We start from the raw sequence: 288358 nt of genomic DNA on the forward strand, positions 1-288358 counted from the left end.
TCACACTCACTCCAGCCAAGGCCCTGAGACTCAAGGACGAAGCTCGCGGTCCCCCAGCAGGCCTGGACTCTGGGCCCCCACGCTGCCCAGGCGCCCTCGCCCTGCCCCTGCCCATGCAGGCCAGTCCTTCCTGCCGTCCACCAGCTGGGCAGCGGCCCCCTCCGGCTGTACACAAGCGTGGGCAGGTTCTGGGATGGGGATGCCCTCAGGCGGGCTGTCGGGCTTGGGGGCCCTCGGGGGAAGCCCAGAGCGGGGGCGGGTGGTGGTTTCCATGACTCCCTTTGGAGAGCTCAGGCCTGGACCCTCTGCCGTCCCCAGAGGCCCCGCCCCCGCCCGCCCCCATCCGCCCCCGCCCCCGCCCGCCCCCACCCCCGCCCCCGCCCCCCGCCCGCCCCCGCCCCCACCCCCACCCCCGCCCCCGCCCGCCCCTGCCCCCGCCCCCGCCCGCCAGTCTCAGCTCAGGCCCTGGAAAGAAGCAGAATTTCTAGTTCTTACCCAGCAAAAACCCGATCAATTACAGTCTCTTTTTGACGAAGGCATGTCTTATTGCTTTATTTACTTGATTTTTAGATTTTTATTTGCTTTTCTTTTCGGGGTTCATATAAGACCGTGCTCGGGGTTTGCTCCGATCTCTGCATCGGGGGTCCCTTCTGGCAAGCTCCAGGGACCTTCCGGGGTACGAGGAATCAAAGCCAGGTGAACCACGTGCAAGCCAAGCGCCTCACCTGCCGTATTATGACTCTGGCCCTGCTTCTTTGAAATTTTTCATTGAGGTGGTGATGGTTTACAAGAAAGTACTCGTGCTGAGGGTAAATTGTTATGCCTCTTCAACATGTATATTATTAACTAGTGCACATGGTCTCAAGTACCTGCTATCCACAATAACCCCTTTTGCCACCTTCCGCTGAACCCCCTGCGTTAGTCGCCTAAGTGCTGCTGCGAATCCAAGGGTTTGTTTTTCCTTGGCTTTAATTATTCCCGCCCTTTGCCACCCAAATATCCCTCATGTGAGTGAGATCATCTGGTATTTGTTTTTCTCCTCTGACTCCTTTTTTGCATAGACTCCATCCATGTTGTCACAAAAGGCAATTATTTTATCCGTTCTTAGAGTTTATCCCAGTGCATGTTTCTACCACCTCTTCTTTGACTACACTTCTCTCATTATTTCTGTATTTTCTCAAACATGTTTAAATAGTGTTACAAGAAACATAGTAAAGATCTTTTTTAATGAGTGATTTTTTAACATACCTCTTTTACATACCTAGAAATGAAATTGCTGGATCTGGATCACTTGGTAGATACGCTCTGAATATTTTGAGACATCATGCCACTGTTTTTCATGGAGTATGAACCAATTATACAGTGTACAAGAGTTCCTTGTTCAGGGAACAAGGAATTATTTCAGTTGTGCTTTGGGACAGGGCTTGGGGCTTGGGATGGAAACATCCCAAATATGGTGTTGGGAAGGTGTAATGGTAGTGGACTGGTGTTTGAATATTAAATGTAATCAAAAATTGTGAACTACCTTATAAAATTAAAATGTAAAAAGAAGAGTTCCGTGTTCTTTACATTCCCACCAGAACTTATTATTTATGGATTTGTTGATAAAGATAATTTTTATACATGTCAGGTGATATCTCATTGTCATTTTTGTATGCCCTGACAATAAATAAAAGATAATTTTTCCGTATACCTGTTTGTCAAATGTATCGCTACCTTGAAGTATTTAACTTTCAGTCTTTTGTGGCACTGCTTTCTTATTTTTGAATTTCATAAATTATGTATATGCTACTAAGAACTTGTCAGATAGAGAACAAAGATTTTCTCCCACTCAGTAGAATGTCTTTTCATTTTAATAGGGTTCTTTTTTCCCAGTGATTCTCAGGGCCATGCAGTACCAGGTATTGAATCTGAAATTTTAATCATAGTTTGTTTTATCTTGTTTTTTTCTGTATAGGATTTCAGTTTGATGTTATCCCATTTGTTGAATTTTCCTTTAGTTTAGTTTGATGTTTGAACTTAATCTCAAAAGTCATTGTTGAAATCAATATTTTGTTGAAATCTGTATTTTAATTTTTTAGATATTAGAATCAAAGATATTTGGTTCTAATATGCAAGTCTCTTTCTCTCTTTCTTTTCTTTTTTGTTTTGGGTCACACCCTGCTGTGTTCGGGACTTACTGCCGGCTCTATGCTGAAGGATCACTCCTGGTGGGGCTTGAGGACTACAGATTCCGTGATCCATTTCTGCCACCCTTCACTCTTTCTCTTCACTCAATTCCATAGTCTTTTTTGAGTCTGGGAATTTGTTTTCTTAATTTTTTCCAATTTATTAGCTTGATTACTTATAGTCCACATAAGAGTGAATCTATCCAATAATTGCCTCTCGCTTCCTTATTTCACGTAGCACAATCACCTCGGCTACCCTCATTTTGCCCCAAGTGACATGGTTTTATCTTTTTAGATGACATGGTGGGCTGGAGCAATAGCACAGCGGGTAGGGTGTTTGCCTTGCATGCAACCAACATGGCCGACCCAAGTTCGATTCCTCTGCCCCTCTTGGAGAGCCCGACAAGCTACTGAGAGACTCTCCCCTGCGGCAAAGCCTGGCAAGCTACCCATGAGGTATTCGATATGCCAAACACAGTAACAACAAAGTCTCACGATGGAGACATTACTGGGCCCGCTCGAGAAAATCGATGAACAACGGGAGAACAATGACAGTGACAGATGGCATGGTAGTATTTCATTGAATATATATACCATGGTTTCTTCTTTTCCTTTAGATTTTGGGGAGGGGATTGGGCGCGCCTGGCAATACTCAGGGTTTACTCCTGGCTCTGTTCTCAGCAATCACTCCTGGTGGGGTTTGGGGATAATATGGGGTGCTGGGGACTAAACCTGGGTCAGCCACATGCCAGGAAGTCGTCCTGCCTGCTGTACTGTGTTATTGTGGGCCCTACCATGATCTCTGTATCTTCTCATTGTTCAGTTAAATTTATTCCATGTTTAGGTTGTTATGAATATTGTTGCTATGAACATTGGGGTGCAAATATAACTTTGAATTAGTGTGTTTTTGTTCTTTGGATAAATGCCTGTAAGTGGTGCTGCTGAATTATACCGAAAGAGGAAGTCTAACTTCCCCTCACAGTTGCTGCAAACAGTTCCATTTTAGCTGTCCCCATTCTACATTTTAAACATTCCTGCACACTCTTTCTTTCCCCCCACTTTATTAAACACTGTGGTTTACAAAGTTCATGATGATTTGGTACAGGCAGGCCCTATTCCAACATCAATGCCACCACCACACCTTCCCTCCAGCATTGTCTCCATTTCCCAACCACCCCTCAAACCTGGCCCTGTAGCAGGCCCACAATAATTTATTTTATATTACTTGTTACCCCAAAGAGCTAACGGGATGACTGAAAAAATCTTTCCGTAGAAGAAAATTTGTGAAAACTGTTGCATTTCACCATGGGGACATTAACTCCTTGCCTGAGGGTTTACCGAGCTGTTATTGTAACTTAAGCCTTCTATGTTAAGGTTTTTGTTAGTGAAGACTGGTTGGCTTCTACATAGTATCCCATCCAATCTGATGTGCTGCCACTGGGGTATCAGTATTGCAGACTTTGGAAATGTCCAGAAAATCCAGAATATTTAACTGGGCAGTCTGGCTGGAAGCCTGGTTGCAGTCTGGGGTGTAGGGGCAACTGCCGAGGCTTTGTCAGGGCAAGAGCTGGCCCACCTCCCTCTGAGATCACCCTGGAGGGAACAGGTATCCGAGAGATGATTTGAGGCTAGTTGATCTCTTTTAAGTCTCTGGAACAAGGCCAGTAGATGAGCTTACAAGGCAGAGGGGTGGGACCTGGGCCGTTCCTGCAAATTCTTGGTCTCTCAAGGCAGACAGAGCATTTGCCTTGTGTGCTACTGACCCAGATGATCCCTGGCTTCCCATATGGTGGAATTCCCCCAGCCTACTGGAGTCGTCCCTCAGTGCAGAGCCAGGAGTCCCTGAGCATCACTGACTCAAAGCAAACAACAACAAAAATGATGGGACTTTTTCTGAGACTGAGAAAGCTTACCATTTTCTAAGACTGAAATCTGCCCCTGACCTTGAGCTCACAGGGTACTGATAAAGGGCAATATGCCTGGACAGATAGCAGGAATCCCTCCTGGCAAGCTTGGGTAATCATATGGGATGCTGGAGATGGAACCCAGGTTAGCCAAGCCCAAGGCAAGCAACCTACTGTACTACTGCTCCAGCCTTCAACCCATACATTCTGAAAAATGAATTTGCATGGCATCTCTATAGAACTGCACCAATTTACAATTGTTTCCTGAATTTCCTTTGTCTTCACATCCTTGCCAATACTTGACTTATGTCTCTTTGCTGCAGGTCATTCTTCCTGGTGAAGCGATAACTCATGTGGTTTTAATTTACAATTTTCTAATAAGTGTTACAGAGAGCATTTTTTAAAAAGTGCCTGTGATTCACCTGTATATTTTCTTTGGAATTTATAAAAACTTTATTGCAGTTTCATTTATTTATAATCCCCCCACCCCCCACTGACTAATGAAGTTGAAGCTCAAAAATTGCCTCTGGTGTCAAGAATCTGGAATATATCACTTATGGTTTCTGACATTACATTTTAGGATTTGGGGTCTAATATTTGGCTGTTAGGAGTCCCTATCATTTTCCGTACATAATTGTCTTAGAAAGCCTTTCTCGAATCTTTTACTCTGACCCTAGATCCCTATTTATTTGAACCGTTTTCCCTGACAATTCACTGATTTAAGTGTCCTTTCATCACATTTTGTTTGGGGGTTACTATAAGGGTGATATCAAACTTACTGTACTGAAAGTGTCATTCTTTATGACCAAATACAGATTTTGTGTTCTTTTATTATTTCTTTTTTTCTTTTTTTCAGTTGTGTTCTTGCTGGGGTTTGCACTCCTCTTGTGGTGCTTACCACACCTGGCTGTGGCCTAGCCAGAGGCGGCTTGCAGTGCTGGGGATCAGACATCAGAGCTGCAAGGACCACATTCAGCACATGTGGGATATTGAAGACTATAATTCATAACCATGTGGTTGCAAGGTAGAAATGTGAAGACACTCTGCTACTCCACCAGGCCCCTTTTATCCCTTTGGTTATTTCTTTCCATGTGGAAAACTGATTACTATTCCATCTGGTGCCGCCAAGCCTGCCAGGAGTGATCCCTGAGTGCAGAGTCAGAAGAAAGCCTTGAGCACTGCGAAACAAAAAAGAAAAACAATTCAAATACAAATAGAAGTAGAGCAGTATTAATTATTGATTTGTTTTATGTGCCTATCACTATTACCAGTAACCCTTTGGTAATGCTGCAGGGCCACCGCGGTCACCCACCGCACAGACCGGTGGCCGAGGCCCACGCTCCCCGCACACCCCCACCCTTGCACGGGGGGCCACGTCCCCAGCATTGTGCACTCTGTAATACCACCAGGAACGTTTCACAAAAAATTGAGAGACTTGTTGTTACTGTTTTTGGCATATCGAATACGTCACGGGTAGCTTGCCAGGCTTTGCCGTGAGTTGGAGATAGTCATGGTAGCTTGCCGGGCTCTCCCAGAGGGGTGGAGGAATCGAACCCGGGTTGTCTGCGTGCAAGGCAAACACCCTACCCGCTGTGGTATTGCTCCAGCCCAAAATGGATATAAGTATATTTATGTATTTTGGGGTTTGAGGTCACACCTGGCAATGCCCAGGCTTCATCCTGGCTCTGCACTCAAGAACCACTCCTGGTGGGTCTTAGGAGACCTTATGGGATGCCAGGGATCCAACCAGTGCTAGCAAGTGCAAGCCAAGAGCCTTCCCCCACTTTACTATCACTCTGGCCAAAAACATTTTCAATACCAGCTGTAATATGACCATGAGATGGCCAGAGTTTAGCTGCAGCTTACTGTCTGCAAAGCAAATAAGGTCCAAGAGACCTTGATCTCACTCCTAGGGTTTGGAGTAGGGGCGGAAGCAGGTGTTGGGTCTGCAGAGGAGCAGCAGGGTCTGTGGTCACACAGAAGGGTGTTCTCATGTCTGGTGAAGGCGCAGGCGAGGACAAAAGGACAGGGAGTGAGGAGCCAGCTCAGGGAGCCAATCAGAGAAGCCTTAGAATTATCATGTCAAAGGTTTGGAAAACATAATCCTCACTCATATATTCAGAGGCATGGGGAGGGATGGGGGTGTGCATGGGAAAACAGCGGAGCGGGAGACCCCTAGGTTCTACCCCCATCGCCTCCACACCCAATTCTGCTCCACCAAAACCGAACCACAGAAGAATGGAAATGGGCCAGACAAAAGAATGGGACTAAACTGAGGCCTAAGCGAGACAGAATTCAGGAGCTGGAGACCGTGGAGACCAAGGAGCAGCCAAAGGGAGGAAAGTTTTCAGTGGGAACTGGGAACGAGGGTGGGCATTGGGAACGGCTGGCAGAAGACAGAGCGATGACGCAGGCCGCGAGTCCCTCCAGCCAGCAGGACTGTCAAGTGCACATGTGAACCCCCTCAAAGCCCAGAAGAGGCTGGGAACTGGGCCCTGACCCTTCCAGCTAGTCTCGTTGCAACCAGCCTGGGCATTTCTATAGCAGACAGCCCTGGGGGAGAAGCTGCGTGCTGCCCGGATACTAGGGGACACTCTGCAAGGCAGGGGAAGCTGGTGGGTGGGGTGGGTAGCTGCCAGTGTAAGGTGACCCGGCTGAGCAATGCTTCCCACGGCCCCGACCCCCCGCCAAGTTCCGACCCGTCCTCAGCAGAGAGGACAGGAAGAGAGTCTGCAGGTCGCAGTCCGTCCGGTTGGGCTGCGTGGGGCGTGAGCTCCGAATAAAATGTGACCACGACTTCGAACCCCAACTGGGCAGTGCAGCCTTGGGGAAGACTCACACCGCAATCAGAAGGCAAAGCAGAAGGCTGAGGACAGAGAATGGTGCGGGGCACCACGGTCACCCACCGCACAGACCCGCGGCCAAGGCCCACGCTCCCCGCACACCCACACCCTCGGGTGGGGGCCACGTCCCCAGCGTTGTGCACTCTGCAAGCCGGGCTGCAGCAGCGTCGCAAGGGTCCCGGGGTCCAGCACGAGATACTGTCGCGGCTGCTGACAGCCACGGGGTCTTTGGCGCGGGCCCACAGCGGGAAGTCTGGGCTCGAGGGGCGCCTTTCCCGGAACACCCGCCCTGCCCTCCGGACCTGCTCACAGGCAACTCTGTGCAGCCGGGCGCGGGTCAGGGCTCAGCTCCCGCACCTGCAGGGTTTTGAAAGGTACCGCCCAGCCATCCTCGGCCTCACTGCGCCTGCGCACTCCAGGCTCCCGCAGCACTGCGCCTGTGCAGAACGCGCCCGGGCTTTTCCAAGGGGGCTCGCCCGAGGGGTGGGGCTGCTGGGCGCGGGGCTACTGTGTCCCGCCCATAGTGGATGAGGCTTGGTGCTAAGTCCCCACCTTAGACCCTGCTGGGTCCCAGCAGCACAAGTCTCTCTTGAAGAGTCCAGAGTGCTAGTTTTGTTTCTTTCTTTTTCTCAAAGAGTTTTTCACAGTATTTAATTACACTCAATATTTCAACACCAATTCCACCACCATGACCCCTTTCCACCACCTTTATTTTGAGTTTTCCCACCACTACCCGAAATTTCCCCAAAATATGCATTCATTTGGGGAACATAAAGTAACAAAATAGGAGACTAACACCCAAGAAGAGCCGAGATAAGTACCAGGAGGTTTACTCCATGGCTTGGAGGCCAGCTGCACATGCTAGGGGAAATGGCAGCTCAGATAGAGAAGGGAGCACCAAAGAAAGGGTGTTGAGAAGATCCTCCCAGGATGGGACATGCATGCTGAAAGTAGACTATAGACTGAACACGTTTGCCACTCAATGCCTCTTTTGCAAACCACAACACCCAAAAGGAGAGAGAGAACAAAAGGGAATGCCCTGCCACAGAGGCAGGGTGGGATGCGAGGAGATGGGGGGTGGGAGGTATAGTGGCATCAGTGGTGGTGGAAAATCGGCACGGGTGGAGGGATGGGTACTCGATCACTGTATAACTGAAACCCAAGCACAAATATTTCTAAGTCTACAACTATACCTCATGGTGTTTCACTAATAAAAATTTTTTAAAAAATGTATTTTGTATTGCTTGCTATAAATAACTAAGAATGATCCAAAAAGGTTTCCATAAAGGAAAGTGTATGAAAATTGTTGTATCTCATCTCGGAGCCATTGGTCGCCGGGATTAGATACAGAGAGCTAATTTAAGGACACTGGGCAAGGACCTGGAGAAAGCAGCGGGTTCTTGTTCATCAGGGAACTTTGGGTAGCAGACAGAGAGGACCACCTAGTGAAACTGGAAAATGAGGAGCGCTGACCTTGTGGAAGAGGCAGATCATAAAAATTTTTGTCAGTGCTAGGCCCGCCTGAACGGGTATTTGATCATTGTATAATTGAAACCCAAGCACAAAATTTGTAAGTCTACTTGGTGTCTCACTAATTAAAAAATTAAAAAAAAAACAATTTCCTTCCTCCCCACCGCAATCCCGACCCCACAGGATACTGGACTATTATGAAGGTGAGTTTGTGGGGCCAGGATGATGTCAGAGCTGAGATCAGGGCAGAAACTGGGGAATCGAGTTGATTCAAGTAGTGGCTCCAACATGGGAGCTCGTGGTGCCCGAGAGGCTGTTCTTAGCTTCCCTGTAGCTATTTGGTGGAGCAACGGCCTGGGAGGCAAGCAGGTCCTACCCATCTGTAATGTTAGTGTCAGGGGCTAGAGCAACAGTACAGTGGGCAGAGCGTTTGCCTTGTATGTGGCCGACCCGGGTTAGATTCCCAGCACCCCATAGGGTCCCCCAAGCACCATCAGGAGTAATTCCTGAGTGCAGAGCCAGGAATAACCCCTGTGACTCAAAAGGGGGAAAAAGTGTTAGTGTCAGATGGAATTGTGTTCTTTTGGGGCCACACCCGGTGATGCTCAAACTGACTCGTGGCTTTATGCTCAGGCATCACTGAACCCCTGGAAGGGGCTGGGGGACCATTTATGCATATGGGAATGGAACTCAGGTCAGCAGAGTCAGGACAGCACCAAATCACATCTGTGATATTTTGCCTGGTCCTTGAAAAAAGAATAATATATTCAGGGGTCAGAGTGATAGGACAACAGGTACAGTATTTGCTTTGCATGCAGATGACCAGGTTCAATCCCTAGCATCCCGTATGGTCCACTGAGGACCACCAGGAGTAATTCCTGAGTGCAGAGGTAGGAGAAACCCCTGGGCATTACCAGGTTCCCCCCCACACACAAACCCCCCAAAAAATAAAGGATAATATAACCAATGTTCTTCTTTTCTAAGAAAAAAATTGGTTCCATTAATCAAGTGTGACCTTTCTACAACGCTAATAATTTTTTTATGAAAAGGAAGATATTTTTATTTATCCCCTTCAGTCTTAAAATTGTTTTAAAAGTGGAAAATCTTTGATCATGGTCTTAATTGTATTGTTTTTTTTATCTGTTCTGGAAATCTACAAGTCTAGAAGCTACCACATCATCATTTCTCATTTTATGACTGTTGTAGTTAAAACTCGAAGTAGGAACATGATGGATTCAAGGCGCACCCCAGTTTTATCAGGACTGATGGGTGTTACGTGCAGGACATGCTTCCATCTGTCCCTTTTCTGAAAATTGCCCTGGATTGTCCTTAAACAGGTTTTATTCCATATCGGCATCCCAAAGACCTCTCCCTGAAACAAAAGACATAGATTCTATCCAGGACTTTTGAAAGATGATCTGAACTCTAGTCCATTCTTCCAAGCAGCCTGAAATCACTGGCATTCTGACACGCTTCCTCTGCCCACCCCTATTTTCTATGCCTCCGTACCAGATCATTAAGCTGCACCCGAGCTTTCTCTCTCCACAAAACACAACTGGCTGTGGATAAGTTACTGGAGGCTGATATTGTTTCAGGCCAATAATTACAGCGTCCATTGCCTCTCCTATTCCCTGTGAAACTGTTCGCACGGTTTCCACTTCACAATGAACATGTTGCGGACAACAGGTTTTATCTTCCTTCTAGTACCCTGAGTGCTCCGCTTGCAGTAGGCACTCAAATTCGATCAGGAAAATGTGATCACTTTCTTCGTACAAGGGCCACTTTAATAAGCCCCCAAATATAGAAACATCATCGGGGCCCCCTTGGTTTTACGAATGACAGTCAGGAGCTAGGGGCCTGGAATTGCATGGGAACGAGGAGGCAGCCCTTGGAAACCCTTTAGTCCTGAGGCTCTGGTTCCATTTGGTTTCTGAAGGGAAAGGGAAGAAAGTGACACAGAATGAAAGCAAAGGACAAAGTGGAGAATCCCCAAGTGAGGAGAGAGACAAGTTCTGGAAAACTCCACAGTAGGTCGGCTTCCCTCCCCCCGCCCCACCCCCGCCTCATTCCAGGTGACAGCCTGTGAAGCAGGGAAAGAGTGGTCGGCCCTCACAGTGCAGCTTCCACCTCACCCTGAGGAGACAAGACACTGGTTCTGGCTTCATCCACCCTGACCCAGTGCTCTCTGAGCCCCCGGGGCCACTCCCTGGGTCTCCTTTGTGGCTCTCTGCTCTGGCCTCCTGTGGCCCTTCCCATGCTCCCTTTCAACTGCCCTCATCTGTGGCCTTTGCTCTTGCCCCATTAGGCTGCTTCCACATTTGCAAACAGTTTTCTCCCATGACAGGAATGGGCCAAGAGTTATTCAATAAAAATGTTGCCCCCCCCCCCCTTGCCCTACAGACTCTAGGGTTTTTGGGTTCCATCTGGCTGGTTCTGCACTTAGGAATTACTCCTGCTGGGCTCAGGGGACCACAAAGGATGCCAGGAAGGGGGAGGGGCGGAAGAAGATCAAAACCCGAGTCAGCTGCATGCCAAGCAAGCTCCTGACCCACTGTGGCTCCTCCTCCTCCCGGCCTTCTGTATCTTTTTGAGGAACTCTGCACCCTTTCACATCCCCGGCAACTGTGCACAGGGGCCGTTTCTCCAGACCTGCTTGGACTCCTGTGGCTCCAGCTGACCCTCTGCCCCCAGGCCCACCACCGACCAGTGGGAAACACTACATCACTAGGCCACCGTGATGGTGATGGGTGCGTCTGTACTGAGCTTGTACAGAAATTTTCTTTTCTTCCCCTGCGACATCTGGATATGCTCAGAAGTTACTCAAAGATATGGGGTGCTGAGGATCAAACCTGGTTGGGTGCTGCAAGGCAACACCGACCCGCTATGCTACAGCTCTGGCCAAACTTTGTATGCCTTGGGCCGTGTTTTTACTTTCCTGATGGCACCGCAGGAACTGACAACGTTTTGAGGATGACCACCTGAACTAGCCTGGTTTTGGTCTCTATGCTACTGTCCTCAGCAACTGCGAAACTGACTCTGTTCTTTACGAACTTTCAAAGCTGAATTTATCGTGGATCTGGGCCAGTCAGTGGAGTTCAGGGCTTACTCCTGGCTCTGAGCTCAGGGATCACTCTTGGCAGGACGCGAGGCATCATATGTTGTGTTGGGGATTGAACCCGGGTCAGTTGGACACAAGGCAAGTGCAAGCGGCGTTACTACTCATTATACTATTGCTGCAGTCCTGTCACCTCAGTTTTTTCATGCCACTTCACACTCTGAGCTCACTCGTGCATGTGTCTTAAGGGGTCCAGCTCTGATCTTTGGCGTGGGGGCCTCTGGTGAGAACAGCATTGTTTGTTCAAGAGATACTGAGCATTTGGGCCCTACATGTACAATGTGAGCTGTGGATGGCCAGGCCCAGCCCCTTCCCTGCCATGACTGTCTCTCCTGTCACCAGTGACTCACTCGCTGGCTGGGTTTGATCCCCAGCACCACACAAATCCAGAGAGGGATGGGGCAGGTGCCTCAGTTGGCGAGAAAGGGAAGTGAAGACACACATCATCAGAGGAGCCTCCGGAGAGCTCCTCCCATTACACACAGCTGCAGAAGGAGAAAACCAGTCCTGGCACCTCAGGACTTCCTGGCATCTCTGAGGAGTCCAGTCTCAAGGAGGGGGATCCTGGAGGCACCTTAAGGAGGCTCAAAGGAATGAGACTCAAAGAAGCGGCACAGAGATGATGGGTTCTCCTTGGGGTCCGTATCCACAGCTGTGAAATAACCAAATCTCTGCTGTCCGGTCAAGAGAATGTGGAGGGAATGTGCACCTACCACGCATGGGACAAGTGTGTGTGCTGCTCTGATGTCACAGTTCCTTGGGTCCAGGAGTGTCTCAAATGTTCAAAATTCAGTGATCGGGCACCCGCAGAAAGAAGAAACAAATTCGATGGCTCCTGTGCCCACCCTGGCAGTAACCTCCCCAGGACCCACTTACCCACTCCCTTAACTACAAGACTCATCGCCAAGTGCTCCCGAGTGGATGGTTGTTGGGGCTGACCAGCAAACAGTCCTAGCGGGGGAGCACAGGGTGACAGGCCTTAACATGTGCCAGGACAACTCACACAGCGTTCTGCGACCACATGGTGGCACTCTCCACTTTCCCGGGCCAGCACCAGGAAGGAAGGCCTGGTTCCCGCCCCTGCAGTGGAGGGAGTGACTGAGGAACCAGCACTCACCTTCAGGGACTTGGCTGATGCCTACCAGGCAGGTGGCCAGCCCAGGGAATCCAACGCCAATGCCAGACACACAAACCCCAGCACTGCCCAGGGGAAGAGAAGGTGAGGAGAAACCCTGGCCACGCAGCAGGGGCGGCCCCTCATGCTAGCTCACCACTGAAGCCTCCCGGGGGGGGCAGTCCAGACACCCCCCTTAAGTGCCATGTCCCCCAAGCTACTGACCACCGAGCGCCCAAAGTGCCGGGCTACGCACCCGCGTCTACATTTGGCTGCTGGGGGTGGTGAGGGCGCTTGGCAGGGGACCACACGGGGAGCCTCCCATCCTCCCATCCCATCCATTCCTCGCGGACCTCATCCCCACCTCTGGGAGGGATTCTAGTCATGCATTTCCTGCCAACAGCCTTAATTGGTTACATGATCGATGAACTCTCGTGTTAATTTGAAAGCCCATCACTGCTCTTATGCATGTATGTATTTAACATACGAAAAAGAAGAATTTTACAGCAACTGCCAAGAGGCTCTTCAGACAATAAAATGTCCAGGTGGTATGAAGCAGGAGGTGTTCACTGTAGGGCCTCTAACACCACAGCTGCCTGTGAAGACTCCTTTTGTTACTCATCCGTTTGATCTGAAATCTCCGGGGATGACAGGATCTCCTGGGATCTGAAGATCTGCTGCACATGAGGGGTCTGCAGAGTCTTGACGGACTGTCGTGCTGCGACGGGCTGTGAAGACCCGATGGAGTGTGGTGACTCTGCGTTCTGTGGTTCTAGGGAGCCATGTGGAGGCTCGCTGGTCTGTCGTGCCAGGGGGACAATTGGTGGTGGGGAGCGCTGTGGTGCCTGTGTCCCCTGTGCTCCCTGGGTCTTGGGAGTCTTGGCTGTCTTGGTCTCCTTGGCTGCTTTCTCCTCCGGAGTCCGTGCTGCTGTCTTCAAGACTTTCCTGAGCTCCCTGGAACAAGAAGAATACAGTCAGCTCTTGAAAGGGACGTGCCCCGTCTGCATCACTTCCTGACTTCAGGAAGGTATTGGAGCTTTTCCCATGGTTTACCCTGCGTCTTTACTGAAAATCTCATCCTCATCAGAGGAATCCTTGTCATGGAGCTTTTGTGCCATGTTTTTCTTACGTGTGGCCTTGAGTGGCTGACACATGTCTCTCAGTCACTGGGGCCGTCTTCGCCAGAAAAAGCCCTTCTGGAAAAGGCAAGGGGAGCTCGTAAGCCTGCACCACGGCCCACTCTTGTCCTGCCTAAGTGCCGCCTCCCCCCAGTGGTTACCTGACTCTCATGTTCCACTGAACTTCTATGCAGCAATAATCCAAAGAAGGTCCTTGGAGGAAAACACGGACGCACATGATTCGTAACCCACCCCATTTCCCATCCTTCCTAGGATGGAGGTCTCTGGTCTTGTTTGGAAACTACCTTGGTGTGGAGCCATGACGAGTCAAACCACTAGGACCTGACCCCTTGACAAAGTTTCCATGCATGCCTGTGGCGATTTTTAGAAATTTGTCGGGTCCATTCAAAGGGACCCCGTAGACTCTTGAAAGACCTTTATAGGTAGCCTGGCTTGGAAAACAGGCAGGATATTTAGTTCTGGTTACCACCGTTGCCCCAGCAAATGCCCTATGCAATGAACAAACTACCCACCACACCAAAAGCATTAGAGTCTGTCCAGAAGCTTTTCCACTGGTCGCCTCTGGATTTAGTCCCTCAGGCACCCTTTACCGGAAGTTGGGGCTGGGGGAGATGATTCTATCGTCCTAGCTGCTTCATCCCAGATGCTGAACCAGAGTAAATGCCTGTGTGCAATTAGCCAAATCCTTTAGCCCACTAGTTTTCATGCTGCAGACAATCGCCCATGAGCAAAGAAGCCACAGGTATCAGCATCAAAGGCAGGAACCACACCGAGGCACGGAGATGAGTTTTGAGAGTGAAGAGAGGAGAGAGCAGTCTTGCACTTTACGGGCAGTGTTATTAAGTGTACAGAGCCCGTGGGTGCTGAGTGGAGGCAAGAAACGCAGCTCCCAATTCAACGGAGAGGTCCCAAGGGACAGGGACCATGCTCTTTCCCAATCACCAGCAGTGTGTTCCCAAGGGCAAGGTAGTTTCCATTTTCCCTCTATTCCTTTTAATAAGAGACCGAGATAGAGGTTGGGGGATGTGGCTCAGTGGTAAAGTATTTGGCTTGCATGTGTGAGGCCCTGGGTTCAATTCCTGCACCACACTGAGCACTGAGGCTGGAGTAGTCTCGAGCTAGTTAAAAGGGCCTTTTGGACATGAGGCTCCAACTTTGGCTTCTGGCTCCGCATGTCCTCCCTGAGCACAGGTGGGCTGGCATAGGTAACAGCCACCCCACAGGAGGGACTGAGCAGCCCGGCCTTGCAGAGCCCTAAGACACTAATACTGAACTCAGGAGGCCCAGGTCACGGGCCAAGAAGCACACAGAAGGGCTCCAGAGTCCCCAAGAACCAGGGTGAGGACACTCCAGTGCAAGTGAAAGATTGTCAGACTAATATTTACCTGGATCTTCCATCTTTACACTGTCTTGCTCTACAAGAATAAATCTGTTTGGAAAAAAAAATATGATCATGATTATCTCGGTGACTGATCTCTCTAAAACCTTATTAATTCCATTGACTTTGCTGTATCTACCCACTGATATCACTTTTTGAGAACAGGAATTCTCTCCTGTTTAATAGTCCCTGGACTCTCCTACAGCACATGACTGAAGGGGCACGTTAGGAATACAGCTTAGTGACTGTTTCAGAGAAATTCAGCACATTAATCCAAATAAAAAACTATGAGGTAGGTAATTAAAAGTATCTGCCAAAACCCAAACACAGAAACATCCTTTTTCACAACGTTTTCTAAACAATGTCAAGAACCAGTCTGATGCCTTTCCCATCACCACTCTGCATCCCCAGTGAGGAGACCTCATCAATGCAGCAAGCAGAGTCGAGTCTTACAGGAGACAAAACTTGGTTGCATTTGCAATGATTCTTCCCCAAATAAACCCAAAACAATAAAGGTCCTATGAGATATGTTATTCCTCGGGCTATAGATATCATACAGTGGGTGGGGCACTTGCATTGACCGTGGCTGACGCAGATTCGATCCCAGGACTCCAGATGGTTCCCTGAGCCCCACCTGGAGTGATGCCTGAGAGCAGAGCCAGGAATAAGCCCTGAGCACAGATGGCTGTTGCCCCAAATAAATAACTAAATCAATATGTCAACTCTTTGAGCGACTTAGACTGAAATTTCAATACCTGAAACATTTCTGTGCTTTTGTCCTTAAGGAGATAAAACAGAACAGTGCAATAAGGAGCACGGGCTGCTTTGCAGGTGACCCCCATGTTTGAAAGCGGGATGATAGGGCTGGGGAGGTAGCTCAGTGGGAGAACGCCTGCCTTGCATGCAGGAGACGTGGGGTCGGTACCCAGCACGACAAGAAGAGCAAAATTGGAGGGATCCTAATGCCGTCCTTAGAGGATTGCGAGGATTAAACCAGACAAAATATAGGAAACTCCTTGTACTGTGGTTGTCATAAATCAGAGCTGTGTTTGCTGATGACATCACAAAGGAGCGGCTTAAACATATCAAAGACTCAGAGAGCTCTTCCTCAGCACCATGGCTTCTAATTTATTCTAATTCTTTGTTGGTGGTTGTGGTGCTACCAGGGATTGAACCCAGGGCCTCACACCTGCAAGACAAGTGCAACACCACTAACCTATATCCCGAACCCCTTCCATCCCATGTTGCTGTTGTTCATTTTTTGAGGCTCTTCCTGCCAGCTGGTGCTTGCGGGGCCTACTTCTGGGGTGGTGCTCAGGGACCATGGAGCACTATGGCTAGAACCTGGGGTTCCCATGTGCAAAGTGAATTGAAGTTTGAGTCTTTGGACTTATCTCCCTGGCCCTTAAATCACTTTTTTTAATGTTCCTGCTGGGAAAAGTCAGTGGTGTGTCATTGAACAGAAGACAGATATAGGCAAGCTCCTGGAGTAACTACCGCACGCTGCCAGGCTTGAGAGTAGCCCAGCTCGGGCTCAGGCTGCAATGCGGGTGTGTTTGGTTTGGGAGCCACCCAGTAATAGGCAGGAACAACTTGATTTGCTGTTTAGGGGTAGCTCCTGGTGGCTCGGGGGGGGGGGGGGGACGGGGGAGGTCATGCATTGCCGAGGATGGAACCCAGGTCTCCCTCACGCAAAGCGTGAAAAGTAGCCCTCGGAGTTCTCTCCCCAGTCTTAGCTGCAGTGTTTTAACTTCATCCAGGGAGATGGTGCTTAAACCTAATGAGAGCTACTGCACTGGATCAGGTCCTAGGAGGGTGGAGATTCTACACTTTTGATCCTTCCAGTCAACAAGGAAAGTAATCAGTAGAAGAATGTCAGTGAGTGTTAAGTTAAACCACTGACATCCTTTTGATTTAAAAAGGGGGGGGGGGGGGGGGAAGTCGATATGGTGACCAGAAAGAGAGCTGAATGGTCAGAGTGCATGCTTTGCATGCAGAAGGGCCAGGCTGGATCCCTAGTTCTGCAAGGTCCCCTGAGCACCACCAGAAGTGACACCCTCTCTCCCCTCCACACTGAGCTGGGGGCAGGCCCTGAACATCCCAGGATGTAGTCCCCAAACAGCGCACAGGAAGACGACTTTTTGTTTCATCTCTAGCCTTCTTAACTTTTCAAAATTTTCGAAAAGCTTGTTATTTGGGTTCATTTCCACAGGGAACTCTTGGGAGTCAGTTCCCTTCAACAAACCCTGGGATTATCTTTGCAATATGAGAAGCAACCACACCTCATTACTCAAGACTGAAGAGGAAAATCAAGCATCAGTAGGAGGAAAAGGGGCTTTTATTTTCCATTTGTAGCCCCTGAATCTGTTATAAAGACAGATGAAATCCTGGAAGTCTGAATGAACTGTTCTTACCTCAATGAGACATAAAATTAAAACCAATAATATCACGACGACAGCCACATTTATTGCAACGACTGCTTTTTGATTGTGGTACACAACATATCCTGGAACTTTTATGAGCTGAAAAATAAAAATTATTTTCATGCATTACTTTTGTGGGGGCCACATTCAGTGATGATGAGGGGTTACTCTGGCTCTGCACTCGGAAATCACTCCTGGCGGACCAAAATGGACGCTGGGCATAGAATTCGGGTTGGTGGCATGCAAAGTAAGTGCTTTACCCACTGTACTATCGCTTCAATACCCAGGAACAATTAGACAGAAAGATGGGAAGGATTCTTAAGCCCGTTCTAAAGAATGGTTATCCTTCTACTAGTCTAAAACCCCATCCTCTGAAAGGAGTGGACTATAGGTTTTTATTTTGTATGTGGTTTTATTTTGGGGTGGTTTGTTTTTCAGCCCATATCCAGGGTCCTCAGAGCTACTTCTCGCTCAGTACTCATGGGGACTCTTTTTGAACTATCTCCTTGGCCCCAATATGTTCTTTTTTTCTTTTTTTTTCAAATGTAGGAGTACTGCTATTTATTCAGTCACTGATTAGCTGATTAAATTGGGCATGAACTAGGCCCCAATATGTTCTTAAAGAGCACACCAGATCTATTATGCCATCTTGTCTGTAGCCTTTCCTTCTACAATTTATTTATCTGGTGTGTTAGGTCCTCTTCTTACCTCTCCTAGGAACAGTGCTACCTTTCTACAAACGAGCACAGGGACAATCATTCTTGTAGTCAAAGTTGTGTGGCCACAAAAAAGAGAGCGAGCCAGCAGGAGAGGGAGAGTCAAGACACCCTGGTCTTCTTGCTTGTGTTCTTTCATGGCATGGCCTGAGAGCCCGGAAGCCCCTGAGCCTGGTCACTGTGAGATTCAGTTACAAAGCTTTCCTGATCGTGATCCAGGTTCAGTCAGACAATGCTCCAACACCCATCCCTCCACCAGTGTACATTACCCACCAACAAAATCCCCGCATTCCTCCTGCCACCTCCTCCCCGCCCCCAGCCTACCTCTGCCTTTATGGCAGGAACTTTTCTTCTCTCTCTCTCTCTCTCTCTCTCTCTTCCTCCCTTTCTCTTCCCACCCCCCCTCTTTCCCCCTTTCTTCCCTCCCCCCCCTCTCTTACTCTCTCCGCTCACTCCATGCCCCCCTTTTGGGCATTATGTTTTGCAGTGCAGATACTGAGGTCATCATGTTTGATCCTGTACCCACTTCAGCACACATCTCCCACCCAGAGCTATCCCTTCCAACTATCATTGTTACAGTGATCCCTTCTCTATCCCAGCTGCCTTCTCTGCCAGCCCTTGAGGCAGGCTTCCAACCGTGGACCATTCATCCTGGCCATTGTTTCTAACTGTCCTTGGGTGTTAATCTCATAGTAAGTTTTAATTATTTTTACGTCCCATAAATGAGTGCAATCATTCTATGTCTGTCCTTCTGACTTATTTCACTCTGCATGAGACTCCGTTAAAAAAACAAAAGTCTGTCCTCACCTCACTTGCCTCCGCCTGTTTCTGCTCACCCTGGCCTTCGGTATTCTCATTGATGTAGTTCTCAGCCTCCCACTGGTCCGTATCCCATTTTTCACTGGACACCTTTACGTCCTGCCGCTCACTAAGAAGCTTCATCAGGAGCCCGGTTTTGTGGACCACCTTGGCACACTCCAGTTGCACCCGGGGATCGGAGCAGTCCATTTTCAGAGTCCGAATTACTTGGGCAATGAACTTCCTCACATTACTGTTGGGAATAAGGGGCCGCAACTTCTGGATGAGCTGCATCTCAAGTTCGTCTCTGGGGTCGGGTTTCTGTGGGGGAGAGTCGATGTCGGTGGCCACCTTGTGATATTCCCACTGCATCTCGTTGGGCTGTCTGACAGCAGGCATGAGGCTGTCCTCCGTCCCCTCTTCCTCCTCAGGGGCAGTGCTTTGGATACCGGCAGTTTTCTCTGGCGGCACGATGCTTCTGGCATCCCCCCCGTTTGGAGCACGCGTGCTCTCCGCGGTCTTCTTTTCCCGGCTGGAGCGCAATGAAAGGAATGGCTCCGTGACAGGTTTGTCCTGGTGTCTCCAGGACAGAGACCCCCCCCTCGGCGGGGAGTTGACGAGGCTCTTCACTGCACCGAAAGGAGGCCTCCTGGCCAGCACCGGCCTCTGCGGTGCTGCTTCTTTTGTCGCTGTGTTCACTCTGGCCTGGGGTATTCTGCGGCCCAGCTGAGAGTAAAGTTTACGAAACAGGTAGTTCTTCCCGGTGAGTGGCCCGGGGCTAGGAACCTTCATGTTCCGAACTCGAGCGCCCGCATCCTCTAAGACGCGTAGAGTTCTTTTCAGGTCTTTGGATGGGATTTCGTCCTCCGGTGGCACTTGGAAAGCAGCGGCGGCAGACAGGCTGCCCATGGAGTGCTGTTCCAGGGGCACGGAGGCCGGCGCCCTGTGCTCCTGGATGAAGGATGACTCCTCGTTGAAGGAGCTTTCCACCAATTTCCTGGGCCTCCCTGCCAAGATAAAGTCTTTCGGTCTTTCCGGGGCCAGCTGCCCCTGCCGTCTTTCTTGGGCAATATTCCCCGCCGCGGACCAAGCCTTCCCTCGCCTCTGGCTGAGGGGAGTGCCCTCTTCTTTGAAGTGCCTCTTCTGCTGGCCCTGGGGATCCCTGAACATGCTGCTCCCTTGCAGTGGTTGCGTCTCCCACTCCTGAACATTTCCTAAGTGTTTTTTCTTTGGTGGCCCGACAGTTTCCAATATCTTCGGGAAAAGTTGGCGTTTAAATTTGGGCCCGAAAAGACTGGAACGGACCTGTGTGGCAATTTTCTCCTTCTTTCTAACTTTGTGGATTTTTTCTTGAATTTCTGTGTTGATCAGACTTTGGAGAACATGGATTTTTTTCACCTTATTGTAGATTTCACTGTTGGATTCGGGCTGTATAGAAATCCAAGCCGTGCTGGTTTTCGAAGGAGCCAGAGGATTTCCTCCATCTTGCACATCTTTAAAAAGAAACTTAATGAAGGATAACAATGTTGATTCTGCATCTATGTCCCCAACCTGTAACAAAGACATTATGGATTCTAGTCTAGTAAGCATATCACGCTGATGACTGTTGTCTAGGTGCTCGTGCTGGAAAAGGGACAGGCTGTTTCTCTCGGATGAGGCCTTCTCTGGTTCAATCGTCAGCTCGGTGCTGGTACTCTTCTTTCGGGCCAGTAAAGCCTTCATGAACTCCCCATCCATATTACTGATGTATTCTTCTTCATCTGCCAAAAAGGAAGAGCATGCTTTTGATCATGAAAGATAACTGGGGATAATTTTGGGAGCATCTACAGACATAAGTTCCAGCTAAGTAAACTAGTAATCAGTGAACAAGTGCCGTATGGTGTGTGTGTGTGGGGGGGGGGGCACAGGAAACCCTAAATTTACATCTGTGACTGGCAAAAACAGAAGGAGAAACAAAGTGATCATCGCTATTTATTCAGAATAAATAGGGCATGGAGTTCAGTACATGTATTTAGGATTATTCAACTGGGGGGCAGAGTGACAGTAGAGCAGATAAAGTCCTCGTCTTGTAGGCAGCCAACCTGGGTCTTATCCCCAGCACCCCATACGCTCCCTCAAGCCTTACCAGTTCTGACCCCAGAACACAAAGTTAGGAGTAAACTTTGAGCACTTCTGAGGATGCTGCCAAACAAGCAAACACACAAACGATAATCATACGATTATTCCACTGGTCCCCAAGGACCAAGTACCCAGTCTTCAGGACAAATATTTGCTGCTCAGTTAGATTCTTTACAGATCAACTATGATTTCTTTTCTTTTTTTTTAATTTTTATTAGTGAAACACCATGAGGTACCATTTTAGATTTACAAATTTTTGTGCTTGGGTTTCAGTTATACAATGATTGAGTACCCATCCCTCAACCAGTGCCCATTCTCCACCACCAATGATCCCAGTATACCTCCCAACTCCCCTCCCCTCCTCCCATCCCACCCGCCTCTGTGGCAGGGCATTCCCTTTGGTTCTCTCTCTCTCTTTTGGGGTGCTGTGGTTTGCAAAAGAGGAACTGAGTGGCAATCATGTTCGGTCTATAGTCCACTTTCAGCATGCATCTCCCATCCTGGGAGGATCCTCCCAACACTCTTGATTTGCTGCTCCCTTCTCTATCTGGGCTGCCTTTTCCCCTAGCATATGTGGCTGGCCTCCAAGCCATGGAGCAAACCTCCTGGTACTTATCTCAACTATTCTTGGGTGACGGTCTCCCATTTTGTTACTTTATATTTCACAGATGAATGCAATCTTTCTATGTCCCGCTCTTTCTGACTGATTTAACTTAGCATGATATTTTCGATGTAGTACCACTTATATGTAAATTTCATCACTTCATCTTTTCTAACAGCTGCATAGTACTCCATTGTGTAGATGTACCAAAGTTTCTTTAACCAGTCATCTGTTCTCGGGCACTCGGGTTTTTTCTAGATTTTGGCTACTGTGGGCTGGAGCAATAGCATAGTGGGTAGGGTGTTTGCCTTGCACGCGGCCCACCAGACTGACCTGGGTTCAATTCCTCTGACCCTCTTGGAGAGCCTGGCAAGCTACTGAGAATATCTCGGCTGCAGAGCAAAGCCTGGCAAGCTACCTGTGACGTATTCATATGCCAAACACAGTAACAACAAGTCTTACAACTGAGACGTTACTGGGCCTGCTCAAGCAAACTGATGAACAATGGGAGGACAGCGTTACAGTGCTACAGTGCTTGGCTACTGTGAACAGTGCAGCAATGAACATAGAAGTGCAGATGTCATTTGGACTGTAATTTTTTGCCTCTCCGGGATATATTCCCAGGAGTGGTATTCCTGGTGAAATATTGGTATGTTTCTATTGATATGATCATATGGTTTTTATCTTTACTTTTGTTGATATAATGGATTATGTTGATTGACGTCCAAATGCTAAACCATCCTTGCATCCCCGGGATGTATGCCACTTGGTCGTGGTGTATGATCTTTTTGATGAGTTGTTGGATTCTATTTGTGAATATTTTCTTGAGGATCTTCACATCCATGTTCATCAGAGATATTAGCCTGTAATTTTCTTTGTTAGTGGTGTCCTTGTTTGCTTTTGGTATTGGGGAGATAAGTGCCTCATAGAAGCTGTTTGTGAGAGTTCCTGTTTTTTTTTTCAATTTCATGGAAAAGCTTGCGGAGAACTGGCAAAAGGTCTTCTTTAAATATTGGGAAGAATTCGCTAGTGAATCCATCTGGGCCTGCGCTTTTGTTTTTGGGAAGACTTGATTTCGGTTTGATTTCCTTGATATGAATGGGTCTTTTCAGGCAATCCAAGTCTTCTTGGTTCAGTCTTGGCAGATTATAGGAATCCAGGAACATATCCATTTCTCTAGGTTATCTTGTTTCATGACATACAGACTCTCAAAGCAGCCTCTGACAATCTTTTGAATTACATTGGTTTCTGTTGCAATGTCCCCTTTTTCATTTCTGATTCGGTTTATTGGGGCTCTCTCTCTTTCATTGTGAGTCTTGCTAGTGGCTTATCAATCTTGTTTATTTTCTCAAAGAACCAGCTCTTGGTTTCACTAACCTTTTGGATTGTTTTTTGGGTTTCCATGTCTGATTTCTGCTCTAAGTTTTATTATTTCTTTCCTTCAGCGGGGCTTGAGTTCCTTTTTTTGGTTATTTTCTAAGATCGTGAGCTGTGAGGTCAGGTTATCTAAGAGGCCCTTTCTTCCTTCCTTAGGAATGCTTGCAAAGCTATACATTTTTCCTCTTAACACAGCTTTAGCTGCATTCCATAGGTTCTGATAGCTCGTGTCTTCATTCACATTTGTTTCCAGGTATCTTTTGATTTCGTCTTTGACTTCCTTCCTGACCCACTCGTTGTTCAACTTTGAGTTGTTTAATTTCCAGGTGTTTGATTTGTCTCTCCGTGTCTGCGTATGCTTCGTTCCTATCTTCAACACATCGTGGTCTGAAAAGATTGTTGATACTATTTCTATCTTGCGGATTCTATTGAGGTCGGTTTTGTGACCTTACATGTGGCCTTTCTATTTTGGACAATGTTATGTGTGCACTGGAAAAGAATGTGTATTCTTTCTTTTTGGGGTGTAAAGCCCTGTATAGGTCTATTAGCCCTCTCTCTACTATTTCTTCCTTCAAAGTCAATGTCTAGCATGCTGAGTTTTGTTCTTGTTGATCTATCCAGAGATGATAAGGCAATGTTGAAGTCTCTGACTACTATTGTGTTGCTAGCAATGTCCTCCTTGAAATCTGTTAGCAGTTGTTTTAAGCATTTAGCTGATCCCTCATTAGGTGTGTATGCATTTAAGAGTGTGATTTCTTCCTGTTACACATATCCCTTGATAAACAGAAAATGACCTTTGCTGTTCCTTCTAGTCTTTTTCAACCTGAAATTTATGTTGTCAGATATTAGTGTGGCTACCCCAGATTTTTTGAGGGAGGTGTTTGCTTGCAAGATTGTTTTCCATCCTTTAACTTTGAGTCTGTGTTTGCTCTGACCATTCAGATGACTTTCTTCTACGCAGCAGAATGTTGGGTTCAGTTTCCGCATTCAGTTTGCCACTGTGTCTCTTGATTGGTGCATTTAGACCATTGACATTGAGAGAGATTATTGTTAGAGGGTTTTGTGCCATCTTTCTGTAGGGACTTGTTGTGCTTGTAGGGTGTTTTCTTGTCTTATAGAAGCCCTCTTAGTGGTTCTTTCAAGTTTGGCTTTGTCTATGAAGTTCCTGAGCTGTTGTTTATCCATGAAATAGTGTATGATTCTTTCTGAGTTAGAATGAGAGTTTAGCTGAATAGAGTACTCTTGGTGAGGCGTTCATTTCATTGAGTTTTTTCACTATATCCCCCCATTGCCTTTGGGGTTGGAGGGTTTCCTCTGATAGGTCTGCTGTAAATGTACGGGGTGCTCCTTTGTATGTGACTTCCTTCTTCAGCCTTGCTGCTTGCAGGATCATGTCTCTATCCATATCATCCATCATTCTGACTCTGATGTGTCTTGGAGTCTTTTTATTAGGGTCTCTTTTACTTGGCACCCTTTGGGCTCCTTGGATCCGGATGCCTGCATTCTCCAGCTCTGGGAACTTTTCGGCAATGATATGTTTAACTGTGGCTTTTCCATTGGGGTTGCCTCCCTGTCCTTTTGGTACTCTGATGATTCTTACTTGCTCCTCTTGGATTCATCCCCTAGGACTCTGATTCACCCCAGGGCTATTTTGAGGTCTTTTCCCATGGTCTGTTGTTGTCTGTAAGCTTTCTGGTGCTCATCTTCAAGCTTACTGATTCTGTCCTCGGCTGTAGCCATTCTACTGGTGAGGGCACTCAATGAGTTTTTTATTTCATCTATCAAATCCTTTATTCATGACATTTGTTTGCAGCTTTTCTATTTCTGCTCTCATTTCTTCCGGTATTTTGTTGGCTGCCTGTTCCACTGTTTCATTCAAGTCCTCTTTTAATTTCCTGGATGTCTGTTCCACTGTTTCTTTGAGTTCATTGAACATCTTCAACATTTTGATTCTGAATTCCTTATTGGAGAGACTGTTTTTGTGAGTAGACCCTGTTGGGGGCCTCTGGACCTTTTTCTTCATCTTCCCCTCTTGGCGTGGTGGGGATCTGTGCTGTTTTTTCATGTTGTGGTGGTAGTATGAAGGTGGGAACCACAGTTCACTATGAGTTTTCCCTCTTGGTTAATTTGGGGATTCTGGGTGAGCTCGGTCTAGTGGTCGCCTTTTTCCCCTTCAGGAGTTGTGGCTTCCTCTCATGTTCTCCTCTGTGGCCTCTAGTGGAGCTTCGGGGGATGTAGTCCTCTACATTGGACTTGTATATGTCTATGGGTATTATGGTGCAACTGGGATGAGCTAGTGGATTATTGGCCTAATGTATTAGAGATGGCCGAGACATTCTCCCCCGAGTTACGTGATGGAGGTCAAGATATGAGTCCAAATTGCTAGGAAAGGGGAAAATAACTGCTGCCCTCAGAGTAGGCCATTCCCCCTATCCACGCCCCCTAGCTCAAAGGCCAGGCTCCCTGGCTCAGAGGCCACACCACCAGGACCAGGCTGCATGCTGGTTCCCTGGTTCGCTGGTTCAGCTGGGACCAGGGGAGCCAGAAACAGTAGCTGGGGGTTGGAAGGTGCTGTTTCTCTTTAACTCTTTGGTGTGCTAATCTTGTTACTGTCATAGGTTACTGTCACAGACAACGAAGAAATTCCTCCAGAAATCAGATCCTCTTCTGAATGCACCCATCCTCCACCTACCAACTAATCACGATCACGATCACGACCATCCTGTTGTTCATCGATTGCCTTGAGCAGGCTCCAGTAACGTCTCCTTCATCCTAGCCCTGAGATTTTTTAAAAGTGCCATATTAAAGGCTCTTTCAGGGTTAGGAGAATGAGCCCCATCATTGTTACTGGTATTGGGCATATTGGGTACACCACGGGGAGTTTGCCAGACTCTGCCCTGTGGGCAGGTTACATCTGGTAGCCTACCATTTTGTCCAAAGTTAGAATGAGATAATAAGGTGTTGTGCAGCCGCAAATGTGGCTGCGCACTTCTGGGATCTAGGTTTTATAGTCTCTGGGTCTTGGCTGCTGATGGGATTACATGGCGCCAGGGGGCCAGTTGGTGGGTGTGACCCCTGCCTACTGGAATATGGAGGATCTGGGTGGAGGATGCTCAGCCCCGATTGAGCAGGCTTGGAGATCTCAGCCCCGGGACCCGTATGCCTTTGTTCCTCTGCTGGTACCTTCATGCGTGCAGAGAGCGGTCTCAGCACGGTGGTGGCTGGTTCTGGAGGTCTTTGGCTGCCAGAGCCCTGGTCGGGACGGGGAGGGAAACTCAACCCACTCCCCTCTAGGGGCCCTGGCGAGGACAGCCAGGCGCGGGGGCAGGAGACTCTGCGCTGTTCTCTTCCGGGATCTGGGTTTTATAGTCTCTGGGTCTTGGCCGCTGATGGGATTACACGGCGCCAGGGGGCCAGTTGGTGGGTGTGACTTCTACCTACTGGAATATGGAGGATATGGGTGGAGGATGCTCAGCCCCTATCCGAGCAGACTTGGAGATCTCAGCCCCGGGACCCGCATGCCTTTGTTCCTCTGCCCGGTACCTTCATGCGTGCCAACTAATACTTTTACCAACTAATACTTTTGTTTATTAGCCCTCAGTTTCATATTGCTGAATCTGGACAGATGTCTAAGTATAGGTTAATGGATTTGCCAGAGTATATGTCAATGTGCAATGTTGAGAAAATCTATAAAATAATTTGTTTTGTTTTGTTTGGGGGCCACACTTGGTGATGCTCAGGGGTTACTCCTGGTTCACTGCTCAAAAAATCACTCCTGTTGGTGCTTGGGAAACTGTATAGTATGTCGGCAATGGAATTCAGGTCATTTGTGTGCAAGGCAAGTCCCCTACCCACTATACTATCTCCCTACCCGCTGTCCTATCTCTCTGGCCCCTGAAATAACATTGGAGATCCCAAAATTGGGGAAAACAACTCTTATTAGATGTGTATTTGCCTTCACTTACTTCCTAATACTTCCAGCTCTACCTAGGGAACCATACAAAGTTTCTGACTTCTTGAAGGTCAAGTGTAAAATTGTGCAGTTGGGTTTCTTTTGGTGTGGGGGGCGGTGGGGCCAAACCCAGCAATGCTCAGGGGTTACTCCGGTCTCTGTGCTCAGGGATCACTCCTGGTAGTAATTTGGGATCATCTGAGATGCTAGGGATCCAACCCACGTCTGCCATATGCAAGGCAAGTGCTAGACTATCTTTCCAACCAAACATTACTGAGAATTAAAAGTTCTTTTGGTGGTGGTGAAATTTAGAGGGGGAGTTAAGGGATGTGAGGAAGAAGCATGGACTTGCAGGGAGTCCCAGACTGGGAACACAAGATCTAGGCATTAGGCACATTTAACACTTTTTGTTTTTCTATTATTCACTTAAAAATGCTATTAGTATTTTTATTCTGAATTTAGATTATTTGGTTTAGTTATTCTTTGTGGCTGGAGCAATAGCACAGCGTGTAGGACGTTTGCCTTGCATGCAGCCAACATGGCCGACCTGAGTTGGATCCCTCCGCCTCTCTCGAAGAGCCCAGCAAGCTACCAAGAGTATTTCGCCCACACAGCAAAGCCTGGCAAGCTACCCATGACATATTCGATATGCCAAACACAGTAACAAGTTTCACAATGTTACTGGGCCCACTCGAGCAAATTGATGAACAGCGGCAGGACAGTGATCAGTGATCAGTTATTCTTTAAATAACATTATTAAAGTTGAAGTAACATGATTACAAAATATGAATGCTATTGGTTTCCATGTACAAAGTGAACTTTACCTGGACCACCGCCGAAGTGCTGAGACACCACAGTTCGTACATCCCCTCTAATCTGACTCTTTCCCCGCCCCTCCCCCAACAAATCCCCAGGTTTGATGTTCATGTTATGAAAGGTGATTCGTAAATCTTGTTATGCCCATCTCTGAGAAGAGAGTAATAGACATGTTAAAAGTTGATTTTAAAAATAACATCTTTGTGTAAGAAGCAATGTAATCTGATGTGCCGAACTGCTGATAGCGAAGCAGATTCATAATATCCCGGCATGAAAATACGTTTTATGGGTGGTGTATGTGTGTGTGTGTGTGTTGTGTGTGTGTGTGTTGTGTGTGCGCATGTGCTCATGCATTCGCCATACAGCAGTGCCCAAGGAATACTCCCAGCAGTTCTTCGAAAATTATTTTATGGGGGGATTGAACCCACACCTCCCACATGAAAAGCATGTGTTGCAACCTATTGATCTATTTTCCTGGGCCCCTAAAAGGACATTGCGGAAGTTATCAAGTAAACTTACTATGTGGAAATATATAAGGGCACCTGAGTGCTTTGTGGATTTGAAGGGTTAAAATTCAAAGTAGGTTTGGAGGTGGGGATGCTCTAAGAATCCATCGTTAGAAGGACTGAGTGGCAGCCTATGCTTAGAAAACCAGAATTTCTCAGGCTCTAAGCAAAACGTTCATAAGATAGTATGACTTGTACTTGCCTATAAAATTATAAAAACACATGCAATAAGGTAGCTACACCAGTCCTATAAAGAAAAGGGCAACTGATATTTCTTGTGTATAAAATCTGTTTGCAAACTGCATTGTGTGGCTGAGCTCTCATCTGGAGGACCAACACCTTGCCCAGAGTGTGGCACTCAGTTGTGACCATGAATGATAGCTCCCTTTCCCACTTCCATCCCTTTCTTCCATTCCTCTTAAACCTTCAGGTCATTCATATACTGCGAAGGTAATGATGTGGCTGAGATTCTGACTTTTGCCAAGGGAAATAGCTCATGGAAATATAGGGAGTTGAACTCTGAATAAAAATAATGCACTCCATAATCAGCTTCAAATGTACCATCAGTGATTAAAATAAAAATGAAACATAAATTAAAAACCTATCAGCAGGCAATCCAACTCACCACAGTGTGTGCTGATAAGACATTCACTGTCACAACGTAGTTTGACTGTCTTGTAGACAACGTCAATATTATTTTTAAATTGGCAGAGGCAGCAGGTTAGATGGTTAGGTAAGATCCTATGAATGGAAACACAGAGAATTAAGTGCAGAGTCAAGAGGTTACTTTAAATAGGTAGAAGAGGCAGTCAAGGCCACTGAGCAGCTATTGAAAAAGTTCCTGAGAAACATGGATGAGGTGTTGCTCAAACTCTGAGGTGGTGGGAACCCAACTGGGAGGTGATGCATGCAAAGCGTGTACTATTGCTCCAGCCCTCAGAAAACTGAGTTTTGTTTTTTGGTCATATCTGGTGGTGCTCAGGGGTTGCTCTGGGCTCTTGGCTCAGGGATCATTCCTAGCAGGCTCGGGAAACCATAGGCAGTGCGAGAGGCTGAATGTGGGTTAGCCACATGCAAATCAAATACCTAACTCACTATCCTATCTCTTCAGCTCCCAGATAACAATAAAAAAACATCAGTTACAACCTGGGGTGTTATTTCTCTATGGAGTGATCAGTCGGGGGCACAGAGATAAGCAACATTCATGGAATGAGGTAGCGTGGAGGGCCAAGAGTTCTCTCAGACAAATGGCATTAATCAAACCCAGCAACCTTCTTTTATTGTAATACAGTACACTAGGGGATGCATCACCAAATCCATGTGGACAAAAGGCTATTGATCTTGCTCTGTCGATGATTAACCTCCCATCCCCATATTTCAATCATCTACATTTCCGTCTAGACAGGATGTCCCCTCTAACTTTGCCTAAACAAAGCATAGCGTAATCAATCAGTGTCAAGGAGTAGCTGCATCATGACATGCTGACCCCTGCCCAGTTCAATCAGAGTTCCAAGCTGCTTCCAGCATGACACTGAAAGCAAGGCAGTGTCTGTAGGAACTTCCTCATGACTCTGGTCGGGCTCCAACGTCTCCCCCTTTTTGTTTTGCAGCCAGCTTAGCCTTCATGACGACATGTGCAGCGTGTTGTTATTGGGCTATTCTGTTTTGTTTTCTGAATTTTTGGCAGGCTATGTAAAAAAGAAACAACAGAACAATAAGTACAGACATACTAATAAAGCCCATCACAAGGACTAGAATATACTTCTTAGGATTTAGTTGAGTGATCCCATCCAACAATCCACCCCCAATGGTATCAGGTCCCCAGACTTGCAAGTGGGCCTGAAATACACAGTGAATGTTAGTTTGCAACTCTATAATTTTGTCGGTCATATTTTTGATGGTTTAACAAATACTTTTTAACCTTTTCCCATGGAGATTCAGACTCATAATAAGGTACAGGAGTTATACAAATGCAGAAGTATTCCAATCACATTTTAGAGTGTGTTGTCTTCTTAAACTCGGTAGCTGGTCACCGAGTAGGGTAACAGTTCGTGTAACATCGGACAATTCCTCTTGTAATCCTGCATCAACTTGTCACTGGGTTGTCCACAGTTTCTGAGAGTCCTGATGCCCTTTCTTTCTTTCTTTCTTTCTTTCTTTCTTTCTTTCTTTCTTTCTTTCTTCTTCTTTTTGCTTTTTGGGTCACACCTGGAGATGCACAGGGGTTACTCCTGGCTCTGCACTCAGAAATTACTCCTGGCAGTGCTCAGGGGAACATATGGGATGCTAGGAATCGAACCAGGGTCAGCCACATGCAAGGAAAATGCCCTACCTGCTGTGCTATCGCTCCAGCCCCCTCGTGCCATTTCTTAACAAACTCAGCAGTCTGAGATCCTTGCCTCAATGCAATATGAGCCGTTGCTGCTGTAGCAGTGATGGCAACGAGTCCCATGATAATGGCAATTACGAGTCCTACAAACCTCTTTGTGTGTGGCGCCAGGGGAGTGACCAGCCGGCGAAGAATGTTGGTAGCTGGACTGTCTTCCCACAAGCGGTTAAGCCACACAGGCATCTAGACCCCCATGGAAGCTCTAAGAAGATAGATGCTTTCTTCTGCTGTGAGACTCATAGTGTTATTAATACAAGTGAACATAGAGCAGTCACTGCAAGATATTACCTCTGCTACTTTATCCCAGCTAATTCTCCCTTTCAGCATGGCATATGGCAGTGGAACACAAGCCTGTATATAGCGGGTAAGATTTCTATCAAAATGTAAAGTACGTTTTGTTCCGACATTGTTATGTTGGATAAAACTGTCCGGGCTGTCATGTATCCAAAAGAATTCCCTATTTTCCATAGATGATTTTGTTTCTTATGCCCAGGAAGGAAGGGTGTAGGAGGCGGAAAGCTACCTCCGCACCCCATTATGCCAATATTCACTGTATCACTGTCATCCCCTTGTTCATCGGTTTAATCAAGTGGGCACCAGTAACATCTCCATTCGTCCCAGCCCTGAGATTTTAGCAGCCTCTCCTTACTCATCTTTCCCAACATATTGGAGGCTCTTTCTGGGTCAGGGGAATGAGACCCTTTATTGCTACACTTTTGGCATATCGAATATGTCATGGCTTGCTTGCCAGGCTCTGATGTACAGGTGGACTCTTGGTAGCTTGCTGTGCTCTCCAAGAGGTATCTATCTTATCTATCTATCTATCTATCTATCTAGATAGGTAAGTTGTTGCTTTCTGTCTGAACCCCATCAAATCTGGTGTGGCAATTATGGAGAATGGGTAGGAAGTGTCTTGTGATATGTCGCAGCCGTGTGGTCCAGGAATATGTTCACTCATGTGAGGCTCGGCCCAAGCAAGTAGGGAGCGGCCTGGAGCGTGGCTGCGGTTGGGTTGTGGAGGTCAGTTGCTGGGGCTGGGTCCCTTGGGGCGGGGAGGGCTCTCACTCGTCCCCCTCTGGGGCATCCTGCATGAAAAAAGCCTGGTGCAGAGTCTGGTTCATGGTTATGGGGTCCTCATTTTATGCTCCCTTCTGGAGGGTGGCCGATGAGAAGATTATCTGGCACAAGCAGGGTGTGGCTTATCGGTGTGACCCGTGGGTCACCGGAGACTGGAGGAAGCGGGCAGAGGATCTCTGCTCCTGGCTACCGTTTAAGCCCGGAGTCCAAGGTCATAAAGTTCTGCATTACCTGGGTTCCGTAGGACTTCACTCATCCGTGAGGCTCAGCCCGAGCATATGGAAAGTGGCCTGAGCATGGCAGCAGTTGGGTAGTGGAGGTCACTGCTGGGGCTGGGTCCGTTGGGGTGCCCCAAGTGAAAACAGCCTGGCACGGAGTCCAGTGGCATGGTTATGGGGGCCTCATTTTATGCTCCCTTCTGGAGGAACAGCTATGAGGTCTGGAGGGTAGCCTATGACGAGGTTATCTGGCGCTGGCAGGGTGTGGCTTATGGCTTATGCTAATATTAGAGTTAATTATAATTTGGGACACTTCGGAGCCTTGTATTGCTCCCCAATTCAGAATATTCTTTAGCTCCTTTTGCCCAGGCTGAGCCTACTGGACTCCAATCAATAGTTTTTCCATAAGAGGAATCAATCTAGATTCTAGCTTTTTCTCCTTTACATCGTTTCCAATATATCCAGTTTTCTAATTCAATAACTTTAGGGAGTTCACATAGGAGGCAGAGAGTTCACATAGGAGGCAGAGAGTTCACATAGGAGGTAGAGTATCATAACTTTCACTTCCAGTATCCAGAAATCCATTTGCTGCGAGCAATAACAATGGCTTTTTTTTTTAAGCAATGGCTTTTTATCAGATTCAGTAGAATTGTGATATTCAGCCATTCAGTACTGCGTGTGTGTTTTTAAGCAATGACTCCCGTTGCTAGTGCAGATAGGCATCCCTTCCACCCTGATAACATATTCAGGAAAATTTGTGCCTTCTTCTTTGGGTTTGATTAGGTCTCTACCATCAGCCTGGCACCAAGTCTGGTGGCACGGCTATGGGGTCCTCATGTTATGTTCCCTTCTGGGAGAAGTAGCCCTGTGATCTGGATGCTGGCTGATGACGAGATTATCTAGCGCTGGCAGGAGGTGGCTTCTGGGAGTGACCCCTGTGTCACTGAAGACTGGGGGAAACAGGCAGAGGATCTCTGCTCCTGGGTCCTGTTGAGCCCAGAATCCAAGTTCACAAAGTTCCACATTACCTGAGTTCCTTGGGACTTCACTCATGCGTGAGACTCAGCCCGAGTGAGAGGGGAGTGGCCAGAAGCATGGTGGTGGTTGGGTTGTGGAGGTCGACTGCCGGGCTGGGTCCCACAGGAGTAGGGGGCGGAATGAGAGAGACAGGCCCATCCCCTATCCCTGGAGGCCTGGAGTTTGCTGTCACTGAAACTGCATACCTGCACTTCTCATTGGGTTCTGGATGTTGGTGGCCCCTGGGATTTTTAGGGGGCAGGTGGGACTCTGGAGGTCATGCCCACAAACTGCCTCTGGCTGCTACTTAAGCTCCTTAATGGTCATGATCCAGAGATACACAAAAGAATTTCTGAACTGAGCAGCTCTCTGCCTTCTCCCCATCCTAATTATCTAAAACTTTAGAATTCCAGGAACACACAGCCACTTTTGTGGCCGAATGGCATTGTACTATTCATAACAAGCAATACAAAAGAGAGTATGAGGGAAATTGTCTGCCATAGAGGCAGGGGGAGGGGTGGGACGGGGGCGGGTATACTGGGGACATTGGTGGTGGAAGATGTGCACTGGTGGAGGGTTGGGTGTCCTATCATTGTATGACTGAAACTCAAACAGGGAAGCTTTGTAACTGTATCTCACGGATTCAATGATTTAAAAAAATAATAAATAAAATTACCATTCTGAAAATAAAGTAATGTGGAGTTCATGCCAAATTCAATTAGCTGAATCAATGGCTGAATAAATACCAGTACCCCTACAAAAAGAGGGAGAGAGAGAGACTGAGAGAGAGAAGAGAGAGAGAGAGAGAGAGAGAGAAAGAAATAAACAAGCCTTAAAAAAATTAAGTGAAATAAATGTCAGAAAATCAACTTACAGCTTTTCTAATTTAAGATTCATCATGAGGATGTTTTGAACTGCTGCAAGTGGCACTTGTGTTGCTCCCATGTCTCTGAGGGAGAAAGCACAAGCATGATGTGAATCCAAATACAGAAGCTCTAGAGTTAAATAGATGAGATAAATGAAGTGATAACTTTGATTCTGGCTTTGCTGTAAATCCAGGTCAACTGTTTGCTGTAGACTATAATTCCAGAGAGCTCTTGCTGATAAAAGCCTTTTCTATCATCAAATTAATGACACTTTGGAGAATAAAAAAATTTCCTTCCTTCCTTCCTTCCTCCCTCCCTCCTTCCTTCCTTCTCCCTCCCTCCCTCCCTCCTTCCTTTTTCCCTCCCTCTCTCCTCTCCTTCCCTCCCTCCTTCCCTCCCTCCTTCCTTCCTTCCTTCCTTCCTTCCTTCCTTCCTTCCTTCCTTCCTTCCTTCCTTCCTTCCTTCCTTGTCCGACTTCTAAATTGCATCTACTCCTTTCAATGATTCTTTTTCATGTGAGCTGCGGGTGGCCTTGGATTTTGGCCACATCTGATAGTACATGGGGGATATGTTGGGCACTGTACTTGTGGGTTACTCTGAGTAGAGTTCTGGGGAACACATAAGGGGTCAGAGGTTGAATCCAGGCCTCCAAGCAAGCAGTGCATGGGCTCCAACCACTCACCTATCTGGTCCTCTTTTCTTTACTTTCTTTTTTCAATAATGTGTCCATTATTACTTGTTACTTTCTGAATAAATAATACTTCTACACGCATCTGTATGTTTCTTATCTATATGTACTCAACATAGCTCTTTTCCTCTGTTGGCTGTTGCCCATGTCATTCTTTCTTAATCTTTTCCTTTGAGAATAACTGTCATTTCAATAATCCAGTGTTAAAATTAAAATTATAACTTTTAAATTCAATGCAAAACACTCTATCTTTGACAAAAGTGGAGAAAAATAAAGACAGCAAATCATAGCAGAAACCATATAAGCTACAAACTTATTACAATACTTACAGATATTTTAATGCTGGCAATTTAAAAAGATAAAAATCTTCAATAGTTGTTAGGGGATTATGGCTGAGAATTCTAAAAAAAGAATTAAAATTATATGCATAATCAGTATGTAGCATTAAAATTTATATTTAATTTATTGGCATGAAAAGGTAAAGGTAAAGGTAAAGGCCCTCCCGTTGATCGTCGATTTGCTCGAGCGGGCCCAGTAACGTCTCCATTGGAGACTTTGTTGTTACTGTGTCTGGCATATCGAATACTCTCGGTAGCTTGCCGGGCTCTCCGAGAGGGGCAGAGGAATCGAACTCGGGTCGGCCATGTTGGTCGCTTGTAAGGTGAACGCCCTACCCACTGTGCTATCGCTCCAGCCATTGGCATGAAATTTGAAGGTGAAAAAACATTATTTTCTGTGATTATTTATAATCACGCTTAGAATCCATAAAGCATTCTTTTTTTTTTCTTTTTGGGTCACACCTGGCGATGCACAGGGGTTACTCGTGGCTCATGCGCTTAGGAATTACCCCTGCTGGTGTTCGGGGGGAACATATGGAATGCTGGGAATTTAACCCGTGTCAGCCGCGTGCAAGGCAAACACCCTACCGGCTGTGGTATTGCTCCAGCCCCAAGCATTCTCCCTTTGAGAAACACCCAAGTCTCTAGATGACAAAGTGAAGGGGAACCGGGGGGGGGGGGGGGGAGAAAATAAATGTAGAGCAAAGAAAAAATATGCTGACAAATTTTTCCAAGTTGAAAACTCTAGGAATAGGGACCAAATAGAACAGCAAGTGGGGCACTTGCCTTGCATGCAGCCCACTTGTGTTTCATTCCTGGAACCTTACACAGGCCCTGGAACACACCAGGAGTGATCCCTGAACACAGCGTCAGGAGTAAGCGCTGGGCACCACTGGGCATGTCTCCCCATCAACCCCAAAGAAGAAATAAAAACCTAGGAGTGATGATGTCTGCAGAAGTCCTTGCTCTGCAGCAAATATTATTTCTAATGGATGCCTCTACAATTCAAAATGTTTCTTACACCCTGAGAAATTCAAACTACTTCATGACAACACACCCAGCTAAAGATTAAAATAGGGTCAATCCTTGGTTTTGGACAAAGAAGACATGGTCAATGGAAGAGGAGCTGTTAGAAGCTGTCTTCTTACCAGTCATTCCCACAGAGATCTTTGTGCCCAGACCTTTGTCACGCTGTATGTGATCACGGACTCACCTGTCAGTCTCCTGGACTTTCAGCTTCTTGAATGCCAGGGTCACCTGACTGTCACTGGTCTGACAATATCGGGTATTTACTAGATACTTCAGAAATAACATTATGGATATATTGGTCAAATGAACCAGTTCCTGCCCTCCCTCCCTCAGTTCCTCTCTCTTTTCTTTCTTTCTTTGGTTTGTGGGTCACACCCAGGAATGCTCAGGGATTACTCCTGGTGGTGCTTAGGGGACCATATGGAATGCCAGGCATCGAACCTTGGTCAGCCGCCTGCAAAGCACGCACCTTTCCTGCTATATTATCACTCCAGTACCAGAAGCAGTTCATTTTTGACAAAAGATTTTGTTCCAAGATGCTAGAATGAATTTTCTTCTTTTAAAAACATGCAAACTCTTTAAAACAAGCAAAGAAATACACAGGAGGGAAAAAAAAACGGAAAGAAATTTTCAGTAAACTCTATTCAAGAAACATTGGCATACCCTTGCAGGATAGATAGATAGATACATAGATAGATAGATATAGATACAGATATATATATATATATATATATATATATATATATATATATATATACGCCACGCTCCAGGCTGCTTTCCAGATGCTCAGGCCAAGCCTCACGCATGAGTGTAGCCCCACAGAACCAGGTGAGGTGGGACTTTGTGACCTTGGACTCCAGACTCAATGGGGCCCGGAAACAGAGATCCTCTGCCTGCTTCCCCCAATCTCTGGAGACCCAGGGATCATGCCCATAATACCCACCCTGCAGGTGCCAGATAAATACCTCATCTGCTGACCTCCACTACGCAGCTGCCCCCATGCTGCAGGCCGCTTTCTGGACAGTGTGGCCACAAAGCGGCATGCAACACAGCATAAGACACTTAATACCCATTTTCCAAAATTACTGCACCACATTTGATGGGGTTCAAATATGGTGTGAACTATGGGAATGCCTGTAACGGTGATTAGAGGCCTCCCTAAAAGCCTCCATCCCTCTCAGAGAGCCTGGCAAGCTACAGAGAGTATCCCGCCCACACGGCAGAGCCTGGCAAGCTCCTGCCGACCTCGCACGTGAGTGTAGCCTCACAGAAGCAGGTGAGGTGGGACTTTGTGACCTTGGACTCCAGGCACGTACCCGTGGCATATTTGATATGCCAAAAACAGTAAAAACAATGGGCCTCATTGCCCTGACCTGAAAGAGCCCCCAATACGGCAGTGTTAATAAGGATAAACAAAGAGAGGCTGATAAAATCTCAGGGCCGAACTAGGCTGCCAAAACGAAGGACTAAAATGACTTTACTTTCAACGAACGTACGCTAGCATCCGAAGCACCCATCAAGGACCTGATGGTGCAATCGCAGATTAAGTATGACATCATTGGTCTGACCGAGATGAGAAGGCATCGATCACATCATGCCATTTACAACACTGGAGAAGAACTGTTCCTCGGAACATGTGACAATAGAGGCATCGGTGGTGTTGGTGTCCTGGTCAACATGAACTTGGCCATGAGCATTGATTCATATGAATGCCTAACAACCCAAATCAGACGATTATGCTTGAATAGATGTGGCTCACTGCTGGCAGTTTCCATCTTCATCGTCTATGCACCAGCATCCAACTACGATGAAGAAGGTATTGAGAAGTTCTACATGGAGCTGGGGAAGTTCTATAAAGAAGACCACACCTCCTACAAGATCATTGTAGGTTATTTTAATGCCAAGATAGGACTGAGAAGGTTGCCCAAAGAACTCCACATCGGGACCAATGGCCTAGAATGGAACGAACAGGGTGAGAGACGGTCTGAGTTCATCATGTTGACCAAGACCATACATGGTAACTCACAGTTCCAGAAGGCCAAATTCTAAACATTGGACATGGGAGTCTCCTGGTGGACAGTTCCACAGTGAAATTGACTACATCATTTTCAATGGACTGTTTTGCCTGACTGATGATGCTGTTGTCCCAAAATTCCAAAACGGATCGGACAACCATCTCCTTCATGCAAAATTCTACTTTATGGAGCAAGGAGAAGGGACTGCAAAGTTTAAGAAGAGAACTTCCAGAATGACCACCAAACGGGAGCTCTTTGGCACTATTGAGGCAACGTAGGAAGATGCCGTCGCTGACATCAACGAGGAATCCAATTGACTGGTTCAGCACCTCCATGACTGCTCAAGGAATGCCAAGAGTGGGAAAGTCACAAACAGATGCCTGTCTTAGGAAACTCTTGAGCTCATTTGCCAACGTGGTTTGCAGCAAGCCTCTGGCAATCACAAGCTAATGTCCGAGCTCGCAAAGCTGTGCAGAAAAGCGATAAAGGAAGACCTCAAAGAGAGAAGAGCAATAGTGTTGTCTGATGCGGCAGAAGCTGGGAAAAATATTCGCAACACCTGCCTGTCCTTCGCCAACTATAAGTAAGACCAAGATGACTGCCCTCCGATGTCCTGATTGATCTATCACATCTTCCAGAAGGGAAATGGAGAAGATTGTTCACAACTTCTACTTGGATCACTTCAACAGCCATGTCCAAGTGCCCACATACCAAATTCCACAGGATGGATATGTCGTTCCCAACGTCCTCCTTTCCGAAATCCGACACACCATTTTGTTGGTAAAGAAGTGTACAGAACCTGGCCCAGACAAGGTCAGACCCAAACACCTGAAGAATCTGACACCAGTACTGGTCAATACACTGGCTTGGCTCTTCACACTCTACCTATCTGGATGCAAGGTTCCTTCCCAATGGAAAACCAGCAGGACCATTCCGTTGTACAAGAAGGGAGACATCCACGACATTGGCAACTATCGCCTGATCTGCCTATTGTCCGCCATCTACAAGCTGTCATCCTGAATAGGATTGGCAGAACACTAGATGGACAACCATGCGTGCAAGCCGAGTTCCGAAAGAGATTCAGCATGATCGACCATATCCACACTACGCTCACTGAGATTTTGCAAGAGTTTAAGATGCCAAAGATGCCACTCTGCCTAACGTTCATCGATTTAAAAAAGGCCTTTTATTCTGTTGAGACTGACGTGGTCATCGAAGCCCTAGCCCAACAGGGCAGTCAAACTCAGTACATCAGGATCCTCTGTGGCTGTATTACGGATTCACCACTAGGATCTCACCATTCTACAAGAAAGTGATCATCGATGTTAAGAGAGGGGTTTGGCAGAGCGATACCATTTCACTGACACTCTTCAGTGCCACCCTCAAGAACGTCATGTGATGACTGGAATGGGAAGGAATGGGAGTAAAGATATACAGTCAGCAACTGCACCACCTCTGCTTCGCTGATGACATCGTTCTAATAACAGCAAACATTAACCAAGCATCACAACTGCTGGACGACTTTGACCGTGAGCATGAAAAGGTCAGACTGCAGCTGAACCTCACAAAGACAATGTTCATGAAAAATGGACTAGTTCCTGGCAGTTATGTATACCTAGGTCGAGAACATAACAAGACGAACAACCTGGCACCTGAGCTGCACAGGAGGAATAGAGCGGTGTGGAACACCTTCAAGAACGTTGAAGAAATAGCTAAGAGGACTAAGAACATCTGGCTCCATGGACATTTCTTCGACTCCACCGTTCTTCCTACACTAACATACACCTCAGAGACCTGGGACCTACGAAAACAGGATGAGAACGCTATTTGGGTCTCCCAAAGAGGAATCAAAAGAGCTATGCTTGGAGTATCACGCTTCACTCAAGTGAGAGAAGGAATCTGGAGATCCGACTTCCGTCAATGATCGAGAATCAGGGACACTGTCTCATTTGCCAAGGCGTCAAAAATCAGATGGGCAGGACACATAATGCGATTTGAAGATGACTGCTGGACCAGAGCCGCTACCGACTGGATTCCACGGGATGTCACGAGAATGCCTGGGAGGCTGGAGAGATAGCACAGCGGGTTGGGCATTTGCCTTGCACGCGGCTGACCTGGGTTTGATTCCCAGCATCCCATATGGTCCCCTGAGCACTGCCAGGAGTAACTACTCCTGAGTGCAGAGCCAGGAGTAACCCCTGTGCATTGCCAGGTGTGACCCAAAAAGCAAAAAAAAAAAAAAAAAAACACAACGATTGGCCGCCCAATATGGGCATTCCTAAATAAACTAGAAATTGAGCTTCCATATGACCCCAAAATACCACTTCTGGAAATATATTCCAAGGGTACAATAAAGCACAGTAGAAATGACATCTGCACCTATATGTTCATTGCAGCATTGTTCACAATAGCCAGAATCTGGAAACAACCTATGTGCCCGAGAATAGATGACTGGTTAAAGAAACTTTGGTACACCTGCACAATGTAATACTATGCAGCTGTTAGGAAAGATGAAGTCATAAAATTTGCTTGTAAGTGGAAGGTCATGGAGAGTATCATGCTAAGTGAAATGAGTCAGAAAGAGAGGGACAGACATAGAATGGCTGCACTCATTTGTGGAATATAAAATGAGACTGACACCCAAGGGCAGTAGAGACAAGGGCCAGAAAGATTGCTTCATAGTTGGTAGCCTATGTCATGAGCTGGGGGAAAAGGCAGCTGGAATAGAGAAGGGATCACTAAGTCAATGATGGTTGGAGGAATCGTTCGTGATAGGAGATGTGTACTGAAAGTACACAAAAAATCAAATGTGATGGTCTCTCAGTATCTATATTGTAAATCATAATGCCCCAAAGTAGAGAAAGAGTATGGGGAAAATTGTCTGCTATAGAGGCAGGGGAAGGGTTGGGATTGTGGAAGGGGGAGATACTGGGGACATTGATGGTAGAAAGTGTGCACTGGTGGAGGGATGGGTGTTCGATCATTGTATGACTGAAACTCAAAGATGAAAGCTTTGTAACTGTAGATCACGGTGATTCAATTCAAAAAACAACTCTCAATAACTTTGTAAATTGTGGTTCTTTAAGTATTTTTTTAAAAAGAGATGTGCACACAGTGAACTTCATATTTGTCCCCCAACCACGCAGCTTACCTGAACAAATATGGATACTTAGTTTGGGATAGACCTCACTGTCCTCTTGCTAGGGACCACAGAATCTCTAGTGGCTTCCAGCCCAGGCCACTGTGGCTGAGCAGATGGCTCTCTGCATGTGCGCATGGGGTGGAGTTCAGTCTCAGGAAAAGCAAGACCCCAAAAGGCACATGAATCCACCTGAAATTCAGGCAACGAAGGTCTTTGCTGCTCTTTGATATAAAAGAGAAACGGTGCGCAAGAACCACGCTGAGAAGTGGCACCCCTGACAAGCACAGGTGTGAGCTCCGCTCCTAGGACGTTCTTACACAAAAGTAGAAGAGCGACCCCTGGTGGTCATGTGTGCGAGTCTCCTGCCCCCCAAAAGGACAGAGGCCTTCAGCAAAGCGCCTGGCCAGAGGCCAAGCGCCTGGCCCTGATGTGGGATTTGAATATGGGAGCATCACAGCCAGGGCTGTGTATGACCCTCAGACATTTTGCAACAATAAAGAGGAGGAAAGCTAAACATGTTGGCGGGGGTTGGGGGTTGTTGGGAGACTACAGGGTGTGGCTGGACCACATCTGGGTGGTCCTCGGGAATGGCCCCTGGCAGTGCTCTGGCAGCAGTACTAAGTTTAAACAGAAGATGTCTCCTTGCAAAGATGGGAGGAAAAGATGCACTTGGGAGACTAGAGTAGTTGCTGAATGTGATGAACTCCTCAACTTTCCCACCAGTCACCCCTAAACCATTCCAAGGTCCTGAGCGGCCTTCATCTTTAAGGTAGAAGCTTCTGAACTAGGAGAAGCTGCTGCCAGGAGTTCAGAACATAACCCCAAATGATAACAATGCCTTCGAGTAAGCTCTTGTGTGGACACTTTATCTAAAGACAGGTCATTACGCCTTGTGGCGGGGAGAGAGTGAGGGCTTCGCCCTGACCACAGCTCCGTCTGCCTTCACAGTGCAGCTCCCCACCTCACTGATCATCTCCACAGTGGGGTCACGTGGTCAGTGGGAACAAGTTTTGGGTTTCCTCTGTTCTATCTTAGTTCTTATGTCTTGGCAAAATACTGAAGTTCCACAAACAAGCCAGAGTGTCCACATGCTCTGTCTGAGTACGGCAGCGCCTTTGCACTTTGTCAAGTCTTCAGTTGCTACCATCATGGAACTTGTATCGTTCGAACCGACGAAATGACTAAAAGAATTGTTTAAACGAGCCAGCAGTCTAGACCTGTGTAGGTGAACGAAGAAACACTTGAAAGTCAGAAGGAGAAAAAAAAGTTACTTGGGACCAGAGCAATCGTACAGCAGGTAGGACGTTTGCCTTGCACACAGCTGACCTGGGTTTGATCCCTGGTATCCCATATGGTCCCCCAGGCACCACCAGGAGTAATCGCGGAGAGGAGAGCCAGGAACAACCTCTGAGCATGGTGGTGTGGCCCATAAACATAAGCAAAAGGAAAAAAAACAAAACTGAACATTTAGGATTAGCAAACACTGTTGGATTTCCATAACATACTTCATTCCTGATTTCATCTGTAAGAGATATGATTAGGACCCTTTCAAAAACAATGGTCAATTCTCAAAAATTTAGAAATTTAGCTCCCATTTGACCCAGCAATACCACTCTCAGGAATATATCCCAGAGAGGCAAACAAGCATAGCCGTAGTGACATCTGCACTTGTTTGTTTATTGCAGCACTCTTTACAATAGCCAGAATCTGGAAAAAACCTGAGTGCCCGAGAACAGATGACTGGTTAAAGAAACTTTGGTACATCTACACAATGGAGTACTATGCAGCTGTTAGAAAAGATGAAGTCATGAAATTTACATACAAGTGGTACTACATGGAAAGTATCATGCTAAGTGAAAGGAGTCAGAAAGAGAGGGACAGACATAGAAAGACTGCATTCATCGGGGGAACATAAAGTAACAAGCAAAATAGGAGACTAACACCCAAGAATAGCTGAGGTAAGTACCAGGAGGTTCACTCCAAGGCTTGGAGGCCAGCCACACATGCTAGGGGAAAAGGTAGCTCAGATAGAGAAGGGAGCACCAAATAAAGGATTTTGGAAGGATCCTCCCAGGATGGGAGATGCATGCTGAAAGTGGACTATAGACCAACATGATTGCCACTCAATGCCTCTTTTGCAAACCACAGCACCCAAAAGGAGAGAGAGAACAAAGGGGAATGCCCTGTCACAGAGGTAGGGTGGGATGGGGGACATAGGGGGTGGGAGGGATACTGGGATCCGTGGTGGTGGAAAATGGGCACTGGTGGAGGGATGGGTACTCGATCATTGTATACCTGAAACCCAAGCACAGAAATCTGTAAGTCTACAACTGTACCTCATGGTGTTTCACTAATAAAAGTTTTTTTTAAAAAATGGCATCTTATAAATATTCTGGCAATTTATGGAAAATTTATTAATGTAGTTGCAAATTATTATGGCATACTGTAGGTGACCTGTTACTCATTCAACTGATAATGTGTTCACCTCTCAGTGTTTATTAATATTATAGATGCTTCATTCAAGAAACTCACTGAATGATAACTACCCGGAATCCACGAAGAATCAAGGCTTTGTGGGCCCTGAATTTTATATAGTTTACTAAAACCCTGCTTAACAAAATAAATGAAATGCAAAATTATGAATATAAAAATTGCTGGGATCTTCCCCGAGATCTTGCAAGTAAGGTTTGGAGTTCAGCTTCCTCATCAATTCACCTCAGCTGGGCCTGTTTTCTTTTGTGCTTAGGTTGATTACATCTGACGGGTCCTCAGCCCACTGAGCTCTCTCTCTGGCTCTCATCTCGAGCTCTTCCCAGGTATATTTAATGCAGGGAGTAAATCATGATCAACCCAGCTTCTAATCAACCCAGTCATTTGTCAGATAGGCCATAAAGTGACGTAACTGAAGGACTAGCATCCCTGGCCTTTGGAAAGAGATGTAACAGCTTTTTTTTCCTTGTTGTTTTTGGGCCACACATGGCAGGGTGCTCAGGCCTTACTCCTGGCTAAGCTCAGGAAGACCCTGTGGGGTGGTGAGGCTTAAACCCAGGTCATCCATGTGCAACGCAAGCCACGCATCCACGGTAATTGTGCTCCAGTCACAGAGTTTTGATCACACAGGCAAATTGTACCTGAAAGGAATGAGCTTGGTCATTTAGAAAAATTAGGACCCAAAGAAAGGAGCCTACCCCCCAAAGCATTCGGGCCCCAACACATTCGGTGCTGGGGTGGGTAGTGCCATCACTGGTGTTTGGGGGTCACTTGGTGCAGTGCTGGTGAACCATGTCGTGCAGGGGCTTGACCCTCGGGCTCCAGCACTAAAGCATGCACTATCTCCCCAGACTCCGTGACAATCTGTTGAGCTGACCGAATTGGTCGTAGGAGCTAGTTCTATTTAAATCACATGACAGGGATGATCATTTCTTTCCAGGTATCTCTGATTCTTTCATTACCTTTTTCTCTCATTTCAGAGTAAAATTTCAGTATCTCTGTATTTCTGTCCTCCCGTTGTTCATGGATTTGCTCGAGCGGGCCCAGTAACGTCTCCATTTTGAGACTTGTTGTTACTGTGTTTGGCATATTGAATACGTCACGGGTAGCTCACCAGGCTTTGCCGTGCGGGCGAGATACTCTCGGTAGCTTGCCGGGCTTTCCGAGAGGGGCGGAGGAATCGAACCTGGCTCGGCTGGGCTGGCTGTGCACAAGGCAAACGCCCTACCGCTGTGCTGCAATGCAAATCAATCATCACCTTCTCCATTTTCAATTTGTTGGGTTTTCTTCTCATTTTGGGGGGGGCACATTCTGAGGTGTGAATGGGGGTCACTCCTGGCAGTGCAAAGCGTGGACTCCAGCTCTTTGAGCTGTCTCCTCAACCTCATTCATCATGAGTCTTTCTTAGTATACCACCCACCGTTATCTCCAGTGTCATCCCGCTATCTTGTTACCCTGCCGTCTGGACTAGCAGTGGGGCTCTCATGCTTTCCCACCAGCATCTGTCTTCTTTCCTTCAGTATTTAAGGTTCTTGGTGACAAACACCCTGCTTTCTTCTTCTGTATAGACAGGCCTGACGCTCAGAAGAAATGTCACTCTGTGAATGCTCTTGAATGTCTTAACTTTTATGAACTATGATGCGTTTCCCCGCCCCCAACCCCCACCGTCTCCTATAAAACTATACCGAAACTGAGGTTCTTATGATGCCTGGTATAATAAAATGCTTAGTAAAAATGCGGCATTAAAACAATGAGGTAACTATTATCTCTAAGCCTGCTCCTTACTAAACTGGTCTTCCGGGGAGTCAACTCAGGTCTATACCCATGAAGAATCACCGAGCTGCCTTCCTGCCCTACCTTCATCGAATCTGCAGGAAACTGTGTAAAACTGGATTTCTGAAACACAAGCAGGTGAAGACTCGTTTTCAAAGGAGGATCTTCCGCTTGAGTACAGAATTTCCTTTATGTCTCTGAACTTTGATCTGCTTGTGTCACATCAAATCAGAGAAATCAGAGAGAACTTTTCACCCAAAGGGTATAAAACCACAGACTTCTTACAGACGAGTAATCAGAAAAGTAAGTATAATGAAATTAGACAACAGCAACGTATTTTTGATGAATACTTTTCACTCAGTCTGACGTAACACAAACGCTTCTGGGGTCAGAGAGATAGTTTCAGAGATAGAGCACATGTCTGCCATGTATAAGGCCCAGAGTTTGATTCCACCGCACCACAGAACTCCAGGTGCCATACATGGCCTCCTTCTAGGTCAGCTGGCCAGTGTGATGCCAGTTTTGCCAGGAGTGATCCTGGTCCCTCCCCAGCACTGCCAGGTGTGAAGACTATTGAACGTCTTTACCATAGCTTTTTCCACCTTTTGCCCTAGCTCAAAGGTTTATACTGAGCACAGTGAATTCAATTTATATATATATCATTTTTTTCTTCAAAATAATGTTCGAGATTCTTAGGAGGGAAATATGCTAAGACAGACGTTCAGGAACTCTTCTGCTTCACCATGTAAAAGAAGCTACCAGCTATGAACGAATCCATAACTTTCCTTCCCTGCCAACTCCCAGTAAAAACTGCTATATCTAGTTCTTCCCAGCTCTTTGTTGCATACATTTAAGTGGTTAGGAACTTTGCACATGAACAGGAACCAAAGTTGGAATTAAACTGGGAATTTAAAGCGCTGCACCAGTGGGAATCACAAGACAATGCTAACGGATGCCTTTCTGTTAGTGCTCATGCCAATCATCAGTAACAGGTAAAAGCAAAGCATGCCATGCGCCATGCAAATCTCTTGGCCTCTTCGTTCCTTAGTTTCCTCATTTGAAAAAAGGGACTGATCTCAAGACACACTTGTTAGAGTTCACACTGGCCTTATGCCACTTAGCTAATAATAACTGTACGATGAGGTTATGCAGTTTTATTATATATATATTTATCTGCTTTTTCACTTACATTTTGTGTAAAAACTGCATTTCATGCCAGGACTGAAACGTTCCAAAGCTCAGTTCGGTGATTAAATTGCAACTAAGATTCCTACCAAAGAAAAAAAAGAAAAAAAAAGATAAAAGCAGTGGCAGCAGCAGAAGAAAGAAGAAGAAGGAAGAAGGAAGAAAGAAGAAGGAAGAAGAAGGACGAATTTTTTTTTTTTTTTGGTTTTTGGGTCACACCCAGCATAACTTCTAATTCACATAAACACATTTCATGTGCTAAACATCACTGTGGACGACCTAAGCTTAAGGTTTATTCTTTGATGTTTATGATGCTGTGGGGGCATTAGACGCAAAATAGCAAATTTTGTATTAAGTATTTTAACAAATACTTAAGTAATTAAGTTCTCTAGGACAGGGATTCATGACTTCAGCACTACTACCACATGGGGGCTGGATAATTGGGGGGGGGGGGGGCGCTGTCCAGTACATTGTAGATATTCTGCAGTGTATCTGGAGGCCTCTGCTTACTAGATACCAACAGCATCATTACAGATCTGGCAATCAAAACAATAAAAAAACTACCTGGAGACACTATCAAGGGTCATATGAGTACAAAATCATCCTGGTTGAGGGCCATTGTAATCGTTACTTACAGGCAAAAAAGGATTTGCTGTACAGTTTTAGTAGCCACTTTTAAATGTTCTAATAATATTAAATTGAATAACAGAGGCTGACAATTAAGTGTTACAAAAATTCCAAAAATAGGGGCTGGAGTGATAGTACAGCGGGTAGGGCGTTTGCCTTGCACGTGGCCAACTCGGGTTCGATTCTCAGCATCCCATATGGTCCCCTGAGCACCACCAGGAGTAATTCCTGAGTGCATGAGCCAGGAGTAACCCCTGTGCATCACCAGGTATTACCCAAAAAGCAAAAAAAAAAAAATCCAAAAATAATGAAGCATATTTTGAACTTACACAGATTGCAAATACGGTACTGCTTCAAATGTCCGCCTTTCAATAAACTGTATTTTATTGCAGGATAAGTCTCTAGGGAAAGGAAAGGGAAAATATTGCTTCAATTAACTACCAAGTATCTAATTTTAGGAATAACTAGTAGAAGTCAAAATAAATATTGAATGAGTAGATCTGAATGTTCCAGAATCCCTAACCTGGCTTTCCTTTTTCTCAACCACACATCTTCATGAATAAAATGTACGACTACTTGGTTCTAATATTGGAGTTAAACTTTTCTCGGAGCAGAGAATTGATGAGGTGATTTTATGTTCTAGAAGGGGTTGAGTTTTTTATCTTCATGTAAAATTACTATATTTAATATAGTTATTTCAATATTCAAATGAACAGTCTCATGTTTATATACCTTCCTGTGTAGCTGTTTTCTAGGCTAACAGAAACTGGCCTAGAAAAAATTAGCCTTTTTCATATAATATGAAAATCCTTTTAGACAGAACTTTGAACTAATTTAGAATTAAACTTTTCTATCATCATAGAAATTCAATTTTTGGTTCTACATTTTCTGAATATTCCATGAATTTCACTGCTTTAATTGTACAGTGGTGGAACAAAGAAAATCAGAGTACTGAACTTTGATTTGACTACAAGTGACTGTTCTGTATCTTTGAATTCTACTTAAGTTCTTTCACATATGACCAAGATGGGTATACCTATCTCCTAGCTCATCCCTCTTCTTCTCTTGCCTCCCTCCCTTCTTGGTCTCCTTCCTTCCTTGGCAGTTCTCAGGGCTTACTCCTGACTGCACACAGATCACTCTGAGGGTGCTCAAGGGATCTTGCATGGTGCTACGGATCAAACCTGGGTCACCCATGTGCAGAAGCAAGGCCCAGTATTTCCTTTTCCAACACACAATGCACACCGTCATGTATTAACCTTCTCAAGTACCAGCCTCACTTGGGAACGGATTGAAGACGCCTATTCTCAAACCAACCTACTCCAAATCAACTGAAGTAGGAACTGTGGTGGGGGATTTCACAGGCCCACCCAGTGATCTGCTACAGGCCTGAGTGCCCCAGCGCAGGTGGGCACGAGGAAGCTCAGCATGCTAGCCCTGGCTTACAACACCTGGGTCTATGTCCCTCCTCTTTCTCTTGGTCTTCTGAGAGCACTGAGGTGTTTTTCCTGTGTTTTACCTCTCTCCTGCTCTCTTTTTACGAGATTCTGTCCAAGATGTCTGTCTGACAATCGCCCAACATTTCCTACACTGGAATTTTTATCACCAGAACTCTCCTCGTGATAACCTCCTCTGCTCTTAATACTACTGCTATAGAATCCATCTGTATTAGCCTCGTATTTCCCATATAAATGTTCGTTTAAGTCATAGATCATTCGAAAATATGTTGACATAGGGTGTTAGAATGTTGTATTGCAAATCACAATGAGAAAACTAAAAATTTTTTAAAATTCTAGGCTAATGGCATTCAAGTTCTTTATTTTCTTTATAATTCAGGTTTATTTTTATTTTATTTTTTAAATAGTTTTTTTATTAAACCAGCTTTTAAAAGTTTTGTAGACAGGCCAGAAATTTAAAAATAATAATATTCTAGATTTTGCAGAGCATATTTTAATTTTTCTTTTTTTTTTTACAGAAAAACACAAATGTAGATTTTACAAACACATAGTTTTCTTTTGCTCTTCAAGCTGTGCTCTCCCATGTATCTCACTTGCTAGTCTCTATGTTCCTTTGCTTTTTCACTTTCACGCTGGAAAAGCTGGTGCTCCCTCTCCAACATCACCCTCCTTTCTCTCCTCCCACATCTTCCTAAGCACCTTACATTCAATAAATCTATGCTGCTTCACTGTTGCACCTCTTTAAATTCTTTCCTGCAAGGGACAGGCGGTGAACCCACATTGCCTGTGATGAGGCTGGGACTGCTTTCCCGTTCCTGCTGGTGCAAGCTGGCAGGGTGAGGGGCCCTGGAAAGTTCTTTGGGGGAATAATAAAACTAAAGAAGAAATTCTCTAGCCCCAAAGTAGCCCAAGAGCTTGTCCATCACATCATTTGAAATACAAATCCTCACATCTTTCTAAGTAAGTTTTAATAAAAGCTACCTTGCTTCACACACAAAATTAAAAAACAAAATCAATAAAACCATGGGCTGAAGCAATAGTACAGCTGGTGGGACCTTTGCCTTGCATGCATCCCAAGAGCTCGACAATCACATCATTTGACATACAAATTCTGAGCTCTTTGAAGAGAAACTGAGATATCACCAGGATGCAAAATTCCAAGGTCCCACCCAGAAAAGGCTGGTCCCCCTCAGAGAAGAAGTTACACAAGAATCCATGAGATAACAAAGAGAATATCAACAGCGTAAGGCATTCCTGTGAAAACACCCAGATGAAGTTTAAGTATGCAAAATTCCAGGAAAAAACCACCCTTTTGGAAGGATTGAATAAAAGCACCTGGCTTGCTCTTCATGCCCTAAATATCTCACTTGTTTCTTTCTGTTTCTTTGCTTGCTTTTTTCCACTCTGGAGAGCCTGTGTTCTCTCTCGAACACAGACTTCTTACTTTCTCTCCGTCACATCTTTCTAAATAAGTTTAAATAAAAACTACCTTGCTTCATACACAAAATTAAAAAATAAATAAAACATGGGCAGGAGAGATAGTGGGGCGTTGGCCTTGCACTGCACGCAGCTGACCCGGGTTTGATCCCCAGCATCTCATATGGTCCCCCCAGCATTGCCAGGAGTAATTCCTGAGTGCAGAGCCAGGAGTACCCCCTGAGTATCGCTGAGTGTGATCCAAAAAGCAATAAATAATAATTAAATATTAAAAAATAAAAACGAACGTATTTGCATAGATTTTTGTTTTTATTTAGTAGTGCTCAGGGTCTACTTCAGGGATATTACTGGGAGTCAGGGACTGGGGAGCCCAGAACTGTGTCCTGCTGGAAATCCAACCCGGGCCTCCTGTTGCAAAGCATCACACTCATCATTTGTGCAATCTCCTCAGCTGACAAAAACAATTCTTAAATTAATGGGCCAGGTAAAACTGGACCATGCATTGGATTTGATCCATAAAGGAACTCTATATGAACACGGAGGAGATGGTATATTAGCACTTAGGTTTCTATGGGTGGAGCAGATATAAGTACTTTTCATCTATTAGTAAAGTTTGAAAAACACTTTTGTGAAGCAAGATAGTTTACATCGAAAGAAACTTTCTTAGAAAGATGTGGGGAGGTGGGAAAGAGAAAGAATGTGTTCATGAGATAACACGGCTTCTCAGAGCAGAAAAAGCAGACAAAGAGACATGAGGACAAGTAAGCAAATTACATGATCCAGGGAGAACATGGGCTTGAAGAGTAAGCCTAAAGTTTTTTTTTTCATATATGTCCATATATATATATATGATGTAGGCAGGTAGATAGGGAAAGGCCCTTTGCAATGAAACAAAGTTTCATGGAAGAAGAATTCTAGGAATGACCCACCTTGTGGACACAGAAAACAAAGGCCTGATAAGACCAGACCCTCAGGATATAGGCCTCCCCACGGAATTCCTCTTTTTGGACCTCCCTGGTAACCTCCTTAGCAACGGACTTTTACCTGGAAAGAGGCCTCACGTGGGGACAGGCTGGAGCAACCCTATAAAGGCCACCTTGAACAAAGGAAGGGCGCACATATGCTGCCTGAGCCCATGTGCTGCTTGCGCCCACGTGGCCGAGCACATGTGGTGTCTGAGCACATGTGTGGCCCGCATCTCCCCTCTTCAGATGTGTACTTTCATTCTTTCGTGTCTAACTTTACTCTCTCTCTCGCTTTCTCTCTCTCTCTCTCCCCCTCCGCACCTAAAAATCCTACAAATAAAATCCATTAACTTCACTCACTGCTTGTCTACTCCTGAAATTCCTTTCTGCGAGACCCCGCTTCACATAAGTCATCCGTGGGGCCCACCGACATCATATATATATATATGCAAATGTAATTTAGTGTCAGAAATGACATGAGAGGTTTTTAATGCCATACTTACAAAACTACAAAATTTTATTGCTGGAAAAAAGGATGAAGATTAACTTGCACACCCCCTTGTTTTAAAAACAGAGCTAAAAATTCATAAATAAATGATTAACTTACAAGTACTTGAGGTTTGGAAGGGCTTCAAATGAATCCTTACGTAATTCTGCCAAAGAATTGTCACTGAGTATTCTGAAAAATGGAAAAATTATTTCTGGTCTAAAATGCAAAATAACTATGACTATTTATTACATAGGACTATTTTTTTTTCTTAAATTTTTATTAGTGAAACACCATGAGGTACAGCTGTAGACTTACAAATTTCTGTGCTTGGGTTTCAGTTATACAATGATTGAATACCCATCCCTCCACCAGTGCCCATTCTCCACCACAACCAGTCCCAGTATCCCTCCCACCCCCCATCCTCCCATCCCACCCTACCTCTGTGGCAGGGCATCCCTTTTCTTATCTCTCTCCTTTTGAGTGCTGTGGTTTGCAAAAGAGACATTGAGTGGCAATCTTGTTCGGTCTATAGTCTACTCTCATCATGCATTTCCCATCCTGAGAAGAACCACCCGACGCCCTTTATTTGGTGCTCCCTTCTCTAGCTGAGCTGCCTTTTCCCCTAGCGTGTGCAGCTGTGCACAGGACTATTCTTACACATAATAATGGTGCTATCTAAATATCCCAATTCTTATTTAACTTAGGGATAGTGGCCTCTGTTTAAACTCTTTATTTTGTCCTCACCTAGATGCATCATGAACACGAACACAGCTATTGACTCTTCTCACCAAGTAACCTATATAAAGCATATTCTCTAGGTCACAAAATCTGTCAGATCCAAATTCTGTGTGACACCAGAAACACAGGGCTGCCACTCCCTGCTCTCTTCCCAAACATTACTCTGAGTCCCCCATGAAGAATGAAATTAAGTCTGGAAAGGAAGCCCTAAGAAACTTAACACCATTAAATTGTTTTGTTCTGGGAAGGAAAACGTGCACAAAGTGCACATGACATTTGGGCCCAGAGCAATAGTACAGTGGGGAGGGTTTTTGCCTTGCACGTGGCTTACCTGGGTCGGACCCGGCACCCCATAGATCCCCCACGTCTGCCAGGAGTCAGCCCATAACCAGTAGCTGTGCACCCCCCCCCCCCCAACAAAAAAGAGCAGGCCAATAAAGCGAAGGCCCCAAGACACGTTCCTGACAAGGAACCCAGCTTCCCAGAGGCCCCAAGCGTGCCCCTACCAATCACACCCTCCTCTGACACACACCCCTGACTTGAACGAACATTATTTGGGGGGTTTCTTCGGTGCTTTGTTTTGTTGTGGGGCCACACCCAGAAGTGCTCAGTGGTTACTCCTGGCTCTTCGCTCAGGGATCATTCCTGGTGGTGCTCAAGGGACCATATGGGGTGCTCAAACTCAGGTCAGCAGTCTGCAAAGCTTAAAGCCTTTCCAGAGGCAGAGAATTTGATACTGGTCCATGGAATTGGGTTGCCTTGGAAGGCAGGACCAGAGGGCAGGAAAGCTATCCAAGATTTTCAAACAAAGACTTGAAATTCGGCTTCTCTTCCCTCCTTTACCTTATAAGGATCAAATGTAAAAGGGAGTCTCCACACGGTTTGCCCCCAGCCCAGGCCCCAGAACTGGAAAGTTTGTATAGTCTGTTGAGGACTCCCATGTTGGAAACCGATAATTGCTGCCAATTATGGTTTAGATTCCCTGCTCCAATGTCCCCTTTTGTTTAGAAAAATTTCACCTTTCAGAACTAAGGATAACCCCTGCGCACCACTGTGTGGCACCAGAGCAAAATTATTTAAAAAAAAATTCTACTTTTTTTAATGTTTAGAAAAGTATGCAAGCGATTTCCATTTGTAGACTTTCTCTCTAGGTCTGAGGTCATAGCCTGGATGAAAATACAATTATTTCCAACGCACTGAAACAGCCTTTGGTTTTGGTTTTAGATCACGCCTGGCTGTGCTCATGGCTTATTCCTGGCTCTGTGCTCAGGGATCACTCCTGGCAGGGCTGGAGGGCCCTATGGGGTGGTGGGGATTGAATCCTGGTAGGCCATATGCAAAGCAAAAACCCTACCCACAGTACTACCGCTCTGGCCCTAAAACGGTCATTTCTCATATTAGGAATGTCAACTGACAATGACAGATTAGCAAATTGTTCATTTGGCCTCTAATACAAACCACAGATATTTTTCACATCGCGTTTGTTATAGACATCTCAATCTTTTGGTTCTTCATCACAAATTTGAAGTTAGTTGTTAGACATACAGGTGGCTATTAGGTATGTCAATATGTGTTATTTAATAGCACTGTCACTGTCCTCCCACTGTTCATCGATTTGCTCAAGCAGGACCAGTAACATTGTGAGATTTGTTACTGTGTTTGGCATACCGAATACATCACGGGTAGCTTGCAAGGTTTTGCCGTGTGGGCGAGATACTCACTGTAGCTTGCCAGGCTCTCTGAGAGGGGCGGAGGAATCAAACTCGGTTGACCAGGTTGGCCCCATGCAAGGCAAACGCCCTACCCATTGTACTAACCATAAAATTAAAATATGGATGGGATCCCTTTTATTGATTCATCAGGGCAGCCCCAAAATAAAGAATGCCCAGAGGTGGATGGGCATGGAGAAACAATACTTTCATGAACTGGCACAACTATTTTGAGGTCAATTAAATTTTTATAACTATATACTCTTCAGCCCAACAAATCCATCTCTAAATATCTAATTAACAGACCTATCTGCCCATATTCACAAGGCCCTGTGCTGCGGTAATACATGTGACCAAAAAAAATCAAAGCATCTTTCAATAGAATTATTATGAAACAGGATTTTAAATAGATGGGGTAAACCTCTATGCACCATAAAGGAAAGAAGTCTAAAGCAAAATAAAGTGAAAGTATCAAGTGGTAGCTGTTATATTTATAGAAAAAACAAATCAGAAGATTTACTTTCGCATTATGGATCATTTAAAAATTTTTAATGAAGAATGTAATCATGTACCTGTGAGTCGAGAGCATCAGCAGCCTGATGGCACCTTCAGACTTCCAGATACCCCAAAATTGCTGCTGTGCCTTTGGCCAGACCCCAAAAACTTGGGGCAAAGTTTACCAAGAAAGTAAACTGACAAAAGTTAGGTATGTTTCCCACATACCTACAAACCACCTCCGACTCAGCTATATAATTGGAGGCATGGCCTCTCTGGTTTCTGATTGAACTGCTTAATGGCCATGATCCCAGAGATTCAGAAGCAAATCTTGAAACCCAGCAGCTTTTGGCAGAAATGCGTCTGGTCCCTGCAGTAGGTTACCAGTGCTGGGCTAACCCAGGTGGGAATAGGTTTCGTGCCTTGGCCTGTTCCCCCTGTTGGCCCAGTGGCGACCATCGTTCAGAGGCCACTGGACAGTCAGGTTTGGGCCCGCAGTGACGAGACATGCAGGGCCTCACAGAATGGGGGTGGAGCCGGTCTGTCCTCCCCACCCCAACGAGACCCCAAGTCATCGCCCACGAACGGCCTCTCTGGCTCCTGATCAAGCTGCTTAACAGCCTTGATCCCAGAGACTCAGAAACAAATCTCAAAACTTAGTGGCTTTTGGCAGAAATGCGTCCAGACTCCGCAGTAGGTTACTGTCGCCGGGCCACCCCAGGGGGGAAAGGGTGTTGTCCCTCCGCCTGCGCCCCCTTGGCAGCTCAGTGGCCATCATCCTCCAGAGGCCATTAGACAGTCAGGTCTGGGCCTGCAGCGACAAAACTTGTTGGGCCTCACAGGATGGGGGTGGAGCGGGTCCTAGTCTCCCCGTCCCAATGAGACCCCAAGTCATCACCCAAGAACGGCCTCTCTGGCTCCTGATCAAGCTGCTCAACGGCCATGATCCCAGAGACCCAGGAGCAAATCTCAAAACCCGGTGGCTTTTGGCAGAAATCCCTCCAGATTTAAGTGTTAAAATTTTGAAATTGCAAAATCACATGACCCTACTACAGCCACGCAACATCATATGTTATTCATAACCAGCAATAGAACACAAATTGTCTACTGCTGCCTTTTCAACAGATCTGAGTGTTGGGGTAAAATCTCAAATAATAATGGTGTGTCTGGTGTTGAAATATTGAATGTGATCAAAGTAGAGAGAGAGTAATGTGGAAATCATCTGCCCCACAGGTAGGGGGAGGGTATGGGAGGGGGGTATACTGGGGTTTTTTGTGATGGAGAATGGGCACTGGTGAAGGTACAAGTGTGTTTCATTGTATGACAGAGACTTAGACCTGAAAGCTTTGTAACTGCTCTCATGGTGATTCAATAAATAAAATTATAAAAAATGAAAAAAAGTAAGATGGAGTTCTAATCAGTGGCTAAATAAATAGCAGTACTCCTACATAAAAAAGAAAGAAAGAAAGAAAGAAAGAAAGAAAGAAAGAAAGGAAGAAAGAAAGAAAGTAATCATGTTGGCTTGCTACTCAAGCCAAGGTTCTCCTGTGAACACATTTCCTGTTTGCTCATCTCTGTGTGCTCTCTCTAGAACTTCTCTTTTTCTCCTCTCACATCTTTCTAAAATAAGTTCAATAAAAACCATCTACATCACCAAAATATATACCTATATGTATATGTGCGTGTGTGTATACAATTAACTCTACCAGTTATGGAATGGAAAACAAAAAGACTTTTAACGTAAGAGCTTGGTAAACCAAAATTTTTTAAAGAAGTAAACTATTATAACTAAGAGAGGTTGTTTTGGGACATGAGGGCGAAATAGCTTCTATGTGGTGTTGATCTTAAAATTGTATACTACGGAGGATTTTATGGTGCAATTATTTTTTAATATTCATATTTGGAGAGAATATACTCACAGTTTCTCAACCCATGGGTATGCCTTCCATGTATTTCCATCAATGGAAGAAATAGAGTTTCCTTGGAAATCTCTGTGAAGAAACACAGTTCACAGATTTGAACAGGTAGGAAAAGAATGAACAGAATAAGTAAAAGAATCATGGAAACACAGAATACTCCAGCTTATCTCCATAGCTATGAGTTTCCCATTATGCCCAACTAAAGACATGATGTGGGGTGACTGGTCAAACAATGAAATATCTCACAATCTGAACTTCCTAATTCCTGGAGTAGATAAATACTGCCAGCTAATTAGCCTGTAAGCCATTTTTCTAAACTCACACCTATTGTAACTCCTACTGCAAATCAATGGAGAAAATTATAATTTCATAATTATCATATAAAGAAAAATGAACAAAATTATCAGCAAATAAATATTTTAAAGCATTGCCAGGGAACACCAAAGGTTTAAGTCAATGCTCTCTGTTGAAATTTCAAGATAGTAGAAATTTCTAGATAGAGACTACGGAAATTAGAAAGTGAGGGGGGACTAGTGAGGAGAGATATATTCAACGTGCCTCAGGAAAAGAACAAATCACAAAGAACTACCTTCATTGGGGGTGGCGAGGAATGCACAGGAAAGAGAGTAGAAGGAAACCCAAGATGGTAACAGAAGTTACCACGCGGCAGTCAAATAGCTGGTAGAGTGGGAAAGTGGGATTTTTGCACCTTATCCTGTTTACTTTACTGACCTATTGTAACAAAGAGAATATGTTCATGAATTTACACATGTATAGACGCATGAAGTTGGTGGAGGGGGGGATGGTGCTCAGGACTTGCCCCTGGCTCCACGCTCAGGGTCAATAATTTTTCATTGAACTGCTGGCAGTGATGGAGGGGGACCCTATGAGGTGTCCGGGATTGAACCTGGGTTGGCCACATGCAAGGCAAGAGCCCTACCCACTGTCCTAGGACTCTGGCTCCCTGAGTTCAGTTTTAAACACTAACTCTGTGGATCACTTTGAATCTAGTTTTGTCAACTTCCCTCAGCAACATGTGTATATAAGCTGCAAATGTGTACATAATCCAAATATAAACCTAATCAGTTTACATACACAGTTTTCAGGGTGAAAATGTTGAAACAGAAACCTATCCCACCAACCTAGTGAACATTTCCACTCAAGACTTCTGGATGCTTTATGATGTCTAAGCCACAAGTTGAGGGATATGTTTAAGGAGGCACAGATTCGTAACTGTTTCATATTACAAGCATATTACATATCTCCAAACACAAAAATCATACCAAACATGCACAGCTTTTTATATGCCCAGCACATAAATAATTTTTGATCCAAAAAAATCAACCTCTAATTCCCAGCTAAAGTTGCTCTGTGTCAGCTCTCTGCAGCTTTCCCCAACTGACAAGATTCTGTACATTTCTGTGCCTCTGTTGGTGCTTGGTGACACGCTGCCTTTCCTTTTTGTGTATTCCCTTTCTCCCCAATACCATCATGTTTAAGAGCCGATGACATATTGTTGTGGCTAGGTTGAGGGAAATGGGTGCTTTATATGGAAAGTCGATGTAAACAACTGTAATTCTGAAATGAGAGATTAATGAATACAGACAGCATTCATGTGTATGCTAGTTGCCTGATGTAAGTATATAGTTTCACGGGGAGGCCACACCCGGCAATACTCAGGTGTGACTCCAGGCTCTGCACTCAGGAATCACTGATAGTGGTGCTCAGGGGACCATATGGGATGCCGGGGATCAGAACTAGGTGGAACACGTGCAAGGCAAATGCCCTACCTACTGTACTATCACTCTGGCCCAAAGTATTTACATAGATTTCATAGTATTACTTTTGTTGCAATTGGAGCTGGTTAGATCTCACAGTCAACCCTTCTCCACCACCTTGGCCTCATCTCTATAGGGATTCATGTTAAACTTGTTTCAAGGTACTAACTTCATAAGTATCAAAATCAACAAGTATCACAACAATATTAGGAGGTGATAACTTACCATTACCCCCACCTCAAGAAAAGGGAACTGAGTCACAGAGCTAAATAACTTGTCCAAGGTAACAAAGCTAACAAATGCAAACTCGGGCAATCTGGCTCCAGAATTCATGTCCATAAGCACAAGATTGTGGCACCAGCAATAAAAGATAAGGAGGACAAACTATTTTTTTTTAAAAAAAGGCTGTAGCACAAAGAAAACAAAGGTTAAGGAATTAAATGAGTGGATGATGGGATGAAGGACAGGCTGATGGTGAGATAAAAATAGAGAAGGAAAAAGGGTACGGACGTTTATAACCAAAAGACTAGAGAAGCAGCAGCAACAGATAAGGAGAATGAGGATATCTTTTGACTAACAAAAGATAAAAAATGGAAATCATTTAACGTGGGCAGGGGGATGAGGCAGACACAGGGAGACATTGAAGAAAAGGCTTGCTATGTCAATAGGCAGAATGCAGAGAACAGAGGAAAGGGGATTCTTACAGGACGGTGAAGGTGTTGGTGTTGGGCCCTGGCACAGGCACTCTATGGAGCCTCTTCTCTGGACTGAGACCGGAGCAGGAGAGGGTCTTATCTGTGCAGGTACAGAGCTCACATATGTTAAAGGTCATGGAGACATTCTGTTCCAGTTGCTCAGGGAAATCTACGTGTGCCTTTTCTGAAGCATGTCGTACAGCAGGAAGGGCAGAAGAGTGTGTCAGAGAAGAATGATATGTTGTCGATGTTTCTGGTTGTGGAGTTGCTTCATTTGGAGTCTGAGCTGAGACCTCCTGCTGCTCGGGAGAAGGCTGACGCTCATTACTGACCTCTGCAAACATGTCAATTGTCATGTCTGCAAGTGTTTCCCTCGCACTTGGAACATTGAAGGGTTGAGCTTCATTCTTACTTGGTGATGACACATATTCAGGATGGTCTGATGGTTTACCTACAAGCTCTCGAGGCCATGGCTCTCGAGGCCACGTTGACACCTCATGGACCAAAGATGATATGGGCTCAACTTTCTTCAAACTCTGACCTGACTCTAAAGGCTGAGCTTCCACCTCCTGAGGCACTGAAGATCCTCTCTCCTCGGAAGCCAATGTAGGCTGAACTAGGGTTTCTGGCAGGACTGAAGCAGTATCACCCTTTTCAGGGGTACTTGACAGCAAATCTGAGTCTGAAACTACCAGAGGTTTTGATTCCTCGGGAGATCCTAGAAGTGCAGCTGGGCTCTGTTGTGTGCTTGCTGAAAGTTCAGCTTCCAGGGCCTTAAAGGGAAGCTGTTCTAGCTCTTCAAAGGTTTCTGGATGCTGAGGCTGGGGTGAAAAGGATCCAGTCTCGTGACGAATCTGTGGATGTTTCTCTGAATCTCCCACCAAAGGTTGACTCCCCTCAGGATAAAAGGTATCCATACTGGAATCGAAGTAATCCTCCTGCATTGGTTGTGGTCGACGACGAGGTCTCCTAGATTTCCTGCGAGTTGGAACAATTTCAGCAACATGGTGCCCGCCAATTTGATCCAAAAGGAAGGCGGGGAGTTTTGAAATCCGGGGCTGAAGGGTAGGGGGTGATTCAGCGGCAGGATCAGGGGAAGATGAAAGCCAGGGATTGGGGAGCCCTGGGGGGCTGGGGGCCAGGGGGACTGGGGGTAGGACTCTCCCCCGGAGAGGAGCGCCCTGCAGATGGGTGGAGAGGTAAAGAATTATAAATATGTTTAATCCCACATTCATGGCTAAGGAAGTGTAGTCTTCCTGAGCCTGAGGATTAAGGCAGCTGGGCACTGCCCCTGCATGCCCTTATCAACCACGCCCTTGACAACCACAGGCCCTTGACAACCGGGGGCCCCACCCCCTCAGCACCTTTATGAGCCTTTAAGCAACCTTTATTGGATCTAAAGCCAGCAAGACCCAGGCTTTCCTTCTTCCCCCAAGGCACCAAACACATCCAATCAGGTCCTCTACCCCACCCCCCTTGCCTCCCCTCCCACTCTTGCCACCCAACAGGACTGGGACTGGGCGGAGCCCCGAGGGTAGGGGAGGAACAGCTTGTCCCCAGACAGGGAACACTGGTGAATTCAACAGCACTAATCCAGCTGTGGTGGTCTTGGTGCTTCCTCCTCACTACTGAAATCCAAGAGACATTCTTCCTCCCCTTGGCCATCCTGCTTCCAAGAAAGGCAGTTGACCTGCAAAAGGAGCACTACTTCGGGTGGGTGGGGGTTCACAAATGTTGTCATTTCCTTTAAGCTCTTAGTCTCTCTGATTATTTATCACTCTCCTAGAGAGGGGATAGCACGGAATCAGGGACACAACATTTTCTGAAGCAGGGCTCTGGGGCCAGAAACAGTTGATTCTGGAAGACCGTTCTTAAACTGAATGAACAGCCATATGCGCTCCTTTACACCGGCCTGGGGAAATCCCCCTTTCTTGCATGGAACTCAACATAAATTCACGGAGAAAAAGGAGCAAGCTCCTTTCTAGAGGGCTGCCCTTCTAGCACTCGGAGGGAACACTTAAGATGTTCACGTCAGAAAGTGACAAGGCTCTCTTGCAATACTGTAACTAGTACCCATTTTACTTTCTTCACAGTCCTTCTTCTCATCCATATCAGTTCTTATTATCTCACACTTCCAGAATATAAATTCCATGAGAAGGGGCTTCTTCCCACTCTCTAGTTGAGTAGAGAGCCCCGAATGGAGTTGGTTCCAAGAGTAGCCTCATTTAGGGATGGATGTTCGTTTTCTGAATTCTTTGGCATTAGTACGAAATGTCTTCTCACCTTTCTTAGTAAGGTGGACATTGTTGTCTCTTTGGGGGCCACACCTGGAGGTGTTTGACGCTGTACCTGACAGTGCTCAGGAGGCCATGCAGTGGCAGGTATCAAACCCAGGTCTCCCTCATCACAGTCCATGCTCCAGCCTGATGAACTATGTCTCAGGCTCCTAAGCTAAGTCTTTTAAGACCCAATTGTAGGTGTTGGAAGTTTTCTTGGTGGGTTTGATTTAAACTATTTAAAAAATTTCTTTGCAGGACTAGATCAATAGTTCAAAAGATTGAGCGCATGCTTTGCACAAGAAAGGTTTGAATTTGATCCCTACCATCACCTGGTCCCTCGAGCACTTCCACAAGTGATTATAACAACGAGCCAGGCTGGGTAATTCCTGAGCGCCACCAAGTGTGAATCCCGCTACCTTACCCACAAATAAAATTTATTTTACAAAGGAAAAAAACAGATTTTCAACAAGAGGAACAGAATCACCTTTTCTCTTTTTATCTTCCCCTAACTCCCTAACTTTGGAAATAAATTTTCTGACTTTGAGCCATGTTAATTACATATATCCAACTCCAAATTTGTTCCCAATGATATTAAACACATTTTGCCACCCCCCAGCATCCCTAGAATACACACATAGTGTATTCATATGTTCTCCTGGAAATTAACAAGTTAATTCCTAATTTGGAATACTATGCAATTGTTGAACAGAAAGGTTCTTTCATAAAATATTTCATCACTGATCACTGATCACTGTCCTCCTGTTGTTCATCGATTTGCTCGAGCGGGCCCAGTAACGTCTCCATTGGAGACTTTTGTTGTTACTGTGTTTGGCATATTGAATACGTCATGGGTAGCTTGCCAGGCTCTGCCGTGCGGGCGAGATACTCTCGGTAGCTTGCCGGGCTCTCCGAGAGGGGCGGAGGAATCGAACTCGGGTTGCCATGTTGGCTGCATGCAAGGCAAACGCCTTACCGCTGTGCTATCGCTCCAGCCCAGGAACAGAATTTTAGGGACTAACAGGATAAGATCATTTGTTTGGATGGAAAAACTCAAAGCGAAAGGTCAGAAATGCCACTCAAATTGGGTTTTTGATGCTTATTATTTACTATAGGGGGAAGGTTCTGGTTATATACATCAGTGCTCAGGAATCACTGTTGGGAGCGCTAGGGGGTATATGTGTGGTGCCAGGAATCAAACCAGGATCGGTTGTATGCAAGGCAAGCACCTTAGCAGCACCTTCCGCCCTGTACTCTCTTTCTCCAACCTTGTTTTTGATGCTGAGTCAGATCCTTCCCAGGTGCTGAACCAGCAATGCCATTCCCCCAGTCCCAGGCTTAGGAAACCAGCTTATATCAAATTTTATACTTCCAAAGTAAGGGAACTACATCCATGGAGGTGGAAGGGCTCCTCCAGACAAACTACTAGAACTGAGGTTAGCACCTACAAAGTTTCATACCAATACATCTTCAGATCAAACCAACGAACTCAAATCTAAGCCATGGATTTTAGTGGCAGACCTAATGGTAAGCAGAAGTAAATAATGTGTGAACAAAACAACACAATTTCTGTTTAAACCACATTCCAATCAGAACTGTGGATCCACATATCAGCCTTCAAGTTGATTCATTCATTTAACTCGTTAGCACCATTCTGTAGTCGAGCAGGGATGTAGCTTGAAGAAAGCAAACAATTCATACTGCATTGCATCAAAATCCAGAAATGCAGAACAATGGAGAGAAAAGCTTACTTCTGAATGCTTCCCAAACACTATCTTCCTGCTACTTACCTTTTAACCTGTAAAATTCAGATAAGAGGTATTTAAGTGCAAAATATTGTCACTGAGATCCAAAACAGGAAAAGTTTATAATGTGGCCCATTTTTATAAACCTCATTTTAAAATTTTACATCTGATTTATAAAAGGGCCTGTCTTGGATTTATCACCCATAATAATTTGAAAACAGAGTTTATATTTCTTCTTCAGATATAGCAAGACATTGACTTTAAGGATCTTTTTTGAAGAAGGTCCAATTTATCAACTCAGAAATTACACAAAACATACTCAAATGAGCTTTTCTTTTTTAACAAGAAAAGGCACACTCCATTTCATTACAAGGATCATGGTAGGAAAAAACAAAATCAATGGGAACAGGAAACAAACCCAAGTTTTTATGGTTTGTGGAACTTAAAAGTATTATTCATGTTTTCATTCTGCTCCGCAAATCTTAAAAATAATCAATTTATCTCTTGGTTCTTAAGAACAAGGTAACCATCAAAAAAAGAGAAAAATCAGCAAACACTACATGCAAACACCAGCAGGATGATGAGAAACCAATATATTCATGCCTTATAGAGAGCAAGATGAAAACAGGAGGCTTTGGAAATGGCAGAATAAATTTTACCGAGACCTGTTCAAGGAACACCAAAAAAACCAAACCTAACCAATCGGCTTAACAGAAAGATATTTCATATTTCATATAAATATTTCATACAAGATATATATGAGATGCTGAGCTCTAGATATGACATCATACTTGAAAAAAAATGTAACTTTTCAAATGCTGTAACATAATCGTACTTAAGGTCCCAAATCCCTAGATCCTGTTTAAGAGGAGTTCAAAAAGGTATTTCTCTGACAGAACTCAGAGGGCACTCAGAACTCTCCAAATTTCAAAGAAGGCTTTAGAACCAATGGCTAGGACTTCAGGGAAACTTCAGAAATTCTCTGAACTAAAGCTTGAGAGTTTCATATTTTTCTGGGGATGGTAGAATTGCCTACACATGCTAAACACTTCTAAAATCTGCTCATTATTTTGAATTGCTACCATTGTGTATATGTCATCCTTGAGTTTTTCTTTCATGTACTTGAACTAAATCATGAAGCTCTTCGGTTCTGGCATCAGTGAGCTCCTCAAAAGGCCGATATTCCACGGCTACGTTACCACTTTCTGAAATAAAGTTAACAAGGATCAATTCAAACTTATTGGCTAAAATGTTCTCTCTATGAAGGTAGTACACAGTGATAGTGGGTGTGTATTTCCTTTATACATCCAATAATTTTATTTCTAACGCATAAAATAAGAGCATTTTCCTTGTCAATGCAGACATTAAGTTTGGTTCCTTTTGCCTCTCTGTTTTGAGGCCATTCTCAAAGGTGCTCAGGGATTATACCCACTTAGTACTTGGAGTCATTCCTGGCAATGCAGTGCTGAGCTGGAACTGAAACCTGCTTCCTGCATGCCAAGAATGTGCTCAGCCTGTTGAGCTATCTCTCCAACCCACTGCTTCTTTCATTTCTTTTTATTTGGGGTTTGCAGATCCTACCCTCTGGTACTCAGGGACTGTTCCTGGCTCTGTGCTCCCTGATGGTACTAGAGGGGACCATATGCCATGCCAGGGATATGCAAGGCTCTGGTACCATCTTCAAAACCCCCACTGGTTCTCAAAAGTTATTATAGTTGATAGAAATTTTACCAGTTGACCACAGAAGTCACTTTTGCTAGAAAATTGCCCAGACTGCAAGGCTGAAGTCAACCCAGGAGCTACTCGTGTAATAAATAAGGTCTCTGACAACTGAAAATTCCTTTCTCTAAGACTGCAGGGCTATAAAGCAAGGAAAGCAATTCTGTTTGTGGACTCTCTACGGATTATTCACTTTCCTTTGGGCACAGCCGGAAATATCCATAGCACTAGAAAATTCCATAAGAGGAGAACATTTAAAAATCTTAAATAGTATGACCACTATTTGTTTTTGTTGGGGGCCACACCCAGCAGTGTTAAGTCTTCTCCTGACCGAAGTACTTGGGGGCTGCTCCTGGACGCTCATGTTGTGCCAGGAATCCAACCCTGGCCTTCCACATGCATAGCATGTGCACCAGGCTCTCAGCTTTCTTCCTGGCCCCAGCAGAATCATTGTGAAGGTGCACAACACATACTTGGTTGCTACATAGAATCACAACCACTCAATATGTCAGTGCTGAAAACCAACCCTGAACTCATTCCAGGTAAGTTTCCTCTTCAGTAGAAAACAGTAGCAATAATTAGAATATTTCGTCCTTTACTGAATTCTAGGTAAGTCTTTACAAATATTTATTTTTATTACTCAGTATGTTTCTTCTTCTTTTTCAATGAATCACTGTGAGGTACAGTTACAGAGTTACAAACTTTTGTGCTTACATTTCAGTCATACAATTATTGAGTTCCCATCCCTCCACCAGTGCCCATTCTCCACCACCAATGTTCCCAGTATCCCTCCCACGACTCCCCCATCCCCCCCAACGCCTCATGGCAGGCCTATTCCCTTTAAATCTCCCTATTCCCTTTCAATCTCTCTCTTCCTTTGGATGTTGTGGCTTGCAATATAGGCATTAAGTGGCCATCATGTTCAGTCTGTTGTCTACCTGCAGCACACATCTCTCATCCCGAATGGGCCCTCCTAGCATCCTTTACTTGGTGGTCCCTTCTCTATCTGAGCTGCCTTTTCCCCCAGCATGCGAGGCCTGCTTTCGAGCTGTGGAGCAATCCTCCTGGTCCCGATCTGTACTATCCTTGGGTGTTAGTCTCCAATTCTGTTACTTTATATTCCACAAATGAGTGCAGTTCTAGGTAAGTGTTATTTACTTTTACAATATAAGGTAAGCAAAACTAAAAGTATATTTTTTCAGAAAATTGCAGCTTAGTGAGGCAGGGAGGGCGTTTGCCTTGCACATGGCTGACCTGGGTTCGATTCCCAGCATCCCATATGGTCCCCTGAGCACCGCCAGGGATAATTCCTGAGTGCAGAGCCAGGACTAACCCCTGAGCATCACTGTGTGTGGCCCAAGAAAGCAAAGAAAAAAGAAAAGAAAAGAAAATTGCGGCTTAGAAATACCTTCACATATATGTTTAGAGACCTACAGCTGCATTTTAAAAAGTAGAGGGGCCAGAGTTCTATTACTATGGGTAGAACATTTGCCCTGCATGCATACAACGCAGGTTCAGTCCCTGGCACCCCATGTGGTTTCCCGAGTCCTGCTAGAAGTGGTACCTGAGCACATAGCTAGGAGTAAGCCCTAAGCGTCAGCAGGTGTGGCCCAAAAACCAAGAAAAGAAAAGAAAAAAATGGACAGAACTAGTACTTAAACAGAGGATTCTGAAGTTTAAAACCACTATTCTCTTCTGCTTTATTGACAAACAATTGAGAAAGAAGAATTGGATCAAATATTCTCTCTACAGTCTAAACTATTCTACGTTTATACATTGGGGGTAATATTTGCTGTAATTATTTTTCACAGATTTCACAAAGAACAAATTTGTGACTACTCTGTAAAGCACCTAGAAAATAGAGGAATAGGAAGTACTTATATTTCCATTATTTTCAATATAATTGACTTCTCAAAATCAATTTATTTGCTCTTCAAGTAAGAAAACTGCAGGACTTCAAGACAACCTACAAAAGTCTTACCTAAACCACAATGAGCAGTTTCTGAAATGCATCTGACACAGTCTTTTGAATAGCAAACTTCTGAGTGGTCTTCCTTTTCGTAAGGAATGATAATGATCCTAAATCCAACCAAAACAAATGGATTTACTATGCCAACCTCTAGAATTGATTTTTATGACCTCTGAAAGGGGAACTGGGGCTGGAGCTCTAGTACAGCAGGTAGGGCGTTTGCCTTGCATGCAGCTGACCTGGGTTCGAACCCCCGCATCTCATGTGGACCTCCCAGCACTGCCAGAAGTAATTTCTGAGTGTAGAACAAGGAGTAACCCCTGAACATCGCTGGGAGTAACCGAGAAGATAAAAAGGTTATAAAAATAAAAACAAAAATAAAAAAATAAAAAAGAGAACTACATCACGATCTTAATGAGTAAGGGAAGGTACCACGCAAGGCTATGTCTCAAAGGTTCTCTGGTAGGTATATTCTGTCAGGGCTATTACCATACATTTTTGCTGTCTGATCTATTCTGGACATTCGTAAACAGGTAAACTCGAAGGGAATTAGTCAAGACCATGGCACAAATCTCAGACTGATTATGTATTTCAAATGGGCAAATTGAAGCTAGACACCTATAGACTCCTCTACTATACACTAGGAACTTGACATACCTCACACCACTAATAATCCAAGAGTATCACTAAACATTTGATGGGATTTAAAGTAGAAGGCTACCAGTCATACAGGGACATATATTTTTACAGATGTGTGTATATATAGGAGTGTATATATACACACACAAACACACACACAAACAAACAAGGCTCAACCTTTAACAACATGTCAGTAACCTCTTATTGAAGGGCTTAATGGTCCCTGGGGGAAATAGAACAATCTTCACATACTTTCCTCTAAGGAAACTTTTTTGGAGTATTTTCAGTAGTTGATTCAGAACACAATACAAAATAAATTCTTTCGGTTCTGCTTTGGGGCAGGGGTTCAGGTTCGAGATGGAAACATACAAAATATGGTGGTAGGAAGGTGTACTGGTGGTGGGATTGGCGTTTGAATATTAAATGTAATCAAATATTTTGATTTTAGCACAGAGGTAGGGCGTTCGCCTTACAAGCGGCCAACATGGCCGACCCGAGTTCGATTCCTCCGCCCCTCTCGGAGAGCCCGGCAAGCTACCGAGAGTATTCGATATGCCAGACACAGTAACAACAAAGTCTCCAATGGAGACGTTACTGGGCCCGCTCGAGCAAATCAACGATCAATGGGAGGGCCTTTACCTTTTACCTTATAATAATAAGTTACTTTATAATAATCACTGTATCACTGTCATCCCGTTGTTTATCAATTTACTCGAGTGGGGGCCAGTAACGTCTCTATTCCTTCCAGTGATGAGATTTTAGCAGCTTCTTCCAATGATTGGAGCACTTTCAGGATAAGGGGAATGAGACTTGTTGGTATTACTGTTTTCGGTATATCGAATATGTCACAGGGAGTCCCCAACCTCTGCCCGTGTGGGTAGGATACTCTCAGTAGCTGGATGGGCTCTCCAAGAGGCAAATATTTATATATTTCTCTCTATGACTTGTTGCCTACTGTCTGAACTCCATCAAATATGGTGTGGCAATTATGGAAAATGGGTAGGAAGTGTCTTCTAATGTGAAAGCGCCCTGGCCTGGAGCGTGGCGGCAGTTGGGTAGTGGGACAGGAAGGACTCTCACCTGCCCCTCTCTGGAGTGCCTCGAGGAAAACAGCCTGGCATGGAGTCGATTACTTTGCAAAAATTATAGTGTTCTGGGCTTGAGCAATAGCACAGCGGATAGGGCATTTGCCTTGCAGGCGGCTGACCCAGGTTCGATTCCCAGCATCCCTTATGATCCCCTGAGCACCGCCAGGAGTAATTCCTGAGTGCAGAACCAGCAGTAACCCCTGTGCTTCACTGGGTGTGACCCAAAGAGCAAAAAAAAAAAATATTATAGTGTTCAAAGCAGACCCGAGTCACCTGGATACCGCAGCTAGGAATAACGGAATTGGATAACTGGTAATTCTAGAGCTAATATATCCCGATGGGCGCTGAGCCCATTCCCAGGGGATGAGTGCACTTCTCAGATTAAAAACCAATCTGGTCAGCCTCCCCTTGGTTCCGGCCATGGGGAAGTGCAGGCGGCTTTGGTGATGGTGACTAGATAACCTCGGGCAGATGGCACGCCCCTACCCCCCACGGGGTGTGACAACCCATTCAAACATCTGCCCTATCACCTATCAACTTCAGGAGCTTGAGGAAGATTTGGTAGTGGAAAGGATGAGCTGGTCTCTCCCTAAGATTCACCTACCAGAGTCTGTTCCAGTTCTTTCACTAATAGTGCTGCCTTTAATTTAATACCCTAAGCCTAAATGCCACAGATTCTGGGGGGAAAAACATTTTTATTTGGGTATTTCATTGTCAAAATGAAGATTTCGCTGGGATAACAGACAATTACACATGATCTGTATTTGAAAAATTACTTTGGAACAAAGAAGAATGTTACCCCCAAATAGGAGAAACACTATTCCCATCCCTATACCCCTAAGGTTCTTGGTAAGCAGACAGCTCTAAAATTGTGAAGGGTCCCCAGGTCCTTCCCCCCACCAAAAAGAAAAGGTTCTGTTGGTTACTACCTAAGATTTAAACAAGTATTATTAAAAGCATCGGCCCATGGCTTTAGCAGCTTACTTAGCAAGGAGAGGGCAGTTTGTGATGTATCTGAAAATATGATGAGAGAGAGAGAAAGAGAGAGAGAGAGAGACAGAGAGAGAGAGGGAGAGAGAGAATGAATTCTTACCCACACCCCCATTCCAGTCCCCACAGAGACCTTCCAGTTTATCCAAAGTCTCCTCGGCTCTGCCAACTCCAGGGCTCTTGCCAAAGGACGACAAAACCACCTCTAAAGCACAGAAGATCTTCACGCTTTGCTTCTGAAGTGGTACCACAATATCTTCATTTTCCCTTTCTTCAAGTTCAGAAAGATCCTGAAGCTGTTAAGAGTTCAGATTGAAGGTCCTTCTGAACATCTCAATGTAGATTTTAAAATGTTTAATTAGATGCCACTCAATGCCTCTTTCGCAAACCACAGCACCCAAAAGGAGAGAGTGAACTAAGGGAAATGCCCTGCCACAGAGGCAGGGTGGGATGGGGAGGATGGGGGGGGGGGGGGAGGGATAGGTATTCGATCATTGTATAACTGAAACCCAAGCACAAAAATTTGTAAATGTACAACTGTACCTCATGGTATTTCACTATAAAATTCTAAAAAACAAAAACATATTTCTGGAAAAAAAAGTTTAATTAGAAATAAAAACGAAACTCCAGCAATCCTTGCCAACCGTTGAAGTAACCTGTGACTTCAACATTAAACAAAACTTCCCAGCCATGAACATACAGAGCACACAAGACTTGTAGAATATGGACACCACCGTCAACTCACTGAGACCTTATTGATTCTGGGGTGTGACCGGTGATCAAACACTTTCACTTAGACGACTCTCATCTATCAGGTCTGTAGGTTCTCTGAGCCCGCTGGGGTAACACCCCACACAGCTGGGAGTCGTGCAATACTCAGGACAAAACCCAGGGCCTTGAACACGGTGGGCACAAGTTCCGCACTTGAACTCTCTCCCCGCTTCCTACCTTGACAATCCTTTTAGACCATCCATTGAAACCAAAATATTAGTTTGCCAGTTCCTGGCACTGGGAGCTGTTTAGGGCAAGTGTAGAATGTCGAACTGCTTTATGTCTGCTGAGACGAACCTAAAGACATAAGAGAGATACCCGAGATTAGGAACGACTTCCCACAGAGATCTAATTCAGCCCACCCAAGACTTCTCAGTACAAGTTTCATAAAGTGGCCGTGAAGAGCAAATCAAACAAACTTTGCTGGTTGCTGTAGTTTCAGAGCCATACTCAGCAGTAATCAGTTACTCCTAGCTCTGTGCTCCGAGATCACTCCAGGTGGTGGTTGGGGGAATCATGTGCGGCTGGGGATAGAACCAGGTTGGCAGCAAGCAAGGTCAGCCCATTAACTCCTGGCCTATTTCTTTGGTCCTTTAAACAGTTTAGGCATTAAGTTCATAGGAAGCACTAATACTTATTATTCTCAAGCCGTGGTACTTTTCTGCATTATTTCCAAAATCTCTGATTAATCTGAGCATGTCCCTGACTTCTGGTGGCAAGTGAAACTATAAGCTGTAAGATCTGCAAGATTGTAGATAAGCAAAAGAAGTAAATTGCTTCAGTGATTCTATCTAGAAGCTCTTGCCTGTAACTATAACCTGAAAGATAGGTAAGATAGACCTGCCACCAAAGCAAGACCTCATCTACAGCACTCCTCTCTCCAAATTATTAGCCTTGCTAGAAGAGACTATAGTTTCGTTTATTTTTTGTTATACCATTTTATAAGCAACGATCACCTGCATTTCTCGAGAAATGGTCTCGTTCCTGACGTTCCATTCACTCTCAATGGGATGAACATCTCCGAATGCAACAGTTATGTGTACCTAGGTCGACAAGTCAACATGACGAATGACCTGGCACCTGACTTGCGCAGGAGAAAGAGAGTGGCTTGGAACGCCTTCAAGAATGTTGAAGAAATAGCTAAGAGGACAAAGAACCTCTGGCTCCGGGCACATCTCTTCGATTCCACTGTTCTTCCTGCATTATCATATGCCTCAGAGACCTGGGCCCTACACAAACATGATGAGAACGCTATTCGAGTCTCCCAAAGAGGAATCCAAAGAGCTATGCTTGAGTATCATGCTTCACTCAAATGAGAGAAAAGAATCCGAAGTTTCCACCTTCTTCAACGGTCAAGAATCAGGGATGCTGTCTCATTTGCCAAGGCGTCGAAAATCAGATGGGTTGGACACGTAATGAAATTTGGAGATGACTGCTGGACTAGAGCCATTACGGACTGGATTCCACGGGACATCAAAAGATCATGTGTCCGTCCACTTATGAGATGATCAGACTTCTTTATCAAGACCCTGAATGATCGATTTGAGGCTCTTCGTGTTCCTAGAATGAGCAGATGCCATTGGGCTACAACAGCACGCGATAGGGATGAATGGAGACATTGCTGGCGCCCGCTCGAGCGAATCAATGAATAACGGGATATCAAGTGACCAAGTGATCAAGATCATCTGCATAAGAGATTCTTTATAAAATACAAAATACCTGTATTCTAACTTCACTAAATACATTACTGTGGACTTCTTATATCATTAGTTCTTAAATGACAATTTTAACTTTCAGCCAATATGTACTATATGAACTTATTAATAAAAATTCAAATGCAAGGGTGGAGAGATAGTCCAATGGGCAAGGCATTTTTGCATTGCATGTGGCCAATCTGGGTATGACCCCCAGTGTCCCATGTGGTGCCCCCAAGCCTACTAGGAGTGATCCCTGAGTGCAGAGTCAGAAGAAAGCCTTGAGCATTGCAAAACATAAAAGAAAAACTATTCAAACACAAATAAAAGCAGAGCAATACTAATTATTGATTTGTCTCCTGTGCCTATCACTATTACCAATTTATAAACACCTTCAGTGCTCAAAGGATCCATATTGTATCCTTTCCTCATTCTCTGATGCAAGAAAAGTTTGTTACTCACAAAGGCTTGATAGTTTGTTGGTTGAGAGAATAAATCAAGGAATGAGAAAAGAAAACAAAATTAGTTTCCCCAACCTAAAGCTGCCTGAGGAGAGGGAGCAATGAAGACTGATCTTTGAATGTTTACACCACAGACTGGCCTGGACCTGTAGTGACTGCAGTTTTGTCAACTTAGGAAGCTTCAGAAGGGTTCTGAGACCCTGGAGAGGAGTTACCTTAATTTTGTAACAGTTTTTTTTTATTCATTTTTTTGCTGGTAACTATGAAGAAATTCTCTGATGACTTGAGTCTTTCCTTCATTTTACATTAAGATCCCCTTTACTTTTCTGTACTTATAGGAGGCCAAAGATAGACAAGAACAATGGGTGCTCTCCAAGTTATAAAAGAACCTCTCATGGAAATGGATAATTTTCAGAGATAAGGTAGTAATCCCAGCCTGTGCATGAGAAGATCAAACTAGAGTACCACCTTCACAACTACATACTGATTTACAGAATGTTGCCATTATCACTATACTGGTAATGAATCTTATGCCATAAAAATCTCAACACCATATTTATGAAACTCGCCTTCCTCCTGGGGTGCCCTCACTCATGCAAGGTCTATGCTCTGCCACTGAGTCACATCCCTGTTCCTACGAAATGGTCTTAATAGCCAATGAGAGAAAGGGGTGGGAGGAGTACCACTCATGAATTACAATGGATATAGCACTGTAGCACTGTCCTCCATTGTCCATAGATTTGCTCGAGTGGGCACCAGTAACGTTTCACAACAAATTGTGAGATTCTATTACTGTTTTTGGCATATCGAATACGTCATGGGTAGTTAGCCAGGCTTGGCAGTGGGAGCGAGATACTTTCGGTAGCTTTCGGTAGCTTGTAAAGCAAACGCTCTACCCGCTGTGCTATTGCTCCAGCCCAAAATGGATATAAGTGTATTTATTTATTTTGGGGTTTGGGGCCACACCTGGCAATGCCCAGGCTTCATCCTGGCTCTGCACTCAAGAACCCCTCCTGGTGGGTCTTAGGAGACCTTACCGGATGCCAGGGATCCAACCAGTGTTAGCAAGTGGAAGCCAAGAGCTTTCCCCCTCTTTACTATCACTGTCCTCCCGTTGTCCATCGATTTGCTGGAGCAGGTCCAGTAACGTCTCCATTTTGAGACTTGTTGTTACTGTGTTTGGCATATCGAATACATCACAGATAGCTTGCCAGGCTCTACTGTGCGGGCGAGATACTCTTGGTAGCTTGCCGGGCTCTCCGAGAGGGGCGGAGGAATTTAACTCGGGTCGGCCATGTTGGCTGCGAGCAAGGCAAATGCCCTACTGCTGTGCTATCGCTCCAGCTTTTCAATTGCTATGGCCAAAAACGTTTTCAAATCCAGCTGTAATATGACTGTGAGATGGCCAGAGTTTAGCTGCAGCTTACTGTCTGCAAAGCAAATAAGGTCCATGAGACCTTGATTTCACTCCTAGGGGTTGGAGTAGGGGCTGAAGCAGGTGTTGGGTCTGCAGAGGAGCAGAAGAGTCTGTGGTCACACGAAGGGGTGTTCTCATGTCTGATCAAGTCGCAGGCAAGGACAAAAGGACGGGGAGTGAGAATGACCACAAGAGAAGCCACTTCAGGGAGCCAATCAGAGGAGGCTTAGAATTATCATGTGAAAGGCTTGGAAACCATAATTCTCATTCATATATTCAGAGGTATGGGAGGGGGTGGGGGTCTGCACGGGAAAACAGCGGAGCGGGGGACCCCTAGGTTCTAACCCCATCCCCTCCACACCCAACCCTGCTCCACCAAAATTGAACCGAACCACAGAAGAATGGAAATGGGCCAGACAAAAGAATGGGACTAAAGATGGAATTCAGGAGCTGGAGACCGTGGAGCCCCAGGAGCACCCAAAGGGAAGAATGTTTTCAGTGGGAAATGGGAACTCAGGGTGGGCACCGGGAACAGTGGGCGGAAGACAGAGCGATGATGCTGGCCGCGAGTCCCTCCAGGCAGCAGAACTGTCAAGCGCACATTGGACCCCCTCAAAGCCTCCAGTGGAGGCTGGGAACTGGGCTCTGACCCTTCCAGCTAGTCTCTTACTGCAACCAGCCTCGGAGTTTCTGCAGAAGACAGCCTGTGGGGACTCGCAGTGTGTTGCCTGGATACTGGTAGACACTGCAAGGCAGTGGGAAGCTGGGGGGGCAGGGGGTATCTGGCAGTGCAAGGTGCCCCAGCCCAGTACTGCTTCCCATGGCCCCAATCCCAGCCAAGCGCCAACCCACCTTCACGGAGAGGACTGGAAAAGCGGCTGCAGGTTGCAGGCCCATTGGGCTGAGTGGGCGGCGCACGCGAATACAATGTGACCACGGCCTAGAACTGCGGATGGGGTGGCAGCAGCCTTGGGGAAGACCCGCATGGCATTCAGAAGGCGAAGCGGGGAAGGCTGAGGACAGAGAATGTTGCAGGGACGCCGCGGTCACCCACCGCACAGAACTAGAATTTCCTCCATCTAGAATATTTCTCTATACCCTCAAACCCAATACAGTAATACACACTTCTCTAATATTGCATACTGTTTTTCTTCTATAGTCTAAACAGAAAGTTTTTATCTATAGAACTGAGGTTGCATGAATGTTGGTGTGGGGAGGGTGGAGAATTGGGAAAGGTCCTTGAGACATCAGTCAAAGGAATTAGTCGCTGGTGTTACGTGTGGTACTGCAAAGAGGTATGCACAAAATCAATGATTTACGATACTGTAAATCCTGGTATCACAATAAAACTGACATAGTTAAAGATTTTTTAATAAGAAAGCACTGAAACAAGCTATATTTAGCATCACAATAATTTTACATACCAAAGTAATATCTGATTTCATATTAATTCTTGTAATTCCCTAGAAACGATAATATTTTTATCTAAAATATGCCTTTTCACACTTAGGACCTCACACATTTACCTCTTTGTGTTTGCATTACTGATAAGAACTTTGTAACATTTTACTAATCACCATTTACATGATACATGGTAAAAGACAAGTAATCATTTTTTTAAATATTCCACAAAACTCTGAAAATCTTAACTTTAACATGGCACTTTCAGAAATTTAAACTGCAGCTTAAAAATATCAACTGCGCTCAAACACATTTTCATTATTTTAAAAGATCCTACAGACAACAGTAAGCAAAATGAAAAAAAAAACGTGAGCTGCACACAGTAATGAAGTTGAATGACTGGAGAGATTGCTCAATGGGCTGACCACATGCTTTGCATGCAGGAGGCCCATGTTTAATGTCCATCACCATCAAGTTCCCATCATCAAAAGAAGTCCCCCCGAGCACCAAGACAGGAGTATTCCCCAAGCACCAACAGATGTGGTCCCGAAACAAACAAACAAACAAAAAATACATACCCTATTCCCTAATCAGTATTTCTACAAGACAAGCAATATTTAAGCACATTATCAAGGTAAAAAAACCAACAGACTATACTTATCCAACTCAAACCCTTATTCATTCAGAATCACAAATTAAAATGGAAAAATGACCTCTACTCCAAACCAGAAAAAAACTCTTCAAAACAACTTTGCAGTAAAGCAGTATACATATCAGCAAGGTATTCATGAAGGCTACCTTCAATGGAAACCATCGTTTCCTTTATATTCTTTACTTTTAGAAGTTTACTGCAAAGAGACAAAAGTATATGGAAGCTGGAAGTTTACAAAGGAACTTTCTTTGTTCTATTCAAGGAAAATATAAACAACCAGTAAAAATAAAAATTCACTTTCCAGAAAATGTTTCTAGTCATTGTAAATAATAATAAATCCACAATTTTTTTAAGAGACTCTTTTCTTAAAGAATGCCCAAACTGCAATACATACAACATTCAAAGTTATAGAGATATTCAGATTGCCATTTTCCTTACCATTGTTAAAAAAAACAACAAGGAAAATTTAAGCCTCCAATTTTGATAGATTATATTATGGTCTATATAACAGCATAACCTGTTGGAAGAACTTTTATATCCAACAAACAAACATAGGCTATGACTCAAAATAAAATCACAACATAGAGCAAGAACTTTACTTTGCATTTGTTAGTATAACAGGGTACAAATTCACATGCTTGCAAAAGTGGAGATGAAACAACTATCAGCAAACTTGTACATCACCAGGAAGCTGAAGGTTTGGGAATAAAGAAGCTATATCCACTCTAATCTTGTCCCTTGAGTAGTGGCATGGGAGAAGACTAAAGAACAAAAAATGAGAGCAAGCAAGGATAATTTACTAAAATTCACCTTAAAAAAAGATTGAATCTGGGGCTGGAGCAATAGCACAGCGGGTAGGGCATTTGCCTTGCACGCGGCTGACCCAGGTTCGATTCTCAGCATCCCAGATGGTCCCCTGAGTACCACCATGAGTAATTCCTGAGTGCAGAGCCAGGAGTAAACCCTGTGCATCGCTGGTTGTGACCCAAAAAACCAAAACCAAAAAAAAAAAAAAAAAGATTGAATCTGCCATCTTGGATCTCTGCACCTGGTGTAACTTCCATAGAACAGTCATTGGCCTAAGTGAAATCACATATTCCCCATTCAGATACCATGATTTTGAATTGATAGGCCATACAAATACAAACTAGCTGTCACTAGTCACTGACTTGTAGCTAAATATCAGATAAGCATTAACATAGAACTCTGAAAGAGAAGGGGAAAAAATACGATAAAAAGAACGGAATTTTAAACTATCACACAGTATTTAAATCACCTTTATGAGGAAAAAGCGATTAGGGAAAAAAAGTGAATAGAAAATAGAAAAGACAGGGGTATTTTGAAATGTTTACTAAATACCATAATTTTATTTGTAATTGAGGTAACTGGTATAACTTCAAGCCCCATTCGTATCCTTTTTCATTTTTCACAGTAAACATTCCAGGTATCTTCGTTAAACCCATAATTAAAATAATCAGAACGGTCAGTGCCTAAAAAGAAGACACAACTTTTGTATGCAAGTATTTCAATCCTATTTTTATGCAGCAAATAAAATATAAAAATGTAAATGATAAGTTCTATCAATTTAAACACCTCTTCAAATTTTACTAGTTCTTCCGATTATTACTCTAGCACCACAAACTATGTTTTTAATGAAATTTCCTTTATAAATGGCATTATAATAAAATAGTATGCTATGCAAGACTAATATAATGCTAAGCAACTATTACAATTTAGCAACACAGGTCATTACTGCTAATTATGCTTAGGACATTTATAATGACATTTACAAAAATCCTATGAATACTATTGATACTGAAAGTTAGGTACTTCTCTAATGACTTTAATATGAAACATCTTTTAAAAATCTGCAATCCAGAGAGATAAGTCAAAGAGCTAGAATGAATGCTTTGAATATAGATGCCCAGGTTTGATCACAAGCACACAAGGGAACCAGTCATTGCCAGCAGACCTCAAGCACCATCACGTGTTCCCAAGAAAAATCCAGTCCTCTTCTGCTGGGGAAACAGCTCGAGTATTAGAGCACATGCTCAGTGGCCTGGAGCACACTCCCGGGTACCACAATGTTCATCCCAGAAGACTGAGCATCACACACACTGAGTGCCCCAGGACCTTGAGGGTCACTGAGGCTGGTCCCAGGGAGGGGTATGGAGTCATTTATCATCTTACCAGGTTTACACCATGGTTTATCTTCAAAAGAATCCAAATCTACCTCCAAGAGTGGAACTCCATTAATACTTCTAGGTGCATCGAGCTCTACCCCTTTGATTTCTGTTCCTTTTTTAATAAATACAAAATAGAGAAAGAATGGCATGAGCAAGATACTGAGAGAAAAACAGAAAACACCATTTTACTAGTGATAGCTCTCAATATAACAAAGGCTTCAATGAGAACATTAAAGTCGGGCATACTATAAGAATAAGCATGTTATCAATAACAGTAAGTTTAAACTTTAGGGAAGAAACTCTAAGATAAAGTGTATGGATTAGGAACTTGTTAGCTCATTCAAATAAATTCCTGTACTTCCAGGTATTAAATCCCTTTTTATATGCTGTGAACTATAACAGGTCTTACAGGGTTGTACAAACAAGTTAAAATCAAAAGAGGAAAAGAAACCTCGTGGCCCACAAATTCTACAAACACGTATTCTTTTACAAAGCCTTTCACAGAGAAAAGTTTCCCCATCCTTGAGACACAAGTTTAAACGACTCTCTTGAATTGAACTGAAGCACTCTTCAGATCACCTGTGACAGCTACTATAGTCTGTACGTTCTTCAGCTATAGTCATTACTTTCCTACTGATGCACTGGCAAATACAAATTTTACCTGTAGTTCCATGAACTCTTCCTCCTGTCTTGATATTAAGATTCACTGATGCTGTTCCGTAACTCCTAAGAACAACAAAAATTATTCTGATAATCCTGAACTAAACAAAAATAGCAATATACTCCATGTATACAAGTTATACATATATAGACTGACATTGACTAACATGTTTTAAAAAAGTGGGTGTGGGGGAGGGTTCCGAAGTGCTGATTAGGGGACCTAAGGGTCCCTTCCTGCCATTACTGTGGTCGGCAGTTCAATGCCTGGGTCTGAGAATGCAATGTTCTTCAAGCACTGCAGTACCAAGGATTATCTAGAGTACCCCAGTTGTGCTCAGAGACCTTCAGAGCCAATTCAGTAATGCTCGGGGGACCAGGTGGTGTTGGGGATCAAACTAAACTGGTTACAGGCAAATCAAGTGACTTACTTATCTCGCTGTACTATTTCTCTGGCCCCTAGGGGGGAAAAAAGTCTTAATTTTTTGTCACTTATTAAACAGTAGATTAAAAAAAACAGATAATTCTGGGATCAAGAAAGATAGTGCAGAAGGCCTTCAAAAGTACTGCCAGATGTGGCCTTGGGAGCACCTGAGCACCACTGGAAAAATCAGACCACATACATTGGCCCTCAAATTAAACCACCTACCATTGGGCTGAGAATCACTCGCAGTGAGGCCTGGGCCACCTGAACAAAGGGAGGACTCTTCCACAAAAGAAACAATTACATCTTATATGTTTGGGTTAGGGCACATACATAATATGAGCATGACCTGGGCATCATCCCCAACACAATCTGACCCCTCGCACACTGCCAGATTATTATTCAGGGGTCCCAAGCACTGTCACTGCTGCTCAAACAGCCAAGAATCAACAGGAGGAAATCCCCAAGGGCAAGGGGGCCCTGGAGCAACACCTGGCAGGCCTATCCCTAAAAAAATTCATTTCAGGCCATTAGCACTGAACACCACTTAGGAAGCCACTCCACTCCCCAATTCCCCCGTGCCCCCCCCAAAAGGGGGTCTTAAAAGTTGAACTGTTTTTTTCTTCAAAAATCTACCTGCCAGTACATGTCCCACTGTTACACACTTCCCAAGAAACTAAGCTGGTCAAGGGAAAGTAGCACTGTAGCACCGTCCTCCCGTTGTTTATCGATTTGCTCGAGCGGGCACCAGTAACGTCTCACAACAAATTGGGAGAATTGTTGTTACTGTTTTTGGCATATTAAATACATCACAGGTAGCTTGCCAGACTTTACTCTGGGGGCGAGATACTCTCAGGCGGAGGAATCGAACCCAGGTCGCCATGTTGGCCACATGCAAGGCAAACGCCTTACCCACTGTGCTGTCACTCCAGCCCTAAAGGGTAAGTAATACATTTATATATGCACCTTGTCCTCATTTCTTTGCCTCCTACTTAATTCAGTAGTCAGCAATCCTGTAAGAAAGAAGTAATAAGAAATAGTCCTTGTTTTATAATCCAATGATCTCCTTTAGGCTCTCACTGCATTCAATATTGTTGGTAGATCGTCTTTCAAATACATGGACTACTTTTGTCCATAAAATAAATTCATAAAATGAAATCAAGCTAAACCAAAACCAGAATGTGGTTGTTGGTGTAAGTGGTTAATGACGGAGAGAAAACAATAGGGAACAGGTTTCTAGAATGCGAGTACCATTCCATATCCTGATCTGCGTGGAAGTTACATGAAAACGTAACTCTTGTAAAGATGAACTCAATTTCATTTAGAGTAGTAAAATATACCAGAAAACAGAGGGAAAAGCTAAAATTTGGAGCCAGAACCCCAATCACATTCAAGGTTTATCCAATATTACTTATGTAATTTTGGCCTAAGACCTGTATACATTTTCCTTAACAGTAATTTAGATAGCCACGAAGTGCTAGATCCCACATACCTGGGAGTCCAAAGGAATTTCAAGTAAGTATGTCAAAGTATTTCATTTTAACATGCTTCTCCCACATTAACCAGATCAGTTATATTTTCAATTAACTTCTCGACAAGCCGTGAAGCCATTGAGTTCTCCAAGTTACCCATAATTCTGTTTAGTACTCAAATGTATCTTCTTTATCCACCTATTTTAATTTAGATCAAAGAATATAACATGGATTCACAGTCAGCCTTCTAGAGAGGTCTGTGCTAATGGACCCCTCCCTCACTTTCCACTTACCTCTCCACCCTCTACAGCCCAACTCTGCAACTTCCATCCACAAAAACTGTCTCTCCACAGCTCTTTTTCATGGTCATTTTCACTCGACCCCTCCTGATAATTCTTTTTAAAAATTTTTGGATGTTTCACAATCATCAGTTTGCTCCTGGCCGGACTCCACTATCTGGACAAATCTCATCCAGAAATTAATTTTGAAAAGCTCCAGCATGCAGGTTTTGTGATTGAAATCTCCAGCTTTCATGAGGCCAGGGAGGGTTCCCTCCCTCCATGTATCCCTGTTCTTCTGGAAGCCCGGCAGGAACACCTCCAGCGCCATGTGAGCTCTCTCACAGGCCATGATCCAGATTAAATTAGAATAACAAACTTAGAAATAAATCTTGAAAGAGATCAAGAATTTCTCTCGGATCCTGCACAAGGCTGAGTCATCCAGGAGCAACCCAGAGAGGGACGGGTGAACCCCCACGTCCACCCAAACAGCGTGCCAGCAGCCAAAAACCTCCACATTCCACAATCAGCTTTCAGAGATCGGGCACAGACTACCCTCTGTGCTTCTGGAAGCCCAGCCGTCAGGCCTATGCCCCAAAGCCACCAGTTAAGAATTTCACTCCATCTGTTACTCCGTCAACACTTTTGGACACCCTGGAGTGTGTGGATGCAATTCTGGCTACGCAACATCTCTAACTCTGTAACACTGTTAAGCCAGAAGTAGCACACCAGACTGGATGGTATGTAATATGAAAGGCAACCAATTTCAATTGACAAAATCTATATACAGAAGGCTTTACCTGTAATGTCTTAGTAATCTCTTACACAAGGGTTGAAAGGTTCCATGCTGAGATAGAAGAATCTTCACTACTGGGGCTGGAGCGATAGCACAGCAGGTAGGGTGTTTGCCTTGCACATGGACGACCCGGGTTAGATTCCCAGCATCCCATATGGTCCCCTGAGCACAGCCAGGAGTAATTCCTGAGTGGAAATCCAGCAGTAATCCCTGTGCATCACTGTATGTGACCCAAAAAGCAAAAAAAATAAAAAAAAATTCACAATGTTTCTTCTAAGGAAACATCTTTTGATCATCCTTTTAGCAAATTATTTATAAGAAGCAATGTAAGATAAATGATAGTGGGTCTGCTATGGGGGCATGTTCAAGTGGTAGTTGGGAAAATTGGAAATAATGGTGGTGAGAAGGGGTAATGGTGGTGGGATTGGTGTTGGAATACTGAATGTCTGTAACTAATGACTAAAAATCATTTTTTTTTTTTTGCTCTTTGGGTCACACCCGGCGATGCACAGGGGTTACTCCTGGCTCTGCACTCAGGAGTTACTCCTGGTGGTGCTCAGCGGACCATATGGGATGCTGGGAATCGAACCTGGGTCGGCCGCATGCAAGGCAAACGCCCTACCCGCTGTGCTATCTCTCCAGCCCCTAAAAATCATTTTAAATTATTGGGGCTGGAGCGATAGCACAGCGGTAGGGCGTTTGCCTTGCACGCAGCCAACATGGCCGACCCGAGTTCGATTCCTCCGCCCCTCTCGGAGAGCCCGGCAAGCTACCGAGAGTATCTCGCCTGCACGGCAGAGCCTGGCAAGCTCCCCGTGTCATATTCAATATGCCAAACACAGTAACAACAAAGTCTCCAATGGAGACGTTACTGGGCCCGCTCGAGCAAATCGATGAACAACGGGAGGGCCTTACTTACTTTTTAAAAAATATACTATCAAGTTACACTATATGCAGAGATTCAAGATAGGAGATTTAGTCTTTTTTTAAGTGAATTTTCATAAAGTATCTTCTTTAACAGGGAAGCTGCTGGGTTACTCTGGATTCAGCATCCCACGCAGACAGCCATTCAAAGCTACAGAAAAATCTGGAATAAACTCTGAAATATATTTTTAAAATACATTTTAAAATATTTTAAAACTTCGGGGCCAGACAGATAGCACAGCAGGTTAGGCACTTGCCTTGCACACAGTTGATTAGGGTTTGATCCCTGACACCCCATATGGTCCCTAAAACCCAACAGGGGTGATCCTTGAGTACAGAGATAGGAGCAAGCCCTGAGCACAGCTGGGTGTGGCTCCAACCCTCACCCCTGCTAAATATGTATTTTTTAAAGGATCGATTCCAGAGTAACACCTGAATATCTCTGGGTGTGCTCCTACTCCCCCAAACTAAAGAAACAAGCGATAGAGAGTTTTAAAACAAAAGCCTTCTGATATTTAAAAATCAATTAAAAAACTGAATTAAAAATATTAAAATCCTAGAGCTAAGAAAATAGCTCAAATAAAAGTACATGCCTAACATGTCAGATCCTGTACCATGAATACCACTGAAAGGATCCCCAACACCACAAGATTTTGGCCTTATTTTAAAATATATACACATATAACATATATAAAAAACCAAAGCTCAAGATTGGGAGAATACAAGCAGCAATTTAATAGTTTCTAAATCCAAAAGTTTGTAGCACTCATTTTACAAAAACACTTTCAGTTCTAGAATTACAAATTACTGATTCCATGCAACTTTTATAATTCAATTCACCATTAGGAAGGAAATGTTTTCCATGGCTAAATATTTTTTGAGATATAAATAACAAAGTATTTGTTTTAGGTGTTCAACATGACTTGATATACATATACATATATATATTAACTGTAAAATGCTAATCACAGCAAGTTAACATTCATCATCACAGTTTTCATTTTTTTCTTATAAGAATGTTTAAGATGTACAAGTTTTAGCAACTGAAAGTAAAACTTAAATAAGAATGCTTTCATATCATATGATAAAAAATGTAAAACCAACAGAATCTATCACTAACGTCTTAATAATGGCACCCAGTTTTTGATACAGAACTGTTAGTTAAAGGAGTAAAGGATGTACTTCAGTGGGAGAGTCCATACTTCACATGTATGTGGTCCTGGGATCAATTCCCTGCATCCCCTGCACCAGAAGACTTGAAATTTAAAATTTAAAAACTTACCCATACTGTGGTGCTCCCGTTTTAATGTTTCCGATAGTGACATGAACATCATCCTCATCATCATCACTGTCACTGCCACTATCATATTCATTTTCAGTCACTTTCTATACCAACATAAACAGTAATAAAATACATTCAATAATCCACCTTCAACGTCTAGTATCTGAAAAAGTAACCAATTTGTTTCATCTATGGCTTTAGAGTTATGAAACCAATGTTTCCATTTCTTCTTTGTAACTTTAGTGTTTTAAAACCTAAAAAAGTGATAGAAATGTGAAAAAAGACGCTTTCAAGAAGTTTTTTTATGACTGCCTAATATATCTTTATATTTAAAGGTTTCTCTCTTGCAAAAAAGATCTAAGGGAATGTGCTAAGATATCCAGCAGATAGAACCATAAAAAGTAGGTATTTGAAGAACTTTTGGCAAAAGGAATGTGAAGATAAGAGTGAAAAATTAATTATGGAGCTGGAGCGATAGCATCGCAGGGAGGGCATTTGCCTTGAGCACGGCTGACCCTGGATTCGATTACCAGCATCCCATATGGTCCCCTGAGCACTGCCAGGATCAATTCCTGAGTGCAGAGCTACTGAATCACCAGGTGTGACCCGAAAAGAAAAAAAAAATCATACTGGGCACAGTGTTAGGTTGAAAAGCAACAAAATGTTACCAAAGAGTTCACCAGTCATGGCATTCATTTATAGCTAGAAGAGGTCTTGCCACATAATGACTGGGAATATATTTTATCTGAAAAACTAAAAAACATCAGCATACTTAGGAAAGTGTTATTCTGGCTCTAAACAGCTATTTTGTCCATACTATCCTATTAGTTAACTTCAAAAAAGCACCATTTAAACCAGTATTTATCAATAAGAGACAGTATGAGACCAGGATGTTCCAAGGGGCAACGGGCAGAATTCCCATGGGTGGGAGAAAGTAGGAGACTAGAGGACCATTAGCAGGAGAGGGCAGGCCACCAGGCCACATGTGGAACAAAAGGCTGGAAGGGGCCAGAGTCTGAAAAAGACGGAAAAACATGAACCTAGGAAAAACATTTTTACCAGGACAAGTTTAATCCTGCAGAGTACCAATCTCCTTGTTTCATAGAAATAATTGAATATATTAAAATCTCCAAAAGACCATGGTAAATTAATCCTGCAAAACATCACTTTGAAGGTGAATGAGGTCAGAGACCAACATATAAATAACATCTTGCTTAAAAACAAAACCAAAAAAACCAATTATTTTTTAAAAGAACTGTGATAATCTAACAGAACTCAAATGAAAGCAATAAACCTCCGCACACACTCTATTTCATCTGAATACCTTCCCACTATTTCTTTTCACTGTGCATCAAATAAAAATACCTGACAACCAGATTGTGCAGGATACTCAAAAGTCTAGCTAAATTTAGACTTTCTTCTTAACTAGAAATCTACAGATTTTAAATACGGAAGCGACTGAATTCCAAAGCCTTATGTTACCGGTTTAGGTACACCATTTTCAGCAGCTTCCTCTTCACTTCCAGATGGAGGACTGGCACTACAAATAAAAACAAGTATGCGTGTCTGTGGTTACTTTTCAAAAGGGACAGAGTATACTACCTAGTTGTGATAGTTTCCGAAAATTCTCCACACTGAGAGGGGAAAAACAAGTAAGAGCCACCTGTTTCTTCTTCTATTCCTATGCCTTGCTTTAAATAAACATTAAACACTGAAGGTGACATAAAATTGCCTCCAAAATGTGTTAAGTACAGCAATTTTAAAACTTGGCAGAGGTATAATTAAAGGTTTTTAACACTTTTAAAATATGCATCATAATCAATTGTACTTATTCTAAACCATTTGAATACTACCTAAGGGCTATATCAGATAGCTTTTCTTAGATAGCTAAATCTTTCACTATTCAGTGAACATACAGGCATCTATTTTTTGTTGCATCAATCTTATCAGAAGTGTTCTCAGTTGTAAAGGAAGAAAAATTTAAATTAAAAAAATCATTTTTGTTTAGGACTTCCAATTTTATATTATCAAGAAATATCAAGACAAAACTCTAATCTAAAAAATTAACTGGTGGGAACGGTAGTACAGCGGATAGGGCATGTGCCTTGCACACGGCGATCCTCAGCATCCCATAGAGTCCCCTGAGCACCAGGAGTAATTCTTTAATGCAGAATCAGGAGTAGCCACTGAGCATCGCTGGGTGTGACCCAAGAAAAAGCAAAATATATATAACTAAAAGAGAATGAATACCGCAATCTGTCCGCTTACAACAAAATAGAGAACAATCAAGTTCTCGTTTCCAAGTAAGGCAAGTACATAGCCAATGGACCACCCAATAAAACCGATATGACTATAGAGCCTAGCTTCTTAAAACCGATCATCGTCCCATATGGTCATGACACAGTATGGGGTTGCATAACCAAATGTAAATGTAGCAAAACGAGTTTCACAATAAATTTGTAATTATTACTAAATGTTTACTGTTACTGTGTTTGGCATATTGAATACATCACGGGTAGCTTGCCAGGCTCTGCCGTGCTGGCAAGATACTCTCGGTAGCTTGCCGGGCTCTGAGAGGGGCGGAGGAATCGAACTCGGGTCGGCCATGTTGGCTGCTTGTAAGGCAAATGCCCTACCTGCGCTATTGCTCCAGCCCACGAAGTTACTATGGAGATGGAGATGTTACTGGGCCCGCTCGAAAAAACTGATGAACAACGGGAGGACCGTGACCATCACCGTGATACTAAATGTTTGATATGCCTGGATTGTGCATAAGTGCCTTGGGTGAAATGAGGTCACATGTAGAAAAAAGTGTAAGATATCCGGCTACAATATGATTTTGTTTCAAATTATAATTCTGGGACAAAGAAAAACCCCAATAGCACTGTGGGTAGGGCACTTGCCGTGCACATGGCGACCCCAGGTTGGAGCCCCATCACCCCACATGGTCCCCAACGCCCGCCAAGAGTGGTTCCACGCAGGCAGAGTGTGGCCCCAAAACTAAAATTCGTAAAGCAATTCTGGGGGGCCGGAGTGAGAGCACAGTGGGGAGGGCGTTTGCCTTGCACGTGGCTGACCCGAGTTCGATTCCCAGCATCCCACAGGGTCCCCCGAGCACCGCCGGGGTAATTCCCGAGCGCAGAGCCGGGAGGAAGCCCTGAGCGTCGCCGGGTGTGACCCCCCAAAAAGCAAAATAAACTAAGTAATTCTGATAGTGCGGATTAACCGGACCGTCCGGAAAGGAGCCGTTGGCGGGGTGGGGGCGGCGCCGTTCCGGGGGCGCTGGGCGAAGCGCTGAGGACGGGAGGGCGGTGCGGGCAGCTCGGAGGCCGGGGAGGGCGTCCCGCAGCCGGGGGACAAGAGGACAGAGCGAGGCGCTGCGAGAGGAGCGCCGGGGAGCATCAGCGGCAGGTACCGGCGGCGGCAGCGAGGGCGGCGGCGGCAGCAGGGACCTGGTTCGGCGCGCGCGGCGCAGTTTCTGCGCACGCGCAGCGGCGACCCAGTGGCGCGGAGGCGGCGACCTGAGCCTGACTGCGCCTGCGCCTGCAGTTTCTGCGCACGCGCAGCGGCGACCCAGTGGCGCGGAGGCGGCGACCTGAGCCTGACTGCGCCTGCGCCTGCGCGCGGCCGAGGCCCCGCCCCCAAGAGATCCCGCCCCGCCTCGCAGCGAGGCTTTCTCGCCCGCGTCCCCGTCAGCTGTGCCTCCCCCCCACCCGCCCTCTGCCTCCCCCCCACCCGCCCTCTGCAAATCCCTCTTGCTTTGCCCATGGGGGCTTCCTTTTTACCTTTTCTTTCTTTTCTTTTGTTTTCCTTTCTTCTCTTTTCCTTTCTTAAGAAAGAAAAAGAAGAAGTACATTTCCCTGGTCACATTCAGAAGGACTTCAGAAAGGCCCTGCAGGGACAGGTGTCAGCACTCTGGGGGTGCAAGATTAGGGAAGGGGCTAGGAGTTTGCATACAGAGGACCCTTCTTCCATCAGGCTCACGCAGCCTCCCCCGTTCTGACACGGTCCAGCAGCCGCTCCACCAGAACGTTCTTCATGTACCTCCTGCTCCATGTCCCATGGAGCAATTCCACTCCTCTGTCCATTCTCACTGGTCAGGGCACCTTCTACTCCCTCTCTGGCAGAGAGTCACAGCTGCTCCCCTTTGCCTCCTTCTCCTGCTTTATCTCCTTTCCATGGAAGCAAACAACTGAGTGCTTGAGAAAGGGTCCCTGGGCCTCACAGCTCCACTGCCCAGCCCTGCCTGACTGCACTACCGCCCGCAGCCACAGGGGGCGCCACACAGAGAGCAGGGGGACTCTGGGCCAGGATCTGAGCTCCAGGTATAGGGTCATGGGGTGTAAGAGACTCAAGCCCATCGCCCTGTGGACTGGGGTGTCATTGCATGTGTCTCTGAGGTGGATCCTGGAGACCCTCTGCCTCCGGGGCTCTGAGTGAGAGAGAGCCTGAGGGGTCCTCCAGAGCATTTCTGCATCGGGGACTCTGCTGTTTCCTGGGACCTGGGCACTCTCTGTTGCTTCTCTCTCAGGTGTGTATGAACCACAGGACTCAGGGGCATCGCACGAGTCCTTTCAGATTGGCGATGACCTCTCACTGAGATGCAGGCTTGAGTGTGAGGCTCCAGGCGCCCGGCCTCCCCTTGCTCAGCTGCCCAGTCCCCAGGTCAGAGGCCACGAATCCTCCATTTCCGAGTGTAGTCTCTCGCTCTGTGAGGATCAGGGTTCAGATGGAACCAGCCCTTTGGCCTGTGGGGCATATAAGGATGGTGACTGACTGTCAGGAACCCTAGGGGACTCCAGGAACCCTACCCCCCAGGCCCCTGACTCCCAGCCAAATTCTTGGCCATAGTTGCTGCCAAATTCCTCTTAAAAGACGCAATCACAGTTTGGAGAAATGCAGAAGGCATGCCCAGGAAGCATCTGGGAGCAGCCAGAGGGCACGTGTCTAGAACAAACATCTTCTGGGAGAACCTTCAACACTGATCACAGCACATCACAGAGAGAATTCTGTGCTGTGCTGAAGAGCTCACAGATCTGACATGAGTCATGTGGGAGAGGAGCTCAGTGGGTCTGATGAGTCATAGCACATGTGAGGAGCTCAGTGGGTCTGATGAATCATGTGTGAGAGGGCTCACTGAGTCCGACATGAGTTCCATATAGAGGACCTCAGTGGGTCTGACATGAGTCATGTGAGAGGAGCTCAGTGGGTCTGACATGAGTCATGTGTGAGAAGACCTCAATGGCTCTGAAATGAGTCAGGTGTGACATGAGCTCTGTGGGTCTGACATGAGTCGTGTGTGTGATAGGAGCTTATTGTGTCAGATATGAGTCAGGCATGTTAGAGGATTCAGTGTGTCTGACATGAGTCATGTGTGAGCGAGCTCAGTGGGTCTGAAATGAGTCATGTGTGACTGACATGAGTCATGTGTGAGAGAAGCTCAGTGTGACTGACATAAGTCATGTGAGTGGAGCTCAGTGTGTCTGACATGAGTCACGTGTGAGAGAAGCTCAGTGTGACTGAAACAAGTCATGTGAGTGGAGCTCAGTGTGTCTGACATAAGTCACGTGTGAGAGAAGCTCAGTGTGACTGACATGAATCATGTGAGGAGTTCAGTGGGTCTGACATGAGTCATGTTAGAGAAGCTCAGTGTGACTGACATGAGTCATGTGAGAGAAGCTCAGTGTGACTGACATAGTCATGTCTGAGAGAAGCTCAATGTGTCTGACATGAGTCATGTGAGAGGAGCTCAGTGTGACTGACACAAGTCATGTGAGAGGAGCTCAGTGTGTCTGACATGAGTCGTGTGAGAGGAGCTCACTGTGACTGACACAAGTCATATGAGAGGAGCTCAGTGTGAATGACATAGTCATGTCTGAGAGAAGCTCAATGTGTCTGACATGAGTCATGTGAGAGGAGGTCAATGTGACTGACATGAGTCATGTGAGAGGAGCTCAGTGTGACTGACATGAGGCATGTGAGAGGAGCTCAGTGTGACTGACATAGTCATGTCTGAGAGAAGCTCAATGTGTCTGACATGAGTCACGTGAGAGGAGGTCAGTGTGACTGACATGAGTCATGTGAGAGAAGCTCAGTGTGACTGACATAGTCATGTCTGAGAGAAGCTCAATGTGTCTGACATGAGTCATGTGAGAGGAGCTCAGTGTGACTGACATGAGTCATGTGAGAGGAGCTCAGTGTGACTGACATGAGTCATGTGAGAGGAGCTCAGTGTGACTGACATAGTCATGTCTGAGAGAAGCTCAATGTGTCTGACATGAGTCACGTGAGAGGAGGTCAGTGTGACTGACATGAGTCATGTGAGAGGAGCTCAGTGTGACTGACACAAGTCATGTGAGAGGAGCTCAGTGTGTCTGACATGAGTCGTGTGAGAGGAGCTCAGTGTGACTGACATGAATCGTGTGAGAGGAGCTCAGTGTGTCTGACATGAGTCACGTGTGAGAGAAGCTCAGTGTGACTGACATAAGTCATGTGAGAGGAGTTCAGTGTGTCTGACATGAGTCGTGTGAGAGGAGCTCAGTGTGACTGACATGAATCATGTGAGGAGTTCTGTGGATCTGACATGAGTCATGTTAGAGAAGCTTAGTGTGACTGACATGAGTCACATGAGAGAAGCTCAGTGTGACTGACATGAGCCATGTGAGAGAAGCTCAGTGTGACTGACATAGTCATGTCTGAGAGAAGCTCAATGTGTCTGACATGAGTCATGTGAGAGGAGCTCAGTGTGACTGACACGAGTCATGTGAGAGGAGCTCAGTGTGACTGACACAAGTCATGTTAGAGAAGCTCAGTGTGACTGACATGAGTCACATGAGAGAAGCTCAGTGTGACTGACACAGTCATGTCTGAGAGAAGCTCAATGTGTCTGACATGAGTCATGTGAGAGGAGCTCAGTGTGACTGACACGAGTCATGTGAGAGGAGCTCAGTGTGTCTGACATGAGTCGTGTGAGAGGAGCTCAGTGTGACTGACATGAGTCACATGAGAGAAGCTCAGTGTGACTGACATGAGTCATGTGAGAGAAGCTCAGTGTGACTGACATAGTCATGTCTGAGAGAAGCTCAATGTGTCTGACATGAGTCAATGGAGAGGAGCTCAGTGGGTCTGACATGAGTCATGTGAGAGGAGCTCAGTGTGACTGACATGAGTCAAGTGTGAGAGAAGCTCACTGTGGCTGACATAAGTCATGTGAGGAACTCAGTGTGACTGACATGAGTCATATGTGAGAGGAGTTCAGTGGGTCTGACATGACTCATGTGAGAAGAGCTCAGTGTGACTGACATGAGTCATGTGTGAGAGAAGCTCAGTGTACCTTCATGAGTCATATATGAGAGAAGCTCAGTGGATCTGACATGAGTCATGTGTGAGAGGAGTTCAGTGGGTCTGACATGAGTTATGTGAGAAGAGTTCAGTGGATCTGCCATGAGACTAGCAGTTCTAAGCATCCGGACCTGCACATGCAGATCCTAGGACACTTTTTGATCACTACTCCCTTTCCTGTCCCCTCTAATTAAAGGGTTCAGAGGAACCTTAACATAAAGGCAACAGAAATAGCATAAATTCACAGAAAACACAGAAAACTGCCAGAAAGCAGGAAAATTCATAACCCCCTTGCACTTCCTTGAGGTCATAGTTGTTAACATTGTTGAATCCCTTTGGACTACTTCTAAGTCAAAATTTGGCACAGTTGAAGCACATGAAGCATAAATCCTGCGTTCAGCTAGCATTAAAACAGGCCACTAACTGCTTGTTTGTTTTTGGTGAATATTGTGTTTGGGGGGCCAGAGTCTTCTCCTGGCTTGGTGCTCAGGGACCCTCCTGGTATAGTCAGGCGACCATAATTCCAAGTGCTGGAGACCCAGCCTTAGTTGGCCACATGCAAGGCTACCCGCTGTACTCTCTCTAGCCCCTGTTTTCTTACTTGCTTTATCATAATGGTTGGAAAATATTTCAACATATGAAATATAGTTATACTATATTATTGTATTATTATAGTATTATTATTCTATACTATAAATATAATCTTGAACAACTAAGTCTTGCCAACTAAAAGCTAAAGACAAGTATTTTTGCATTGTAATACAAGATTATTGTACTCATGGAATAATGTAAGCTAGAGAAAAGAAAGCATTATCAAGAAAATCATAAAGAGGGTCCACAGTGACAGCACAACAGGTAGCACTTGCATGTGGATGACCCGGGTTTAATCCCTGGCACCCCATATTGTCCCCTAAGCCTGCCAGGAGTGAGTAGTGATCCCTGAGCACTGCTGGGTGTGTCCCCCAACCCCAAAAGAGGGAGAGAGAAATCATTAAAAAACGTACATTTGCAGTTTTGTCCTTTATTTATCAATACCTTAAGTTTATGATATCTGCTTATAAGATCCCCATAAACATAGGCCTACACAGTTCAAACACTTGAAGTACATGGGTCAACTGTGTGCGAACAGAGATACCATAGCTTGCCCAATGGTCTTCTCTCTCTCTCTGTCTCTGTCTCTGTCTCTCTCTCTCTCTCTCTCTCTCTCTCTCTCTCTCTCTCTCTCTCCCTCCCAACCCCCTACCCCCATAAAACTCCCATGGCTGAATGCAATTCGTGGCTTTTGCACTAGTACAATGGGTAGGTTGCTTGCAAACAACATAGGCTCAACTCTCTGGCACTCCAGATGTTGCTATGTTACTGTTGAACATGCAAGGTGTGACCATGGGGATACCTAGTCAAGAATATAGGGAAATCTCTATGTTCATTTTGCAAATTCCTGTGAATTTATAATTATTTCAAACCAAAAAAGCAGTATTTCATTTAAACAAGAATCCCTACCAGGACCAACCCTTAACCTACTACTGAGTCACATCACACAAAGTTTGAAGCTTTTGCAGCAGAAACAATGTCCATGGATAGTTTATGAAACAGAACAAAACTGCCACGTCCATACCTTTGGGTTAAGCTTTGTCAGGTCATACTTCTTCTCTGAAAGGTTTAATACCTGCAAAAAATTGAAACGTATAGAAATGTAATTATCGTGAAATAAACACAAAATAGAACAGGCATTTCCAGGTGGCAAGAGAAGTCTAGCTTGCCCAGGAGCAACCCGGCACAAGCAGGGGCACAGAGCACAGCCTGCTGAGTCACCAACACGCACAGCCGAGCAGGGCGCACGCGCCAAGCCCGGACGAAGCACATCCTGAGCGAGCTAAAGAGAAACTCATGGGAGCATGAGGGGGGTAGAAATCCAGCTCCAGGCCCCCGTCACTTCAGAGCCAGATGCTGATCAGAGTGGAGAGAAGCCCCAGCCATGGCGCCACTAAACAAGGGCCCCAGCTTCCCTTCTGAGCGGGCCTCATCCTCTTAGCCATGGTCTGAGGGGGATTCACTCTCACAGGCTTCGCAGCTCAGGAGATGCACAACCCAGTTTCAGCCTTTCTTTCAAAACAGACCATGATTCTCCCTCACAGGACGGTGCAAGGGCACTCTGGCCCCAAGGAGGCCCTGAATGGTCTGGAAAGAACTTTGGCCGACCCTAGCCCAGTACATGGCAGCCCTGGGCCCTGCCAGGGTCTCTGTGGACTGTGGGTGATCAGAGTTCTGTGGACTGGAGTAGGTGACTACCCAGGAAGGCATGGGGGTGGGGCAAAGTTCTAAGAAACAGACAGTGGAGACTCAGAACAGGGCCGGGTGGGCCTTCACACACGTCCTCCTCCCAGAGGAACCCAGGGCCACAGCTCTTCCAGCCGGCCATGGTCACCAGCTCAGGCCCAACAGAGGCTGCAGAAGTCTGACAGGGCCATGCAGTCCTCTGGGACGAACATGTGGACAGAGGGGGAAGACGAGCTGCGTCTCACAGGGAGGTCAGGGCGGACCGAAGGCTGACTCACCCCACAGGGATCACCACACGAGAAAGTGAGCAGGACAGTGCCACCGCCACCAGATACCAGGTCTTCCGGGGCACACGTGGCAGATCCTGGCATGAGACAGCGCCCTCCACACTGCTCCTCAGACCCATGCACTAGCCACCGGGTTCTGGGACACTCACATGACCCTCCAGTTACAGGAGGGAGGTGGCACTTTGCCTGCCAGCCAGGGGGACAGTCTGAGGCCGTGTGCTGGAGCTGGGGAAGCAAGACAGGGTGGGGGTCCCCCACATGGTGATGGTGGGGCAGCCACATTGCAGAACAGTGACGCTTCCCTGTCACGTCCAAGGGGACAGGAGTCCCTGCACAATTCTTGGTGCACGCCAAAACCCTGCAAACGCTGCTGGACTCAGAGGTCAGAGGTGGGTGGGCTGCAGTCACCCCCACACGGTGCCTGGGGCGAGGGCAGCTAATACCTGCTCAACCACCGTCTCGGCCACGGCCCCCACTCACCAGGTAGTTGTCCCCATGTTTGGACCTCAGCATGCGCGTGACCTCCTGCAGGTTATGCAGGTAGGACTCCTCCGAGCAGCCCGCAGGGAAGGACACGGCAATGATGCGCTCAGTGATGTAAGTGAGGTCCAGCTCGTGGCTGTTTTCCATGGTGCAACTCAGAGCTGGCAACCTGGAGAGAGGGACTCTGTGAGACGGGGCCAGGAGCCACACAGGACGTGCAGGTCACCATCTCTGGGCACAGGGCAGGGGACACGCATCAAGGCCTGAAATTTCCTCTCTCAACTGTTCCTCCCTCTAGAGGGAAGAAGTCTTCATTTCCTTCAAGGCTCAGCTGGGACAAGGCAAGCCAGCAGTCAGGAAAACTAAGAAGAGGCTGGCCAGCAAGCTGCGGACTCTGGGCCAGCCTGGCCAGGAGGAAGGTCAGAGCAGTAGCCACAGAGCACCTGTCCCAGCTTTGAGTGTCAGTCAACAGCTGCAAGAAGCACCTTGGGGAGAGGAAATATGCCAGCAGAGACAGACCAGCTTGTCCACCTGCAGCTTGAGGGGTGAGTTTTGAAGCAACCACAGGAAATGAGACCCCCTGAGGCAAGCGGAGCAGGCAGTGGAAGGACCCTCACTTCCCTGGGAGAGACACTTACTGACGAGCTCCGGGCCCAGAAAGGAGTAAGAGGAGGACGGATACCGCTGTCAAGAGCAGAGGAGTCCCAGGGTCTGGGAAACCATGGCTACGACCTGCAGGGCTTCCCGTCCTGCCGCCCTCAGCACAGGGACCACAGGTTCACTACTCAGGCCCATATCTGCAATGCTCCAGGTGGTGGCAGGACAAAAGGAAAATGTCCAACCCATGACAATCACAGCCACCATTAAATCAGAGGGATGCATGAACTTTTCTCCAATGCACCCCTGCATCTGAGTTTTCTCTCCCGATGAGCCAGACATGGAAGGAAGCCGGTTCTGATGACATTAAAAATCAGATCAAGGGCCCAAGCAATAGTCCAGTAGGTAATGCACTTGCCTTGCACGTGGCCAACCTGGATTTGATTCCTGTCATCCCATTTGAGCACCATCAGGAGTAATCCCTGGGTGTAGAGTAAGAAAGAAGTTCTGACCACCATTGGGTGTGCCCCACCAAAAAAAAAATTTTTTTTTACTCTGAATTTTTGCACAATGAGCTAAAAAAAAAATGGATAATGTCCCTGATGGCAGCCCTTCGGGGACACATTCTTCAATTAAGAATCTAGTAGAACCTCCTCCCAGAATTTTCTTCTTCACAATCGAGCCATGGCAGTATAGCTGCTGACTGGAAGACAAGATTTTCCCACTACATGGGGCATATAAGAGCAGGAGGATGCATCCGCCAGGAAAAGCAGCATGAATATAGTGTGTGATGCCTCCCAGTTACTTTTTATTTGGGGGATTTAATTCAGGGCCTTATACATGCAAAGCAAGTGCCCTACTGCTGAACTACACCCCAATTAATTTTTGAGATGAAAAGAGAACTAGATTATCAAATAGTAGTACCTAACTCTAAGGGTAAATTCAAAGCCAGAGACAGGAGAAGAAACTGGGTCAAAGAAACAGACACACAGACTCACCTGAACGGTTTGTGACAAATGAGAGATGCAGGTGGCAGGGGAAGCCGCAGAACCTGCAAACAGCAAACACGATCATTCAGATGTCCCCATCGCCGGCCAGTCACACACAGCAGGTCCCATTGAGAGGGAACAAAGGCAGCTGCTGCCGGTTTAATCATAAATGGGAACTCAAACACTCTGGCTGCTGCCGTGGTTATCACCTGCTAGTGTCCAGAGCAAATGAGGATATTCAGCCCCGAGAACTGAGGACCTCAAGTGACCCAACGCTATTAACTAGCAGCTGCAGAACAGACTTCTGTGGTAACACAGTGAGGACAGTTAGTCACTGAGCACAGGCAACTGTCTGTCAGACTCGGGAGATCTCTGTCAGTGCTGGCACCATCAGCATGACTATCGATCGAGTTCACCTGCAAGAGGATTCTTGATTATATCTACTCATTCTGTTTCAAACCTTAACCAACAAGGAGGCTGAAATGATAGATTACATGTCTCTTCTGCTCTCACACCGCTGTGCATGCACGTGTCTCCATGTCTAAATGGGCTACATCATGCGTAAAGTCCCATCCTGGCATTCAGATGATACCGAAGTGTGGTTCTGGCCACTGTCTCAGGAGCTGCACCAGCAACTGTGTGAGTCAGAGTCAACTTCCACATTTCAGAAGGAAGGGTGAGGGCCTGTGAAAGCAGGCAGGGCAGGAGGACCCCAGAGAACCTCCACAGGCCTTGATGCCCTTCCGCCCACCTGCCTCCTTCCTCTGCATTCTCTGGGGAATTCCCTCTAGGCCACTGTGTCTGTGGACCCTGCGTCTGGACCATCCTGAGTCCACACCCAGTGAGTGATCTGAGTTAAAACTGCAGCAGGACCTGAGGACGCTGGCTCTCCATCCCCCACCCCCATTCCAACCTGGACCTCAGGACCCTTCTCAGACATAACCTCGCAGTCCTGACTTCACTTGGAGTCTCCAGGACTCCAAGAATATGAAACAAGGGAAAACGACAGGAAACCCAATGCCGAATGGAGAGCGATGGTTTTCCTGATGCCAACACAGTCCACACTTGGCCAGACCATGTCTGAACCAGTGACCTGAGACAGTACTACACAGAAGGGCTGGCGGGAACATCCTCCACTCACAGACTGGCTCAGTGCCTCCTCACACCATGGACACAGCCGGCCGTCTTCCACATGCCCAGCAGGACCTCCCAGGGCCTGTCACAGTGGCACTGGGGCTGTGCAGCTCAGTCCTGCGGTGTGGACCTCACCTACCACAGCTCCCTGCCCCCAGACAATAGGAGCAGGTGCTGCCCTCCAAGGGTGCGGGTCCCCCAAACTCCCATGGCCACAGTCCCTAGCAAGCCCGTAGTACTGAGGGCTGCCTCACAGATTCCGCTGACCTTCTCAGAGTTCAGCTCCAAACCTTTATGTCTCAGAGCAGAAAGACAATGAACAATGAGATCTGGCTGCAGCTACTGGAAAAGCAAAGATAAAATATAAAAAGGTTTGCTGTTGGTTGGTTTTTGGGTTTTTTTAAGAGTTTGTAAGGGCGTTCTGGCTATGACATCTGTCACCCCATCAGTCGCTAGGGTGGACTCGGCTGCTGTCTCCCTCCTCCCTGACCACTCCAGGTGCTCTTTCCCCAGCTGTGCACTCGGCCAAAGAGCTCTGAGCACCTTCTCCAAGAATGACTTGGAATAATAACCTGAGACATGCACCAATCTAATATCTTAAGGACAGCCTGACAAAACAGATGAAAAGCATTTAAAACACAGGAAGCAGGTGACTTGGCAATGCAAGCATCATTTTCTGGGAAAATCACTCACAAAATTCATCTATATTATTGGACAACTCCAACCCCTCTCCCTGGAGCTCTGGAACAATCAAGATGCCTTCTGCGACCTTGTTCAAAGAGGTAGTTTCCAGGGCCAGATTTACAACTGCACCAAGAAGATGCTTGCCATGCTCTTGGCCAGCCTGGGTTTGAGTCCCCACTGGCACCGCATACAGCCCTGAAGCACCGCCGGAAATGATCCCTGAGCACAGAGCCAGGAGCAAGCCCTGAGCAAAATGGGGGTGGCCAAAAAAAACCAAAATGAAACAAAAAATAAATAAAAGAAGGTGGATTTTCAAGGAGCTTCAGAATGATTTTTAATTGATTTTTAATGAGGGAACAGTAAGTCAAATAAGTTGTGAGCCTCTGGTCTATATGAACAACCCTATACACTGGACAATTGTTTATGGAACAGCCTCAGATTTCCATCACATGCCTGGATTAAATGAGTTGAAGGGATCCAACAGGAAATGTCACAGCTCTGCAGATAATGGTGGTTGTTACCAAAACCGAGTGCCAATACTAACCAAAGGCCCAATTATTTCAGAGACAAGAGTTGATAAAGAATTCATCCAAGTGCTAGCCCTGAAGAAACCAGAGGCAGAGAACACTGGACATCGAAACTAGCCTGTCTCTGGCCCTCTGAGGGCAGCCATGGGCAGCTGGCAGCAGTGGCTCAGAGGGGCCCCCGTGCTCCTCAGGGGAAGGGTCAGGGTCTTGGCCACTGCAGGGCTGCAGGCCACCCTTCTCAAAATGACTGTACTTCCTCCTTGACCAACACAGTGACCATCCAAAGCCCCGATGTGCCTGTTCATTACACTCAGTCTAGCCCAGTGTTTCAGAACCAGTGTCTCTGGCACAGACCCAATAATGAGTTCGATTGGCCCTCTGCGCCTAGCCCCTGATTTCCATCCACACCACTGTGAATGCAAGATGCCCCAAGCACATAATCTGTAAGGAGATGAGCACACAGCATGAAACAGCACATACCACTACATTTCAAGCAGACAATGACCCCCAGAGCCACCCTTAACTATTAACTAGCTCCAAGGGACTTGATTCCATAATTGAGAATTTTTCAAATCCTCTGGCCTGTTCAGGAAGAAAATGCAGACTCAGACCCACCAAGATGTGCAAGTATTAAGTGCCAACGCCAAGCAGGAGAGAAGCCAGCCACACCTCAGAGTGTGAAGGGCCTCCAGGCCCAGACCCAGCACCAGTGATATCCAAGGGTTTCCCAGTCACTCCTGACACTGCCGCAGGTGAGCTGCAAGGAGAAAGTGGAGTCACCTCCCAAAGCTTCCTCCACATGCCCTCTCCTCTCTCTGCCTGAAGGCTCACCCGAGCCATTTTTGTTTTCCTAGTGTCCCCATCATTATCTCACAGATACACAACTCTGCCTGCCTTCAAGACAAAGCACTGGGTAGCCTCCAGGTTCCCAGAAACGCCAGCACCCAGGAGAGCAGTGAAGAGGCTTTCTCAGGGCAGTGTCTGTCCTGCAGCTGTCCCAGAGCCCTGAATCTTCCCTGGAGATCCCTGACTGTCCCTTGCCCCAAGAAGCCTTGTTCAGTGTGCCCAGCATGGATGGACATCAGCTAGATGAACGGAGATAATGAAGCAAATCCATGCACGCAAATCCCTACCCATGCTCGCATGCACTAGACGCACTCAGAAAGCCAGGCTGAAACTCCCGCTCCCACTTCGTTTCCTCTGCAGTCACACAACTGTACCCTAGGTCAATTCCCACCATACAAACAAGCCCTGGTTCCAAATGAATGCACATGAACCATGCACAGTAGGAGTGATTCTTCAGCCCATCACACCTCTCAGCCCCATTCCCCTGCCCCAGTGACAAGAGCTGGAACTGCCAGCACCCACTGCCTGATACTCATGTTGGCAAGGCCTCACATGGTCCCTCTGTTGGGGCATGCGCCCCTATCGTGGAAGGAAGAGCAAAGGGGCTTATGTGCTGAGAGGGCATTGCAGGCAGGGCTTGTGCGAAGGCCCTAAAGTGGGACTGGCTGCTTCTCGAAAACAACCTGTGTGCAGGAGGGACCACTGTCGTCAGGACAGGCCCAGGAAGAGTAAGACTAAGGGAGTCAAAAGGGGCCAGCCCACCCACCTTCTCAGCAGGAACCCCACAGGACGGAGAGAAAAGCAGTCCTGCACCCTTTTCCTGCCCTCTGGCTCCTCATTCCATAGCAACGGGCAGATTCCTCAAGCCAAAGGGCCTAGGTCCCTCCAGCTACCCAGTTGCATACCAGGGTTCCCTCTGGACTCCCTCTGCAAGGTGATCCCCACCCCACCCCCATACTGCTGCTAATAGGTGAAGGTCAGCAAAGAGTGCCCCACCTGGTTCCACGGAACACCCTGGAGAAAAGCACCTCTGCTGAACCCCAGTTGAAGGAAGTATCCTTCAGAAAGACTAAGTTGTCTCAATCACACAGGAAAGGCACTGCGGCAACTTCTGACACCAAACTATGGACACTTTTCACACCAGCCTAGCCAGTCCTGCCTGGTCTGTGCCAGGGTCAAACCAAATTGTAACGTTAGACACCCAAACTTAAGGGGAGCAGTGCGGCCGAGTCAGGGGACGGAGCAGCCCCTGCCCCTTCGGAGTCAATTTCTGACTGAAATCCCCTCACAGGAAACAATTTTCATCAGGGGATTCATCTGGAAACCGGAACAGTGTACAGGAGCCAGAGCTGCCTGGCTGAAGCCCACAGCTGTCCAGAAAGCTCTGTATGCCCTCAAATAACAAGAGACACCGCAGGGCCAGGAGGAAGAGTGGGGCCTTTGCACAGCCCTCTGCAGAGCAGGAAGGTAACAGGGGCCTGATGTCTCTGCTCACCTTTCCAAGCACCGCCGCTCTGGGACAGCCCCTGATACACATGTTTTACTGAAACATGTGCCAACTGACTCGCAGTGATGAGAAGCTTACACCCAACTTCATGGAAGACGTCTAAGAAAGTCGCTATACTGAGAGCCCAGAGCGGCAGGTGTATAAGAAGGGCTTACGCATCCAACCCAGGGCCCACTTCTCTGCAGTGACCACCCCAACTAGAAGCACCACACTGTCCTCTCGCCTGATCTCCAGATGGGGTGCACTGCCCACGTCTGCCTAGCTGAGCCTCCCTTCCCCTGTGTTCTTTTTGGTACCTGCTTATCACACCTGTAGCCTCTGAAGGTGCCCAGAGGAAAAAAGAAAGGATAGAGGAGAGAGCAATTGCATCCAGACCTGCACCAGGGAAACCAAGATGGCACTGTGGCTCCATGCGCTTCATTCGGGCGCCAGCAGCAGTGGTCACAGCAACGACAGGCCTCCTGTGTCCTCTCAGGTCCAGCCCCAGGCACCAGCCTCCTCTGATGTAAAACATCTCTGCTCCAAGCCTCTACCTGGGAATAGTGACTAGCCCGAGGACTGACACAGCTTTGAAATCCTTTGTTCCTTTTGAAGGCTGGAGTGATAGCACAGCAGTAGGGCGTTTGCCTTGAACACAGCCAACATGGCTGACCCGAGTTCGATTTTTCCACCCCTCTCAGAGAGCCCGGCAAGCTACCGAGAGTATCTTGGCCATATGGCAGAGCCTGGCAAGCTACCCGTGATGTATTCGATATGCCAAACACAGTAACAACAAAATCTCCAATGGAGACGTTACTGGGCCCGCTCAAGCAAATCGATGAACAACGGGAGGACAGTGAGTTTTCCTTTTGAGGTACAAAGTGATCTTTTTGTTAGAAAAAGACCACCTAGGTTTTTAGTACAATCTGCTTTCATTCACTGGTTAAGGTAGGTGAAACACTCACCCTTGAATGATACAACTCTCTGTCACTGGCAAAGGTTTGCCCATCACACACACTCTGGAAAGATTCTGTGGGTGCAACACCCAAGAGGAGAGAGAGAACAAAAGGGAATGCCCTGGCTGGAGCAATAGTATAGCGGGTAGGGCGTTTGCCTTGCACGCGGCCGACCCAGGTTCGATTCCCAGCATCCCATATGGTCCCCTGAGCACCGCCAGGAGTGATTCCTGAGTGCAAAGCCAGGAGTAACCCCTGAGCATTGCTGGGTGTGACCCAAAAAGAAAAAAATAAAAGAGGAATGCCCTGCCACAGAGGCAGGGTGGGATGGGGAGGATGGGGGGTGGGAGGGATACTGGGATCCATGGTGGTGGGAAATGGGCACTGGTGGAGGGATGGGTATTCGATCATTGTAAAATTGAAACCCAAGCACAAAAATTTGTAAGTCTACAACTGTACCACATGGTGTCTCACAAATAAAAATAAAAATGAAAAAGATTCTGTGGGTGTCCCGGGTCAAAGGACAGTTCTACAGTGATAGCCCTTCCCATAGTGGGTCTTCATTAACCCTTAGAAAGGTACATGGAAACAACACAAGGTGTAGCAGGGGCTCTTGATGAGAATCTGAGTTTCAGGGTGAACCCAGAGCCTCTGTAGGAGGTACAGCACCCTATATTCACTGAGCAACCTCTTAAAGAACACCATGCAAAGCTCTTTAAGGAGTTGAACTCATCTTTCAGACCACCCATGTTTATCTTCCAAAACCACTCCTTCCACTTTTACCTTTCTCTCTACCAAATAACGGATCACTTTTACCTTTCTCTCTACCAAATAATGGATCCCGAAGCATTAAAGTCAACTGACTGAGTGAGTTGAAGATCCTCTTTCCTCCCCTAATCAAGATACTTGGAATTTTGAGTGAAAGTATATGGGAAAAGGGTGATGAAGGACAGGTTTAAAATTCTCAATGTGCATTTCTCTTGATAATGGAGCGGCTTTTATACCAGAGGCAGGACCAGCATCAGAATTCTGCAGCAACAGCTGCCCCATAATTCACAATTTTGCAGTCCTGGAACACAGACCCTTCCAGAGCAATATTTCAAGAAAAGGCTGCAACCACCAGGAGATTCTGTATGTTGACAACACACATTTCTCTTAAGAGAGCTGAGGCAGGGGAGGGTTGTACAACAGGTAAGGCACTTTTATGCAACCAACCAAGCTTAACCCCCAGCACTGCAAATGGTCTCCCAAGCACCTCTAGGCATGATCCCTGAATTCCTGAGGACCCTCAGGAGTAAGCCTTGAACACTGCCAGTTGTCCGGATTCCCACCCCCACCCCACCCCCAACAAACAAAATGCATGCTTAGCTGGGTGTAGATGAAAGACTGCCTTCGAAACGGGGATCCAGTGTCACAGGGGATCCAATTATGTATGAACATCTGGCCAATCCTGCCCAGGCCATGCTGCACAGACACAGGTCGGGAATCAGCACAGAGAGTCTCAGGCCTGGATCTCCAGGTGGACTTTCACTGACATATCACTCACAGGTATCTGGGTAGATTATTTTTGTCATTTTTATTTTTTTATTTATTTTTATTTTTTTGCTTTTTGGGTCACACCCGGCAATGCACAGGGGTTACTCCTGGCTCTTCACTCAGGATTACTCCTGGCAGTCCTCAGGGGACCATATGGGATGTCGGGAATCGAACCCGGGTCGGTCGCGTGCAAGGCAAACGCCCTACCCACTGTGCTATCTCTCCAGCCCCTATTTTGGTCATTTTTAATGATAATTCAATTTTTTTCTTGATAGCACAGCGGTAGGGCGTTTGCCTTGCACGCAGCCAACATGGCCGACCCGAGTTTGATTCCTCCGCCCCTCTTGGAGAGCCCGGCAAGCTACCGAGAGTATTCGATATGCCAGACACAGTAACAACAAAGTCTCCAATGGAGACGTTACTGGGCCTGCTCGAGCAAATCGATGATCAACGGGAGGGCCTTTACCTTTTTACCTTTTTAAATTTTATTTTAGGCGCTTCAAAGCCTGGCAAGCTACCTGTGATATATTCGATATGCCAAAAACAGTAACAACAAGTCTCACAATGGAGATATTACTGCTGCCCGCTCCAGCAAATCGATGAACAAAAGAAGGACAGTGCTACAGTGCTATTTTAGGTGCTGAGGTTTGCCATGCTGCTAATGGGAGGGCACTTCCCCGCCCCCACCGCCCCCCACGCTTTCTCCTGCAGACCAGGTCTCTGGTTCTGCTGCCTGTGGGCAGCTGTTCCCCTACCATACTTCTCCATATCTCATGAGTCTCCTGCCCCCGCGCCTGGCTGTCCTCACCGGGGCCTCTTGGAGGGGGGAGGGTTGAGTTTCTCTCCCCCCCCACCCCAAGCAGAGCCCCAGCAGCTGAGGACCTCTGGAGCCAGCCACGGCCATGCTGGGACCACTCTCCACACGTCCGGACAGGCCTCATGCATGAAAGAACTGGCAGAGGAACCCAGGCATGCGGGTTCCGGGGCAGAGATCTCCAAGTCTGCTCGGATTGGGACTGGGCCTTCTCCACCCAGACCCCCATCTTCCAGCAGGTAGGCATCACACCCACCAGCTGCCACCAGCGCCAGGTTGGTTCCATCAACGGCCAACATGCAGAGACTATAAAACCCAGCTCCTGGAAGCACGTGGCCGCATCTGCGGCCGCGCGACATCTTATTATTTTATTTTTCCTTTGGAGAACCTGGCAGGCTACCAAAAGTATCCTGCCCGCACGGCAGAGTCTGGCAAACTTCCCATGTCATACTCAATATGCCAAATACCAGTAACAATGATGGGTCTCCTTCTCCTAACCCTGAAAGAGCATTGAAATGGCTCTTTTAAAATCTCAGGGCTAGGAAGAAGGAGACGTTACTGGTGCCTGCTCGAGGCAATCAAAGAACAACAGGATGATTGTGATCATGATCGTGATCTCGTGTGTGAGATCTCTGCATCTCTTCCTCTCCTTCTGACTCACTCCTCTCGGTATGATATTCTCCAGATCCATCCACACAGCGTCAAATTGCATGACTTCATCTTGTCTGCTATCTGAGTAATATTCCATCGAATAGATAGACCAGTTTCTTGGTCCACTCGTCTGTTCTTGGACACAGGGGTTGTTTCCACATTGTGGCTTCTGGGAACAGTGCTGCAGCGAAGACTGATGACTCTTGTAAGTAAAATATTTCCACAGAATTTGGCTGAGGGCTGAGCTGGTACGATGAGAGTTCCACTTTCAGCTACAGAATGTTGGATCAAGATATCCAACTTCAGTGAGGTCATCAGCATTAAACTGTCTCCACTGTAAGGTTGCGAGTAGGTCAGGGAGAGAATCCACAGGCCTACAGGGCAGCTCTCCTTCCAACGTCTGCCTGCCACAAAGTACTCACCTCTTCCCAGGGAGGTCGCCCAAGCATCAGAACCCGGGGCAGAATGGGAGACAGCACAGGCTCCATGAGCTCGGAGTGCTGAGCAATGCCCTCAGAGGCAGCAGAAAGCCAGAGAACACACAGGCCCGTGAGTCTGCTTTAGAATGACAGCAAGAGGCAGAGCAAGCTCACTGCCCGCGGAGGTCCCTCTGGGTCTCTGATAGTGGCACTTCTCCTGAGCTGGCCCACTGCCTCCTCCTGTGACAAGCAGTCCAAATGTCTTCGAGTGCTCAGACGCAGTCCCTGATGTACCTGAAACTCTGGGGCTTCTCTGTGCCATTTTCAGCCCATCCTAACTTCCACCTTTCAGATCTCTGGCTTTGTCTCCTGACAGATGGCTGCTGTGTGGCCAAGAACTGATCTTGCCTTTGGTTTGGTCAGCAGGAAAGCAGAGAAGTCCTGCCAGGCAGGATCAGACTCTGAGTGCCTCTACCTCGCACGCCCGTCACCCCTTCTTGTCATCGCTGCAGTGGCAGGTTTGCCCCCCTCCCAGTGTCTGCAGACAGCTCAGGGCCATTTCCAGAGACAGACAGAAGAGACAGGCAGAGCTGGAAGAAGGCCACAATGGCTCCAACTTCTCTCCTGCAAACATCCTACATCGATAATCCAGATCCACATTGCCGTTTCCTTCACAGACAACAACTCTAACTTGTGGCCACTATATATAACCAACTTTCCAAAGAATGAGGCAGTGACAGCAAAGACCTTAGAGATGCAAAAGGTGATGGTGGCAGGAAAAGTGGTGTGGCACTCACTTTAGGAAGAGAGAAACTGCCCCTACTGCAGTCTCAGGGACCAACAGCCAGGGCTCAGCCTCAACTGACATCAGCATTTCCAGTGAGCACTGAGGGGCTGATGACTCCCTGCCTACAGGCTCCTACTAGATAACTCAGCTCCCAAGTACAGCCTGAAGGACCCCCTGGAGGTCTCAAAACTAAGTCAGGACAGGCTGGGGTGGTGATAATAGCAAACACACACACACACACACACACACACACACACACACACAATGACTTCACAGTACCTTTCATCCCTTTATTGTTCAGCAGCAGGGAAAGCCAAAGGGAAGACAAAGCCAGGAGTAGTGGCCCTGATTATGCCACGTCACCAGGCCCTGTCCAGCTAGGTGACCTTGGACAATGAACCCACTTGCTCTGTGGCTCCTACCAAACATCGGGAGGTAAGTCCATCCTTCCCTGCACGGTTCCTGTGGAAAACACTGGCCAAGGTGTCCTGCATACCAGCCAGAATAAGGCCAACAAGAGCAGATGCTTTACTATTCACTCACTGTGACCTATGAGGGCAGCCTCTCCTGTTCTCTGGTAAACCACAAAATGGAAAGAAAGAAACGGGAGGAGGAGGGAAGAGGCGTCTGAATGAGAACCACTCAGTAAGCTGTGTTCTCGTGTCACCTGGGGAGGGAACAGGTACTCTCACACATGCAGAGTCTGGTCTGGCCTGAGGCCATTAGTCAGCTAACCGTTAGTTAGTCAGCTAACCGTTCGTCTTCCAGCCCTCCACCTCTCAGAAAGCCTCTAGCATGGGTTCCCTTCTGCCCTGCACCCAACTCACTCACCTCCTCCGTACCCTAGCACGTGTAGCTCGGATATCACCTCCCCACGCAAGTGTTCCTTCAATAGGTCCCATCTACCCCACCACTCTTGATGACTGCACAGAAATACCTAGTGTGTGAGTTCTTACCTAAGCTCTACATCTTCCTGGAAGGCATGGCAGAAATGCCAAGCTGTGAGCAGCACCCTGCAAGCAAGCCCCAGAGAGGTCAACAGCCCACCTCTCTGAAAGCCTGAGTGACGGCCCCGTCATTTTAAAAGGCACAGGGTACCATTTACTAACACTTACATTTAGTTCATTTGAAGAAAGTCTCTGTGTGTCTAAACAGACATACCATCCAGAAGAGGAGCAGGAAGCAAAGAAGCGGCTCTCTGGGTCTTGGCAAGGCCCCGTGGAAGCCATGAAACTGGCTCAGGAGAAGTCAGTCCGCTTCAGACAAGCAGGCACACTGAGGCCATGACTCGGCTCCACACGGCTGGCTGTACAAGTGGCTTTCACACCCCATGCTCTGTCTGCCCAAGCATGATCGACACCCATGTTCCTAATGCGTTCTCCTGTTGCACCGCATGCCAAGAATTTCATGGACACCCCACGCTGCTCCCCCAACAGGGAGGGGGAACTTGGAGCAGCAGGGGTGTCCTGTGCTTCTCTCCTCTGTTCCGGGCAATCACTGAGCACTGGACACAACCCACTGTAGCCTGGCTTGCCTTTACATCTGGCCCCTGCTCTCCACCTCTCTCCCTGCCCTTTCGGGCTTTAGGGTTAAGTGCAGAGAAATGAGAATTTACTTTCTTTTTTGGGGGTGGTGGTGATGGTGGTGGTGGTGGTAGTTGGGGGGGGGGGGGGGAGTGCCGTACCAGGAATCTTGAAAGGGTTGAAATACAGAGAGAACAATCAGCTTCCCCAGTCACCAGGCCATGTCTGCTCTGGCTGTACTAACCAGACCTGACACCCATGCAGGGACTAGTTCTGCAAACAGGAACAAAAGGAATATTTGCATAAGGAGGAGGAGGAGGAGGAGGAGGAGGAGGAGGAGGAGGAGGAGGAGGAGGAGAGGAGGAGGAGGGGGAAGAACAGCAACACCACCACCAACAATAATGCCTGGTGAGGGGCACAGTTCATAGCTACCAGGCAGAGGACTCCGGGACGAATCAACTAGACCAACCAAAACACCCCTGCGTGTGTGATTTTATTTCCCTAAAAAATAATCAAGAAAAAAAAAACATAAACAAACCTTTTTGAAAAGGCAGTAACCAGGGGCCAGAGAAGACAGTACAGTAATAAAGCATCTGTGGGCCACAGGTGGTCCCCACACCCGACATGGTCTCCAAACCTGCCAGGAGGGATCCCTGAATGCAGAGCCAGGAGGAACCCCTGAGCACCTTTGGTCAGTGTGAGCCAAAACCGCAACAAGAAAAAGTTCAAGTAAAATTAAGCAACAACTGGGGCTGGAGCAATAGCACAGCGGGTAGGGCATTTGCCTAGCAAGCAGCTGACCTGGGTTTGATTCCCAGCATCCCATATGGTCCCCCAAGCACCGCCAGGAGTGGTTCCTGAGTACAGAACCGGGAGTAACCCCGGAGCATCGCCGGGCGTGACCCAAAAAGCAAAAAAAAAAAAAAAAAATTAAGCAACAATCTTGCACATTCGACTGACAAGCCGAGAGGCTTTTCTATGCTTATCCTTTCACACTTCTGCGACCTCCTGGCATGGACACAGGGTCCAGTGCGCAGGCTATGGAGCCCACAGAGCTGGGCCCTTGGAGAACTTATCCAACCACTTTGGGACTCAGTTTCCCCATCCGGGAAGCGGAGGTGTTGGGACTGAGTAGGAAAACGGATCATGAGACACGTGGGAAGTACTGAGAACAGTGAGAAGTTATCATCCACGCAGTAAATATTAGGTGCCGGGCAGAGATCAGGCCCCCAGGCACACGCTGGAACAGAGCCAGCTGGGGCTGCAGTGCTAACAGCACGTGAGAAAAGACTCAGAGAAAGCAAGCAAGTCCCCAGCTAGCAGACCGTTCCCTTCTAGAACGAGAAGGCAGACACAAATGCATTATCAGAACAGTCCACAGTGAATTTTCTAAATGTACTTAAAGGTGAGCTGTCACGTGAACTGCTAGAACAAATATGCCTGCTAGAATTGAACACGGGGCCCCCATGTTCAACTATGAGAAGCAAGGGCTCTGGAAAGAAGGAGGGAGGGAGGGAGGGAGGGAGAGAGAAAGGGAGGGAGGGAGGAAGGGAGTCAGGGAGGGAGTCAGGGAAGGAAGGAAGGAAAGCCCGCCTGTCTGCCAGAGGGGAGAAGGCTGCATGAACCATATGGGAAAAGGAGGGTGCTGAAGGCTTGCAGATCAGCAGGGTTGAAGACAGGAAGTTCCAGAAAGGCAGGATGGGAGCTTTGACAATCAAGAACCCCCTGCCCTCAGAAGAGGCTGGCAGACCTGCAGTTCCAGAAAGTCAGCAGTCCCCAGGGCAGGTGACTGAACAGGCAGCCTCCGGGCTGGAGCCGAGTCCAGCTCCTTCCTGCCGAGCCACACCAGAGCCAAGTGTGGGGCAGTCCTGGGAGCACAGCAGAGTGTTCGGGGAACTCACAGTCCAGCCCAGCGCTTTTCTGTCCAGAGGCAGCTTCCTCCGACCACGTGCTCTGTCCGGCTTCGCTCAGGCGTGCCTCTCCAGGCACCAGGGAGTGTGGCAGCAGAGCAGGAAGCCAGGCAAACTGACTCAGGGCTGTGTGTGGCACCAGAGCACGCAGCGCGGCCAGCCCGGCTAAGCAGAGGCCCCGGTGCAGCACGCATGCCTGCGCCAGGACAGGACACTGCTGGCCTGGGGCTGAGGGCAGCCCTGCCAAAGCCTGCGGGAACCCGGGGAGACCAGTTGGGGCTGCACAGAGCAGGAGACTGCTCGGGCTGTGGCCTCACAGGGAGGAAGTACCAGCACCCCCAGACGCCTGGGGACAGACGCCCACGGTGGGTTCCAGAAAGGGCAGTCTAGAACTGTGTCCCTCTTCTGCATCTGTGTACAGCGACTGCCTCCCCCCCCCCCCAGCTCATCTGCCTATACCCCTCCTCCATCCCCCTCAGTGCCTCTCCACTTCCTTCCTTCTACCTCATTCCAAACAGAATTCGTGGAAGCTGATTTTAGGTCAAAACTAAAGAAATGCAATTACAGAGGACTCAGCCAATAAATTTAACACTTAAACTGATGCAAAACCCAGAACCAAACACAAACGCCAGCTCAAAACAGACAGAATGGGCACCTTGGAATGTCAGTGGGCGCCTAAAGATACCTGCTCTGCTGTGCCTGAGGCCCACAGCAAAAGGGGCTTGCTGGACATCCGGGGGCCCTGGGCAAGGGCGGCTTCAGCCCCAGGCCCGGTCCCCTCCCGTCTGCTGAGGCTGGACGCTCATCCCAGGAGGAAAAGGAAGAGCAGCCCATCAAGACAGGGAGGACGCACATTTGCATATATTTATTACATAAATAGAGTATTTTATTAAATACATCTGTCAGTTATGTCCCCAAATTAAGAAGAAGCTTCACGGGGGCTCATGTCATAGATGCACCTTGCACATACGTGTTTATTTGTATCACTTAATCTGTAGAACTGTAGCACTGTCCTCCCGTTGTTCATCTATTTGCTCGAGCGGGCGCAGTAACGTCTCCATCGTGAGACTTGTTACTGTGTTTGGCATATCGAATACATCACGGGTAGCTTGCCAGGCTTTGCTGTTTGAGCAAGATACTCTCAGTAGCTTACCGGGCTCTCAGAGAGGGGTGGAGGAATCGAACTCGGGTTGGCCTCGTGGGCCACGTGCAAGGCAAATCCCTACCTGCTGTGCTATCGCTCCAACGAGCATATTTCTCCCCACGGGGACCCACAGGGGAGGCAGCTTGCCCTCAGTCCTTGCCAGCAGTCTTCTCCCAAGCAGATCTAATGGGAGACGGCAGTGTCCTGAGAGACTTCCTGGGGGAAGGGCATTCAGCAGCGGCTGCGTGCCTGCAGGTGGTTGGCCAGACAGATGTCAGCATGGCCCAGGTCCAGGCTGTTACTCCTAGGAAGCACCTGGGAGGGCTGGGGGGAAGGGGGGAAGATCAGTGGGAAAGGGGGTTCCTGGGCTCACACAGGGTGATCCTATACCTACTCCTACGCCTACTCCATCACTTGCCTGTCTGCAAGGAGAAGGTTCTAGTTCACCTCATACACCCCACAAGATGACAGCAGGAAGACAACCACACACAGGCTGAGGGACAGACCAGACTCCTGTGCTACCTAGAAGTTCTCACTCCCCACTAGTACACAGCATACCGAGCCTGGAGACCCAGAGCACTGGGAAATGGCACTGAATGGCCAGCAGGGCCACTGCCAGCAGGAACGAAGGAGGTGCCATCCCAGAGGACACCAGTAGCCCCACAGCAGGGCAAGCTCTTCTGAGGAAGAAGCTTCTGGATGTTGCCCGCAGAAGGCTGACCGCTGAAGGTTCTCGGCAAAGAGGGCTTCGGCAGCAGGAAGGCGATTCTACTCCAGGGGTGCTTACTGCCCTGCCCTGGCGCCGAGCCCTCCCAACGACAGCCCCAGGAGAGCCGAGTGTACAGACAGGGCCTCCGAGACAGCACTGGCACTGGGGACTCTGAAAGGCTTGCGGCGAGCTCCCTGAGTGCGGGTCACATCCCAGGGAAGATAGCGCTGTGCCGCTGGGACTACCTACACCTTCCCGACGATACCAAGAAGGGTAGGGCAGAGCCCAGGCTTCAGGGTAAATCACGAAGGAGCTTGGCTTGGAACCATTATGGCCCAGAGATGGCCTGAAGAGGTCCCAGCCAGCCGAGTGCCCTTGACCGCAGGACTGTCTCAGCCAACTCACCAATGTCTGTCAACAGCTGTTGTGCCCTGCACCAGAGGGTGTTCAAATCAAAACCAGTCATGCTAGACTGTGATGCTGCATTGCAAGCATCCAACTGTGCCTCGCAAGCAGTACCCAGCATCTCTGACAAGGGGAGGCCAGAGCCAACGATGTGGGATATACACTGAAGCAAGCAGCGAGACTCCACTCCAAGCCCTGCCCTGGGGCCTGTCCCGAGGAGGGAAGAAGGCCACAGTAGGCACTGCTCAGGAAGGTACAACCAGGCCAGAGGGAAAGGCAGGGTCTCTTCCTGGAAATACACGTGCAACCGCATCTCTCCACCTCAGGGAAGTGGGGGACAAGGGACAGGCAGGTCTGCTGGGCGGAGTCTCCAGTCCCTTGTCCTATAGTCTCAAACCCATCACTGTTTTTCTCAGTTTTAATTCATCTCACAAGCCAAACAGCAAAAAGGTGTTTTTCAGAACGGAATCAGTTACCCCAGCACAATACATTGAATGCAGGTACGATGACAACTCAAATTGAATTAAACATGAACCAGTCCTAGAGATGCTGCATACACAAGGAGTTAAGATCCAATTTATTTTTTAAAAAAGCAAAATCACTGTGTGTACCTATAATGGACTGGCAGAAAGGAAACAGTTCACCTCCTGCTGCAAAATCTGGGACAGTCTGCAGGGTACACGAGGTGGGAAGCATCTGCCAGAAAAGGGGCCGCGGGGAAGAGAAGGCACAGAACAGCAACTCCCAAAGGGACCTGGGTAGTGTGGAGAAGGTCATGTGGAGAAGCCCAGTGTAAGCAAAGTCCAGGGTGCAAGGAAGATGCTTCCAGAACACGCACAGGGCAGCAAAAAGGGAGAAGGAGATGTTCAGCCTGACCTCAAGGAGAATAAAATCCAGGAAGGTGGTCAGATCACACCCTGAGGGTGAAAACACTGCACTAAGGGGAGTGGAGGATGTTTCATAGTAGTGGCAGCAAGATTTTTCAGAGGATCACAACACAGCAGACAACTTAGTGGGGCAACTCAGTGGACCAGCTGCATACCCTGGAATATGTCTGTGGGTAAGTCTGAGTCTTGCTGCAGGGAGTACACACCCCTCCCACTGCCAGCCTCCAAAGTCATGTGGGTAGGATGAGAAGAACATCCAGAAACATGACCAGTGCCTGAGAGATAGTACAGGGTTAAGGATGAGCACCGAAGGAAGTGGAGAGAGTCCAGGGGTGCAGTCCACTTAACCATGTGGCCCATCCCAGTTTGATCCTCAGGATCTTATATGGTCTTCTGAGCACCAACGGAAGTGATCCCTGAGCACAAAGGTAAGAGGAAGCCCTGAGCAGCATCAGGCCTGCTTCCCTAGGAAGGAAAGAAGGAGGGAGGGAGGGAGGGAGGTAGGAAAGGAGGGAAGGAGGGGGGAAGGAAGGAAGGAAGGAAGGAAGGAAGGAAGGAAGGAAGGAAGGAAGGTAGTTTACATAACATAAACCTATCTAAGACTACAAAGAAGGGGGCCGGAGCGATAACACAGCAGGCAGGGCGTTTTGTCTTATACACGGACGACACAGGTTCAATCTCCAGGGTCCCATATGGTCCCCAGAGCACCTCCTGAGAGCAGACCCAGGAATAACCCCTGACCATCACTAGGTATGACCCAAAAAGCCAAAAGGAAAAAAGAAAAAAGAGACTACAAGAAAGGTTTCTTTCTTTTATTTTTTTCAGAACACCTTTGTCAAATATCCAAAGGATCCTGATGAACCAAGGAGACAGTCTTCTTGGATCAACTATGCAAGCAGCCATCTACAAACTGATTCTCACCCCAAAATAACGACAATCTTCCACATATGTAATAGGATACTGTAGGATAACATAGGTTTATCCTTTCTCCTTGGCTGCAGGGAGCTTAGATTTTCCGGGTTACATCCAACACAGTGCTCCCGAGGAACTCCTATTCCTCTATGTTTATCTGTAACTTCTTCTCTGTGCTCTGCTTCCCCAACCGGTCAATCACCTTTATCCCCAAATCAGACTCTGTTGACTTGTAACGCTTCTAAGGATTCTCGGGTTTTATTTGTAAGTGAAATATTGCTTTTCTCTTTCCCTTATGTCCTTTTGCATAGTTTACTTTAGAGCAATGTCCTTCATGTATAGACACAGGAAGACAGCTAATGCTGTGTTTTTGTAACTTGGGAGTTAATTGACTCAGAATATTTACTCCTGGACATCTGTTTACTTGACTTAAGCCTCAGTTGCCCTCAGTTCTTAGCATGACAAAAGCAGGGTCCAAACAAGGGACTGGATGGACCCAGGGTAAGCTGTGAGCTACCCTGGCATCGAAATGGGCTTGGCCAAAGCGCCATAATACTTAAATATAAGAGCATGGTCAGGGACAAATTCTGTCATGATCCAAAGAGTAACAATTGGATTAGGACCCTGCTAGGGTTAGGAAAGACTAATCTGGCATGAGCAGCACTGTATTCTGGGATCTATAGTCAAATGTCCCCAGGAGAGCCACCCTACAAGCTTAATGTATCTCCTACTGTGTCCATACAAAATGATAAGTATTATTAAGAAGTAGAATTAGAATGAATGTTTAAATGGTTGTTGAACTAAGGAAAGGAGAAACACATCCCTAGGTGGTATTTTGCCCTTAGGCAGGTCATCTTGCTGGATGAGAATTTGTCCTAGAAGAAGTTTCTTCTGAAGGAAGGATTTTCCATCTGTTGATCATACCTATGTGTAATTGCTACCCCCACCCCTCATGATTTGGGAATATAACTTAAGGCTGTAAGAGAGGAGGAGGAGAAGGAGGAGGAGGAGGAGGAGGAGGAGGAGGAGGAGGAGGAGGAGGAGGAGGAGGAGAAACAAGGGGATAGAGGAGGAGGAGAATCAAGGGGGACAGAGGAGGAACACAGGAGTCGGTGAGACTGGAAGGAGGCAGAGGGAGACCAGATTTGAACAAACTGCAACTGATCACAAACCATCCTGGCCCTCGTTTCCTCCGTCTGCCCATTGCCATTGGCTATCCAGGGTGTGGGAAGCAGCCCGAGACCACCAACCACAGGCAGCGAGACAGTACCGCAGTTCCATATTCATTTTTTAATTACACAGGATACAATGGACAAAAATCACTTGTATGAGATTTCTCAAATCCTCACTCAAAGAGTTTCCTCTTCACAGGTGAAGGAAACCAACTTTATGGCACTGAACTGACCTCTCCAAGGTAGCAGTCTCACCACTAGAACCCAAGTCACAGTGTACAAGGTCAAGAGTCCAGGTGCTCTGGCGCAAGGTCCGACTGCCCCCACACATGGGTGAAAAGATCCGAAGTCCACCTGGTGTCTATCAAAGGGCAGACCTGGAAACATTGCACACATAGAGGCATCCTTTCAAAGCTTCCGCTCAGCCTGGAGGTTACCAACAGCCATGGTGGTGGCTCCCTAACCCACTCGTGCCAGACACACTGGCAGCTGTCCCTGCGGAGCTTAACTAATCATCGTACAAATCATAAAATGTGAGCCTGAACATAGCAGTCTCGTGTTGCTTCTATGGCATTCCCTAGACAGGGAATGGCAAAATCACCAGAGGCCTGATTTAACTGCGGTATGGAAGACAGTTCCAAGACCCAGGGCAACAGTACCTCAGGAGAAGCTTTAAGCTTCATTGCACTTCATGGAAACCCCAATAGGTAGTTTTAGGGAATTCATTTTAAGTTAACATCATGCAAACCTACAAGCTGGGGAAACCACAGTCCCTTCACTCAACTTAAAAGAAAGGGCAGATCAGAACATAAAATACAGACAGCCACTTCTGTCTATTTTCAGACATGATTAAATCCAAAGAAAAATAAACAGGATTCCACGATCTGCTGCTGTTTCATTCAATAACCACCTACAAATACTGCTCACCTTAAATGACATATGGAAGTAAATAGCACGTGACTTGCAAGTGATTGTCATCATATTGACATATGAAGAAATACTAACAGTAGAACAACATCGCCCAGACTGATGAACGTCTAAATGATGCTTCTAGCTCATCAAGCTGCTTCTGTGCGTTCTCTCGGCTAGCTCTTACAGCAGCTTCCTCAGTTGGGAACTCTCAGCCCTCTGCACTGCCAATGGGAAAAAGAGCCAAGGGAACACCTGGAAAACAGAAGCTCAAAATTGAAGCTCATCACAACTAGAATGGCAGAGCTAGGCTCTACACTGAGTTCTCGCCTCATCAGCAACTTCATGATTTCTCTAGCACCCAAAAAGTCACCCCATGGATTTTTCCCATTGTGATCTCTTGAACTAATACAAGAATCGCTCAGAATAGGCTCTAAAAAGACAAAAAGCGCCCGAGTGTCTTTCTGATACGCACATCAGAAAAAGGAGGAAAGACTGGCTCACTGGGACCCTGTCAGACACATGGACACCTCAGAACATTGTATCTCTGAAACGCTATTAGAAATAACATTCACAGTGACTGAATAAGAAAACTTTCAATCATCTTCAAGACTTTTTTCTAATTCAAATAATAAATCTGTCATAGTAACATTATTAAAAGCATAATGACTGTAGTCAAATCTAGCCATAGTATTCGTATGTGACTCCGTTTCTTTATATAGAATGGGGGAGAGGGGTTGTGAGCATGCACTCATGTTTGTGTGCCAGGAGTCAAAACACACGTACCAAAGATATGATCTTTAACCAAAGCTCACCCCAAGTCCAGAGAATGCCTTTTTTTCTCTTTTATTTTAGCCACTGTGGTTCACAATTTTACAATACTGACAATGGCAGGGTTTCATGCATATAACATTCCAACACCAGACCTTCTACCACATTCTCCATGTATCATGTCCCTGGTAAGCTCCATTCTGTAGACCAGTTCTCAAATTCTGTTGCTTTGGGTCATTTGTTGTTCTCTTCCTATGGGTGTTTATATTCCATATATAAGACCTGTCATTCTGTATCTGTCTCTCTTCTGGCTGACTTTTCTCAACATGATACCCTCCAGTTCCATCCACATCTGGCAAATTGCATTATCTTGTCTTTTCTTATAGCCAAGTAGTATTCCATTTTGTGTGTGTGTGTGTGTGTGTGTGTGTGTGTAATTTCTTTATCCAGCCTTGGATGTTAGGTTTGTTTCCAGATTTTAGCTAATGTGAGCAATGCTGCAATAAACACATGTGCACAAGTGCATTTTATAAAATACAAATCCTTAAAGAACTTTCTCCCTTCAAGTCTAAGGAAAAATAAATTCTGCAACACTCAAAAATAGTCCAGAAACACCCAGGGCTGGGGACTGTGATGAATAAGGTACTGCTGTGACTGTGTTTAGTTCTGTCTCATTGAAAAATGGTCTGAACATTTGTCAAAAATTAAAATCATAAATTTCAGATGACCCAGCAATTTTACTCTTTGGCATGTAATTCAAGAACACAGATGCATTTTCAAAAAGATATATGCAGCCCTTGTGTTAATTTCAGTACTACATACAATAACCAAGACTGGAAACCTAAGTGCCCAACAATCCATGAGTGAGTAAAGGAATCATGGCATACATGCACAGTGGAGTGTTACTTGGCTACAAAAAGAAAAGCCATATTTCATCATAACTTTGATGAAGCTAGTGGGTATGATGTTAATAAGTTAGAGGGGAAATGCTGGATAATCTCACTGAAATGTGGAGTATATAGAAACAAAGTAAGGGAATAGGAAATGACCAAGTAAAAGAAACTGTGTAAGAGGTTTGCGGCCCCCAACAAGAATTCAGAATCACAGGGGCAGGCTGTGGCCAGAGAACATTCTTCAGCTTCTCAGGTTTTTATTGCTGATTCTGCTCCAGGATCATTCTTTGGGAAATACTGGTCTGGGCTATTAGTGTATTGCTTAGTTGATATTAAAAACTTTTCCTCCCCATAGGGGGCTGCCTTTATTCAAGAATTCCTGGTTTTCACCATCACTTAGTGTCTCACCAATCACCCTGGGAACAACCACAACAGCAAAAATGCCAGGAAGCTCACTATCTCATACAAATCTAAGTTCAATTTTAATTCTTAAGCATCCACAGTTCTTCATTACACACCCAAGGTCTTACCCAAGCTTTGCCTGATTTCTCTCCATTAGCAAATCACATTAAAAGGTAACCCCTTTAGGGAGTTTTCCCAGAAAAAAGAGTGAGATGCACTTTGGCTACTTTGAAACAAACCATGGCACGGAATGATTGTTTAAAAGCAGATTTTTCTATGAAACTCTCCTTCAGGCAGGCACAATATCTCCCTAGATATCATCAGTCTCCAGTAAGGAAGGTCAGATAGTCTCATGCGTCTTAAGCCACCAGATAGGAAAGATGCAATCTGCTTAATAATAAAAATAATAATAATGATGATGATGATGATGATAAATTAGTAGGCAATCTGCCTAATAATAAAAACAACTACAGTCACTATTGTCACAGCCATGCCTGGTAACATCAACTGCCCCTGACACAACAGTGCCATGCTATGGGGCCTGGGAGTCCTGGTTATCAGAATCTTGCAGGCTCTTTAGCCATCATTCCCAAGAGAATGGCACCCACAGTTTTAAATAGCACCCTCACCGCCCACAAGAACGTCACTGCGTGTGTGAGTGTATGTGTGTATGTGTTCCACAAACATAATTTATGAAGCAACTTGCCCAAGTTCACATTACAGTAAGTTGCAAAGCTAAGATTCATACCATCAAGAGTCTATCTATAACACAATGAAATATAACCAAGCAAATATTACTAAATAGCTAGCCCAAATTCCCATTATGGGAAATGGCTCTAAATACTCCAACCTGCTATAGATTTATAATGCAATTATAGCACAGAAATGAATCTGTAGTCCAAAGAGCTGAAACCTTAGACGTGGGTGAATTAGTCCAAGAAAGTCATTTAAAGTCAACCCCAGACACCACCTCACCTGGTCCATAAATACTTAAGTATGCACTTTGAGAGAATGCACTTTTATTTTTTATTTTTTTTAATTTTTTTTAATTTTAGTGTAGGAGTATTTGCTATTTATTCAGCCATTGATTAGGCCGAGAGAATATATTTTTAATAGAACAAAAGACCAATACTGCTGATACTGATTCCTTGTCATCATCCAGGGAAGCCAGCAATCCCCCTCACCCACTGCTGTGCCTTCCCAGCCTGTGCACCTGCACCCTGGGCTGTCAGTGTCTCTACAGTCCCATGCCAGGGAACCCTCACTTACTTGATTTTCATCTGTGTCCCTCTGGATCATGATCCCCAACCGGAAAACACTGATCTATACATGTTCAGATGTATCTCTTGAAGGTTTTCTTTCTTTGTTTTGATATGGATCTTTTATTTTTGTCTGGTGTTTTGGATCAGAATCCACACATTACAAGTTTGTTAAAACTCGTTTTAACGTGTTAATGATACTGTATCTAGTTCTGCCTCTATGGTAAACAGTATAAATACTTGTCAAAAAATTTTAAAAAACAGAAATTTCAGATGATCCAGCAATTTTACTCTTTGGTATGTACCTCAAAAACACAAAAGATATATGTTTCTCCTTTAATGTGTGTCTACAATTTCTTTGCAATATAAGTTCTTAGTTCTACTGCAATTAATTTTAAAACTATAGTAGAGGTTCTCTGCGCTTATTAGAATTTCCATTCTGGGTTTCACTGACCCTGCTGGAATCACATTGCAGACTTTCTAGCCCTGTGTTTCCATCAAGGGCAGGTCTGAGCTTTCCATGGTTCTGGTTGGATTTCTGGCAGGGACTCAGCACAGGTGCAGTCTGTCCTTTCATTGGTGGCACATGACCGGACCAGCTTCCTCTTTAAGACCATGAAGGTTACTGAGGGTCATTGTTGTTGCCTACAGTGATTAGCTGTCTATAACCTGGCACTATTCTATCACTTTCTAAATATCTGTCAACCAGAATTCCTTGCTACATTAACTGTGCCCCCCTTTAAGCTGTGTATTTGGAAATCCTGAGATACAGGTCATGAAAGAAGAGGTTAAATGCTTGATTGCTTTTCTTTGTGAATTTTCTGTATGAGTTGGCTCCGGGCATTCCCCTAAGAAAGCAAAGCTTTACTTTCATTTTCTGAAAGGAGTTTTTAAAGTCTATGATATGTATAAGGAAAGACATCTCAGTTCAATGTCATATGATTACATGTTGCTTAAACTAGATCCAAGGTAACTTTTAAAACCTCCCCAGCTCTTTGCAGAAACAGAACACCACATGCTCCTACCACTGGACCAGGTGGGACATATTCAACACTGCTGGAAAACAAAAGTACCAGCTAAGTGAGAGTCTTTTCACTAATGCAAAAGAAGCCCAAACAACTATGTATAATTTTCTATTTTTGGAGTCTTCAAATGAAAAATAGTTTTCAGTAAGGGCAAAATTACTATTCATTATTTTTACAGACATTATCTTCTGATTCTCTAGGGCAAGTACATACTGTCAACAAACCTGTTATTTCGTTTGAATGAGGAGAATTAGGGGATGAGATCGTGATAAGGTCATGAACTACTGGTACTTCTGGTTTTCAGAATGAGCAGCCCTGTGGCCCACAGGCTCAGACCCTGAGAGACAAATGGGGACATTCCTAGAAGCTCATGGTACGCCCAGAAGCTGAGGAAAGAAACTGCCCTAGGCCAGTGGTTCCCTGAATGACTTTTTGAGGTACAGGATGACACTGTACATACATCCCTACATTTAGGGAGGGAAAAGAAAACACTGAAAACCGAGGTCACCTAGACACTAGCACGAACCTAAATCTAGAAACCTGGACTCCAAAACAGAAAGCAAGTGCCACTCCCACCCCACACCTTTGTTCCCAATCAGAAATTCGGCCGTTCCTGCGAGAAGGAGTTTCTAATGCATGCATTCTTTTGTGGGCATCCTCTTGAAAGTAAAATATACTCACGTGATTAAATGTTGTGCCAATACACTGCATCTGCTGATTGGAGATCTGAACTGCCACATTTTCATATAGTTTGCCCCAATTCAAGACATTAAAGAAAAATTCAGCATTTCATTTTTCCTTTTTACTAATTGTTACTATCAACACACATGATCACTGCCATGTGTTAAGTGTCTTTAACACGTGTGACTGCTAAAGAAGCAAAGAGAGAAACCTGACCCAGGTTTCTACCCTTTGGCCCTGGGGTCAGACATTCATTGAAACCATCTTTCTAAGGACCTTGGATGGAGCTACTGTGTACCAGTGTGTTCCACGTGGAATCAACGGTTATCTCCAGAACTGGTGCCATCACACCAAAGCACCCAGGCATAAGTGGGACTCCAAGACAGGGTTAGGCCACAATGAGAAGCACCCGAAGCCCACAATAGTTAGTAAGCAGATCCTTAGGAACTCAGCTCTGATTCCTACACTCATGGAAACCACACTCATGGTCATGGAGATGGTAGGAATGCCAGTAACCGGCAAACAATGCAAGGACAGGCATATGTTGCTGCTAAGAGCTGGGTGGGTTTGGCTCCTTGGCAAGGTTCTGTGCTCATCATCAGGTGAGAAGCCAATGTATGTTCATTGCTGAGCTGTCTTCACTGTTCCTCTACCTGCAGAAAGTCTTCGACAAAAGGTTTACTATGAAGCTGAGTGGTTTTATTTTCCTTAATTTGTGAAGAGATTTCCCTCTTAAACTTAAAGAAAGCAGAATAGCCAAATTCTGGAAATAGCCCAAATTTCCAAGAATAGATGACTGGATAAAGAAACTATGACACATATACACAGTGGAATATTACTCGGCTGTAAAAAAAAAAAAAGATAAATGCATGAAATCTGCCGATACAAAGTGGAACTTAGAGAGTCTCAGGCTGAGTGAAGTTAGTCAGAGAGACTTAAAAGAGAATTATCTCTCTCATATGCAGGATATAAAAAAACCATACTGGTGAATGCATCTTCCTTACAAGGCCCTCACCCAATGATTGCCAGATAGAAAGAAGGCTTGAAATATATGCTTGACAGGTAGAAGGCTTGAAATATGTTATTGCTATCTAATTATACAACAGAATTAAAAGGAATTGCATTAAAGGAGATTCCTTTTCATTCATCTCAAACTTCCAATTATTTAACTTAATAAGCATTTTTTTCTGAAATGATTTAATACCTTTGAGACAATCTGTCATAAAACATGAGTGAGAAATGCAACGTGAACAACTTTAGCTCATGTGCTGTGCCCTAAAGAATCATAGCTTGGGACTGGAGAAATAATATAGCAAAGTGAGTGCATGGCTCACACAGGCAACCTGGGTTCAATCCCGGCATCCCATATGGTCACCTAAGCACCATCAGGAGTGATTCCTGAGTGCAGAGCCAGGAGTAACCCTGACACTGCTACGTGTGGTCCAAAACCAAAACAAAGTCACAACTGCCCTTGGGTTAACCTCACAAATCAATCAATTCTTCCACCTTTGTGAATTTAAGAAAAGGATATTAAAGTTGCATTCCAAGACACACATACACATATGTGCACTGTTAATGCACATATAGATATACACATATACCATGGAGACTTGGACATGTGTGCAACCTACATATATGGAAATACACTAAGGAAAGCAGTCAAACACACACCTGACCACATTATACACACCTGTTCAAAGTGCAAATGTGCACACATAAACATACACCACAAATACTTATGACACACACAGATACAAAGGTGTAGGTCAGTGAACCCAGGGTGAAAATCCCAGCATCAGCCTGTATAATCTGACTCCAAATGTGACCTCTGGCAGGTTTCAAACCAGCCACTGCCTACACTTTTATTAAACCAGGAGAAAGGACCAGTTCAGTGACTCAGATTTCAGAAAAATATTCTTCTGCAACTTCTCCTGCACTGGCTTGGCTGAGCACAAGGCACCCATGTCTGAGTGAGGACTGGAAGCCAGGTGAGGGCTTACCCTGGCACCCTGAAGACCTTCCAAGAAACATCCCTTATCAAGGACAGTGACCACTATGACAAGAACAGGGGGTCTCTTCCAAAACAGCTGCTCTAGGCCCGCCAGGAGCAGAAACCACTGCGCTGCCACAAACCTGGCAGTCTTAATAATGTGCGATCAACAGTGACCCAGCAAAAGGCACACATGCACCTGCAAACTCCCTTGGATGGCGTCTGAAAGGCCCTACAAGGCAGAGAAAACAAATACGCTGCCTCAAATAGCAATAGAAGACCAAAGTCATAACAAAGACCCTGCAACGCACCGGCTACCAACCAGAGACGCTCAAGCTCCACTCCTCAGCCCCGACCTCCTCTATAAGGCGCTGGGCGTCCTCTGAGGTCTGGCATGGTTACCAGAATGACGATCTGGTAAGGAGCTGCTGCACAGCCCCATGGGCATGCAGCAGATGGCACAATCTGTAACCAACCAAACTGGTTCTCTCCCACCACATGTCAAAAGAACAAAGATCAAGAACAAAAAGAGCCAGCAAGGTGCAGGAACTGAAAGGCCAGTATTGTCTGCCCTCTTGGATTCAATGAACAATGCCTTCCCCATTCTGAACTATGTGCCGTGGCCAGTGCTAAGAACTTTCATGTATTTCTTTTCATCTCTACCTGGAAAGAAAAAGGGAGCACTCGCACTTTACAGGAAGAGCCAAGTGCAGCCCAGAGAAAGAGGCTTTGGTTCAAGGTCACACAGCTGTCTGGTAGCCTGAATGCGACCTTGAACTCTACCTGCATGGATGCAGGAGCACTGGTGGCTGATATCCACATGCAGGGCTACAAAAATAGTTGGAGGGGCTGGAGCAATAGCAAAGCGGGTAGGGTGTTTGCCTTGCACGCAGCCAACCCGGGTTCAATTCCCAGCATCCCATATGGTCCCCCGAGCACCGCCAGGAGTAATTCCTGAGTGCATGAGCCAAGAGTAACCCCTGTGCATCGCCGGGTGTGACCCAAAAAGCAAAATAAATAAATAAATAAATAAACATTAAAAAAAAAAGTTGGAACATACGCACAACTCAGTGGTAAAGAGCTTGACCACCTCACTGATCTCAAGGACCATAATTTCTAAAACAATAGTGATGCATCCAACCTATGAAATAACAAACCCTGTTCTAAGAGGAAGTGCAGGTGAGGTGCAGCTGCAACTTGTCCAGGTCACTGACACCCAAATCTCCAGATGCCTCACATACACGGCAGCACCCACTGGTGCAGCTCACACACCGAAGTTTCGTGGGGGCCCACCCATCACAGGAACACCTGCTGGGTTGTGTGGTTCAGGACACTTCCCAGGCATACGCCGGCATAGCATCCCACAGGGCACACGCTCCACCAATTATTTTTCTCTCCTTGCTAATAAGTTCCAGCCAAAAGCTGTGGTTTCCCATCATACAGGCACTCGGGAATGGCAGAGTTTTCTTGCATGTTCCCTGAGCTAAGTTATTAATCTTCACAAAGGCAGTCTGTCTCCCCATCCCCACTACCTGCCATTTCTGTATAATTGGGCATTCAATCGAACTTCATGCCACACTTGTGAATGCTATTGCAATGAACAAGACGCACACGTCACCAGGAAAGTCATGCAAGAGCAGCTCCCAGAAATCCACCCGAAGATAAAAACAACTGCAGGACTCTCATGGGTCCCAAATACCCTGGACGGTTCGGAAGTCATCCTGCCTGGCAAAGGCCCGTGCAGAGCAGAGCACCACCAGATGCTCTGGGAACTGATCAAATCCTACGGAAGTCATGACTGGGACCTGGAAATTATACTCCACTCCTCCGAGAAACACATGCCCTGGAAGGCAGATCTGCAGTTCCCAGAAAGGTGCTGTGACAGACCTTTGCCAGAACATCCTGGAAGTCCTAGGGCAGACGAACACCACGTGCAGGAGGGGCCTCTGGTGTTGGCCAGAGCAACACACAACCAGAAGGCAGGCACAGAGGTGGCCGCCACACTGACCACAGTCTCAGGTGTAGCATGAGAAGGAAACAGGGATCTGTTCCCGAGCCTGGAAAGCGGGTGAGCTGCCCTGGACACAGAGTACACACAGGCAGGGATGGGAGGGACGGGAACAGAGCTGCTTTATGGATCCCTGTGCGTGCCCACCGACTTCACAGCCTGCTCAGTGCCCCCACCCCACCCCACCCCAACCACTGGGTATCTCCTTGGAGAAGCCACTTACCTACTCATGCTCCGATGTCTGTATCACATCCCCTTCTGAGAACACCTGAGGGACAGACACTCAGAAATACCAACGCGGGGTCTAAAAGCCCACACACTACATTGCAACAGGTTTCCTCTAGAGCTGGGAGAACGACGTTTTCCTTGACTCTAAAATGGGGCACTTTAAACCTGGAGCAGCGTCAACAAAGCTGTCTAAGGCTCCAGGAAGTATGCAGTTGTGGGCAGGCCGGAGGGGGCAGAACTGCCAGCTGCCAGCCTCTTGGTGTCTTGGGATCTTGGCACATAACCTTGAAAGCTCCTTCACTTTCTCAGCCCCAAGTTTCTCAAGTCTCAAGGAGGCGAGTTACAGTGACCTCCAAGGATTGAACAGACACATCTCAGAGGAAGACAGACAGATGGCCAGTGGGCCATGAAAAAGTGCTCAGTGTCACTTTAACCTTAGGGAAATCCAGATCACAGTGACGATGAGAGAGCCATTTCTGCACTATCTGCCACACCACCCTGAGCTGGATCTCCTGGACCCAATACGCCTCTCCCAGGCCCTCTGGGACCCTATGCAGCCTCCCAGAAAGCTGACGCATGTCTTTTTTGTCATCCAAGTATATCCAGGGTGCCAACCTGCATTCCAGTCCATCATTTCTGCCACGCCAGGTTAGGTCACCTGGACCTACAAGGTTCCTCCAAGAGCCCTCTGGATCCGATCAGAAAGTATAAAGTACACTGAGGAATAGGAAGACAGACATTTCAAGTTTTGGATCTCAAAGTTGCCTTCAATGATCTGATACCAATGGCAAAGACAACAAAATAAAAAATAAATAATTGGAACTACATAAAGTTAAAGAGCTTCTGCATGGCAAAAATAAATAAATAAATAAATAAATAAATAAAACCCAAGGGCTAAAACTAAAAGATGGGTAACTGAATGGGAAAAAAATATTTGCAGTTAACACATCAGATAAAGGTTTGTTATCCAGGATATATTAAATACTCACAAAGATCAATAAAAAGAAATTCAAGAACCCTATCAACAAATGGGGAGGGGAAACGAATAGACACTTCCCAGAGGAAGATGGGGATGGCCAGTAAGCATAAGAAAAAATGCTCAGCGTCACTTATCATCAGAGAAATCCAAATCAAAACAACAACAGGATACCATCTCACACCAGTGACAACATATATCAGAAAGAGTAGGAAAAATCTGAGTGGGTGGGGATGTGGTGAAAAAGAAACTCTCATCCACTGCTGGTGGGATTGTTGTCTGGTTCATCCCCTGTAGAAAGCAGTATGGAGAGTTTTCAGTAAACAGAGAATTGAGCAATTCCACTTTGGGACATTTCCCCATTTTCCCCAACAAAAAACAAAACAAAACCTTCATTCAAAAGGGCATATACACACCATTATTCATTGCTGCACTCAGTAGATAAGACATGGAATCAACCTAAGTGTTCAATGGCAGATGAACAGATTATGAAGATGTGATGTATATCCACAATGGAATACTACGCTGCTGCAAGGAAGGATGAAACCATGCACTGTGCTGCAACCTTGTTGGAACTGGAAAATATACTGAATGAAGTCAGAAGAAGAACAAACACAGGATGATCTCACTTGCCTGTGGTGTGCAGAATAAATGGATGTAAAATGCAATATAGGAAAGGGGAAGGGGTACCTAAGGCAGAGAAGGAAAGAAATCAAGGGGGAGAGGAAATACCTAAGAGAGGGAAGTAATGGAAGAACAGGGGCCAAGGCATGGGGGAGACCCAGGTGATGTACAGGTGATGAGGAGAGCTGTAGAGCAGTACATCCAAAGCACAGACTCAACGACACTGAAAACATGAGATCCGAAGTATAACCACCAAATATGCTCGTCAAGGCAATGAGACTAGTGTTGAAATAGTCAACCTAACACTCAGCTATCAGTAACTGAAAGGTGCCCATCAAGAGGGCAGACTGGAAGAGAAGAGAGGATGGGAAGAAACCTGGGGACTTTGGTGGGAGGAAGTTGACACTGGTGGTGGGATCAGTGCTGCAATACTGTTATGTCTAAAACTCAATTGCGTATGGTCATTAATGAAATTTTTAAAAATCTTTAAACAAAAGAATATAGTCTGCCCCCAGCAATAGCTAAGCAATTAGCTCTTTGATTCTCTAGGTAACAATAATATCTGCCAAGTCTAACACACAGAGGTTTAGAATACAACACTGACAATGTTCAATTGTAAATTTTGCTTATTTTATTATTATGCTAAGCCTCACATTCACGATCACGATCACGATCATCCTGTTGTTCATCGATTGCCTCGAGCAGGCACCAGTAACGTCTCCTTCGCCTTAGCCCTGAGATTTTAAAGTGCCATATTCAAGGCTCTTTCAGGGCTAGGAGAATGAGACCCATCATTGTGACTGGTATTTGGCATATTGGGTATGCCACGGGGAGTTTGCCAGACTAAATAAGCCTCACATTATTTTCAGTAAAAATAAATTATTTAATCTCTCAAAATAAATAAAACAATAATTTTTTTTTAATTTTAAAAGGTGATCTTCGCGTAAATGTCCAATTGAGCATCAGACAGAGATTTAGGTACTCAATTTAGGTAACCAAGAAAGAACTAGAAACAGGCTCAAATGGCCAAGACAAGACCTACAACGGCCCAAGTAATTCCCAAGGGGATGCCTGAGCTATGTTACCTAGAGGCAGGTCCAGGCCAAGCCAAAATGTTGGAACTGTATGCTGCTAGAAAGTTAACAGCCAATGCAGAGCCTGCAGAGAAAGTCTGTGCTTCCTGCTCTGGGGAGTAACAATGGTAAAAGCTCTTCATCACATCTCCCTAATTGAGACAGGACCCTTGACATCATGCCACCCTGCCCATGGAAGCTCAAAGGAGGCAAGCTGGGCTGCCCGTACTAGCCCACGTCCCATTTCAGGAAGGAAGTCACAGGTAGGACAGCCATCAGAGCAAGCCCCTCATCCCCTGCTGCAACGGGGAAGGGCTTAGTGCTGGGCTTAGAGGCCACCGTTGCTCTACCATCAGACACACTGGGAGAAAGAAGGCACGAAACTTCCTAGCAGAACTCTGGAACCTTTGCACAGCACCGCCACGGGCACAGTGTGCACTGTGTGTGGAGGGGATGCACACCTGCCTCCTCTCACAGGTGAGGCTGGAGAGGCGTCTGCTAGATCTCCAGGAGTCACTTTCTTAAAAATTTAGTTCTACTAAAGAACTGTGATTTACAAAGTTATTGGTAGATGAATCTTAGGCATATATCCCACCTTAGGCATACTAATCCCATCATCAGCGTCAGCTTCCCTCCACCAGGGTTCTCTTATTCCCTCCCACCCCAACCGTCACCCCATCCCGGCTTGTCAATTTGACAGTCACTTTACAAAGTTCCAGTCGTTTAAGAGCTCATGTTTTGAGTTCTGTTGAGTTTGTGTTTGGGGTATATGGTATATCCCTTACTCATATCACTGGGATAACTGAAGCCCTGAAGCCTGTTCACCCATTACTTCCCATTCTCTTCTTGACCCCGTTGATTTTTTTTTCTTCTCTGCCCTTCTCCTCTTTAAACATTGGAGTCAACGGTGGTCGCAGTATTCTATATACCACTGATAAGTGAGGTAGACCGTCCTGTGTTGTCTTTCTTCTTCTGGCTTAGTACACTCAACATGGTATCTTCACATTCCAACCACATCACAGTCAACTGCATGATTTCATTGGTCCTTGCAGGTGCATAGTATTAAACTGTGTATATATACTACATCTTCAAAATCCATTCATCTGTCATTGGACACCTAGTTTGATTTCATATCTTAGCTATTGTACCAAGTGCAGCAATGAATCCCACAATGAGTCACTTTTGATTTGTGATAAGAAGGTCCTCTGGGCCAGAGGTCCTCTAGGCAATGCTCTGCCCTTGGGAGTCTGGCTTGATCCCTGGAGCTACACGGTCTCCCAAGCACCACCAAAAGTGAGCCCAAAGCACAGAACTGGGCAGAGCCCTCCAGCACTATCGGGTGTTCCCCACACCTGCAAGAAAAAAAAAATAAGTAGAAGAAGGTACTCAGGACCCTCTTATCTTGGAAGTGCACTGAGAAGGCAGACACATAGCAATCAGAAAGTCATCAGAATCAAAGCTGAACAACTCACCTGCAGCCTGCAATGGTGAGTGGCTGCTGGGTCACTAGGAAATTTCATTCACAAAGCAGATAGAAACTTATATTTGCAAATCAAGGTAAAGAAAACAGGCTCTCAGAGAACAAAAGGGAATGCCCTGCCACAGAGTCGTGGGATGGGGGGGATGGGGGGGAGGGAGAGATACTGGGATCAGTGGTGGTGGAGAATGGGCACTGGTGGAGGGATGGGTATTCGATCATTGTATAACTGAAATCCAAGCACAAAAATTTACAAGTCTACAACTGTACTTCATGGTGTTTCACTAATAAAAATTTTTTTTAAAAAAAAAGAGAGAGAAAAAAATAAATGGTGGTTCACAGAAACAAGAAAAAAAAGAAAAAGAAAACACGCTCTCATTATGTTTACCTTTAAAGTGAAACAAAGCATTTATCTGAGTTTTTGGTACCTAGAGCCACTGCATTGTGTGTTCCAAATAGAGACCATGCCACGACCACTTTCCCACATGTTTATCACTAGAATACATGGACTTTAAAGCAAGGCAAACCTGGAGTCCAGGAAATGAATCCCTGCTGGTAGCTAATCAAAAGGAAGTTCTTACAACCTAGTGCAAGTCACTCCTGATAAGGAAAGCAGGTAAAGGACTGGCACAAAGAAGCCATGGCTCCCCCAAAGAGCTCTGTGAGTCGAAGCTACTGCTCTGACAGAGGGAGCAAACCCTCAAGGGAGCTGAAAGTATCCCAAAGAGGTCGCAGCCAAAGGAAAGAAACTGAGTACGACAGGACAGGAGAGTGGCTCCAACGAAATGCCAAGGAGTTCTGTTCTTCACAGCCATGGACACAGAGGTGAGTCACCACCTCACAAGACCTGCAATGGTGCCAGAGTGGGGAGCACAGCAGAGAGGACACTAGAACCCTGACATCCCCTATGGTCCCCTGAACCTGTCAAAAGTGATCCCTAAGCCAAGAGTCAGCCCTGAGCATGGCCAGGTGTGCCCACATTTTTATATCAAGCTGTCAGTGCAAGGGAGGATCAGACCTGCGTCATGAGCAGGCCAGTACCTTGTGTCTGCCAATGCTTAGTTCCCTTCACTTGCCTTGTGTTGTTCCTGTCTGGAAATGCAGAGAAAGGAGAAATCTCGGGACATCTGACTAATTCCCTGTAATCTGGCATGGATAGCTGGTGACCTTGGTCTCTGTCCTGGTGACCAATTATATGTCTCTCACTTCTCTTACTAAAAAGTTCCATGATACACAGCCTTTCACTTGTCTAGGACATGTAAATCATCGGGTCTGACTCATGACCCCGTCTGGACAGGGGCCCTCTCTCCTGACACCCCATCTCTCCCACTGAGCAACCCCATCCAACACATATAATAGCCCTCTTAGCCCAGAACCACCGGTTTGATGGTTGACTGCCTCTACCCCGAAGAATCCTGGAAAGTAGAAACACAATCTTTTACCTCCTCTTGAACATAAATAGATATGTATTTATATTTATATCTATGTGGTCATATTTGATGAATGACGAAGGAATAAGTGAACAAACACATGTAAAACCAACATGCACCAATTTTGAATTAGTTAGAAATTACAATGGCGGCAACCAAAGAAATCTGTGACATTCTTCCAGACCACTGGGCACACACATGACTCCTGGGGCAGCATTAAGTTTGACACACTAATAGAAAAAGTGCCAGAAATCCAAGCTCCTGTCCTTGAAAACTATGAAGCATTACCAAGCTCATAAAGGGAAATGAGCCATCAGGCCATGAAAAGACATGGAAGAACCTACATCTTACAGATAAAAAGCACGTCCCTAAGTGGGAAAGATCACTGGATGCCAGAGCTTGCTTTGTCGTTATTGTCGTTATTGTTGGTGGTGTGTGTGTGTGTGTGTGTGTGTGTGTGTGTGTGTTGAGGGGGTAAGGAATGATGAGTTGGTGGAACACAGATGTTTAAGGCAGGGAAAAATTATTTTTTTTGCTTTTTGGGTCACACCCGGCCATGCACAGGGGTTACTCTTGGCTCTGCACTCAGGAGTTACTCAGGAGTTAGTGCTCAGGGGACCATATGGAATGCTGGAAATCAAACCCCCGGGATTGGTTGCATGTAAGGCAAACACCCTACCCACTGTGCTATCTCTCCAGTCCCAAGGCAGTGAAAATTTTGATGTGATACTGTAATGGCAGATACATGCCATTATATATTGCCATATATATCCCCAGAGTAACACTGGGAATGAATGCTGATGTACACTATGAGCCTCACTTCAATCTTATCAAATTGAGATATAATATTACATAGCTGATGTGATGTATCAAGAATGCATCGATATTCCCTTATAACTGTAGCAAAAGTACAGTACCAAACCAAGATGTTCCTAAACCCCAAAAGAAAAGACAGTGGATACAGGGAATCCTCTGTGCCGTCTGTTTAAATTCTTTGTAAACGCAGTAATGTCCTAAAACATAAAATATGTTCATGGTTTCTTAAACAAGCATTGTCTAGAAGCATGCACACTCCACGAGAGGACTAAGGAGAGGCCCCCATGACAAAGAAACACCAGCCATAGAGGGCTCTAGTCAGAAGCTAAAGACGCTCACACCTCCTGCAGCCCAGAATACAGAGAGACCACCCTACCCCACCTGGCCCAGGGGTAGGTACCTCCAGGAAAGCAGAGGACATGCCACAGACTGGACTCCCGGCAGCAAGCCCCCTTCAGAGACAGCAATACAAAGCTTACAACTTGCACTCAGGATCTTGCCGAACAGTTGGCACTCTATCCCGTCGGCACTGGGTCTATTCTCCAAAGTGATACACTTAGTAAACACAACAGATATGTCCACAGAATGGTCCTTCTCCTGAAAAAGTGAGCCGGGGTACGGTCATCTGAGCAAGACACCTCAGTCTGCAAATTCATCTCTGCTCTAGCCTGCCCTCAGAGAGTCTACTGGATTCCCACAGTCAGAGTGTTACTGAATGCAGTAAATATCTGACAAAAGATGACCTCTAATAAACCCTAGTAGAATCTGCAATGGAAAACGCACAAACACCAACTTAGAAAATCAAGAGAAAAGTCTCCCATGGGTAAGAAAAAATTCATATTTCCATTAACCCTGACTATAAAAAAAAAAAAAAACACCGTCATCAAGTGGCAAGTGACTTTTCCAAGAGGCTTCAAGAGACGCCTGTCAGATCAAAGGACAGGACAGCTTCCTCGGACATTGGGGCCCACGCAGCAGTTCCACTTCCACCTGGCTTCACACCCCATCCATCACACACCCCTGCTCTCGGCCAGCGCATCTGTGGCGCATCCCCGCTCTGCAGGTGGCTATCCAGGGATTCAGTCAGTCAGTAACAATAGGGCATGCTCACCTGCTTTGTCCCATCTCCAGGGCCACGTGGACACTCATGGCCATCTGCTTCTCCCACTACTTTCATTTGACAGGAGGAAATGCGAGGCTCCTGGTCATTCCCTGGGGCGCCCGGCTTTCCTAACCAGGAAGAAGCTGACACAGCCTTCGTTTCCCAGTTCTCTAGGCCCCAGTCCTGCCCTCCGATGAAACTGAAAATCACAGGCACACGAACTACAGTGTGGGCTGTGGGCGGGTCCCGTGCTTCTCCTGCCCAACACAGCCCTGACTCAGAACCTTCAAGAACACGACCAGGTATGAGAGAGAAGCAGTGTCCTGTGGTCTGGGCAGCCACCACTCTCAACAAAAATCTTCTTTGCTCCAGGAAGTGGCCCAAGAATGTTCAGAAATGATGCCCAGCCCATAGCCATCCAAGTCACAGCAGAGTCAAGCACTGTTTCCCTAAATCTGGCCCCGGAAAACTAGTGGGAAGCCCATGGCTACATGAAGCTCTGTGTTTCGGAATCCCAGAAATGTGGAGATTCCTACAGAGAAAGGCACACTTTCTCCAAAAGAAGCTCTCTCTCTCACTTGGGAGCACTGGGAAGGTAGAAGCACAAAGAACAGGGAAAGGAGTTAGTGCCCACTCGTGGCCAACAAAAGCTCCAAGAGGCCCAAAGAAGCACAATCCAGAAATACTTTCTGGCTTTGTCATGGCTCACAGCCAAATCACTGTTACCAGGACAACCACAAACAAACAGTGCTGCACCCAGTCATACCTGGCTACGTGGCACTGCAGCGGGCTGGTTCTAACAACTTGTTTGAGCCAACAGGTGGACAGATGAATAGACAGAGGGAGAACGGAAGTGGGGCAGAGGTCAACTCCACCTGAGGTGATCACACCCCAGAAGAGTGAGTGTGACTACGAATGTTGTCCTGGGGTAAGCGGATGAGAACATGAGTATGTGACACTGACACTGGGGAGTGTGAGGGTGCGAGAGTGATTGTGTTGGGGTGGGCATGAGTACATATGAATGTGTAAAAACAGGCAAATGTGACATGTGACAACTGTGTGAGTGGTGAGAGCATATGTGCATGAGTGAGTGCACAAGTGTGCGTATGTGAGTGTAGCGTGCATGTGGATAAGAGCAGGTATGCATGAGTGGGTTGTACAAATATAAGTGTGTGGCATGAGTCTAAGAGTGTGTCCGTGTTTTACGTTATGTGACTGCCGAGCATGTCTGTGTCTGGCTGTGTAACTGAACTGTGAATATCCAAGAGTCTGTGCAGGTAGGCACAGGACTGTGAATTCATGTGTAAGTGGTTGTGAGAAAAAATATGAGTAAATACACAAGCATGTGTACAAACATGAGTTGTGTGTCTGTGTGTGTGCGCGCGAGAGAGAGAATGAGTGAGGGGAGGTGGATCTGAACAGGTGGCTGCAACTTAATGCACAAGTGTGTCTGAGTTAGTGGGAGCAGGAGTGAGTACGTGTACGTACATGCAAGTACAACACACACACACACACACACACAATAAGCCCACCCTAAAGCTTTATGCCCTAATGTAAACTAGGGTGTTTCACTTCCATCTGGAAAGGTATTTGCACCAAGTGTCAAGACCCTAGACAGCAACACCCCAGTACTGAATAGGGCTTTTTCTCCAGGAAGAAATCACTTCTAAAGCTGAGGGTCCTCTTTTACTGGAGATGGAAGCTTGATTAAAAGTGACTACAAATGAAAGCACAACTCTAACTTAGTTCTCCAGTAGTACTACATAGCCTGTTTCACACTGTTCCCCCAACAATAAACTCGTTTCTTGCAAAGATTTACTTTGAACAAAGCACATTTCCCACAGTTCCCACAATCATCTCGTAAAAATAGTGTAAAACGGTCTGAACATGACTGCCATCTTACAGTGAAAATTAAGTTCTGGTTTGGACATTTCTTAGTAGCCACAAATCCTCACCATGAATGAACTCCAAGGAATCCCACAGAAATCACCCCTGGCAGACATGGCATGTTCAGACACAATGACAACTGGGAGCTCCATCCCTGTACCTGCCCTTTCTTTTTTTCTTATTATTTCCCAGGTGTACACAAGTGAATCCTCCCATTTTGGCATCAAGACTCTTGTTCACTGAATCACCGTGAGAGCAGTTACAAAGCTTTTGGGGTTAAGTCTCGGTCATACAATAAAAAAAAAATAAGATGGAGCTCATGCCCAATTCAACCAGCCTAATCAGTGGCTGAATAATTAGTAATACTCCTACATTTAAAAAAAAAAGACTCTTGTTCACAGCAGAATCTTGGAAGGGTGGTTTACCTCATCAGTGCCAATCACCAGTGATTAAAACACATTAAAAGAGTATACACAAGCCAGAAATAAGCCCACCCACCATCACACAGATGCAAAATAAGCACAAACATGGGAGAGAAGAAAGGTGAGTCACACAACTACACAGTGAGGTCAAAAGAGAATTTGCTGAGTTAAGTCCAATAAACAGATCGCTTTATACGCACTAAGGAAACTGATAACAGAGTCAAGATTCTAGCACTCATTTTCCCAAATAATAACCACAATCACAACTATGATGCTCTCCCTCTCATGCTTAGATCAGGGTACTGAAGAAGCAGATAAACTGTAAAGCACCCAGGCTTTGGGCTGTATAAGGAGGGAGGGTGTGGGTAACTGGGCCATTGTCTGCTAGGAGCAGCAATTCACTGCAGGGAATTTCTCCAGGGCACTCTTCTGATGCACACCGAACTTACAGCACTGTCAACATTAATGACAGGGTTTCAAGTATACCACATTCTGATACCAGTCCTCTGAAGAGTGTGGGCTTCCCCGCCCCATTATCTCGGAGTGCTTAAGGCGCACTTCCGTCATTTCAGAGCTTTCACTTCTTTTACATTACTGAACAATAAAATGGGAAGATATCTGGGATTTTTTTTGGGGGGGATCATTTTTGTTTGGCTGGTTGGTTGTGACATACCCAGTGATGCTCAGGGAGGGCGTACTCCTGGCTCTGCACTTAGAATACATTCCTGGTGGTGCTCACACAATACCGGATGCTGGGATTGAACCCAAGTTGGCTGCATGCCAGGCAAGTGCCCTACCCTCAGTACTATCACCCCAGCCCGGAAGATGTCTGCATCTGCCCTTTATTGAGAAAGATAACCTGTCCAACTATCTATATTGCCATTATTATAATTTATTATAATTATGAGAAAAATATCCCTGAGTGCAGAGTGAAAAGTCTACCCTGAACACTTCCAGGTTCAGCCCAAAAACAAAATACCACAGACCTTGCCAAACTCTACAAGAATATACTTTCTCAGTGTTACAGATATAGCACAGCGGGTAGGGCGTTCGCCTTACAAGCGGCCAACATGGCCGACCTGAGTTCGATTCCTCCGCCCCTCTCGGAGAGCCCGGCAAGCTACCAAGAGTATTCGATATGCCAGACACAGTAACAACAAAGTCTCCAATGGAGACGTTACTGGGCCTGCTCGAGCAAATCGACGATCAATGGGAGGGCCTTTACCTTTACCTTACCTTTACAGATATCAAGTCCCAGATAAAGAACATTAGCTGCAGGCATGCAGATTTTGTAACTGAATCTCCAGGATCTCACAAAAAGATCCCCCGTCTCCCTATTCTTCCGGGTGCCTGGCATCAAGCCCATGAACTGCCTCTGGTGCTAAATAAACTCAATAAACTAACCATGATACAGAGACTCAAAAATAAATCTCAAAAGAGATCAGCAAGCTGCAGAGATCCCTCCAGACCCTAAAGTCACTGACCCAGCAATACCACTATACAAAATGCAGACATTGAAGACTTCACTTGATCACTTGATCACTTGACATTCCGTTACTCACTGATTTGCTCAAGCGGGCACCAATAACATCTCCATTCATCCCTGTTGCGTGCTAGTGTACTCCAATGGCATCTGCTCGTTCTAGGAACACGAAGATCCTCAAACCAATCGTTTAGGGTCTTGACAAAGAAGTCTGATCATCTTGTAGGTGGGCGGCCACGTGATCTTTTGACATCCCGTGGAATCCAGTCGGTAATGGCTCTAGTCCAGTAGTCGTCTCCAAATCTCATTACGTATCCAGCCCATCTGATTTTCAACGACTTGGCAAATAAGACAGCATCCCTGAGTCTTGACCATGGACGGAGGTTGGAACTCCAGATTCTTTCTCTCATTTGAATGAAGCGTGATACTCCAAGCATAGTTCTTTCGATTCCACTTTGGGAGACCCAAATAGCATTCTCATCCTGTTTTCGTAGGGCCCAGGTCTTTGAGGCCCAGGTCATCAACATTCTATGTTAATGCAGGAAGAACAGTGGAATCAAAGAAATGTGCCCGGAGCAGGAAGTTCTTCGTCCTCTTAGCTATTTCTTCGACACTCTTGAAGGCGATCCAAACAGCTCTCTTCCTCCTGGGCAACTCAGATGCCAGGTCATTCGTCATGTTGACTTCTTGACCTAGGTACACATTACACATAACTGTTGCATTCGGAGATGGTCATTCCATTGAGAGTGAATGGAGCATCAGGAGCGAGACTGTTTCTCATAAACACTGTCTTCATGAGATTCAGCTGTAGTCCGACCTTTCCACACTCACGGTCGAAGTTGACCAGTATTTGTGCTGCTTGGCTAATGTTTGGTGTTATTAGAATGATATCATCAACAAAGCAGAGGTGGTGTAGTTGCCAACCGTCTATCTTCACTACCATTCTTCCCATTCCAGTTGTCACAGGATGTTCTAGAGGGTGGCACTGAAGAGTTTCAGTGAAATGGTATCACCCTGTCGAACCCCTCTCTTGACATGGATGATCACTTCTTTGTAGAATGGTGAGATCCTGGTAGTGAATCCATAATACAGCTCACAAAGGATCTTGATATATTGAATTTGAATGCTCTGTTCGGCTAGAGCTTCGATGACCACTACCGTCTCAACAGAAACAAAGGCCTTCTTTAAATCAATGAACATTAGGCAGAGCAGCATCTTGAACTCCCGAAAAACCTCAATGAGCTTGGTTATCGTGGTGGATATGGTCAATCGTGCTGAATCCTTTTCGGAACCCATCTTGCTTGCATGGTTGTCCTTCATCTAGTGTTCTGCCAATCCTATTCAGGATGACTCGAGTGAACAGCTTGTAGATGACAGACAAAGGCAGCTCAATAGTTGCCAAAGTCGTGGATGTCTCCCTTCTTGTACAGTAGAACAGTCCAGCTGGTTTTCCATTGGGACGGAACCTTACATTCAGACAGGTAACATGTGAAGAGCCAAGCCAGTGTATTGATGAGTACTGATGGCAGGTTCTTCAGGTGTTCGGGTCTGACCTTGTCTCGGTCGGGTGCTGTTCAATTCTTTACCGATGAAATGGCATGTCGGATTTTGGAAGGGAGAACATTGAGAATGACATATCCATCATGCGGAATTTGGTATGTGGGCAGGTGGACGTGGCTATCAAAGAGATCTGAGTAGAAGTCGTGGATAATCTTCTTCGTTGCCCTTCTGGAAGATGTGATAGATCCATCAGGACATTGGAGGGCAGTCATCTTGGTCTTGTAGTTGGCGAAGGACAGGCAGGGGTTGCGAATGCTTTTCCCAGCTTCTGCCACATCTGCCAGCACTGCTGCTCTTCTCTCTTTGAGGTCTTCCTTTATCGCATCTCAGCACTGCTTTGTGAGCTCAGACGTTCGCTTGCGGTTGCCTAAGACTTGCGCCAAGCCACGTTGGCAAATAAACTCAAGAATTTTCGAAGACAGGGTTTTTTTTGTGGCTATCTCTCTCTTGGTGTTCCTCGCATAATCATGGAGGTGGTGAACCAGTCGGTCATATTTCTCGTCAATGTTGTCAACAAAATTTAATTAATTGAAGACTTATTTAAATAATTTTCTTCCTGCCAGAGTTTTACTTTAATATTTCTTCTGAGTGCTCTATATCAGGCTTGACCCTGGAATCCCAAATTAGGTTCACATTCTCCAGGAAATTCCATTCTCCCACTGAACTCTGAAAACAATTAAGTCTCTCTGATTACCCGGAGAAAATACAGTACTCTGCAAAGCCTGGCAAGCTACCCATGACGTATTCGATATGCCAAATACAGTAACAACAAGTCTCACAATTTGTTGTGAGACGTTACTAGTCCCACTCAAGCAACTTGATGAACAACTGGATGACAGTGCTACAGTGCTACAAAAAAATCACACTTTCTGGCTCCAGCCTGCCGTGATTAATGTAAGGAAGGGGAGAGAGAAAGAGGGAGAGAGACAGAGACAGAAACACAGAGAGAGACGTAATAGCCAACAGCAAGAGGAACAATCTCCAAATCATAAAAATTCCAAGAGAGTAAAGAGAAAACAGAATAATGTCTGTCTGAGAGAGTAATAGCTAAGAACTGCTACAGTCTGAGGAATATTCTTACAATGATCTAGGAGAACCAGAATGCCAACAAAATCAACTCTAACAGAATACCACCAAGACACACTGTAATCAAAATGACAAGAACCAAAGAGAAATACAGATTACTCAAAGTGACAATAGAGGTAAAGCCTTTAACATAAAATTCACATTAGGTCTATCAAATGAAAGTTTATAAGCAAGAAGGAAATGGAATAACAGATTCAAAGTAGAGAAACTTTTCAACCAAAAGTTCCTCTACTCTGCAAAGCTGTCACTCAGATTAAAGGGCCATATAAAACGTTACCTGGTAATTAACAGATGATGGCATTTGTTAGATCCAAGCCAGCTCTGCAAAGAGAATACTGAGTGGCTTCCTATTCAAGAAACAAAACATCCAATGCAAACAGCAAAATGCTAAATCCTCTTAGAAAAATGACAGCAAACTCCTTCATATCAATAATCTAAGTGTCAGTGAGCTAAATTCCTCTATCAAGAGGCACAGAGTAACTGGATAGATCAGAAAACAAAATCCACCTTTCTGCTGTTTCCAACAGATAACCTTAAACAAGCCACAAAATAACACAGGCTCAGAATGAAAGGATGGAAAATACACAAGCCAGTAGTAAATTGAAAAAAGACAGGGCCACCCATAATTTGTATCAGACCGATAATATTCAACCTAAAGAGAGTAATAAGAGATAGGGGTGGGCATTGGTTAAGGGGCCAACAGATCAACAGGATTCAACTTTGATTAACATATATGTACAAAATGCAGGGAAGAAAGTGTATCAAAGCATACAGGGCAACTCAATAGAGGAGGACATTAACGTCACATGGGGTCACTGGGTAAATTAACCAGACACAACATTGGTAAAGAAACAAGAGCTCTACATGAGGAACTAGATGAACTGGAATTGATAGACAGGTATAGGGCCTCCACACTCACCAGCTGAATCCTCATTCCTCTCCATGCACATGGAATATTCTCAAGAACGACCACATGGAAGGGTACTAAAATCAGGAAACTAAATATCATAGCAGTTATCAAAGCAGTTATCAAATATCATAGCAGTTATCAAAGTCAGGAAACTAAATATCATAGCAGTTATCTTTTCATAACAGGATGAAGATAGGCATTAACCATATAAAGCAAAACTAGGGAAAGTTCAAACACTTGCAAACTGTAACAACATACTGTTAAACATTTGGCCAAAAAGTGAGGAAGAAATAAAAAAGATTCCTCTGAAGAAGGAAGATACAAAGTATCAGAACCTATGAGACACAGCAAGCACTGTGAAGGGAAAAGTGTACAGCCTTCACCAGGAAATAGGAAGATGTTCAAATGCTCAAAACCTCACTCTTTTAGAAACTAGAAGAATAAGAAAGACTGAATACAAACCAAGTAGAAGGAAGAAATAGTACAAGGTTAACATTAATCAATGACAAAGAAGAAAATGCAAAAGTCAAACCAGGATCTGATATTTTTTGAAGACTGACAGGCCCTTAGCTAGACTCATAAGAAAAATGATAAAATTCAAATAAATCAGATTGAAGATGAAAAAGCAGGAATTACAGGAAATACATCAAAAATATAAAGCATCATAGGTTATTATGAATAACTCTATTCAGAATAACTCAGGAACCTCGAAGAAATGGATGAATTTTTACAATCATATGATCTCCAAAGATTGAAATCAGGATGGGTTAGAAAACCTAAAGAAACCAATCACAAGTAAGGAAACTGGAAAAGTAATTTAAAATCTCCCCAAGAACAAAGGCCTAGATCCACACAGTTCATTAGCGAGTTCTACTAATCCTTCTTCTCCCAAGAAAGATTTTACTGTCTATATTCGAGCTTTCCCAAACGTTTTATAATGAAAACCCTTCCTAATAGCAGAAAGGATTAACAACTTAAAATGAAAATTACAGAAAGGTATCTCTGATAAACATCAATACAACCATTCTTAGTAAGATCTTAGCAAAACAAATCCAAGAATATAAAAAATGATGACATAGCAAGGTAGAGAGAATCATTCCTGACATGCAAAGATGGTTCAATATATGAAAATCAGTAAATGTAATACACCACATCAACAAAAGGAAAGACAAAACTCACAGGGATGATTCAGACAGACAGAGACACTATGCTCATGAGCCAGAAACACTACACGTGTTATAGGCCTTTGCTTGCATATGGTCTACCTTCAATCAATTTCCAGCACTGCATAATGTCCTCTGAACACAGACCAGAACGATCCCTGAGAACAAAACCAGGAGGAAGCCCTAGACACAGCTAGAATACCACAAACCAGGGAGAAATATTATATAATCATGCCAACTGATACAGAACACTTTTGCTTTGTTCCACGGCTGTACATTTCTTCACCACTCCAAAACTCATCATAAACAAAGACATTCTACCATAGGCTCCTAAACACACAAGCACCAACTCCATGCTGCAAAGGTCACTATGGTAAAGCAATGGAGAAACTCATGAGGCTCAGTTAGAGAAGAAGCTTGCCCAGTTGACCCAACCAGTAATAACAAATAGCCATCAATAAAGACATTATTAATGATAAAAATTCTCAGAAAATAGTAATAAAAGGATCATGCCTCAAAGTAGCAATGACCATTTACAACAAACTCTCAATGGCAGAGAGAGAGAGAGAGAGAGAGAGAGAGAGAGAGAGAGAGATCTTTCCTCTTAGATCACATACCAAGCAAGAATGTCCACTTCAAACTTAAGATAGTTTTGGAAATTATTGCCATAATAATTGGGCAAGAAAAAAAAATTGTAGATGCCATAACAATTGGGCAAGAAAAAAATTTGTAGATGCCATAATTTTACATACAGTAGGCCTCAGAACTCCACTGAAAATCTCATAGAAAATAAACTAGTACAGCAAAGCAGCAAGCTACAAAATCATCGTCACTGGACCCCTAGGTTGATCTTAGCTACTGTACTAGGTACTTCAGTGAATAATGACAGGCATATGTCCCTTGGAATGACTGTTTTTTTCTTGGGGGAAATGCCCAAAAGTGGAATTGCTGCCAGGGGTATGGTGCTGCCAGCAGGCCAATCTGTACCTGTGAGGCGAGTGCATCAGCAGCCTGATGGTGCCTTCAGACTTCTAGATACCCTAAAATTGACACTGTGCCTTTGGCCAGACCCCAACAATTTGGTGCCAAGTGTACCAAGAAAGTAAGTGGCCAAAAGTTAGGTATATGGGAGACACACCCACAAACCACCTCCGGCTCAGCTATATAATTGGAAAGCCTTTCTGGTTCCTGATCAAACTGCTTAATGGCAATGATCCTAGAGACTCAGAACCCAGCGGCTTTTGGCAGAAATGTGTCTGGTCCCCACAGTAGGTTAATGGTGCCAGGCCATCCCAGGTGGGAATAGATTTCGTGCCCTGGGCTATTGCCCCTGGCGGCTCGGTGTCAACCATCCTCCAGAGGCCATCAAACAGTCAAGTTTGGGCCCGCAGTGATGAGACACACTGAGACTCACGGGATGGGGGTGGAGCCAGCCCTTTCCTCCCCGCCCTAATGAGACCCTGAGATGCTGCCCACAAACGGCCTCTCTGGCTCCTGATCAAGCTGCTTAACAGTCATGATCCAAGAGACTCAGAAACAAATCTCGGAACCCAGCAGCTTTTGGAAGAAATGTGTCTGGTCCTCGCAGTAGGTTACCGGCTCCGGGCCACCCCATGTGGGAATAGGTTTCGTGCCTCATCCTGTTCCCCCTGGCAGCTCAGTGGCCGCCATTCTCCAGAGGCCATTGGACAGTCAGGTTTGGGCCCACAGTGACGAGACATGCAGGGCCTCATGGGATAGGGGTGGAACCAGCCCTTTCCTCCCTGCCCCAATGAGACCCCGAGTTACCACCCACAAACGGCCCCTCTGGCTCCTGATCAAGCTGCTTAATGGCCATGATCTCAGAGACTCAGGAACAAATCTCGGAACCCAGCAGGTTTTAGCAGAAATCCCTCCAGATTTAATTGTTAAAATTTCGGAATTCCAAAATGATGTGGCCACTACTGCAGCTGTGTGACATCATATGTTATTCATGATCAGCAATTGAAAACAAATTGTCTACTGTTGCCTTTTCGGCAGATCTGAGTTTGGGGTAAAATCTCAAATAACAATAGTGGGTCTGGTGTTGAAATATTGAATGTAATCAAAGTAGAGAGAGCGTAATGTGGAAATCATCTGCCCCACAGGTAGGGGGAGGGTGCGGGATGGGGGGTATACTGGGGTTTATGGTGGTGGAAAATGGGCACTGGTGAAGGGACAGGTGTTTCATCATTGTATGACTGAGACTTAAACCCGAAAGCTTTGTAACTGCTCTCATGGTGATTCAATAAATAAATTTATAAAAGTAAGGTGGAGTTCATGTCCAATTCAATCAGCCTAACCAATGGCTGAATAAAAAGCAATACTCCTAAGTTTTAAAAAAAAGTGTAATTGATGGGTCATATGGCAACTCAATTCTACTCCATCCTGTTTTCCACAGAAGCTAAGTCAGACAGCATTTCCACCAGCAGTGGATGAGAGCTCCTTTTTCACCACATCCCCACCAACACAGACTGTCCCCACTAATTCTGACACATGCTATTCTCAGTGTGTGAGATGGGATCTTATTGTCATCTCAATCTAGATTTCCCAAAGGATACAGTGACAGTGAGTACTTTCTCACGACCCAAGTGGCCACCTGCCTGTCTTCCTCTGAGACATGTCTGTTCACTTCTTAGAGGTCACATTAACTCGCCTCCTTGATACACGAGAAGCACAGCTTTGCTCCACAGTTGCACATTTCTTCATCGCCCCATAACTTAGCATAAACATACATACATAAACAAACATAAACATTAGAACATAATCACACAAAAACATGCAAGAAACAACAACAAACTACAAAGGTCATAAAGGTCACAGAAACCCATAAGGTTTAGTTAGTGAAGAGCTTGCCCTGTTGACCAGAGCAGTAATATTGACCGTCTCAGACAACGAATTTAGAAAGGAACCGATAAGGATGCATAAGGAGCTCAAAGAAACAATGGAATATACCACCAGTGAAAGTGAAGGAGCTCCCAAGGTCATGTGCCAAGATCCCAAGACACCAAGTGGCTGGCAGCTGGCAGTTCTGCCCCCACCGGCCTGCCAACAAGCTGCACACTTTCTAGAGCCTTAGACAGCTTCCTTCTCACACTGCACCTGAGGCTGGGGTCAGTGTGGCAGCCACCTCTGTGTCTGCCATCTGGTTGTGTGTTGCTCTGGCCTACACCAGAGGCCCCTCCCGCATGTGGTGTTCGTCTGCCCTGCAACTTCCAGGATGTTCTGGCAAAGGTCTGTCACAGCATCTCTCTGGGAACTGCAGATCTGCCTTCCTTCCAGGGCATGTGTCTCTCGGAGGAGTGGAGTATAACCATTCCTCCAGTCCCATGTTCTATGAATGTGGGAACATGGAGCATCTGCCACGTAAGCCTCTCAGAATATGGTCAAGCAACACCAGCTATTCTTAAAGAATAATGCACACATTTAAGTAACTGAAACACTTCAAAAGTGTTACTTTATAGTGTCAAAGAGATAGCACAATGGGTAAGGGACTTGCCTCCCAAGCAGCTGACTAAATTCAAGCCCCCACACTACATAGGTTCCCTTCAGCCCCACAAGGATGATTCCTGAGCAAAGAATCAGGAGTAAGCCCTGAGCACAGACAGATGTGAACTCCCCAAAACATCATTTTATAATACTAAGAAGCACACATGCCAATTATTTTTTTCCCCTTTATTTTATTTTATTTTTTTTAAAGTTGTAGATTTACAATTTTTTGTGCTTTGGTTTCAATCATACAATGATCAGATACCCATCCCTCCACCAGTGCCCATATTCCACCACCATGGATAATATCCCTCCCACCCCCATCCCCCCAATGCCAATTATTTTTTGCCACTAATAAAAACAAAATCATTTTGAGCTGTTGTCGGTTCTGATTCAGCCTGGCGAAGAGACCATGCTGTAAACCAGGCACTGCATGCATGGCCCTGAGATGATCCTTGCCACTCACAAACCCGAGAAATCTCCAAGAACCACAACCAATGCCCTCATTCACAGTCAAGACCATTGGGGCATTTCCTGTTCAAGGAAAGAACCAGGCTTACATCAAACAGTCACTGCCACTGTCATCCCATTGTTCATCAATTTCCTTGAGCAGTCACCAATAACGTCTCCATTCGTCTTAGCCCTGATATTTTGGCAAGTGCCACACTGGAGGCTCTTTCAGGGTCATGGGAATGAGACCCATCATTGTTAATGGGTTTTGGCACATCTAATACACCACAGGGAGCTTGCCAAACTCTGCCATGCAGACAGTATACTCTCAGTAGCCTGCCGGGTTCTCCGAGAGCAAAAACTAGACAATAAGGTCAGGAGCTTGATTTTATAGTCTTTGGGTCTTGGCCGTTGATGGGATTACATGGCGCCGGGGGTGGGGGGGGGCAGGTGGTGGGTGTAACTGCCTAGCTACTGGAAGATGGGGGATCTGGGTGGAGGAAGCCCAGTCCTGATCCAAGCAGGCTTGGAGATCTCAGCCCCAGGTCCCACACACCTGGGTTCCTCTGCCAGTTCCTTCATGCGTGAGGCGCATCCAAGTGTGTGGAGAGTGGTCTTAAGCATGGCTGTGGTTGGGTTTCGAAGGTCTTCAGCTGCCAGATGCCCATGTAATCCCAACAGCCAAGACCCAGAGACTATAAAACCAAGCACCCAAAAGAGAACAACGCAAAGTCTCCTACCCCCGTGCCTGGCTGTCCCCCCCCCCCCCGGGGGCTCCTTGGAGGGCGGGCGGGTTGAGTTTCCCTCCTCGCCCCAAGCAGAGCCCCGGCAGCTGAAGACCTCCGAAACCCAGTCACATCCAATAGTAATACCTTTAATAGCACTCCAGAACAATGCTTGCTGACAAGAGCACCCCCAGAGCCAGACAGGGCTTCCCTATATGAGGCTTATCCCCAAATTCTGGCCTCAGTAGCTCCTAGTAAGTAAAAACCATGACGGGGTGGGAGGGCCACATCCGGCAGTGCCTGGGGTTACTCCTGGCTCTGCACTTAGGAGTCACTTCTGGACCTGAGTCAGCCACATGCAAGGTAAGTTCTTTACCCTCTGTTTTCTCTCTCCAACCCTAAAACAGACCTTAAAGTAAGAAGGGTGGAAAGTGGCTTTTCTTCTGATTGCAATGAGTCTGAAAGATATTGGTAAGGACAGTCTACCAGGAAAGGAACTTTAGGGAAACAGGGATTGGAAGAATGCCCCCCAAAAACTGAACTGCAAAATGCCTACTAGTTTTTTCAATTCATGAAAAGCATGGAAACTCCCCAGCTGCCCTTTAGTTAGCAGACAACCAAGCTTCTCTGTCAAGACAATTGAATTCTATCATCACAAAAAGGCTTTTGGGTCATGAAAAGACAGAGATTCCTATTACTAAGTAAAACAAATGAATCTAAAGGTCTATCCAGCATAGGATTCTAATTCTCTCTCATTCTAGAAAATCAAATCTATGGAGACAGAGATTGCCAGGTGGGGCTGGAGTGGGATGGTGTCCGCAATGGGATAGAGAGGTGGAATTGAGAATTTTCAGGGCAGAAACACACTCTGTATGATAGTGTAACAGTAGCCACAATTCAAATCCACAGGATGTACGTGAAAGTGAGCCATCATGTATCCTATGGACTTTAGCCAGTATCTATCAGTACTGGTTCAACTGTAGCAAATGCAGCATCTTTGCAGATGCAGAGAGTTGATGTTAAAAGGGGTTCTCTGTATCTGTACCTGCGAATTTTCTCAATTTTGCTATGACCTAAGACTGCTCTACTGGGTTTTAAAAACAAACAAGCAGCAGTCAACACTATGGCACAAGCAAGCATCTGGCAGGAGAGCAAACAGATCCCCAGGAAGACTTAACTCTCTGCTGGTCCCTGAGAAGCCGCACTCTAGACAGAAGGGAATTACACTCAGGGAGTTATATACCTGGGCCCCACGATTCAGTGCTACGCTAGATAAACTAAGATATGTTTCAACCTAAAATGTAATTGGTTCCTCAGTGCAAGGAGGCATAAGGTGCCTACCCTGCCACTGTCTGGGGTGGAGAAGATCTCACCCCTTCCACCCACAGGCCTCCTGCAGTCACCGCCCCTCAGAATAGAAGCCAGCAAAGGGCGTCTGCAGCATCAGGAACACAAGGTTGGAAACTGCATCTGTTCTTTCACCAGAGCCGTTCCCCAGGGGGCTGGAACAACAGGGTGCTGCACCCCACAGAGGGACACCAGCCACAATGCTCCTAGGAGTGTAAATCTGGGGACCTTGGGGAATAGTAAAAGAAAGACACGAAGAAAAGCCAGCACAGAATTCTCATATTGTTCAGGCTGGGGGGCACCCAGCGACCTCCATTTCACAACACTGTAGCTAGAGTCTGGGGGTGAAGCCAGTACTCATGACTAAACCTGCACAGGAGACAGCTCATGCTCATAAGGGGAAAGGACTCAGGGGAGAAGTGTCCCTGCCCACGAGAAGGGCTGGGGTCTCAGAGGAGATGTGCCTGCTTCACACACAGCCTATAGGATTTTCATCCCCATACCTGACATGGTCCCGAAGCAACGCCACAACTGATCTCCAAGTGCAGAACCAGGAGTCAGCTCTGAGCATTGCTGAGTGTTCCCGCCCCCAAAAATATCAGAGACATGAGCAACAAACAAAGAGTGCACTCTGGGTGTGAATAGGACCTGAACAAAGCTTGGGGGGACTGGTGGACAGTGAACTTGTGGGGAGACATGGAGCAGGGTGGGGGCCCTAGAAGCAGACGTTTTTGTGAGGGCACCCTCTTCATGTCCTTGTACCAGATGCACTATCAGGGCTAGAGGTCACCGGAGGGTCCATGGACAGTGGCACCAAGGTGGCACAACCAGGGACCCCAGGAAATAAGAACCCACACAAAGAACACTGAGAACAGCAAAAACTTGACCGCGGCACGGAGCAACCCTCGACCGGTGGCACGTGGGAGCTCTGTGACAAGAGACATTCATTTCTCACCCACTGAAAACAGCCGGGGCACAGCAGCCTCCAACAGCAAGTTATGGCTTGGAGTTGGAGAAAGAAACAGTCTGGAGATGAACGCCCATGGCCAGACTTCAGTTAATGATTAAGTCAACAGGGCGACCTGCAGAAGCCGGGCAGCTGCATCTGCCCCCAGCACCAAGGAAGTTCAGCTCTGGACTCTGAACTTCATGGCAGAGTTAAGATCTAGAGCTGTGTCCACACAAGACACGGCAGGGAGACTGGCCCGTGAAGCTACTGCGGCTCTGGACAAATCACAAGCCTCACTTGAGTTCTGAGAGCAGGGTCCAACGAACTGAGGCCAGAGCAGCCCCACAGCCTGGTCCGCATGGCTCCCCAGAATGCTCACCCAGACAGCCCTGGGTCCTGCGGTGGGGTGGGCACACAGTGGTCAGGACGCCTGAGCTGTTACCCAGGGAGGGCAGGTATGGAAGGGCCATGACTGGGGCGTCAGTAGCAAAGCTGGAGTTTCTGTCACCAGGAGTGACAGGGACTGCATGCTTCTGGGAACAGAGGGGGGCCTATCTCCCTCCCCCACCGTGCGCAGCTCACCATTGTCTGCTTCTGAATCAGCTTTATTTCTGAAACTTCCTTTTTCCCCCTACCAGTGAGTCAACCAGCAGTCGGGAATAATCCAAATCACAGCACCCAGACATTGCGTCTCCCTGAGCATACACAGTCCCACAATCTGGAATCCCAAACGTTCAGTAATTATACATTATTTGGCTTTCCTAAGACCTAGATAATATTATCAAATTAACAGCAAAGGAGTGTCACGGTCATGGGAATATTCACCCACTGTCCACATAAAGAAACGGAGGCTCTGGGGACTGACCTCGCTTCAGCAGACTGCACTGGGATCCCAGGCACGTCTGTGCTCTACCTGACCTCACCTGCAGAGCCTCATGCTGCTCCAAACCCAGGGAGCATGACCCTGGGGCATCAGGGCCAGGCTGACGTCTCCCTTTCACTGTCCACCTTCTCCACGAAGGTTCAGCCCCCATTCTGCAGACAGTTTCGCCACAGCTTCTGGTCTATCCAAGAGGTACCTGAGGCCCGGCGAGGAGCCTCTGACAGAGCCACTGTGATGATCGTGAGTCCACCACTAGCTGCAACATTTCTCGCAGAGTCCTAAGGCCTTGCAAACACTCCTCAACTGTCTGTCCACGAGGTCTGTGGGTCCCACTCAGAGGGCACCTGCTGAACATGGTTCACCCCATCAGCAGGTCAGGCCACCTATCCAGCAAGAACATTAGATTTGTCTGCAATACTCACACTTCCTAGTTCCAGGAAAACCAGTCAAACCTGCATTTAGGACCCCTACGCTGTGGTAACCAAAGACCCTAGCACCTGAGAGCCACATCTCAGCTCATCTTGGGGGGCAAGGGGACTGCCACTGTTGCTTCAGAGTAAAAAGGGGCATGGTCATCCTTGCTCCTGGCCTTCCTGCCACTGAGCCATAGGGCTGCAACCAGTGCCCTCCTGCCAGTGTCTAATGAAAATAAAACTTCTTCTAGCTACCAGCAAATCACCAGTTATTAAAGACAAATGTCAGAGTCAGTAAAAGTAAAGTCTCTGGGAATAACCTCTAAACCAAGAAATTCAACGCCATGAGTAACTGGGGCTGGGACCCCTTGACAAACTAGTAACTTTTTAAAAGCATGAGGTCAGAAATAACTGAGCCAGCCATACAGTCACAGCAAGAGGCTCTGTCACATACATAAGGTGCAAATACACACACACATTCATAGACGCAGGTGCACACACAGGCACACATGTACACACGAGGTGCTTACACACAGACACTCATGCAGACACACACACACTCAGAGAAACAAGGTTCACACACGCACACTCATGTACACAAGGTGCACACACACCAATGTACATAAGGTGCACACATGTACACTCAAGTACACAGGTGCACACACTCATGTACACAGGGTGCACACACAAGCACATTTACGCACACAAGGTACATACATGCACACTCGTGTACACAAAGTGCACACACATGCATACACATGTACACAAGGTGCACACACTCATATATACAAGGTGCACATACATGTACACTCTTATACACAAGGAGCATACAATGCACACCCACATACACAAGATGCACACATGCACACTCATGTAAACACAGGCTTAGACGCAGGCACACTCACACACAAAGTGCTTACACACATTCACGCACTCAAGGTGCTTGCACAAATGCACAACTGATGTGTACAAGGTGCATATATACATGCATACTCACATACACTCACATGTACACATTTTATCTACATGCACACACTCTGCATATAGGTGTGTGTGCATACACACGCATATGTGCAGAAATGGCACATGACATCCAGATACTGAGATGCTTCTCCTTTTTCTGCCCACTGTGGGGATGAGACACCAGCTATGCAGAAAATGCCACATTGTTCATGTGTCTAAGCACCTTGTGTGCATGGGAAGGCCATGCTCAGGACTGGAGGGACATTTCTAAAAGCTCAGAGAGTATGAAAAACTACTGTAACCTGAAACATTCCCTCAGATGTGGGAACTACAAAGGGCTCTTACTCCAACAAAATCACGGTGATCACGCTCCTCCCGTTGTTCATCGATTGCTCGAGCGGGCCCAGTAACGTCTCCAACGTGAGACTTGTTGTTACTGTGTTTGGCATATTGAATACGTCACAAGTAGCTTGCCAGGCTCTGCCGTGCGGGCGAGATACTCTCGGTAGCTTGCCAAGCTCTCCAAGAGGGACGGAGGAATCGAACTCGGGTCGGCCATGTTGGCCGCTTATAAGGCAAACGCCCTACCGCTGTGCTATCGCTCCAGCCCCCAACAAAATCACTTAGACTAAAAGTACACAGCATACCTGAGAGCAGAGTGTGTCTGAGGACAAGACAGAACTAAAGAATGGTCTAGAAATAAGCCATATCCGAGAGTGCAGGAGAGCAAGAAGACTGTGATGTCACTAAGGAAATGGGAGCCAGGAGATACCTCAAAGGTGTGAGCACTCACACTGCATGTGGGAGGCTTGGGTCAATTCCCGTCCAGGCAAGATCATCCACTCACACACTCTGGTTAACTAGAGAAATCCATCAGCCAACCAACGACTACAGAACCACACCATCTCCCATGCAACATCAATAAGCAAGGACCAAACACAAATGCGACAGAAAGGGTTGGGAGAAGGCCTGGAGGCTGGCTGCAGGGTAACACTAGTAACTCCATGCCAGACATGACGTCTGCATGTTCCATGTTCTTCATAATAAAATTCTGAATTCATTCTATCTTTACTATTAAAAGAAAACAGAATCAGGCCTGGAGAGCCTGCAGTTTTCCCGTGAATGCATGTGTGAATGGCTGTATGCACACGTGAGTATGTATGTCTCCAACTGTGACTTATGCACATGCACAAGTATGAATGTATGTGAAGTGCATGCATCTGCATGAATGTGCGTACGTCTGCATGCATGTCTGCATGTGTCTCCCGGGGTGGTGGGATGGTGGAGAAAGCAGACCCCAGCTCCCAGGTCCAGAATGTGCCACATGAAGCCAGCTCACAGCCACAGGGGTCTGTCTGCCCAGCTCCCTTTATCTGATACCCAGAGAACCTGCTGGGAACTTTCCACACATCAAACCCAGGAGACTCACCTCCACACAATTCTAAGGATGACAAGTTCACACTCAGTGCCCAGGCCAGTGATTTAAGAACCACTGCTCTAAAACTCCATCTTCCTGAAGCTCCAGTCATGAAGAAATCACTCAGGACCACTGACAGGCTCCCAGCTAGCACTCAGGATGGTGCACTCTGGCTCCACTGGGCATTGAAGGAGACTTCATGCATAGAAAGTGTGGGAGATGGGGCTGGAGCGATAGTACAGTGGGTAGGGCATTTGCCTTGCACATGGCTGACCCAGGTTCAATTCCCAGCATCCCATATAGTTCCCGAGCACTTCCAGAAGTAATTCCTGACTGCATGAGCAACCCCTGTGCATCGTCAGGTGTGACCCAAAAAGAAAAAACAAGTTAGAAAGTGTGAGAGACGCAGACCCAGGGCTCAACCCCGGTAAGCCTGCACTTCCTCCCCACTTAACACGTGCAGGGTGTTTGCAGGCCTCCTCAGCAGAAACCTATGTGCAGCCACGCCCAGCAGGCCCCACTGCTTCCAAAGGGAAGAGAACTTCGCAGGAGAATTTGCAAGCAGAAAAACCAAACCCTGAGTCTGGGTCCCCAGATGCTTACCACAGGCTGAAATCCAACCAATCCACAAACACCTTCTGAAAGAAACTAGAGTCTCAGGGCCAGATTCATGGCCTGAACCTCTATTTCGACCCCTCACTCCCGAAGGCACCCAAGAAGCAGCCTGTCGAGTAATTGGAAACAAAGGGTCATCTCTCACAGAAAGAACACAGAGACGCGGCCAAACGAAATTGTTCTTTCTCATCTGAAACCAAATTCTTAAGAGTTATTTTCTGTAATGAAAAACATGGATTTTTAAGCCCCTCCACTCATTCCCTAGATGAAACATATACGTCCTAAGGGAAAGAACTTAGTAGCCATTTCTCAAGAAGTTTCATTTCTGGGGTTGTGGCTAGACTGTCCCTCTTCTGTGTGTATCACTCATCAAAGACCAATTCAACTATAAAAAGCCCCATGGGAAAGTAACTTGACCCTTACCTTAGCTTCACATTTCTTGTGGCAGGAATACTTGCAGGCTGGAAAAGAGGAGAAAACAAGAGAGAATGTGAAAGTTGGCCTGTCTCCACAACAAGAGTTTCTGCGTCATCAAACTCTCTCAATCCCTGCATAAGTCCGGACTTGGGCAGGGGTCGGGGGTTATTTATTTATAACACAATGCTAAGTTATGACAGACTGTAGCATGGACACGGTGACAGGAATCCAGCTACCCCCATTCCACACCTATCCCACTGATGGGGCAGGGGGTTGTTCCAGAAAGCAGACTCACAAAGATCAATTTCTCCAGGGTACATACAGCCAACTGACTAAACCATAAATGTGATGGTCTTGAACAGCAAAAAGCATCAGCATGTGCCTGAAATTATAGTTTTTCCTGAAAGAAAAGAAGCTAGACAATGTCCCCATGAGAATCAGAATCGATGTCTCTAAATTGTGTGTTGTCCTTCTTCCGTTTCCGGACAATCTGAATGGCTGTCAAGATAAATCTACGTCTAAATTCCTATGGGGGATCTTCCAACTGGGCGCACTGTGTAACTGCAAGAAGCATGTGCAGGTCCCTGCCCTGACAATGCCTACTGAGTGCCAGAACCAATGCGATTTCACAGGACTGTCACACCCGAGGCTGCAGCTGTGCTTCTTCCCACAATGGTGACAGGAGGCAATGCAGGAAGATGTTGGAAAATGAAGCAAAGGCACCAAACCCCCATGGTGGGCTCCCCTGAGTCTTCAACAGGGCATCCGATATGCTTTCCCAAGATGAACCTAGGGGTCAGCTGTGTCATGAGGGGAAAAGCTTGGGCTTGGGGACAAGTGGCATGAAGGCGGCCTGGGTCTGTCCCCAGCTGGGCTTCCCTGGTACACATGCCAAAACGGCTCCCAGTCTCCTGTCTCTCCTGGGGGTTAGTGCAGTGCCAAGAGGACGCCCTTGGATGGACAACCAGCCTGTGGCTCATCTGTGGCTACAGACTGGCAAGTAGCAGGCAGAGTCACTGCAACTCAAAAAGAGAACAGCTAGTACTGCTATCTTTTTCAAGATTTGTTTTCTGAGTTTTCTCTCTATGCCTCTGAGGTTTGTGAGGTTCCTCGCAAAGACAAATATGTACTCTAAAGACAGCCTGTGGGTTGGTGAGCAAGAGGGGCCTGCCTTTGGAATAAAAATAGAAGGCAAAACAAAGGCTTCTTGAGTCAGCGACAAGACAGCAAGACAGCAAGGAGCACTTGCCTGGCAAACAGCCCACCCAGGTTCTATCTCCAGCACCCATATGATCCCTCTAAGCACTATCAGTAGAGCCCCTGGATCACAGAGCCAGGAGTAAGTCCTGTGGACTGCCAGATGTGGCCCAAAAACTGAAAAAGAAAAAAATATAAAGGTTTTGTATGCCAATTTAAGAACACACAGAAAAACAGTCTGGGCCAGAGGCCAGCCAGAAGGACTGCGATAGGAGAGGGCAGGGGAGAAACGCCCTTCGGGTAAAGGAGCATTACACTGAACCCTCTTAATTGGGCAAGCCAGACTGCAAAGTGAAGTACGTCATCATTAATCCTCCTGGCACTTTTGCCCACAGAGCTGCTCAGAGCGGCTCAGTTTGACAACACAGAGTGGCGAGGGCAAGGTGTGGATTTCTGCCCTGATGTCTCGGATCCCCTCTGAGGAGCTAGGGGAAGAGACTGCCACCAGCCAGCACCAACTTGCAGCCACATAAAGCTGCCACTTCACAGACAAGCCTTCAGTTCTGAGACAGAAGTGCCCAGTGTCCCTTAACACCTCAATTCCCAACACAACAACCATGAGAAATAATAGAAGCTATTGTTCTTGTTGAGCCTCTAATTTGAGGAATCATTTATTATACAACACAGATAATTACTATCATAGTCAACTCATCCTAAAAAGTACTCCGGTCCATGAAAGTACTCTGTGAGTAATGCACAGTAGAAGGCCAGCCGTGGTCTGGAACTGACAGACAGTCTGGGTAAGCTGGTTCATTAGACATATTATGATTAACTACGAATTCACATAAGCCACCTGGCCACTGTGGCAAGATCCTGGTCAAATGTGTGTTCTGCATTTGATCCTTGTAAAAACCCCAAGAAGAAGAAACTGTGAAGGTGAGTGGGTCAAGTCATAGTCCCTGTGGCTGGGCTTTCACTGCCTACAACTCAGGCCCTGATTTCACTCTGCTGCATGCTTCTGACACAACATCAACGCTACAGTTGGCAAACAGTGTCCAGACACGGATCCCAATCCTAACACATGCAGCAGGAAGTCTGGACTCTTTGTCATGGACCTGACATCCTTCATGGCCTGGGCCAGCAGCTCCAAATCCCTGAATCTGAACCCACTTCAGTCATGCTCTGTCTGACCCTTGAAAGTTCTACCCACACTTCTGTGTCAGGCTGCCTTTTTCCTTTAAGATTTAAGACAGGAGTCACCTCCTCCACCAGGAAGCTCCCTAGCCTGCTCTTCCACACAGGTCAGTGTAGTCAAACACATTCTGGAAACAGCCTGACTACTCATCTCAAAGTAATATGTGTGTTCACTCTCTTAAATAAGCCAGGCTCATCGACAGATGGTATCCCAGCTACTATAACATGACACTAACAGAAAAGAAAACAGCTAAAGACCAAAGCACCCACATGCAGACACCTGCTGGAGGATCCAAGTTTTCATGGTCCCCACTCTCAGCCGCTACTGCGCCCATAAAGGGCTCCAGATCTTCTGCCTCAGAGGAGCCATCTGACGGTTCCCTCCCGGGTCACTGTGCACTGACACTTCCCTTCAGAGCGTGGGTCCAGTGAGATAGATACAGAGGACCTTCCGTATCTCATCACCACTCTGGGTGGTGAAGCTGCCAAGAAAAAGGGAGGCCACAGAAGGTTCCAGAACTTGCCCAACACAACACAGCTCCAAATTACAAGGTCCCAAAAGGACAAATCTGCATGCTGATTTAACCATCAGCCTCTCTAACCCACTGCTCTTCTTGGAAGCCAAAACACTGACTTTGCATTCTTCCAGCTTCATTGGGATATAACTGACAAATCTGTATGATTTAAAACATACAATGCAATGATTTGACTGTGTGACTACAAGCAAATAAATTAAGATATTCAGCATCTAAGATCTGCTTCCTAAAACTACCATATTAATGACAGTTCCAGTTCTGTCCATTCTACCTTCAGGGCATATGCATCATATAAACTATGTATCTCTGACCAATCAATCTGCCCATTTACCCCATTTACCCATCAATTCTCCTTTGCAACCACTCTTGTGCTGTGTTCATCAATAATTTTCTATCTTTTTTTCATTTGTAGGGTGGTGGTGGTACGCAGGGCGCAGCCAGGGCTGCCTGGGGGTCACTCTTGGCTCTGGACTCAGGGAATCACGTGGTACCAGAGACCCAATCAAAAGCCTCCTGCATGCAAAGCACACACTTACCCTATTGAGTGATGCCTCAGTCTGTTTCCCTTTGTGCACGTGGGCATATGAGTGTGTGTGTGTGTGTGTGTGTGTGTGTGTGTGTGTGTGTGTGTGTTGGGGGGAGGTGGGATCCTGGAATGGAACCCAGGGCCTTATGCATACAAGGCAAATGCTCCACCATTGGCCCACCTGCCATTGCTCCCCTATTTTTTAATTTTTTCAAGAGTGGGGAAAAGGGAAAATAATGAGGATTCCTTCACGCTGATTCTTTCCTTGTTATCTGCTGTCACTGTCACTGTCACTGTCCTCCTGTTGTTCATCGATTTGCTCGAGCGGGCCCAGTAATGTCTCCATTGTGAGACTTGTTGTTACTGTGTTTGGCATATCAAATACATCATGGGTAGCTTGCCAGGCTTTGCCATGCAGGCAAGATACTCTTGATAACTTGCTGGGCTCTCCGAGAGGAATGGAAGAATCGAACCCGGGTAGGTTCTGTCGACCGCGTGCAAGGCAGTTATCACTTCAGCTCCTTGTTATCTGCATTATGTTAAATTTTAAAAAGCTTAAATTTCAAATAGTACATATTTTCACTCCAAAATTTATATTTAGTTTTTCTGTAAAAATGTATTTGTTACAGTCATATGTTTACAGTAGTGTTCATGTTAATGGATTTGATATAGTACTAAAGACACGTCACCAATGTCCTTTTGTTACTTCTAGTCTAGTTTTTCATTTCCTTCTGTATTTAGTTCACCTAAAATAAATCTTATTTTTCTGGGACTGGAGAGATGGTACAGCAGGTAATGTACTTGTCTTACACGTAGATGACTCAGTTCAATTTACACCACCACAAATGGTCCCCTGAGCCCACAGGAGTGATTCCTGAACATAGCCAGGAGTAAGCCCTGAGTACTGATGGGTGTGGCCACAGTAAATAAGATTTTATTTTCTGTTAAAAAGTTTAGGACTCTTCAGTTACCTCTTTTATTTGGGCTATGTTTTAATAGCTTTTCATTTTCAAGGATAAGGTTCATTTCACTCAGATTTTTAAATTTATAGAAGTTTCTTATGACCTTCTTCAGGAGAGAGGTTAATAGTGAGATCTTCCATTTCAATTCTGTAGACTGATAACTTGTCTCATATCTTTTAATCCTTTTTTTATTCTTGTTAAGAGCTTCAGCAACCATGCTGGTATTTCAAACAATGGTTTGAGTTCGTTAACTTTCTCTATAGCTTTTTTTTTCGATTTTGATTTCTATTAAGTTTCTAATTTCATTTTTCTGACGTATATTATGCTCTTTGTTTTCTAGATATTTTTACTATTTTTAACGAAACAATCATGATTTACAACAATTCACAGCCATGTTCTAGATTTACAAAGATAATGCACCACACCCATCACTAGTTAATATCCCTTTTCGTGCCTGTCCCTGCCTTTGTCACTTCTGGTCCAGAGACAGTTTCAGAGTCTGATCTCACTGGTCACTGCAACTCTCTCACTTCTTCTACATACTCCATATAGAAGTGACATCATCTGTTATTCCTTGCTCTCCTGCTAACTCCATTCACTGAGCATGACACCCTCTACTTTAATCAAGTTGCGGCAAAATGAATGGTCTCATTTTTTCTTAAAGTTGAATAGTGTTCCAATGTGTAAATATATGCAATGTCTTTATCCACTTATCTGTCATAGGGCATCTGAGTTGTTTGCAGACCTTGGCTGTTATAGATAGAGCTTCAATGAACTAGGTATGCTGTGTCTTCACAGATTAATGCTTTTGTGTACTTGGGATAAATGCCAATAAGCGTATCATATGAAAGTTCTACTTTAAAATTCTCACCACATGTTCCTTTTTCACCACATTCCTACCAGCACTTGTTCTTAATTAGCATTTTTGAAATAGGGCATTCTCCCCATGTGCAATAGTGCCCTATTGCCTAGATTTGCACTGCCATGATAATCAAGGACAATGAACATGTTTACGTTTGTACTCATTTTTGAGGGAATGTCTATTCATCTCCCCTTCCCATTTTGTTGCTGCTGAGGTTCTGTGCTTTACATAGCTTGGATTGTTTTATAAATGTTATTTTTATAAAGTTGTTCACAATAATTCATAACATTCAATATTCTAATACCATCCCACCACCATTACACCTCCCCACCACCATTATTTCCAATTTCCACAACCACCACCCAAGCCGGCCCTCAATAGCAGAGCCCTAAATAATTTATTTTCTTGTTATGAAATATTTGCTAAAAATCATAAAAGAAAAAGTTTCCTTAAAAGAAAGTGTGTGAAGCAATGGAGTACTATGTAGCTCTTAGAAAAGATGAAGTCATGAAATTTACATACAAGTGGTACAACATGGAAAGTATCATGCTAAGCGAAATGAGTCAGAAAGAGAGGGATAGACATAGAAAGATTGCATTCATCTGGGGGATATAAAGCAACAAAATATGAGATTAATACCCAAAAATAGCTGAGATCAGCACCAGGAGGATTACTCCATAGCTTAGTGGCCAGTCGGGCATTCTAGAGGAAAGGGCAGCTCAGACAGAGAAGGGAACACCAAATAAAGGGTGTTTGGAGGACCCTCCCAGGAGGGGAGATGCATGTCGAAAATGGACTATGGACTGAACATGTTTGCCACTCAATGCCTCTTTTGCAGACCACAACACCCAAAAGGAGAGAGAGAACACAGGGGATTGCCCTGCCACAGAGGCAGGGGGGGATGGGGGGATGGGGGTGGGGGGGACATTATCCATGGTGGTAGAAAATGGGCACTGGTGGAGGGATGGGTATCTGATCACTGTATAATCAAACCCAAGCACAAAAAATTGTAAATCTACAACTGTACCTCATGGTGTTTCACTAATAAAAAAAAATAAAATAAAATAAAAAAAAAAAAAAGAAAGTGTGTGAAGACTGGTATATCTTACCCTGGATCCATTAAGCCCTTTGCATAAGAGATTACTAACACGTTACAGGTTAAGCCTTGTGTGCTAATATATAGTTGTTTTGTTTTGTTTTGTTTTATTTTGTTTTGTTTTGTTTTAATTGAGATTGGCTGCCTTCTACGTTACATCTCATCCAATGTGATGTGCTACTCCTGGTACATCAGCAGAGTATGAAATGTCAAGCAGCTGCATTTGCAGCCTTGCACTAAAGTATTTCTAAAATTTTAAATAGGGTGATACAGTCGTAATTACATCTTTAACTGGATGGAAACTTTGAAGTCCAGAGGGATCTCCGCAGCTTGTTAATCTCTTTCGAGATTTACTTGTGCATCTCTGGATCATGGCCGTTAATGAGTTATATGGCACCAGAGGCGTTCATGGGTGTGATAGCCAAGCTCCCAGAAGAACAGGGAGATGGGGGAAGGCCACCCATCCACAACTCTGTGAGAGCCTGGAGACTGCAGTCACAAAACCTGCTCATGGATGAGGCTTACCCTGAGCCTGTGGAGATAGGCCACGAGCATGGTGGTGATTGGGTTCTGGATGTTTTCAGCTGCTGGAGCTCTGTTTGGGCGGGTGGTGGGCTCACCCACCTCCCTCTGGGATGCCCTGGATGAGACTCGGCCTAACATGATTGGAGGCATCTTTGCAGCTTGTTGATCTCTTCTGAGATTTATCTGTGAGTTTCTCTATATATTGATTTAAGCTCTCTTAAATCGGGATGGGCAAATTTTTTTTCCCATTCACAACTGGGAGCCTTTTTTTTTTTAGCTGGTTTTTTGTTGTTTCTGTTATTTTGGGGATTTTTTGTTTGTTTGTTGGTTTGGGTGGTTTTTTTTTAGTCCAAAACTTTTTGTGTTTTTACAGTCCTTTTTTCATTCATTCAGTTATAATGAATATCTTTACTTTTTAATGGTGATAGTTTAGGGAACATAGTTGTAATATCATTAGCATTTACAAATTTAAACAGCAAAGAGATGAAGACCCTCCACCACTGTCCTTATGGTGCACTTGTCTTGCTTTTCTTTGTCAGTGGAGCTGAATCATTAAAAACAACTCCAAAGTCAGATCATGGAGTGTTCTGACCCAACTCTCTTCAGTGCCTTCTCTGGACTGGGATCTAATGAGGTTTTTAATCCATTTTGAATCAATCTTTGTGTATGGTGTGAACTAGAGATCTTTTCTGAGTTTTTCATCAGCTGACTGTGCAAAAAAATTCATCACCAAGATTAGTGCCATGGATCTTTCCCTTATTTATACATTCACTCTCCTCCTATTCCTTTCCTTTCTTCCTGTGCCATCTTGTGCATCATGTTTTATAAAACCCCTGTCTCTCCTTACTTTTTCACATAAGAGTCTCAGAGTTTCAGGTCTTTACTCAAGTTCCAGTTATTTTTAGTGTAATATAATATCTGAGTCCAGCTTCATCCTCTGTATGAATATCTAGTTTCCTCTACATGTGACCATCCAGTTTGTCCAACATGATTTTTGAAGCATGGGTTTTTCCACATCAGTGTCTCTAGATCTTTAGCATTAGTTATGATTTTATAATAATGATAATAATTTCATAATAGAAAAGATGTAATTTTAAATTTTCATATAATAATCTAACTTATATTAATATAACATAATATATAACATGACATACTATATTATATTAATATAACATATAATGATCATAACATAGATCATTATAATTATGAAATTGTTCTATACTTTAACATATGGTATACAACATATAATCATGACACAAATATATGCCATGATATAATTATATTTATTATAATGCAATGCTGCTACATTATAGCTTTATGTAATTTTATGTATGTTTTTTATCTATCATAATAATTTTCCAATAAAATGTAAATTTCTGTGGACAGAGCAATAATAGTACAGAGGGTAGTGAACTTTCCTTGTACCCAGGGTTCGATTCCCAGCATCCTATATGAACCGCTGAGCACACTGCCAGGAGTGATTCTTGAGTAAGGAGTAACCCCTGATATTGCCAGGTGTGGTCCAAAAACAAAAAAACATAAAATAAAATAAAATTCTGTCATGCAATAAACCGAATCAGAAATAAAAAGGGGGACATCCAACAGAAACCAAACAAAATTCAAAAGATTATCAGAGACTTTGAAAGTCTGTATGCCATGAAATAAGAGAACCTAGAAGAAATGGATAAATTCCTGAATTCCTATAATCTCCAAGAGTGAACCAGGAAGACATGTAATACCTGAATAAACCCACGAGTATCAAGGTAATTGAAACTGTAATCAAAAGTCTCCCCAAATACAAAAGTCCAGGTCCAGATGGATTCACTAGCAAATTCATCCAAACACTTAACAAGGACCTGTTGCCATTTCTTCTCAAGCTTTTCCAGGAAACTGAAGAAACAGGAACTCTCTCAAACAGTTTCTATGAGGCACATATCTCCCTAATGCCAAAAGCAAACAAAGACACCACTGACAAAGAAAACTACAGGCCAATATCCCTGATGAACATGGATGAGAAGATCCTCAACAAAATATTAGCAAATAGAATCCAGTAACTCATCAAAAAGATATACACCACAACCAAGTGGGATTCATCCTGGGGATGCAAGGATGGTTCAACATTCAGAAATCAATCAACATAATCTATCATATCAACAAAAGAACAGATAAAAACCATATGATCATATCAATAGATGCCGAGAAAGCAGATGACAAGATCCAGCACCTGTTTATGATAAAAACTCTCACCAAAATGAGTATAGAAGGAACTTTCCTCAACATAGTCAAAGCCATCTACCACAAAACTATGGCAAGCATTATCCTCAATGGGGAAAAACTAAGGGCCTTTCCTCTAAGATCAGAGACAAGACAAGGATGACCACCCTCACAACTTCTGTTCAATATAGTACTGGAAGTACTTGCAATAGTGGTTAGGCAAGAAAAAGATATTAAGGACATCCAGATAGGAAAGGAAGAACTCAAGCTCTCTCTATTCGCAGATGATATGATACTTTATTTAGAGAACCCTAAAGCTTCTACCAAGAAACTTCTAAAAACAATAGACTTGTACAGTAAAGTCACAGGCTATAAAATCAATACCCAAAAGTCCTTGACCTTTCTATACACAAATAACGAGACAGAGGAATATGAAATGAAAAAAGCAATCCTGTTTACAATGGTGCCCCAGAAAATCAAGTACCTCAGAATCAGCTTAACTAAGGAGGTAAAGGACTTCTACAAAGAAAACTACAAAATGCTACTTCATGAAATAAAAGAGGACAAGAGGAAATGGAAACATATCCCCTGCTCATGGATTGGGAGAACTAACATTGTCAAAATGGCAATACTCCCCCAAGCACTATACATATTCAATGTGATTCCTATAAGGATACCCATAAAGTTCTTCAAAGAAATGATCAAACACTCCTGAAGTTCATATGGAACAACAAGCCCCCAAGAATAGCTAAAGCAATTCTTGGAAAAAAGAAGAAGGGAGGCATCACCCTCCCCAACCTCAAACTCTACTACAAAGCAGTAATAATTAAAACATCATGGTACTGAAACAAAGGAAGAGCTGCAGACCAACGGAACAGGGTGGAATATCCTTACACACAACTCCAAATACATGAACATCTAATCTTTGATAGGGGAGCAAGAAATATGGAGTGGAGCAAAGAAAGCTTCTTTAACAAATGGTGCTGGCATAATTGGACAACCACATGCAAAAGAATCGACTGAGACCTCGACTTAACACCATGCACAAAAGTCAGATCAAATGGATTAAAGACCTCAACACCAGACCAGAATCCATAAGGTACACTGAAGACAAGGATGACAAAACCCTCCATGAAATTGAAGCTAAAGGTATCTTCAAAGATGACACTCCACTGACCAACCAAGTGGAAACAGATTAACAAGTGGGACTATATTAAACTAAGAAGCTTCTGCACCTCAAAAGATACAGTGACAAGAATACAAAGACAATCTACAGAATGAGAAAGGATATTCACCCAATAGCCATCTGATAAGGGATTGATATTAAGGATATATAATGCACTGGTTGAACTACACAAGAAGAAAACATCCAACCCCATCAGAAAATAGGGCGATGAAATGAACAGAAACTTTCTCAAAGACAAAATGAAAATGCCCAAAAGGCACATGAAAAAATGCTGTTCATCACTAATCATCAGGGAGATGCAGATCAAAACAACTATGAAATATCACCTCACACCAGAGACTGGCACACATCCAAAAGAACAAAAGCAGCCGGTGTTGGCGTGGATATGGGGAGACAGGGACCCTCTTTCACTGCTGGTGGGAAAGCTAACTGGTTCAGCCCTTTTGGAAAACAGTATGGACAATTCTCAAAAAATTAGAAATTGACACGACATTACCATTTGACACGACAATACCATTCTGGGAATATATCCTGGAGATGCCAAAGTATAGTCAAAATGACATCTGCACGTGCATACTTATTGCAGCACTGTTTACAATATCCAGAATCTGGAAAAAACCCGAGTACCTGAGAACAGAAAACTGGTTAAAGAAACTGGTACATCTACACAATGGAATACTACGCAGCTGTTAGAAAAGATGAAGTCATGAAATTTGCATATAAATGGATCAACATGGAAAGTATCATGCTATGTGAAATGAGTCAGAAAGAGAGGAACAAAGGAATAGAAAGACTGCACTCATCTGTGGTATATAAAGTAACAGAATAAGAGACTAACACCCAAGAATAGTAGAGATAATTACCAGGAGGTTTGCACCACAGCTTGGAAGCCGTTCTCAGATGCTGGGGGGAAAGGCAGCTCAGACAGAGAAGGGAACACCAAGTAAAGGGTGTTTAGAGAACCCGCTTGGGATGGGAGATATGTGCCGAAAGTAGACTATAGACCGAACACAATTGCGCCACTCAATACCTCTATCACAAACCACAACACCCAAAAGGAGAAAGAGAACAAAAGGGAATGCCCTGCCACAGAGACAGGGGGGAGTGGGGGAAGTGGGGTGGGGATGGTGGGAGAGATACTGGGATCATTGGTGATGGAGAATGGGAACTGGTGGAGGGATGGGTACTCAATCATTGTATGACTGAAACGTAAGCATGAAAGTTTGTAAATCTGTAACTGTATCTCATAGTGACTAATAAAACATTTTTTTAAATTCAGTCATGAATTATTATATTATCCATGGCTTTGTTTTAAGGATTCATTATTTGTTTCACTGACTTGTGTCTACTTATATACAATAGCTTAGAAAATTGGGAGTTGTAATGCCTCATTTTATTATCTTTCAAGATTTAAAGATATTGAAATCTTTGATTATTATGTCTTTTGTGGGTCCACACAAATTTTAAGGCTCTTTTTCTAAAAGGAGAAACACTGTTAAAATTCTGATAGATTGCATTGAACTTATAAGTAACTTTGGTAGGATAATCATTTTCATAATATTAAATATTTTAATCCAGGAATAAAAGTTAGCCTTCAATTAATTGCATCTTCAGTTTCTTTTATCAATGTCATATAGTTTGTGGCGAACAGATCTTTCATCTTGGTATTTATTCCTAAATACTTTACTTTTTTTATGCTATTGGAAATTAGGCTGGAGCGATAGCACAGCAGTAGGGCATTTGCCTTGCTTGCAGCCAGCCCAGCCGATCTAGGTTCGATTCCTCCGCCCCTCTCGGAGAGCCTGGCAAGCTACCGAGAGTATTCAATATGCCAAACACAGTAACAAGAAGTCTCACAATGGAGACATTACTTGGGCCCACTCGAGCAAATCAATGAACAATGGGAGGACAGTATTTAATTGGAAATTAGACTGCTTGTTTCCTCTTTAAAATAGTTCATTATTAAGTGTACAGAAAAACAACTGACTTTTGCTATTATTGATCTTATTTAATTTGGGTTGTCCATACCAGGTGGTTCTCAGGACTTACTCCTGGTGGGGCTCAGAACATCCTCGGTGGTGCGGAGGATCAGACCCAGGTTAGCCGCATGCAAGGCAAGAGCCATACCAGCTCTACTATCTCTCCAGCTTCTGTTACTGAGTTTTTAATCCTGTAACTTTACTGCATTCATGCGTTACTCCCAAAAGGGTTTTTTTTTGCATAGTCTTTAGGGTTTTCTATTATCTTTTGATTTAAATGCAAAACTTTCATTCTCTGAATTACTCAGAGTTAACAAAAAGTCATTTAAAAAAATACCTCTGATGCTGGAGCAGGACCTAAAATATGAGACTACAAACAGGTGAAATCAAAAATGCTCAGCGCACTCTTTCTGGGCCCATCATGACAGCCCTTTAAAAAGGAGGGTCTGGGGCTGGAGCAATAGCACAGTGGGTACGGCGTTTGCCTTGCACTCAGCTGACCCGAGTTCGATTCCCAGCATCCCATATGGTCCCCCAAGCACTGCCAGGAGTGGTTCCTGAGTGCAGAGCCAGGAGGAACCCCTGAGCATTGGCGGGTGTGACCCAAAAAGCCAAAAAAAATTAAAAAATAATAAGGAGGCTCTGGGACTGGAGTGATAGTACAGTGGGTAGGGTGTTTGCCTTGCACGCGGCCAACCCAGGTTCAATCCCCAGCATCCCATAAGGTCCCCCAAGCACTGCCAAGAGTGATTCCTGAGTGCATAGGCAGGAGTGACCCCTGTGCACTGCTGGGTGTGATCCAAAAAAGCCCCCCTCCCAAAAAATACTTATGAATAATCACTATCACTATCATCCAGTTGTTCATCCATTTGCTCGAGTGGGCACCAGTAACGTCTCCATTTGTCCCTGTCACGTGCTAGTGTAGCCTGATGGCATATTGGAGGATCTTTCGGGGCCAGGGGAATGAGGACCATCATTATTACTGTTTTTGGCATATCAAGTACACCACGGGTAGCTTGCCAGGCTCTGCCATGCGGGCAGGATACACTCGGTAGCTTGCCGGGCTCTCCGAGAGGGATGGAGGCTTTTGGGACAGCCTCTAATCACCTTTACAGGTGTTCCCAGTCAGGCATATATGCGGACAGGATACTCTACATAGCCTGCCGGGTTCTCTGAGAGCGAGAACTAGACAGTAAGAGGTCTTCTGGGAGCTTGGTTTTATTATATTATTTATTTGATGATGATGATGATGATGATGATGATAATAATAAAGGAGGTTCTGCTTCCTAATAATAATAATAATAATAAAGGAGGTTCTGCTTCCTAAAATCACTGTTGGTGGTTTTAAATTTAAATGGTATAAAATTGTGTGCCACATAGTTACATTCATAGTAATGTCCCTAACGTCTGGTCATTTTCACTTTTTTATGTGAAAAGAATCTCATGACTCATAAAGGCAAATATGTACCTTTTCTTAAAAGCAAAAAAAAAACTTGCCTCATGACCTATTCCCCTTTGCCCTTCAGAGCCAGAGTTCCATTTGCTCTCGCTGAAATCATCAACAGAGCCGCTGAGCTTAGGACAGCAGCCCTACAGACATCTCAGAGTCACTTTCCTTACGCAGGTAATGAGGAGTAAAATACAGTGACATCAAAGATTCCCTTTTGCCATGAGGAAGTTACTGAAGCATTAAAAAAGAAAGTATATATTCACAAATAAAATATCGGATAGCTACTGAAAGAAATCAGTATTTCTAATATTCTTATACCTAACTGCTAGCATGTAATGACAAGGTACAGAGAAAAGATATAAAACCATGTATTAGGGTAACGGTGACAGGGCACTGGCCTGGCATGCAGCAGACCTGGATTCGATCCCAGGCATCCAATTCCAGTCCACCAGGAGTGATCCCTGAGCACTACCAGATGTTAGGAAGTGCATCAAAAAATAAATAAATAAATAAATAAATAAAAGATAAAAAGAAGAACTATACTGCACAAAATCTAAGACGGATATATAATAGCTCACCCACTACTGTATACTTGGCATAGGAAACAGACTTTGTCAGTACTCAGTCAATAGAGGAAAGGCTAGGGGATAAGAGAAATCTCCAAGAGCTGGAGAACTTCGCATGTGGAAGGTCCAGATTCAATTGCCAGTACCACATGGTGCCCTGAGCACTGCAGAAATAACCCCTGCATACCAAAGGGAAGAGAGGGAAGGAGGGAGGAAAGGAGAGAAAACTAGCTCATTTATAAAACAACATGAATTCCATATGAATTAGCTACAAATGAGATCTGAATAAAAAAGCAGAAACTAATAATTGAATGAAATATCACCAATTTTTTATGAGCATGGAGAAAAAAATTACATATTCCGTGGTTATATTATTTATTTAAGTAAATTTGATTTACAGGAGTGTAAATTTTTATATGTTATGGGGGTAAAATGTTATTACATCATAACACCACCAAAGTGCCAAGATGATCCCTCCATCACTGTCTACGTAACACTACCTTCTACTTCCTCTCCTCTTTGATAACCTCATTTTGGGGGAAGGTTGGCTTTGGGGAACTTGTTTTCAATTCGAGGGTCAAATCCAGGACTTCACACATACAAGGCAAGCACTCCTCTGATGAACTGCATGCCCAGCCCAAGGTAACCTCAGCTCTGTGGTGGGGGTGTCAGAATTTGCTTCACTGGCCACTGTCCCGTTACGTTTTTCTTTATATACTACATAGAAGTGAGACTATCCAGTGTTTGTCTTTGCCTTTCTGATTTATTCCTCTAAGCATGATTAAGAACCAACCAGATTGTATAAGTAGAGTATAAAAAAAATATTGGTAGAGGGGCTGGAGAGATAGTACTGTAGTTAAGGTAACTGCCTTGCACGTACCTAATCCAGGCTAACCCTGGCATTCCATTTGGTCCCCAGAGCACCAGCAGGAGTAAGCCCTAAATGCTGCTGAATACGACCATAAAAAAAAAAAAAAAAGCACTGTAGCACTGTCCTCCCATTGTTCATTGATTTGCTCGAGCGGACCCAGTAACATCTCCATTGTGAGGCTTGTTGTTACTGTATTTAGCATATCGAATACATCACGGGGAGCTTGCCAGGCTTTGCCTTGAGGGGGAGAGACTCTCGGCAGCTTGCTGGGCTCTCCAGGCGGCATATATTTATATATTTCTCTCTATGATTTATTGCCTACTGTCTGAACCCCATCAAATATGGTGTGGTAATTATGAAAAATGGGTAGGAAGTATCTTATGAGATGCAGTCCGAAAAGGAGCGTGGCGGTGGTTGGGTAGTGGAGGTCAGCTGCTGGAGCTGGGTCCCTTGGGACGGGGAGGGCTCTCACCCACCCCACTCTTGGGCGCCCCGAGTGAAAACAGACAGATACTATCTGTTATTAAGTCGTGCAACATAACTTGCATTTAGCTCTTTGCATCAGTGATTCTGTGTTCTTGAGACAGATGCTGGATCATACAGGAGTTTTATTCTTTATTTTTTGAGAAGTCTCCACACTGTTTTACATAGAGGCTGAACCGGCTTTACATTTCCAGCAAAAGCAGGCACTGTTCTTTTTCCCCACATCCCCATGAACACTTGTTTTCTGGCATTTTTCAATAGATGTCATTCTCTCTGGTGTGAAGTGACCTGATTATCGTTTGCATCTGCATGTCTCCAGTAGCAGTGATAGAGAGTGTTTTCACATGTGCCTATGGCCCTCTGGGGATCTTTCCTTCCGAGAGGCAGCTCCTCCGTATTTCCCTTCTATTTGATAAAGCTATTTACTGTAGCTGAGTTCTGTACATTCTTTCTATAGCTTGAATATTAGTGCTTTATCAGATGTATGACATGCAAATATTTTCTCCCATTCAATACAGTATCATTTTATTTTAGTAATAATTTCTCCCATCGTGCAGAATTTTTCAGTTTGATCCTACTCTGAGTTAATTTTGTGCATGGTGTGAGTTACAGGTCCACTTTACTGGTACTTAGCCAGTTTTAGAATGGCAATCCCACTTTTTTGGGGGGTGGCTCTTATTTTTGGGTCACACCTGGCAGTGCTCTGGGCTTACTACTGACTCTGTACTTGAGGATTGCTCCTGGAGGTGTTCAGGGAATCATAGGAGGTGTCAGGGATAGAACCTGAGTTGGGCACCTGCAAGACGAGCACACCTATAGTATGGCACCCACCATAGTATGGGATAGTATGGCACCCATCATAGTATCTTTTCAGCCCCCTGGAAAGACAATCTTAAATAAGGAGCAAAATCAAAAGCTAAATGGAACGCTGGGTAGATTGAACAAGCCTAACCTTTAAAACTTCTGTATGAAAACATGACACAAAAAAATTAGATAAGCAATGGTCGAGAGCATAACATCTGGTAGGAAAGACTGACATTTTCTGTATGCCAAAACTCATCAAAATTGATGAAAATTATGGAGTCCATGCCCAATTTAATCAGCTAATCAGTGGCTGAATAAATAGCAGTACTCCTACATTAAAAAAAATTGATGAAACTTAATCCTAACAAATTAATGACATATTTACAGGGCCCGACAGATAGTACAGCAGGTAAAGCACTTGCTTTGTATGTGGCAAACTCAGTTCCAATCCTCAGTATCACATAGGGTCCTGAGTCTCCAGAGTTCAGAGCCAGGAGTAAGTCCCAGTGTGACAGGCAAAGCTCAAACCTCACCCATCCCTACAAAAAAAAGGTATATATTTAGAGGAGTGGGGCCATAATATAATGGGTAGTGCACATGTCTTGAACACAGCCAACCCAAGTTTGATTCCCAGCACTCCATATGGTCCCCCACACCTGCCAGGAGTGATCCGTGAGCACTGAGCCAGGAGTAAGAAAACCATATATATATGTTATATATATATATATATATAAATATATGGGCTGGAGCGATAGCACAGCGGTAGGGCGTTTGCCTTGCACGCAGCCAACATGGCCGACCCGAGTTCGATTCCTCCGCCCCTCTCGGAGAGCCCGGCAAGCTACCGAGAGTATCTCGCCTGCACGGCAGAGCCTGGCAAGCTCCCCGTGACGTATTCAATATGCCAAACACAGTAACAACAAGTCTCAAGATGGAGACGTTACTGGGCCCGCTCGAGAAAATCGATGAACAATGGGAGGACAGTGATATATATGTGTGTGTGTGTGTATATATGTATATATGTGTATATATACATATATGTGCGTATGTATTATACACATATGTGTGCATATGTATGTGTGTGCATATGTATGTGTATATATGTGTGTGTGTATATATCCGTATATGTGTATATATACATACATGTATATATAGATAGCACTGTAGCGCTGTCCTCCCATGTTCATCAATTTGCTCGAGTGGGCTCAGTAACGTCTCCATTGTGTTTGGCATATTGAATACATCACAGGTAGCTTGCCAGGCTCTTCCGTACGGGCGAGATACTCTTGGTAGCTTGCCAGGCTCTCCGAGATATATATATATATATATATGTATGTATATATACATATATATATAAAATTTCTAGAAATCAAGAATTCTGTAATTTTCAGATTACAGAAATAAATGCCAAAGATATCACTTTTGGGATTTCTTAGATGCACCACGTCCATGCTAACCAATGAATGAAAACGGTAATAAAGGCATAGATGCCACTTTGATCCACCAACTTACAAAAATGAACACTGGCAAAGTGTCAAATAGAAAAGTCAACAGTGCATTGCTCTGAGCTGACTCCGCTGGAGACTCCTGCCAGGAGCCTGTCTGTCCCCGGCCCAGACCTGACCCAGCACCCAGTTACTGCGCTTCTGCATTTCTCCAGATTCAGCACCACAGACCCTCCTGCCTGTGCAGTGTCTCCACGTGAGCATCTGCATTCCTTACATCAGCTCTTCTTGTCACTAGGGGATTTCCAAAATCAATGCTAAGAACTTTCCTGCCACAGAAGAAATTACCTAGTGTCTGGCTCTGAAACCCTGACATTATTAGAGTAGTCAGAGAACTGCTATTCTTCCAAAAGTCTCCGGGAGTCTCAGAATTCAGGTCACCATTTTCTTGCTTGTCAGATGGAACCTTTTCTTTAACGTTCTACACTCACTACCAAGTCAGAGATGGGCTCCAAGGATCTCGTCCGCTTCTCCCTACTCTTTCCTCAGAGCGACCGCCCCTACATATCCCTATTAACCAACGACCCAATACAGGAGCCAGAGGTCAAGCAGAGGTCTTCCCAAAGCCATACTCACTGCTTTGTGTCCCGTACTTCCTGAGGTTCACACAGAGCACGAGGCATGAAGCACTAGAAAACATAAGATCTGACAGGCCCATCTACTCTAAATCTTCAACTTGTGGAGTGTGATGGTCATAAAGACAGAGTGCTTCCCTCCAGCACAGGAGTGGCCAGTCAGTACCCACAACTCAGAGTTCTCACAGGAAAGCCTGTAATGCTGCAGAAACAGGATTCATCTCGCACATCTTTTTCTTCCAACTAGCGCTTACCTTGCATTTGGGTAACTGAATCAATAAAACCATTGTCAAATATTTCTTACCGAAAAAAAATCCTCCATTCCATTTTCTATCTTGCCTCCTTTATGTTCCTTTTCTCAGCTCTGATTTCCCTTGTCTTCTCTCTTACAGTTTCACCTTTGCACATTCTATGACGCTGTTTCGATCATTTCCTTTCCAGTCATTTCTTCTGACACATCTCCCATTTCTTCTGACACCTGATCTGACTCTGAATCTTTGACCTTGGGGCCAAATCCCCCCGTACCTCACAATTCTCAACACCAACTGAGTGCCACACGCTCCTGTCCAGGCCATCCATTAGCTCATCTACTGCATGAACTGGGTAGGATCTGTGAAAGGATTTTCGATGGAAACTAGACTAGTGAGTGATCGGAAGAAACTGAAAGAAGCAGTCAAGTCAAGCTTCACTTATAGAAAAGACAAGGAAAGATGACTCTTCCAACAAAATTATTATGCATCGCGACCCTTTGTCAGCCTTGGGGACAAAGCTGTCGTCCAAGCAGTCCTTCCACTGGATGACAGCTAAGCCATCGTGGCCAATACCCATGACCTGCTTATGTGTGGAGCAGCCAGTTCAGGGCATGGATCTAACCCCATGAGAATGGCCCATGCATCAGAAAGAGTAACCATCACAGCAGCCTGACAAGGGAGAGTTCTAACAGGTGACGATGCATAAATTACCAGGAGTTCAGGAATCAAACAGTGAAGCTTTTGACTGGTTACTAGCAGAGGTGGTGCCCAACTAGAGACGTAGGGGCATGAACACTTCGAGCACTAATTGTGAAAGAGGTAAAGAATTCTCTCCTGCAAACTGGAAAGAGGTCAGAACGAAAGAGTGAACCACCTGTGTTCACCACAGTGCCGACAACGAGGTAAGTCATAAACTGGCACTTGCTCTCCCGTGTAATTGAGTAACTGCTCTTTCTGGAACAAATTCCTCAGGGTCACATTCTGTGTAAATACAGTCGTGTCTGCCCAGTGAGCCCAGTAAGGGATAAACACAGCCTGAGGAGGGGAATTCCGTGATTTTTTTAATTTTGGTTTCTGTTTGTTAGCTTGCTTGCTTCTACTTCAATGAGGTAAGAAATGATCAAAATGGACTCACCTGGACATGAAATCCCTTGACCATCAATAATTTGCTTGCAAATCCCACAAACTTTGGATTTTTTAGAAGTCTTATTCTTAAAGCTGTGCACACTTGAAGTAAATTCTTCTGACTGAAAAACATAAAATAAAAAAAATCATTAGCACTTTAATTCAGTAGTTGTTTCTTCCTTTTCTCTTTCAAGAGATAAGAAACCTAGCAGAGTTGTGAAGACCTACAATAGGAAGTAGGTCACACAAACCTAGGAGAAGCCAGGAGCACTGGGACTGCAGAAGAGTCCAGGGCACCCTTTTGGTGTTCTCCATGCCACAGCCTACACAGGAGCTGAGACTGGCCCAGGGTCACATGGCCAGGGTGGCAGCAGCAGGAGCCTCACAGGATGATGGATTCATTCCAGATTGGAAACCAATAGGCACCACTTCTGTCTATGACCAAAGTACCCCCACCACTCCCAGGAGTCTAGTGCTTTTCCTCTGAACGAAATGACTAAGTGAACAGAATTACTGTAATTCTGATGCTCCTGGCTCCTCAGTCCCCTGAGCCATGAGTACTCTGAACAGAGGGGTAGTTCACTGTAGACCCCAGGATAAGATGTATGGTCCTTAAGTCTGGAATAGCATCAAATTATACACATTAGGCCAGAGCGATAGCACAGCGGTAGGGCGTTTGCCTTGCACGCAGCCAACATGGCCAACCCGAGTTCGATTCCTCCGCCCCTCTCGGAGACCCCGGCAAGCTACCGAGAGTATCTCGCCCGCACGACAGAGCCTGGCAAGCTCCCCGTGACGTATTCGATATGCCAAACACAGTAACAACAAAGTCTCCAATGGAGACGTTACTGGGCCCGCTCAAGCAAATCGATGATCAACGGGAGGGCCTTTACGTTCCTATACACATTATAACTCGGAAATGAGCCATTCATCTACCCGACTAATGTTTGTAGAGTTAAGACTCAATCATATGTGACAATCTTGTAAAATTTCAGATTGCCTTAGAAAGGAAATAAATATCCCATCAATATACCTATTTGCAAATATGTGACAGTGAATAACAGATTTCTATAACATACCCATATAGATTCAGTGAGCCCATAACATACCAACAAAAGAGTTAAATTCAGAAGGTGAAATGTTACCAAGAATGTGAAACAAATGGTAAAACTGTCACTGTATCATTGTCATCCCATCATAGATTGAGCAGGCACCAGTAATGTCTCCATTCATCCCAGCCCTGAGATTTTAGCAGCCTCTCCTTACTCTTCCTTCCCAACGGTGTTGTATTGAACGCTCTTTCAGAGTTATAGAAATGAGACCCATTATTGTCACTGTTTTTGGCATATCAAATATGCCATGGGGAGCTTGCCAGGCTCTACCAGGAAATGGTAAAACTACACTGAAAAATGGTTTGACAATTTCTTACATTTTGTCTATGACCAAACATATATATGAAATACATGCATACACATGCACATAAAATCAGCATTTACATCCCTAAAGATAAAGTCCACGAAGGACTTGTATAACGATAGTCACAACCACCTCATGCAGAGCATTCCAAACAGGAAAGAACCCTCCATCAGAAGACCGAGTGACCGACCCATGGCATTCATACAATGGAATACTGTTAAGGGGTACAGAGAGCGAGCTACTGGTAATGATAAGGGTGAACATCAAACGCATCGTCACGCTGAGCGAAGAAGTCAGACTCCAGAGCACACAGTGAATGATTTCCTTCACAGCACAGGGCTGAGTGAGCTGACAGCTCTGTGTTTCAGGGTAAATAAGAGTTACCTCTCGAGACTAACTGGCTGGCTGAAAGGGCATGAGAAAACTTTCTGGGATGAAGGCAATTTGCTGAATGGAGTTACCCAGGAGGTATACCTATTTAAAATCATTAATCTGTGTGCTTCATATTTTACATTTTTCTGTCCGAAGGCCTATATTAAAGACAAGACATATCTAGTAATAATGAAATAACCATGGAAAGATATTGGTAATATAGCACTTAAAATAAATAAAACAATGTTAAACTATGGAATAGACTTTTATCTTTAGGAACTTCCACTTCTGAACAAGATGGAGGGAAAAGAATTATCTTCATATCTGAAATCTAAAAAACACATAAAATGTATGAAACATTTTTTAAAACATTATATATTAAAAATGAAGAATAATGATATCAAAGCAGCGGGGGGAGGGGGATAAGAATACCTCTATGATTCCTTACTTCTAATTTTTTCCATATTCCTTATTTTTTCTAAAAACCTCAAAGAGAAAGAGAATAAGACTTCTTCAGCTAGATAAACATCCATGTAAATTTTACAGCAAAATCTTACATGCTTAATAAAACTAACTACTTTCTTGTTAACTTCAGCAACAGGACAAGGATATATCTAAAACAACATTTCTGCTTAACATTGTCATTTTAATAAGAAAATAGCATAAAAAGCATCCAATTGGGAAAGGAGGAAGTAAAACTGACTTGTTAGTAATGACATGATTTTCTATGTGGAGAAGTGTAATATAAATAGTTTACATACATCTATTTTATATGCAAAAGATAAAATAGAAGAACGATATCAAAAATACAATCCCATCCACAACTTGGCCTCCGAACATCAAGTACCTAGGAATCTTCTTAACTAAAGAGGTGAAACTGCTCGTGGGGAGGTCGAATGGTCCAGCCTCTTTGGGAAACAATATGGACCATCCTCAAAAAAATAGCAATTGAGATTCCATATGACCCAGCAATTTCGCTCCTTGGAATATATCTCGAGGGCACAAAAACACAATGCAGGAAAGACATCTGCGCTACTATGATCATGCAGCACTATTCACAATAGCCATATTCTGGAAATAACCCAAGCGCCCCAGAACAGATGACTGGGTTAAGAAGCTGTAATACATATGCACAATGGAATCCTACAGTTACTAGAAAAGATGAAATCGTGAAATCTGCTCCTATGTGGATGGGCCTGAAGAGTATCATGCTAAGTGAAATGAGTCAGAGGAAGGGCACAGAATGATCTAACTTATTTGCAAGAAATAAAGAAACACAATAGGAGATTAATGTTCAAAGACAATAGAAATGAAGGGCTAGAGAATTGGTCGTTAGTAAGAAACATGCCATAGCGGGGTAAGGGGCTTAGGATAGGACCACTGTGACAATGATAGGGGAAAGTGGTCACTCTTGTCAAGAACGGGTACCAAACGAAGGCATGCATGATTCCCTTTCAGCAAAACACAAAACCTAAAAGGAAAAAGTGCCTGCCATAGAGGCAGACTCTGAAGGCGGAAGCAAACTGGAGACATGGAAGTAGACACGGGGAAGGAAATCATGCTTGAACACTGTATGCCTGAAATTCAATCATAAATAACTTTAATTTTGTTTAGTTTGGTTTTGGGGCCACACCCAGTGATAACTCAGGGGTAACTCCTGGCTCTGCACTCAGGAATTACTCCTAGGGGTGCTTTGGGGACCATAAGGGATGACAAGGATAGAACCTGGGTGGGCCAACTGCAAGGCAAATGCCCTCTCTGCTGTACTATCAACCCAACATAATGAATAACTTTGTAATTCACACTGACCCAATAAATTTCAAAAGACTATTTTGAATGCACCTAGAATAAATAAGCTTTGCGAAGTGGGCACAAGATCAATATGAAAACTTCATTTTTACATAAGCATTTACAAGTTAAAATCCTATAGGATTGCCATTTACAATAGCACACAAAATGCTATGTTAAAAAAAAAATCTAGCAAGACCTAAAAACATTGTGTGAAGAGATTAAGAACTAATAGAGAGAGAGATCATGTCCATGTATTGGTAGATTTAATATAATTAAGATGCAATTCTTCCCTATACAATCTCAACAATATCTTTTTTTAATTTGCGGGCTTTTTTTAATTTGCAAAATTTAGATATTTAGGATTACCAAAACAACTGGCAATGTCTGCATATGCTTAACTGTGAAATTTAATACTTGTTCATTATATACGCCTTTAGTGTAAAGACACCAAACTAGTTGCAACCAGATCCTTTTAACAAGCACAGGGTTTTGAAAATACACATTAAGCTCTAATTTTCAACAAAGCAAATTTTTCCCTGAGATCTATCAAAGACAGCATATATGTACGCTCCTTATTCCCTCACCTACAATAGCTATAAAGAATCAGTCATGGCTTTCATCCCCAGGCAGCCTTTACAAGTCTCTCCAGAAGGAACTACTGATAGGCAGGAATTAGCAGACCTGATTCTGAAAAAGAACCTGTTATGACATTCCCACTTTGAAAGCTTTACACAAACTAATCGTTCTGGGATGCTAGCAACTTGTAGTTTTCTATTAAAATGATCATGTCCTTCCTGCCCATTTCAAGTGCCTCAGCAGACCTACAATTGTCTTGTCTCTTAGTCACATGTCTCCTGTCAATCAGATGAAGAAAGCATTCTGCAGTGGATCAAAGCCCACCAACCTGAAGGAGCTCTGTATGTGCTATTGAGAAAATCAGTCACTCTCCAAAGAAATTTAAAACAATAAAACAAAAACTTTACCCCTCCAGCCTATTAAAGGAGCTATTACATGGAACAGGAGAGAACCCACAGTGGGTAAGGTGGGTCCAGTGGGTAAGGTTGCCTTTCTTGCAGCCAACCTGGGTTCAATCCCCAGCATATGGGAGTAGGGTCCCTCAAGCATTACCTGGAATGATTCCTGAGTGCAGGGGCAAGCCCTGAGTAGTGCCAGCTGTCGCCCCAAAACAAAGCAAACCAAAAAAGGAGCTATTATAAATCAACCAATGTTCTACCACATACCAGCTGCAAACACTGGTAATCTATGAGAATCATTTGAGCAGAATTTTTAAAACAGTTCTATCCAAAACGTATTGAATCAGATTATCTGGAGGTGGAGCCAGACATTTTTTTCTCAAAGTACCCCCAATGACTTGAATATGCAGCTGGGCCACCACTACATAATAAATGATTTTATATGCATGAAAGGCACTGTTGTTATATGCTTTATTCATTCATTCGTGTTTGGTATTTTGCAGAGCAACTGCACGTATTTTGATAGTGGGGATTCTATATTCAATGCCTGCAAAAAGAGGAGTGGGGACTACAGTGAAGCTCACAATATTAGCAGGGTCCTCCACACAAGCAGGACCACTCCATCAAAAAATGAGGAGGGGGCTGGAGCAATAGCACAGCAGGTAGGGCATTTGCCTTGCACACGGCCGACCTGAGTTCGATTCCCAGCATCCCATATGGTCCCCCAAGCACCTCCAGGAGTGATTCCTGAGTGCAAAACCAGGAGTAACCCCTGAGCATCGCCGGGTGTGACTCAAAAAGAAAAAAAATGGGGGGGGAGAAAAAATGAATAGACGTTTCCTCAAAAAAAGAAATACAAATGGCCAATAGGCACATGAAAAAATGCTCCACGTCGCTAGCCATCAGGAAGATGCAAATCAAAACAACAATGAGATATCTTCTTTGAGAAAGTTTCTGTTCATTTTGTCACTCCATTTTTGATGGGATGGGGGAATGGGGGATGGGAGGGATACTGGGATTAGTGGTGGTGGAGAATGGGCACTGGTGGAGGGATGGGTACTCGATCATTGTATAACTGAAACCCAAGCACAAAAATTTGTAAGTCTACAACTGTACCTCATGGTGTTTCACTAATAAAACTTTAAAAAAAAATGAGATATCTCACACCAGAGACTGGCACACATTCAAAAGAACAAAAGCAAGCAGTGCTGGTGTGGATGTGGGGAAAAAGGGACACTCTTTCACTGTTGATGGGAATGACCACTAGTCCAGCCTTTCTGGAAAACAATATGGACATTTCTTCAACAGCTAGAAATTGAACTTCCATAGACCCCCCACAATACCACTTCTAGGAATATACCCCGAGGATGCAAAAAAGCACAGTGGAAATGACATCTGTACCTATATGTTCATTGCAGCACTCTTCACAATAGCTAAAATCTGGAAACAACCCAAGTGCCCTACAACAGATGACTGGTTAAAGAAACTTTGGTACATCTACACAATGGAATACTATGCAGCTGTCAGGAGAGATGAAGTTATAAACTTTGCGCATAAATGGATAGACATGGAGAGTATCATGCTAAGTGAAATGAGTCAGAGAGGGACAGACATAGAAGGACTGCATTCATTTGTGGAGTATAAAACAACAAAACATGAGGCTGACATCTAAGGATAGTAGATACATGGGACAGGAAGATTGCTCCATAGCTAGAAGCCTGCCTCATGAGCAAAGGGTAGAAGGCAGCTGGAACAGAGAAGAGATCACGAAGAAAATGATGGCTTGAGGAACCGGTCGGGATGGGAGATGTGTGCAGAAAGCAGATAAAGGACCAAACCTCTCAGTGTCTGTATTGCAAACCATAATACCCAAAAGTAGAGAGTATGGGGAATATTGTCTGCCATGGAGGCAGGGGGAGGGTTTGAAAGGGTGGGGGGGGTATACGGGGGATATTGGAGGTGGGGAATGTGCACTGGTGGAGGAATGGGTGTTTGATCATTGTGAGATTGTAACCCAAACATGAAAGCTTGTAACTATCTCACAGTGATTCAATAAAATTTAAAAAAAAAATCAGGACCACCACTGCTCCAAACAGGGTCACACAGTGAGCAGATCCGGAGTAAGCGTTCAGATCCAGTCTCTGCCCACCTCAGACTTTCAGACTTTCAGACAGAGGATTGTGTGTGTGCCTGACACACAATCCTCTCTAACCCCCAGCTGACAGAGACCTCGCTCACCCTCTTTTGTAGTTATTTGTCTATAAGCTTTCTCTCCCATGTTCGACTGCAATTTTCCACAGGGAAAGACGTAAGCGTCTTTCCCTGGGGCCCTCGGCATCCCTGCAAAGCGCCTGGAGTAGAGCAAACAGTGAACTCTCAATATCTGAACAAACGGCTGCGATCTGTGAATCCAGGGTACTGGGGCCTGGTATCTCTTACAAATATCTCGATTCCAGCCAGGAGAAAGAGGCGCTGTGTTCTGTGTTTTGTCTTGCCCGTAGCCACAGCTAGACTGGCGGGAGGAAAGAGCAGAGGGGTGGTGGAGAGGTTGCTGCAGTCCAGAGGAATTCATTTCAGATAGTGTAATAACATCTGCTCGCACTGCATCTGTACATAACGTCTCCACTGTGAACTGAGGCAGGATTAGCCCGCCTTCCTTTCCACCTGGGTCTGCGCTTTCAGTTCTCCCTGAGAGGTGGCCTAGGCGTGGGGGAGGGGAGCCGAGCGGCTGCAGTGTTCCTCGGGCTCAGCCAGGAATCTAAATTGCATTTAATTGTTAGCAGCAGAGAACAGAGCTGCTGGTTCCACAAGGACTCCCTGAGGGGTGCACGGTCATTAGCACCGGTCTTGACTGTGAGGGTTCTTTCAGAGAGAAAGAAAAAATCTATGAGCAAGGAAGGGCTCCCCAAGAGAGCCAAAGGGCAGCCTTGGGCTCAGCTCTGTGGAAATGCAACTGCACAGACCTCTCTGTTAGTTCTCTAGGCTGTTTGCTGCAGTAGCAAAAACACTTGCCCACACAAAGGCAGCAGCTACATCAGCACAATCCAGGCTCTGTGCTCCTCTGGGGGAGAAAATCCAGGCAAGTGTATACTACCCACCAGAGGGAACCTTCAGCAGCCTTCGAAGAGGCAGTCTGAGCAAACAAACGAGCCTTTGGAGTTAAATAGCCCCATTCCCCTGTGATACCACAAGATTCTCCTGCCCAAAACAAGCCCAGTCGTGAGGCCATCCCTGACACAACAGTTCAGAGCTTTCCAGAAACCACGTTAGGCTGTGAGACTAAATAGCAGAACACACTGCAACTCAAAATGAGTAAAGCAGCTAATATTTCTCTCTCCTCAGACCTGAAAAATATCCCCAGAAAGGAACGGGATAAATGCCTGATGATTAGACTCAAATAAAGGGAAACAACCGACCTCTAGATTCTGCTGAGTTTCATTCAAACTCGGAAAGGCACTCCCAGGGGCACAGTCTGTACTGTGACCTGTGAACTTGTGCTGTTCACATCCTGGGTGAGGATGTCAGCACATCCTCACCCTGCACACCTTCTCACAGCACACCCTCCCACAGCAAACCCTCACATAGCACACCCTCTCACAGCAACCCTCTCACAGCATACCCTCTCATAGTAGTCCTCTCACAGCAACCCTCTCACAACACACCCTCTCACAACACACCCTCTCACAACACACCTCACAGAAACCCTCTCACAGCATACCCTCTCATAGTAGTCCTCTCACAGCAACCCTCTCACAACACACCTTCTCACAGAAACTCTCTCACAGCATACCCGCACAGCTCACCCTCTCACAGTAGCCCTCTCAACAGCAATCCTTTCACAGCAACACTCTCACAACACACCCTCTCAGAGCAACCCTCTCACAGCACACCCTCTCACAGCACACCCTCTCCTCACAGCACACCCTCACACAGCACACCCTCTCATAGCACACCCTCTCCTCACAGCACACCCTCACACAGCACACCCTCTCACAACACACCCTCACCCAGCATCCCTCTCACAGCACCCCTCTCACAGCACCCCTCTCACAGCAACCCTCTCACAACACACCCTCTCACAGTAGCCCTCTCACGAACCTCTCACAGCAACCCTCTCACAGCAACCTTCACCCAGCACGCCCTCTCACAGCACACCCTCACACAGCAACCCTCTCACAACATGCCCTCTCACAGCACAACACGCCCTCTCACAGCACACCTTCACCCAGAACACCCTCTCACAACAGCACACCCTCGCGCAGCATGCCTTCGCCCAACATGCCCTCTCACAGCACCCGCTAACTCTGTTCCTCTGAATGAAGTGAATTTCTCAGCAAGCCTGTGGAAGGACAATGTGCTCCTTCCATGCGGGGAACATGCCCAGCTCATGCAGGAGATAGCTCCACTAGAAGCCAAGCCTGAGCCATGGCCTCCCCTTGGCCCCCCCCCCCCACTTGCCCCTACCCTCCACAGCGAGCACACATGGTGCAAAGAGCAGGCACTAGGATCCTCACGCAAACAGTGCACAAATAGTGCCCGAGATAGAGCGGTGGGCAGGGCACTAGCCTGGCATAGGCCAAGCCGGGCTTCCCACTGGGTCCCCCAAGCACCTCTGGGTCTGGCACAAAACAAAAATAAACTGCCCGAAACAAAGAACGCGCACATCCAGACGCAAGGGCCTGTGTGAACAAGAGCGAGCGCAGGGACCCTGGGGCACGAGCAGGGAGCACACACACGTGTAGGGAGCACAAGCATGGGGCACACACATGTAGGGAGCAAGGAGCCCACACATGTGTAGGGAGCACAAGCACAGGGCACACACGTGTCGGGAGCAGGGAGCACACATGTGTAGGGAGCACTAGCGAGCTCAGACCCGGGCGCCCCTGCACACAGACACCCTGTGCTGCCCTAGCACCCACCCTGGGCTCGGAATCCAGCACCCACTTACCTGTGGGCGGTGGCGGTGTGCGGAAGTCCCGAGCGTGCACCCTCCAGGCGGCCGCATGGCCACCGGCAGCAAGGGCAGAGACGTGGGCGCAGCCTCCTCTGCCGTGACCCTGGGCAAGGATGCCCAGGCCCTTGCGTCCACCCGGGAGGACCAAAGGACGTGCACTCTGCCCTCAGAAGTCCATGCAAGAACAAAAGCCAAGCAGCAGCCCAGGGCACCCCTGGTCCCCCCATCTGACATGCATTAGCCCTTCCTCCCCGCCCCATACCACAGGGAAGCGGAGAAACGCCTCCTTGGGCAGGGGGAGGGGTGCAGGGGGATGGGGGCAGACCTCCTGCCGCCTTCAGCCAACTGGCTTACCCAGACCTGTGGCTGAGACTGCTGCAAAATACAGACAGAGGCTGGAAATCAAAAGCAGCCAGACTGGCCAATACCCCAGGTATCTACCTGGTCTGGCGCAGATGGGTTCCACAGGAAAGAACAGTGAAAGCTCTCCTTCCATTTGCCTCTAAAACAGAGGGAGATGGGGATGAAGAGGTTCCAAGACAAATTGTAGCTGAGAACCTTTCACACCTGCCAGTGAGGACCTGCATACCCATTTCCCTCAGGGGCGTCCTGTTCCCTGCACAGGACATCACATACTGTTTTGGAGTCCCGGTTCCCTCCAAGAGTCTGCAATTCTAGGAGGAACCGGGAAGCCTCCGTGTAGGAGGTGAAACTGACCAACCTAGGGGAAGCCTCCGTGTAGGAGGTGAAACTGACCAACCTAGGGGAAGCCTGGGGTAGGAGGTGAAACTGACCAACCTAGGGGAAGCCTGCGAGTAGGAGGTGAAACTGACCAACCTAGGGGAAGCCTGCGGTAGGAGGTGAAACTGACCAACCTAGGGGAAGCCTGGGGTAGGAGGTGAAACTGACCAACCTAGGGGAAGCCTGCGAGTAGGAGGTGAAACTGACCAACCTAGGGGAAGCCTGCGTGTAGGAGGTGAAACTGACCAACCTAGGGGAAGCCTGCGTGTAGGAGGTGAAACTGACCAACCTAGGGGAAGCCTGCGTGTAGGAGGTGAAACTGACCAACCTAGGGGAAGCCTGCGTGTAGGAGGTGAAACTGACCAACTTGGGGAAGCCAAACAAGAAGAAAAAGCTCCAGGCAGGAGAGGCGAAGGGTCACAGGATGCTGATAGCTGGGGCTTGCAGAGAGGGAAGTCTGAAGAACCCTTTGCCCCTGCTGCCAAAGGCACAAACCTGAGTGGCCGCAGCTACCCTCTCGGGGCAGCAGCCTGACCTTCTCCACCAGGAGGCATACTTGCCGCTCTAACTAGAGACAGGAAGGAAAGGCAGCCTTGATCATGTTGGGCTAGGCACCTCTTCCTTCTGTGGGGTGCTACAAAGGGAACCCCTGAAGGGAACTGAGAGTATCAGGAGCCTCCACCGTTGGGCTGGCTCATTGAGCACTCTTAGCGGCCTGACCTCCTGGGTGCCCAGTCCAAGGGTGATCTAAAAGCCCTGTAACCCACCCCACACCCAGAGCTATTCAACACTGACTTCAGATCTGCAACTCCACATGCAACTAAAATGTCTTAGGCCAGGAAGCTCCGGGGAGCAGTCTGGGTGGGCTGGGGCAGAGCCTTTATGGCTAACACATGTGCAGATTCCAGTCACTGACTCCACATCAGCATTAACCTCTCACTGGCACTCAACAGACAACTTTCCGTTTCTACAGTGAAAAAAGAAAGCTGTTCTTCAACTTTCAGCCACAAAGAAGCCAGGAAAACGCCATGTGGGCAGATCTTGTTTCCTCTGCTCCCAAAATTAGATCATTATTCATTCTCATCATTACTCACTTTTTCTGTAGTCTATTCAAATTTTAATTTTGTTTTTTTTTTTTCCCAAAATATCTGTGCTTATTTCTACGTACTCATATTCAAGCACACACTACTTAACTACCCCATGTTATGGTGTGATTGATCACTGAGGAAAAATATCTATCACATTCATTTCTGGTTCCCTGGCATGTAACATGACTCAGCGCTAGCAGTGTCTTCATGAAGACATGTGAGCCCCCTCAAAGGCACACACTACAAACATTTTTGTCACAAATCATCTGAATCTGCTACCAGGTTAGCCCAAGGGACCAGAGTGAAGGGATCCGAAACCCAAGGGAGAACACGGAAGCCCCAAAGTTCACTCCCTGAACTTTAGAACCAGGTTCTGCATTCTGATGGGGATTGCCCAAAACAACAGTTATGAGTACAGGCTAAATCCCAATGGCTCCCAGACAGGAAGACAGTTTTATCTCTTCTTCTTAGAAGTCATATCACATGGAAAATTCCCACACTATATGTCTAATAATAGGTCACATGGCACTTTATACTTCTCAGATAATAACAAGCCAGATCACCATTAGTGGCCACAGTCTCAAAGTGACTGAAACCAAAGTCCAGAATACCAGACTGTGGGCTAAACCATGAAAACCAAGCTTTCCAGGCACTCGAGAGATAGTGGGTAAGGTGCTTGCCTTGAACGCAGCCAATCTGGATTTGATCCCTGGCACCCCAAATAGTCCCCTGAGTGCAACCATGAGTACTTCCTGATCTCAAAACCAGGAATAGCCCCTGAGCATCACAGGGTGCTCCGCACAACACACACACACACACACACACACACACACGAAAAACAAAAAAAGAAAACTCACTTTTCCAGAGTGCCCTGCTTACAGTTCACACACCATGTGTGTCCTCTGGCCATTGCACAGGACTTCACCAAGGGTTTCTCCACAGGACTGGGAGATGCTTCACACACTGTAGCCTTTCTGGACTCTGCTGAAGACTCTTCCAGTCTGTTACTCACTCCACACCAGGAGCGACCTCATGAGCGTGGAATGGACTCTGTAGTGTGCTCACCAATACATGCAAGGCCTCAACCCCCGAAGCCTTGCTAAGATGGACACGAAAGCACTCTCCTCTAAAGCCATGCTGTCAATTTACAGTCACTCTTACCCTCTCAGAACCAAGCTACAGCATGAATGCGAGTGCAGGACCCTGAAGAATCCAGAACTGAGGGCAGAAATGAGTCGAGGAAGTGCTTCAGTGCAGAAAGTCCCCTTTGCTGGACTTGCCCTGGAACTACACTGTCAGCCTGACCTGTACCTCATCAGGCAGCAAACCTCCTGCTCCTCACTGACCTCTGGCTGCCTGGGGTGTCCAAGACTAAGTCCAGGCTCCTCCTGTGGAGGATGGATTTGACGGGCACCAGAGTTCGGACTGGTAGGGAAAGTTCTAGGACCACTCTTGGAGGCTGTGTCCCTAGGCTGGGGCAGACCCTAACACTGAACTACGGTCAAGTGCAGCACAGTGCTGCGTGCTTTAACAGCAAGATCCAAGGGCTCGGGAGGGATTGGGGGGCCTTACAGCTCTTCCACAGGAAGCTGCTCCCCCAATGTTCATGGCTCTGATGCTCACTCATCTCTGCAGAAATAGTGATAAACGTCTATGGACCGGCTCTACAAGGAGTCAAGTGAGAAACAATCACCCTTTACTCCTGACGGTGGAAATATCCACACAGGGCACTGCAAGGGAATGCCAGAGAATGAAGGTGATGGGCCGTAACCTGGAACAGAGGTAGATGCTTCTAAGACAGGAATATAGCTACAAGCCCGAAGCAAGGTGCAAGGTGCTTCAGTGTAGGACAAAGTGTGTCATTGTTACATGGGAGGCAGTTAATTGAGGGCCATGGCCTGAAATACAGGGGGAATGATCCTGGGAAGTCGAGTGGAAGGATATTCTCATAGCAAAACAGGGCTTGACCCCCACAGGAGTGGGCACCTCCAGAGGTGAGAAAAATCTGCATCTTGAAAACATGGGCCCCTGAGTCCCTCTGGAAGCCCTGTAAGATAGTCTGTGGTGTGGACCTGGAATCAGAACAAAAATGCTGGTTGATGGCCTCGTGTTAAATGTGAAGGAGACTAGTCGCTGCAGTGGGAAGGACCCAGGGAGCACCTAGAATAACATTACAGGAGCCACCTTCTCCAGATCAGAGAAGGAAGGATAGAAATGATAGTAAATGCCATAATGAGAGAATAAATCCAAGATGTTGGTATCATTCATGGTTCCCAACAAATGGGACTTAGGAGCAACTGGAAATAGATGTACATATGTGTCTACACATTCTCATCACAAGCACTCTCCCAGCTCTGCAAGGGAGGGTCCACAGCTGTGGTCTCATCCAGCACCCACCTCTCAGTCCTGAAAGCTGGCTCAGTACAGGATCCCTCAGAGACAGGCCAACTTCAGGAGAGAGTGAAAGGAGCCTGCTGCAGTATCTTTTTCTTGAGGGGAGTTAGAAAATAAGGGGATGCCCACACAATCAATGACCTTGTTTTATGATGCTGGAGGCGACCCAAAGAGGATGCCCTTGGAAAATCCTAGGAAAACTTGAACATAGGAAAATCATGAAAATATTAGCTTAGCCCATTGAATGAATGGTCAGTCGATGATCCCATGAATCTTACTGCCACCAATAAACAAGTGAACACAATGAGTTGGCTGCACAACATCTGCTTCCAGCCCTGGGGAATAGGGACTCTGAGGGACATAGCAGCTATGGCGTCCATATGGGAACTTGCTGGGGACGGCACTAACCCACCTTTCTGGAGACTCAAAGCACTTCCTCCTATTTATGACAAAAGAAGAAAGAGGGACCAGGGGAAAGCAAAACTCCGGGGTGTATGCTCTGTACACACAGAACACCAGGTTGATCCCTGACACTGCATGACACCCCCCAAGCACAAGCAAGGTCATAGCCCTCATGACCTCCAAGCACCACCAGGATGTCCCAAGTGGTCCCTCAGACCGCAGGACTCAGGAGCATTTTCAGACCTTACTACTGAGACATCCAAACTGCTGGCCAAGACTGACCCACAGGCCCCCTGAACACTTCTCAGCAGTCTCTCACACCCCAGGAAAGGGGGAAAATCGTACTGTGATCTCTCTAGTGTTTCAACAGCCCTGCCACACCAGCCAGGGGGTCTCCACGACAGCGACCTCACAGGGACCTTCTCAGCAAAGGCACAGCTCTTCTCCTTGTTTCTACAAAGATTCACCACTTAGTCATCCCCAGGGGATGCCTGACCACAGTGAATGCCTCGGAATCCAAACCCATGCGCCCAGCATGTCTCCAAGGCTCCTCAGTGCTACCTCTGCCCCTCAGCCCCACTTCTGTGGTGGGGTCAACCAGATGACTCCTGTCTCTTCACCTCCACCCCCCACTAAAAATGCAAAAGGACCATGGCAGGATGGTCACATTTGTCAACGGTTCTGGAAACAAAAGAACAAAAGTCAGAGAGCTTTTTGTCACCTAAAAGCACTTTCAAAAGCATTTTGTCCCAGATAATGAAAAATATTTTATTGTTAAAAATGTTCTTGGCATCAGCATCTTGGGAAATCTCTAAACCTGACTTACCCCTTTATCCAGTCACTCTGGACTCTGGGGCCCAGATACTGGTTCTTAAGCTGGGGCTGGACTTCAACTTGGCCCATGCTCAAGCACAGACCTTGGGCAAATCCTCCCTCTAGACCTCCTCCCTTCCCCTGCTGACTCAGCCCAAGGGGAGGCCCACAACACTTGCCACATTTTGGCACTTCCTCACTCCATCCCCAGAGGAAGCCCTGAAGGTCCAGGTGCCAAGGCCTGCTCTCAGCAATGCAGCAAGAGGATGACAGTGCTGGCAGAGAGAGCTAGAGATTGGCAATCTGGGGAAGCAGGTGATCACTGCAACAAGAACAACTCCAACTCTTTCCGCAGAACTAGCTTCACGACAAGAACCTACCAGTGCATACTTCTCCCCAGATTCAAGCAGAGCATGTCTTGACTAGCCAGTGTAATCCAATGCATTCAAAGTCCAGATTCAAGGCAGTCCGCTTCAGAGTGGAGAGACCTGGAAGGCCTCACCAGCCGAGGCCTCATGCCACGACTGTCACACTGAGGACCCAGCAGTGAAGCCAGAGGTCCTGGGTTTCACTCCCAACATCAGGCACACACACAGACCTGTTCACGCACACACAGACCATGCCCTGATCTTCCTAGCAGACCTTTTTGCCGATGCTGAGAAAATCATTATTTTTCCCACATCCCCTTCAAGTCTCCTCTTTATTTCCTTGGCCCTCCCTGACTTCAAAAAGTACAGAGAAAAATGCTTTCTTTACAGAGTTGCTACCCACAAATGGCTCGGCTCCTCCCCTCCTATACAGCCATGATCTCAGAAGCACACAAACCAATCTTGGAACCCAGCGGCTTTTGGCCGCAATTCCTCTGGACTTAATTACTAAAATAACAAAAATCCAAAACCGTGTGGCTGAACATCATATTCTCTTCATAATCAGCAATAGAAAACAAATTATCTAATGATGTCTCTTCGGCAGGTTGGGGGAAAATTCCAAATAATAATAGTGGGTCTTGAAAAATTGAATGTAATCAAATAAAGAGAGAGTAAGGTTAAAATCATATGCCACACAGGCAGGGGAAAGGTGGGGTTGGGGGGTTTACTGGGGTTCTCGGTGGTAGAACATGTGCACTGATGAAGGGATGGGTGTTTGATCATTGTATGACCGAGACTTAAACCTGAAAGCTTTGTAACTGTTCTCACAGTGATTCAATTTTAAAAAAATAATAATTTTTGGGGCTGGAACAATAGCACAGCGGGTAGGGTGTTTGCCTTGCATGTGGCCAACCCGGGTTCGATTCCCAGCATCCCATATGGTCCCCCGAGCACCGCCAGGAGTAATTCCTGAGTGCATGAGCCAGGAGTAACCCCTGTATAATTCCGGGTATGACCCAAAAAGAGAAAAAAATGCTTTATTTACAGAAATATACTTTTACAAACCTGACCTCCAATTTGTGCTTTTCCCACTTTCCTGCTCAAAAAACCAACATATTTTTTCCCAACACCCAGAGATGAGCAACAGTAAAGGTCAGAGTGAAAGGCCAGATGAGGGCCAGGAGAGACGGCCTCTGTTTCTCAGACAGAAGATACTAACATCCTGTGAACAAAGCTCCTAGCCCCTGAGCTGGGTGGGCTCTGTCCTGGCTTCTGGCCAAAGGGCAACAAGACCTCCCGCCATGCTATTGCCACTGCCATGAGATGCTCTTGTCTATGACACTCACGCAAGCTCTACCGGGATCAGTGTGGACCCCAAGCCTGTATGATCTCATGCTTCCAGATGGGAGTAGGACAGACAGCAGAGAGTACAGGAGTGAGACTAGTTCATGGAAACCACGTCTTCTCCACAGTGAGAGGACCCGAGGGGAAGGACACACTCAGACACCAGCCTGGGCTCTCTGCTCCCCTGTCCCCCGTCTCTGCCAGCACTTCTCCCTGATCCTGAGCACCTCAGGGTACGAGCAGGAGCAGAGCCACAGTCTGTACTTCAGAGGAGCAGACAGCAGCTGAAGCCTATCCTCATCAGTGAGAAAACAGGGAAACGGGCAGAAGCTCGCAGCCTTTGTCTTACTGAGGGAGTGGGGCTATGCTCTACCCTGCCTTGTCCCCCTCCCTGGCCCCAGCCCCCAAGCCTCATCACCAACCATTTCTTCACCAGCTTTGAACTGCTGGTCCATAAGAAAACTTTTACAAAACTGACCTCCAATTTGTGCTTTTCCAGCTTTACCAGCTTTGGACTGGCCGAGGCTGGTCCCAAGACACCTCCTTTACCCAGAAAGCCACAAGACCTAGAATACAGCACGGATTCTGCTGCCCAGGATGCAGAACACAGGGCAATGCCGTTAGGACTCAGTCAGTGGCATGAACTGGTCTAACCAGCGCCCAGTGCTGGCCCATGCGCCATGAGCACCACTTCTCCACGTCCCTGCAGAGGTCAGTAAGTGCCAGACTCTAAGCCACAGGTCTCCTGCAAGTGGCAGCATTTTCCCTGGTCTGGGTGTTAGTACAGGGGCCGAGGCTGGTCGCCAAGCACAAGAACACAGGACCCAGCATCCCTGGAATTCACAGGACCAGACACATCCTCTGCGATCTGTCCTCAAGTGGACTTTAGGACCAAAAGCAAGAACAGATGGGAAAACAGCCACACTGCCAGCCGCCGTCTGTCACCAAAGGGCACCTTCTCAGGTCTCGTACTGAGCCCCAGTCCTTGCCTTCCGCTCTGACCAGAACATGTAACACTGAGCCACACCTGGAACTGGACGGGGCCTCAGACCCAGCACAGCACTCGCGTCCCCACCTGCAGGGTCCCCAGCCTTTGCCCCAGTCGGACACATCAAGGAACGCAGCCCTCCTCTAGATTCCCCACAAGTCTCATCTGCAGCACATTCCAGAAGGCTTGAGGGCGAGGACATGGGAACAGGCACACTGTTAACAATCCATCCTGGAGCACCACCCCCAAGGCTGAACCAGGGCGCCCAGATGGGCAAATGGATGCAAAGGCCCCAACACTGCGCACAGAGGGCTCCCTGCTTCCTGTGTGCAGCTTTATTGGAAACACTCCACCATGGTCAGTCTGTCAACAAGAAGAGAAAAATCACTAGGACCCTCTAAAATCAGCCTCTGACAGCTGAGAGGCCAGCCCGCACCTGCATCTCTACAACAGTCCCCCGGTCTTCCATGCACAGATTCTGAGAATTTGGACCTTCTACCATGCACAGAGGCCCTGAGGGTGCCGCGACCCACGCTGGATGTGCACGCCAGGTGTGCTGCATCAGCACCAGACTGGACTCTCGGCTCCGCCCCACTGGAGACACTGGCCACTCCAGCTGCCAGAACCAGTGCTGTCAGAATAGGGAAATCGCAACAGACCAAGTCTGCCCCACACTTTCCAGGTCAGTCCTGTTACTTTCAAAATTTTCAAACCTCAGGCTGAGGACCAAGGATGAGGGTCAAGTGCTAGAGTATGAGCCATGTAAGTACAAGACCCCACGCTTGCTTCCAGCACCACACGTGCCCCTCCCATACACCAGATGTGGCTCTCATAGCCCCTGGGCATCGCTGGACCCACAACATCATGAGAGGTATCCCCAAATGACTTTTTTTAATTCAGATTAATGGAGCCGGAGTGATAGTATAGTGGGTGGGGCACTTGCCTCACACGTGGCAGACCCAGGTTCTATCCCCAACATCCAAAATGGTTCCCCAATCCCTGTCAGGAGTGATCCCTGAGCCAGGAATAAGCCCTGAGCATCACTGAATGTAGAGTCAAAGTAGCACTATAGCACTGTCCTCCTGTTGTTCATCGATTTGCTCAAGCGGACCTACTAACGTCACCATTTTGAGACTTGTTACTGTGTTTGGGTTTGGCATATCGAATACGTCACGGGGAGCTTGCCAGGCTTTGCCGTGTGGGCGAGATACACTTGGTAGCTTGCCAGCTTGCCGGGCTCTCCGAGACGGGCAGAGGAATCAAACCCAGCTCAGCTGGGCTGGCTTCGTGCAAGGCAAACGCCCTACCGCTGTGCTATCACACCAGCCCAGAGTCCAAATAAAATTTTTAAATAATAATAAAATTAAGCAAACAAACAACAAAATAAACAAATAAACAACGTCAAACGTGACTGTGCTCAGGGCCTGCTGTTGGCTCTGTGCTCAAGGATCACCCCTGATGGTTTTCAGGGACCATATGTGGTTCAGGATCCCAGTCAGCCACCTGCAGCCATGTTCCTTACCTGATGTCCTATTTCTCTGGCTCCAAGTATCCAAACTTGTGACAGATGCAAAATTTTGAGACTTCCACCACACCTCAAAGTAGCTTTACTAAATACTTTGCCAAAATAGGCCTATTTGTTTTATTTGGGGGGGGGGGGGGGGGATGTTTAGGCCACACTCAAACAACCATATTTGTGGTATCCCTTCTTTCAATTTGTTTTATATATATTTGTGTGCGCTGGGGCCAGAGTGGTAGCACAGTGGTAGCACAGTGGTAGGCATTTGCCTTGTACGCAGCCAGCCCGGCCGAGCTGGGTTCAATTCTTCCACCCCTCTCAAAGAGCCCAGCAAGATACCGAGAATATCTTGCTTGCATGGTAAAGCCGGGCAAGCTACCCGTGACGTATTCAGTATGCCAAACACAGTAACAAGTCTCAAAATAGAGACGTTACTGGGCCCACTCGAGCAAGTCGATGAACAATAGGAGGACAGTGTTTGTTTGTTTGTTTGTTTGTTGGAGTGGTAGCACAGTGGGTAGGGTGTTTGCCTTGCATGCTGCCAACCCGGGTTCAATTCCTCCATCCCTCTTGGAGAGCCCAGCAAGCTACTGAGAGTATCCCACCTACATGGCAAGGCCTGGCAAGCTACCCGTGGTGTATTTGATATGCCAAAAACAGTAAAAAGTCACAATGAAGATGTTACTGGTGCCCACTCGAGCAAATCGATGAACAATGGGAGGACAATGCTACAGTGCTACAATAAAAATTAAGGGGGTATGGTGCCACCAGCTGGTCAACCTGTACCTGTGGGGCGAGTGCATCAGCAGCCTGATGGTGCCTTCAGATTTCCAGATACCCCAAAATTGCTGCTATGCCTTTGGCCAGACACCAAGTTTAAGAAATTAAACAGCCAAAAGTTAGGTATGTGGGAGACACACCCACAAACCACCTCCGGCTCAGCTATATAAGCTCATTTATTGGCCTTATTTCAGGAACCCAAAAATCTCGAAAGAGATCAAAAGACACAGTTAGGGACAGTAGCACAGAGGTAGACGGGAACCCGTGACTGAGAGCTCCAGGCCCACTTGGATCAGGACAACACCAAGACTCAGGGACTATAAACTAAAGCTCCCAGAAGATAGCGCCACAGAACGTCCTGACCCCCCATCAGGCTGTCTTCACGGGGACACCTAGGAGGAGGGAGAGTTGAGTTTCCCTCCCTGCCCCAAACAGAACCCTGTGAGCCGAAAATCTCCAAAACCCAACTGCTGCCATGCCCAAGGCCACTCTCTACACGCTCGGATGATCCTCACCCAAGATGGGATGAAACTCACCAGAGAGCAGACCAGCAGAAAAACCCAGATATGCAGGAACCTGTGACGGATCTCGAGGCCTGCTCGGATCGGGACTGGTCCTCCTCCCCAGCTCCCCAGTTTTCCAGTAGCTTGGCAGTCACATCCACAAACTGGCCCCAACCATGTAATCTCATCAACGACCAAGACCCAGAGACTATAAACTAAAGCTCCTGGAAGAGAACGACACATTATCTCCTGGACATCATACTCAATCCATAACAAGCAATACAGAACAAATCGTCTAGCATTGCCTTTTCGGCAGGTTTGAGTGTTGGTGTGACTGGCGTTAAAATATAGCAAGTATCCAAAGTAGAGAGAGGGTATGAGGGAAACTGTCTGCAACACAGGCAGGGGAAGGGTTGGAAGGGGGCTGGGGTTAGGAAATACTAGGGATTTTGGTGGTGGAAAATGTGCACTGGTGAAGGAATGAGTATTTGATGAGTGTATGACCGAAGCTCAAATGTGAAAGCTTTGTAACCGTATCTCACGGTGAATCATATAATAATAAAATAAAATTAGCATACTGAAAAAAAGCAATGTGGAGTTCATGTCCAATTCAATCAGCTTAATCATAACTTAAAACTTAAGTATATGTGAAACATATCTATAACACTTTTGAAAATCCTCTTCTTTTTTAATTTTTATTTTGGTTTTGCTTGGTTTGTTTTGGGGCCACACCCTGTGGTGCTCAGAACTTAACTCCTGACTCAGCACTAAGGAATCACTCCTAGCAGGATTTAGAGGGCTATGTGGAGTGCCTGGGATTGAATCCAGTTCTGCTACGTGTAAGACAAGTGCCCCACCCTCTGTACTATCTCTAGGGCCCCCTTCTTTGTTTTGTTTGAAGCTTCCCCAGTTCCCATCCACTCTGGACTGAGGTTTCTCAAGCAGAGTCCAAAACCAAAGCAGTCACCCCACCAAGGGCAGATGAAGTCCTGCGGGCCCCTGCTGCTAGCCATGTGTCTCTGACCTCTATTCAGACTCTCAGCGCCGACGGAGCACTCAGCTTCCCGGTGTCCACTGACATGGCACTGCTGGAATGCATAACAGCGAGTCAATAGACTGAGCAGTGCTGTCGGGAGGCTGACCCTGCCTCGCCCTGCAATCGCCCCAAGCAGGCCTCTATCTGCTGACCTTGATTTCTCACTGGTGACTGATGATTCACAGAGCCGGTCTTGCCCTCCAGTGACTGAGGGGCAGGGACAGGGTGGGGGAGGGGGCAGAAGGATGAGATCAGGACCCAGAAGGCAGACCCGCAGGGGGGAGAGAGAGGGAGAGAGGGCGATCCTTAACTGACTCAGTTCTCCGTTCCATCTAAAGCAGGAAGTGAAAGGTTTGTCAGTGGGGAGGGGGCTGCGAAGAGGATGCAGATGTCCTGAGAGGGCTGAGGGCTTCCCCTGGTTGTGACGGGCTTGCTGAAAAGGACAGATGGGAGTGGGAAAGCGGTCAGAGTGGAGGGTGGGGTCGCTCAAACACCTACACTGGACTGGAATCGAGAGAGAACCACTTAGGTGGAGGGGGAAGGGACCCGGTGAACAGGCCATCTCTCACCCCCAGGGCTCAGGGAAGCCTGGCACCGCTGCTTCAGCTGAAACCTCCGAGTACTGGGAAGTGGGTGCACACGGATGCTCAGAGAGGCCCGTGAGCAGGCGCTGTGGGAGACACAAGCCTGGGCCACAGGCACCAGATGATTCCACTACACACCATGTTTGAGTCGGGAAGGCAAGGTTCGGGCGCAAGCCAGGGTCACTCTCCCCCAGGTGGGCGCAGGCACCCACTGCATCCACAGGGACACCCAGGGGTACAGAGGTGTCTGTGCATGAGAGTGCCATGAAGCACGCGGGGCAGCTGAGGGCACAACCCTGCAGCAGCCCGGCCCTGCCCTGAGTTCCCCAAACTCGCCCCAACCAGCTCTTGTTCTTCTCCAGTTAAGATTCGCCTGTTTTTCTCCCCAGATTAGGACTGCAAGACATTCCATCTCTGTCCACCCACCTCTCCCCACTACTGGCCACTTCCTGCTGCCCCTCTCCCACCTCCCACCCCGAACCCCCTGCCACACACACAGGAAAACTCCTTCAAGGGGTGGCTAGACACAATGTCAACTGCCCATAACGCACGCATTGCAGAACTAGCAACTATCAACATTCCCCATGGCCTGTGTCTCCTGGGCACTAGGTTCTCTCCTATGCACACTACTTCCACTGTCCCCTCTGTTCCCTTCTCGCTTACTGAGTCCCAGGCTCTCCTGATCCACACCTAGACCAGAGAGCTTCCAAGTATCAGTCACTCAGGCCTGCAAGTCAGAGCACAGGGACCTTTCCCAAATGTGCTCTCCTCCAGTCCCCTCTCTCTGCAAGCCCTGCTAAGCAAACCCCACCCAGACTCTTCCCTACTCTCCACTGAACCACCCTGATCCCGGACCACTACAGCCGCCTCTGCACCCACAGGCTGGACACGGCACTTCACACAAGCATGAAAACATGACAGCACAGAGGCCCAGAGATAGGGAGAGAGCTCAGCGGCCGGAGGGTGAGCCCTGGTTGAACCCTGGCACTGCCTGGTCCCTCAGCACTCAGGTGTCGTGTTGAAAGAACAACAAAAGAATCAGACTCTCTCCTTGCTCCAAGCATGTTAGAGCAGCCCCCCTGCACCTGGGACCAGCTGGCCTCTCCCAGCCTGACTGCTGCCCCAGGACATCTGCACATACTGTTCCCTCATTTGAAACTCTTGGGAGACTTGCCCTCTCTCTCTCTTCCTCTACATTTCTGTCAAGATGTCAAGGGAGGCTCTGCAGGATGCCCTTTGGAAGATCCCCACCATCTCCATCAGCACGTGGTCACTTTGGTACCTTGCTCTCCTCCAGTACTTTACCACTGCTAGATCTCCTTATCGATTGCTCAGCCCCCAGCCTGGAAAGTCACCTCCAAGAGGTCACGAACCCAGCGTACCTGACACATAAGGGATCCCCAGGACTAAACCAGTGCTAAGAATGGGCAGAGTGAAAAAAATGAGTGAGTCGAATGAAGAGTGAAAGAATGAATGAGTCAGTGAATGAAGAGTGAAAGAATGAATGAGTATTCCCTTTGGTTCTCTCTTTCAGCATGCTTCTCCCATCCTGGGAGGAGGTGGGAGGGATACTGGGACCCGTGGTGGTGAAAAATGGGCACTGGTGGAGGGATGGGTGTTTGATCATTGTACAATTGAAACCCAAGCACAAAATTTGTAAATCTACAACTGTACCTCATGGTGTTTCACTAACAAAATTTTTTTTTTAAAAAATGTAAATGATGAAGAATGGGCACGGGTGGAGGGATAGGTACTGGATCATTGTATAACTGAAACCCAAGTATAAAAATTTCTAAGTCTACAACTGTACCTCATGGTGTTTCACTAATAAAAATTAAAAAAAAAAGAGTGAGTGAGTGAGTGAGTGAGTGAGTGAAACTGCTTCCTCGACCCTTCAAGGCTCTTCACAATTGAATAGTACAGCCCTCTACTTGGATGTGTTTCACCCCAAAACTCCAGTACAATTCTCCGCGAGTCCTCTTACAAGCACAGAAACGAGGCATGCTACCGCCTGACACCAAGCTCTGAGGCACCCAGTGCTCCCTCTGCCATTGGTTCTCTGGACAATCCTTATCATGTATCCTGTAGTGAAAATTCACCCCTTCACTGAACTCAAAGGAAAATGAAGAACCAAATAAGCACCAGGGTGCCACCCAGGGCACCCTGGCAGGTGATGCCCACAGGAGGCTAAGGATGTGCAGAAGCTTGGTGTTAACTGGTGCCAGCAGCAACCAGACCTCAGGGACCCCAGCTCAGGGACAACAGGGACAAGAGGGACGAGTCATGAACAAGAGGCAGAAGATAGCATATTATATGAAAAACAAGTATGTAAACCAAGAAACATTTGTGCAAAGGGATATTTCAACAGAGGAGATCTTCAGAGAACTACGAAACATCAGGAAAAAGTGGAGTATTTTAATATCCAGCTCAGGTAATTTTCTTACAAAGGAATGTATAATACATACCAGGCAGTTATTAAAATAATAATCAGATCAGTATTCGCTGGCATGGAAAATACAATGACTTTGGAAAGTTGCCCAACAGTCCCAAGCTTCCATCATTTCCAGCTGATCTTTCCTTGCCCACAAGACATCAGATCACCCCAAAGCCGCTGGCAAGGTATGACTGAGATGGACTTTCGGCCTGATTCCCAGTCCAGGAGTGCAAAAGCTCAGCCAACGAGACACAAGGGCTCGGTCTTCCAAAGACTGTGAAAACCCCAGGGACTCACAAAAGTTCCAGGCCCCTAGCCAAGGTCCCTCGTGAGGAGATGTCTCATAACAGTGTCCCACTTCTCTTTCTGATGGCAAGAAGGTTTTGAGCAAGGAGTGCCATGGTTTATAATATTTGGGGAGGGCCTTGTGCCCAGGGCCTCACACAAGCAAGGCAGGTACTCTATCACTTAGTCGCATTCCCAGCCAAGCGTCCTGGGCTGAAGAGACAGCACAGAAGTTAAATGCATTTGCCTTCCCAGGCTGACCCGAGTTCATATCCCCCATACTCCATACAGTTGCCCAGGTACCAACAGGAATAGCCTCTGAGCACCACCAGGTGTGGTCCAAAATAGCAAAAACAGAGGGAAACCATTTCCTCTGACTGCCCCAGGACAAAAGCAGAGTGGGATTAAGGGAGGAGCAGCACAGAAGGGTCAACAGAGAGTTTAGTGGGAGCAGAAGGCTGGAGACAAAGGATGGAGGGTGGAGATGGGACCCACCAGAAGGGAGGTGACTAGCATCACACTCAGAAACTTAGGGAAAATACCTGGGAAAGAGAACTGACAGTTTTACAACTAGAATATTATATATAGACTATTCCTCAGCTTTGTAACTTGAGGAAATGTAGAGAAGGGAGGACTGGATCACCCTTGATTCTTGAGTATCAGTGGAAAAGAAAAGGACAGAGAAGGAACGAAACTGTAGAGGAAGGAAGATGAGAAAAAGAAGTAAGAGGGGATCAGGGTTGGGGCCTCGGGCCTCCTGGGGGTGGTGTGGGAGAGGGGTACTGCTACACACCCACAGACTCAACAACACCAAACCAAGAGGTCAAAACTACAATCACAGATCTTCAAAATATGCCTGTCATGCCAATGTGCCAAGGGGAGCTGGGGGGTGGCGGGGGGGGGGGGTGGAGTTTGGGAACACTTGTGGAGATAAGTGGAGACTGATGGTGGGACTGGTGTTGAAATATTGAATGTCATGCCTAAGATTTAACTATCGGTAATTCAGCAAATCACAGTTTACTAAGTTTTAAAAAATTAATGCTCTCATTAGACACCCCATACCTGGGAATTACAATCTGGATGGGCTAGGACAGAGGGTCCATGCAGGATGGTGAGACTGTGGAATACGATGGGGCAGTATGTCCAGCCATCGGGAAGTAGATGTGAATGAACCAAGCGATGCCCCGTCACCGGCACCTGGTACAAGGAATGCTTCCCACAGACATAACAAAATGAGCCAGTCAGCAAATCTATACAATGGCAACATTATCGCACCATTAATCCTTACACCTGCAGAGACCCCCTAATAACAAAGAATGGTTTCTACTAAGGCATGTGAAAAGGAGAAAAACACGAATGGTTATGTTCTGGAGTTTCCAGAGGAATTTGACACTGCTTCTTAGTCCAGACAGACAATGGGTGGTGTGGAGAAATTTCTTTCCTCCGCACAGCCATTTCAAGTTGCTGGGGCATTTTTATAATTTTTTTAAAGGAAACATTTAAATAAGCCTTATTAGCATTTAATAGGCTGTTACTCTTGCTTATTTGTTTGCATAACCGCCAACCCCTCATGCTTCTTCTGACACATCTAATCCATTTACTTCTGCATTATTTTCCCCTGGAGGCTATTTTGACTGCAAGACAGATTCGAGCAAAATAACAGGGATTTGACAAATAAAAGGATTGCTTAAAGATGTTTTCACAGGCCAGCTCATCCACTAGAATCTCGCCCAACAGGGAAATAGTTTTGCGTTCTTACAAGTGATTGGAGAAACAACACTCTGGAGGGAAATGAACTACAGCAATACAGACACTGACCTGCTCTGTCTCCACTGGGAAGCGCCGTGACCCGTGCACACTCAGGCGTCCGTCCACACGGATTCACTCACAGTGTGCCTGTGTCCACGCACTGTCCAAACTGCACTGCATGTGTGGGAGCTGGAGAGGTAGTCCAGCGGCTATTGTCCTGGCCTGCACACAACCAACCCAAATTCACTCCGTGGCACCCCATATGGTCCCGGAGCCTGACAGGTTTGACCCCTGAGACAGTCAGCAGTAAGTCCTGAGCAGCAGGAAGTAACCCAGAAACAAACAAAAAAACACCTACCAAAGAATATACTTCAACACTTTAATCAAAACACGTTCTTTACTGTTCTAGTAAAATAGAAGCTGACTGTTCTGATGAGGTCCTCCTGCTCTTCAGTCACCCCAACAATGATAAAAGTTCTGTCCTAGCCCTCCTGAAGCACTGGGGTTACCACAGGGCTAGTCTGTGTAAGCCGGGAGAACCAAAACTATTATTTCAACTGTCCTTTGTTTGGCTTTTTAAATTTTTTTTTATGTTTTAATTCATCAGTTTGAATTTTTTTTTTTAATGTTTATTAGTGAGACACCATGAGGTACAGTTGTAGACCTACAAATTTTTGTGCCTGGCTTTCAGTTATACAATGATCGCGTACCCATCCCTCCACCAGTGCCCATTCTCCACCACCAATGATCCCAGTATCCCTCCCACCCTCCACCCCCCAACATTTGGTCCCTGCTACAAACAAGTTTTCCTTCTCAGTCAAAATATCTCTTAAGGGGGCTGGAGCAATAGCACGACAGATAGGGCGTAGGGCGTTTGCCTTGCACGCTGCCCACCTGGGTTCGATTCCCAGCATCCCATGTGGTCCCCTGAGCACCGCCAGGAGTAACTCCTGAGTGCAGAGCCAGGAGTAACCCCTGTGCATCTCCGGGTGTGACCCAAAAAGAAAAAAAAATCTCTTAAGGCTCTTAACACAGAATCACCAGGCGGGCATGTGGGGAGGCTTCCAAAGGGAGGCCAGTGCAGATGTCCCCACACCTCCCTGCAGAGCTGGAATGAAGGTCACCTCCCCTGCCTCAAACATCTGGGGCCTCCCCAAGATGCAGAGATTAGCTCGGGGGAAGTAGTGCCTGAGACCCGGCTTGGAAAGTGCCCCCCTGTGGGACTCCCCCACAAGAGCTCCTAAGAGTAGGAGAGGAAGCATGCTCACTGAAACAAACAGGGCGGAGGCCAGCTGGAGAGAGAGTTCCGTGGGTGTGCCTGGGTTTGATCACTGGCAACACTTACGGTCCCCCCAGCCTGGTTGAGAGATCCCTGAGCCTAGAGCAGGGAGTCAGGCCAGGTGTGACTCAAAAACAAACGAACAAACAAAATCTGGGAAGGCCTGTCCTTATCCAAGAGGCTCAGCTCCCTGCGGGAGAGCTGGACTGACCCAGAGGGTCGGCAGGAGCTTGGGGTGGAAAGGGGGGCACTTCCTTTTTTAAAAGTGTTTTTATTGAATCGTCCTAAAAATACAAAGTTATTTATAACAGGGTTTCAGACATACAATGTTTCAACACCAATACCTTCCCCAGTGCCTACTTCCCTCCGCTAGTAACTCTCCCATCCTCCGGGGATCTTAAGAGGGTCTATAAGAGGGTTTTGCACTGTGCTGATTGGGTTTCCTACCTGACACTTCACCTTTCCCACCTTTTGGCACCACCTCCTCCTCCCAGCTGAAGGCTTCCTTCCTCCATAGCTGTTGCCCACCCTCCCCCTCCCATCCCCCAGCCCCCCAGGTGGCCTGTTGGCTTCTGAAGACCAGCTCTCCTATCCTTCCTCTCCATTGTCTCTGGGTATTATTATTCCCCCACTATGTTATCTTGTACCCTGATATGAGAGATCGTTCTGTGTTGGTCTCTCCCTCTCACTAACCACTCACATGTTCCTCTCCAGGGCCCTCCTTGAGGCAGCAAACTGCATGCCTTTATCTTATGGCCGACTAATATTCCACTGTGTCTTGGACATGGGTTGTTTCCAGATTTTGGCTATGTGGATCGTGCTGCTGGGAGCATGGGGTGCAAGTGTCTTTTCTCCATTGTGCTTTTGGTGATGGGCCCTTTCTGTGTTTGATTTTAAAGGGGGTAGATTTCCGCAGAAGCTATGAGTATTTGGTTTTGGTTTTTGTTTGTTCGTTTTGTTTCTCTGAAGTGGGAGGCAATGAGTCAAATAAATTTGGAAATTTCTTTCCAAACCATCTCCAGCTGGGACTGTACCAGTCAGGATGCTGAGGAAAGCCCTCCTCAGCCCTTCCTCTTTCCTCATCTCCCTCAACAAGCCTGAAGGCCCTCAGACAGTGCTCGCTGCTCTGGCTTCTGCCTTTCCTGAGTCCACAAAAGAGACTGTTTGGGTCAAGATGAATAGTACAGCAAGGAAGGCTCTTGCTAACAGAGCTGAGCCAGGTTCAATCCCCAGCACCACATATGGTCCCCCGCTAGGAGTGATCCTTGATCACAGAGTAAGCCCTGAGCACCTTCAGGTGTGGCCCAAAAACAAAAAAAAAAAAAAAAGGAAAAAGAAAAACAGAAAAACTTTTTCTCCATTTTAACCAAATTCTCTACCTTCCTTTCCCAAAGTCTTCTCTCATTTAATCTTCCAAATACAGAAAAAGAATATCCACTCAGTGACCCAAAACGTGGGACACTTTCCACAACTTTCTCAAATCTTTAGGCAGTTACAGCCAGCAAAATTTCAATAAGCAACCAAGTAAAACTCTTACATATAGAAATAACTAAAGGGTTTTACACAAATGTACTAACAACTTTTAGGGCACTGATATTCTAATCCTAGTTCATTTTTTAAAGCAATGGTTCATTTCTTTGTTCAGTTAACTGGAGCTATTGCGGGTGGTGGGGAATAGAAACAACCTTCTCCAGTTTCTTTGTTGTGATTGCATAATTTAGGAGCACACATTCAGCTGTGGTGTTCACACACCTGGCTCACATGCACTGGGAGAGGCACACTTGTACTGTGGTGCCAGATGTCACAAGTGTCACCAGCAGGCTCCCACCAGCAGTGAGCCACATACCTGCACTCAACCTCGAGCCATACCATCTTAACCAGCACCAAGAGTGAGGTGAGTCGCCATAGCTTCTACCAGGGCTGTGGATGGCCCGAAAGTCCCTGGGAAAATGCCCCAATGAAAATATGATTCTACTCAAATGCTAAGAAGTCGTGATGTCCCAGTGAAAAAATGATTCTACTTAAATGCTAAGAAGTCGTGAGCTAAGGGTCCACTTCCACTGCAAAAAGGTTATTATCAGGAAACCTCCAGAGAAATTCTACAGACTGGAGCATGTTGTATGGGGGGGGAGAGGGGGACTCCCTGTGGGAGGTGGGAGCAAGCAGATGCCTCAGGATATCTGTCCCTTCCTCCCCCACCCCGGGGCGACCATAGCAAGCAGAGCTAAACTGGCCTTCCAGTGCCTCCCAGCTCATGGGACATACTCCCAACCAACAAGGTCGAAGAAGAGCTTCCATTTCCCCAGCCTCATGTAGATTCTGACATAAAAGCAGAAAGGGAATTTGTTGTGGTGTTGACACAAGATGAGGCCACAATCAGGCCCCGCCCCAGGAATGCTTCCTCTGCGCAGTTTCTCCGCTCTTCTTAGCCTCCGGCAAAAAGCAAAGCTACTGCTCGGCACACCTCCTTTCAGGCCCACAGATACTCCAAAGAGGATCCTCCACCCTGGCTGAGGCACTCCTAGGTCAGGGTGACCCCCCTCTCCAGAACTGTCCATCAGCCCAGACTTCAAAGGGCCCGCCCGCTGCAACTCCCCCTCCAGATACAAAGCAGGCAGGGTGGGCAGGGCCCTGGCTCCGCTGTCAGCACCCTGTGTTCTTCAGTGCCCACTCAGCACCCCAACAAGGCGCTCCCCGTGCACCCCAGCAAAAACACCAGGCTCTGGCCAAGCACGTCTCCTCACAGGGCTGAGGTTTGTGTCCAGGAACAGCGGAAGAGGCTTTGCTGGACCTCTAAAAGCCTATCATCAACCAGAGCACAGGACAAACTGCAGACACTTCCCAGCAGGGGCCTGTGGAAGGTGCAGGGGGACAGAAACCAGGACCCGCTTCAGGCAGGTCCCAGGATGAGCAAACCCTTCCAAAAAAAAAAAAAAATATATATATATATATATACAGAGCACATTACTCAACCACCCCACCCCAGAGGTTCCTAAATTCATTCAGCTACTACCCACTTTTTCAGAAAAATAAAAGGTACTCACCAATGTACAAACAGAAGAGGTCCTCCAACTGCACCCAAGGCTACTTGCTACTGACCCCTTTTGACCCCTGGAGGCAGGCAGTCCAGCCCACTCTGAGAAGCACTGGAAAAGGCCTGGAGACCCGTTCAGATGTTTCATAACCTCGGAAGGCAGCAGAATTGGCCCTCGGGCACACTCTAGCAGGAAGCTGAAGCAGCTGCTCAGCTGGGACCCCAGGCTGCCAGGTGCTCTCGCAGAGAGTGGACACCAAAAGGCAGGATGTCTCCTGCCAGCCAGGAGCAGGGGAAAGGTTCACAACAGAGAAGTAATCTCCATATGTTCTGGAAGAGAACAACCCTACTGCTTTATTGCCCAGGGCCTTTGTCAATGTCAAGGGCATTACCTCTAACTTGCCCCCATATCACATCGTGCAGTCTCAGAAGGATGCCCCCACCCCCATCCGATCTTCATCCTGTTTGGGCTTCTACAATGCCCTCCCACATCTTCAACATGAGAGATTCCATGTTGAAAACGCTGGTCCTCAAGTTTGGAAGCAATGGGCCGATTATCTAATGAAAGTAACTCAGAAATATCTTGGAGAGCCATAATTCACACTACTACATATTTGGTTTCTTAGTGCCAGCACATACACTGTCAGTGCCTCACTCCTGAATGTGGCTTAATTAACACAAATTGCAGCACTGAAACACTCACAGCACCTCCAAAGGAGACTGTGAACCCCAAGTAGGAAGCAGTGCTTCCTGGTGCTCAAAGCCTATCTCTACTTAGACACAACATAGACACAACATTTTCAAGTTAAGGTGAAATGTAGGTCTACCAAAATAAAGTTCTCAAGGGGAACAAATTTTTACACTGCTACTGCTCTTATGTCCAAGTAAACTATCATTGTAAAGGCATTTGGAATTCTCTTCCACTTCACACACACAATGAACATCTATGTACATGACTGCAGCTCCTGGCTCTGAAAACACAGGCTTTAGGAAGCCATTCATTACCCTAACATGATTCAGAGAAAGATGACAAGACACACAGAGTGAAGAGTACAAAAAGATTTGCTAGTCGGGTTTGGACAGATGGTCCCCAGAACACCACCAGGGGACACTCCTGAGTTCAGAGCCAGAAATGGCTACTGAGAACCACTGGGTGCTGTCCCCCAAAACCCAAAACTCAATACACTCATGCATACATAAAATTTAAAAACAAATAAATAGCACTGTTCATTCCTCTGGGGAAGCAGAATGAGCAAGCACAGAGGGGAACCCCATAGAACCAAATGGGCCCTGAGAATCCTAGTTCCTTCTTGTGTCATGTCAGGACCCCCAGCATTCTAGTACAATTCCCTGTATCCAGGGTGCTTAGAGCAGGATGCATTTCTTGGTCAGCACCTAGGGTATTAAGAGATAACTGAATTCCACTTTGCTAGCATGTCAGCTGCGGGATGTGGTTAAAACCCAGAGTCTCTATAGTGCCCCTTCTCTCAGGATCCAGACTAATATCTATGTTCTGTGGCATTATTTGTTCATTTCTGTTTATGTTTAAATTTGTTTTTATTCCATGAAGACCATAAAAACAGTTGAAAATAAATTTCCCTTCTCACATTGGCTGCCAGGAAGCTCACAGTCAAATCATGTGCTCCCTCAGACTTTCTGACACGCCACTGAGATGTCCAGGCTGACTTTCCCTGTGTCATGCATTCTTTTAAATATTTGTTCCTGTTATGTATAATTCTGCAAGGTCTTACAATAATTTTAGGAACTTGGCCGGGTATAAACTATGAAAACAATTAAAATTCCGTGGATTTGGAGATTTCAAGGAGGAACTTAGCAAGCACATTTACATCTGCTGTCGAAAGGCATCCGTCCAGATGTGCCAAGGCTCCTATGTGCTGCCGCTCATGTTCCCAGCCCAGGACAAAAGCACAGACAGCAAAAAGACTAACAAGACTATGGATGTGCCCCGAGAGAACCAACTTCTCTGAGTCAGCTCCAGATTTATTCTCCTCTCTGTTTCTAGATCTTCAAAGACCAAAACCATCTCCACAGACCTGACAAGCTGCTTTCCCTCCTTACAGAAAACACACCCCAGGGAGGCGAATCAACTGTTTCAGAGTCACACACCACTAGATACGGCCCCTGCTCTAGGGGAAAAAAAAAAACACAAAACAAACAACTTGAATCTAACTCAACATATGCAGAAGTTATATGCTGAAACTACACAGTGTTGATGAAAGATATCAAGGAAGATACAAACTATTAGAGAGACATACCATGAACTGAAGACAATAAAGATGTCTTTCAAAGAAGTAGACAAATGATATTCCAGGGGCCAGAGCAATAGGACATTTGCCTGGCATGTCACTGACCCAGGTTCAATCCAGCATCCCAAATGGTCCCATGAGGAAGGCCAGGAGTAATTCCTGACTGCAGAACCAGGAGTGACTCTTGAGCATGCCCAGGTGTGGCCCCAAAAACCAAACATATGTATGTATATATATGCATATGTGTGTATAATATTCTGTGGAATTGGATATATGTTCCATCCACACTCTGAAATAGCAGTTATCAAGTAAGGAAAAGGACAACTAGTACAGAAACAATCCTGATGGATCTCCAAGGAATTATGCTTCAATTCATATTTATTCTGTAAATAACAAAACTATAGAGATGTAGAACAGAGAGGTCTAGAACAGATAAGGTTAAGGGGTGAGGGCAGAGTGGAATGTTCTGGATCTTGACTCCATCAATGGTGACACCATGGTTGTCATTTATTCCATAATTTTTCAAGATAATTCCATAGAAAGAAACTGGGTCAAGGATGCAAAGAATCTCTGTTATTTCTTTTAACTATCTGAAAATCTGAGCTGAAGAGATAGCGTAGCAAGTAGGGCGTTTGCCTTTCACGTGGCTGACCCGGGTCCAATTCCTCCGTCCCTCTCGGAGAGCCTGGCAAGCTACTGAGAGTATCCCGCCCACTACGGCAGAGCCTGGCAAGCTCCCTGTGGCATATTCGATATGTCAAAAACAGTAACAGTAACAAGTCTCACAATGGAGATGTTACTGGTGCCCGCTCATGCAAATCAATGAACAATGGGACAACAGTGCTACAGTGCTATCTGAAAATCCATCCAAAAAAGGTTTATCATGTTTTCCTAATGATAAAAAAAAAAAGATTAACACAAAGAAAACAGAGCACTTGTCCCAACATTTAGAATATGAAGGATGTGGTAATCCACACAACGAGTAAACTATTATGACTTTGGAGACTATCCAGGCATCACAAGAAATCACTTTGGGAGTTGAAAAGGATTCTTGGATCTAATTCCCACATGAGTGTTTGACAATTCCACACACCAACCAGCAATTCAACTCAATTAAAATACTATCACCAGATTCCACAGGTAAGGGGATCAGTCTCCTAAAACCACCCTCTCCTTCAGGAAAGCTCAGGCTATCCCCCTACTTCTGACCTACGAGCCACAGATAGGAGCCTCTCCTCGGATGTAACCATGTTAGCATCGCTCCGAATTCTAGAGAACATTTTCTAGATCACTGGTTCATTGTTAACAGAACAGCCGCATAAAAGAATTCTGCGGAAAGGGCACAAAGTTTCCATAGAACTCAGCACACCATTTTTGGCCAAATCCCACAAAGTCACCAATCCATAAACTCTCTGAAATGTATCTCCCTGAGTTTTTATTGCGCACTCATTACATATGCAAGACCATTCACCAAATGACCCACTCTGCTGTCCCGTCCTGCTCCCTTCAGGCAGAGGTCACCGCAGTCAGGAGGTTGCAAGTGTTTTGAAAGCCACTGGCCAGGAACTGACAAAATCAAATATCTTTATGGACAATAAACAAATATCTTTAAGAATACATTTTAATTAACTGAATGGCTCGATACACATTTCTTATAAACCAGAATATCGCAGGGGCCAACTGGAGCATTACAGTAAGGATTGGACTTACTACCTAATCTCACTCAATCAATATTAAATTTCTTATTGTGCTCATGGCTTTGAGATTGAGGGATGTAGGAAAATGTTCTCATTCTTAGAAAATGCTAACTAAAGCATTTGTAAGTGACTCTCCAAGCATGTACTATGTACAACTTATTCTCAACTTACACAGAGAAAGATCAAATAAATGTGATGAAATGGCTAAAACCCCCCACAAATCTAGATGATTTAAGCAATCGTTATACTATTGCAATAATATAAGCAATTGTTACATAAGCAATCTTTACACTAGTCTTTCAACATAGCTGGAAATGTTCCAATTATCCCAAAACTGTTTTTTAAAATGTCTTTTCTGGACCTCTCATCCACTGCTGATGTTCCCATGTTGTCTGCTATAACCCCTGTGGAAAACAGTATGGAGAGTTCTCAGGAAACTTGGAAATGAACTACCACATGACCCACTTTGGGGGAATTTACCTCCAGACCATAAAACACTCTCTCAAAAGGATATGCGCACACCATTATTCACTGCTTCACTCAGTACAATAGCTAAGATATAGAATCAACAATGACAGATGAATGGAAGCCCAAAAGCAAAACACAAAAGAGAAATTAATTGAAATCAACATTTGTAAAGTGTTTTCTTAAGTACAATAACTATCATTGATATTTCATTTTCATTTTACACTAAAACACAGTCAACGCTCAGTTCTTGGGGTCCCCAGTTATCGCAAGACAGTCTCCATCACACCCAAGGGTGACTTAGCAGTTAAGCTCTTCACAGCCCAATAGAGAGAAGCTCAGGGCATCAGCAGGGCCTCAGGTCCTACTTCCAGCTGCATGTTTGTTCCTCCTAGGGCTCCATGTCCCATTACTGTCTGCAACAATTCTCAGAGAGGGATGGGGGTGTTACTGCTTGAAGAGAAGGCAGGCCAGTCAGAAACTAGCATCTTCAGTGGGAGTCCCGTGAGAAGGAAGATGGCAACACCAGGTGCCCAAGGACAGAGAAAGGCTGCTGGAACCCCTTTCTTGCATGTCCTAGAAGGAAAAGGACTCACAGGTAGTATCCCAGTCCCTTCTGATTCGAAGGCTAACTATTTGGGACACAGTCAGCACTCAAACTGTTGAAAGCAATGACTGAAAAAAAGTGAACAAAGGAATCTCCCTCTGCTGGGGCCTCTCCCATGGTCAATAATTAATGTCAGTTCCTGCCCCTTCGCCTGCCTCCTCCTCCCTCAGGGCTGTACCTTCCATTCAGGCAATGAGCCCGAGGTTTGGTTTATGACCTGACAGGTCCCCACAGCTCATTCACTTGGCAGGTAACAGAGCCTGAAGGTAGGAAACAGGCAAGTGATGAGAGACTCCAGTGCACTGTCCCCACCAAGCACCAAGACCAGATGCCAACTGGCCCACCCCAGGCGCCTCTCTGGGGCAGAATGGATGAGCTGCAGAACAACTTGAGATCAAGGAGCTGCAGACTTCAAGGTCTAAAGGTACTACAGACCAGATAAAAACAGCTCTCCAATGTTTGGCTCATACTTTAAATGTATTCAGTCACCCCAAACAAGGAATTGGTCAGCATTATCTGGGAAACCCTAGCAGAAATGAAGTGAGAAAGCTGAGTCTTGTCCCAACAAGAATCTGCTGGAAGTCCAACATTTTTATAAGAACTGAACCTTCATTTAAATATTAGACAAGTGATTACACATTGCTAGCTCATGTAAATAATTCCTACCATTCTGCAGGGGATTTTAAGAAAACCCCAGAACATGCTAAGTCCAAAAATGTTCTTTTGAGTTACAGGAATAATAAAGTAAAGGCTTTGTATGTGCAACTCTTAGCAGGAGCCACGTGGGTTCTGAGCAGGCATTTCCCATCTACTCTCAGTAATATGACAACTTGAAACTTGGATATTTTCCAAGAAAATAACAGCGCGTTAGCTTCTCAATTCTGTAAGACAAGTGTAAACTGCCTTCCTATGAAAGTAACAGAATTTGCAAAGCCAAACACCAAGAAAGAAGGAAACAGAGGCTTTCCTCTCCAGTACCCACCCGCTGCCCCCCAGCCCCCAGGCTAAAACAGTTGGTGAAACCCTGGGAAAATGTACAAGCTCTCCCTCCCTTCTAGTAAATAATCAACTTCTATAATGTTTCCATGTGGTGTGGAATTGTCTCCTCAATGAGAAACACTCCAGACAGGGCTTTGATCAGGGGTCCAGCCCTCCCACTTTCCAAAGAGCAGAATGGGGGCTGCTGTGATGTAATGCCTTGCCCAAGGCCACAAAACTAAATGGACGAAGCTCCTTCCAAAGCTCTTATCAGGCACAAATACAAGCAGCAGCCTTGGTTCCTGTCCTTGGAAGAGCTCAAATTTTAGTAAGCTTTGGATAAAAAGAACTAAATATACATGACCCAGTCCCTAAAGGTTAAGGACAAGACTGACTAGACCTCAAAGAGCCTATGATTGTTTGGTTCCAGTGATGCTCTTGAGAGGTCCAGGGACAGGCCCACCCCCTTTCTTCCTGAAACATCTGCAAGTGTGAGGCTAGCCTGGATAGAAAAGGCTGAGGAGATCATGACACCAAGAAGACCTGAAGTACTGGGTGTCACAGGGTACACAAGTGACCCAGTGAAGTCCTCCGCATTAATCCTGGAGTTGACAACACTTCAGACAGAGACGCATAGGAACTGTCTCAGTGTCACTCAGTGGCAGAGGTGGAATTAGGCACCCAAAATCTGAGTTAACAGGTAAACTGGCAAAGCCGTATGATCTCAACAGCACTCAGTCACGGCCCTGAAATTTCAACACCACCTGGCACAACTGGATACAGAGAGCTTATGGCCTCAACGCCGGTGTGTCCAAGCACAGGCCAGGATGAAATCCAGAGCAAACGGAAAGCCAGAACCTGTACACACAGATGGAAGACGATGACCCAAGAGGTAAAGGAAAACCATAAGACAGAACCCAGCCACCCCTAATGCCTCATTTGCTCCAGTCCATGGGTCAGCACATCTTGGAACTGAGAGCCAAAAGTTCAGACCATCCAGATTCCATGAGAACTGGTGCTGGTTGGCAGAATTGAACTGCATCCTGACGAGACCTAACTTGATCCTGGTAGGACTTATGATCACAAATGCCCACAGAGCTGAGTCTGGAATATGCAGGCCCATCAGTAATCAGCCCGCCCACTCGCTAGGTGGCTCTTATCTGAGGTGACTCAGGGAGACTGACGAAGAAGAGCCAGAGCGGTTGGTGAAGACCTACTATGGCACAAACCACCAGCTCTCACAAAGCAGGTCTGACCCTCAGGACAGAGCGGAATTGTGTCACTGCAGGAACCGTGTTACTGCTGAAATCTCTCCATGTGCCACATGTAAAATCAAACAAACCCAGATTGAATCAGTGAGAAGGAGCTGAGGGGAGTCACTGAATAATTTTCTGACCACTTGATCACAAATAGCCTGTCCCAGACCGAAGAGACGGTACAGTGGGTAGGGCACTTGCCTTGCACACAGCGGATCCAGGAGTGATCTCTGGCATCCATATGTTCCCCCACAAAGACCACCAGGAGCAATTCCAGAATTGTACCCAGAGGGACTTTGCACCAGGCTGTTTTCACTTGGGACGCCCCAGATGGGGGCAGGCGAGAGCCCTCCCCGCCCCAAGGGACCCAGCTTCGTCAGCCGATCTCCACTTACCCAACATCCTCCACACTCCAGGCCCCTTTCCGGACCGCGTGACACATCATAAGACACTTCCTACCCATTTTCCATAATTTCCACACCATGTTTGATGACAGTAGGCAACGAATCATAGAGAGAAATATATATACATATATACCTCTCAGAGAGCCCGGCAAGCTACCAAGAATATCCCTTCCGCAGGGGCAGAACCTGGCAAGCTCCCCCTGGCGTATTCAATAAGCCAAAACCAGTAACTATAACAGGTCTCATTCTCCTCACCCTGAAAGAGCCTCCAATCGTTGGGGAAGTCAAGTAAGGAGAGGCTGCTAAAATCTCAGGGTTGGGACAAATAGAGACATTACTGGCGCCTGCTCAAGTAAATCGACAAACAACGGGATGACAGTGATAGTAATACAATGATACCCAGAGGGTTACAGAGCCAGAAGTAACCCCTGAGCATATCAGGTGTGGCCCAGAAATAAAAACAGCCTGCCCAGTGACTGAATGCACACTGAGGGCCTGGCAATTCCCCTCAAATAAGAAGAGGTTATCACCATCAGGGATGTAGCTTGACCATACAACACTCCTGACTGTCTGGTTTGGGGTTTTGGCTTTTGGGTCCAGCTGGAGGTACTCAGGGCTGACTCCTGACACTGTGCTCAGAGATCACTCCTATAAGGCTTGGGGGACCATATGGGGTGGCAAGGACCAAATTCAGGTCAGTGGCCTACAAGGCAAGTGCCCTGTCCACTGTGCTAGCATCCTGGTCCTTGGCCATAGAGCAGTTGTCTTGCAAGTGTGAGGCTCTGAGCACATGCTCTGGCACCCTCCCTTCCGCACACACAAAGGTTGTTGCAGTTATAATAGTAAAGATGCAAACACATGGACACTGCATTCCATAGGGTAGAGATCTGAGGAATCAATCAGCATGAGAATCACACATACACTATTCTAACGCATTTCACAAAAACCCCATCCAAAAGAGGAATATAACCATGCGTGTTAGTGTGAGAATGGGCGATCATTCACAAACACTCACACTGTGGGAGCAATGAAAAAAAAAAGTCACTAGCAATAAACCAAGTGCCAAGAAGAATCGCATTAGCTTCTTAAAGATGACCGAATGCTGGACGACTCCCTAAGCAGAAGGGGGCAAGGGAAAAGGCAAAACAAATCTGCTCTGCTGGTGCAAGTTCACTTCACCTGAATTTTCCATCATGGAATCTGGTTAAAATTATGGTCTCACGTGTGAGCAGCAAGCGAAGAGTGAGAGGCACCACGGGCAGCTGCCAGCAGGGTAGCTCCAGAGATGCGAGTAGCATTTTCTACGCCACATATGCTGGGGCTCCAGTGGCTGGGGTCTTGGCCAGCTCTCCCTCACACCTCCACACAGTGACCACGCTGCATCTCCAGGCCAGGCCCAAGCCCCCGCGCGGCGTCTCTCATGGGGCTGCAGGGTCTTTACCACAATGACAAAGTGACTGAAGTACAGTCCAGGTTCACAACTCATCTGCACCTGCTGTCAACCTCACTCCTCTGTGAGTGCTCCTGACACGCTTTTACAGACTGTATATACTCCCTTGCCTGCTCCGAACACACTTGCTCAGGACTGGAGCGATACAGAGGGGAAGGCCTGTGCCTTATCTGCAGCCAACCTAGTTTCATTTCTGGTCTCCCGAGCCCACCAGGAGTGATTCCTGAGCACAGAACCAAGAGTAATCCCTGAACACAGCTGGATGTGGCCCCAAAACCAAACAGAAATGAAAGTAAAAATGTTTTACTCCAGAGCAGTAGTACTGCAGATACAGTGTTTGCCTAGCACTCAGCTGACCTGGGTTCAATCCTCAGTCCCGCTTACTGGTCCCCTGAGTGCAACCAAGGCTGATCCCTGAGCACAGAGTCAGGAATAAGCTCCGAGTACTGCCACTGTGGCCCAAAAGCAAACACCTGCCTAGAGCTCCCAACCAATCCGATCAAGTCACTAAGTAAATTTGCTACTCCCAGTGTTCAAACAGCTTGAAAATTCAGACTTTAAGACAGATCTAAAGGATGGAGTTTCCAATACCTCTTTTGCAAACCACAACACCCAAAATGAGAGAGAGAACAAAAGGGAATACCCTGCCACAGAGGCAGGGTGGGATGGGGGGGGCGGGGGAGGGATACTGGGACCCGTGGTGGTGGAAAATGGGCACTGGTGGAAGGATGGGTGTTTGATCATTGTACAATTGAAACCCAAGCACAAAAATGTGTAAATCTACAACTGTACCTCATGGTGTTGCACTAACAAAAATTACAAAAAAAATGTAAATGATGGAGAATGGGCACTGGTGGAGGGATGGGTACTCGATCATTGTATAACTGAAACCCAAGCACAAAAGTTTGTAAGTCTACAACTGTACCTCATGGGGTTTCACTAATAAAAATTTTTTAAAAAATAAAATTAAATAAATAAATAAATAAATAAATAAAGGATGGAGTTTCCTAGCCTGTGTCTTATGCCCTCCACCTTCCTGAGTCCCTTTACTGTTCCAGGAACACACCACGCAATTCCTGCCCTGTGTGTCCTCATTGCCCCCAACCTGACTCTTCTTATGGAGCCCAGAACGTCCTCCTTCATGCCATCTGCCCAACATTCCCTTCAAAAGAAGTCCTACAGGCCCTTCCTGCAAGGAGCAGCCCCCTACTCTGGACCCTCGTGACCGGACAAACCTAGTCAATTCTGCAAATGCCCACATTGGGAACAATGCCAGTCCTAATTCAGTGGTTCCAGGTTGGAGGGCCTTCTTGTTGGCATTGCTGACTTGAAATTGTGAGCACATTTTTAAAGAGTAAAAATCAATCCTTGTCTGAGAAGCTGTGCCTCTTGTTTTCTAGATCTCCACTGGCCCTACGGGCTCCAGGTACTAATCAGAAATGCTGCCTCCATTCTGGGCACTGCAGCTTCATAGTCAAAACCGAAGCAGGGACTGGTCGCTGTTGCTTCCTCCAAAAAAGCAGCCGAGGAAATCCTGAGTAATTACACTCATAGATCATGAGCTCTGGCATGTGGTTCCCAGACTGAACCGTTTATCCAAATTAAAACCATTCTCCAGAAACAAAATCAGACCCTTTCAATTGAAAATAAAGCCAACCAACCCCCAAGATATATATATGTATGTATGTATATATATATGGTAATAAAAGACATTCTTCCTGCTTTCTCATTCCATTAATCACTAAGTTTACACAATCTGTCAGAATAGCTCGGTGAGAAGCCTCCCTCTTCCTTCCCTGCAGGCCGGGATGCTTTACCCCTTGGGCACATCCCATCTCGTGTTCAGCAATACTGACGGATATCAAGAAGATCCAATGAACAAACTGGCCCTCCAGTGCAATTTGCCACATATATTAAGGGACTTCAAAAACTCAGTGCTTACTTCTGGGTAAATATGCACAAAAATGAAAGCAAGGCCTTAAATAGGTACATTTGCAAATCCTTGGTCAGAGTCACATTATTCACTATGTCCAAAAGATCAATGCAGCACAAATCCCCGTCAGTGCAAACGTGAGCAAACGAAATGAGATCTTTCCCAACAACAGAATTCAGACGTTAAAGTTGGAAGTTCAATTTTGAGAAGTTGAAAGTTAAGTCTTGAAAGAAAATTCTGACATGTGCTACAACACAAATGAATGAGTCAATCACCAAAAGGAAAAAAAAAATCACATTCCTGGGTTGGAGAGACAGTAGAGAAATTAAAGCCCTGGGAACCCCAAGCACTGTCTGGGTAACTCTGGGGTGGTCCCTAGCACTAGGGCCCAAGCAGCTTCACATCTGGATCAGAGTAATGCAGGAGTGGCCCCAGGATCCCTGAACACTGTTGGGAGGCCCCCCAATGAAAAAAAAAGTACACACACACGCATACACACATGCATGCATACACACATACACACACATGCGCACACTTATCATCCACTTAAGAGTATGTTTCTATATGAGTCAAAAGCATAAAGTAGGATGATGATTTCCAGGGCTGAGAGAATAGGACCCATCACTGTGATGGGTCTCATTCTCCTAACCCTGAAAGAGCCTTGAATGTGGCACTTTTTAGAATCTCAGGGTTAGGATGAAGGAGATGTTACTGGTGCCTGCTCGAGGCAATCGATGAACAACAGGATGGTCGTGATTGTGATTGTGAGAGAACAGGAATGGGGAGTGAGGATTTAATGGGAAGACAGTCTTCAGTTTTGCGAGTGAGTCCTTTGTACATAGGATGATCTCACTTATCCGCAATATCTACAATAACAGGAGAAGGGAATGCAAGGCATTAAAGGGAGGGTACCTTGAACACCACTTATCCCAGAATCTAGGGAGGGGAAGAAGGAGAGAAACTGAGGGGAGGAAGGGAGTCAGAGGGTACAGGCTTCAAGGGCACATCCGTCATGTGGGGCACCCAGGCCGAAACAACACTGCAAGCATGAGGCATAAGCTGCAACAACAAAGCTGCAGCTGCCAAGGAAGCAGGCTGGACTGGAGAGACAACACAGTGTGGAAGGGCTGGCCTTGCACGCTGCTGACCGGGGTTCAATCCTCAAAACCCCACAGGGGCTCCCATCGGACCTCTGAGTGCAGAGCCAGGAGTAAGCCTTGAGCACTGCAGAGTGCGGACTGAAAAAAAAATTAAAAAAAAAGGAAATAGACTGGGGTGGGAGGGAAACTGCCACTGGAGGAGGATGAGTGCTGAGTCACAGTGCTCGAATAAAAAGAATCTTTGAAAGAGTTCTGTATAGAGACGGCGGTGATGCCCGTACAGCATGTGATGTCCTTTATGCTTAACTGTACATGCTTACAATGATCAATTTGAGGTTACACAAATGTTACCACAATAATCAAAATAAAGAAGCTTGTGTTCTTTGATCTTGAACCATCTCATAAGTAACTTCCAGGACATGACGAGCCTGGATCTTGCCCAGTGATCTCTGAGCCAGAACGCACAGAGGCGAGCGTGTTCGGAGGACACGGCCTCTCACGTGCATCACCACTGGTCCACACACTCAGGAACGCACTGCCAGCAGCACTGTGTGTGTGCAACGTTATTACAGATGAGCAGACGCTTCTCCTGCCATGCTGATGCCGAAATGCAGGACACAAAATTATCTATATGGTCTCAAAAACAGAACCCCGAGGACTTCCCTGAGGTGGGAATGTCAGAAAAATTTACCCTTTCAAGTTTACAATGAGCACACATTACATTAAATAATTCTTTGGTTTGTTTTGGAGCCAGACCCAGGGATGTTCAGGGGCCATTCCCAGTTTAGTGCTCTGGGGCTGCTCCGAGCTGCGCTCCAGGGACCAAAAGGTGCCAGAAATTGGATGCACTTATATACAAAGAGAGTCGTTTAAGCAACAGAACAAATATATATATATGTATATATATATATTGAAAATAGAAAAAGAGTCTAAAATCATCTAAGAAGACATGTCCATTACTTGGGAAATTTCTACTACTTCCTAGGCTGAGACATGACAAATACCAGTCCCCTCCAAGCACAGGAGGAAAAAGCTACATTCCTAATCACCGCAAACCTCTAGGCCAGCCACCCCTCCAGCCTCGCTGCCACTCCAGTGGAGAGAGGCCACAAGTATGGATGCTGTCCCTTGGAAACACACCCGTCCGTATGGAACTGACTCAAGACCGATCCACCAAGTCCTCAGGTTTATCACACCTGCATCCCCAAAGGGGAATCAGAACTTTCAGGACTGGGAAGTTATGCAAGTTCTGCACCTAGAATAGCAGCAAATGAATCAAATTCAATCCAAGGGGAGCTGGACAGACTCCATCAGATAGAGACGACTCCGGGCTGTGGTAGGGAACCCAGGGGACAGTCGCAACAAAGGGCAGTTTCACCCCAGGTCTGTGGCCACCAGCATTCTTTCTCCTCCCAGTACACTGGCTGAACTCCACCTTTGATCTGCGTCCAAAATCACCAGTGGTGAGGGGTTAGCTACTCAAGCAAGCTCTGAGAAAGGTGATGGATTACGAGCAGAGAGGAAGGCCGGGACCAAGTCAAAGGAGCCCTTTTGTTCTGGAGCAGGGAGGAATGTGTACAGAACACAGACACCCCGGCTAATGGCCAGGCTGGCCCCAGGGTGACTTACGGGGCCAGATGCAGGCCTGCTCCCCTGCTCCCTGTACATTCAGCTCCACAATGAGTGCGAAGCAACACATTGCAGCTGTGTTCCAGGGTTCATGGGGAGAGATCAGATTCCTGAACCCTCCAGTGTGAAATAACCAGCTCCCCACAGCAGCCTCAACAGGAAAAGCAAAGCAACTTCAGGCGTCTATCACAGAGTCTGTGGTTCAGTCACTCTCCAGGGACTTCGCCTGCTTACTCTGCTGCAAGGCTTTCATTTTTGTGCGTTCAAAAACCTGAAGAATTGCTTTTCACTGTGCACAACCAGTTCCAGAAAATGTATACTCAAGATGCACCCGGTCGGTCAGGAGGCAGGGTGTTTGCCGTGCACACAGTCAGTTCGATGTCCAGCACCACACACAGTTTTCTGGGCGCTGCTGGGTGTGATCCGAGCCTAGTTTTTAAAAAGATGTACTAGGTGACCACAGAGATGCAGTGAAAGGGGGGTGCGGGGTGCTATGGCAGTAAGGGTGTTTGTGGGGTGGGAAGCTGGAGAGAGGATTCCTACAGATACCTTCCAAAGCTTGAAACAAAGGGAGAAAGGGAGTCTCTCCTGCAATGGGAGAAAGAGTGCTATTATCTCTCCCCAGAGAAGAGGAAGAGGAAGGGCAGCTTTCCACAGGCCATAATTAGAGCAGAAGGAGGAAGGAAGAAGAGAAAAGAAAGGCCCAAATCTGCCACTAAGGAAGCAGCTGGGGCTGGAAGTGTCACCAGCTGGAGCCGAAGTCCTCTCAGGCAGCCTAAAAAGGGGTGATCGGGGTTAGAGCGATAGTACAGCAGGTAGGGTGTTTGCCTTGCACGCGGCCGACCTGGGTTCGATTCCCAGCAACCCATCTGGTCCCTGAGCACCGCCAGGAGTAATTCCTGAGTGCAGAGCCAGGAGTAACCCCTGAGCATCGCTGGGTGTGACCCAAAAAGCAAAAATAAGTTAAATAAATAAATAAAAAGGGGTTATCACGGCTGGCAAAGAGATTCTGGAGGAACCTGGACTTGCCAAAAAGTCCCAGGTTTCCAGCCCAGGCTTCCAGTGACCTAGAGGATGGGCGAACAATAGACACGGGCTCTGCACCTTCCACACCTATGTCCTAATCAGCCCCACGACAGAGGCAATCGCCCAAGCCTGCTGAGTCTCAATGCCCAATTATGAAAAGAGAGGCAAAAATCCTAACTTGCACAGTCAGGTAATGATCAGGTCCAGATGACAACTACCTGTTCATGTCGAACCACCTAGTCAAGAGACAAATGTTCTGGTAAGGGGACGAAACCAACAGCAAGTGAACATAGAGGAAGCGATGGGACCAGGTAACTCTTCCACGGAACGGTGACTGTGACTAAAAGGAGCACATCATTGGTGCCATTGGGAGTATTCCACAGAAAGAGTTTTCCTCATCACCGGCTGACTCTTGGAACACATTTTCCAACTGGGTGATGGTTCAAAGAAATAGAGCATATGCTCTGCACATGTGTGGCCCAGGTGCAGTTAACTACACCATGTGCCCTTCCCCATACCGGCACCGCCAGAAGCAACCCAAGAGAACTGAGTTAGAAGGAGAATCTAAACTGTGCCAGTGTAGTTCAAAAATCAATCAGTAAGTAAATCTCTCTCATTTCTCCTTTTCTTTCCTCTCTCTCTCTCTCTCTCTCTCTCTCTCTCTCTCTCTCTCTCTCTCTCCCTCCTCTCTCTCTCTCTCTTCCCCCCATATCTGGTATGGATGCTCCGGAGTTACTCCTGACTCTGCATTCAGAAATCACTCCTGACAGTGCTCAGGAGACCATATAGGATGCCGTTAACTGAACCCAGGCCAGCCAGCCACACGTAAGGCAAGTGCCCCACCCACTGTACTATCTCTCCAGTCCAGATCATTTCTCTCTGTGAAAGCAACATAACTACCCTTAAATGTCCAGGGCTCATCCTCTCCTTGGGACACTGTGAGGCACACTGATGGGCTACTGTTGGCTTCACCACTTTCTTCCCTCCTCAATGAGACACCAAGCAAGGAGACACTGGGCAAGGCTGCCAGGGCCATTGGGATCCCAGAGAACCTGCACACACACACGTCTGGAAAGCAAGACCTCTCTTAAGGAGATTCAGCCGCGATGAACAGGGCAGGGTCCCACTTACCCAAGCTAAGACAGCGGGCAGTCACCAGGCCTCACAAGCAAAACAAAAGGGATTCCAGCAACCCTGTGATTCTGGTTTGCTGCTTGTGTAATAGAGAGAAAGAAACACCTTCCTCCCCTGAGCTCATGCACTGCAGACTTCTGCCTGAAGACTCAACACCCCAGGAAATTAAAAGCTGTTTCCGAGCCTAAGAGAAATCCCAGCATTCAGGAGCATTTTGAAGCAGGCGACACTGGGCATTGGGACGGGGTGGGGTAGCCCCAAGGCGCTCAAAGTTACCCCTGGCTCTGCTCGGGGATCACTCCTGATCCACATCTGATATCAGAGACTGAATCCAGGGTAGCCACATGCAAGGCAAGTGTCTTCCTGCCTTCAGACCATACTGTCCTCCCAGTCCAAAGCAAACTTTAAATGTGCTGGTGTTTTCAAAGTAGAATCTCTGGAAAGAACACATCCTCACAGAAGCAGTGAAGACTGAAAACCAGCTCTCTCTGGGAGACCCTTCTGAAGGTGAAGCCATACAATACGCACTACCCCACGCCACCCCGCGGCTGAGTTTTGAGAGTAGACGTATCTATTTCAGCAACTAGAAGAGTTTGCAAAACCTGACAAGGATGAGTTGGTTTTTTAGCACTCTTACTGAAAAGGGAAGTTGTACGTGAAACAAAGTCCAAGGAACCAGAACCCTTATTCCAGGTCAGCAGATGGAAGACTCACTGTAATGGGACTCGCTCTAAGTCACCAACAACCTCTGCTGACTGGGTCCTACAACAGACTCAGCCAAGGATGCCCTGGATAGCAAAGTAGGAAAGTAATTTTTGACAATCGGACATTGTGGTTTCATGCCAGGCTGCTATTAGAAATACAGTGCCAGAGTACTGGCTCCGATCCAGAGTCATAGCTGTTCTGAACTAATGTGCACATCTGTAAAGTGGGTGTATCAACAGACTTGGGTTTCCTCTCCTGACTTCCCTTCACTCCTTCTGCCTTACATCCTCCTTCCTAAGCCCTTTTTGAAAAATCCCATCAGTAACATCTCCTGCAGCACAGGAACATACTTGACCCTGCAATCTTGAGCTTCGAGGGTGTATCTGTAAACAGCTTCACTCAAAAGGATTACACAGTGCTCCTCTATTAAGAGTCAGCTACACTAGTACTACAACCATACCGTTTACATGCAAGGGCGTTCTGTACTGCAGAGAGCCTCAGCTGAAAAACTGACCACTCCGCAGGCTGGAAGACAGCGGCAGCTAGGAGCAAAGGAGGTCCAAGATCCTGCAATCTGCTGCCCTCCACACATCTGTAAAAAGGTAAAGGTAAAGGCCCTCCCGTTGATCGTCGATTTGCTCGAGCGGGCCCAGTAACGTCTCCATTGGAGACTTTGTTGTTACTGTGTCTGGCATATCGAATACTCTCGGTAGCTTGCCGGGCTCTCCGAGAGGGGCGGAGGAATCGAACTCGGGTCGGCCATGTTGGCCGCTTGTAAGGCGAACGCCCTACCCGCTGTGCTATCGCTCCAGCCACACATCTGTAAGGTGAGGCAATTACCCCAGGTCGCTTTAAGGCTGTTATCTGCACCCAACAAACAAGAGTGAATGAATACACGCAAAGCATTCAGCACGAGCAAAGAGCGGCGGGGCTATTGCCACGCTATCACTTCGTCTCGAAGGTCAGCATTACTTTGTGATATTACTGCCTCTGCCTCTGAGGTCGGGAGCCTGGCCTCCTGCCAGATTCCGGCGGCAGCTGCGCGCACAGAGGCATCTCTCCTCGGCCCCGCGGGCTGGAAGCACCGCCCCGTCCCTCCCAGCCAGCCCGCAGGAATGCCTTTCTTAATACTTGTTGATTGATTTGCAAATATAACCTCCCAGGTCCCCAAAAGGGAAGAATCTGGAGCACAAGCAGGTATCTTTTAGAAGCAGAACTGCGGCGCTTCCAAAAAGCCTGCAGTGCAGAGACGAAGAGCCTACAGGAAACTTCACCGAGAAATGCCCAAAGGTGCCCCGGAAGGGCGGGCTGCCAGCCCCTAACTTCCACAGTCACATTTCCAGCGTCTTCCAAACCTCCTGGGAGACCGTTTACATGTCATCAGGGGTGGGGGAAGCACAAGAAGTCAGAAGATCAAAGTGTGCGTGTGCGTGCACGTTCGTGTGTGTAAGGGGGGCTGCGTGCGTGTTGGGTGTGTACGTGTGTACGCGCGTGTGTTGGATATGTGTGTTGGGTGTGGGGGGGGGGCTGTTGGGGGTGTGCGCGCGCGCGCGTGTGTGTGTGATGGGAGTGTGTGCGTGTGTGTTGAGGCCGTGTGTGTTGGGGGGTGTTCGCGCGCGCGCGAGTGTGTGTTGGGCGTGTGAACTGGGAGTGTGCGTGCGTGCTGGGGGGTGTGTGTGTTGGGGGGGTGTCGGGGTGCGCGCGCGAGTGTGTGTGTGTGTGTGTTGGGGGGATGTGCGCGCGTGTGTGCGCGTGTGTGCTGGGCGGGGGTCCCAGCCCACATCCATGCTCTGAGAAGGGGAGTGGAGATGCCGAGTCCCTTCCCGCCGCGGACTTTCGAATCAGGGCGGGCTCGGACCCCGCTCCTCGGACGTGTCAGGCGGCGGCGGGACCCAGGTCCGCAGTCGGGCCCGAGCCCCGACTCGCGCCCCGCGCCCCGCGCCCCGCGCCCCGCGCCCCGCGCCCCGCGCCCGCCCGCCGCCTCCAGCCCGCGCCCCGCGCCCCGCGCCCCGCGCCCGCCTGCCGCCTCCAGCCCGCGCCCCGCGCCCCGCGCCCGCCCGCCGCTCCAGCCCCCGCCCCGCGCCCCGCGCCCCGCGCCCGCCCGCCGCCTCCAGCCCGCGCCCCGCGCCCCCGGAACAAAGAGCCGCCCGGTACCTGCACGATCCGCGCCGTCCCGCGGGGCGAAGGCCGCAGCGGCTGGGCCGGGCGGGCGGGCGGACGGGCGGGCAGGCGGCGCGCAGGCCCGTCCTCCTGGCCGGCCGCCCGCGCCCCCGCAGGGCCCCCTCGAGGCAGCGCTCGCAATCGCCACCGGCCGCGTCCCAGCCGCGTCCCGGCCGCGGGCACCTGGCCGCGGCGCCCGAACAAAGCGGCACATTTCCTGGGGGACCCAGGCCAGGGGCCCGGCCCCCCGCAGCGGCCAGGTGGAGACCCGAACCCTGGGGCACTGAGCAGCCGGCTCGCAGGGGTCACTGGAGGTCTGCGCACAGATCACTGCTTCCCGGAAGCTAGGACTACACACGTGCACACAGGCGCACACACTGGCACGACCATGGACCCGCACACACACACACATCCACTGAAACACACGCACACACCTACACATTCCTGTCTACACAGGCACAAGCACGCACACATCCACACCCACACTCAAGCACACACAAGTGCACGTGCATGCACACACCCATACACCTACCCACGCACGCAGGCACACAGCACACGCATATGCGCACACACACACACACACCCTGATCCACAAGCACGTACAGTTCCATACATGCACAGCACACGCACCTCATCTGGCCCCCCCGCCTGTAGCTTACAATCCACTCACCTGGTTTCCTGAGGACTGATGGTTGTGATGGAGGTCCTGCTAGTTTAGGGAAGGGGCAGGGGAAAGTTTAGAAACCACATGATTTCTTAAAATCAACTTGCAGGGATAGTTTTTCAGTCAGGAGCCCCAGTTTCTGTCCCCAAGACCTCATGGTCCCAGAGCATGGTAACCAGAGCACTCAGCACTGCAAACAGCCCCTGGGTGCCACTTGATATTGGCCACCCACCTACCCATCCCACCGTGCAAATAAGCAGAGGGCGACAGAGCAGAATGTGACTGACCAGGAGCAGGACATGCCCAATTAGAAAGACGCTCTGAGCAGGAGGGACAGGCAGCAGCCAGCTCTCCCGGATGTGAGAAGTCACCACTAGTGGGTCCTGCCTGAAAGCAGTGCAGGGATAGTACTCTCCCATTTTGCAGATGAAGAAACTGACTCAAATTCCTAATGGCTTGCCAAAGTTGGTCGGGATAGAACACAATAAGGAACCAGGAAGAAGAGTTACCAATTTCCAGTTCCTCTGTAATAGTATTGACTCTTCCACCAGACCAAAGGCTCCCAAACTTTGGTGACCTACTGCCCTAGAATTATATTTGAGAAAAATACACCTTCTTAAAGGACCAAACAGAAAGTGCCAGCCCATCCCACCCCAACTGTATCAGAGGCTACTTCTTTCTTTCTGGATCACTCCTGCATGACCCCAATCGAGGCATGAGAAGGACTGTTTCTCCCACTGTGGGAAATCCTCCACTAGACCAGCATTCTTCAGCCCGTTGGCTCCCGTGAAGGATACTTACCCTGCACGTAGACTAGCCATTGTAACCAAGGAGGTAGGTCACTGATTTTTAACCTTTCTTCAGTAAGCACCGCTCCAACGACCAGTGGTGGAAAGACACTGCACTAGACCACAAGGTGCCTTCAGAGCAGAGCCAACCATGTGTAGTCGGGACTAGCAGGAACAAGAGCTCCCCCATTTCAGCATTCTGGCATCCAGAATGCATCAGGAAGTGCAGGTTGGTGACCAAATAAATTACATGTTCATAACCTCCTGCAGAAGCTTTTGTAAATGTGCCCAAGATCTCACAGCTAGAAAACTGGGCTTCCTTTCACCTTGTTTGGTGAAATAAGTTTTCTCAACTTGTTCTCTTAACCTCAAGGTGGATCATCTGAAGTAAAGATGCTCAAGTCTGGCCCAGAAGCTCATTCAGACACTCCCCACTTCACAGACCACAACTTTGAGTCTTCAAGAATTTGAATAAAAACTAAGTATGCAGCAATTATCTGGAAGGAAATCACAATTTTTCCATGCTTACCCATCCAAAAGTATCTCAAATTTTAAAAAATCATCCTAAGCCAATTGAGCTGAGAGGAAAACATTCAGAGGCCCAGAGTGACTGTTTCCTTACCAGAGTGTGATGGGGAGGGACTGTCCTGGTACGAGTGTGCTGCCACTGTTCCTGGAAAGAAATCTTGGATGTTTGTCATTGCCACCAAGGTCTTGCCATGACAACCAAGATAATTTTGCATGCCTAGATTAGAAAATGTAGCAAGCGATGACTTGGTTATTTTTATTTCTATTCCTTGCACTGAAAAATTGTATTTCCAGAGTTGCTGAATGTTGGAAACATGAGCAGAGGTCTGCTTTCGTAGTTCTACAGTGGAGGGAGAGACTGTGGAATGGAAGGAGTGAGTCTGGGCCTGTGTTCTGTTTTCAGATCCCAGCTCTCTTGAGACCTTCCCGTTACACATCATTCTCTCCCTCTCCTTCTGTCTCCAGAGCCCCAAGTTCCAAGCCACTGCTCAATCCTCACCTTCTCTGAATGCCTGAACCTTTCATGAGTATGAATTCGTGGCAAAAATGCACATGCAAGTTTAGCCAAAGTAGACACGGGGAGCCTGGTCTCTGAGTGCATGTTAATACCAGGCAGTCCTTCAATATGGAAATAATGAGCTTCATACCTGGAAAAATGAAAGTTGGCAGAGATGTGAAGTGGCAGCCCACCATTTGGTAAGCACCTCCACCACGCCTGCAGAAGTAAGTTTAGAGCACATGGACTGGTCATTTAATGTGGGCCACTACCAGGATGGAGGGCAATCTCGGGCAACGCTATTTTCTGTGGCTGAAACTATCGCCAAAGAGGGCTGATGTCCAAGGGTGATCTTCCAGTGACCCACCTAAGAAATATAATTAAGAGAAACATGGACAGCTCAATGCAATCCCAGGACCCACCATTTCCTACTTTGTCCCAAAGCAGTGCCTAGCACTGGACCTGCCTCAGATGAATGATTAGTTCCCTATCTCCACAGTGGGACAGAGGTTCCCCACCTGTTGGTTCCCCTGAGAGCAGCCTGCAAATCAAATGGCACTGTGTTCCATCTTCACCATCCCGGGCACAGTGTTAGGTGCCTCTCCTTCATGAAAGCAGGGTCCCGTCCTTTCCGGTCCTCATCTTTGAAGCCGGAGTCTGAGAAGTCTGAGGACAAACGTGATGACCACAGATTTGAAAGAAAGAAAGAAATCCTGTTCACAGGATGAATCTGGGATTCTGGGGAAATGGGCATCTGGGACTCATTGGTGAGGTGAGCCCCCGTTAGCCGGTTTTATGTTCTTGCAGCCAGATATAATCTGAACAGAATCCTGTGAATCTATCTCTGCATTCCAAGGTACCTAGAGCAAAGGGCAGTAAACAGGTCCAGAGTGTGCACAGCCCCGGCTGTCCCTCCTCCCTGTTACCGCTGACTGTGAGCCGGCACCATTTCCTCCCAGGTAGTATGGACAGGGTTCATGTGCCCTCCCCTGATCCATCTGAGAAGGGGGCCCTGGAGTGGAGCCCCAGTTACCCTTGTTGCCCTTCTGCTTCTTACTTCTTATGTCTGTTTGCCTCCCCAGCACTGAGCTGATTTCAAGGGACACAGCAGAGACTAAGCATTGCCTGTCTGAATAAACAAATCTGAACAGTCCAGAAATTCCAAAATAGGTCAAAGTGACTGACACCATCCTTGATAGAGGAGAACCCCAGTCTGGGAGCAGGAAAGATTCCTGAACATCTCCTCCACTGTCAGCCCATCCCAGGCGTGGAGGGAAGGGTCCGAACTAATCACGTCCGCCCCCAGCATCAGACTGTGTCTGACGTCCTCTCTTGCTCCAGGGTCGGGTGACCACCTGTACTCTCGGGGAGCTGTGATGTCAGACTAGAGAGGAGCTGGTCTTTGAGGAAAAGAAAGACCAGTCTTAACCTCTGCCCAGGGTTTCCAGGATTCTCATCTTCCTCACAGGAAGAAATTTTAGGAGGATACCAAAAGTGAATAGCACAGCGGGTAGGGCGTCTGCCTTGCACGCAGCCAACATGGCCGACCCGAGTTCGATTCCTCCGCCCCTCTCGGAGAGCCCGGCAAGCTACCGAGAGTATTCGATATGCCAGACACAGTAACAACAAAGTCTCCAATGGAGACGTTACTGGGCCCGCTCGAGCAAATCGATGATCAACGGGAGGGCCTTTACCTTTACCTTACCTTTTACCAAAAGTGAAGTAAAACAGTTTTGCTTAGAGGAAGTTAGAGACTTACGTTTTCAGGAGAGATGTGAGATTCTCCACAGGGGAGAGAGCAGAGAGTATAAATCTCAGACTGAGAGGTGGGCAAATCTCCAAGACAGAGACCGTTCCATGAAGTAAATCAAAAGAACGCAGCCTGCCAACACTGGCTGTTTCCAGGCTTAGATATGGTGATCTAGAGGACATGATGCTGAGTGAAGTCAGTCAGAAGGACAGGGGTAGACCCAGAGTAAGCTCTCTCAGACGTGGGATTTAAAGATGCACAGTGAGGTCAGCAAAGGGCCAACTGACCTACACAACTGAGTTTCCGTGGGAGAGCGAGGGGGTACACTGGTGATGGGTGAGGTGTTGGAATTATAGGCTGGAGAAACCACTATTGTAAATTGTAAATCACTAAATCTCAATAGATAAAAATTTTAAAAAGAAGAACACATCTCATGGAGACCGCCAAGATGGAGAATGCACCCAGGTCTTTCTGTATAAAATTGCTTTTACTGGTAAGCCTTTTCCAAAACTGCCTGTGTCTGAGGCATTCTTCATAGCCTGGGGCTTTGTCCATGGGGAAGAGTCTTGATCGTCTTTTCCAAATTCTTGTCACAGCCCTTTTTGTTTCTCTTCTGATTTTTCCTTTGCTGAGTGGATCCACCTTTATTGAGTGACTCCTCATTTTCTGCATCTCTGAAGAGCTCAATATTTGCATTTCGAGGAGGGTGAGGTCTTCTGGTTTCAAGGCTACTTCAGAGGTAACGAGAAGGCAACTTATTTTATTTTTCTAAATTTTTAATTTATTTTCCTTATTTCCTGAAATACTCAGAGCCAAGTGCCCAGCTGCTGCCACCACCCTCCATTCCCCCTCCCATCCCCCCCCCCCCCCCCCCCCCCCCCCCACACACACACAGGCTGTCTACCTGCCTGCAACAAAAGGAAAATAGAAAGACCCACCTTTAGGCTTTCTGGGAAGAGAAAGACTGACCTGAATCTGACTGGCCTCTGAATCTGACTGACCTGTACTGGGACCTGGCCAGTCAGCCTGCCCTGGAGCTCAGGATTCTGTGGTGATTTCTTGTGTCCACAGCAAGTGACTCCTAACCAGGTGGGTGAGTCAACTAGTAATAAGTGAGACCAACTAATAATTAATGTGAGACCAGAATAGTTGACCTTGGGATATATAAACCCTCTCTGTCTCTGTCTCTATCTCTCTCTTCCTCTCTCTCTCTCTCTCTCTCTCTCTCTCGCACACACACACACACACACACACACACACACGCACTCAATCTTTGTCTCTTTCTTTCCTCTCCTATAAACACACATATTCCAGGAATCACTTATAAAATGGTACTAATTTACAATTGAGAACATTGGTAAGATTCCTTCTAAACATTCCTCTGAAAATATAAAACATGCTTTGTTTATAGAAGAATATAATGTCTCTGGATTTCTTCTGTGTTTGCGGCCAGACTTAACTCCACCCCTGGCTGCAGTCTTGTCAGAGGGCACCACTTACCATGAAAGCGCTAAAGGAGGGTGAAGCTCCCAGAGATGCTTCTCTGTCTTGGCACTGTGCCTCCAATATTTGGGTTGCGAAGTCTGAGAAACTCCCTGCACTGGAAGCGAGGACATGACCTGGAAAAAGATCGAGGCCAGTTGATTTGACTTTTGCTTCACAGAGCTCTTTATCCCTGCACTCTGAAGGGGCACATTCTCCTGCTGTGAGGCGGGGGTCTTTCCCCCTAATTGAGAGGTCCTTAGAGTCTGGAGCCGGGCTAGACACCTGGGAGAGGAGGCTAGGAGACAGTTCAATGGGCTGGAGAGAATATTTGGTGCACACAAGGCCCAAGTTTGATTCCAGCACTACGTGGTCCCTGTGAGCACCAGAGGCATGGCCCACAAAGAGACAAATTTAAAAATCCTAGGTTAGTTATTTGACCTTGACAAATTAGTTAACCTCTCTGCTTCACTTTCTCTTTTGTTAATAAAAAATATATAGATGATAATAGTATGATCTTGTGCTGTGAGCACAGTTTAGTCAAGTGCTATGCCCCTTAACCCTCAATTGTCCACCAGGGCCATTCTCCATACCCCACCTAGATCTAGACTCTGAGCTACTTTCAGTTAGGGTGGCTGAGAGAGTCAAGATTATGTTACTGTAGGCCTTCCTCCCATCAAAGAAAGCAGGCAAATCGAAACATGGGCACCCTGCCCTTTCTCCCGGATGCCAGAAATTCTGCCTAAGGTGTGGATTCCAAGCCTGGTTGATCATCAAAATTACCGTGGGGGATGGGCAGTCAGCTTCCTGAGCCTGCACTCTGAATTCCAGGACTGGATCTGCAAAGTGTCCTTTAAAAAAGAACACCTCCTGTTTTTTTTAATTACTGTCTGAACAAGGATGTTTGTATGTGAAGGGGAGTACTTCGTCATCCGAAGCATTATTATCCTATATCACTTTTCTGTTTAAAGACTGTCATCCATTGGGAAAAGCAGCCATGGAATTGCAGGGGTGGAGGAAGACTGCTAATTTTAAACAAATTCAAGAATTTGGATGGATGTATTGTGGACAGATCTAAGGGAAGAATTTTTATTTGAATCTGCTGAATTCTTTAGCCCAGGGGCCCCAGCTCCAGGAACTAACAAGCCAGATCCCATATCAAATGACTCAGAAGGAGTTTTTGGAGCAAATCTTTGGCCACTAAAGAGATTTACCATCTGAGAGGCTGCCTTGGCCCTGAGTTGAAAGACATTTGCTGGTTTTAAAGGAATTCGACTCACCACTCACTTTTCCCCCAAAGGACAGTGTCCAGTGTATGTCCTTCCCAGCCCTCCAGAGGTCTCTGCTGCACACAATAATAGTCATGATCACACTTTGTGTTGCTCATATTATTCCCTGAGGTGAATAAATAGTGAGCTTGACTCCCGGTGGGACTGGCAATGTCCAGAGGGTTGCTTAGAAGTTCCAGTAGTATCCTGAGAAGTCCAGGCCTCCAGGCTTATACTCCAAAGAAACTCTAAGACCTCTGTATCCAGTTCTACTCCCTGGAGGCTGCACCTCAAGAATCTCCTTTGAGGGGACCAGAGGTATAGTACAGATTGTACAGAGGTTAGATGCTGGCCTTGCACACGGCAGACCTAGGGCTGACTCCAGGCTCACTGGTGGTCCCCTGAGTCCCACCAGCAGTGATTCCTGAGTACAGAGCAAGGAGTAAGCCCTGAGCACCAGCAGATGTGGCCCCTAACAAAAGCAAACATACAACAAAAAATAATTTCCTGTGAAGGTCAGAGAGATCATTCAATGTGCTAAGTGGATGAATGCTCACTGTCTGCAAAAGGCCTGAGTTTTACCCCAGCACCAAATGGTTCTCCAGCACTAATAAGTAACACCATCTCCATAAAAGCTAAAAAGCAAAGAAGAATCTCTTGGGCTCTCCCTCTCCTCCAGTTTTACCCTTCCAAAAATAACAGGAGCTCCCAGAGTTGACTGGTGATTTTGTGATTTGCACTTTTACTCTCATGAGAAAGCAGGGTCACGTCCCTACCCATAAGTCATTGCCTGCCTTCCTGTTCTGCAGACCTCAGATGACGGTTTCTTATGCATTTGCATCCATGTCTAGTAACTTCCTAGAAGAGAGTAAGTGTTTGGGCTTCCTTGCTGATCTTCCTCCATCATCCTGCTGTCCTCTAGGCCTCTGACGCTTGCTTTTTCGAGCAGCACTCGTTTAGAGCTGTATATACATGAATAATGTCACAGAAAGCAGGCACCTGACAAATACCTCTTACAATTGCAACAGATGAAGCACAATCTTCCATAGGTGTCTGAGACCAAAGTTGGCAGAGACAAAGGGACACAGATGCTCCAGGCCACGTGATGCAGGCGCTAGGGCTCCAGGTCCCCATCTCCAGGCAGCTGCTGCCAGCCTCTTAAGTCAAACAGCAATGGGTTGAACCTCTCTTGAAGTTACTGTCAGTGTGTAGGTACACAAGGTCACTGCACCATAACCCCCTCTAGAGTGTCAACCATCTTTAAAGGCCTCTGACACTGGCCCTCGCCCCCACTCTGACTGAGTTCAGTTCTATAAGCAGAATCTTATAGATTCTGCTATAAGTGGGGTTTCATTGACTGTTCGTTCTCTTACTGTGCTTCCTTGAATACTACATATGATCGAGAAGATTGGATATTTGTCCTCCCTCTGGCTTACTTCATTCAGCATGACACCCTTAGGATAAGTCTTTTTCTTACGGTTTTAGGGCCACATCTGACTGTGCTCTGCGTTCAGAGATCACTAATGGCAGGGCTATAAGTGGTGCTGGGGACCAAACCCCCTTCAGCTGCCTGCAAGGAAAGCCCCATACTCACTATACTATCTCTTCAGCCCTTGTGGATCAATCTTAAAAAAAAAGAATAAAAGAAAAAGATCATTTTTTTCCTTTGAAGGGCAATCACATACAAATTCCTGTTGTGCCCATATGCACATGCTCACCTCCAGAAATAGGAAGGGCCATGGAGAGAGATTACAGTGGGTAGGGCAATTGTCTCACATGTGGCTGACCAAGGTTTGATCCCTGGCACCCCACCCCCCACACCCGAACATTGTCAGGAGTAATTCCTGAGTGCAGAGGCAAGAGTAACCTTTGAACAAGGCTGGATGTAGTTCAAAAACAAAGAAGGAAAGAAGGAAAGAAAGAAAGAAAGAAAGAAAGAAAGAAAGAAAGAAAGAAAGAGGGAAGGAGGGAGGGAGGGAGAGAGGAAGGAAGAAAGAAAAGAAAGAAAGAAAGAAAGAAAGAAAGAAAGAAAGAGCGAGAGAAAGAGGGAAGGAGGGAGGGAGGGAGGGAGGGAGGAAGGAAGGAAGAGAAAGAAAGAGATAAAGAGAGAAAAAGGGAATGAGGGAGTGACAGAGGGAGAGAGAAAGAAAGGAAGGAAGGAAGGAAGGAAGGGAGGGAGGGAGGGAGGGAGGGAAGGAGGGAGGGAGGGAGGGAGGGAACAAGGGATTGAGGAAGGAAGGAAGGAAGGAAGGAAGGAAGGAAGGAAGGAAGGAGGGAGGGAGGGAGGGGGAGGGAGGGAAGGAGGCAGAGGGAGGAAGGGAAGGAAGGAAGGAAGGAAGGAAGGAAGGAAGGAAGGAAGGAAGGAAGGATGGGAGGCATGAAGGGATTGGGGGATAGAGGGAGAAAAGAGTGAGTGGCTGGAGTGATAGTACAGCCTTGTACAGAGTCAACCGGGGTTCAATCCCTGGCAGCACATATGGTCCCCTGAGTTCTTCCAGGAGTGATCCATAAGTTGCAGAACCAGGAATAAACCGTGAGCACCACCAGGTGTGGTCCCCTCCAAAAAAAGGAATAAAGCATGTTATACATTACCTTGGCTGGAGCGATAGCACAGCGGTAGGGCATTTGCCTTACAAGCACCAACATGGCCGACCCGAGTTCGATTCCTCCGCCCCTCTCGGAGAGCCCGGCAAGCTACCGAGATTATCTCGCCCACATGGCAGAGCCTGGCAAGCTCCCCGTGACGTATTCGATATGCCAAACACAGTAACAACAAGTCTCATGATGGAGACGTTCTGGGCCTGCTGGAGCAAATCGATACATGACCTTAACTAAGTTGCTGAAAGAGTCAGGTGGGGTCATTTTTTAAATGCTGGATTATTAAATCTTTTTCTCCTGGTTTTGCTAAAGGCCAGCCCAGAGATGCAACTAAAGCCAGATTCCCAGACATTTGGTCAATTTCTCAAGCATCAGTCCATCTTTTCTGTTTGTTTTCGTTTTGTAATCATACCATGCATTGATGTAAAGATCTATCCCTGTCTCTGTGCTCAGGTGTGACTCCCGGATGCCACAGGGCTCCAACTCTGCCCTCAGGCAGCAGTCTGTCTCTCACCCTCACATTATGTCTCGGGCCCCCACCTCACTTTTTGAAGAATGCTAAGGATGAGAAAATCTGACTTCTGATTTATATTGAAGTATGATCACGGCAGAAATGGCTAGGGTTTCTTTCTCAGTTTTTTAGGTGCGGGGGCTATAACCATTGGTTCTCTGGGGCTTCTCCTGGCTTCTGCGCTCAGAACTCAGGCCCCTAGCATGCAAAGCGTGCATTCCAACCTGTTGCTCCATCTCTCTGCTCTCTACAATGATTGTTTTTGTGGGGGTGTTGAGTTTGGGGGCCACGTTCCGTGGTGTTCAAAACTATTCCTCACTCTGTGCTCAGAACTGAGCCTCTGGAGACCATGCGTCGTTGCGTGACTCAAGCATTGTTAATCTCCCATTAAGGTTTCTTCCCCCGGCATGGGCTTGTATTACTTTCACAATGTGAAAAAAATCCAACCCTGTGAAATTCATTATGAATTTATAAAAAGATGTTGCAGGCAGGGAGAAGTGCATCCCCCAAAAGCTAGGTCTCCCAAGGGACTCACAGAATACTTCAGGTCACCTGACTCTTGGCTGTCTCCTCTCTCACTGCAGGAGTGACAGGATGATGAGGAACGCGTCCTGTTCAGCTGCTTCCATTACCTGGGGAAGGGCCTGGTGATGGGCTTGGGCTGAGCACTATGGTGTGGATGTTGGTGTCCCACCAACCTTACTGGGTGGCCAAGGAGCCGTATCTGATTTCACTAGATCTTCACTGTGTCAGAGCTTATTCCCACCACAGCAGTTCTTGGGCTGCTCTGGACTCAGGCTGGACTGAAGAACTAATCTTTGCAGGCATAGAAAAGTCAGTTCTTGCCTTAGCTCACATTCCCAAATTCATTCTTGCAGAAAAGAATTTCAGAAACAAGACGAATAGTGAAGTGTCTTTATTTAAGTGTTGGGGGGTGGGTTGGTGGGGTGGGGGATAAGAAAAAAAGAAGAGCCAAGATGAGGTGAGGGAAGCCCTGGAATGAGTGAGCGTGTGTTCCAAGTTTACAAATGGACAAAAACAGGTAATGTAACCCATTTGGTTTGCAAAGTTAATATAAAAGGGTCTTCCCAATCTACTCCCACTTGGTACTTTCTACACAGATCAGAGTCTGTTGCTAGGGTATTGCAAACTGAAAGAACTTGAATTCTGAGTCATCTTCTTTCATGCTCTCATTACAGTTTCTCTTCTTCCGAGGTGAGGTGGGGGCTTCTGGTTTTCTCTGAGCTTTCATTTCTGCATCTCAGTGGGTTTGTAACCTATACCCCTTGACTGCTGTCCAAATAATTCTAAATGACTTTGCCAGGGCATCCCTCTCTGCTTCCCTTTCTGCTCCCTGCACCGTGGATTCCAGTTCAGACCAGATAGCAACAAAGACCTCACTCCAAAGACAGAGAAAAAAATGCTCCTGCAGCCCGGGCTCAATGTGCCGGCGCAGATGTCTTGTATGCAGGAGCCCGGGATCTTATCCTGTTACTGAGTGCTCCCCAAGGAGTGCCAGAAACAACCCCAATCACTGAACCAGAAGCAGCCCGCAAGTACTGCTGGCTGTGCTTCTCTTCTTCCAAAAGAAAAGAAAAAAGGATATTTTTTATTTTGCTAACCCTGTAATCTTTCAACCCTGACTTGATTGAATGTGGAAGCTTTTTAAACTAAAGTTAAACAGATTTTATCCCAAACAAAAGTAGTATGAAGCAGTTTCCTTGACTCTGTCCAGTTCTTGCTCTTCTTATATATATATTTGGGATGCCGAATTTCCAAATCACATGTAAAGTGCCAATGACTAACCTAGTTGTGAAGCTCTAAGTAAATAGTTTTACTTGCCAATGTTCCTCTCTGGACTGACTCTTCCAGTGTATTCATGTTACTCTCTAAAGCGCACAGCTTCAGGCCCTTCAAAGTGCTGTGTCCACTCGAGTCCCTCTGTCTATGTAATTACAGAACACAGATCTGGGTCCCCTTGTGAGTGGCCTCTGTGAGTTTGAGAAGTGCCATTTGTCCCAGTAACAAACTGGTAAAATGAGCATGATTTTCTTAGAAGTAAAGTAAAGTAAAGGCCCTCCCATTGATCATCGATTTGCTTGAGCGGGCCCAGTAACGTCTCCATGGGAGACTTTGTTGTTACTGTGTTTGGCATATCCAATACGTCACGGGGTGCTTGCCAGGCTCTGCCATGCGGGCGAGATACTCTCGGTAGCTTGCCGGGCTCTCCGAAAGGGGCGGAGGAATCGAACTCGGGTTGGCCATGTTGGCTGCGTGCAAGGCAAACGCCCTACCGCTGTGCTATCGCTCCAGCCCAAAGAAACAGAATAATAAATATTATTTATGATGGTGCTTTAAGTTCCACAAGCGCCTGGGTAGGAGTTAAGGGCTGACTTTCATACAACCTCATCACAACCTTGGGAGCACGAACTTCAGCTTTCACTAGTACTGTGGTACATTGAAACTTTCACTGACCCAACTAAAAAACATCAAGGAAGGAACCTGCTGTAGAGTGACGTCGCTCCAAGAAGCAGGTAGACCACATGAACGCACAGTATGGCATGTTTGCTGAATTTGGGAGACATGGGTTTGGCATGAGGAAGCTTGGGGTGCCTTCAGGAACTCTAGGAATTTCTATATGGCTTTTCAAAGCAACCAAAGTGCATGGGCCTCTGGAGTAACAAAGAGACCCCAGACAGCAGAACACAGGCCCAAAGCAGCTCAGTTACTGACTGGCTTCATTTTCTGTTGGACTCTAGTCTTCTTGCTAAATACAGGTAACTCTGAACCATTTGAAGGGATATCAATGATGATCGTCTATGTCTGTGGGTGAGTTGTGTCTGTTTAAGTGAGAGAGGGACTAGGATTCCTCTTAAGCATTCTACTGCTGGTGTCAGGATAATGGCTCACAGGACCAGGGCACATACTCTGCATTCAGGATGCCTGAGTTCAATCCTGGCACAGTATATCCCACCAACTTCTGTCAGCAGCAGCCTCCCCGGCATGGAGTAAAGAGTAGTCCCTGTCCACTACTGCAAGGAGGGTACTGGCCTTGCATGCAGTCCACCAGATTCTGTCCCTGGCACCCCATATTGTCCCCTGTGCACCGCTGGAAGTGATTATTGAGAGCAGAGTCCGGAGTAATCAATAGGTGTGGACCCAAAACCAAACAAATGAGAGAGAGAGGGAGAGAGAGACAGAGAGAGAGAGAGAGAGAGAGAGAGAGAGAGAGAGAGAGTTTCTTCTATTGTTTTGTTGTGTACTTAGCTAACTTTACCCTATTTTAAAAGGTATTTTATTAAGAATAAGAAAACTTGAACAGTATGTTGGGGTTAGCTGTGCTCCCTCCAAATTGATATACTTGATACATTAAAGTCCTACCCCACTGGAATCTCAGAATATGACTGTATTTGGAAACAGTCTAACTAATGAGCTAATTAAGGTCAAGTGAGATCAGGAGGAATATTAACAAATATGACCAGGTCCTTACTAGGAGAGGAGATAAAAACACACCTAGAGGGCAATCATGGAAGACACAGGGGGAAGGGAGAAGGCCACAGTTAGTGATCTGCACCCTGCTTTCTTTTCAGATTACCACTAGGATTCTGCTTTCTAGCACCACTAAATAGTTCTCAGATACCCAGTTGGTGTGTGATAAAGATAATTCAGCTTAATTCTGAGATTGCCTACTGGAGATAGCATCAAATGCAAAGTTAAGGCTTTGTCCTGCAATATGTATCCCCTCCCCTAACACAAACACACAATTCCACCCTCACATTCATTTCAGATGCTTATTGAAAGTCTAAGTTGCTACTTGCACTTCTAATCGATTAGCTGAAGAGGAAAGATTCCAACAATTTTCTTGGGCTTTACTTATTTGTTAGAGAAGCCCACAGAACTTAAAGAAACATTTTCTTCATTACATTTAGTATAAAGGGATACAACTCAGGAATATTCAGGTGGAAGGTACACAAGGAAAGAGTATGAAGCTTCGATGCCTTCTCCAGGATGCCAAACCCTCTAAACTAACTGTCCTTTAGGATTTCTATGGACACTTCATTACAAAGAAATGATCATTTAAATCATTAGCATTTGGTGATAGATTTGGCCTCCAATCCCATTTATCTCCCAGGAGGTCAGTGGGCTGTGACTATTCCAACTGCCTAACACGAGGTTGCTTCTTGTAGCAACCAGACACGGTCCTTAGGTGAGGTCCAGGATCTTCTGGGGACTGGAGTGTCAGCTTCTAGAGCTGAAATACAGACTTGGTGTGTGGAGGCCCAAATGTGATTCCAATACTACGTGGTTCCCTGAATCACCAAACTTCCTTGTTTCCTAAGTATCTGAGGCATGGTTAGGGTCATTTATTTTGTTCTCCAAACTGAGGTGGCCTCATTTGCAATGACCACCTGCAATGGTGTGTTTACTGGTCATGCAGTGTCAAAGCTGGAGCCCCCAGGTTTAACCACTAGCTTCTGAAATCCTGGGTCATAACTCTGTATACCTGAATGGTGGTGGTGGTGGTATTGGGGTGTTCCCAAATTTGTAATAAGCTTCTGGATCTTTGATACCGGAATGTCGCTATCTCATCAGCTATTTGGTCCCAAGCAAACCTTACAATTAGGAGTTTGTTCCCTCCTCTGTAAAATCAGAATGGCGGGGTCTTGATTATCCATTGCTGACTGATAAAGTCAATCACAAATGTGGTAGTTGGACAGTAATTCTTGTTTATGAATATTCTCTTTTCCTAGTTCTAAGGATTCATTGGGTCAAATTAGGAAACTCTTGTCTTTGTAGCCATACTCAGCTGACATCTCATCCAGGCTCTCTGCTCCTTGGAGAGCTGGGGGTGGGGTAAGAGCTGGACTGGAACACCTGGGGTCCCCAGGTCTCTCTCTTGCCACTCCTCTTCTGTGCCTTCTATGTGCCCCCACTTCTCTCTCCCCATCCCCCATTTCTTTTTTTCTGTGTCTTCATCTCTTTTTTTCTGCATCTATTTCTGGCTCCTTTCTCTTCAGATCTCTCCCTTTCTTTGTTTTGATGTCTCTCTTTCCTTCTCTAAATCCCAATTCCACCATAGTGTGGAATAACAAATATTGACCCAGGAGGACTTGTTTTATTAACTCCTGGGAATTCATCAGACTCTCAAATATTTTTCTCTCCAATTTTAAGTATTCTCTCTCTCTCTCTCTCTCTCTCTCTCTCTCTCTCTCTCTCTCTCTCTATTTTTTTCAGTTTTATTGAATCACTGTGAGATAGTTACAAGCTCTCATGTCTCTCTATTTTTTTAAGGAGTACTAGTTTTTAACAAATGAGGCCAGCAAGTGCCTTAGAGAGGATTCATGTAGATGAATATTCAGCATTCTGTTCCAAGGGAAACAGGAAGTGAGGGGTTGTGTAAAAAGCTGACGCTACCATGAATATGTTTTTGGTTATTAGAAAAGAGCCAGCACAGCCTCAACTTTAAAAATAACTTCATTCAGTTTGGTTGCAATTGGGTGTGGAGAATTTTTTTAAAATCAAAAGCAGCTGTTTTATGTCATTTAATCATTAGGGAGAGTTACACAAACTCACTGTGGGAATCAGGGAGCCTTGAAAGTCCCCACTTAGAAGCCATATTCTCAGGACTGAGCAAATCAATTTTCTTCTAATAATGATTTGCGTTCGTTTGCTGAGTCCTCTGGGTGCAGAGTCTATCATGGTCAGAGCTTTCTAAGAACTTACTCTAGCCTGACCGTCTGGTGCACAGAATACGGAGTGTCCACCCAAGAAGAATGAAGTGCAACCCCTCACAGAAATTCTTTCCATAGGGTTCTGACTCATACTGAGGTCATAAAGATTTTATTTATCTTTTTACTTTCTTTGCAAGGCCTCACACTGAACCACTTTCCTGCACTCTCATGATTGATTGAGTGTGTGTGTGTGTGTGTGTGTAGAGGTGGGGTGGGATGGACATGGGCTTTCTTGGTAATACTTCACCGAATGGGCGGGCAGTTCAGTGCCAGGGTCAGGTCTCACATTGAAAGGACCGCCCCAGCAATGCTGGGAAGCTTCCAGGATGCTTAAGAAGTCATGAGGTACCATGGATCAAACTCCAATACTATTCTCTCAAGGTTGACTTTTAGTTTATTAATATTTTATTGTTGTAAAAGTGAGCAAACACATTAGGAATTGAAATATTATGTAAAGGAATATAAAGTAGAATTAGAATTCCCCTCTCTTGTACTCAAATTCTCAGCTCATCTTCCCAGAGGATACAATTTCTAGTTGTAGGAGATTGTCATTCCAGATTTTCTTGAGTGTGTGCATGTTGTCAGATATATACATGTAACTATACATAGGCATATATAACCTGTGTGCATACAGATAAGGTTTTGTTAATGGGAAATTTTCCAGGCCAGTGAGTTCTTGCCTTGAATGTGGAAAGAATTATGCACTGAGCTGAACTTTGAAAGTCAGTTTTATCTCTCTCCAAGCTTAGGAGTACGTGAATGGTTCAAATGCAACAAGACTTCTTGCTCTAAAGGTTGGTAAGAATCTTGACAGTGATGCCTCTCTGTGGAATTTGTATCATCTCCTGACTTTGGATGTTGCTTCATGCCAGGAAGAATCCTTGAACCTGACTGTTAACACTAATGCTTTCAGGGATAAAAACATTTTCCTGTAAATACAGTGCTCACTGGCAAGCTGCCTCACAAATGTGTGAAATGCCTTGACATCAATTATTTTTGTACCATTCCCAGAGTCCTTGAGGCCACTAAGGCTGCACCCACCAATATGTTCAGAGGGTGGGCATGAGGTGCTGGGGATCAAGCCCAGGACCTTGCATGTGCCATGTGTGTGCCCTACCACTTAGTCTCATTTTCAAACCTGGGTACCATTTGCTTGCTTGTTTGTTTCGTTTTGTTTTGGGTTCATACCTGGCTGCTCAGGGGATGATGCTCTGCTGGGGACTGAACCAAAGCTTCCTTCTTGCAAAGCATGGGTTCAGCACTTTGAGCATATCTCTGGCTCTTGGGAACATTTTTTCCATTAAAAAAAATTTTTTTAGTAGCCTTTAGATTAGGACTGGAGCGATAGCACAGCAGGTAGGACATTTGCCTTGCACACAGCCAACCTGGGTTTGATTCCTTCGTCCTTCTGGAAGAGCCTGGCAAGCTACCGAGAGTATCCCACCCGCACCGCAGAGCCTGGCAAGCTACCCGTGATGTATTCAATATGCCAAAAACAGTAACAACAAGTCTCATAATGGAGACATTACTGGTGCCTGCTCAAGCAAATCGATGAACAATGGGAGGACAGTGCTACAGTGCTAATCATTAGATTACAAAGTTACTCATGATTGGGGTTCATACACTATTTCAACACCAATCCCTTCACCATTGCCTACTTCTCTCCACTAATTCCCTGCTCCCCCCCATTTGCCTGCCACCCACAAATCTGCCTCTATGAGGGGCAATTCTTAAAAGATACATGTTTTTGCACTGTTATTTACAGTACTATTGCTGATAATCAATTGGAGAAAGACCTATACAACCTGCTAAGTAGGAAAGTAATGGGTGGGTCCTGTCCTGTGTCTCCAAACAAAGGCAGCAAGGTATTTAGCTATGAGAACATGCTCCTCTGGAGTAACACTGTAGGTTGTTCATCGATTTGCTCGAGCGGGCCCAGTAACATATCCATCGTGAGACTTGTTGTTACTGTGTTTGGCATATTGAGTATGTCACGGGTAGCTTGCCAGGCTTTGCCATGTGGGTGAGACACTCTCAGTAGCTTGCTGGGCTCTCTGAAAGGGGTCGAGAGGCCCTAGCTCAGCTGGGCCAGCTGCGTGCAAGGCAAATGCCCTACCACTGTGCTATCTCCTCCCTCGTCTGGAGTAACAGGAAGAAAAGAGTGACCCAATAGTCAGTCCCTTGCCTCCTTCATCTTCTCTAGATGTCACATGAAGATTGGATCTAACCCACCTCAGAGAAAGCAGTTGTCCAGAAGCCCTTTCTTACTGCCCAGGAAATCGGGGACAGAAGTCTTCCAGGATACCTACCTTAAGTCATTCATTTTTCGAGTTGTGGTGTAATACATGAATCTTACTGCCTCTCAATTGTTGTGGCACCCACAGGCATGACCACCTTTGGAGAATATGGTCATATGCGCGTTGAAACACTGGGCAGTGTGCCCCGCATGTGTGAGATTGCCTGTCCCCTCCCAGACCTCCCCAGCAGAGAAACAAAGAAGGAACAACCACAGACTGAAGAACCACAGACTGATGGTAAAAATGCCCCCTTTAATGCAGAGCTGGTAGCATACTTATAGAACATCTGAGGGGATTCAAGGTATAGGACTGAATGTAGGTGTGATTGAACATTTACAGAGGTAAAGCATTTCAGAGGAGGCAATTCTCTTGGGGGATTAACTCAAGGAGACACTCTGTCTCCCAGGGACATCTATGTTACTTTTCTTTTTCCCTTTAGTTGTGTATATTAAACAAATATGTTTACTTCCTTTTAGTACTTGCAGTTATTTGGACAAACAAAGTAAGAGATATAGATTCTAAAACTTCTCTGGGGTCTGAGAGCAAGCGAGGTTTTTACTGTAGATCCCAGACTAAGTCTCCTCAGGCCGGTCCAGCTTGTGCTTCCCCATTGGGAGTCCTGTCTCTTAACTCATGACAGCTTTCATCAAGACCATGCATTTATGCTTTCTAGACTGTCCCATTTCAATGCCGGGGTAGCTTCGCCACTCGCCCCGGGTCCATCCCAGTCCCATGGTGGAACTTCCCTTTTGGGGTGTTAGGAACTACAGCAACTTATAGCCTGAGTCTAATTACAACAGATGCCCAGGATCTTTCAGATCAATCAAATCCCAAATATTAGGAGCATAGCATTAAAGGGTTTTCTGTGTTTAAACAAAGAACATTGTTCTATAGTAAAATATGAAAAGGCTATAGGGGAAATAGAAAAGCAAGTAGTTCTCTTCAAATACAAAGTCCAGAATCACCAGAGTTTTGGTTTATAAGTAACCGAGACTGACTTGGGGACCTGTGACAATGAGAGGTAAAATACAAAGGAAAGGTTAAAGATAAACTCATGGGATTAGGAGTATTTGCTAGAGCACTGTAAACTTCTCTAGGGGAAGAAAAAGAGGAATTCCTGATGAAGCCTAAAACACTTAGGATCAGTATCCAACAGTCATATAAGGACAAAAATATAACTGACCTGGACCTCAACTCTGGAGTGGAGGGCATTCTGTGATTCAAGAACACATTGTATTCGTTTTCTTATGTATTTGTTTTGGAGGTCATATCTTGGAGTGCTCAGAGATTACTACTGGTTCTGCATTTAAGAATTAGAGCTGGCGGTGCTTGGGGGCCTGTAGGATAACATTGGTTTATCCTTTCTGCCTTGCTACAGGGAGCTTAGGTTTATTGGGTTACTCCCATCACCCTACCCCCATTCCTCTTCGTTTATTTGTAACCTCTTTCTTTGTGCTCTGTTGACTTGTAAATATTGTTTTTCTCTTCTCCTTAAGTCCTTTGCTTAGTTAATCCAAAGCGATATTCTTTCTGTATGGGCACAAGAAGACAATGCTATGGTTTTGTAACTTGGGAGTTAATTCACTCCAGATAATATTACCTCCAGGACATCTCTTCTCTTGACCTAAGCCTCAGTTTCCCTTACTTCCTAGCACCCCAAAAGCAGGGTCCTGACGAGGGACTGGATGGACCCAGGGCAAGCTGTGAACTATGTGCTACCCTGGCATTGAAATGGGCCTGGCCAAAGTGCCATAATACTTAACTGTGAGTTAAGAGCATGGTCATGGACAAATGCTGTCATGATCCAAAAAGCAACAACTAGATTTGGACCCTGCTAGGGTTAGAAATGATAAATCCGGCCTGTGCACTGTATTCTGAGTCTGTGGCGAGATGTCCCCAAGAGAGCCACCCTACAAGCTCAATGTATTTCTTACTATGTCCATACTAAATAACTAATACTAAGAAGTAGAATTAAGATGTTAAGTTATTGGACTAAGGAGAGCAGAAACACCCCTTAAGTGGTATTTTTCCCTTGAGTGGCAGAAGAGTTCTGATATATTGATTTTGTTGCCAGATGGGATGTGGTGCTACCCCCAAAACAGGGAGTTAGAGAGGGATGATAGAGAGACCAGGGCATCAAGATGGAGTGTGGAGAGACTAGCAAGGGGGACAGAGGGAAAAGAATGTAGGGGAAGAATGCAGCAGCAGGCGCGTGGAGAGACGAGAGACCAGGCTGTGAGATGGAGTGCGGAGAGATAAGCAGGAGAAACAGGAGGAGACGGGAATGAGGGGCAGTGTAAGACTAGAATGGAGAGCTTAGTGACACTGGAACAGGCACGTGGGGAGAATGGAGTCATCGGCAGCTGATCACCAACTGGCTTGGCCCTCTTTTCCTCCTTCGCCCACCCCATGGCCTAGGCCGCCCAGGGTCGGGGACCGGCCCAAGTCCACCAACCCAGATGGCGAGAGAGAAAACCGCTGGGGCTTCCCCCAGCCTCCCGGAGATTATACAGGGGCCCAGTGGAATTTGGAGGATGGAACCCAGGTCAGCTGCATGCAAGGAAAGTGCCCTTTCTGCTGTGCTATGTCTCCAGTCCTGAAGGTGGTTTCCAAGAGTCAGTCCAGGTTATGTCTGAGGCGACATCATCTAGAATCTGGGGGATCTTTGCAGCGTGTTGGGAATGTGGGAAAGACTCAGGTCCAAGGTAGGGATCATACAGGAAAGGAGTGGAGAGGGGAAGTGGGAGGGAGAAAGATACCCAGTCCCAGAAAAGATCTCCTAGAATTATTCAGGAGACCACTTTGGTGCAACCTTTAGAACCAACCTTAAAGTTGGCATAAGCAGACTTCCAGCTGTGGTCATTAGCTGAAGGTAAGAGAATGAGAAACCTCTGGTGCCTCTCCCCCATCACAGGGTTTATTTGGCCCTTGGTGTGTGTGTGTGTGTGTGTGTGTATGTGTGTTGTGTGTTTGCACATGTACACATGCAAGCATCTGTATGCATTTTTGTTTATATTTTAGTTGAGTTGGTTGCCAATGTTTAAAAATCAGACATTGCATTAAAACTTGGGTTCTTGGAGCTGGAGCGATAGTATAGCAAGTAGGGTATTTGCCCTGTACATGGCAACCCGGGTTCAATCCCTGACATCTCATATGGTCCCTTAAGCACCACCAGGAATAATTCCCAAGTGCAGAGACAGGAGCAAACCCTAAGCACTTTAAGGTGTGGCCCCCAAACAAAAAGAACAACAGCAACAACAACAATAATCACTGTCACTGTCCTCCCGTTGTTCATCGATTTTCTCGAGTGGGCCCAGTAATGTCTCCATCATGAGACTTTGTTTTTACTGTGTTTGGCATATCGAAAACTTCACAGGGAGCTTGCCAGGCTCTGCTGTGCGGGCGAGATACTCTCGGTAGCTTGCCGGGCTCTCTGAGAGGGGCGGAGGAATCGAACTCGGGTCGGCCATGTTGGCTGCGTGAAGGCAAATGCCTTACCAGCTGTGCTATCACTCCAGCCCAACACCAATAATAACAACAAAAACCAACCAACCAATCAACAATGAAACAAACAAAAAACTCCTTGGGTTCTTGGCTTGTTTAGCAACATGTGAAGTCTGGTCCAGCATGAGGTTTTGAGTGCCAGTCCTCAGGTCTATACTGTGTTCCATCACAACATTTGGGGTTCGGGTTGGGGGTGAGGTCAGACCAGGATTTTGTGTTAGAGGTCAGGTCACAGAGCTGTCAATTAATCCGCTATATGTGTTTGCTCAGTTCTGGGCAGCAGTCTGGAACCAAGCTCTAGTCCACTGGTGTTTGGAACCTCAGGTTCAGGACTGGGGCAGTGAGCCCGGTGTGGCTGTCTCCTCAAGAACCTTGACTGTGTCAACAAATGGGGATTTTGACAAAGTCTCTCACCCAAGGAAACAATTCCAAATGATTTTGAAGCAAAACAATATGTACTTGCCTTTTCCATTTCCAGCAGGTCTATAATGACTAAGATGTTCCCATGAAACCCAGTGACACCACCATACCCAGCCCTTCTAACTTTGGCAATGTCAGGCAGAAACATTTTTTCAAACCCTGGCAGCCTGGAGCAAGAATCTGTCTTTTCTCTCATTGTGGCATTAGTTATGGCTGTTATTTAGAGGGAGAGAAAAATCCAGTCTACTGTCTGAGAGCCTCCAGGCACTGACTGTTTATACAGACAAATTTTAAAAAAGTTTAATAAAAATAAGCTCTTTCAGAAAGTTTCTCAAATATAGGCAACGCTAAAATTGGACATGCCATTCCTACATCTCTGTTCCCAGTCACATGTGAGGTACATTCCACCACAGGTGATGAACATGTGTGTCCTGCTCCCTGAAGGACAGTTGGCCAAACTTCCTCCTCATCCCTAGTTCATTATTTTTTCCATTTTTTTAGTCCATTATTTTTAATTTCAGCTCCAAAAGAGCTTCTGTGAGTGTTTACAAAGAAAACTCATAACAAACACATTTCAGAGACCCCCATATCCACCATAGGAACATAAACGACCAACATTTAATGGCAGTAGCACCGCACTGTAGCGCTGTCCTCCCGTTGTTCATCGATTTGCTCGAACAGGCACCAGTAACATCTCACAAAAAATTGTGGAACTTGTTGTTACTGTTTTTGGCATATCAAATATGTCACGGGGAGCTTGCCAGGCTTTGCCATGCAGGCGAAATACTCTCAGTAGCTTGCCGGGCTCTCCAAGAGGGGCCGAGGAATCGAACTTGGGTTGGCCATGTCGGCAGCATGCAAGGCAAACGCCTTACCCCTTAGTGGCAGTCACTGTCACTGTCACTGTCCTCTCGTTGTTCATCGATTTTCTCGAGCAGGCCCAGTAATGTCTCCTTCGTGACGTATTCGTTTGGCAAATCGAATACGTCACGGGGAGCTTGCCAGGCTTGGCCATGCGGGCAAGATAATCTTGGTAGTTTGCCAGGCTCTCCAAGAGGGGTGGAGGAATCGAACTCGGGTCGACCATGTTGGCTGAGTGCAAGGCAAATATCCTACCACTGTGCTGTCGCTCCAGCCCCCTTAGTGGCAGTATTACACATAAAATAACCACAGAGATTCACTTATAATCATCTTTCCATCATGTTCTAGATTTTGGAAAACTCTATTATCCATAAAACTTAAAACCAGAACACAGCATAAGCCACGTGTCCTCAACTGGTTTTGTTCCGTTTATTTTAGGGCCACATCTACTGGTGCTCAGGGCCAGCTCTGTGTTGGGGATTGCTTATGATGATGCAATGGAGACCACGTGGTGTCAGGGATTGGACCAGGGCCTCCTGCAAAGAGGTACTCGAGCCAGTAGAGCTATCTCCCTGGCCTCTACCCCAGAGGTTTTAGTAAAATAATTGCAGCATTTAATTTTTTTTGTGTGTATTTTCCTTCCTTTTATTTTTAAACCACTTAAACTATGAAAGTTTTTGACATATAGACCTAAATATTCCAACACTCTCTTAAAGATAATGTCACACTCTTACATAGCCACATTGACATTACCATACATGAAAAAAATTTCAATGGTTTACTATCATTTGGGCTGGAGCGATAGCTCAGAGGGTAGGGCATTTGCCTTGCATGCAGCCAACCTGGGTTTGATTCCTTCGCCCCTCTTGAAGAGCCAGGCAAGTTACTGCGAGTATCACGCCTGCATGGCAAAGCCTGGCAAGCTACCCGTGATGTATTCAATATGCCAAAAACAGTAACAACAAGTCTCATAATGGAGACGTTACTGGTGCCCACTCAAGCAAATAGATGAACGATGGGAGGACTGTGTAACTGTGCTACACTATTATTTACTGGCCTGCTATTTTCATATTTTCCAATAGTCCTCAAGATGTCTATTTTGATGGTAGTTGTTTTCCAGCATTCAGTCAACATTTAGACACTGAATTGGGATTTTTTCTTCTCAGAGTGATCAACACTGATGAAGTACTCCTCTTTTGTGCCTTTGGATTTTTGTTGTTTTTGGCTTTTGGTTTTTGGACTGTACCTGGTAGAGTTCAGGCACTGCTACTGTCTTGGTGCTCAGGGGTCACTCCTGGAGGTGTGAATGACTATGCAATTCCAGTCATTGAGCTTACTCTTTTGGCCTAGAGTTGCTTTTTTTTTTTTTAAATGTTTATATGAATTGAGGTTCTATGATTTACAACATTGTTAATGATGGTTTCCTATGCACATAATTCCAAGATCACACCCATCTCATCTGGGCCCACCCCCTTCTTTCCTTTCAGGCTCTTCCAACTCAGATGTGTGGCTCATTTCTCCCACTGGGCTGCTGCCTTTGACCCTTTGTTGATACCTTACTGTGGATCTTAAAGTCCCATATATGAGACAGCTCATCTTGTATCAATTTCTGTTCTTCTGACTGACTTTACTCAGCATAAAATCCTCTAGGTTTTACCCATGTTTAGGTAAATTCCATGATTTTGTTCTTTCTTAGAGCTTTATATATTCTATTGTGTATATATAACACGACTTCTTGCTCCTTTTGTATGCAGTTGGGCACTTGAGTTGTTTCCACTTCTAAGGTGGAGTTCTGTTCCTCTGAGTCCACACGGTGCAGTTCTGTTCCTCCGAAGTTCTGAACTGTAGATTTCACCTTGAAGACTCCTGAGACATGGAGGCTTCTGGGAAGGTAGGACCTCCTTGGTTGTTGCCTCAGCTTTCAGATCTCCTTTTTTTCCCCCCCTTTGGTCACACCCAGATATGCACAGGGGGTCACTCCTGACTTTCCACTCAGGAATTAGTCCTGGCAGTGCTCAGTGGACCACATGGGATGCTGGAAATTGAACTCGGGTCGGCTGTGTGCAAGGCAAATGCCCTGTCCATTGATTGTGCTATCACTCCAGCCCTGCTTTCAGACCTCTTAACCTGACTCACTGACCTCATCCATCATTGTCCTCATGTCTTGATAGCATGATGACCACAGAATTGCCTTTTTCTACAGGCCTGTGTGTTTCCTCCTCTGCATGGTCAGTCCAGTACATGTGGACCCTGCTGTTGGAGGGTAGTCATCCACACCTCCAGTAGTGACCCCTGAGCACCAAGACAGTAGCAGTGCCTGAACTCTACCAGGTACAGTCCAAAAACCAAAAGCCAAAAACAACAAAAATCCAAAGGCACAAAAGAGGAGTACTTCATCAGTGTTGATCACTCTGAGAAGAAAAAAATCCCAATTCAGTGCTGTCCTTCCCATTTATTCTTTAAATTCCTCTTCCCTTGTTACCAATTGTTAGCTATGCATCCCAGATTCATTGTTTATTACAGAACATCACCCTACACTCTGGGGTGGTGTGTGTGTGTGGGGGGCGGTGGGAGGTGAGAAAGAGGGCTATAAGCAGAGGTCAGGAGGCCCAGGGATGGTAGTCCAATGCTCTGAGGTTGAAATGCTGCTGCTAGGTCCCTGAGGTGTGAGATTACCCACACTACCCAGGGGTCTTGGAGACCTTCAGGGCTGTGACCCAGGGTCAAGGGACCATGTGATACCAGAAATCAGACCCAGATGGAACAAAGGCTAGTCATGCACTTTAACCATGCACTATCTCCAGATCCCTAACCCTACACTGTTTTTCATTCTGGTGTCATACCCAGTGATACTCAGGGATTATTTACGGATCTGCATCAAGGAATTACCCTGGTGGCTCAGGGGAGGGACCATAAAGGATGCCAGGGATGGAACCCAGGTCAGTTATGTGCAAGGCAAGCTCCCTACCTGCTGTACTATCACTCTAGCCCTCGTCTTACACTTTAATTTCTTCCCGTCTTACACTTTAATTTCTTCCCGCAACTGCATTGACACAGGAGATGGGGCAGCAGGAAAGGCTGCTTCTAGGTTTTCTTGCCTTCTCCTACAGGCCTGTGTGTTTCTTCCTCTGCATGGTCAGTCCAGTACATGTGGACCTGCTGTTGGAGGGGAAGGGGGTTTCCTTCCCATTTATTCTTTAAATTCCTCTTCCCTTGTTACCAATTGTTAGCTATGCATCCCAGATTCATTGTTTATTACAGAATACCACCCTACACTCTGGGGTGGTGGGGGCGGTGGGAGATTTGTAGGAATGTTTGGAAGCATCCCTTTCAGCTGACGGTGCAGGGGCTTTACTTTGAGTAAAACTGCTGGACTTGGAGTGCTTTTTCTATGAGCTTCCCTGTGCACCACCCCCTGCTGTGAGAGAGTGCCTGTTGCTAGTTCTCAGATTCAGTGTTTGCCACTCAGGTGAATATGAAGGGATAGTGTCATGATTTTCATTCACTTTCCCCAATCTCCAGGAAGCCTGGGCTCCCCCATCTCCCCCTCGTCACTTGCTGGGAATGTGGTAATGTTTAGTTTTTATTCTGCCTCCCCAAGCTTGTGTGCATGAATAAGGCAGGCCAGTCCTCCTAGAGTTCTCTATCTCTCTACTGGGGCTGCCTGAATCCTGGATCCAAGTGTCCAGGGCAAACAACTCACCCTCCGGTGTTGCGCATCAGTACTTTGCTTTCTTCAGTGGAAAGTCGTAACCTAATCCTCACCCAGAGTCAGTAACATTGCATTCCTCAAAAATACTTGCTCAGCAAGTGTGAGGTCCGGGAGTACATGAGGGGTGAGATTCAGGAATGTGTGATGGTGAAGGATTGGTCTTCTATGTATTGGTGGAGATCCAGGAATGTGTAATAGTTGAGATCCAGGAGTGTGTGACAATGGATATCTAACACGAGGACTTAGCAGTGGAAGAACTGTCCACTTAGCAAAAGGCTATATTTTGTTTTGTGTATTTTAGGGCTATGCCTGGTGGTCCTCCTGGCTCTGTGCTCAGGACTGTGCCTGGTGGTGCTCAGGAATTGCCCCTGGCTCTGTGCTTATAAAAGGCTGTGTCTTTTTTAAATTTTTAGAGTAATTCTTTGAACTTCTCTGGTAGAGGGATTCTGAACCAAAGAGTGGACATGCAGAGGGAAAGTTCACTTCTCTTTTCTGCCGACGTTTGAGAACAGCAGGGAGCTGTGAGTGCCAGGGAGCTTCGGTCAGTAGTAGATGCAAAAGAAGTCTTTTCTTGCCTCTTTCTGTTGCCATTTGATAGCAGTGAAAAAGAAGCAAAGTCCACCAGGTGGGAATCATGGAATTCCCACTCACGGGAATCAAAGACAACTTGTTTTGTTTTGTGAAGCACAGGGGCAAGCCTGGGAGCCTGGCAGTGTCTGAAAAGCAGCAGCTGGAAAAGTTGCTGAGACCTGGAATGGTTGGATTGACTGGGCCTCCAGGGCTCTGCTGCAGGCAGCTGCGCCCAGCTGAAGACAGGCCGGCCTACCCCAGACCCCACTCAGTCCTTCGTGAGTTTCAAAGAAGCATGGGTGCGTGACCGAGAACTGTTCCCCGGCTGGCCCACGGTGACAGAAAGACGAAGGACGGGGGAATGGGGTAACGTAGGAACAGGGTCCTAGGCTGGTTAGTAACCAGGGACTTTTTTTTTTTTTTTTTTTTTTTTTTTTTTTTTTTTAGTGAAGCACCATGAGGTACAGTTGTAGATTTACAAATCTTTGTGCTTGGGTTTCGGTCATACAATGATCAAATACCCATCCCTCCACCAGTGCCCATTTCCCCCCACCCCCCCTCCCACCCTGCCTCTGTGGCAGGGCATCCCCCTTTGTTCTCTCTCTCCTTTTGGGTGTTGTGGTCTGCAAAAGAGGCATTGAGTGGCAAACATGTTCAGTCCATAGTCTACTTTCAACATGCATTTCCCCTCCTGGGAGGATCCTCCAAACACCCTTTATTTGGTGCTCACCAGGGACTATTTTTTTCATTCTCATCTTCATCCTTGCAGCTTCATTCTCCTGCTTCTCCCTTAGAGCGTAGTTATTTCTTCCCCAGCATAGTTAGATTTCTCCCCTTTACGTTATCATTCTTTTCCTCTAAGTCATGGAGTAATCCTCCTGGGACTTATCTCCGTTATTCTTGGGTATTAATCTCCTATTTTGTTACTCTGTGTTCCCCAGATGAATGCAATCTTTTTATGTCTGTCCCTCTCTTTCTGACTCATTTTGCTTAGCATGATACTTTCCATGTGGTACCACTTGTATGTAAATTTCATGACTTCATCTTTTCTAACAGCTACATAGTACTCCATAGTGTAGATGTACCAAAATTTCTTTAACCAGTCATCTGTTCTTGGGTACTCAGGTTTTTTCCAGATTCTGGCTATTGGGCTGGAGTGATAGCACAGCGGTAGGGCGTTTGCCTTGCATGCAGCCAGCATGGCTGACCCGAGTTCGATTCCTCCGCCACTCTCGGAGAGCCCGGCAAGCTCCCCGTGACGTATTCGATATGCCAGACACAGTAACAACAAAGTCTCCAATGGAGACGTTACCTTTACCTTACTAATATTTCTATTCATTTTATATAAACACTAAGATATATTAATCTTAAATGTTGGCTCTTTCTGGGGACTTCTCGCTATATATCCCAGACTACAGTCCTCAGGCCAAGTTAGTCTTTCCTAATCCCAGCAGGGTTCTTATTCAGTTACTTCTTTTTAGGTCATGATAGAGTTTGTTCCATGACCATGCTCTTAACTTATTGTACTTATGTCGCTTAAGTTGTCCCCTTTTGATGCCAGGGTAGCTTACAGCTTACCCTGACTCCATCCTTGTCCCTCGCTGGGACACTCTTTTGGGGATGTTAGGAAGTAAAGGCAACTGAGGCTTAAGTCAGGTAAATATGATGGATGCCCAGGAGTAAATATTATTTTGGAGTCAATTAGCTCCCATGTTACAAAGTATAGCATGAACTGTCTTCCTGTATCTATACAAGAAGGACATTGCTAAACCATGCAATAAAGGACATAAGGGAAAGAGAAAAGCAATATAGGATTATTGTGCCCAATGGAATTGGGTGTGCCTCGGGGGCACTATTGTGAAAGTAACTCAATAAGCCTAAACTCCCTTAGGGAGGAACAAGGATTATAATGTTGCATAAATCAATGTTATGCAACAATACCTAAAACTTTTCTTCAGTCTGTTCTTCATCCAGTGGGGAATCCTGTTTCTGGGTACAACTGATTATCTCATATGACTTTCAGAAAACTCCGTTCTAGAATGAGCAGCTTGCCAGTACTCTTCATGCTAAAAAGCTTCTCTATAAAAATGAGCAAGGCCATCTGAGGCATCTGAACTGAAGGAGATGGCAAAATACTGGCAAAGCAGACATTGAGAGCATCTATGTGAGAGTCTGGATTAAGCCCCATCATTTTTCTTTGGAAACTGGAATCTCACAGTCAGTTCATAACATATATTGCTAAGAACTGGCAGAGAACTGAAATAATACTTATTAAATTTATAGTATTGTTTGTCCCAGAGAGAAGCCAAATAAATTACGTTAATGAGCCTCCCCCCTATTCCCTGGTGCTCATTTGGGTATAGGTTTTCCTGTTCTTCTGGAGTTTTGTCATGTCTGGTCGGTAGCCTGGTTTAGAAGTCACACATCGGACTTCCAGGAAAGTGTGGGTTTAGCCAGAAATGAGCAATGCCAAGTGCTACCACTGGAGCATCTTTGGAAAACAGGATGGCACAGGACCATATGAAGGTAACTGATTCTCATTATTTCAGAAGTTTCTTGTTGGAAGGAAATGATGAAGTTAAAATGAAAAACATTCCAGCTCATACAATTGTAGGATGGCATTGGTTTGTCCTTTCTCTCTTACCACAAGGAGTTTAGGTTTATTGGTTACACCAATCACAGTGCTCCCTAGTCACTCCCATTCCTCTGTGCCTATCCGTAACTTCTCTGTGCTCTCATCCCCAACCAATTAATCAGCTTTCCCCCCTAATCAGACTCTGTTAATTTGTAAGGTCAGATCCTGCTAGGACACTGAACTTGTATTGTAAGTTAATATTGCCTTTCTCCTTTCCTTACGTCTTTTGAATGGTTTACTTTAAAGCAATATTCTTTTTATAGACACGGGAAGACAATTAATATTATGCTTTTGTAACTTGGGATTTAATTGGCTTCTAATATTATTCACTCCCAGGCATCTGCTTCCTTGACTTAAGCCTCAGTTGCCCTTAGTTCCTAGCATCCCAAAAGCAGGGTCCCAACGAGGGACTGAATGGAATGGACCCAGGACAAGCTGTGAGCTACCCTGGCTTTGAAATGGGCCAGGCCAAAGTGCCACTATTCTTAACTATAAGTTAAGAGCTTGATCATGGACAAATGCTGCCATGATCCAAAAGCAACAACAAGATTAGGACCCTGCTAAGGATAGGAAAGACTAATCTGACCTGAGCACTGTAGTCTGAGATCGGGATGACTCCAAGAGAGCAATTCTATAAGCTTAATGTATCTCTTATTGTGTCCGTACAAATTGATTAATGTTATGAATGCTTATATGTTTCTTGGACAAGGAGAGGAGAAACACACCCATGGGATTCCACTCTTGGGTGGGCTGTCCTGCTGAATCTGTCCCAGAAAAAGTATCCCCTGAGGGAAAGACCCCTACTGATTGTGACCACACCTATGTGTAAGCCCCAACCCCTCATGCTTTGGGATTTAACTAGGCAGTAAGAGTGGGCTAGGGGATCCAGAATCCAGAGCCAGGGGGAGAATGAGAGAGGCAGAAGGAGAATGAAGTAGGATCGAGAAGGAGAATGAAGTAGCATGGCTGGGGAAGGAGCAGGAGGGGAATCAGAGGAGAATGAAGGGAATGGAATAAACTGCAACTAACACAAACCAGCCTTGTTTTCCTCCTTGTCCTCCCTTCATCATCGACCTCCCTGGGGTTGGGGAAGTGGCCTGAGACTACCGACCTCAGGCGATGGGAGAGATAGAATACCGCTGCCCCCTTTTGTGTTTACGCATACCATATGTTGCTTTGGCTTTGAATATGGAAAGTATTGTTGCCGTTATATTGTTAAGACAAAATGGCGAAAGAAACTGACCAGATGACAGAACCAGGAGAGATGTTCTCAATTAGGAAGCATGAGGGACTCTATCTAGCAGGCATACCCTGGATACAGTGATGGGTCTGAACCAAGTACCCTCAGGAATGATATCCCCTTCCCTCCAAGTCTCAGACTCCCTGAGCATTGCTTGGGAGCCTTACATGACCCAAAAAGGTATAGGGGAAAACAGAGAACCCTCTACATTGCATTCTGAAAGAATCAGGTTATTTTAAAAGATTACTTTTCCTGGAGCGATAGCACAGCGGGTAGGGCATTCGCCTTACAAGCGGCCAACATGGCCGACCCGAGTTCGATTCCTCCGCCCCTCTCGGAGAGCCGGGCAAGCTACCGAGAGTATTCGATATGCCAGACACAGTAACAACAAAGTCTCCAATGGAGACGTTACTGGGCCCGCTCGAGCGAATCGACGATCAACGGGAGGGCCTTTACCTTTACCTTTACCTTACTTTTCCTGGGGTGGAACGATAGCACAGCAAGTAGAGTGTTTGCCTTGCATGCAGCCAACCCAACAGACCCAGGTTCGATTCCTCCGCCCCTCTTGGAGAGCCCAGCAAACTACCAAGAGTATCTTGCCCACACTGCAAAGCTTGCAAGCTACCCCTGATGTATTCGATATGCCAAACACAGTAACAACAAATCTCACATTGGAGACATTACTGGGCCTGTTTGAGCAAATCAATGAACAATGGGAGGACAGTGCAGTTCTACTTTTGGATTTTGGGTCACAAAAAGTGTTTGTCTTACCACTATGAAAGTAATAAATGGGAATGACCACACCAAACAAGATCTGAGGGTTAAAAGTAGGTAAGGAAAAAAAAAGTAGGTAAGGGACATTCTTGATAACCTTTCAATATCAACATCGCAAACCACAATGCCCTAAAGTAAAGAGAGAGAAGAAAAGTACCCGCCATAGAGGCAGGCAGGGGGTCGGGGGGGGGGGGGTGGCAATTGATGGGAGGGAATCTGGGGACACTGGTGCTGGGAAATGTACACTGGTGGAGGGATGGGTGTTGGAATACTGTATGACTGAAATACAGTCATGAACAGCTTTGTAATGGTCTAAAAAAAAGTCCAAAATATCAATAAAATTCAACCGCATCAAAAATAAGAAGAGATGTACAAAAAAAAAAAAAAAAAAGAAAAGAAAGTTCTTTAAAAAAAAGTGTTGTTTCAGGATGGAGCGATAGCACAGTGGGTAGGGCATTTGCCTTGCACGCGGCCAACCCAGGTTTGATTCCCAGCATCCCATATGGTCAACTGAGCACCGTCAGGAGTAATTCCTGACTTCAGAGCCAGGAGTAACCCCTGAGCATTGCCGGGTGTGACCCAAAAAGAAAAAAAAAGTGTTGTCTTCTAGTAAACAAATAAGGTATGAAGAGTTATGATCCTGGAAACTGGTACCCCAGTTCACCTTTGGGCCAGTTTGAATTAGACACAGAACAGCAGCCACTGGATACTCCTTTAAATACACTCCTGGTATCTATCCAGTCTACATGTCAATCTGAATATTTAATTAGATCTAATCTTTGTCATGAGTCATCCTTTTCTCATCAAACAAATCTCTCTTCTCGCCTCGGTGGTCCAGTATCTACTTCACTACTTAGTTCAGAATATGGATTTCTGTGTACATCCATCATTTATCTCATTCCATTAGCTTTAGAATCTATATCCACATAGATTTGATGTAATTTAGAGGGGTTTTTTTCACTTTTTTTTCTTATTTTTCAAGACTTGGTTTTCAGCTCTTTTGAGTTTCTGAAAATGCTTATGATTTTAGGATGAATTATTTCAGTCCTTTAAAAATATTCTTTTAGAGAAGGAAATATCACCATAGAGCAACAAGCTGCAACTGGCAAGGAAAGTTTTTTCCCTTTTTTTTTTTTGTTTTTGTGTCACATCCGGCAATGCTCAGGGGTCAGTCCTGGCTCTACACTCAGGAATTACTCCTGGCGGTCCTCAGGGGACCATGTGGGAAGCTGGGGATCCAATCTGGGTCTGCTGCATTGCCTGCTGTGTTACCTCTCTGGTCTGGGGAGAGATTTTTTTTTTAATTTAAAAAATTAATAGTGAGACATCATGAGGTACAGTTGCAGACTTACACATTTTTGTGCTTGGGTTTCAATTATACAATGATCAAATACCCATCCCTCCACCAGGAGAGATTTTTAAGGCGTAGAACTTTGCTTCCAAGAACAAGATAGGTAGGTTAAACACCCAAACTCATAGTTCTACACAAGTAACTGCAAGATATAAACCTTCAGTGTCACAAGCAGGGGTGATCTTGGTAGCCTCTGGCGACCTTGCTGGTGGACTCTGTACATACTCTTCTTCCAAAGGAACAAACCCAGAGGGCAAATACCTGAGTTGAGCTCCACCCACCCTAAGCAAATAGCTGAGCTATCTGGGGAGAGAGACACTTGTTTAAACCCAGCAGACAGAATAACAGACCCAGCCCTTCCTAGTCCACATCAGAGGGCTAGCAAGCAAGCCATCCCCTTTGCAGTAAAAAATCACACTGCAGTCTTCTTATAGCATATCTTGTGAGCAGAAGGGACTCCCTCACCTGCTATGCACCTGTGAATCCCAGGGAGGAACATTCTGTGACTGAGGACTTAGTTCTTCTGAAGCATGTCTTCCATACAATTTCCCCAGCTATAGGTGAGGCCACTTAGGGAAAGCCTGGAAACCTTGAACTTCTGTTTTCGCTTTGACTTCTTGATCTCACTGCACATGTGCTTTTGTCAATAAATGCCTCTAGGCAATCTTTGGATCTGCTCAGACTTGGTAGTAGACGTCTCTATTACTCATGAGCTTAAAATTCCTACTCTCAATGGGGAGGATGGGGGGTGGGAGGGATACTGGGATCCGTGGTGGTGGGAAATGGGCACTGGTGGAGGGATGGGTATTTGATAATTGTATAATTGAAACCCAAGCACAAAATTTGTAAGTCTACAACTGTACATCATGGTGTCTCACTAATAAAAATTTTTAAAAAATTTAAAAAAAAATTCCTACTCTCAAATACCCAGGCCCATTGGAACATTGTGCAAAGGTGTGCCTGGGCACTTGCAATCATGTGCCCCAGTTCACCTTTGAGTCTGTTCGAATTGGACACAGAGCAGCAGCAATTTGACACGCATGAGCTTGATCATGAGCTTAATCTCCTAGCTGCTGTTCTATTGGCACAAATCTGGTTGACAAGAGGCTCTGCCATATCAACAGGCCCAGCTCCACATCTGAACCGAACAGATCTACTCATCATACCTCACACTGCTCAGTTATACTTCCCATCACTACATGAAGACCCCTAGGGAAAGGAAAAAGAAAAAAATGAAAAAGGAACACACAGACTAATACTTCAGAAACTCCCTGGGGGCTAACTACAGAGTCACCCTCAGCACAAGCAGGAGCATAGCAAAGTCAACAGGGAAATGCATAGAAGCCCACCAAGCTCAATGGATAAAAACAGGAACAAGAAAGGCTCGACCAGCACCAACCAGCTCTGTAAATATTTGGAAAATGACTTTAGTGACACCATATTGAGGATATTTAATGAGCCCAACAAACAAGAAACCTCAACAATGGTACAGATAGTAAAGCACAAAAAAGTATGAGAGTCAAAAATGAGAAAAGTATAATCAGAAGTGATAGAAGTAAAGTGTATGGTAGATGATATTAAAAAGAAGAAGAGGAAGATACGAGCAACAAAATAACAGCATCTGAGTAAAACATCATGGAGATCTAAGATGAGACACAATAAACTTCTAGAAAAGAAAAGAAGATAGAAAAAAATCTGAAAACAGACTTGGGTCCTAGCATATGCAATTCATGTGTCCCTGACCAGACTCATCTCCCTGGTACTTCTTGGAGTTTATTTATTTATTTATTTATTTATATATTTGCTTTTTTTTGGGGGGGGGGGTCACATCCAGTGTTGTTCCGGGATTACTCCTGGCTCTGCACCCAGGAATTACTCCTGGCGGTGCTTATATATGGATGCTGGGGAAAGAACCCAGGTCGGCTGCATGCAAGGCAAATGCCCTACCCACTGTCCTATCACTATGGCCCCACTTGGTACTTCTTTAAGACAGTAAATGCACTCCATATTGTATATTTATTATGCTTTACATACTACTTTCTACTAAAAAAAAGGGGAGCCAAGGATGAACATTATATAGTTAACGAGGGATTTAGAGAACTCATTAACATATATGCACCAAGTAAAGGGGCATTAAGATATTCAAAGTAACTGCTAAAGGCTCAGAGATACCAATAGCAAACAATAATTGTAGGAGACTTTAATACTCCACTCTCAACAGGGAGACATCAGTCAGACATAAAATCAACAAGGTCACAATAGGTTTGGATGAGCTGGACAAATATTAGTAGAGGTCTCTACTCTTCAAAAGCTAAATATTATTTTCTAGTGTTCATGGAATATTCATAAGGAAAGACCGCTTGTTAGTACACAAAAGAAGTAATAGTAAGGTAGTAAAGACTAAAATAATTTAAATATCTTTTCAGATTACAATAGTTTAGAAATCTGGACCAGAGCGACAGTACAGCTGGTAGGGCATTGAACATGGCCAACCAGGGTTCAATCCCATATGGTCCTGCTAGCCCGGCCAGGAGTAACTCCTGGGTGCAGAGCCAGGAGCAATTCCTGAGCACTGCCAGGAGTAATTCCTGGGTGCAGAGCTAGGAGCAACCTCTGAGCACCGAGCCAGGAGTAACCCCTGAGCATCATGGGGTGTGCCCCTCCCCCTCAAAGAAAATAGTTTAAAAGTCAACTATAAAAAGAAATCTGGGGAAAATATATTCATTTCCATATCTCAGCATTCCTAGTGAACTGAAGACTGGTGGCAGCAAGTCTCCCAGCTTCCCTTGCTCTCTGGCCTCAGCCTTCCCTGGCCCCTCCTTTGGCGGGCCGCTGCGCATGCCCCATCCCTGCCATCCGCGAGCAGACTCGGTGCTCTCTGGACCTCACCCTGTGTGTCCAGAGACTGTCCCACTGGCTGTGGCTTCTAGTGACAAAACCGGTGAGTTTCACACTGTGCACTGTCTTCGTGGGGGCTGTGGACGTCTCCCTTGGCCGCGGCTAGGGCCTTGTGTCTGGTGGGTTTGCCTCGACCGGCCACCAAGCCAGTGACCGACCCTGTGGGCCCAGCGTGAAAGAGACCCCCACCGGATGCAGGGGGGAGGCTGCCTGCCGGCTGGTTCCAAAGACCACTCCAACAAGGTGGACCCCGCAGCTTCACACGCCAGAAGCCAGAACCAAATCACAGCTGGATTCATGATCCATGCCCTGGATGATTTATGAAAGGCAGAGCCAAGGGCGCTTCTATCTGGGAATGCCATGCTTCACGTCTTTGTCACCGGTGTTGGTTAAGGTCTGTTTGGGTTTTGTTCTGCACCTAGGTCTCCTGCCTCCAGGGCACAAGCGCTCTGCACTGTGCCTACCCAGCCAGGTCAAGGGAGTGGACACAGCTAGTGACCCATACAATGCCTCCCGTGCTGCTGACTGATGGCCCAGTGGCCCCAGAGCTCCTGGGTCTCCTGTTTCCTGGACCCTCACCTGATGCAGGGGGGAGGCTACCTCCCACTGGTTCCAAAGATCACTCGGACAACGTGGACCCCACAAAAGAGGTACTGAAAAGTTATCCTGTATATTCCGTTACCTATTTTTAACACTCAGTTCTTGTCCAGTGTGACCATTCCCAGCTATTATTGTCATACTGGTGCCTTGTCTATCTTATCTACCTTCCGTCCCACACACACTTGTGGTAGATTCCAACCATTGACATGTCCACCTAGTCCCTGTTTGACCTGGCCTTGGATATTAGTCTTTTACTTTATATTCTTTTCTATATCACTAGTGCTGCAATGAACACAGATGGTGTTTCTGATGTGTGTGTTTGGGCCCCTAGGGTATATTCCCAGTAATGCTATTGCTGGGTCAAATGGGAGCTCAGTTTCTAGTTTTTTGAGGAATGTCCATATTGTTTTCCAAAAATCCTGTACCAGTTGGCATTCCCACCAGCAATGAATGAGGGTCACTTTCTCCCTGCATCCACATCAGCACAGTTGTTGTTCTTGTACTTCTGGATGTGTGCCAGTCTCTGTAATGTGAGATGATATCTCATTGTTTTGATTTGCATCTCCCTGATGATTAGTGATGAAGAGCATTTTTTCATGTGCCTGTTGGCCATTTGAGTTTCTTCTTTGAGAACATTTCTGTTCATTTCTTTTTTATCCTATTTATTTTTTTTTATGGGGTTGGAGGTTTTTTTTCTTGTAGAGTTCAACCAGTGCCTTGTATATCTTTGATACTAACCCCTTATCGGAGGGGTATTGGGTGAATAACCTTTCCCATTCCCTGGACTGTCTTTGTATCTGTTTCTTTTGAGGTGCAGAAGCTTCTTAGTTTAATGTACTCCCATTTGTTTATCGTTGCGTCTACTTGCTTCAGACCTTACTTCTTCTTCTTCTAAATTTTGGGTCCATACTTCATAAGCCCAAAACCCTAAGTCACTTTCTAATTTTCAAACCAGAAACTGCTCTGGAGTAGTCCTCTGTTTGAGGTACCCACACAGGACTTGCTGGACTCCAAGAAACATTTGAGAATTGGTACATCCTATCCCTTTAGTTTCCCATTGACCAGACTATTTTAGTCCCTAAATTCTTAATCACTCCACTGAGGTTTCATAATTATCGGGTCCCACTGGCCCAGGTAATTATAGACATTATCATACTCAGGAAAACCAGCTAGTATTTTTCTAGATTGTGAAATAGTCAAAATCCCTGAAACACTGAAAGAAGAAAAGACTACATGTGAATAATTTCACAGTCTAGAGTTATGGGAAATTCTCGGTCAGGCTGAAGGCCCTGTTGTCTGGGAGCTTACCATCACTGAAACGGTTGTGTGGGTTTTAAGTTTCTGTGAGACTTTTATCAAAGCAAACTACAGAAGATAGACTTTCATTTCAAGATTTATTTCTTTTCCCCTGCCCCGAAAATTATATAGACACTTAGATATTTGTGTCCAAATGTAAAACTATCACCTTATTCATAAAAATTTCATAAAGATTCATAAAGATGATGAGAAAATTTGTTTTTGATAGGAATCAATAAATTATTCATTTCTCGCCACATTTCAGTAAAAGGAAATAGAAAAAAATCTAAAGAGAGAGATACTTTCTGAACAGTTAACCAGTGCTATCTTGCATAAAATGACATACATGGGATTGGAGAGACAGTTAACAGGCTTTAAAACTTTGCCTTGCATGTGACTGACCCTGATTTGACACCACATGGTCCCCTGAGCACTGCTAGGGATGATTCCTGAGTACAGAGCCACGAATAGCCCCTGAGCACAAAGAAACAAAACAAACAAATAAAACCATAGAAATGACTATTGGAAACGTTGTGTATTTTGACTCCTCTGAAAAGTCAAAGGAAAACCTCCCACTCACCCCCACGAGAGGACTCCCTGGGAAGTTGGAGCCACTTCTAAGGATAGTCCTCTAAAATTACTGAGGAACATGCCCCAAACACAAGTCCAGTCATCTTTTCTGTAACTTTGGAGCTTGAGGTTCTGAGGGACGAGTCCACAATGTGCATTTTAATGACTGTCCCAGTCTAAAAATATGTTAGTTGTGTCATGAATGTTTTCCAGATAGACTTAGGGAAATGACTAGGATCCAGACTGTGTTCTGGAATTCTTGTTTCCTATGAACCAGAATCAAGAAAAGTGAAATGACAGCTCAATCCTGGAAGAGGTGGCGCTGGGCCACTGAGCACCCCCAGGAAGTGGGAGGCTTTTGTGACTGCCTATGGTGAGTGTAAAGTTGTGCATCCAAAGACTGAAGATCAAAAAATATAGGCATTAAGCAAGACTTTTCTGGACCACCAGACACATTGATTTCCTTGCAATCCAGTTCATCATGGCAATAAAAAAAAGGACACTAACCTTAAGGAAGATGACCTTGAACCCAGGTCTGAGTGGTGAAAGAATTTACTAGGAGAGCAAGATGATTTGACTAGAGCAAAGTGAGTTTAATTTTAAAAATGTTATACTGACAAAGTGGAGGCCTCCAAAGAAAGCGATCTCCTTAGCACTGTCTTGGGGACTCTTCTATTGTGTGCATCTGGGCTGCTTAGGCAGGAAATTTGTGCTTTCAATAGATTAGTCATTTTTTGAAAATGGGTGAGGAGACTAGTAGCTAATTCGGGAAGGGAGTGAGTTATGAATGAAATATTCTGAGCCAATCACGGGAATGAAGTGAGATGTATATCAAGTTTTTTGAGCCATACCAGGAAGAAAAAGTCTGGGGTAGTTCTAGGGAGTGAGTGACTGGGCCAATTCTAGGGATTGAGCGACAGAGCTGAGTGACAGTGAGGCCTATAGAATATTCTGGACACAGCTGAGTTTTGTTGTTGCTGATGTTGTTTTGGGTCACACCTATTCACGATCAGGGCTTACTTCTGGCTCTGCACTCAGGAATCACTCTTGGTGGAGTTTGGGGGACCATACGGGATGCTGGGGAATGAATACTGGTCGAAAGTGTGCAGGGCAAAGCATGTTACCTGTGCATAGCTGATTTTTTAAAACAGGGTGTCAGCAAGTCAGACATTTTAGATATGGAGATTACATTAGGCATATCTTCATGGAATTTGTGTTAGACCACTTCATAAACTGTCACTTGATGAGAAACAAGTTAGGAGTAGGGATTATGATCTTAACCTCTACTAGACCAAATAACTTGCTCTAAGGAGGAGACTATGTTTCACATGTCTGTTATCTACACATCAGCCTTGGAGAGTGCTGTGCTTAGTGATTGGTCTAATGCTTAGTGATTGCTATGTCAGTGGCATAATGGGTTTCTTCACTGGCAAATCAGCTTCCTCTCTTCAGGACAACTCTGTTACTGATTGAGGGTAAAAGGTAAAAGGTCTGGCTGGTGTGCATCCTCATAAACTAGCACTGTAGCACTGTCCTCTCATTATTCATTGATTTGCTCGAGTGGGCACTAGTAACATCTCCATGGTGAGACTTGTTGTTACTGTCTTTGGCATATTGAATACACCACGGGGAGCTTGCCAGGCTCTGCCGTGTGGGCAGGATACTCTTGGTAGCTTGCCGGGCTCTCCGAGAGGAATCGAACCTGCGTCGGCCGTGTGCAAGGCAAACACCCTACCCGCTGTGCTCTCGCTCCAGCCCTTATAAACTAAGAGAGTGGTATTTGTGACTGTCCTGAGGATCTGGTGACTGATCATGTTACCTCTCCTGACTAAACGGGATTCTCATCTATAGTCACTCTATGGGAGTGAGCTGCACACCTGGATCTGCTGAACTGTCTTTGTCAAAAGTGGGTTTCCCATTACACCTTGTTCTTTGAGAAAGGGAGGATATCAGCCTGGAATAACCCTGTAAAGTAAACAGGAATCATACTCACTTTTCTGGCCCTGATCCCTCTTGGAGAAGAAGTAGACAGTGTAGTAACATTTGATTGTTAGGCCAGGTGGTAGGAGGGAACACCTCAGACTACCACCTCTCGAGGGGCAAAAATTACTTCCAAATTGAGTGGAGAATATGGAACTGAAGCCTTCCCACAACCACCACGCAGCCAAGGACAGGAAATAGCTGCTCTGGATCTCTATATAATCCATGTAATGAGATGAAAAGATAACTTCCTTTGGAGTGCTGTGGCAATTAGGAAGCAGGCGATGATACTACATGCTGGAGAAGGTGCTTTACAGATATCGTGGTCTGCCTATGCTGGCAATTCTAACCATAATTTGTTTCCCAGGAGGGTGCTCAGAAGCTCAGAGCTCAGCAGCCCTGTTCCTTACTCCTGGTTAGGGACCCGTATGCAGTTATGTGAGCACTGGAGATAATCCCTCTCAGGTTTGGTTCCAATCCTGAAGCCAGCACTTACTGCCCTTTTCCCAGGGACTGTGGAAATGTGGGGGCAAGATTCTTCTCAGATGCTTCTATGGATTGTGTAAACTGAACTGAATCTCTTCTCCTGCATCTGGCTGTGATTGTTATGATAAATAATTCAAAAACAAAAACAAAGCAAAGTCATCCTTTGCCTGGCAAAAGACCAGACAGAGCCGGGGAGACTATTGAGACTCAAGACCCAGACATGTCCAGGTTTGAACATGCACAGACTCATCTGGGCAAGGATAAAAAGTTGTTAAAAGATAAAAACCTTAAAAAAAGATAAAAACGTGCTGACAAGCCAAAGGCTGCCCAGGATTGCAGTACAATTACTCACCATTTGAGGAGTTTTCCACCAACCAGAACTTCACAAAGTGAAAAACATTGTTTGCATCAAGAGATGTAAATTAGGACTAGTTCTGCCTCTTCAGATCTTTTTCTTTATAGGAAAAGTGCTGTGGGCATTAGTACTCTGGATCGGGTGATATGCAGAGGAATTCCTGCTTTTGATCCTGGAATATGTTGGGAATATGTCTGCCCCTTCCCTGCACTCTACTTTAAAAAACAGTTGTATAGTGGGGCTGAAGAGATCAGTGGTAATTGATCCTGCCAGGAGTAATTCCTGAGTGCAGAGCAAGGAGTAAGCTGAGCACCACTGGGTTTGACCCAAAGAACGAAGGAAGGAAGCAAGGAAAGAAGGAAGGAAGGAAGGAAGGAAGGAAGGAAGGAAGGAAGGAAGGGAGGGAGGGAGGGAGGGAAAAGGAAGGTAGGGAGGGAGGAGAGAGAGAGAGAAGAGAGAGAGAAGAGAGAAGAGAGAGAAGAAAGGAGAGAGAGGAGAGAGAGAAGAGAGAGAGGAGAGAGAGAGGAGAGAGAGAGCTGTATCAGCTTGCATCCCATCTGGTTTATACGGCAAAAGAAGACTCAATTGCTTCTTTGGTCTGTGTTCATTCTGAAACCCCAGATAAACTTGGAATTATAACCCACAGCTAAAGAGCTATAAGGTCATGAGACCTATAGTGCTAGACCGACAGAGTGGTTGCTGAATTGTAGTGACAGGACCAAACTTCTATGTCCCCCGGAGTTTTCAGGTCACTGTCCTTCCATTTTTCATCAATTTGCTCGAGTGGGCACCAGTAACGTCTCACATAACGTCTCACAACAAATTGTGAGACTTGTTGTTACTGTTTTTGGCATGTTGAATATGTCACGGGTAACTTGCCAGGCTTTGCTGTGTGGGTGAGATACTCTTGTAGCTTGCCGGGCTCTCCAAGAGGAGCAGAGGAATCAAACCTGGGTCAGCTGCGTGCAAGGCAGACGCCCTATGTACTGTGCTATTGCTCCAGCCCATTCCCTTACAGAGTTTGTAGGTACATGACTTTTTAAAAAATTAGTATTTTTACTTTTTATCTTTATTTTATTTATTTTAAAATTTATTTATTTATTTAATTTTTAAATTTTATTGAATCACCGTGAGATAGTTACAAGTTTTTATGTTTGGGTTACAATCACACAATGATCAAACACCCATCCCTCCACCAGTGCACATTCCCCACCACCAATATCCCCTGTATACCCCCCTTCCTCCCCCTCCCCCTGCCTCCATGACAGACAATATTCTCCATACTCTTTCTCTACTTTTGGGCAATATTTTATTTTTATTTTAACTTTTTATTGAATCACGGTGAGGAAGACCCTTACAAAACTGTTCATGATCAGTCATACACAACTCCAACGCCCATCCCTTTACCAGTGTACACTTCTCAGCACCAGTGCCCCTGGGTTCCCCCCTTCTCTCTCTCTCTCTCTCTCTCTCTCTCTCTCTCCCCCCCCCCTTTTGGGCATTGTGGTTTGCAATATTGATACCGAAAGATTATCAAAAATATCCTTTCACCTACTTTTAATTGTTTTAACATTCCCAGCAATTGTCATACTGGGTTCTTCTCTATCTTACATCCTCAGCCCCTCCCCACCCACTAATGGTTAGTTCCAACCATTGACTAGTCCTCTTAGCCCCTGTTTTCCCTGGCCATGGGTGTTAGTCTTCTACTATATGTTATTTTTATACACCACAAATGAGTGCAGTCATTCTAGATCTGTCCCACTCCTTCTGACTCATTTCACTCAGCATGATACTCTCCATGTCCATCCATTTATAGGCAAATTTCATGACTTTATTTTTCCTAACAGCTGCATAGTATTCCATTGAGTATGCAATTTCTTTAGGGCCCTATAAAAGTCACAGAAATGTGGTCTAAGGGCTATTTAGCTCTGTGCTCAGGGTTCACACCTAGTGGTGCTCAGGAGAACCATGTATGGTATTATGGATCTAACCCTGTTGGCTGTGTGCAAGACAAGCGTCCTACCCTAGTACTATCTCTCCAGCTCACCATGGGCACCTGCTGGTGGCTGCTTGATGACTCAGTAACACTGCAACTACTTGGTATATATTGCCTAGAATGAACCCTGACTGCCCTTATCAGATCACCAAATATCTTGACGGATAGAGGACTCAGAGGATGTCATAGCTAGATGCATACATTGGAGAATACAGGTCACAGTATACTTATTTTAACACAAAAACTCAAAATAAACCCATGAATTAGGGACTAAATGGGCAATTCATAGGAATTTTTTAAAAACAAACCAACAAATACTTCAAACAAATGTGAATTGTTTGTCCTGTTCTTTCCTAAATTCCTCAGTAATTAAAAGAAAATGTTTGAACCCTTAACAAGCTGCAGTGATGGGAAGGGGTGGCTGATGCCAGGGAACCCAGTAGGGTGGCCTTGCATAGGCATCCTGAAAAGATACCCAACTTAATCCCCACATCTGAAATGCCTGACGTTCTAGCACCATCAGCCCTGCCTTCCCTGCGAAGGTCACTCCATTCTGCTGTTCAGGTTCTAAAACTCGCATAGACACCCCCACCTTATAGAGCTGGTTCAGCAAAGTACCCTATGCATCTTCTGCCACTCAAGTTCCTGGAATTGGCACCACTACTCCTTCCCCAAAGAAGTTTAAATTGTTTATTCATCTCACCATCTTCATGTGATTGGCTCACAACAGTTAATGTATCACACCCTTTTCAGAATTGGCCCAGTATCTCCTGCTCACCTCTGGAATTAACTAAAAGCAGAAACTTCACATCTAAGCAGCCCAGAGATACATAATAAAAAGCTTCCCAAGATTGCAAGGAGTCTCTTTCTTGAGGGCTAATACTGTGTTAGCACCAATGGTGTTCTTTCCCTCTTTAATAAACTTGCTTTGCACTCATTCAAACCCCACTCTTCTGTAATATTTTTGTACCATCCCACTGTGCAGACCCAGTGCAACAGACTTTTAACTCCTTCCTCTTTACCCCAACCCCTTCAGTTTGGTGCACTCGCCCCATTGGTTCTCAGGAGACCATTGGAAGTCCCAGTGACTATTTCCTCAGGTGTAAAATAAGAGACATTTGTGTGTGTGTGTGTGTGTGTGTGTGTGTGTTTGACGTTGGAAATTAAATTCACAACCCTCAATCAAGACCACTCTGCTCTGCCACTGAGTTATACCACAACTCTCCGTTAGATAAAAAAAATATACTTTTATTTTTTATTATTTAAAAAACTTAAAAAAATGATTAAGGCTCTGTGATTCACAATACTTAATGACATTAATGACGATTTCCCACAAACATAATTTCACCACTATACTTTACTCCAACCTAAACAAAAACCCATTAGAAGTTTTTACAGGACATTTTGAAGTTTCTATTTTAAAAAACTACACTTAAAACTCAAGGCAAATGTACACTGGTGGAGGGATGGGTGTTGGAATACTGTGTGACTGAAATTTAATCATGAACAACTTTGAAGGTCTATCTCTCAGTGATTCAAGAAAAAAGTTGTTTTTTTTAAAAAAAAAAAATCACAACCACCTCAAGGCAAATACTGCTTTTTCCCTCTCTTCCTAAACAGGCAGCCTCCTATTCCTCCCTGGCTTTTGCCTTGTTTCTGAACTTTGGTGATTTTTTTGTTGTTTTGGGGGCCATACTCAGTGGTCCTCAGGAATTACTCCTGGCTTTGAATTTAGTCACTTCTGGCAGGCTTGGGTCAGATAAGGTGCAAGGGATTGAACAGGATCAGCTTTGTGTAAAGCAAATTCCCTGCTAGCTCTACTATTTCTCTAGCTGCTGTTTCTAAGCTTTGTGAAGATGAAGCTAAGATTTGAAGTACAATATACAATCACTTCTTTCTGTATATAGTTTTTGGCAATTCCTAAGTGACTTCCAGACGTTGCTCCTGGGAATTCTAAATACTTCAGAGTTGGTTGTGTTTGTGGTTTCACCTAAAACAAATCTAGTTGCAGATCAGGCTAAACTGAAAAGTAAGTAGACACATTCATGGTCTGTGCGGCTCAGAGGCATGACACTGTCTATGTTATATGCCCATGTTTGTCTGGAATCAGGCCGGTGGGTGACAGTCTGGTCTCTCCATGACTATTCTCATTGACACACATCCTAATTCCCAGTTGTGATATTGTTCTTATTTGATAGATCCCTCCAACAGTCATTAATGTGTTTCACAGCAGAGTTGGGTATCTCTCAAGTCTGTTTGTCTCCAGGGTTACGGCTACAGTTTTCCTCCTCCATTATTTCCAACCCTTGATTTATTTTCAATGTGTCCACCTTACTTAAAGACAAAAACCAAGGGTCCCCAGGTGTAATCTGCTTCAGATTAGCTTGACTCAGAAGCCAGAACTCAGAAGATGAACTCTATAGTCTTGCTTGACTTGGGTCTGTGATTTCAAACAAATTGTGTTTAAAAAACATCATTTACTGTACCTCATGGCGTCTCACTAAAAAACAAAACAAACAAAAAAGCTCGTGGTAAGAAAACAGCTAGACATATGCAAAAATATGAATCTCCCCTCCTATCTCACACCACAAGTTAATTCAAAAGTTTATTAAAGACTTTGAGGGGCTGAAGTGATAGCACAGCAGGTAGGGCGTTTGCCTTGCACGTGGCCTACCCAGGTCCGATTACCAGCATCCCACATGGTCCCCCGAGCATCGCCAGTAATAATTCCTGAGTGCAGAGCCAGGAGTAACCCCTGAGCATCACTGCGTGTGACCCAAAAAACAAAACAAAACAAACAACAAAAAAAAGACCTTGATATTATACCCTAACCCATAACAATAGAATGAAAAAATGTAGGTCAAACTGTCCATGATATTGTTTTCAAAGGCATTTTCAATGACTCAAGGTCATTGCTAAGAAATAGGAAAAAAATTCACAAACATGACTACATGAAAATAAGAAACTTTTGGGGCTCCACAACTCCCGGAGAATTCTCCGGGTCCCATACTGAGCTGTTATCACTGGGATATCCCAGATGGGGTAGGTGCTGTCTCCCCACCTTCTCTCAATGGAATCCCTGTGACCATGAGCTTCTACAAGCATGGATCTGCTATGCGGGCACCAAGACTATTTTCCTGATATGCAAAGTGATCAATGGAAAGTAAATGATCTAGGATTTGCCCCTGAAAAATAGGCTTGAATGGTGGTGGAAAAATCTGAGTAAAATATAATGCCCAATCGAAATGCATGTGGACTGTGCATTTAACTATGGTGCTATGCTGCTCTGGGAGGGGAAGGGTGTCTGTCCCTCTGTGCCTGTCCCCCATTGAGGCGGCGGCACAGTGGCCTGCATCTTTTAGAGCCTAATGAACAGCCAGGTATGAGACTGCATTGATGAGGCATGGGGGGCCTCGTGGGATGGGGGGTGGAGTCGGCCCTGCTCCCTGCCATGACAATGCTCCGAGTTGCCACCCTCAAATGCCTCCTCCGGCTTCTGAACGAGCATGATCCTAGTGGCACACAAACCAATCTCGGAACCCAGGGGGTTTGGGCAGTAATCCCTCTAGGATTATTACTAAAATATCAGAAATCCAAGGTGGCCTCTGTTGTGGCCACACGACATCATATGCTCTTCATAATCAGCAATAAAAAACAAGTTATCTCATGATTTTTTTTGGCAGGTCTGAATTTTGGGGAAAATTCCAAATAATAATGTTGGATCTTTTGTCATAATATTGAATGTGATCAACGTAGAGAGAGAGAGAGAGTAAAGTGGAAATCTGCCACACAGGCGGGGGTTGGGTGGGAGGGGGGTTTACTGGGGTTCTTGGTGGTGGAAAATGTGTACTGGTGAAGGGACAGGTATTTGATCATTGTATGACCGACTGAGACTTGAACTGAAAGGCTTTGTGACTGTTTTCACGGTGATTCAATAAATAAATAAAAAAAAAGCCATCATTTTACCAATAATTTAAGGAGATAGTATTAAATAACTATGTTTTTTAAAACCAAGTCAATGTATTGAATGGATACTTAAAAGTATATACATGGTAACATTTCCTTAATTTTAGTGGATCACTTCTTTTAAATTTAAATTTTTTAATTTAAAATTAAAAATTTTTGTTAAGACACTATGATTTATTATTTATAGTTAAGTTTTAGGCATACTGTGCTCCATCACCAGTCCCACCACCTTTGTCCACTTCCCTGAAGTAGTGTCCACAGATTCCTCCACTATTCCTGCCTCCACTTCCCAGTCTGCCTCTTTGACATTTAAAAATTTCATTGTTGTTGTTTGAATATCACTGATAACACCAATATTCCATGGCCCTTGACCCCTGACCCCCATTACTTTCCATCTACCTCTTCTCCCCACCTTGATTTCTCTATTAGAAGAATCCTTCTCTAGTAGAAGAATCCTTCTCTATTCTCCCTATTTTCTGGGATGAAGTGTGACCTTTACTACATCCTCCCTTTACTACATTTCATTCTCTTGTTCAGTTACTCTGCATACCACAGGTAAGTGAAATCATTCTGTGTTTGTACTTCTCACTTATTTCACTTAACATTATCTCTTCCAGTTTCATCCAGGTTGCAGTGAATTGCATGATTTCATCTTTCCTTGCAGCTGCAGATTATTCCATTGTGTATATATGTACCATATAAATGGTACATAATGAGTTATAATTCACTCATTTGTCCTTGGACACCTAGGTTAATTTCATATCTTAGTGGTTGCATTTAGTATTACAATGAACAATGGTGTGCATATCTCCTTTTGAATCAATGTTTTTGTGTACTGGCAGAAGATACTCAGGAGTGGAATTGCTGAATCATATGGCAGCAGGTAGGGCATTCGCCTTGCATGCGGCCAACCGGGCCAAACTGGGTTTGATTCCTCTGCCCCTCTCGGAGAGCCCGGCAAGCTACCAAGAGTATCTCGCCTGCATGGCAAAGCCTGGCAAGCTCCCCGTGATGTATTCGATATGCCAAGCACAGTAACAACAAGTCTCACAATGGAGATGTTACTGGGCTCGCTCAAGCAAATCGATGAACAATGGGAGGACAGTGACAGTGACAGATGGCACTTAATTTGTAGTTTACTGAGAAACCTCCGTACTGTTTTCCACAGGGGTTGAACCAGACAGCATTCCCACTAGTAGTTTATAAGAGTTCCTTTTTCTCCACATATTCTCCAACACAGATTGTCCCCAGTATTTTTGGTATGTGCCATTTTTACTAGTCTGAGATGATATCTCATTGTCATCTTGATTTGGGCTTTCCTAACAATAAGTGATTAACAAGTATTTTTTCCTGTACCCATTGGCTATCCGCCTGTCTTCCTCAGTGTAGTGTTTGTTCATGACCTCTCCCCATTATTACTATTATTTTTTTTTGGGATCTCACCTAGCAATTTTCAAGGCTTACTCCTGGTTCTGCACTCAGGAGTTACCCCTGGTGGGCTTGGGGGAACAGATGGGATGCCTGGGATTAAACCCAGGTGGTCAGGTGCAAGGCAAATGTCCTACAAACTATACTATCTCTCCAGCCCTTCTCCCCATTTTTAAAAAAATAGTGTTTTTGGATTTTTTTGGCTGATCTTAGTGAGTAATTTATAAATCCTGAATATCAAGCACTTAACTTACATGCTTACCTTATATATTGAAAAAATATTCTGCATTCAGTTAGCTCTTTTAGTTTTAGTCTGTGTTTCTCTTGCCATATCACTGTATCACTGTATTACTGTCATCCCGTTGTTAGTTGATTTACTCGAGCGGGTGCCAGTAACTTCTCTTTCTCCCAGCCCTGAGATTTTAGCATCTTCTCCTTACTTGTCTTTCCCAACGATTAGGACTCTTTCAGGGTCAGGGGAATGAGACCTGTTATCGTTCCAGTTTTTGGCATATCGAATACGCCATGGGGAGCTTGCCAGTATCTGCCGGAGCAGGTGGGATGCTCTTGGTAGCTTTCCAGGCTCTCTGATATATATGTGTGTGTGTGTGTATATATATATATATATATATATATATATATATACACATCAGAGAGATATCTCTCTATGATTTGTTGCCTAATGTCTGAACCCCATCAAATATCGTGTGGTAATTATGAAAAATTGGGAGGAAGTGTCTTATGATTGCAGCTGCGTGGCCTGGAAAGCAGGCTGGAGCGTGGCAGTGCTTGGGTAGTGGAGGTCAGCTGCAGGAGCTGGGTCCCTTGGGGCTGGGAGGGCTCTCACCCATCCAACTCTGGGGCCCCCCGAGTGAAAACAACCTGGAGCGGAGTCCCTAGTCTTGCCATACAGAGACTCTTTAATTCAATGTAGTCATATTTGTTTATTTTGTATTTTTTGTTACTTTTACCAATGTTATGATTATCATTGAAGACTGCTTTGAAGTCTAAATCTTAGCGCATTCTGTCTATAATTTCCTCACTGCACTTTATAGTTTCTTGTCAGATCTGAAGGTTTTCTATAGACTATGAATTAATTGACTTTTGTTTAAAGTGTGAGATATGGATCCAGCTATATTATTTACTTATTTTTTATGTGGTTATCCAATTTTCTCAGCATCATTTTAATTTATTTTTTAATTTTTAAAAAATTTTTATTAGTGAGACACCATGAGGTACAGTTGTAGACTTACAAATTTTTGTGCTTGGGTTTCAATTATAAAAAAAAAAAAAAAAGGCCCTCCCGTTGATCGTCGATTTGCTCGAGCGGGCCCAGTAACATCTCCATTGGAGACTTTGTTGTTACTGTGTCTGGCATATCGAATCGAATTTCAATTATACCATGATCAAGTACCCATCCCTCCACCAGTGCCCATTTTTCACCACCAGGGATCTCAGTATTCCTCCCACTCCCCATCCCCTTCCCCCCCCCCTCCCCCCATCCCACTCTGCCTCTGTGCCAGGGCATTCCCTTTTGTTCTCTCTCTCCTTGTGGGTGTTGTGGTTTCAGCATCATTTTTTAAAGGGGCTATCTTTTTTTTCGGTGGGGAGTGTCACACCTCTCAATACTCAAAGGTTACTCCTGATTCTGCATTTAGGAATCACTTCTGGTGGTGCATGGGGACCACATGGGATGCTGGGGATTGAACCTGGCTTGGCCGTGTGTAAGGTAAATGCCCTCCTGCTGTACTATAGTTCTGGATCTGAAGCAACTATATATTTTATGTTCTCAGTTCCTTTGTTGAAAATTAGCTCTTCATAGATTTAGGATTTTGTCCTTGGATACACGATTCTGACCCACTGGACAGAGAGCCTGTCTTTATTTCAATACCATGTAGTTTTGATCTCTATAACTTTACAATCAGTTCCAAGTTAGGTAATATGATACTGAAGTCGGTGGGCTCCTACCACTGGCTTATGTGAGGCAGAGAGGAGAGAGACAGCCTTTCTCTCCTGTTTCACATCTGTCAACCCAAGACCAGCTGGGAAGTCTAGGACTGATAAAGTCTGCGATGAGCCCCCATGCATCAGGGGCCAGAGCCCTGCTAGTCCTGCTAGTGGTGGTCAAGCCACACCTGATGCCCACTTTACCTCTAGGCATGAAAGTCACTCCCCACCACCTTATTTCTTGGGGTGCCCTGGACTCAGGCTGGAGCGAGGACTTGCTCTTTGCAGGAAAGGAGAGTCAGTCCTAGGCCTTACCCAGACCTTCCCGATCTTCGTCCTTCTCACAGAAAATAGGTTCAGGAGGATACAAGCAGTAAAATAAAACAGATTTTTATTTCATTTGCATTTGAAGGCTTTTGAGGAAGGGAAGGAGGGAGAGAAAATGGAGAGAATAAACATGCTCAAGAGAGAATGCAGGCACCAAATACACATCCGACAAGGGGTTGATATCAAGGATATACAAGGTACTGGTTGAACTCCACAAGAAGAAATCACCCAACCCCATCAAAAAATGGGGCGAGGAAATGAACAGAAACTTTCGCAAAGAAGAAATCCGAATGGCAAAAAGGCACATGAGAAAATGCTCTACATCACTAATCATCAGAGAGATGCAGATCAAAACAACAATGAGATATCATTTCACACCACAGAGACTGGCCCACATCCACAAGAACAAAAGCAACCGGTGCTGGCGCGGATGTGGCAAGAAAGGGACCCTCCTTCACTGCTGGTGGGAATGCTGGCTGGTCCAACCCTTTTGGAAAACAGTATGGACGATTCTCAAAAAATTAGAATTTGATCTCCCATTTGACCCAGCTATAGCACTCCTGGGAATATATCCCAAAGAGGCAAAAAGGTATAGTCGAAGTGACATCTGCAATTGTTTGTTCATTGCAACACTCTTTACAATAGACAGAATCTGGAAAAAACCTGAGTGCCCGAAAACAGATGACTGGTTAAAGAAACTTTGGTACATTTACACAATGGAGTACTATGTAGCTGTTAGAAAAGATGAAGTTATGACATTTACATACAAGTGGTACTACATGGAAAGTATCATGTTAAGCGAAATGAGTCAGAAAGAGTGGGATAGACACAGAAAGATTGAATTCATCTGGGGAACATAAAGCAACAAAAAGGGAGACTAACACCCAGGAATGGCTGATATTAGTACCAGGAATTTTGCTCCATGACTTGAAGGCCAGCCACACATGCTAGGTGAAAAGGAAGCTCAGATAGAGAAGAGAGCACCAAATAAAGGGTGTTGTGAGAACCCTGTCAGGGTGGGAGAAGCATGCTAAAAGTAGTCTATAGACCAAACGTGATTGCCACTCAATGCCTCTCTTGCAAAACACAGTACCCAAAGGAAGAGAGAGAGAACAAGGGGGAATGCCCTGCCACAGAGGCAGGGTGGGACGGGGGGTTGGGGGGTGGGGGGAATGCTGGGACCCGTGGTGGTGGAGGATGGGCACTGGTGGAGGAATGGGTACTTGATCATTGTATAACTGAAACCCAAGCACAAAAATTTATAAGTCTATAACTGTACATCATGGTGTTTCACTAATAAAAAATTAAAAAAAAAAGAGAATGCAGGCTTCTCCAGAGGTGGAGAGAGCCCAAGCAAGCACACATCTCAAGAGGGGAGTTGCAGGTGACACATGTGCTCAGGCAGCGTACATGCACCTTTCCTTTCTTGAAGGTGACTCTTACAGGTTTTTTCCAAGCTGCCACACGTTGGGCTTCTACCCAGATCAGAGTCCATTGCTAGAGTGGTTGTGAAGCTGGTAGAGTAGGAATGTTTGATGGTCTTTGAAATTTCTTTCCTGGCCTTTGTTCCTGCTGGAGCTTCTGTGTGTGTGTGTGTGTGTGTGTGTGTGTGTGTGTGTGTGTGTGTGTGTGTGTGGGGTGGGGGAGTCCATCCATTAAGGCATTAAGGGAGTTGTCTAGCCTTATCTGTGGCCAGGTGTAGTCTTATCAAGCCTTAGTTCCTGTGTTTCCAAGGTGGGCTTTTTGCAGCCTCAGGGCTATTGTTTATTACTTCCCAGGAATTCAGTTGCCTGGGGCCCTTTTCTATCTACTTGTTTACATTAATACTACCCATTTTCTTATTTAAAAATGTGGTTTTGGCTATTTGTGGTCTCTTCTGATTCCATACAAACTTTATTTGTATTTTTCTATGTACTTGAATGCTGTCTGAATTTGAATCTATTGAATTATATAAAACTTAGGTAGGATAGTCATTTTAACAATATTGGTTCTTCTACTCTAGCATGGCATAATTTTCCATTTCCTAGAGTCTTCTATCACTTTCTTAAGTGATTTAAAGTTATTATGGGATATATGTCCTATGTCTTTGGCTAAGGTGGTTCCTAAATACTTGATGTTTTTGGATACTATTTCAAATGGAATAGACTCCTTTATTACTTTCTCATCTGATTCATTTTTTGCTTATATGAATACAGCCAATTATTTTGTATTGACTTTATAGTTGCCTACTTTGCTGTATTGGTTTATTGTTTCTAGGAACTTTTCTTGTGAAATCTTTAGAATTTTCTTTGTATATTATCATGTCATGCATGAATAGTGATAGTTTGAATCTATCTTTTCCAGTTTGATCCCTTTAATTTGTTTTTCTTGCCTGGTTGATGTAGTCAGGGCTTCTAATACTGTATTGCATACGAGTGGAGACAGTGGGCATCCTTGCCTTGTACCTGATCTCAAAGGGAATGTTTTCAGTTTTTCGCCATTAAGAATGATGTTGGGCCATTTCTTACTGATCAAAAGATCTGTACAACAGGAAGAACTTACAATAATAAATGCATATGCACCTAATGAGAGACGAGCAAAGTACTTAAAACAACTACTCATATATTTGGAAAAAGACATCAATAACAACACAATACTAGTGGAAGACTTCAACACTGCTTTGTCACCTCTTGATAGATCAACCAGAGTCAAGCTTAGCAAGGACATACTTCATCTGAGGGAAACAATGGAAGAAAGGAACTTAGTAGATATATACAGGACACTTCATCCTCAAAAAGCTGAATACACATTCTTCTCAAGCGTACATGGAACATTCTCCAAGATAGACCACAAGCTGAGTCACAAAACATGCTTCCATAAAATTAAGAAGATAGAGACTGTATCAACAATCTTCTCATACCACGATGCGCTGAAATTAGAAGTAAATCACACACAAAAACAGAAAACTAAATCAAACACCAGGAAATTACCAGTGCGCTATTGAACAATGAGTGGCTTAGAAAGGAAATCAAAGAGGAAATCAAAAGATTCCTAGAAACGAATGAAAATGAGGACACGAGTTACCAAAACTTATGGGACACAGCAAAATCTGTGTTAAGAGAAAAGTTTATAGCTCTGCAAGCATTCCTCAGGAAGGAGGAGTGAGCACACATAAATAACCTAACCTCACAGCTTAAGAGCTTGGAGAAGGACCAACAAAAGGAGCACAACCCGAACAGGAGAAAGGAAATAATAAAACTCAGAGCAGAGATTAACGAGATGGAAACCCAGAAAACAATCCGAAAGATCAATGAAACCAAGAGCTGGTTCTTCGAGAAAATTAACAAGATCGATAAGCCTCTAGCAAAACTCACAAAGGGAGAGAGAAAACCCTAATAAACCGAATCAAAAATGAAAAGGGGATCATTACAACAGAAACTACAGAAATTCAAAGGATCCTCAGGGAGTACTTTGAGAAGCTTTATGCCACGGAACATCAAAACCTCGAGGAAATGGATAAATTCCTAGACTCCTACAGACTCCCAAGGCTGAACCAAGAAGACCTGGAATACCTGAACAGACCTATCACCATCAAGGAAATTGAAATGGTAATAAAGTCTCCCCAAGCACAAAAGTCCTGGCCCGGATGGATTCACTAGTGAATTCTTCCAAATCTTTAAAGAGGACTTACTCCCAATGCTCTTTAAGCTTTTCCACGAAATTGAAATATCAAAAACACTTTCGAACAGTTTCTAAGAAGCAAATATCATACTGATACCAAAAGCAGACAGAGATACCAACAAAGAAAGAGAATTACAGGCCGATATCCCTGATGAACACAGATGCAAAGATCCTCAACAAACTACTAGCAAATAGAATCCAACTACTCATCAAAAAGATCATACACCATGACCAAGTAGGATTCATCCCAGGGATGCAAGGATGGTTTAACATTCGGAAATCAATCAACATAATCCATCATATCAACAAAAGAAAAGATAAAAAGCATATGATCATATCAATAGATCCAGAGAAAGCATTTGACAAGATCCAGCACCCCTTTATGATGAAAACCCTAGCCAAAATGGGCATAGAGGGGACTTTCCTCAACATAGTTAAAGTCATCTACCACGAGCCTACAGCAAGCATCATTCTCAATGGGGAAAAACTGAGAGCCTTCCCCCTAGGATCAGGGACGAGACAAGGATGCCCACTCTCTCCACTGCTGTTCAATATAGTACTGGAAGTACTTGCAATAGTGATCAGGCAAGAAAAAGATATTAAGGGCATTCAGGTAGGAAAGGAAGAAATCAAGCTCTCACTATTCGCAGATGATATGATACTATACTTAGAGAACCCAATAACCTCCACCAAAAAAACTCCTAGAAACAATAGACTTGTATAGTAAAGTTGCAGGCTATAATATCAATACCCAAAAGTCCATGGCTTTCCTATACGCAAACAGTGAGAGAGAAGAAAGCTACATGAAAAAAACAATCCCGTTCACAATTGTGCCCCAGAAAATCAAGTACCTAGGAATCAGCTTATCTAAGGAAGTAAAGGACCTGTACAAAGAAAACTACAAAACACTACTTCAGGAAATAAAAGAGGACATGAGGAAATGGAAAGATATCCCCTACTCATGGGTTGGGAGACTTAACATTGTCAAAATGGCAATACTACCAGAAGCATTGTATAAATTCAATGCAATCCCTATAAGGATACCCATGACATTCTTCAAAGAAATGGAGCAAACATTCCTGAAATTTATATGGAACAATAAGCCCCCACGAATAGCTAAAGCAATTCTTGGGAAAAAGAAAATGGGAGGAATCAACCTCCCTAACTTCAAACTGTACTACAAAGTAGTAATAATTAAAACAGAGTGGTACTGGAACAAAGGCAGAACTGAAGACCAATGGAACAGGGTTGAATACACTGACATCTCCCCTCAATCATATGATCATCTAATCTTTGATAAAGTTGCAAGAAATGTGAAGTGGAGTAAGGAAAGCATCTTTAACAAATTGTGCTGGGATCACTGGACGGCTACATGCAAAAAAATTGGGCTCAGAAATCTGCCTAACACCATGTACAAAAGTAAGATCAAAATGGATTAAAGACCTCAACATCAGACCAGAAATCATAAGGTACATTGAAGACAAAGTTGGCAAAACCCTGCATGACATTGAGGTTAATGGTATTTTCAAAGATGTCACGCCCCTGGCCGAGCAAGTGAAAACAGAGATAGATAAATGGGACTATCTTAAACTAAGAAGCTTCTGCACCTCCAAAGAAACAGTGACCAAAATACAAAGACAGTCTACAGAATGGGAAAGGATATTCGCCGAATAAACATCTGACAAGGGGTTGATATCAAGGATATACAAGGTACTGGTTGAACTCCACAAGAAGAAAACATCCAACCCCATCAAAAAATGGGGCAATGAAATGAACAGAAACTTTCTCAAAGAAGAAATCTGAATGGCAAAAAAGCACATGAGAAAATGCTCTACATCATTAATCATCAGGGAGATGCAGATCAAAACCACAATGAGATACCATCTCACCCCTCAGAGACTGGCCCACATCCAAAAGAACAAAAGCAACCGATGCTGGCATGGATGTGGCGAGAAAGGGACACTCCTTCACTGTTGGTGGGAATGCCGACTGGTTCAGACCTTTTGGAAAACAGTATGGATGATTCTCAAAAAATTAGAAATTGAGCTCCCATTTGACCCAGCAATAGCACTCCTGGGAATATATCCCAGAGAGGCAAAAATGTATAGTCGAAGTGACATCTGCACTTGTTTGTTCATTGCAGCACTCTTTACAATAGCCAGAAACTGGAAGAAACCTGAATGCCCAAGAACAGATGACTGGTTAAAGAAACTTTGGTACATCTGCACAATGGAGTACTATGAAGCTGTTAGAAAAGATGAAGTCATGAATTTACATACAAGTGGTACAACATGGAAAGTATCATGCTAAGCGAAATGAGTCAGAAAGAGAGGGATAGACATAGAAAGATTGCATTCATCTGGGGGATATGAAGTAACAAAATATGAGATTAATACCCAAAAATAGCTGAGATCAGCACCAGGAGGATTACTCCATAGCTTAGAGGCCAGCCAGGCATTCTAGGGGAAAGGGCAGCTCAGATACAGAAGGGAGCACCTAATAAAGGGTGTTTGGAGGATCCTCCCAGGAGGGGAAATGCATGTTGAAAGTAGACTATGGACTGAACATGTTTGCCACTCAATGCCTCTTTTGCAGACCACAACACCCAAAAGGAGAGAGAGAACAAAAGGGAATGCCCTGCCACAGAGGCAGGGTGGGATGGGGGTATGGGGGTAGGAGGGATGGTGGTGGAAAATGGGCACTGGTGGTGGAAAATGGGCACTGGTGGAGGGATGAGTATTTGATCATTGTATAATCGAAACCCATGGTGGTGGAAAATGGGCACTGGTGGAAGGATGAGTATTTGATCATTGTATAATCGAAACCCAAGCACAAAAAATTGTAAATCTACAACTGTGCCTCATGGTGTTTCACTAATAAAAATTAAAAACAAAAAAGAATGATGTTGGCTTTGTTGGATTGTATAATTGAAATCCATGGTGGTGGAAAATGGGCACTGGTGGAGGGATGAGTATTTGATCATTGTATAATCGAAACCCAAGCACAAAAAATTGTAAATCTACAACTGTACCTCATGGTGTTTCACTAATAAAAATTAAAAACAAACAAGAATGATGTTGGCTGTGGGCTTATCATAGGTGGCTATATCTTGAGGAACGGCCCTTCCACCCATATTTTGTAGTTTTTTTAAAATCATAAATGAATGTTGGATCTTGTCATAAACTTTCTATGAATCAATTGACATGATTATATGCTATTTATCTTTAATTTTATTAATGTGGTGTATTTTATTGACTGGTTTGCATGTGTTGGTCCATCCTTGTATCCTGGGGTGAATCCCACTTGATCATATTGTATAATTTTTTCTGATATGTTGTTGGATTTGGTTAGCTAAGGTTTCTTTTAGAATTTTTGCATTGATGTTCAGCAAAGAGAGTTTGTCCAAAATATTGTTTTCTAGAAGTGTCTCTGTTTGCATTGATTATTAGTGTAATGTTAGATTTATAGAAAGTGTTAGGAAGGATTCCTATTTTTCCCCAAATCTTTGAAAGAGTGTAAGGAGTAAAGACAGTGAGTTCTCTCTGAAAGTTTGAGAAAATTCAACAGTGAACCAATCTGGACTAGAGAGATGTTTTTTTCCTTGGGGGAGTCTTAATCATTGTTTTGATTTCACTTATGATTGGTCTGTTGCAGCTTTCTACTTTCTCCTCATTTAGTTTTTGGAGATTGCATGATTCTAAATCAGTCAACTTCTTCTACGCTCTCTAGCTTAAGAGTATAAAGTTAGGTGGAGGTATGGGGACTTGATCATTGTATAACTGAAACCCAAGCACAAAATTTGTAAGCCTATAACTGTACCTCATGGTTTTTCACTAATAAAAAAAAAGAAAAAAAATAAAATAAAATTGACAGTAGAGTTCTGGACAGATGCCAGATGGCTCTGGAATGCAGTATTCTTTAAAATAAGGAAATCATATAAGACTAAAAGAAACACTTTGGGACCTGTAGAAATTGATGACTGTACACTATTCATAGATATTGGCTGAAAAGACAAATAAAACATGTGCTTCAACTAGAAGGAAATTAAACCTCTATGGAAAGTGTGAGATACAGGCATCCATATGAGCAAAGATGCAGGTACGGTTTTTATGTATGTGAATAAGGATTAATTGTAAAAAATGAGTATCGACATGTAAAATTATATATTGAAATAAATCTGCCCATACAATCGGAAAAAAAAAAAAGAGTATAAAGTTACTTAGAGTAATCTCGTATTGTGTTTTTAATTTCTGAGAGATCTGTTGTAATTTTGCCTCTTTAAACTCTGATCTGATTTGCCGGAACATTTTCTCTTTTATTTCCTTGTGAGTCTAGTTATAAAGATTTATCTATCTTATTTATTCTTTCAAAGAAAAGGTTCCTGGTTTCAATGATTCCTTTTTTATTTTAATAATTTCTTTTATTTTTATCACCATAAATTTCAGTTACAAATATATTCATTGTTAAGTTTCAGATCACGATCACGATCATCCTGTTGTTCATCAATTGCCTCGAGCAGGCACCAGTAACGTCTCCTTTGTCCTAGATCTGAGATTTTGAAAAGTGCCATATTCAAGGCTCTTTCAGGGTTAGGAGAATGAGACCCATCATTGTTACTGGTATTTGGCATATTGGGTATGCCACGGGGAGTTTGCCAGACTCTGCCGTGTGGGCAGGTTACATTTGGTAGCCTGCCAGGTTATCCAAAGTAAGAACGAGATACTAAGATGTCATGCTGCTGTGAATGGGGCCGTGCGCTTCCGGGAACTGGGTTTTATAGTCTCTGGGTCTTTCAGATATTCAAAGATATTTATTATTCATTCATAACATTCACAGATATTCATTAAGTTCCAACACCAATCCTTTCATAAGTGTTCATTTTTCACCACTAATACCTCCATTTCCCTCCCATCCCCCAGGTGATGTTTAAAAAGTAGCACTAGAGCCTTCCGCCCTCTCCTCTCTGGAAAGAAAGAAGGCAGCTGCATGGGAGCCTTGTGGAGAGCAGGTCTGAGCCGGCGGTGGGGGCGCGACTGAAACCTCATGGGACCAGGGGCGTTCCGGCCCGTCCTTCACGCTCTACCGAGGTCACCAGTTGCCCCCCACGAGCGGCTCTCCGGCACGGCCATGACTCCAGAGCACAGAAACCAATCTCTTAATTATCTGACTCTCAGTAGAAATACTTCCAGGGTTAATACGTAAAATAGCAGAAATCCAAAACCATCATTTAATTCTTGAACCCAGCCGTAGAAAGCGAATCATTTCACATGCTTTTTCACCATGGCTGATTTGGGGGGGGGGGGTAAAGTCTAAATAATAATGGTGCAACTTTTATCGAAACAATGAAGCTAGTCAAAGTAGATAGAGTGTTAACTAGAACTCATCTGCCCCACAGGCATGGGGGGGGGGTGGGGGGGTTTATTGGGGTTCTTCGTGGTGAAAAATATGTATTGGTAAAGGGAAATGTGATTGATATTTGCATGACCGAGACCTAAACCTGAAAGCTTTGTAACTTTTCCCACAGCAATTCAATAATAAAAAAAAAAAGTAGCACTAGAGGAGGAAACTAACCCCTCAACCTTTGTCCGAGTGTTCCCTTCCCTAGTTTATTTCCCACCCTCATCCCACCACCTCCAATCAAGTGGCAAGCTTCCTACTGAAAAACTGTTTTCCTGCTCTATGTCTTTATTGCCTTTGGGACTTTGTTATTCCCTTACAAAGTTTCTTCATATACTAGATATGAGAGAGATTGGTTAATGTCTGTCCCTCTTCCTCTGGTTAACTTCATTCTCTATGATATTCTCCAGATTCATCCATGTAGCAGCAAATTACATAACTATCTTTTTTTTTACTGTTGAGTAGTATTCCACTGTGTAGATGGACTATAGTTTCTTTATCCAGTCATCTGTTCTTGTGTACTTAGATTGCTTCCAGATTTTGGAAAATGCAAATTAAAATGAGATTTAAATAAAATAAAAAATAAAAATAAACAAAACAAAACAAAAAAAGGCCCTCCTGTTGTTTGTCAATTTGCTCGAGAGGGCCCAGTAACGTCTCCATTGGAGACTTTGTTGTTACTGTGTTTGGCATATCGAATACGTCACGGGGAGCTTGCCAGGCTCTGCCGTGCGGGCGAGATACTCTCGGTAGCTTGCTGGGCTCTCCGAGAGGGGCGGAGGAATCGAACTCGGGTCGGCCATGTTGACTGCGTGCAAGGAAAACACCCTACCGCTGTGCTATAGCACAGCAGGGAGAGCGTTTGCCTTGCATGTGACCAACCCAGGTTCGACTCCCAGCATCCCATCTGGTCCCCCAAGTACCACCAGGAGTAATTCCTGAGTGCAGAGCCAGGAATAACCCCTGTACATCACCAGGTGTGACCCAAAAAAGAAAAAAAAATAAACAAAATTGAACAAAATAAAGCAACCCCTTCTACCAGAGAGCCTACATTAAAAAAGAAGAAAAAGGATTAAAAAATAATGTTGGCACTCATCAAAAAGAACAAAAACAACCAGTGTTGGCAAGGATGTGGGGGGGAAAGAGACCCTCATTCACTGCTGGTAGAAACATCAACTGATCCAGACTTTTTGGAAGTCAATATGGTCATTAATTTTCCATAAGACCCACCAATCTCAATGCTCGTAATATGTTCCAAGGGGCCAAAAGCACAATCCAGAAAAGACATCTATACTCCGGTGTTCATTGCAGCACTATTCACTATAGCCATAATTTGAAAAGAACTCATTGATTATTTGTCTCACTTTTTTAGTTTCTATGCTATTTATTTCTGCTCTAGCTTTTATATTTTCCTCATTATACTATTCTTGTGTTCTTTTATTCACACTGTATCACTGTCATCCTGTTGCTCATCGATTTCCTTGAGCAGGCACCAGTAATGTCTCCTTCATCCTAGTCCTGATATTTTAGAAAGCGCCACATTTGAGGCTCTTTCAGGGTCAGGAGAATGAGACCCATCATTGTTATTGGTTTTTGGCCTATTGAATATGCCATGGGGAGTTTGCCAGACTCTGCTGTGTGGGCAGGATACTTTTGGTAGCCTGCCAAGTTCACCAGAGTAAGAACTAGATAGTAAGATGTCGCGCGGGCACATGCTTCTGGGAGCTGGGTTTTATAGTCTCTGGGTCTTGGCTATTGATGGGATTACACAGCTCCAGGGGCAGTTGGTGGGTGTAACGCCTACATACTGGAAGATGGGGGATCTGGGTGGAGGAGGCCAATTCCCTCTCCTAGCAGGCTTGGAGATCTATGCGTCGGGTCCCACACACCTGGGTTCCTCTGCTGGTTCCTTCATGCGTGAAGTTCAACTGAACGTGTGGAGAGTGGTCTTAAGCATGTCTGTGGCTGGAACCAGAGGTCTTCAGCTGCCGGGACTCTGCTCGGGTTGGGACGGGAAGCTCAACCCACCCTCTTCCTTCTTTTATTATTCCTTCATATTTTTTTTATATATCTCTCTTGGTTATTTGGGGCTTTTTCTTCTTTCTTAATGTAGGCTGTATTACTCTGACTTCCACTTTTAGTACAGCTTTTGCTCCATCCCATAAATTCTGAATGACTGTGCCTTCATTTTCATTAGATCAAGGAATCTTTTTTTCTTCTTTCTTGATTTCCTCATTGACACAGTTGTTGTTTAGCAGTGTTTTGTTTAGTTTCCAAGTGTTGAACATTTCCCCCATATTCTTTATGTGATTAATTTCTTTTATGACATTAAGATTTGACAATATACTTTGTATGATTTCTATATTTGTAAATTTGTGTGTGTTTGAATTATGTCCTAGTTGTGATATCTTGGAGAACATTCCATGTGCACTAGAGAAGAATGTATATTCAGCTTTTCATAGCTCTGGTTCTGTATATGACCAACAATCCCAGTTCTTCTAGATCCTCATTTAGGACTCTTGATGTTCCATCTTTTAATTTGGTCAGTGGTGAAAGTGGACTGTTGTTCCACTACTGTTGTGTTTCTGTCAATGTGTTTCTTGAGATTTGTGAGCAGAAGCTTCATAAACTTTGCTAAACTTCATTTGGTGCATAAATGTTGATAAGAGTTAGTACTTCTTGATCTATTGTTTAATTAACTATTACGTACTGTCCATTACTGTCGCTAATTCCTTTCTTTATGTTGATGCCCTTCAGTCTGGTATAAATATAGCTGTCCAAACTCTTTTTTGTCTCCCATTGGTATGTATGATTGTTTTCAATCTTTTCAGTCTGAGTCTATATGAGTCTTATTTATCCTGTGAGTTTAAGTGTGTTTCATGCAAGCAGCAAATAGATTTTCTTTCCTGATCCATCCAGCTACTGTATGCCTTATTATAGTAGAATTCAGTTCATTGACATTAAGAGAGATTGTTGATATAAACGACTGTGTCCCTGTGTGTGTGATCAAGTTATTTTTGCAAGTGTTTGTCTGTTTTTTTATAGGTGGCCTTTCAGTAATTCTCACAGAATTTGTTTAGTTGTTGCAAATGTTGCCAGCTCTTTTATGTGCGAGAAGATTTTTTAAATTGAATCACTGTGAGACAGACACAAAGCTGTTCACAATTAGGTTTCTCTCATACAATATTCCAACACCCATCCCACAGTGTACATTTTCCAGCGCCAGTGTCCCCAGTTTCCCTCCATCAACCCCCAGCTCCCCCCACCCCAGCCTGCCTCATGGGAGGCACTTTTCTTCTCTCTTTCTCTGAGATTATTTTTTAATTCTTCCCTCAGACCTAAATGAGGCTTTGCTGGGTAGTGGACTCTAGACAGGAAGTTTTTTCATTCAGTACTTTTAATATGTCATTAACTCTTTTCTGACTTGTGTGACATTATATGGGAGGACTGTAATAAATCTTATTTACTATGTATTTGAGATTTTTCTTTTCTCTTGATGTTTTGAGCAGTCCATCTTTGTCTTTGTTTCTTACCAACATTTAGATTACTATGTGTCTTGGTGTTGTTTTGTTTGAGTCTATTTTGTTGGGTACTCTTTGGGCCTCTTGAATTGTGCAAATGCCTCTCTCCAGAAACTGGGGGATTTCTCTTTTATTCTTTTTCTTCTCTTTTCTTTTGTTACTTCATTACTGCTGATGTTTTAAACTTTGTCCTCAAGGTTGCTGATCCTGTTCTCCACATGCAGTATTCTGTTGCTTTGGCTTGCTATTGTATTCCTTCACTCCTTTGATTTCATTTGTATAAAATCCTTAACACCCTGGATCAATTCTTCTATGAGCTTTTTGTTGGGTTTTGTGAGTTCTTTATAGATCTTGTATAACAGCCCTTTATCTGATGTATTGTGTGCAAATATTTTCTTCCATTTAGTAGGGTGTCTCTTTATTATAGCTTGGAATTCTATTGTTGAGTGGAAGTTTTTAAATTTAATGTAGTCATACTTGTATATTTTTGTTGTTGTTGTTGTTTATTTTGCCACTGTTGTCATCTCACTGAAAATTCCGGTGGTCAATTTTCTGGAGAATTCTGTCAATGCTTTCTTTAGTGTATTTTATGGATTCTGGTCTAAGCGCAATATCTTTAATCCACACTGTGTTTACTTTTGTGAGTGGTGTGAGGTGTAGGATAACATTGGTTGTCCTTCATCCTTTCTCTCTTGCTGCAGGGACCTTAGGTTTATTGAGTTACACTCATTACAGTGCTCCTGAGGCACTCCCATGCCTTTGTGTTTATCTTTGACCTCTCCTTTGTGCTCTGCTTCCCCTATCTGTTAATCACCTATATCCCCAAATTAGACCCTGTGACTTCTAAGATCCTCAGATCCTTCTAAGGAGTCTAGATTTTGTATTTGTAAGTGAGATGTTGCTTTTCTCTTTCCCTTATGTCCTTTGCATAGTTTATTTTAGAGCAGTGTCCTTTCTGTTTAGACATAGGAAGACAGTTAATGCTAAGCTTTTGTAACTTGGCAGTAAATTGACTCCATATAATATTTACTCTTGGGCATTTGTCATGTTTACTAGACTTAAGCCTCAGTTGCCCTTAGTTCCTAGCACCCCAAAAGGAGGGGCCCAACGAAGAGATTGGATGGACCCAGGGAAAACTGTGAGCTACCCTGGCATGGAAAAGGGACAGGCCAAGGTCCACTAAACTTACAATAAGTTAAGAGCACAGTCGTGGACAAATTCTGCCGTGACCCAAAGAAAAGGATCCTGCTGGGGTTAGGAAGGACTAATCTGGCCTGAGGACTGCAGTCTGGGATCCATAGTGAGATGTCCCCAGTAGAGCCACCCTATAAGCTTAATATATCTCTTACTGTGACAAAATGAGTAGAAAGATTATTAAGAAGTAAATTCAAGATGACCATTTAAATGAATATGGACTAAGGAAAGGTAAAACTATGCCTTTACATGAAATTCCACCCTGGAGCGGATTTCCTAGCAGGATGAAATCTAGAAGAGCTTCCCTGGAAGGAAGGGCTTCACATATGTTGATTGTGCTATCTGACCTATGTGTAGTCGCTACTCTCAACCTGGGTGGTTGAGGTCTAGACTAAGGCTGTGAGAATACAAGACAGAATACAAGACAGAGTGAGATTAGCATGAGGGACAGTAAGAGATGGGAATGAGGAGCAGGGGGAAACTGGAATGTGGCACTTGGTGGGACGGAATATGGGCAGTGGGTGAGACTGGAAGGAGGCAGAGGGAGACTATATTGGAATAAATGATGACTGATCACCAACCAGCTTGGCAACCCTGTTCTCTTCTTCATGTGTCTATTTGTGGCAGTGGCCAGCTGGTATGGGGAAGTGGCTCATGGCCATGGAACACACAAGGCAAGTGCCCACACACTTTTGTGAACTCATATAGTGAAATATGGTTCTATTTCACTTTTCTACATATTGGCATTCAGTTTTCCCAACACCGTTTGTTGTAGAGATTTTATTTTCTCCACCTGGCTCCATTTCCCATAGATTAGCTCTCAGTTAATCTGGGCATTTAATTCTGGACTTTCAGTTCTGTTCGATTGGTCTGCAGGTCTATCTTTATTCAAAGACCATGTACTTTTGATTATTATAGCTTTGTGGTAAGGGTCAAAATTGGGAAATGCAATTCCTGAATCCTGAATGTCCCTTTCTTTTGGTTTTAGGATTAATTTGGCTATTTAAGGAGTTTTATGGTTCCATAAAAATTGTAATAGAATTAGTTTTATATCTTTGAAAAAAAAAGTCCTTGAAATTTTATGTTTTTTTCCTTTTTTGGATAACACCGGGCCATGCACAGGGGTTACTCCTGGCTTTTCACTCAGGAATCACTCCTGGTGGTAGTCAGGGCACTGTACAGGATGCTGGGAATTGAACATGGGTTGGCCGCATGCAAAGCAAATAAATACTCTACCTGCTGAACTATTGTTCCGTCCACCGGGGAAGCATTTTTAAAAGGAATAGTCTTTTAAATTTCTTTTGTTTCTAGTTCATTATTTGTGTAATGAATATTAGTGATTTTTGTGTATTGATTTTGTAACTTTCTCCCTTATTGTCTTCGTTTATTACTTTGAAGAGTTTTTTGGTGGAGTCTTTAGGATTTTAGGTGTACAATAACATGTCACCTTTAAGTAGTGATAGTTTGATTGATTCTTTTCCAATTTGAATACCTGATACTTTTTCTTGTCTGATTGCTGTGGAAAAGACTACTAAAGCTATGTTAAACAAGAGTGGTGACAGTACATATCTTTGCTATGTGTCTGAAGTCAGGAGAAAGGTTTTTCAGTTTTTTATTATTATGACATTGGCTGTGGGTTTGTTATAGATGGCTGTTAATTTACTTTTTTAATATTTTATTTTAAACAATGTGGTTTACGACACTTACTGATATGATTTCATGCATAAAGATTCCAGCACCATACCCTCAACAGAGTGTCCACCTCTTCTACCATCATCCCTAATCTTTAATTTCCCCCAACTGTGAGCTTCCTATTGGAAACCAGTTCTCAATTCCT

At 45.6% G+C, this 288358-nt stretch overlaps 2 protein-coding genes and 1 pseudogene across 4 annotated transcripts; all 3 read right to left on the bottom strand.

Annotated features, from left to right (window-relative positions):
- Positions 1-13074: 13074 nt before the first annotated feature.
- LOC130036799 (leucine-rich repeat-containing protein 37B-like) lies at positions 13075-60041 on the bottom strand. 3 transcript variants are annotated; one of them, XM_056128690.1, is made up of 12 exons: positions 58985-60041; positions 56503-56574; positions 51759-51830; positions 47622-47693; positions 46670-46750; positions 35023-35094; positions 34014-34088; positions 29064-29179; positions 19078-20828; positions 17546-17653; positions 15139-15182; positions 13075-13568 (listed from the first exon to the last, which is right to left on the bottom strand). In XM_056128690.1, the coding sequence occupies exons 1-12, from the start codon at positions 59917-59919 to the stop codon at positions 13229-13231; spliced, it is 3738 nt and encodes a 1245-aa protein (XP_055984665.1). In that variant the 5' UTR covers positions 59920-60041; the 3' UTR covers positions 13075-13228. The 3 variants fall into 3 exon arrangements, with proteins under 3 accessions (XP_055984665.1, XP_055984666.1, XP_055984667.1); XM_056128691.1 differs by lacking the exon at positions 15139-15182; XM_056128692.1 differs by lacking the exons at positions 46670-46750; positions 47622-47693.
- Positions 60042-60563: 522 nt separating this feature from the next.
- On the bottom strand, positions 60564-74641 carry LOC130036801 (RAD52 motif-containing protein 1-like; annotated as a pseudogene).
- Positions 74642-77184: 2543 nt separating this feature from the next.
- LOC130036800 (pre-mRNA 3'-end-processing factor FIP1-like) lies at positions 77185-221735 on the bottom strand. The gene is made up of 12 exons (XM_056128693.1): positions 221714-221735; positions 172071-172182; positions 152160-152197; positions 95800-95852; positions 94202-94373; positions 92773-92823; positions 87602-87645; positions 85299-85356; positions 83817-83920; positions 78645-78709; positions 77988-78095; positions 77185-77287 (listed from the first exon to the last, which is right to left on the bottom strand). The coding sequence occupies exons 5-12, from the start codon at positions 94349-94351 to the stop codon at positions 77217-77219; spliced, it is 651 nt and encodes a 216-aa protein (XP_055984668.1). The 5' UTR covers positions 94352-94373; positions 95800-95852; positions 152160-152197; positions 172071-172182; positions 221714-221735; the 3' UTR covers positions 77185-77216.
- Positions 221736-288358: the final 66623 nt, after the last annotated feature.

This window comes from Sorex fumeus, unplaced genomic scaffold (assembly GCF_029834395.1).
Source record: "Sorex fumeus unplaced genomic scaffold, SorFum_2.1 ptg000066l, whole genome shotgun sequence".
In the NCBI taxonomy this organism is placed as follows: domain Eukaryota; kingdom Metazoa; phylum Chordata; class Mammalia; order Eulipotyphla; family Soricidae; genus Sorex; species Sorex fumeus.

What these genes read in the sequence shown, in the direction of transcription:
- LOC130036799 (XM_056128690.1), bottom strand. Translation starts at nt 59,919, where the DNA reads ATGCAGGAGGATTACTTCGATTCCAGTATGGATACCTTTTATCCTGAG. An exon ending in GTACCGTATTTGCAATCTGT is followed by an intron (nt 46,751 to 47,621) that starts GTAAGTTCAAAA and finishes TTTCTTTGGTAG; the next exon opens with GAATCTTAGTTGCAATTTAA. An exon ending in TAATTTTATGTCTCATTGAG is followed by an intron (nt 15,183 to 17,545) that starts GTAAGAACAGTT and finishes TTTTCCAAACAG; the next exon opens with ATTTATTCTTGTAGAGCAAG.
- LOC130036800 (XM_056128693.1), bottom strand. Translation starts at nt 94,351, where the DNA reads ATGGAAAACAGCCACGAGCTGGACCTCACTTACATCACTGAGCGCATC. An exon ending in AAGAGTTCATGGAACTACAG is followed by an intron (nt 78,096 to 78,644) that starts GTAAAATTTGTA and finishes TTATTAAAAAAG; the next exon opens with GAACAGAAATCAAAGGGGTA. An exon ending in TAAACCATGGTGTAAACCTG is followed by an intron (nt 77,288 to 77,987) that starts GTAAGATGATAA and finishes TCTTCTTTTTAG; the next exon opens with GCACTGACCGTTCTGATTAT.